The following is a 283,100-nucleotide window of genomic DNA, read 5'->3' as shown; positions in this document are numbered from 1 at the left end:
AACCAGGAACAAAAGTAAGTCTTTTGAAGAGCCCCCATTTAGTAGAGCCAAGATGCCAACGGATGTGACAATAAATACCAGATAAAGAACATAAAAGCGCTATTGGCAACAGTGATTAAACTAGAATACACTGGACTGGAAGTGGTCTTAGAAAGAGACAAAAGAATGTGGTAGCTGACAGCGAATTTGTTCAGAAACAAAAGTGATCCTAGCACTCTACCAGCAACTGAAGTGGTTATGCTTCGATACACCAAAACGTCTAAATCTTCCTTGTGACTGATGGTGACTAGACCTTTTTCATGTCTGGAATCTTTCTTTTTTTTTTTTAATCAAACCGTGCACGTTGACAAAATTAAAGAAAAAAACCATGCGTTTACTTAAAGTACACAGATATTTGGATCTAGTCATTGAAACTGTCATCTCAGTCAAAATCGTGTTTAATCATCGTAAATGATAATGAGTGTTTCGGTGCTTAAATCATACATGTATGAACTGAATATTATATCAAACATAGCATGAATAACACGATTTTGTTTGCTTTTCTCAAGTTGTGGCACACTTTCCCATTACAAATCTTGCTCTATGAATGTGAATATACTCTGTATATATTTCTTTCTTTCGGACCATCATCACATTGTTAAAAGAATATCTGATGAACTTTCTCCTTGTTTAGATATATGATACTAATCGGAGGGACATTCAATATGAACGATAATAAAGGAAAGATGCCTAAGGGCTCGCCTCAAGGTTCGAATTCGAAGTTTGAACTCTTTCAAACCGATCACGACAAGCAGACGGTCTACGATATTTTCACGACGGGGTATAAAAACTAAAATAGAAAATGTTTGCGGTCGTCAGGAAAACACACTGACTCGTCGACTTACACCTGCCTCTGTTGGGCATGGACCCTGATTAGAAGTTTCCGCCGAGAAATGCACTTTTTTCGTCGTCGACTGGCCGCTCAACACACTGACACAGAATGACATAGTACCATCTTACGTTGGATAATACGCTAAGTGAAACCCCACCTATGCGACATGGCCAGTTTCCAGCACAAATGAATTGTGAATTGTATACTGCATGTAAGTGTAACCTATAAAATACTGCATACAAACATACGTCTGACTTCTTAACTTTCGAGTTCTAAATATCATCTCTCTCTAAAAACTAATCACGGCAAGCGGGATGTCCATAATTTTTTCTCAAATAAACAAGAAAGCATCAAAACATTGTACGGGCAGGTTACAGCGTATAGTTATGCGATGCAGAGTAATTGTTTAACAATGCCACAATATATCAGCATTTTTAACAAGCAACGAAATTCTTCTCAAGAGTGTCATTCTATAAAATGATAAATCTTGCGGTAAATTGTTTTCAGCTGATGACCAAACATCTAAACATCTAAAATAAATGGAAATGTGGTACTTTCAATCATTGCGCGTATTTGTGAAGGTTTTTTTTTTTTAAATCACTATCAAAAATATTATTATCAACAAGAAAACCACACGTGTTCAGAATACTTCAGACATTTTCTCACAAGTCCTTCTCAACGCGATTGTGTGAGCAATGCAATAATTCAGTGTGGCGAGAGGTCCCGCCTTATATATTCTATTGAACCATGTCTACAGTGTATTTTTGTTCAATGATGTCGCCGAATGCATTGTAAAATATGTGTTTTTAGTGGACATTTATCCAAATGAATGTTTACAGAAATGTAGGCCTTAATGATGTCAGTTTTGTTTCTCAATTCAAAATGATTGGTGAACTTCAAAACAATCGGGATAATATCTTAACATGCACGCAGAAATTGAAGAGATAAACCGTGTTAAATGCGCGTTGTCACAAAAAGCTTTTATTTGAAATGATAAAGTTTGAAGAGCAATGCCTCATTATGCAGTGTAATGTACGCGTCAGGCTTAGATTCCAACACGTATAGAGTTGACGCATGAGTATTCGATGCTATACAACGCGAATGATCACGGACCGGAAAAACGCATTATCCACTCACACGCTGTGTTTTCAAACTTTGGATTATTCGCTGTCAACAAGAGTCCAATAATAAATGTTGATAATCCGCGTCAAACGTTTGTCGTCATTCTTTCCACGTCATTTGCGTTGCTATGGTGAAGCCTTGCCTCCATTGCTACTCGATAAGACAGGTCCAAATCTCATCAAACATGAATAATAAATTAGGATTGTTTTCTGTTGTGCGAAACAGCTGCTGTCAGCATCGAGTTTAGAAATCAAGCTCGTGAAATAACCAGTTCCTAAAGTAAGTACGTATCATTTCAGGTATATCTCTGATAACAATTTAACTTTTTGCTCATTGATTCTTGTTTGTAAGCAGCAAAGGAAGAGTATTCAATAGCCGGAAAGTGTATGTTCCCAAACATGACAAGTAAAACATTTGTTTAGGGGCAGTGATTTCAAATGCCTTGAAGATGAAGTAAGAGCAACGATGTCCTTGGCACATCATCGTTACCCATAAAAATACTTATTACATAACGATGATAACCGTGATAACCTTGTTACATGTCAAGTGCATAGGCATTTGTAGTGACACATCTTAAACTTCTATATATTTAGTTCCCACAGATGGCCACTGATAATGACACTTGTAAGAAAAGTTCAAGGTTTCCATCAAATGTCTGTGGGACGGATGTCTGGAGGCAGATGGCTGCTGTCTCCGGTATCAGCAGACTGAAAATCAGCAGCTTGACGCCAGGCCGCCATCCTCGGCTTTCGCTCCTCTCATCTTCCGAGAGGGACTGCCAACTTCGCGAATGACCGCAATGAGTCAGAAATCAAAGAGATGACGAATCCTTAAAACATTGATGTTGTCAGTGGTTCGCACATTTTGATCTACCTTGACTTCAGTAGCAAACAGTTATTATTGTTTCGATAAAATACGATGGTCTGACATTCCTTTAACCACTGACTCAGAAAGAAATCCAAACAGCACAAAAGTGGTTTGCCAACGGAGGCCGGTCGCTTCCGGCTAATATGATAATGTTATCCCATTTTTTTTTTTGTATCTATTTCTATAAAAAACTTATATATATATATATATATATATGGAGGGTTTTTTTTTTTCCTTGGGGGGGGGGAGGTTGGGGTGTTAAACCTTGCATTCGAGGAAATTTTTCATATGTGAAGTTTATTCGGTGCCAAAAAAGAATTAAAATATTTGTAACTTTGCCAAGGATTCGCGGAATTACTTGTTAAGAACGTGGCATTGTCAAGTGCTTTTTTAGAGGTACATGCGTATATAACAGTGGCATTGAGTTCATTGTGATGTGCAAACTTCAGACTTCTGCCTCAATAAAAAGACAGTTGCAATCAAAAATATATTATCTAAGCGTGGGCATTTCTCACACATGGTACGACTGCGAAAAGATTAGTCAAGTCACTAAAAGTGTACCACTTTGCACCAAACGTTGGGATTCGAATGTATGGAACGCTCTAAATGCTAAGAAAGGCAAAGCGTTTACCTAATTTTATAGCACCAGCAATCGTGCGGCGTGTGACGCACACAATAGTATACGTCCAAAATTTGTGTCATTATTCAGATTTCAGGTTAATAATTTTGCTGACTTTGACATTCAAATCAAAATACCCAAGCACTTATTTCTAAAGTAACAAGTAACACGTAAGAAAGCAAGATCACATTGTAATATCAAACATATCACACAATTATGAAAGTCATTTCATTAAAGCTCACCTTGTAAACCTTCCATGGTCTTGTCCTGCTCCACATTGTACAAAAATGTCTCACTTTTCTCTCCATGGATAAGCTACAAAACAGCTATTCTCTTCAGAATTGACCTTATATTTCGAATTTTGATATTTCCTCTTCGTGAAATCCCTCAAATATTCTCCCTGAACTCGGTCCACAGTTCCTTTCATGGCACCTTCTACCATTCAATATGATGTACATGCATTTAGGCGGGAAAGAAGCAAGCAAAAGATATTCTCTCTCTCAAGACATCTTGAGAGATGATACACTTACACCCAAAACGGAAGTCTGTTAGACCGTCTAAGCTCACATGTAAAGCTCCCGAGATCTTCGCGGCGTGGGTTGTCTTCAGGCTTATTCGTTACCAGCGTAAAATCAAGCGAAATATAAAAAAAGAGCCTCAGTCAGAAACGGAAAGTTCATCAACCGGTGCTTATCTCCTGTGGAATGATCTTGTCATAGTTCGCTGTGACGATCACGGATTAATTCACTACTCCATGCTTAGTCTGTCATTATTTGTTGAGAAGAGTTGAGCTGAGGATTTCTAAAACAAACTTTTTATCACTTGAGGGCTGTTCTTGTGCTCTAAGATTTGATGAAAGAAATATTCCTCTCATGTATTGTCTTAGTGCATGTGACCATAGCCTGTTTGAATTAACAAGAAATAATAATAATAACTTTTTTTTTGTGCTAAGATAATGACTTTTTACGATTTCATTAACAAGGCTATTGAGGTTTTCACCTTAGCAACTTAAATGAGGTGGCAAAAAATTGGAGCCCTATTGGGTAATCTATGCTCTTGTGAAACCGAGGCACATTCAGTGCGGATTGGATTAGTCAATCCTACTGAATAAATTAAAGATACAGCTTGGCTTTGTTTAACCACGACAAGTGCGATGTCAGGATTAAAACACAAGTAAATACTATACTGCAATGATAGATCATGACTAATATTATGTATGGATGACTATATATCAGTTGCTGTCTTTATAGTTATAAGAAACGTTGAAACATCGTCGATACTCGAACGTGAAGCTCTGTAAGAATAAATGAATCCACCCTCGTAATAATGGAGAAACCTGGCAGGATGCAGTCACCATCCAGAAGTTTTAGATATCTCGATTGATATTTAGATTATCGCTGCAGCCATCAACAATTGTCTTGTGTCTTAGTGTACTGTTTTATCTGGAATACTATAGAATGTGCCCCTCAATATAATCATTCCACTGTCTTTTTCAAAGCAAGTGCTTCCAATGGAAATTTGATCAATGTTGTTAGAAAATATTGCTTTTTTTACCAATGCGATTTCGTTACTAACAGGGAGGCAAGCAAATCAGTAATGGATGTCACGTAAGAGAAAACTTCATCCAGCAATTCGGGAGAAAAGAGTTTCAATGTTATTTGAACATGGAAATATGGAAGTATAGTTAAAGTATATAAGCAATGTTGATTTACTTTGTTTAAAAACAAAATTTACCCCGATTTCCTCGTTAGTATGGACTGATCTTTTATCAAATCATATCGATGACTCAGGAAGACGCTTTTATGCTCGGGTGTTCTAAACCTGTCCTTTGATTTGGCGAGTTGACCGGGTGCCAAGTGTCAAATGCCGTTGGCATGGGTTCAAACTGGCGGACAAATTTAGAAATCGGGACGGATTGGGGAAGCCGCAGTTCTACTGGAAAGCCCTCGCCGAGCTTAAGGAGGAGATGGGGATGACGAAGATACACGCGGGATGCAGAGTAAACGAGATAAACCACGTGGAACGCTGACGAAAGTTCAGCAAAGCGTCGGGGGTGGCGCCTTAAAGGTTGACAGCAGGCTCAAATGCTGCAATCGCCCAGCACTCTGTACCAACTGGCTGGACGCTATGTCATGCAATACAATCCTTGTAAATTAGATATGTCCTTGTACGAATCATGGCATGTTTGTTGCTTCATATTTTAAGGGCTCTTAATCTGTCAGATTCAACAGATGTTCACAACATCCGGGGAATTCCTAGCGATGTCGTGCTGGATGTCTCATATTAATATGTCATACAATTTGGATGAAATTCAAGTTCACGTACATGTATGTAGAATATCAAGTTTGCTCGTAGTGCAATGAAAGTATAGCATAAAGATATTGTTGTTGTTTTGTTTTTTATTATACAAAAATGCAGTAGGCCATCGTTGAATCATGATTGCTGCACAGGATGCTCCTCGGTGTCCTCTATGACTACCTAAACTGGGAATAGATAACAATCGCAAATAAAATTGAACCCAAATTATCACATTAGGAAGACCGCTAATTGAGGACGTACAGCGGATTTAACGACTAGTAACTGTGGAAAAACACATACACAAACACGCACAAACAAATTTGTGAACAGCTGTGGATAGAATAGATTTGAAGTCGAAAACATTCCTCTAAGAAAGAAACGCTGGTAAATGAAACAGGTATGAGTAGGTACAGTATAGTCTTAAGAAAGCAGGCATGATCAAAAGTGCGTATTTGCGGCGCACCCTCTCATAGGCTTTGATCCTCTTATATCATTAAACAGTTTCCGTCTTGATAATTTACGGCAAATCTTAAGGTTTCTGAGGGTGATAGAAACATTTTAAGATCACTTCACGTATGATTTATTCCGTAAGATGTTTCAGTTCGCATGATGAGAACTTGATGATAAATCTCGCTGAATACAAGATAAAGAAGCATGAAATTTGATAAGAATGTGTAAGAATAATGATTGTTTAATAGTAGTTTAAGTAAACTAAACAAAATTTGTAGCTCATGAAATAATATGTTCTCCATAATGCAGTATAACACGCATCCACTACCCCCCCCCCCACACACACACATATACGCAAATATCATTTTATCACGACATTGTTTTGTTCGGGGGAATCTGCTCGAAACGCGTTTGATATTCTCTTAATTTTGTTCTTTTCATCTTGTACTTTCATATTGTATTTGAAATACAATTGTAATTTTCTTTCCTTAAAAAATCATACAGAACTCATTAATACAATTCTCATTTATGAGAAAAAACTTCTATGGAAATTGTCAACGTGTAATAATTTGATAGTAATGAGACTTTAAGAACCAATCGTGAAGACAAGGAGCTTATTCATGGGGGAGGGGTGGCCGAGGATATGACTGTAGGTGTGGTTTGTTCCGCAAGAATTTGGTCCTGCCTTTGGCGTGACTTTCAATCCTCGTTAATCTCAGACAGGAGCTCGGAGGATTAGACCACTCATCTGAGATTGGCACAAAACCCTTAATTAATGTCCAACCAGTTAGTCATGGTCACTTCTAAAATTAACCAAATCGATGCGGTGAGATTTGTTGTCTACTCATAAAGAAAGCATGGTCATGAATACGGATTAATCTAACTCAATAGGCAAGGTATTAAGAACCGGTAGTAGACTCAGACGAATCTCTTCTAAAAGGACTGATGTAGGTTTGGAATCAGAAAAATAAAATCGGTAAGTTGACGGCTGATGAAAGGGTTTAGGTAGTTCGATTTGTTTAAAATACGACAAATACTGTCCCATCGTCTTACACTTGATCCTGGCTTAAATACATAAATAGAAACGACCTATGCCTCATTTTGCAGCTCAAAAACCGTTTTCAACTTATTTCTTTTTTTAATCATACTTGTAGCCTGCGGAACCCTGAAACCCATTATCAACGCAGTCTTAAGCTCGCTACGAGATGATATTTGCCATGACTTAAGGAAACTCGATTGTTTTCTTAAGTGTTGTTAAGTGGTTTTCTTAAGTGTTTTGTTCCTTCAGTTAAAATAGAGAGAACAGTCACAATTCATGATGTCCTGATGCCGTTATCCGAGTCAAATTGTTTGCTTATCTATAATGGTCTTCTCCGCCGTATACTTTTACGTATACCATAAAACATATTACGTATTGTTCTTATTATTCAATATTTGTAATTTCATATTTGTAATAAGCATTCTTGTAGATGTTTTCACTTTAAAAAGTTATTTTGTCATATTGATTTCCACTATACAAGCGGAGAAATAAAACTTACTGAAAATGGAAAAAAAAAGAAGAAGAAAGAAGTAAGCGGGGTCGTATTGGATGCTTAAAATGTCACTCTCTGGTTCTTCAAGTAAACACAAGTAAAGATTGTTGTTTCGATATAATGATAATAGGCCTAGGCTTGACTGTAATATGATTGTTACCCAGACCAAATACCACCTTGAAGCAAATGAAGCATCACCAACAAGAGGCTCAACATGTAGTGTCATTTATATATTTTATCTTGAAGTAACTATATTGTTTCTATCTGTTATACGAAGATCTTGGCGCAATGTAAGTATTCTGTTCGTAATGAGACAAAACGCGTAAAGGTGAAAGTTAGGAACTATCAAGAATAAGAGTTTGTTCATGCTAATGAATAACATTGTCGCTTGTGCTACGTTTGTCTATATTCAACTTCAGTTCTCATGCGATTCAAATGTAAGTGCGTTTCTTTTTCTTTCACAAGTACACTCTCTTTACGATAATTTCTCTGAAGTATTATGAAACTGCTTCAAGGAGATGCATTTACATCTCTTTAGTACGATCAGCAAGTCTTCAAGTCCTTTTGACATTACTAATGTTGGCGTTTCTCGAGGTAACTGTTAAACAGAAGAAAAAAAAAACATGGGAAGCGAGTTTGATCTTTTACAAACTTTGCGGCAATGAGTGTACAAAATTGCCGCTTCAATCTTTTTTTTTTTTGAGCCAATCACGCGCGTCGTCTGCTCATCTAAACAGCCATCGTAAAGTACATCGTACTGTGACCAGGAGGTAATCCATTTGACTATAATGTAGATGACGTAAATAACAACTATTCTTCGCTATATTTAAGTGAATTCTGATCATGCTGATGTTGAGCAGTGGGCAGGACAAGATTAATTTTCGCCCCTCATTGACTGACGGCGATGCCATAAAGCGTTTATGAAATCTCTCTTTCCGTTTTCTGTTTACAAAATTTTCTTGTACGAAAACCTGTCGCTACAGACGTAGGTCCTTCAGCTGATCTGTACTCTAATAAGTTTCATGACACTTTGGTCAAACTCAAGTCATGGTATTTCGTGACAGCGTTGTACTCAAATGTAACAGGTACAGAATCCAATGTTTTGTCAGCAGTCGCAGATTTGTCTACTTTGCTGATTCATCAGATTGGAGCAATGCAAGCATCGATAAAACTCATTGATGATCCTAAACATGAGCTCTAGCAAATAATTTGACAGTTTATGCCACGAGAATAATAAACATTCAATGATAAACCTTTGTCAATAGCTAAGGTGCTGAATGACGATGGAACCGTTAATAACTGAAAAAAAGTGATTCCAATATTTGTAGCAATGATTACAATGACTTGCGATAAAGTCAGCATGTAAGCCTACTCTGCCGAGGTTGATGCAAAACCATGGAAAATTTGCAAACGTTAGAGAAATGTTCAAAGATAAAAATGAACTGGAAACATGTCACGCTACCAAGCAATCATCGTCCACCAAGACTCATCTAAAGCAACAATTTGCTCCATTGAGTATTTTCCAGACATGTATGTCATCGTACCAAAGTTGAAAGAAGTCAACAGAGATCCTTCTGAAGGGAAAAGAAAACTCACCTAGGACAGCCGAACAATTTTCAAGTATGAATCCTAGAATCGTAGAGTCGTGATTTCGGTGGCGATGCCTCCAGGAGCAGCCAGGGAAAGACTCGGGGAAAGAACTTGTCAAGTTCGAGGGTGGAAAGGAATCACAAAGAGAACTAGAGTTTCTGTTGGTGGTAATCACAGAGACCAGAAGGAGACTTCTCTTCTTGACTCGTCCTGGCGATAGAGAACAGCAAGGTGCCCGCAGCCAGCCCGAGCCTGTTACTCTCCACAACTCAGTTCTCAGAGTGAGTCCTCTGGATACAGTTCCGTCGGTTTTGAGTCTTTCCCGACAGCGGAACGTACTTGAACAACGCGAACAAAGACGAACGCGGAGTCCCTGGATCGGTCTTAACCCTCAAAAAGCTACTGTCAGTAGTTGGGATGTGAACGTCGGGTATGGTAAGAGAAAGGGGGAGGGGTGGGTTGTGTCATAACAGACGATTGGTAATTGGAGATCCGATGTTCGAGCATGGGTGTGCATGCGCGTTATGACGAACCCCTTTCTACGACGTTGCCGATTTGCACGTTGGAAAGTGGGGGTATTTTTGAAGGCAGGTTATCCTTGAGGCAGACTCGAGTTGTCTGTGTCACGAGATTTAAAGGTTGTAAGTGAGAAGTTGCTCTCTAATTCAATTAGCCAGGAGCGGTAACTGCGCGTTACTTGGCTTCCTATCTGCATCAAGCAGTAAGGACTCTGGCTACTGGAACGTGCCTTACCTTCCAAGCAATCCACATTCAACATGCCATTTGACATTATATTTTCATGCTTGTCGGCTTTGCGTAAACCCGAAAACCTACAACTCTTTACAAGACCTTCACTATTCGCCCTTCAGGTCTCAACCTAGTGGTACCATTGCGTCACTGCATGACTGCTATTCCACCCTTTAACATAATACAATTTTTTCTCTTACCATAATCTCGAACAAGTTTGAACAACCGGGCGAGTTTATTTTGGAGAGAAGATATTTACGACATCGTGACAAAGTTTGTCATAAATCAATTACTCAAAGTTCAACAATTCAACAGTGTCGTGTCCTGATGCAGGAGAGAAAAACGCGACCAGTAAAGAAACTTGCTGTGGCAATCACATTGTGTTCAGATATCATAGTTCATTAGTACATTATTCCACTCCCTATAAAAAGACGCCCGAGGTTTATGGTCACATGGTCTAATAAAGTGCACAGTATGTTTATTCCCTCAGATCGGTAGAGCTTTTGTTGTTTTAGTCTTCCATCTTCTTGTTCTGTAAACTTTATTGCACAAGTTTCTTGAAACCTCGGAAAAGTAGATAGCATTGTTTCATCCACAACATGATTTGACATTGCCAAGCAATCTCTTTACAGGTTCCTTGATCTTAAATAAATGAAAACAATCCTACAAAGCGATTGGCAATATTGTTTTAATCATGGTAAAAAATCTATTTTGAACTCATCTTCAAAAAATGCTATTATCTGAGAAAAAAAAAATCGTCCGTTAGGTGCATTTACACATCTGAATACAATGGCAGGAAAAATGGCTAAAATGGAAATGATAGACACCGTGCTAATTTCAAATTGCTGTGCCGGATTAAATCAAGAGTAAATGCACGTTACACCCAGCATGGAGGTCTCAACAAAATGAAATCGAGCTTTCAAATAAAGTAGAGAGCGCATTCTAGATCATACAATGTCTACATGACATCATACTTTTCACTGCGACAGTTAATGCCGTATCAATAATTACTGTAATATAAATCATAATGATATGTATCATATGGTACGACAAACTCTGTCCTCTACTCACGTTAATGTATTGACGCGACATCAGGACTTATTATTTCTTTGTTGCGTAAACAAGGAACGTAAAAAATACTTTATCCAAGTGACCTCTTGCTGTAGCGCTGGTGCAATGTCAATGACCGATATTAAACGTAGGCGAGATCAACGATCTAATTGAACTGTCCCCAGCGGTCGCAGGGCAAGAGAACCGACGCGAGAATGAACAAGGTGAATCATTATATACTACACTGTCAAGGCATCTGCACGCATTATACAATTTTCGATGATAACAAAGTTTACATCTGATTTGCTGGGTCTTCCCTGACAGTCCGGCGGGTAAAGTTCGTAATGACAGGATTTTACGAAACTTGTGATTTTCGCTAGTCACGTGGTAGGTTTGTGATCGTTGCGTGCGCTCATCAGAAGTGCGCTTTGCCCAGCTTAGTGGTCCTTTTTGGCCTTGGAGTACGACGCCGCGTCCTTAATACAACAGACGGTTTCACCAAAATGGGCAACATGACTTTCTGTCAAAGAATATGGGTATTCAAAGTTTCTTAGACTATGACATCATACTAGACAGTTTGCTTGAAATGATAGTACACCGGGGAAAATACATGCAGTGTAGACAGGTCGAGTGTGACAGAAATCACGATCATTGGGTCATGTAACTTGATGGCGTCTCACTATATGTTTCGTATATGTGAGAATTGTCAATCTCATTTTCAGGAATCTACTTATACTTAAAGCACGAAAAAGTTCAGCGGGGAAAGTATTTCCTACTTGGAAACAAAAGTAAAACAATGCAGATATAACTGTTCTTATGAAACACGACTTAACATCAACTTTGACTTCTTCGTAGGGGGCTATTTGGATCAAGATTTAGACAAACGGTTTTTACATTACTTTCTTTAAAAACGTAAAGTTGTGACTAATGAACCTTGACGCAGGTTAAAGACAGTCAGTAAGATTATGGATTCCTGGATATTAGTGGGTGAACATGTGCCTCTCTCTCTTCTTGATGGTCTTCCGTGATATGATAGGTAAATAAAGGTTGATTCCTACCTATCAACAGACAAAGATTATCATTCTCTGATCGCGAGTAAATGAACGTATTTCAGTCCATTGGGATTCTTGTTTTTCGGGTGTTGCTTGATCAATAGATCAATACATGCACCCTTCTTTTCATTGCAGGTGTTTCTATTATATACGAGTGCAATATGCTCATAGATTCTCATTCAATTGCTATTTTGACTACATGGCTCTTAATCATTACCAGGGGCATCTTATAGGTGACAGCCTGCACCTCAGATAAAGAGAATGTTGAACTAAGAATTAGCATTGCCTCAAAAAATGGGTAAAAAAGCAATATTGAAAACAGGGGAAAACAATCGGATTTGAGCTCACATTGTTACGTAATTGCCTTGCCCCATGTTTTTTTTTTTCTCATGATGAAACAAACAGATAAGCGGCAGATAAAATGATTACGTTGACACTGAAAGGTTGCCTGGGCACAGGGACAGCTGAAAAGAAAATCTACAAGACAAACTTTGACGAAATGTTATCTAAATAGCTTCATTGTCAAGGGTTAAATAAGCTAGCAATCAACAGGATTTCAGTGATCTTGGTATTTCTCATGTCATGTTTGAAAGTTAGGATATCGACGAAGTGGTGGGAGAGCAGTCTATACCTATTATGTGATATGAATAGATATTCCACAAGTATATAGTTGACATCCATTTCGTTCTTTGTTTAAATCTTACACATACATAACATACATACATACATACATACATACATACATACATACAAACATACATACATACATACATACATACAGGCACACCCAAATCTCTCTCATTGAATCAAAGTAAGGGAGAGAGCCAGAACGGTTAAAAAACAGAAACCAGACTTATCCGGGACAGGTCTTAATAACCTTGATATTTCGACTAATGTAAATAATGCAAGTGAAAACGCCATTGTAAGAAGAGAATGAGGGCGGTTCAATAGATTGTGTAAACACACAGCCGACACCATGTCAAAGTACGGCAAAATGGTTTGCGACAATAACCTACTAATATAACAATATACTATATCCAGTAGTATAAGATAATAACCTACGAACCTATACAGGGAAGAGTTAGCACCTGGATTTGTGTACAGACTTAACAAAAGGCACTCATTTATATCCTTGAAGTATCCAATGGTGGTGATGCTGGTGTGGGAGGGGTAAGGGTCAATTAGATTAGATACTATTGTTACTATGGGGTTGTACATCCAATGGTACAGACATGGTACCATCGTCACACACTCCCTAATAGGAGACAGCTGATTTAATTCTTACGTAAATTAGTGGTCAATGTGTTTAACCCCTACGACCCTCTTTGTCCACATGTGTACATGGATACCCGGTAACGGTAATGGGTATTTATACTATCAAAACCACTGGAAGAATCTCCTTGCACTGAAGAACCTACAAACAGCGTAGATAAGACCATAATGACATACCAGGCCTACAGCGTGCATGATGCCAACATTTGTATATAACACCTTTTATCATCAGTGATAGTGATGATAAGTATTATCATCATTAATGTCATTACAATTTTCAAAATCATCGTCATTACCAGTCAAAATCATGGTAAGATTGCCATTAACAGAAAATACACAGAAGAAATGACATTACTACTTTTCAAAACTAATCTTGATTTGATGCAACCTATGACAAGACGAATCTAATGTACAGAGAAAGGCACAAAGGTTGCCATGGCAATGACAGGGTCAAAACTAGAAACAAAAAAAAAAAAATGGTTTGCAAATCACTGTCCTGGCTTGATAAGTGTAAATACTCTTGCATTTATCATCGCATTCTATCACACTTTACACAGTGACATAAAGATGGAACTGATTCTTAAACATCAACTCTTAGCAGAATGTCTTCAGGTGTGAGTGACGCAGATCGGAGCTCAGACCGTGAATCCATACAAGTAGGGCAGTTTATATTCATCGGGATATGTTGACACCTGTATGGTCATCGATGTCTTTCTGTCTTTTTTTCTCGTATTCTTTTTCATTCACCCATCAAGCGTTCGATTCTTGCCTCTTACAATGTCTCGCAAGTTATGCTGGAATCAATTTCGTTCGTTTCACTTTTCGCATTTCGAATGTGCCCCGTCATTTCCCGATAAGGGTCCGTCTGTCACCCCCGAATTCGTGTCTCCGGAGCGAAAATGTTTGCTTGTCGTACATCAACCCTATCGCCCTATACAGCTTTGACAGTCTACGTAGCCTTCGTGTATCGCGGTTATCTAGGAATACATTCTGTGTAGAAGATGAGGGGACCTCTTCTTCGTTTCCTCAGGAAAAGTGCATTTATTGAACATGAATATGTTGGCCTGATCACGTAGTCACTCTAATCTACTTTTTCATCCCCCTGCTTAGTTCGTTACCCGACCTAGATTTCATGCTCCAACATTTGTGATTGAAAATACAACAACAAACATGCTACGTATATTCAATGCGAGAGTGTAGTCATGCGCCATCTTGTTCTTTGGTCTTCTTTACACTCATTTCCGTTTTTCTCCTTTAAACATTCTCCCGATCATATTTCACTTAAATCGTTTCTTACTTTAATTCTGCTCAAGAATTCATAAAAGCAGCTCCGATTCATTTTTTGAATATGCATGATAATCAATCCTTATAATGATCAAAAGTTTGTACATATTTGTGAGTTAATCGTGGAGTTCTCAAAGTAAGAAAACGCTAAATGACTGACTGAATGCACGAATGTGGGAATTTATGAACAATCGGATGGACGAAGGAAGATAACTATTGGATAAATGTTTACAGAAAACCACAACAACAGGTAACAAATAGATCTAGAACAAGTAACCCTTGTCGTGATCAGAGTCGTAATTCATGCGGCAAAACACTTCATAAATCCAATCTACAGTTAGGTATTTAAACCTGACATATGACAATCAATCTGAGTGCGGCCGGAAGAAGATGTCATAGGAAATCAGCTATGATAGAATACAAAGACAACCCAATCAATATTGTGTTTGAATATGCAGAAAAGGGGGAGTACTTGGCAGTCACGTCATATATTGAAGAGAGGACTCCTTTTTTTTTGTGCTTTTCTTTGTGTCTGCATTGCAGCACATAAATTGCAAAACGACAAGATTTCTTTTTGGTATTCGAGGACGAGTTGTAAGGGCACCATGGAGTTTGTAAATTCTGAAGAAGAAGAATAAAAGATCCCTACGTTCATCTCGTCGATTTACAGCGAATTTACTCAAGTTAAAGGGCTTAGTGGGAAGCTCAGCTCCCTAGAGCGATAGGTGACGAGATCATGGCTGATAATGTCCTGTGTTAAACAAGAAGTCGCGAAATGCAGCTTCTGTGTTTAACTTAGATTGTTGCGTAAACGCACACGTAACACACAAACAGACACGAGATTGAAGTCTCGCATGGTCTGACACGTTTTTCACCAAAGTCTTTTAAAGTCTTGATAATCTACCGTCCTGCAATGCATGAAGTGCAAGAATGATAGGGGTGAAGCAAGGAAATGTTGAATAAAAGTTTTATCGAGGCACGAGACGTTATGTCTTCATGCAGGTTTGACATGACAAACGTAACTTCCGAAAGTTGTAGTCCTTGTGGGTCAATTACAATGTATTTTAGAATGTTACTTAATGGACTTCCGGTAGGTTATACATCGCAGCACTTTTCGAAAGTCTTCATTCGTAGAACTGAGGCCGGTATCTATTCTAATTAACATACTTTTTATTTAGAGAAGACGGGGAAATACTCCAAGGTCGGGTGACATATTTTTAAAAATTAGTATGAACTCTGAAAAACACGTGACGTTGAGGCGCAATTCTGCCGACGCGTTTGAGGATTAATCACTTTTTTATTCTTGCGTTCTTTCTTGATTAGATTAACACACTTCACGTCTAACAGGAGATACCGTATTAGAACGAAAGAGAGGTCACCCGATACAAACATGGCTGTCCGTTAGAGCCAAACTGTAAGAAGAAGTGTGAAGTCGATAAGTATAAACATTACTGCAGGTGAGACGTGAAGCTATATTTTATGGTTACCAAAAGTATTCCTCTCAAATGAGCTAGTGGAGAGACCTCGGTAAACTGGCACTGAGTCCATGGAAAGATGTATACAAGGGACTAAGCATTCAGTTACCATGATTGTCAAGAACTGACTTCAGAGGAATTAATTTTCATTATTCACTTAGCCAATCTCATCATATGAGGGAGTATTGTGCATACATGCATTCATATCGTGGCGGCCATAGTGCTAATGTCCAACAATCATTTGAAAGAGGCTGATAAGTCAATGATAAAAATCAGGCCTGAAAATTCATCTGGCTGAGATATATCTCCTCCAGTTTCAATGTTCGATTGGCTGTTTTGATTATTTATACTAATAATGCGTTATCTACGGTAACTTGATGTTTTGAGCACTAAGTGAATAATCGATAGAAGAACTAAATAAGGAAACTGGCGGCGTTTTAAGTGGAAGAAACTCGCTGAGTATGCTCAAAATTCTCTTTTAAGAACTGACCTTGATCTAAAATTACGATGAACAAGAAATTCGACTTCATATACTTGTTGTTTTGATTCCAGCTGAGAGTAATGTCATCAGTGAGTAATCAAAAAACAGTTAGTAATTTTCGTTGTTGTTGTTTCATACAACTTTGGGTCAAGAAAGATGTGATTCCCTTCCTTCTGACTCATTTTAGTGGCAAACCAAAAAAAAAAAAAAAAAAAAAGAATGAAAGTGGCTCGCAGTCACGTGATGCGACCCATTGATTAATGGATGTCCGGTTTGTTGGAAGCAGACGACAAGACGTCACTAACTTCTTTGACGTCACGAGGTCGGTCTCCATGTTAGGAGAGATCGACAAGACAGAGAGGGAGGTGGAGAGAGAGCGAGGGAGAGAGAGAGAGAGAGAGAGAGATGGAGAAAAAGGGAGAGAAAGAAAGAGAGGGATAGAAGGGATAGAGGTATTTTACGAATGATACAAAAGAATGATGTAGCAAAAGTTTCATGGGCAGAATTAACCCACTATCTACAGAAGTCTGATGTGCCGCGGATTCTAGAATCTAGATATTGTAGTGTCAGGACCTAAAGACTGAACTGGCTTCCCCATTGAAGTCACGTGTTGTTTTTCATTATCGTTCCTTCCAATGTAAATGAAGACAACATCTATTGAATAGCTATACACCATGCAAGTTCCTTGACATTCGTCTTTATCATGTTTCTAGGATGTGATGTACTGCTCGATTGTCGCCAGGAAAACAAACCTCAGCCTAGCTATCACGGTCTCGAAAATTTGACTACCAGTGTCTATACCTTTGTGGCGGGGCGGCAGCGGGTAGTAATGCTTGCTTTTGAGCAGCTAGTCCCATCGTATTTTCCTCACATTTTCTCTAAGATTAAAGCGTTTTATGAATTGATCTTTGTATCATACGTTTGTAATTTTTTAGAAACATGAAAATTGATTGAAATTGAAATTGAATCTCGTAGAAAACGGGATAAAGGCAACGCTTTACGATGAAATCAGCTTGATTACAATACGTCATTGTCACAGTATTAGCTGTGACATGAAAGGAGAAAAGGTGTTTATTCAGCGCTACAATGAGCCTGAACTAAACTAATTTGTCATACATATTGATGTAAGTAAGAATGCATGTATTATTGGGAAAAATGAGCAAAGAAAATGGGATTCCATCGGGATTCGACCTCAAGACCTCCGGATTCTAGCCCGGTGCTCTACCGACTGAGCTAAATATAGAAAGCCCTTGTACAGTATTCGTCCCAGCAGGGAGGTGAGACTCACCTCCCTGGTCCCAGAAACCCTGAACAATGCTCGTGTGGTCAGAAGCAGTGTGTTTGTCGTGTTTGTGTGTGACACATATGCACACACTTAAACCTGACATAATTCAACTTGGGGATAAATGCGAGGGATCACCGAAGTGATGCAGCTTTTTGAGTAAGTATGTATTTATATGGTCCAAGCCATCCTGACCGATCTTGGAGTACTTGTCTCGAATGAACTTACAAAGATTGATGCAAAAAAAAAAGATAATAAATCGGTACTGAGAATATAGACCAAGTTGGTGTCTGAAGCTACATCACTGTCATATGCTGAGACACTCAAGTCTGGGGGAATTCCATCCCTAGAGTATAGACGTGAACGTGCAGATATGATACAAGTCTTCAAGATTTTACATGATATGTAAAATTTTGATCTATCTGTTCTCTTTGTTATCAATGATCACGTTATGCGCGATCATAACTTTTAAGTTGTATAAAGGAATGTGTCGTATTGCATTCTGGGAATAGCCTTTCCACTTATATTGTCGAGGCAACATCAGTTAACGCCTTCAAGACTGCTCTCAATGATTATGTATTTTTAAGCAATATTTTTGAATCTTTTAATATCAGTAGTTTTATGTAAAATTTTGTATCTTGCCTATATGTTGAGTTTTCTTGGCACGGACTCGCAGAATAAGAGCCTCTAGCTGATGTTAGTTTCGTGAATAAGTTCAATGAATTGAATTGGATTAAATTGAACTGTGCGTAGAATTCACGAGCACTGGGTCGATACAAATTTATCTGCATTTGATACCAGATGGATATTCCCATGACTCATTACATAATTATGTGTGTGCCATTCGGAATCACATCTTCACTTCCTAACTTCAATAACTGTCCTTAAAAGAGTCAACAAACTTGACAATGCCATATCATTCTTTCTAGAGAGCAGTGTATATAGGTCTTTGAGAAATGGGACTCTGTGCAGTAATGAATGCATACACTCCATGAGCAAAAACCGACGAACAAAAACACACGCAAGCACATTGTCATTTATACAGTAAACATCGATATCACAAATGGAATTCCTTTTTCCAATGTAGTTAAGAAGGCGATGCGGTATTGATGTGCGTCTTTTCGATCAATGACAGTGTTGAGATGTGCCAAAATGCTCACTGTTGCTCTTCCTCGTGTTTTCAGTCGGCCGAGCAAATCGACCTTGACATTGTACGAGTTAAGGAAAGATGAGCAGAAAGAAATCTTATCCCTCTTTGTCTGCTGTAAAACATTTTTAGAATCAAAACAAACGTAAGAGCGCCATGAGGAGTGAGATCGTGATGGAATGATGTGATGACGTGTCAATCCACCTTCGGATTCCTTTAGTCACGTGTTTGAACAAACTGATTCGAAACACATTAAGATTCTATACATATTTCAGTAGCACATATCAACAGTGTCAACTGAGAAGGCCTTTGTAGGCTTGCCTGACCTAGCAACAAATCATGTTTGCAAGGACCAGTCCAATAGATTAAGAAAAAGACAACTTGCTCTACATGTATTACTTTGTTGACAAGGTTGTTAAAGGGAAACGTGCACGTATGCAAAAATATCATAAACCATGTACTGAGTATTAACAACTAACAAAGCCTTTGAAAGAGAATCACCGATAATACCAGTAGAATACTTAGCTCTCTAATCATTCAGTGTTTAGGTTTTCCATTTCTTCTCGCGGAATATTTGGCACAGATGAGTACGATGAACCAGAGAACGGTCCACAAGGCAAGGCTTGCCAAAAAGTCACAGCCAATAGCCATGATAGCCAAACCTCCACACCTGTTCGCACTGTTCAGAAGTACGGTGAATGACGTGAACTCTTCTTTTCTCTGTTGGTTCCATTTCCTGATTGGTGGTGCTTTGTTTTGTTTTATCTTACTCTAGTTTTAAACGGTTGACGCATATCACACTTGTATGAATTATTACGACAGAGAAAGAGTGTGGAGAGGAAGAAAGTGGGGGGGGGGGGAGAGGGTTTAGGAAAGAAGTTAATAGCCGTGAAATAGTAACCTCTTGGAAATTTTTTTTAGATTGAATAGGCTTGGTAAATGGCAAGAAAAGAACAAAGTATCTTACATTTGCTTGTGCCGTTGATTCGGACTTCTTCAGGTAGTGAGACATTCCCCCTAATGACCACCGCGGGGAGACGAATTAAGGCTGTAGTTCTGAATGGTGCAAAACAATGAATAGAAGGTACAAAACAGGTGAATAAATTACGAGATGCAAAAGATAATTAAACATAGGTTAGCGAATCTCACGGGGTCAGAGATACATCTTATAATGATTAGACACTTACTAGTCAATGCTGAATTACTTTTATAATTGGTTTTATTTTGAGCAGTCATGACAACCCATGTGAACGCGATGCAATAATAACGATACACATGATACAGAAGGGTGCTCATTGGAGACAATGCAACGACAATGCAAAAACAGACAAAACACGCACAAATAGATAGAAAGACAAGCAAATACACACATACAGACACTTCATGCATCAGTCTTTTACGTACGCACATGCTCCCTCTAGTTTGTCATTGAATACATTTCATTTTTTGTCTAGCCTCTCTTCTGGTCGGCATCTTATTCTTTGTCCTGTTCTCCTTTCTCATGCCTTCTCTCTTTCCACTCTTCTCTTCTTATTCGTGCTCTTTTTCTCTCCTTTTCCCTTCTTCTTATTTTTCATTTTCTTTCTTTGTTTATGTCTACCGTAGGTATCTGATAATTCAAATCTTTAGAAAAAAAAACGTACAATGCACTAAAGATGGCGACTATGAATGCTAACTGAGTGGTGCAGGAGGGAAAACCTGAAAGTATCCTAGATGCAGTCCTGAATTCACTGCTTGTCCTGTCGGACTACCTTTTATTCGTAATTTTGTACATGAAAGGAACAAAACAAATGTGACGACGACACAAGACCTCGGTCTTTGATCCTAGAGATAGGGATTTAGCGGTCAAAGGCTTCGACTTAACATAAGCATTGAGAAAGGCCGGGCATTGAAGGGAGAGAGGGGTTAATTAGCAAAAGTGGTGAGAATGAATGTAGAACAAAATCGCCTAGCAGCCGCTACCTCTGACGCAGCATCACAATCACTCGAGCCACGTGTGCATTGGGCACGTTTTAATACCAGCCTTACCGAACACTATAGGCGAATTTCTCGGGGGAGGGGGGGGGGAGGTGGAAGGGGTGGATGGGTGTGTCCGTATAGGTTAGGGGGAGGAGGGAATGGATGGGCGTGTCCATGGAGGTCAAGAGGAGGGGAAGACACTGATCTCTCTACATAGAGATCAGATGGGTGGAAATGGATGGGCGTGTCCGTGGAGGTCACATTCGTGCTTTGGAGCTAAGCCATTCGACGACACAACTTAGAAATCCCATGGTATATCAACGACAACAAAAATGGTCGCCTCCGTCCGTCAGTATGTTTTTTTTTTTTCATATCAGCGTGTGTGTGTGTTTTATATTTGCACAATTTTAACGAATGAATTTCACATTTTTAGCGTTGCATTATACTTACAGACCACCTACAGTATATAGATGCTATCGGGTACCAAAGTAAATGAACGAAAAGATACATTAAACCTGAATTCAGATGTAAAGAATATCCCAAATACAATTGTACTTGTTTCGTCTGTGCGACTATTCTCCACGGGACTTCGTCATGTTTATTTTCTTTAAGAACGAGGACTAATTCTTCTATAATTCCACGCTGTAAGGCATGGATGTTTCGTTCTAGGTATAGTTCTGATTCCTATTCATTGACATAGGCGCCGGAAGTGGGGGGGCAGGGGGGGCGGCCGCCCCCCAATCAAAAGTGGGGGGGGGCAAAACGCATTTTTGCCCCCCCCCAAAAAAAGCCCCCCTCCAAAAAAAAAATGCATAAATAAACAAATAATAAAATAGATAAAATAAGAAAGATATGTATATAAATGAATAAACGCGAAAAAACATAGCTACAAACGGCAGTTTTTGGACTGTAAAATGTCAAAATTTCCAAGCTCGCTCGCTCCGCTCGCTCGCATTCAATCGCTATGCCATTCTCCTGATGTTGCTGCCAGTAATTGCCAGCAGTTGCGCCGGGCCCCCCCCCCCCCCCTTAATTTCCAAAGCGAAAAAACAAATATAGCTACAAACGCCAGTTTTGGGACTGTAGAATGTCAAAATTTTCAAGCCTCGCTCGCTTCGCTCGCTCGCATTGAATGGTTATGCCATTCTCCTAATGTTGCTGCCAGTAATTGCCAGCAGTTGCGCCCGATGCGCCCCCATTAATTTCTAAAGCGAAAGTTATAGCTACAAACGCCAGTTTTGGGACTGTTACAGTAGAATGTCAAAATTTTCAAGCTCGCTCGCTTCGCTCGCTCGCATTGAATGGTTATGCCATTCTCCTAATGTTGCCGCCAGTAATTGCCAGCAGTTGCGCCCGATACCCCCCCCCCCTTAATTTCCAAAGCGAAAGATATAGCTACAAACGGCAGTTTTGGGACTGTAAAAGTCAAAATTTTCAAGCTCTCTCGCTCCGTTCGCTCGCATTTTATTGGTTATGCAATTCTCCTGATGTTGCTGACAGTGATAAGTTGTGTTTCACACCGTCATTCCATAATCCATGTAAGGAAAACTTACAATGTTCCTCAATGACTGCGTTGTTGAATGTATCACATTCTGTAATGTATTGTAGTCCCATTGTTGCGCACGCACACACGCACAAGCATACACACCGTCAAAATTACTTTTCCACAAGGTGCCCAACCCCAATGTTTCGACCCATCGTACGCCACTTTATATGCATACACACACACACACACACACACACATACATATATATATATATATAGATGTGTGTGTATATGTGTATATTGTGTAACATATGTATGGTCTATAGTGAGCCCCCTCCAATATTTGCCCCCCCCCCCCCAATCCAAAACTGCTTCCGGCGCCTGTTCATTGACATCATAAATGCTCAACTATTGTTACTTTACACTTACTTTTCTATGAAAGCAAGATGAAACTAAACAAAATCGGGTGAATAATATATCCTATCTTACTGTGCTTTAAGTACCCGCATGTGTTGATGCGTTTGAAGCATCTGCTAAGATAACAAATCAGCAGAGACCGTTTGACGGACCCAAGCTCATTGGTTACATTCAACATATTGATGTCAGTTTGTCAGTTTTCCGGTTTACCAACCTCTCATACATTTAAATGTTTATTGCTGTGTATAGGATATAGGAGTAAGAGACACATGTAAAAATTCTTAACGTGTTCCCGATATCAAATGAGTCAATCGATAGACATTACCGTAAGAATTAAGGAAAAGGGTTAAAGGGGTTAGGAATTATCTGGTCTATCTGTATGAATAGTATGAGAGTGATCAGTCCTTGCTTGGTCACTTTATTCTAAGCTTGTCCGTGAGTGGATCAAACAATACTGCAGAGTTAATGTAAGAGACGTACTCGATGCTACCAATATAATTGTCCGAGTTTTGTAATGTTACTAAATAATACTGAAGCGACGTGTATTACTCCGTCAAAACAGACGGTAAAATTTCTGAATAGTATAGTTTTCGAGGATTATGCAGTTAAAAACAGTGTTGAACGGTCAATGGTGACAGCGCCGTTCAAAATGATAATAGTATTGGTAATGATGATGTTGGTAATTAAGGTATAAAATCATCACTGAGAACGTGGTGACGTTAATGAATACAATATGTACCGTCAACGGTAAGTTTTAATAATAAAGATAAAAATTAATGTTAATGTGCATGATTATCAGAACCAATCATCGAAGTTGTCGGTCAATGGCGTACCGTGGGTCAAGACATTGGGGGGCACCTCGTGGAAAAGTAATTTTGAGGGTGTGTATGCTTGTGCTTGCGTGCGTGTGTATGTGTGTGTGCGTGCGTGTCAGTCTGCAAACTTAATGGGGACTACAATACATAACGGAATGTAATACATTCCACAGCGCAGTCATTGAACAACATTGTAAGTTTTCCTTACATGGATTATGGATGACGGTGCGAAACGACAAATTACTGGCAGCAATATCAGGAGAATTGCATAACAATTAAATGCGAGCGAGCGGAGCGAGCGAGCTTGACAATTTTGACATTTTACAGTCCCAAAACTGCCGTTTGTAGCTATATTTTCGCTTTGAAATTTAAGGGGGAGGGGGGCGCGCACCGGACGCAACTGCTGCAATTACTGGCAGCAACATCAGGAGAATGGCATAACGATTTCATGCGAGCGAGCTTGAAAATTTTGACATTTTACAGTCCCAAAACTGCCGTTTGTAACTATATTTTTTCGCTTTGGAAATGAAGGGGGCGCACCGGGAGCAACTGCCAGCAACTGCCAGCAATTGCTGACAGTAACATCAGGAGAATGGCATAACGATTTCATGCGAGCGAGCGAAGCGAGCTAGCTTCAAAATTTTGACATTTTACAGTCCAAAAACTGCCGTTTGTAGCTTATCTTTTCGCTTTGGAAATTAAGGGGGGGGGGGGGGAGCACCGGGCGCAACTGCTGGCAATTACTGGCAGCAGCATCAGGAGAATGGCATAACGATTAAATGCGAGCGAGCGAGCTTGAAATTTGACATTTTACAGTCCAAAAACTGCCGTTTGTAGCTATATTTTTTCACCCGGTGCGCCATCCCCCCCCCCCCCGATCCGCCACTGGTAGTCAAGGATGTCGGTTTATGTTCATGATTGGGGGAGGTATGACCAGCGAGGGGCGTCGAAGTGACAAGCGGGGAAAGATGTCCAAAATCTGCACTTTAGAGCATCCCCTAATTGTTTGTGTTTGTGTGTGTGTGTGTGTGTGTGTGTTTTAAATACATTGAAAAGTTAGGAAATAGCCCAGGTCAAGTTTTATTATTGGCAATGCAAGGCTTTTAATATAGACTAGTATGTAAAGCAACACTGCAAAATTAATGATCTAGCTTTGTTATAACGAAGCATAGGGTACAAAGTGTACATTCTACATCACATTGCGCAACATTGCAGCGACTCTTTTTGCCGTTCGTATGTTCTGAGTACACTGCTCACCTCCTGCTTATATTCAGAATGCCAACCAGGAATCACGCTGAATCACAATCTTTTGTCGGCTCCGGGCTTTTTGAACAATGTTTCACACTATAAACCTCTTTAATTATCATATGGTTAAAAGAAATCTTAGAAAAATATCTTGTTTCTTGATCATCCTTTCATGTCGATTTCAAAAGCAGTTTACTTTTTTAACCAGCGGATGGTAGTGCCCCCCCCCCCCCCATAGTTACGCCACTGTTGTCGGTTGTAGGCTACGGTTCAACAAGAACCTTAAACTTCATGCAGTCGAATCGACTATGTGTTGGTCCAACATAGACGCCGCAAGGCATACAAAATGAGATAAAACCGAAGCAAGATTTTCACACCAGACTTCATATACATGTAGTTTTTAGTCTCTAATTGTTATCTCCAATTTGATGCCTTCATATGTTTTTTTTTCTTTCGTCTAAAGGATCCAGATACAGCATCTGGTAAAATCAACTGGAGATTTGTGAATTTCTGTGATTTCTGAATCATGCGAACCAAAATATTTCCTGGTCGATTTGTACTTTGCTAACTTTTATTTATATCATTTCATATTTATACATGTTGATAATTGCGGTTTTCAGTGCAGATTTAACAGAAAGAGTTTTAAGTCGCTCACCTTGGTACAGGATTGTTCCTGATGGCCAGGATGACAGGAGGCCTCGTGATTCAAATTTCAAGGAGACCTTTACCTCACTGGTCCATGACGATGGCTTTTTGTTTTCTCCGAGTTAGGGTGCTTGTTAGATTGACGACGTTCCAATCTTCATGCAACTTCAATAAGAGCTGTGAGGGGAACCAAGCAGACTGGAAAATCTCCCTTATTTGGATAAAGTGATTCTGACACTGTGACAAAACAGTTTCTGGAAAAGTTGAATTTATTGTCGATGAGATGTTGTCGATGAGTGTCGATGTCGATGAGTTTGGAGAAGCCATAGAAAAAAAAAAACTGTGAAGCGAAAATTCTCGGAGTTTTAAATTTCGGAACCGTTACAAGCCCGAAAGGTAAAGTGTTGAAATCATGTATAAGAATGTTTATCCTGGATCCCACAGACGGCCTTGGACTGTAAGTCGTACCTTGTTCAGCCTACGCTGGTCAAGCTACCAACTGAGGGTAACAAATCAAGACCAAAGATCAGTGATGAAAAATCGATTTTCTTTACTCGATAGCGCTTTTCCACTGCTACCTCCATCCGCCTTCTCCTCAATGTCCCGAACTAAACTTGAACCGTATTATGTTCTTGTTCACTGGACCGTCCCCACCCTAAATGCAAACCTAATCCCTACAGTTTGGGGTTACCATGGGGTTGCTTTGTCCGAACAACTTTCTCGGACGTAAGCATCGCCCATTGTCCACGTTGTCCTGAATGAGAATCATTTGAATGTGCTCGCTGGTGCCCAGGTAATCATGGTCGCTTTCATTGTGTGCATGTTAAGGCGACTCAACAGTGGCGTCAGGTTTAATTCGCTTTTGTTTCATTTTCGCAGCTCTCGTCACTCTAGCGTGATCTCTCACCTGCTCCCTGAATAGACCATCGACCAAGATGAGAGTTGTTTGAACACAGAACTCTAACGTGTTGAGAGTTCTGTGTTTGAAAACATAGTGTCAAATATACTCAGTAATCGATGCATGCATTTCTCGATGATATGCTGCAGAAGAAAACGAGGTGTTCATCGATTTTGTTCCAATCTGAACCGACAATCAGTGAGAATATTCGGCTTTCGACAAGAAATGGAGTCTCTTTTAAGTGATGCAACAATACAGCCTTTTAAAAAGCACATTTTCAGTCACTGCACTGATCATAAGACGACATTTTGCGTGAAAGCCAGAACCAAGAAACAAACATCTCTGAGACCCGTCTATATTGTATAGTGATTTGCTGTGGCGCAACTTTCATGGAATTATTTTTCTCCCAGCTTTTGCTCTCTGCTTACATATTCCTTTGATTTAATATTGCATTGTTTTATAGAATCTTGTATGGTAATACTGTGCTGCTTTGAATTGTTTAAGAATGCACGGCCTTAATTCTCTCTACGTGTTTTCTGATGTTGTTGTTGGTTCTTCCTCTTCCCTGTTTTCTTCGATCTCTTCCTATTTCTTGTTATTTGGTTCATAATGCACGTTAACAAGTTGCCAAAAAGAATGTTCCCACTGATCGAGAGGAAGAAGACACAGATGATGATAAAACTACAATGTATATCGCGGTCTGTTTGTTTGTTTGTTTGTTTTTCTTTGCTTGCTGGTTTTTTCTCAAGACGAGCTAAAAGAGAATATTGTGGTTGTTTTGATTCGGATTACACGCCTTGTACCATGACATATCTTGTTGTTGCTACGAAGATCGGATGATAATAATACTTTCTAATCAATTCCGTTTTTCTCTAGTCCATTATCTACGTCTTTGAAAGTATTATGATTGCCTGTAAAATCATAGCAATAACGATAACGTTCATCACTCTCATTACCCTTTGGAACGAACAATGATCCTCCGCGTTTTGCTGTCATGGAGTTACCATCACTACCAGTAACCATGGACACCGCTTTGTGAGTTAAATGAGAGAAAAACAGCATAATCGATGAGTATGAAAACTGCACGCATCCTATATAGACTGAAAAAAGCGAAACCTCAGTAATACAACTTTGTCCCACCATCGGGATGTTCTCTTTCTTTTATCATTGTTTCGTCGTACACCTGCTGTATGAACTTTGGCAACTTCCTCGCTTCAAACTTGGATGAATCATGCTGTTGTCATGACTTTACGTGGGTAAGTTGCTGGATAGATAGATAGATAGATAGATAGATAGATAGATAGATAGATAGAAAGATAGATAGATTAGATAGATAGATAGATAGATCAATAAATGAACACAGAGGGTGTGTAAGTAAAGAAGGGGTGTACCTGTATATGCAATGAAGGACACCAGGGGGCATTTCATGAAGCATTTTGTCCGACAAAGTTGTCGGACAAATTTGCTCTCAGCCAATCAGATGCAAGGATTTCAGTAGCTTGTAACAGTTTGTCAGAAAATATCCGACCAAAACGCTTCATGAAATGCCCCCCAGATTAAGGTGAGAGCAAGATGATACTTGATCAAATTCACAGTCGGTCAGAGCTTATAGCAGACCAAGGGGAAAAAAATGAATTTAAATAAATCCAAACACACCATGGCTATAATAAAATCACGTGGGCAATTTATTACAGTACGTCTTACTCTCTCTGCACGTTTTGTTATATCCGTACATTATGCGATTTCATATTCTGTGTATAAACACGTGTTTAATCCTTTATTAGTAAGATGCACATGATCCTGGCACATACAATTTGCACATTCATATATAAAATATATATTTATTTATATGTATAGGGAGATATCTATCAACTAAATTTCTACCTTTCTTTTGCTGCCAATGTTTACTGCCGTCAGTATTCAGACGTCGCTACCCTCACTTTACTCTTTCTGAACTCCGAATATTATTTGCCGTCGTAAAATCGCGAGATAACGACATTGAACGAGGAACCGCTCATTGTCTAGCGGATCGGAATTATCCTAGTGTGCAGGTGAGCCATTCACCCTTCTCCTTGTCTTCGTTGGGGTAATGCCATATAACACTTCCCTCTTCGATGACCCTGAATGAGCTGATTTTCAATCGAGAAGGATTAAGTATTGTACGGACAGTTTACAATAAATATTATAGGCTGGGTTAGGAAATGTGTGGGATTTACATAGCAACTCATCAGGAACACGTCTCCTTTACAGTAGATATCAATGACGGATGCCGAGAACGAGGAATAGAAGTACCAAGGAGCTTCCAGGTATGGCGTACCAAAGAGATGGAAGAGATCTTTTCACTCCCTTGCATGACCAAGGAGGTCGCCGAGGACATCCTTGGTATATCGCGCTTCTTTTCCCCAGACGAGGACATAATATCTTAACCTGTAGTGACATGCAGCAGCTCCAAGTCATATCAATTTACACATATTGAGATACAGGTGTAGCGATATCATCTAAAACATAATTATACTTCTAGACACACCGGTGTTTGCCCTATCTGCTTAGTGTACTTCGTTATTTTGTCCTAGTACAGCACAGCATGTTATGTGATTAATAGTGATATGATTTAAAACAAGAAACATAGAACAACAAAACTTGTAGAAAACACCATGACGCCGATTGCTATTGGTATCTAAGGTAGATACGTGAACGCAGGATACGAAATCTTTACTTTTGTTTGCTTTATCGTAACTGAAGGCACAATCTGTATAAATCAATTTACCACTATATACGTCTAAAAAGTCACGAAAATTTACTTCCTTTTAACTTATTCACATTCATTTATTTATATAAAAATGATATATAAGTGTGTATGTGTGTGTGTATGTATATGTGTGGTGTGTGTATGTATGTATGTACGTGTGTGAGAGTTTGTTTGTGGGTGGCTCATATGCATACATATGAAAGAATTTACGCATATACCGTGATTTTCACAAGTAAGTCCAGTCGAACAGCTTTAATTTACACGCTTTTGATTTACGTATACAACAAACAGCGAACTATTATTCGAAAGAACCCGGTATAAAGGAGAATTTTGATTTGCTATTTACAGGTCTTCTGTAGATAGAGAAAATGACTGCAAGTACTTGTAATTCGTTGAATGTCGAATTATCTCTTAAATTCAGTAAATCAGAACACACTTCGAGGTATGTAGTGCCCTTTGAGTGTAACAAAGTTGTTAGCAAATAATATCTATATGATTGGAATCCTCTCAGAGTTGAACCTGATAAAAAAATATAATAATAATAATAATAAGATTCTGCCTTACAAAGCACCAAACATAAATTTCAGCTTCTGGCAAGCGACTGAAGTATTTGCTTGCTGATGGGCTAAAATAAACTCACTGTATTACTTATGTTCATTTGTAGCGACAGTCATCATTGGAAACGTATGTTTGCCTTTTGATGGCTATTTTTGACGCGAGTGACGTCACCTATCGGAAGTCATCGAAATGCCAAGTCGGGCTCGTAAAGCTTGATCCCTTGAGAGATTGAAGACCGCTGTCCTTTGAGAGCGATTTGATCTGATGAGCTTGCAGAAAAATATTACGGTTTTCCTGTTGACACTGTAGGAAACTTACACTCGTGGTCACACCTCATTGTGTCCAACCTCTCAGATTCGTGATATTCTCGGCCGTTGAGGATAGGGGTGAGTACTGTTTTCAGACTCTGATATACATCATTCTGAACGACACGACTAAACTAATCTCAGGTAAAGATGATATAGATGATAATATATTCAAAGATGATGCTTACTCTCTTTAATTCAGGCTCACACGATTCATTCATGTTAATCCTCCGTTTCTAACCTTTTTCTCTTTTTTTATCAGTTCATCATTAATCGTCATATTTATGTCATTTACTCTCTATGATATATGTATATATATATATATATATATATATATATATATATATATATTGCTTCTCTGATTTCGGAAGTTCAAAATGTGACTGTGATTATGATGGAAATAATACTTTTGATAATGACGATAACAACAGTGATAAATAGTAATAATGCTAATTTCCGAATGATCATGATACTATATAATTACAAAGGATAACTTCAGTCAGGAATTCCTTCAAACTCTCAGAGTAGAAGCAGTTAAAACGCAAATAATACAATAATAAGTTTTCATCGACAGATGAAATCTATGAAAGTGAAAGGCTGCTTGAAAGTTAGTACATCTCATAACGATCTTTGTCGATGACCGTGATATATTCTCAGGTAGCAATCCTTCTGTTGATTAGATCATCCAAAGTTACTATTTAGAGAGGGGGAGGGGGAGGGATTTTCCTCTGTTACTTTGTTGAAAATATATCATTCCAAGAGGGAATACTGTAATGGTCAAGCGCAGTTTTACCATAGTTAACTTCTAGTCATGTCGACTTGCCACTATGATGCGATGGTTTATTTTCGAATGTCACAGTGTTTTCTTCTTTATCGTCTTCACTGAATTTAAAACATCATTAGCTCTGCTCCTCCTTGAAAGGGATATGGAGGAACACAATGAAATGATTTGGAAATGATTCAGTTGACTTTTAAGTGAATATCATGCAGTTCCACATGAGTGCTAAATCAGTTCACTACCATATACGTAGTCATAAATGTTTTCGCTCTAACGCACTATTTACAACATCTGCTTTTTGAGAGTTTTTTTCCAATAGCTATAGACATTGCCTTTCCTCGTTTTCTGTTGCGCATTCAGACGAGTCCCTGGACATGTCGTGTTGCTGCTTAAGATTATCTTTCTGAAGGCAGTTGTATATTTTTCATTGAGTTCGTAATTACTAAGGTATCTGTTTGTTTTTCAAATTCATGAAATTCTTCCGCAGAGATATTTTCATCGCAACTGATTGACAAATTGTCCTTCATCGACGTAAAAAACACTGAATTGATCAGTGTTTTAGTAGTAGCCATGATAAAAGAAATCATGCGCGTACATACTCGAGCAGGATTCGAACCTGCAACCTCCTAATCTCCGGACAGGCGTCATCTCCACTAGACCACCAAGCTTTCGCCCGACAGCAAGTATCTGTTTGTTTGTTTGTTTGTTTGTGTGTGTGTGTGTGTGTGTGTGTGTGTGTGTGTGTGTGTGTGCGTGTTTGTGAAAATTAAATCAATAAAGATTAAGAAAACATGAAGAAAGAAATTATCGACTGTACTGACTATCAGTGTCAATATACCACTAGGACCCTCAAAGTGTGTGCCTGTTATAGAGATGGTGAATTAATCTTCTCAGTTACAAACAAATTGTGTAGAAAAGCAGTGCAGAAGGCATGATGGTTAAAGTTCAACATGTTTCTTTCTAGAATAGTGATAATGAATCACAGACACATCACATGTCTATAGTCTTGATCACTGGGGTGGTGATTTCTATTTGCCAGCATACAAGTCACATTTTAATTTCCCTCATGACAATGAATTCAAAAAGATTATTTCATATTCTTCGCATCAGTTCTAATAGAGGTGAAACGACTGCACAATGAAAACTTTATAAAAGAGGAAGGTGTATACATTTAATAGATTATTGACATAAGAATAAACAGATAACATTCTATGTACAAAGCAATCGGAAAGTTGTGAGATGATAATTTCCACACGAGCTTAACTTCGACATGAATTAAAAACTTTCTTGTTTTTGTTCAATGGTAGTGAAACGTTGATTGCTCTGTTCTTTTAAATCAATATCAACGAAGAGTTGGTTTTCCACTCCATGATTTATATGTCATGAGCTGAAGGAATTCTCTCTTTTTTTTTTGGGGGGGGGGGAGGGGGCGAAGAAGGGTGGCTTCGATGTTTGATGAGAAAGAAATGACGAATACTTCAGGTTACGAGCGTCATAAACCCCAAGCATACTCATCGGGATGAGAAGAAACCCAGATAACAGTTCAATCACAAGGTTACAATCCTGACGAAGCTGTCGTACAAAACGTGACATGGCAAACAATGAAGGTTGCAAATAGTCATGAACCGGAAGCAGATTGATAGAACGCGGACATGCCCTTAGATGTAGACATAGTTCAGGATAGGGGTCACAACATAGCCTTCGGAGTATGATAACGGATACGATCAAAGCTGAAGGGTAAAGGCTGAGGGGTCATGAACCGGAAGAAGAGTCACAGATGTCTGTAACATTCTTTGATGATCAAAATATTTACGAACCGGAAAGAGATTCAAAAAAATAGAGTCACGCTCCTATGTCTGCACGTTATTCAAGGACTATGTCAAAATGCAGCCTTCTGGTTGTAATTAACGTCTTGACCAAAGGTGAAGGCTGAAGGGTCATGAACCGGAAGGAGAATCACCGATGTCAAGGGTATGACACTGACTTACAAAAGATTTACGCTTACTTTATACTACAAGGCTTACAGTCCATTACTTTAACTCTATTACTACTGATACTATCGATACATTGTTTATATGGAATTTTAGTGGTAATATGAGGTGCCTGAGAGGGTTGATTATATGTAAAAGTTTTGGAGAGATAAACAGACAAACTCAAAACAGAAGGATCAAAATTTAAGGGTTAGATCTACGCAAAAAAAGAAAAAAAATGTTGGGTTTCGTCCATAAATAGGGAGCCAAATATAATGATCCTCGAGTGATGAGTAATTTTCTCAACAACAGCCTCAAGAAACAGAGATGACGGGATCTATAAAAGAAAAGTCTATTTTGAGGGTCAGGGCGACTGATGTCAACTAATTGTGGTAAAAATATGATGGTATTTCAGTATAACCTCACATTACAGTCTCCACCTCCATCTGTTTAGTTAGTCATAGATGATGTAACGGAGATTGAAAAGGAAGCTGGAGTCTCATACTGAGTCAAATCATCTTCATTCACACATTTTAACATTGATCAGTCTTTGTCTGACACCATGTCCCTGTCTGCAGGGAGGTGAGACGTGATACTTCCCTGGTGTTTGTATGTGTCTCTGTGTTGATTTGTACGCATGTGCTAATTTGTGTGATGTCTGTGCGGGTGGATACTATTCGTGTTTAAAATGCCATTTGTCTTGCGTTAGATTTTAATTTACAATTCAATAGTCAATATCCAGATATTCAATGGAATGTGTTCTTCCTCATTGGGCAGTTACACTGAACTTTAGGTTGCACTGCCATTGAATGTGCGCTTATGAGTTTTTCGGAGGCAACCACAGCTATCAGACGATGAAAGAGCAAACATCATGATGTTCAGACTTTTTTATCCAAACTTTAGAGACTCGTCGCAAAGACTAGAGCAAAAGTTTTGCATAAGTGTTCGTTATTCAGCAAAGCTGAAAGCCTCAAATGGCTGACATAATTATAATTGGAATTAATGTCAATGGCTTTTCTGGATATGTAACATGAGAAAGACATAGTGCCGCACGCTGCGGGGAGCTGATCACGTGATTCTGGTCATCTTCATACAATTATGATCCGCAAATGCCCTTTGGTCAGTGAGAGATTTTCGCTGACTAATAAATATAAACAAATCTTCATCTTACATGGGAACTGCACGCGAAACCTTGTACCCTTCAGTTTATTGTGTCATTTTAGTCCCCAATTCATACTGTATTACCAACAACTGCGAATGAATATGGGGACAAAAAGCAAATGAAGACAAAATAAAAAGCAGCCAAAACAAACGGCTATTGGCCTTTAACCGACGTTGAAAAAAACCATTTATGAACACAAGTCACTGTTTGCTTGCTTTCGTAAAACAATCATGTATCCGACAATTCAAGTCAAAGTCTTTCTATAAGAAATTATTTTTTCAATGATATTATGTAACATCCAATATGCAATTTTCAGTCAATTTACAATGAAGCGCTGCCTTTATTATTGTCTCAGTTAGCTTTTCTTGTCGTTTTGCTACTACCAAACAAATATAATATTACGATTGATGATGGTGATGCCAATTATAGTTTTGATGAAATGAATTTAATGATGATAGTAGTAATGATAATGAAATGATAATGATACTACGGCTACTACTACTACTACTACTGCTGCTGCTATACTACTACTACTACTATTACTACTACTGCTGCTGCTACTACCACTACTACTACTACAATGATAATGATAACATCTTTTCATTAAACTTTTCATTATCATTAAGCACATCAGAAGCTTTTGCAGCGCAGAAGAATATATGTCTATATGTTTTTGCGCTTTATAAATTGATCTATAATAATAGTAATAGTAATAATAATAATAATAATAATAATAATAATAATAATAATAATAATAATAATAATAATAATAATAATGATAACTATAATAATACTATTGATGATGATGATGATGATAAGAAAGATAATAATAATGATAATCCTGAGAAAAAAGGAGGAGGAGGAGGAATAGAAGAAGATGATGATGAATGCTACCAAAATACAATAACGATGAAGATAGATGTGTATTTCCAGTCGACTCTTCAATCTCTCTTTCCACTTCTTAAGCTGTGAGGCCAGACGTAATGCCCGTAAGTAACCTTTGCTCAACTCCTGAATAAGCGTACCAAGTGCCCTCAAACCTCTTTCCCCCAGTCGGGATAAGCGCGTCTATAATAGCGAACCTTTGTCCTAAAAGTCTGATCAGAAGTTTTTACAAATGCAGTCGATGTATACGCAAAAGGAATATTATGTCAATACATGAACTGTCGTTCACAAGCTGTAGTCTAGTAACTTGTACAGAAGTCTCCAAATTGATGTTATACTGGTTGTGGTCACATGTGAACAACGTGTAATCTTCAAAAGGATGTATAAAGTTCAAAACAAGGCACGAGTGTATACCTGGAGACATTGTTCTTTTTTATCTCTACGTGCAGGTAGTATCATTCTTTATCTCTTTAATGGGCCCGTTAAGGCCCATTGAGGCCCATTGTGGCCCACTGTGGTCCATTAATCTTTAAACTGGTGATGACAATCCTTCTAAAACTTTTCGGAATGCACTCTGAGTTTTTTTTTTTCTTATGTGCTAAACGTCCCCTCAGCCCGATGAGACCATGTGGATATGATTTGACGACATCGAGTGAATTTGTTCAAGAATCAGTGACTTGCCATTTTACCAATGTCCCCTGAGCCCTTATATTCAAAGTTCTATAATCCTATTCTGGTTTTTAAAAAAAAAGACGTGTGCTGGGAGGATGTAAATTCTAAAACGTCATGTACATAATGATATACCGGGATTCATACGTGAACAACAAGAACAACAAGGATAAAGCACACTCCTCTCTAAATTAGTTTGATTTTTTAGATCTTTTAGATCAAAACTTCGTCGTTCTTACTGTTACACTGATATGTGCTACACCACGCCCTTACTGCTATTATAGAGAGAAATTCTGAAACAAACAAACGACAGAGAAAAGACGTGGATGATATTCCCACGTCAAACATTCCTTTCCAACATTCTGACTTCATTTCCATTTGATATAAGGAAAACGATTCGTCATTGTGCCAACCTTTCCTATGTGATAATCTGCTCTCTCTTTGACGTCGATACAAAGACGTCATATTCTGGTAGTAATTATTGATTGGACTGTGAGTGGGATTTCTGACATTTTTCCTTTTCACTTCACCATCTCTTCTCCTTCTCATCTCTCTGCATTCGCTGCTTTTTGTTTCATATTTCCTGTAAACTTTCCGTCATCTTTTTTCCCCTGAAATGATATAGACTATATTAGTTTCTTCTCAAAGTCACCCTGTGGGGAAATAATATTACAGTTCTAATGTGTATCTGAGCAAGATCGTGACTTTAATTATTTATTTTGTTCTCATCATGAGATAACTTCTATTTCCGGTAACTCATATTTCAGTGAAGCTCTGTGAGATAAGGGTAATTTATATTCAACTAAATTAGATTTCATTTAATTTCGATGTTTAATTTTTCGTGATTTCTCACAACAGAGACTATCGTTTCGAGATTCTTGTGATGTTCAGGGTCTATGTTGTTGAATGCTGCTCGCTTGTTGATTTCGTAATGTTTGTTTCTCCCAGTCATTGTACACGGTATGTGTTTCTTTTCCCAAACATAATCCTTTATTTTGTTTGTTGATAAAATAGAGCGTTGCTAAGATACCAATCGTTACTGAAGGAGTGTTGTGATCATGGTAACAGACAGAACTATGATTTCACCATCGTGATCCCGATGTGACAACAAATTCGATTCGTGTTAAGATCCTTCGGTTGCAAACATAAATACAGATATCATGCCGAGGTTCTCTTCCCAAAAACTGTTCACCTCAGCAAAATAAGGAGCTCTATAGTTCACGATGTAATAATTAGACAAAAGGGCAGTTGTCAAATCTGTCTGGTGACTAGGCCAAGCCGCAGTCTTCCCAGCACGGGAAGAATCCTGGCAGCCCTTCTTGTCACACACCTGATACTATTTCGTCTGTCTCTATAATTAGAACATCATATCTATTTCTGTTCTATCTTTTTTAATTCGGAACTCAATTTGGATTTGCCAGCCAGCTATTCTGCGAAGACAGGTCTGAGTGACTCTTCAGCGGAGGAATTCGGAGGTCATTTCAATCGGATGTGGCAGTTTCTAACTGTAGAATCAATCCAAGCCTTGAGGAACGGTAGCAAGATCCAGGGACTAAGAGTCATGAAACTTCGCATCAATAAAATGATGATCCTCACTTAATTGCTCCCCTCCCTCTGTGATCCCATCTTAGTTCTTTACCCTCCCTACTCCCCCTGTGATCCCATCTTACCCCACCCTCCCCTTATGATCTCATTTTAGCTCCCTCCCCTATATCCCCACCTCCTGTGATCCCATTATAGGTTCCTACCTTACCAACGCCAGTGATTCTATCTTATCTCCCTACCCCCTCATCTCCTGTGATCCTATCTTACCCCACATACTCTTCCTACTCCCCTTGTGATCCCATCTTAGCTACCTACCCTTCCCACCCCCTGTGTCCCATCTCACCTCCCTACCTCCCCACTCCCCTGTCTCCCATCTTACCCCCTACGCCCACCTCCCCACTCCCCCTGTGTCCCATCTTATCCCCTACCTCCCCACTCCCCCTGTCTCCCATCTAACCCCTAGCCCCTACCACCCCACTCCCCCTGTCTCCCATCTTACCCCCACCCCACCTCCCCACTCCCCCTGTGTCCCATCTTACCCCTACCTCCCAACTCCCTCTGTCTCCCATGGGTGCTGTTCGTTATTCCGAAGGTTCGCTATATATTCCGAAGGTTCGTTATTCCGAAGGGTCGTTAATCCGAAACAGGGAGGTGGAAGAAAGAGCAAATTCCCTATACCTAGAGGTTCGTTAATCTGAAAATGAAAAAGGGTTCGTTAATCCGAAAATTTGTGGCGTTATTCCGAAGGTTCGTTACTCCGAAGATTGGTTAATCCGAAAATGAAATTTGGAACAATGAACCTTCGGAATAACGAATCTTAGGAATAAAGAGCCTTCGGAATAACGAACCTTCGGAATAACGAGCTGTAACCGTCTCCCATCTAACCCCCCTACCTCCCCACTCCCCTGTCTCTCATCTTACCCCCTACCTCGCCTCCCCACTCCCCCTGTGTCCCATCTTACCCCCTACCTCCCCACTCCCCCTGTCTCCCATCTAATCCCTAGTCCCTACCACCCCACTCCCCCTGTCTCCCATCTTACCCCACCCCCACCTCCCACTCCCCTGTGTCCCATCTTACTCCCTACCTCCCCACTCCCCCTGTCTCCCATCTTACCCCTACCCCCTCCTCCCCACTCCCCCTGTGCCCTATCTTACCCTCTACCTCCCCACTCCCCCTGTCTCCCATCTTACCCCCACCCCCACCTCCCACTCCCCCTGTCTCCCATCTAACCCCTAGCCCCTACCACCCCACTCCCCCTGTCTCCCATCTTACCCCCACCCCCACCTCCCCACTCCCCCTGTGTCGCATCTTACCCCCTACCTCCCCACTCCCCCTGTCTCCCATCTAACCCCTAGCCCCTACCACCCCACTCCCACTGTCTCCCATCTTACCCCCACCTCCCCACTCCCCCTGTGTCCCATCTTACCCCCTACCTCCCAACTCCCCTGTCTCCCATCTTACCCCCTACCCCTATACCTCCCCACTCCCCCTGTGTCCCATCATGCCCCCCCTATCCCACCTCCCCACTCCCCATGTGTCCCATCTTACCCCCTACCCTCTCCACTTCATCCCTTTCACTTTAGCTCTCATTCAGGAAGATTGAATATCCATTTAGTCACTTGCAAATGACTGTCTCGAACACGGCGCCAATTATGAAGATTAAATGACCATCTATTTTTAGGAGATCACGTGTTTTTCTGATGTCTTAAAATCAACATAAACTAGTTTCATTGCAACTGATTGACAAATTGCCCTACATCGACGTAAATAAGCACTGAATTGATCAGTGTTTTAGTAGTAGCCATGATAAAAAATCATGGGCGTACATACTCGAGCAGGATTCGAACCCACGACCTCCTGATCACCGGACAGGCGTCATCTCCACTAGACCACCGAGCTTTCGCCCGACATCAAGTGTTGGTTCTAATCCTTATAGCATGCAGCGGGTACTGCTTTTGTTATTCAAATTTATGAAGTTCTTCCGTCGTGATGTTTTCATTGCAACTGATTGACAAATTGCCCTACATCGACGTAAATAAGCACTGAATTGATCAGTGTTTTAGTAGTAGCCATGATAAAAAATCATGGGCGTACATACTCGAGCAGGATTCGAACCCACGACCTCCTGATCACCGGACAGGCGTCATCTCCACTAGACCACCGAGCTTTCGCCCGACATCAAGTGTTGGTTCTAATCCTTATAGCATGCAGCGGGTACTGCTTTTGTTATTCAAATTTATGAAGTTCTTCCGTCGTGATGTTTTCATTGCAACTGATTGACAAATTGCCCTACATCGACGTAAATAAGCACTGAATTGATCAGTGTTTTAGTAGTAGCCATGATAAAAAATCATGGGCGTACATACTCGAGCAGGATTCGAACCCACGACCTCCTGATCACCGGACAGGCGTCATCTCCACTAGACCACCGAGCTTTCGCCCGACATCAAGTGTTGGTTCTAATCCTTATAGCATGCAGCATAAATTTGAATAACAAAAGCAGTACCCGCTGCATGCTATAAGGATTAGAACCAACACTTGATGTCGGGCGAAAGCTCGGTGGTCTAGTGGAGATGACGCCTGTCCGGTGATCAGGAGGTCGTGGGTTCGAATCCTGCTCGAGTATGTACGCCCATGATTTTTTATCATGGCTACTACTAAAACACTGATCAATTCAGTGCTTATTTACGTCGATGTAGGGCAATTTGTCAATCAGTTGCAATGAAAACATCACGACGGAAGAACTTCATAAATTTGAATAACAAAAGCAGTACCCGCTGCATGCTATAAGGATTAGAACCAACACTTGATGTCGGGCGAAAGCTCGGTGGTCTAGTGGAGATGACGCCTGTCCGGTGATCAGGAGGTCGTGGGTTCGAATCCTGCTCGAGTATGTACGCCCATGATTTTTTATCATGGCTACTACTAAAACACTGATCAATTCAGTGCTTATTTACGTCGATGTAGGGCAATTTGTCAATCAGTTGCAATGAAAACATCACGACGGAAGAACTTCATAAATTTGAATAACAAAAGCAGTACCCGCTGCATGCTATAAGGATTAGAACCAACACTTGATGTCGGGCGAAAGCTCGGTGGTCTAGTGGAGATGACGCCTGTCCGGTGATCAGGAGGTCGTGGGTTCGAATCCTGCTCGAGTATGTACGCCCATGATTTTTTTATCATGGCTACTACTAAAACACTGATCAATTCAGTGCTTATTTACGTCGATGTAGGGCAATTTGTCAATCAGTTGCAATGAAAACATCACGACGGAAGAACTTCATAAATTTGAATAAACTAGTTTTGATTGCTCAGAATTATCTCAAATACATATTTGTAGAAGAAAATTTAATAGAAGAAAGGCAAAGCCTAAGAAAAGATGATGATGATGATGATGATGATGATGATGAAGAGGAAGACAGAAAAGGATTATAATGACAACAGAAAAAAATAGCGAAACGAAAGAACGAAATGAAAGAAAGAAACAGAATTGGAACAAATCTAAACAGAAATAGAAAACGGCAAAACTTCCTCACTCTAACACTTCAGTCTCCAAAGCTTAGACTTAAATGACATTTCGTTTATTTCATGGACTCTGAATGACATATTACCCGGTAGTTTAATACACAGTCACACACGTACGCACTCAGTCATTGTACAGGTACACATCATTTGCTAGCACAACATGGGGCGAGAAAATGATTCCATACATTGTAGTCAAGCTGCAGGTATGTGGCGACCACATTGCCGTGTGATGCAGGCAAGAATGTGCGTGTGCGTGTGCGTGTGTGTGTGTGTGTGTGTGTGTGTGTTACCCAAAAACTTACCTACAAATGTGACCCATTTCTCTCTAACAGCGTGACCGCTTCTCAGTGAACTGTACGCTTAATTAGTAACCGGTGCTTTTATTGAAAGGTATTTTGCTGTGTAGTTTTGAGACATTGGAGACAATAAGGTGCCGAACTAGACTTATGAACATTTTATTTTCAAAAGAACAAGAACATTTTATTCAAGTCGTCAACGCCAATACCAACCAAGAGTGATAACAATTTTAGCAATACTCGTTGAAAATGCAGCAGAAGTAGCACCAACAATAGCAGTTAGAGTAGCCATAGAAGTTGGTGAAATGTAAGACCCCCCCCCCACACACACACACACACAAAATGCACCAAAAAACAAGAAACAAAAAACCAAACAAACAAAAAACCTGATATAATAGAAGTAGACATTATGTAATTTCAAGCTCTGGTATTACTAATCATAGTGATAACAAATTTAGCAATACTCCTTGAAAATGCAGCAGAAGTAGCACCAACAACAGCAGTTAGAGTAGCCATAGAAGTTGGTGAAATATAAGCCCCCCCCCCCCACACACACACACAAAACACACCAAAAAAAAAAAAAACCAACAACAACCAAAACAACAACAAACAAACAAACACACAACTGATATAATAAAAGTAGACATTGTACAATTTGAAACTCTGGTATTACTATTATTATTATCATTATTATTATTATTATTATTATTATTATTATTATTATTATTATTATTATTATTATCATTATCATTATTGGCAGTAGTAGTAGTAGTAGCAGTAATAGTAGTAATGATGGGCTATCATTGATATACTTGATATGAAAAGAATAAGGTTATACTTACGTGTTATGGTAATCATAATGATAATAATTTTGATAATAGTAATAATAATCATAATGATATTAATAACAATAATGATGATAACAATAGCAATGATAATGATAATAACAAGACTTACGAAAAAAAAAGAAGAGGGGGGAAGGAAGAGGAGGAGAAGAAGAAGAACAGTGATGATAGCAAAAGAGTGAGATATATTCAAAGAGGTAGAAGTGAGTTTCACCGAAAGTAAAAATGAGAGCCGTTTCGCAGTAATATACTCCCTTTTGTTTGTAGTAGCAACTCCTCATCGCCCTAGTGACATCAGCAACGACTTCTCGCTATTCTGCGACTACAGGGTTCATAATAAATACGTGACACTATTGAAAGCTAAAGAGAGGTTACTGTTCTTAAATTTGTAAGCAGTATTTCTAACTGTCCTGGACATATTAGAGGTAGGACCGAAAGACAAAGATAATGACTGTTACTCACTCTACCGTGGAAATGCACAAGTTCCCTCTGACGTCATGAACATAATCTTAAAGGGTGAACACGCTAATTATGACGTCATTAGGAAATGCTTGTGTGTGTTAAAAATATTTCTTAATCCTTGGTATGGGTTTTTCTATTTTACTCAGCGATACAATGAAATGATGTACGTTTGTCCCTGATGCACAGTGCGCAGGCGTATACCAGTAGTTGGATGAGTTTGTCCGAATTAATTAGCGGGCTTTTGATCTCCGGTGGGGCTACTGGGCGTGGTGAACAAACCGTCATGCTTTTGTGGCGTAAGACATCAAGTGATTGAAGGTGACTGGAGAATGAATATCACTCCGCTAATCTTCAGACACGTCACAATAGGAGCTTATCTCTCTATTACCTTTCCCCTCGTGGCAGCCGAGGGATCAGCGAGTTGAGCTGCAACGCCGTGCCTTCTGCCTTTCGTACTGAAAGTATACTTTGTAGGAGTACTTAGCTAGTTCCCTCCACATTCACTTATTCCTCCCTAACTCCCCTTCATTTGACATTTCATACGGCATACTGGTCTTTTTTCCTCTCTTTGTTCTTCTATGAATGTTCTCTTATTCTATCCTTCTCTTCTGGTGTGCATAGTTTACAAAAGTGTCATTGTATACAAAACCGCTATATTGGGGATATTTAGATGGATATGAGATGAGGAATTTGGTCCACGTGTTGATTCCAGTATACAGAGGATTGTGTGTAACCCTATACAGAAGACGTCGTTGGACGTTAATAATACGCAACGACTATGATCTAATTCCTTCATATAAGATTAGGGGATTTTCAACACTTTAATGCATAGTTTATGTTGCAATCATATTGTTACATCTCAGCCACTACTGACCGCTAATTTGTGTGCAGCATGTGGTTATCTGTTCTATGATTGTATTTGAGAAGAATCTTCTGTACCCTGAGTATTAATGGTCTTTTTTCCCTTAGTTTGGTCTTAAGTTGTATCCGTGTTTCTATCTTGTTCTTCTCACTAGGAGCTGTTTAAGCTGGCGTTTAAGTAAGTTTCATCGTTTTTCTCTTTAGCATTAAAGGGATCGTATAGTTTTGGTCGAGACCCATCTTCAGGTTTCTAACATTTCTTTTTTTGGTGACAAACCTCTTATGATATATGAAAGAGCATGTAATTCCAAAAGGAATTCAACGTTTATTTTATGAAAATCGGTTTTGAAATGGCCGAGATATCCAGAACAGAGCATTCCTAATAAAAGGTGGGACCCATGCACCTTTTATTAGAATCGCTTTGTTTTACTTTGTGTTGGATGTCTCAGCCATTCCAAAACTAATTTTCATCACATAAGCTTTGAATTTCTCTAGACTGCTATGCTCTGTACTATTTCATAAGTGGCTTCATCTCCACCAATACTATACCATCTCTGATATTCTAATCAAAACTTTGACACTTCGATCGTCATGTTCTTCTATGTTATTATTTCTTTTATTGTAAATCCAAGCTGGACATTATGTATCATTATTATTGTTTTGTTAATCTCATGCATATTCCATTGAGAAATGTTTAAATAAATTTGAAATTGAAACAATTACATATACATATATATATATATATATATATATATATATATATATATATATATATATATATATATATACATATACATATGCATATTATGGCCATGCTTCCTCAACAATATGTGATTACATGGATTATACAGACTGTATTACATCATGCTTCCTGCTAATTGAAAACAAACCTCTTAAATAAAATACAATACAACCGCATTGACCAATTCCCATTAGGTAGATATGGTGATATAAAAATATATCTTATTTTATGTAGATTTGAGTGTGTGCGGATTGCATCCTCTTCATTATTCCTTTTCGCTTTCCTTTGCTCCATTTTTCCTCATCGTGTTAGTTTCATACATCTACATCTGTTTCTATGTCTGGGTCCCACCCCCTGCGACTCACATGTCATCGTACGTGATGACTACATCCCGCGGTGTTTGTAGGGCGGGTGAGTTCCCGTTCCTAATCACTTGTTATGGTCCTTCCCTTCCTCGTGACAGCGACTCACAGAGAACGTGTGACAGTCTATACTCTGTATATCACTCAATATATCACTCTATACCGTCCTATCGTCCTCTTCTTCATGTCTTTTTTTTAAAGTCACCTAGAGACTTTAACACACACTCAAACGCACACACAGAACACACACTAATACATACAAACTAAAACACACACCGACACACATACACACAAACATACATGTATATCAGATTATTATACAAAATGTATATTGAAGAGGAAGTAGACGTGACCGTTGTAACACGAATGGTATGCAGATTAAAAGTAAAATAAAGAGGAAAAACTGCATGGGTTTATTATGGTTCATTAGCAGGAGTCTGGCCAGATACATCGGTACAGTGAAGTACATTACACCTAACTATTCCATCACCAATCCACTTGTAAGCTTGACCTGCTAAGCCCGATTTAATCATCTGGAAAGTATATATGATGGTGATTCCTGATTCTGTTTTCTCATGTTCTTCATTATATCTGTTGGAGAGGTTTTACTGCAAGTTTTCTACCTCATTAAATCTAGAACTCTCGCCATCTTACAGTCTTTCAAAATAAAATCTATGCACATCACAGGAATACAATGTTAACGCTAATTGTTTAACAGAGAAAGTGCTCTTTTTAACCAACAAGGATAGAACCTGAATGTTAAAGCGGAGATGTACTTAAAAATTATAATTTCATATCTATTCAGAAACTTTCCGACGACCTTACACAAAAATACACTATATTCAACGACTTTAAAGTGGATAAATGATGATAAAGTGTTTTCTCGTAATATTTATTTATGATACCTTCTGTAACAGAGAAAGACTGTTTTCTCTAGGCGATATAAATCAATCACGTATTAAGGTCATTTTGCATAATATCAACCCGTGAAGTTTAACATTATATTTTTAGTTAATTTCATATCTGGTACTATAAATGTCACGTGACTGATATGCAAGAACGTTAGTATTTTGTTTTCTCTTGGGGATTATGGAAAAAGATAGATTTTATGTGACGATATTGCGTGAAAGTAAACAGCTATAAAGACTTAAAATTGACGGGGACTGTCTGGTACGAATTTGTGGACTTAGATCTGTACGCTAAATGGAGATAACGGCTTGGAGCGTATGCTACACCTGGACATCCAGGGTTTTACCAGATTATAGCCCGACCTTATTTGTTTGTTTTTTGATTATTTTTAGAAAGAAAACTGGGTCTTTTATTTGAAAAAGGCGTGTACCTCCATAATGTTTTACTGAACCCAATTTTACCATGTAGGAATTTGTGTATATGATTCAACATCTCAGGCTTTGAAGAGGGAGACAAAAGAATATTCGATCAAGGCCTTGTTGCTTATGGTATAATATAGCTTTATTTCTTTTTTCGGTGTTCTGCTTATGCCTTGCGTTAAAACTTTCTCTGGGCATCTGTCTTAGTGCAATGATATACAATTGTGTGTGTGCACGTGTGTGTATATGAAAGCGTTTGTATGTGTAATTGCATGTGTCTGGGTGTGTGTGTGTGTGTGCGTGCGTGTGTGCGTGTATATGACTATGGTGCAGTTGACATACATAAAACACAAACGATCATACCAAAAGTTAAAAAAAATAATAAACAAACAAAAAATAATAAACAAACAAATGAAAATGAAAATGAAAATGAAAATGAAAAAAAATGAAAATGAAAATGAAAATGAAAATGAAAAAAAAAAATTATAAACAAACAAATGAAAATGAACAGAGAATATACAATTATCGTCAACCTTTCCAAACGCCATGACACGCAGATCACACAAATATCCATCGCTGTCATGTGTTGTTGCTGTTGCTATTTCTTTTCTTTCTTTTGGATGTAGTTCTTTTCGCAAGTCACATACCTAGTTGCGTAGAGAGTGTGGCTTACCGCAGAATTAGCTTTGATATCAAATGCTCTTGCTTTGGTTCTCATTCTGTGACTAACTTGCTATGGATGGCATTCTGTACACGCCATTGCGTGTTCTCTTGCTTTCTGTTGGCCGCTGTTGCTACGGTCAGGATATACCGTCGGTTAGAGAAAACCAACGAAGCTTAATCGTTTTTACGATTGCTTTATGACTTTTTCGAAAGGCACAGTTCGTCTAATAATGTACAGCATTTTTATCGTTCAACAAGAAAGGCTGTGAAATGCTCAAAAGCATTATTGTGGGGGTAAACGTTTGGATAATGACTTTGGCAATTGTAGTGTAATTTGATTCCACTCTTATCAGGTCAAACCAATGGCATTAGTAAGGGTAATGAAGCAGAGTCATTGTTTTTCACTTATCTTCAAGACCTGTGGAACTTTGGGACAATAAAATTAATGTAAAGTACATTTTCTGTCTGAAAGTACTGAGATGCAGCAAAGTAGGAGGGAAATACACAAAACCTAGTTACTTAAATGAATATCAATAATATAGTTTTGATGGCAATTTTTAACTAGTGTATTGGAGTATGTCGTAACTGATTTCAGGCGTCAGGTAACTCTGACATTATACAGCACAATCAAGTTGTTTGAATACAAGAGCATAAAGAACGTCGAAACATTAGATGATGCAACATGTGATGTCACTGCCATGAAAATAACGGCTGATGGTACGATCTGCTGTTCAATTGATTCCAAACAACCCGGATGTGCTCAAAACTAGGCGAGAACGTCAAACAGTAATAGTAAAAGTCACATTCTAACGAAGTGCTTATTAATTTGTTGTGTGACATCATAAAACTCACAGAGTCAACACTGTTACCATGACTACCACCTATAACACGTTAATCGGTGAGAATGGGACGTTGCTGAATGAAAGTATTGCATGTTGATAGCCAAAGCTTGATTTCTAAATGTTGTTACTATACAGTATATAACTGTCGGGACACGCGATGACAACATTTTGCAATTGATTATATTAAAAGGCCAAAAAAAAATATGTGAACTTTCCTCGATAACCTTGCTGTGGTTGTCTTGTATGAAGATTTCTAACATGATTTTAGAATATTGCCACTTCAATTAACGATTTGTGTGTAACTTTAGTGAAATCGAACCAATGAAAAGATCGGCAGTTTGTCGCCATCAAAATATACTAAAAATGTGTCCATATGAATCATATTCTTTTTATTTTCAAATGAGCAATCGTTGTTTTTTTTTTCCCCACAAGTTGTTCTATTTTTGTATTTTCAGATTACCCAAGGCGTGATCGATAGATAAGAAGAGTTTGTTTGTCACGTGGTCGCGGCCGATTCTGTTCAGGTCGAGTTGTAAGGTGGAAGTGAGCCGTTCCTCCCTTAGGGCAAGCGACTTCCCGGGGAACTCGTCATCGGATTGTGATAGTCGGTAGGCTGGGCTACGGGCGGATTGATGCACAACCCCCTCCCACCGGCGCACATTCGCGAGCGCACACACACAGACACACATAGGTCCTACACATAAAAAGAAAGATAAAGTAATAATGTAGTAGACGTTGATATTGATGTGTCCTTGTTCCAGTCGCTTGGAATATAACAGCCCAAATAGTTTCAAACGCCTCCAAGACTATTTCCCCCTTTTATGGATTTTTACTGTATAACCAATTCAGGTATCATTACACATAACTATATGGAGCAAATTACCCAGTTACGAATGTATGATCTATCTATCTATCTATCTATCTATCTATCTATCTATCTATCTATCTATCTATCTATCTATCTATCTTTCTATCTATCTATCTATCTATCTATCTATCTGTCTGTCTATCTATAGATAAATAAATAATGTATACCCTTTGTTTACTATTTTAGCCCACAATAAGTTTTATCTCCATTATACTGCCGAAGTAAAAAACAAAAAATAAAAAACAAAAACCTTTAGGATATCTTTTGTACATGTATGTCTATAGTTTTACTGCCATGAATGTGCCTCCTTCGGTATATTACTACATGATTTCTCATTCTCCATTTCATCTTCTCACCGGACTTCTGTCAGTTTCAGTCTCTGAGGTAGCTCCCTGACGACAGAATTCTCATCCCTTTTTGCTCCTGGAACAAAATCGTACCGAGTTCCTCGGAGAGGCGATGACTATCCGAGTCACTATACGACCTTTTCTCTCTGTCTCAACATTCTCAAATTCAGCGCCGTCATCTCTAGATGCCGAGTTAATCCTGCCGGAGAGCAAAATAATGAACAAATAAGGACAACCGCTTTCCCCTCTCTTTCTTTTTACCCTGTGCATAGTAAGGAGGGGGTGTCTCTGAACTTGGCTTTTTTTTTTTCTAGGCTTTCTCATTTCACTTCCGCTTTCCCGCCAAACAGTGCTACTAGTACAGACAATGAAAGTTCAGCGATTATAGAAAGTGTTCTAAAGAGAATTTGCCGCAGACGACAGGGATGATTTGCAACATGTCCTGAAAGTATTCAGCAGGAATCATTTGAGATATAAGTCGGGGTCAGTGAATATGCGATATTTGTATTTCACTACCATGAGATGCCTTTATGTGATAATTTTAGTGTGTTGAATATGTTGAATATATTCAACAACTGAACAGCTGAAAGGAATCTTAATCAAATGTTATTTGACAGAACTTGATTAAGAAATTACTGAAAGTTCTTCAATCTTCTCATGGAGAACATTCTGTAAGTCCCACTTGGGATGTGATCACAGTACTCAGTATTGTTTTGTAGTAATATCTGATAATGTGACACTCGAGTCTACACTCTAATAACAGGCTCGTAACGGGGGGGGGGGGAGGGGGTGTTCAGGGGGTTCCGCGGGACCCCCCGTTTACTCCTTGGTATTGCTCTGTATGTGTAAAATAATGGAATTGAACATAAACTTGAACTAAAAAGGTCCACTTTGTCTTATTCTGACCCCCGTAGAAATCCTAGTTACGAGCCTGAATAATGGTTGCGTTGACGTCGTTGAAGGCTTGCGTTTAGGAAAGGTGTTTATTATCACGCGCTTCTCACAGCTCTTGTGAAAGCTTTATCTATTACTGTGGTAGCTTCAACATTCATTGACGTAGATTTCCTTTTAAGTGTAAAGCTACAACGTTTATTCACCTTGATCATAAAGCGAACGTCAGACCTTTTTCTTTGTCCTTGTTGTTTGACAGTAGTCTTCTTTCATTGTACCAGTAGTACATTTTCTAAATGAAAAATTGCAATCCTCGTCATTCCCCTTTCAATAATGTGTACTTTACTGTCTTTGACACAGGATACGATCTCATTGAATCGGCAATTTCGCATCTATTGCACTTTTGTTTTATTTTCCAACATTTTGAGTCGTCTTTCGACAAATTCATGAAGAGACAAGTTGGAGATCGTTCCCAGACAGAGGATCAAGCCTGATCGACGATCGGCTTTCTCTCATCGTCACTCTTTCCCGAAAAGAGGAGTGTGAGGGGTGGCGAGTGTGGGTATCTCGGGAGGGGTTAGGGAAAGGATGGAGAGGCCTCTAAATGCGGATGAGAGGGAAACTATTCAAACTTCTCTCCCTTTCATCTATTTTAGGAGATCAAGTGTTTGCCTTCCCCCATGAACATGACTCATGTCACGTGACCTCCGTTCGGCTTGTATCTCCTGGCTAGGTTCAGCCCGTCTTCTGTGTCTCCTGGCTAAGTTCAGCCCGTCTTCTGTGCAGTTGACTGTCACCTCTGACTGACCTCCCGGTCTAGGCGCCGGAAGTCTCCTCGAGTGAAGACTGAGACCTCTTTTTTCAGGACTACTACGCGAGATGCTTCTAAATTACATGTGTGTTAAGAAGCAGTTGCATTTACATTCTGTCCTTCTTCACATTACAAGTATGGATGTAGAAAACTGTGCTGACTTTTTTTTTCTGTACAAACAAAATCACAAGTCTGTCATATCCCGATTGTTCTTTTAAAGTCCATGATATGTTTTCCGCAATTAGCGTCATCCGCCTTGACACACACACAGCGTCCATGATCTAAATGCGTCTCGTATGTGGCTGTTTCCTTTGAGACTGGTATGTCTTCATACTTCTACAAATCCAATTATACTAGATCATGTTCACATTGTGTCAATCAGTTTATTGTCAATCCCGCGGATTTCATGTGATCTCTCTGTATTCCCTTGTCCTGTTGGAATGAACCATTTTCTCTCTTTCTCATCATTGATTTCTAAAGGGGTTTTTTACACTCGCAAATTTTTGCTTAGTCCCGTACCAGCGGTGGGGCGGGGGGGGGGGGGGGGGGCTTAGAGTGCGTAATGATCACATAACATCAAATACCGGTGCAAGAATTTAAAACTTGATGTGAATACAGCAACTATCAAGCGCTTTGATTTACTTGGTCTTACATCTTATTCTCTTCAGCGTGTTACAACTATCTCTTGCGGGTGTTGATTTAAAATGTGTCTTCTGACTCTGTCTCTTATGTCAAACTGCAACTTACAATGACGACAACGTGGAAAGGTGAAACAACTCTCAATATTCTGTTAATGCGAATGTATGTAGTCACAGCAAATATTTTCCTACGCCTCTCACCATTATGAACCTAGACATCTAAGGTATGTCAGGTTGAAAGAAAACTTTCTGGTTGTTTTTGTTGTAATGTTCGCTATCAAAATTACATCAACATTATTCTTCATTCGTGTCTTGTGTGGTTTCGTACTGTCTTGCCTGTTCATCTTGATACTGTGGTTATGGAGTTGACCCATTGTTACCGTACCACGGGATGTGCATATTCCTACAATCTTAGCCCAACCTACTCGCTGTGACGTAAGACTCCCCTTTTAGCCTCTGCTCACATCCACCCACGCCATATATCTTGAAATGTCTTCCTCTTCACTGTAACTTTGACATCTGCTACTCAACCTGATTGGCCCTTCCTGCTTACCTTTGATATTTTATTCCTTATCTACATCCCATCCGCAAAGTCTTTTAATACGCAGCAAATAAAAATTGTAGGCGTCACTTTGACCCTCTCCTCACCACCCTTCCCAACTGTCTGACACAGCTTTCAGCTGACAGTGTACTTGATGTCATTGAAGGCAGAAATACATGAATATAACTGTCCTTGATTTGCTCCATTGAAAATACTCATAATATTGTGCGTTATCATTCACACACGCATTCTGTATAGGAGGAGGGTATTAATGGCAGTCTTTTGCAACCAATACGAAGAAACATTGGCTATAACTTTGCATACGATAAAAATTAATACATAAGACGAACTTGTCTGAAAGAAATATTTGCAGGATGGCGGGAGAGAATAAAAGGGGAGAAGGAGAAGAAGAGAAAGAAGAAGAGATGGAGGAGAAGCAGTATAAAATGAAGAGACAAGAAGAAGAAAGGAGAAGAAGATGACGAAGAAAAAGAAGGAAAAAAAGAAGCAAAGAAAAAGGAGGAAAAGGAGGAGGAAGAAGAGAGTTGAACGATGAATTTGGAGGAAACCTCCCAGCCGAGTTGGTGACAACTGCTAAGAAAAAAACAACATAGTTCTTATTAACTTCAGAAGTACTGCATGTAAATTTGCAATTACACTTGTACCATAGTAACAGGTGGTTGGTAGTATATATGCCATTGGGCAGTCTCTGCTAGAACAACTGTTATCATCGTGTGCTGGCCGGATAAACGGTAAATTGGTTTACTTCATGATATAAATGATTTGTGTGTGTGTGTGTGTGTGTGTGTGTGTGTGTGTGTGTGTGTGTGTGTGTGTGTGTGTGTGTGTGTGTGTGTGTGTGTGTGTGAGTGTGTTCATGTCGACATATTGAAATCTAAATGTTAGTCAATGATAACGCTATGAATGTATGAACATACTGTACGTAGTGCATAACTTCATGCTACGGAAACGTGTATAACATACAAACACGTCTCCGAAGTCGTACATGGTAGACTGCATAGACTCTCTGTTCAAAATGCCTCGTCTTCTCGTGACAACATCTGTTACTTACAACAGCCCGACCAGTTTGCTGTGTAACGTTGACCCCAATTCTCAGCAAGCCAGAAAAATGTTTTCACATCTTAACTCATTGACTTAAATGATGTAAACGAACGGGTTCGAGTTTTTCAGACATCACACACTGTACTCAGCACGTTTCCCTCTCTTCCTCCATAGCCTCACACGTACATCAGCTGTTCTAGCGACACGGAGGTGGAAGCGTGGCCATCTCTCGTGGGCTGAATCACCTCGTGCTATACACCCCGAGCCTCCAACTCGGTCACCGCAAAGTTCAGGTCTGAATATAGAACATTTGTCTTTCAGGTGGAAACATTCACAAAACTAGGATTCAGTCATCTGTAGTCATTGTAATGTGACCTTGAGAGAAATTAAGATGGAAGAAAGACATCGAGAGAAAAAAAAAGAAAGAAAGAGAGAAACAGAAACAATACAAAACTACTACTTTTTGGATTTATCTTGTTGCCTAGAGTTCAGACATTAGCTGATATTTGCTTGTTATGTGCTGTCCGTTAAAATAGAATTTAGTTACGGTGACACTACCACCAAGAGATTATGTTGAATGTCAATTTATTCATGAACACTGTCGGATTACATATTCATAAGCAGAAAAATGTATTCTAGTAAACACTGCAAAATTATTCCGTTTTACGACGTATTATATTTTGATATCATAAAATGATGCCTTACTTTTTGGTTTGCTTCTCTCTCTGAAGCTCAAATATCCACCACAAGATGCAGTGCTGGAGAGAGAGAGAGAGAGAGAGAGAGAGAGAGAGAGGGGGATAGAGAGTCTTATGGACATGAAAAGAATGGAATATGAAAAGACGATAATAAAATAATTTTAACATTATGGCGTCAGGTAGCTACCCCTAAATGATCTAGCCAGTTCAACAAGCAATTACATAATTCTTGAGTCAAGCTATAGTCCTCTTGAAGAAACGCCTATACTAGAGTCGTGTGAAATGATAAAAATAAATGATGTAAGCGATCAGGGCAAATGTCTTACAGTAAGGCTAGACGGGAAAGAGGTTCGACTTGGACTCCCGGTCGGACATTATTTTGACCATTGATTTCTATAGGATTTGACCACTGATTTCTATAGGATATTCCCTACAGAGATCAGTGTGGCTTTGGGCCACCTTGATAAAGGACATCTCATCAAGTGTGGCTGGTCGGAGGAGTTTGGACTGAATCCATAGCGTATGATGGCAGGTACTCGTTCATGTTCCTTCCTTTTAAGGTGACTCATTCTAACACTCATCATCATCGGGACACCTAGCCCGTAATTAGTGAACTATATTTATCCACCACATGCTTCTTTCCGCTACCCTCAATTTTCTAAATTCGGTAATACGCGGAGGAGGAAAAAACATGGCGAGCCCACAAAAACGGGGGAAAAGGACAAAAAAAAAATGGTGCTTTGGGATAAAGGTCGATGGTGAACTTTATAAGATGGCAAATGAGGAGTAGATGGAAGATAGATAGATAGATAGATAGATGATAGATAGAGAGATAGATAGATATATAAATAGATAGATAGATAGATAGATAGATAGATAGATAGATAGATAGATAGATAGATGATAGATAGAGAGATAGATAGATAGATATATAAATAGATAGATAGATGATAGATAGAGAGATAGATAGATAGATATATAAATAGATAGATAGATGATAGATAGAGAGATAGATAGAGAGATAGATAGACAAATAGATGGATAGATAGATAGATAGATAGATAGATAGATAGATAGATAGAGAGATAGGTAAAGTGATGGATTTGATACACCATACATACAAACACACATCTCTCTCCCCCTTTGTGAGTAGGGCGTGTTCATAATTTACCTACATTATACTCGTGTTCATAGGTGCAATGGCATATCCTTGATCAGCTGTGTAAACCCAGTCTCTCCTTGAAAATCCTTGACATCACCGAGGCAAACAATGAACAAGAAAAGTATTTAGCTTTCATAACAAAGAGATACAGAAATTAAAACAATATCGCACAAAATTGTGGGTATTTCTCTCGAATGTCACCTTGCTTACACTCTGTGAATGTAAAAACTAAAATCCAGAGTAATCCACACGGCTGACGCCATGTTTTTAAAAATGAGGGGAGGGGCAGTTTATATTTCTGGTGCCACTGCCGGGTTTCATCTGCTAACAATCAAAGAAAGAAAAAAAAAGGGGGGGGGGCAAAGTAGTTACTCCCCTATGTATTCCTATATATTGTGCCAAAATGGGCCCCATCATGCCGGTCCCGCCGGCCATTATCCATACGTGTTATCAATCAAATAAAAAATTGCATTTAAATTTGAAAATGACGTAATAAGGACACGTGAATAACAATTAGAACTTATCCGGGACGCGGACACGGCGGTAAACAAAGTGAGAGCCGTACGCGGTGCCAGGCTCTTCCTTATCTTACGTAATGTGCTGTACATCGACTCTTCTTGGTCCAAGAGAAGCGTTGTGGTTTCAAGTTAAGGTAGTAGCGACGACAGACTTAGTTCGAAATGTCTTGCGGAACTTTCATTATCGCACGTCTGACACGTAGCATTATAATTATAGCCATGGCTCAGAACAAGCTGGAATGATATACATATATAATATCGTATTTATACAAGGCTATATCAAAATGCTTGATTTCCCAGCTAAAGATGTAGCACTTTTCAGCGGGGATAGTCACTATCTGGTTATCGTGAAAATTGATTATGCCAAAATGTCATTCCGCCAACTCGCCACTGGCCACCTACATAGTCGCCCGGTGAAACTATTTTGAGTCACCAGAACAGACTTGTTCTGCTCGTGTGATTCAAAAACTTAACGTTCGTATGAAAAAACAAAAACAAAACAAAACGTAAAATACAGTTCATCCTAAAGTTTATATAGAATTTTGTGACTCAGCCACGTCTCACGTCGATTTTGTCTACCAGCTATAAACACTGATATTGGTTTGTTTAACTATGAATGTGTGTGATGCCATTTTTCAGTATGTTCAAGTTAAGTCTAGATATTGTTTGCGTCTGTACTTCTTATATGAGCAAACCCATTTTCGCCTCTCTTCCCGAATTTTGTCCATATCATAATTAATTCATTATCATCACTTTGATGTTTTATATTAAGTAATGAGATTGTCTTTCCTTTCAGTGAAATCGAAATGCAGCGAAGGGAATAAAGTGGTAATTATGACCGATACAATTATCGAGTTAACAGAGAGAAAGTGCAGCTCTAAATATAAACCAACAAGTTATTTCCATCCGTTGTAGGGGAAGCTGACTGGTTTCCTTTAATGACCATTTAGGGAAGACGAGGCGACCTTTAAGTTAGCACATGCTGTGTCGACGCGTGGTGTCATTTACAGATTAGATTTGATGTAATTTGGGAATTAGCGAGGAATACTTCAATGAGTAAGAAGTCCGGTCCCGTTATAAGGTACCTTGGTCGTATAGTAGCAGACGCGACCTAACTTCCCCTATTCGATCATGTTTCATTGAATCTTGACATTCAGACTTTGCCAACTGGAGCAATTCATCTCAGAAAGAGAAATATCTCCTTGATTTATATCCAAACAGAGACTAGACTTTTGTTCGGTGGCCTTCGTTCCTTGAACGATACGGTTCGAAAATATCATCTTCTCTATGTGCGTTTAGCAGTACAACTGCTGCAGAACCATTGAGGTACTAAATACTGGCAGAAATCTATTACAATATATCGTACATGAAATTTGTATGTGAAATGTATTTACCAAACAAACAAACAAACAAACATCGTCAACAAAGTCACAACAATCAATAGCTGAAATATAGTTTGGCAAAAAAGAACTGGCAATAGCGTGCAGGCTAGTCGAGGCCAGTCCTTTCAATTATATAGATTATAATATAACGTATTTACAATATTCACAGAAGAATTACTATATTTACATATTTACATGTTTTTATATGGGATCATTTATAACATAATATTAAGCATGCGTACTTTTAATATGAAGTGCTCAGTAGATCCTACTTTCTTAATTCAGTCATGTTTATAATGCTGTCGATCTGTTAGAAGAGAATCTAAATTACTCATTGAGGTGGATACCCGTGGGTGGTGAAAACTGTTTTTATTTGTCTCGATTATCACTTCAAAGTTACAAAGATGGCATTCTATGCCACCTGAAGGCTTTATGATACCAGGACGACATCAAGGCAAGTTAGAACCAACATTGTGGACGGTAAAAATTGTATCTAAAATTTCTCTCTCCTCATTGGATGGTTCTGCATAAGTTGGTCACGCTTCGTGTGAATGGACTATTCGCCCTTTTATGCTCTCATGCCATTCACTTTGATGCTGGTCAAAGTTTCATTTTGAACTGTGAACTGAACTCTACAAATTTATTGATATGACCAATAAGCAGAACGTATTAACCCAGTTTAACCGTAATTCAAATGATTTACAACATTTACTAAGATCGCCCAGACGTTGAATACTGTTATTGTTCTATGGTAATAAAAGTCTCGACCAAAGGTCCTTGTAAGTTTGTCTGCGACTCTTTGAATTAAAAACACAATATCACCACGCTTTTAACAAGTGTTACTTCTGAGCGGTCTGGTTGGCTGATTTCTTTAGTCGACTTGTCATTACTTACAGGGAAACTCGAATCTTTGTTCAAATTGACTGTAACAAGGTCAAAACAAAATATTGAATGATTTATCAACTCAGAAAAAAAAGAAAAAAAGTTACAGAATCTTTTTTCATGAGACAGTGACGTAGGACACAATATTTTATCATGCATGGGTCATACGCCACGCATCTCTTCTAAGTACCCGCAAAATACTTCCTTTATACCCGTCTAAATGTCATTCTTGCTAAATCATTTAAATTCTGGAACATTCTCCTTGAAGTCATGTCTAAGAGACTAAACTTTCCCTGTCATAAACGGTTATGCCAGTGTATTACATCGTTGATACCATTGATGTGACCTGGTGATTGGTGTTGCTCTCATCTGGGAACCTATAGGAGAAAATCTCCCTATCTATCTTTGTGTGTGTTTGTGCGTGTGTGGGTGTGCTCATTTTTGTTCTTTTTTTCCGGGGGGGGGGGTGTTCCGATATTAATGAAATTCTTTGTAGTTTGGTCATTTTTATCAGAGTTTACCTGAATATGGAGTAGAATACAATAACCTTTGAACCTTGCTTTTGACAAATTAAAGGGATGGTATAGTTTTTGGTTAAGACATGGCTTCAGGTTTCTAACTTTTTTGGTGAGCTAATGAGAAACCTCTTATGAAACATGAAAAAGCATGTAATTCCAACAGGAATTCAATGTTTATTTGATGATATCCAAAACAAGCGATACTTATAAAAGGTGGGACACACCTTATACTAGCATCTCTTTATTTTACTTTGTATTTGAATATCTCAGCCATTTCAAAACCGATTTTCATCAAATAAACTTTAAATTCTCTTAGAATGGTAATCTCTTTAACATTTCATAAGTGGTTTCTGCGTATCTTGCAAAAGTTAAAAGCTTAATCTTCCTCCCCACCAGTGCTATACTATCTCTTTAAATTAAATATGAATTTGCTTTGAGGTAGCGAATTCTATGAAATCTCTACTGTCTTCTTCCATCTGTCAACTTAAACATGGAATGGAATACAGTTCGATTATACTTGAGTGATCCTTTACATCGTTTTTGTTTTTGTTTTTGACATGCCATGTTAGTCGCCAATTATTGGTGTGTAGCAGAATATCACAATCCCAGCCATGCTTAATTGCAATTAAAAAGGGGTTTTGAACAGTAATGTATATCCATTAAAAAGCTTTCTTCTGTAATGTAACGAAATACCTACTACTACTACTACTACTACTACTATACTGCTACTACTACTACTACTACTACTACTACTACTACTACTACTACTACTACTACTATACTGCTACTACTACTACTACTACTTCTAATACTACAGCTACTATACTACTTAACTATACTACTACTACTACTACTACTACTAGTATACTGCTACTACATACTACTTAACTATACTTGCTACTACTACTACTACTACTAGTATACTGCTACTACATACTACTACTACTACACTGCTATTACAACTACTACTTGTACTACTATACTGCTACTACTACTACTTCTACTACTATACTACTACTACTACAGCTACTACTACTACTACTACTAACTACTACTACTATACTGCTACTACTACTATACTACTACTACACTGCTATTACAACTACTACTTGTACTACTTTACTACTACTACAGCTACTACTACTACTACTACTACTACTACAGCTACTACTACTACTACTACTACAACTACTAACTAGTATACTGCTACTGCTACTACTACTACTACTAGTATACTGGTACTGACCGTGGAGCCGGCAGCGGTTGTTGTTGTTGTTTTTTTTTTTTGGGGGGGGGGGGGAGGCTGCAGGCTGGGGTAAAAGGTCAATGGTACCCATCGTTATTTTCACTGTTTTATTGTTTTCTTTATTGTGATGTCAATACAAGTGCCTGAGCTCTTGGCTTTTTTCAGTGTAAGCAAGTTGTGTACTCCTAACTTTACGATCTTTACGTGTCTGTAAGTTGTGTTCGTGTTACCAGGGTTACGGCCCCCTGCGAGCAACAGGTTTTTAATAGCATAAACTTCTATTAACGTTATGTACAATACATGCTGTAATTTATGGCCCATCCACGTTTTATCTATTTTGCTTAGTACCAAACAGGTTCGATATCAAGTCCAGCGAAGCACTAATATTCGAATATTTTTTTTTTATAAAGTGAAAGCTGTTCAAGAAGACGTTTGCCATGTTTGAAGGCGTGCTTAAAGATTGGATCTTGAAGGAATACAAGTCGTGCCCAGGGTACATTAGGCATGCAACTGACTTCTGTTGTGATGTCCATTGAATAATTTGTGTCACAAGACAGCCAGGACTTGTTGTTTGTCACTGGCTGTTGAGTAAAGCAACTTAACCCGGTACCCAGACATTGCATTGAGGAAAAATAAGATTAACTCGGGTAACCGTAATCGCCATTTTCACGTCAGCAATGTTGATGATTGTAATGAATTTGGGTGATGTTCGTTACTCCGAAGGTTCGTTATTCCGAAACACACAAATACCCAATACCTGGAAATTTCTTAATCCGAAAAAGAAAAAGAGTTCGTTAGTTTGAACATTTCATTTTTTAGTGGTGTTATTCCGAAGGTTCGTTGACCCGGATTCAAATTAAAGATGGTTAATTACCGAAAAATGAAAAGATAACCTTCGGAATTAAGAACACGGACAAACATGACAAAGAAATGATCTCTGGTCAAATTATCTTCCCATTTTTTTTTTTTATTTTTTAGAAATGCATGAAGACAAATGCATGCAGCTACATGGTACAATCATGGAAAGTTTCGTATTTGATATCTACAAATTCAAGTAAAGCTTAGATATAATGGCGATTAATGATAAGGGATAAAGCGTATTTTTTGTAAGTGTTTCTAAGCTCGTCCATATAAAGGTGCACACAGTTCTAAGATATGAACTTCTATTATCATTCAATCCACCTGTCATATGACGTCATAATTATACTGCCATGTATTTGATGCTGTATTAAACCTTGGAAAAAGCATGCAGAGATGGTATTGATTACATCATATTCTGAAAAAACCCAAACATTCGAAATCGAAATAACGATGATTGAAACAATCAAAATGGCGATGCTAGTTTTCGATAATGTCAAGACAAATTCCAAAACAATTTCAAGAGGGCTTTTAGAAGAATGGGCGTATAGAATTGGGTCTTCGACTAGTGTGATATTTTAGGTGAACATTGAAAACAATGACAAGAAATGAAAGACAAATAACCTAAATTAAGTTTTAGGTGAAATCATTTAAATCCGTTCTCACTGATTTCACAGCAAAAGAAACAAAAAGCAGGGCGAGAATTAGACGCTCTAATGCATCAACACACATCATGGAGGTGCACAAGAACATTATAGAAACAATTTAAGTAAGACTCGATGAGTTCTTTGAGAAGGTCTTGGTCCTGTCTCGTGAGGGGTGAAACCAAGGACCAAGCAAACCGAACCTAAAAAGAGACCCTTTCTACCAAGAACCGCGGGGTGTCACAGTTCCCTTGGTTAACGACAGCACTGCCCAAAGTTTGACCCACATGAGGCGGCTTTGAGCTAATATTGACTGTCTCGTGTTCTGCGTGCTTAGAATCTTTGTAGAGGGGTGATTAACATGTGTTCACTTTATTTGCTTACGTTTCCAAAATTATCAGTGTCTGTTAATACACGAGATAAAATCGCTTATGTGACTCACTTCAATTTTTCTATGACTTTGATCACACAATGATCTCTTGATGTAACAATAGAGGATATGGAGAACGTACTGTGATCATGGTCAAAAGGTGTACTTTATGTTTTTTTATATAATGACACGGCGGCGAACTGTGGTTTATTTGTTGCATGTGTTGCCATGTTTTGAGAATTGATGACATGTAGGAACATGACATTTCATCGTGTTACAACTTTTATTCCGTGTTTAATACAAGAAACGAAACTTGTCTTATCAGTATTATAGAACTTTAGGCAGTATGGCAATGGTTATTGGCATAGCTTATGTGCCTTATAGGTCTATGTACGTGATTCTCCCTTCAAAAGGATACCTCATTCGAAACACTAATCAACGTTGGTAATGTTTCCAGAAATACACGGGGCGGGGCACAGAGACTGTGGCATAGTGGCTATGACTCATTACTTTCAATAAATGAAGAAATAAAAATTCAAAGTGACGTCATAAAATTTCAAATTCATTTGAGCATTTGGCAATGTTTGGGCATATCTCAATCATCCTAAATCAATATTCATCCAGATTTCAGTATAATGTATCTCATTGAATTTCATTTCGAATTGACTTTTTTTTTTAAATTGTTTTTATGGCGTTATCACCAGAAAGGAGTCGATTGAAATTAACCTTGTAAAATATGACCATTTTACTTTTTATCTCTATAGCATTTTTTTTTTCCCAACATGCCAATTGACCGACTACATGTGTGGTCATGGAGCAATCATTCAATTATCATTGCTCTCAGTGCTCAGTTTATAAATGCTAGGAACACTTGGCGCTTTCTTAAGTGTTCCCATTATTTGTACAAATTGTACCTCTCTAAAATGGTCTTGAAATGTTGTAAAATACTTTGACATCACCGCATGTTAATCATTGAAAAAAGAAATGGGGTTTAACTTCGAATATTAATGAAAAAAAAACCACACATACACCGATGAATAGATTGATGGCCATTTATATCTTATTTTTCCTCAAGTTTAGCTCTGTTTTTAGAAACATTTATATTACCTTTCCGAGATTTAATTTCATTAGAGTCTGCAATGCTACAAACTTAATAGTAACTTACTTCCCGATGCATTCATTGCTTATTTTAGCCGACATATTTCCAATCATGACTGCAAGACATGAAATGCCCAGAATATCCATCTCCCACTAAATCGCACATCTTGCACGCAGTCGGCAATAAATGCACAGTTTTGTGAAATATGTTGAAACAAATCTTATGACTGGTAAGACTGTAAGACAATTAAGAAGATTATGAACAACACCTTTGTGAAGTTACAACTTGATGAAAAGCTCAATGTAAACTCTTCTTTTTTTTCTCCACTTTGTCCTTTGACAAGAATCAGCCGTTTTTTGTGTATTCTTTTGTATATTAATGTTTCATGTTTTCTTTCAACCTAATTACAAATGATTGTAATCTATAACCCTTGTTTGCAGGCATCATTTTCAATAAGCCTATTTTGGCGCTCCTTTCTAATGATTCCCCACAATCATTATCATGACATATTTTTACGCAAGCGTTGTCAACTCAATGTTTTAAAGACGAAATAAATGAGTTGAAATGAAATTTCAGCATCAAAGGGTAATCTTAGCATTTTAAGATGACCTTTGAACCTTGAACCCATGACCTAAAATGTCCAAAGAATTAATGTCAAACAATACATACATGTATATGTACTTAGTGTCATGAGGATAACTTGTCTACTTGTTGGTAATTTTCTCGGATAGGACATAAAATGGAGGTACTGTGTGTGACAGAGTCACAACTCATGCACATAAAAAGATCCTGCTTCACTTATTCATCGCAAAGAGCAGGGTGTTTAACCCGGTGAAGTGGTCCCGTCTTACATCCAACTGGAGCCCATGGAAGACCAGCTATTGCAACTGAATATGGGCTATCAAGCCATCCTCTCAGATGGAAATGACACAAACAAACAAACAAACAAACAAACAAACAAACAAACAAACAAACAAACAAACAAACAAACAAACAAAGTGAGCCACTTTCGAGATACGGAGAGAAAAAGTTGAATTTCAGCATTTTCTCTTGACTGTTGATCCCATGGTAAAAAAAAAAAAAAAAAAACATTCCCTACTCTCTAAATTATTCATTAGATTGGAAATCACTCTACAAGATTGTGGTTAGAGACAAATCCAAAATTAGACTGAGAAAATAGATTGACTTCTAAATCAATTATTGAGATTTACAATCTCATTTTGGATTTGTCCCTCATCTCAATCCAAGGAATTTAGACAGAATAGAATCTTAATGTGGTAATGCATGTAACACAAAGTTCATGAAAATACCTTAAGGTATTGTACAGATACATGTATTATACGATGGAAAAAGGGACATTTAAACTTTGACCTTCAGCTATGACCTTTGACCTTCAGAGCCCACAAGTTCAGAGGTGCAGCTCCGTTCACTCATGTCTACATGTACGTATGCCAAATTTCATTTTGATACCTCAGATAAGTCTTAAGTTATGTCGTCAACAAAATCGTTCACGAATGGATGGACTATCCGAAAACCCGGCTACACACCGTGGGGAGGCATAACAAACACAGGGCCTTTATAATTCATGTAATATAACCGTTATAGTATGGTTCCACAATTTTCAGTAGTGTCTCAAATGCTGAATGCAGGAGTGTTTCCTTTTTAGATCATACTGGGTCCAAATGCTTTGCTCTCAAACTGACTTGAAAACAAACAAACAAACAAACAAAAAACCCAACAACAAACAAACAACATAAACGTGTATTTCTGATTTTGGTCAGAGTTAATGAGTTTAGCTATAATGTACTTCAATCTAGCCATTCTCCGATACACGGGGGGGGGGGGGGGGGCAGAGTAAAACTAAAAGTTAGTTGAATGAGTACCAGCTAATTTCTGCTGCGAAATTACCTCAGAACATGATGAGAGAATGAACGACATAAGTAACACGCAGGACAAACAACGGACATGAGGCGATGAATGACCGATAAAAACCCATCGCAACAGCTCTCTTGAGCCAACGGGTCAGATGACCTAAAACCTCAAAAACCTTGACCATCATAATATTGGAAGCCCGAAGAACACATCACTCATAAGGATAACGGAGACATTTTGGATTTTGCGTAATCTTTTTTTATTTTTTTTTATTATTCATTAAGCGTCAAGCATATGCTCACCACCAAAGAAAAGGCTGACTCATAAACTCATATTGATGAGGGTGGAGGGAATATGAAGATGCTTTGACACACACTTCTTTACGACCGACAAGGGTCTGTGCCTGCAAAAAGCTTACTTTTTTTTTTTTTTTGGGGGGGGGGGGGGGGGGTTCCGAAGGTTCGTTCATCCGAAAATGAAGTAAGCTTCGTTGTTCCGAAGCTAACTTAGTCCGAAAATGTCATAGAGCTCGTAAATACAATTGGAAAATGAAAAGGTGCTTCCGAACATACCTTCGGAATTACAAACCTTCATTCAATTCCGAATTAACTAACCTTCGGAACGATGAACTGTTTTTTTTTTTTTTCTTTTTCCTTTTCGGATTAACGAACCTTCGGCATAACAAACCGCAACCGTCACCAATGTACTTACTCATTGCATTAACTTAAGCTCCATCACTTATTTTATTTTATTTTTTTTAAATATTTTTTTATGATTCCTGAAGTTTGAGGGGCTTGCCCGTTTGAACAAATTGAGATCCTAATTCCCAAGGGATGCTACCTACCTAGTTCGGTAAAAATCCGTCATGGAGTTTTTATGAAGATGAAAATGAAAATTTCACGCAAGACGGACTACGAACACGGGACGATGAATGATTGTAATAGGTCCTTTGAGCTAAAAACACCCACCCTTTCCCAATGCACACATAAGTATGTCCAATTCTCGTAGCTTGTATGAAACACACTCAATGACACATCAACCACCCTCCTAAACACAGACACACACATACACAAAACACACAAATAATGAACCAAAGGACACAAAAAACGACACATCTCACATGCTTTAGTTCGGTCATTTACCACATCGTCCAAGGTATTTTAATTTTTGTCATTTCAAAACAAAACCATTGAGCACATAAGTACACACTATAGTGACAGGTCAGTCAAATATATTCCATTTCTTCAGCATTGGTATTCATAAAAATAATCATAAGTTACCCCTTCTTCATCCTGACGTCATCATCTGTAAGACTGCACACAGCTGAAAACAAAACCATCCTGATTCAACTTTCATTCAACAAAAACAAAAATAATGTAAAGAAATGAATGGAACTCTCCTAAATCTCCTTTCTCCCCATTTCCAGTAGGCATTGACTATCAGCACTTCCGCTTACATTAAACCTTCTATGAAACTCTTTTTAAGACATGCATGTGAACACTCCTTTTTCACTCTCACTCTCTCTCTTTCTCCCTTATTCTAACTTTTCCCATAACAAAACCTATGTGAAATTATCTTTGGTCCCATCTAACATGCAGACACCACAGGTTTGTGTATGGATACCATAATACAACTAAACCTTTTGTAGCTTGCATATCATACACTTAAAAAGCAAATCAAAATAAGTCTCTACACATGTTATGCAAGCTAAAAAAATCTGACAGTGCAAGCAATGTAAGCAAAAGTAAATACAAGAATGTTTTCACAAGAATATAGAAAGTGTTAAAGAAGGAAAATGATATGTGGAAAAAGAAGGTTGCTTTTTATCAATAGTGAAATCACCATCAAACATTCTTGTAACAACATTAAACACAATACAATATATTCACAAAGTAATTTAACATTCCAGTTTTTGAAATAATACTTTACAGGAAAAAAAAGTACCACTGCCACCATTTTTAAAGAAGCAAAATCCATCTGCACTATCATGAGGCAAACAAGAAATGGGCTCATATTCCAAGAAATATCTGTTAAACCTCTGTGCTCTATGCTACTACTACAAATAATACATACAGATAAGGAAATGGTGCAACACTTCAGGAAATAAAAATACTGTCATAATAATCCAAACTCATTATCAGTCAAATACTGCATTACAAAAATGTAATATAGGGAATACTCTTTTGATGAAACATCATGTCCACATTTTAAACTACATCATTCCTGTACATGATACGACTAAAAAACAATGTATCAAGAGACCTTGAAGAAAATTTAAATTGATAGCAATTTCATATTTCCTCCTTTTCTACAAACAAATCATCATGCTGAATACTATCTTTGTAACTTGAGACCATTTTTATGAAGTCTGATACTATAGAATATCAGGTGCTCTATTATGTAACTAATCTCTACTTTGTCTGTTGTTGTTGTATTTTAAACCCATAAACCCAGATTTGGCTTGAATGCTTTGTTTTACAAACATAAAACTTGTCTATTGGCTACCTGTTGAAACTGCTTTATTTGTTTCTTATTTCCTTGAGGAGCTATCAATGGTTGATATTACAGGTATTGTAGAACAGGGCAGAGAACTAGTGAATTATTTTAAATTATTGTTAATTTGGAGAAGACAACAAACATACATTCAACCTACTGATATTTAATGAACTTGACTTCAATTGCAAGACTTATGTTCAGTAATGGCAGTTGCAAAGAAGAGATCAAAATCATTATGTAAATGAAAATGAAAATTCTTCATCCTTTCCTATGTTTGCCCCCTTGTTGTATAGGATTAGAACTACTCTACATTTTACTTGAATTGTGTGCAAGGAAAACATCCTATGAATATGAAGGTTCTGATGTGACCATGAGGGAAGTCCCTTGTACAATAAAACATCCACAGAAAAAACAAATTACCATGAACAGTGTATACAATATTACACATGTATGAAAGGAAAAGGCAAATTTGCACTAAAAGTTCAAGGCAAAACTAGTAAGGACAATGAATATAAAGCAAAAACAGCCAGGATGATGAAAAGAAAGCAGAAAGTGGAAGAAAGGTGAGAAAGAGAAGAGATAAGATTGAAGAGTGATTTCCTGACATGCAAATGGAACAGCCAAAAAGCAGCAAATCTGATTACTGTAAAAGTGAAAATTTTCCCATTATTGAAATTTTTGCGCATTTCCAGCAACCAGATACGAGCGCGAAAATATAAGCAGGCGAATATTTTTGCTTGCCATATGTTTCTATGCATGATGTCTTGATTCCGCTGAATTAAAAAACGCGAAACTCTTCTTGCCCGGCAAAGTGTGAAAAATTAGTCACACAAAAATATCCACTTTTACAGTATGTTACTATTCTGCATGACATTTCTTTACAGAACTTATGTCTTCAGGTAAAACAAACATTGCATTCAGATAACAAACATTTCATGATATTGCTGTTATTTCATAAACTTAATTAATCTGATATCTACAGCTAGTGCACCATCTGTATGTAATGAAATCTGTGAAAATACTGATACTCACTGCTCACTACTCCCATGATTATGAAGTAGTGAGATTTAGACAAATTGCAGTCAGGCAAGCTTTGAAAATTCTTTGAACGTCCTCAACTGTGCTTACATGTGACTTCTAAACATTACTACGCAATATCCAAACCATGCTACACTGTTTCCATCATTCTTATTCAGAATCTCCACCTCTGTTCCAATGGATTTAAACTGACTCTCAACATAAAATGAAAAAGTAAAATATATCAGCATCATAAATGAAGCATACATTGTAAAAGATGAGGTATCATATCAAAGCCCTATAGCAGGACAACTTCATCTGTCTTGAGCCAAATCTCTCTTTTTCAAGTTTATTTTATTTTTATTTTTTTGGTGGTTAGATAAAACCTAAAAATGGATTTTTCCATTTCTCTGTACAGTGCACTCCCGTTGTAACAAACATGGTTATAATGAAATTCTGGTTACAACGGAGTAAAAATTCAGGCTGAAACATTATCCACTCTATGTTCTTTTATGGTTAATTTGTTTGCTTAAAATGATATAACGAAAGAAAAGTGCGGGTCCCGAGGACTTTTTTATAACGGGAGTCCACTGTACCACAACCCTTGGTACAAAACTCAAGATGAATAAAAACCGAAAGCACACTGTTTACTCAAGCCATGAGCTATCTGACATTGGATCCCTTACATGAATGCTCTCATATGCCCTGTGAATAATTCACTTCACATCAGTAAAACACAAAATCAAATTGATAAATTTCAAAATACATGTACAAGTAAGAGTAAATCCAAAGAGCTATCCATTTGAAGGAAACAACCGTCTTGTTGATAATGCAAATAAAATTGAAGAAAACATTTTAATCTAACAAAATATTGCCTCAGGACCCAAAAGGAGGCAGGGACATGACAGATGAAAAGGTACATTGTAACACTGATCCACTGCTTTTAATAATTCCTACTCACACAGTACTTGTCTATCTCTGTGTCCCATTAGCACTGTTTCTGATGCTTAAAATGAGGTGAGATGCGGCACCATAGAGTGGTTAAATTTAAAAAGAAAAATCCACTGTGGTTATAGCTTTCTCTTGGACACCCCCACAACATGCATGACAACCAACATTTCCTTCCTACTGTCCAGTGTACATGTATGCCTTTTAATCATTTGCAGCATATCACAAATCAAAACCATGTCTGGAAAGAATGAGTATAGAGGGAGATTTTCAGCCTCTGATGTAATGTTTCCATCAGTGTTCTTAATCTTCTCTCAAATAACGTTAAAGTACCTTTGCACTCATTAGTCTCTTTAGATTGTAGAGGATGAATTCACAGCAAATAGTTAAACATTTTGTGATCTCTTTATTACTCATTCATGATCATTTGATCAGCATGTGATCCAATGTCTCCTAGGTAATAAAGCCAGCAATTCTCTCCCACTCTAAAAAGAAAAAAGAAAACTGAAACGATTCAAACTTTTGACTCCAAATCAATATGAAGCCATTACATGACAACAGTATCTTATCCACATTTGCGAAATCATCAAAATTGACTTGGTTGTCTGGGAGACCATGACTTATGAACATGTTGCAAGAAGTTGGCACCAAAAACTTGGAAATTCTCACATAGGGTAGTGAGAGACTGTGTGTAAAGCAATCTACATTAATTTCATCCCTTGATGAAATATCTTGTGACAAACATGAGAGAGAAATATTACACTAGAGGCTGCAGAATTCCCCTAATACCACACAATAACTCAACTTGCACCAACTTCAAGCAGCATGCAATGTAGAATTAAAATATCTGCTCGAAGAATTCTCTGTGATTGAAGAGAAATAATAAAAAAGAACCAACAAACTCCCACCACATCACAGAATTCAAAATCTTCTCACTATTCCATTCCACTGCCAATGCACACTGAACAAGTTATACCAACTTTCAGTTGCAATCCTATGAGAAAATAATTGCTCATTTATGTCAATGTCACCCTTCATAATTACAGTCACCCTATTTTCTCGTACTGCGTTTGATAAAAGAAACAAGAAAATGACACAGAAAACAAGATTCAATCTTGCAATCCCTCAGACATAGAATTATTTGGGAAACATTGACACACTTAATGATGAGTATGGTTTCTTTAAAAGAGCACACGAGCCTACTGAAGCTTGACACAAAGAATTGTAAATGTACCTTACACATTAGTTATACCAGGTATATGCACTTTTAAAAGCAGTTAAATGCATTTATAAATTGTATTCTTTATAGGATTTCTTTGCATGGGTGACACTTACACTGAAGCACTGCATTCCTTCATGACGATGCCACGATTCTGTTTTTTTTTTTTTTTAAGGTTTCATATTTACATTGTATTTCCCTTGAGCAATTTCACATAAAATTCATCTTTTTGTTTAATGCAAACCAAGCACAACTTTAATTGTGTATTATGACTTTTCTACTACCCTTTCTGTCTAAATCTCGCCTATTTTGCTTTAAACAAGCAAGCACTACAATGTGTGGACACTACTCATACCGGTTGTGTAAGGGACAACATGCTACTTGTAACACTCAAAGTTGACAACTTGAGGTAGGGATATTTACAATACAAGAATTGTCTCTACTTTGCAGTGGGAAATAATGAGCAACTATTAGTCTACTCTTGATTGGAGTATTAGAAACAGACAGTGAGATGGGACTACAGGTAACACTGTCCTCCCTCCTCATGCCCATTTGGCTGTTAGTTACCACTATAACTATAACTGCAAAAATGACAATTTTTGTGCATTTCATGCCATCTAAACCTAGCTCCCCCCCCCCCAACAAAAATAAAAAAAAATCCAAACCAAAACAAAACAAACGCACATCTTTTTGCTTGTTATAAATGCAATACCATTTCAAATCTTGATCTCAAGGTATATACATGTATGTAGGTATATTGTAGGGTAACAACTACTGTTATCTGCACTTTTCTTCACATTCGCTAATCCTGTAAGGTGAGTTAATTTGCTGTCGTAATACAGACTATTTACCTTTTCCTGTATTTACTGCTGCTGCCAAAGCCTTTAACTGTCATGGTAGCAGTGAGCTGTTTGAAGTGTTCACTCAATTGTTATGGTTTTTAATTAAAACCATGCGAAATCCATCTTACCTGGCTAACAAAAAAAACCAAAAAAATCACTGAAGCAAAAATGTCCACTTTTACAGTGTTACCTAATATATGATCTATTAGTAGACAGTGATATATTGACTGACATCTACAAACATACATGTGTGTGTGTGTGGGGGGGGGGGGTGTATGGGTGGACTTACAGTTACATGTGAATGTGTGAATGATACATGCCACTGACAGTGATTTAAGTCTACAGTGTAGATCTAAAGGGGAATTAAGTTAAAGTTTATGACAACTAACAAAGTAGTTATAGGACCCATGTAATGCTAGTTGTATTATGTGAGTACAGTGTGGGAGAGCTAAAGAATAGTATTTCATTTTTTCCATAACTCACACAGAAGGAAGCTCCCAAAAACTAATTACCAATGAGCCCAAATAATTCATTCAAAAATACATTTTGTACCATCTACTGTATTGATAATCAAAGCAGACAGAATGGAGTAAATGAAATTTATGTAGACAGACTTACACCTGAAGAAAATTCTTGATAAATTGAATATTTCCATCTTTTTCATATTATGTATGCTTTTTGCCTGTACATGTACACTACCTGTGTGCAAAATTATACAAAGCTGACACACAAACGATATAAAGTCTTCCCTCAACTAAGATTTATATCAAGTACAATGTACTATCATAACATCATCATATTTACTTGAATGATATGTATATACACAAAAGACAGTTACTTTTGTTAAACTTTTGTTTTATGCAGAATCTATTCAATTAATCTTATAATTGATAAATGCATCACCAATGAATCTGAGACAATATAAAATAGATATCTCCATATTCAATATAACAGAAAAATCGCACTGTGAACATCCTAACTGGGGTTAGCTGTTGCTGTGTACAGCTCTGATTTTCACATCCTGCCAGCTCTGTGTGTATGTATAATGATGTACACTTACTTCCCTCCAATCTATCCTGCCAATTTATCTTATTTTTTTTTTAAATTTTTCCCTAAGCACGTCACAAAATTTTCCACCAGAAATTCAATTGGGTGGCAGTAGAACTAAAGCATCACTAGTAATCAAAGACAATGATTAAAATATACTTGTTGATTTTTCTGTGTGCAACCTACTCATGTTTTTACTGTTATTAACAGATTACAATGCCTACCAAAAAAAAAAAAAAAGAAAGAAAAGAAGAAGAAGAAGATATCATACTGAACATGTACCATTAAAAAAATGTAAATCTACTTCAGTATGTGGCTCTTAGCACCTCCAATTCACACACAGTCTTCATAGCTATCAAATTTGTGCAGTGCTCAAAAGTCATGCAACCACTCGAAGACTGCTTAGCTAGGGTAAGAGTGTCTCTATCAAATTTTGTGCATTAAAGTCACATGTTGTGTTCTATCCCTCTATGTGTCTGTTCTTGATAACGTGCTGAGAGTTCACATAGAAAGAGGTGGATTTATTAATAGTACAGCACACAATAAACACACTTCAGATAGAAAGTTGCATAATATGGTGAACAAAATATATATCTTTACAAGTATTAGGTTTTCTTATATGGAAGTGCTTTTAACATCAATTCACATCAACAAAATTTGGCTTCACTTCTTTATTTTTCTATTCCAAAACTTCCCCTCTCTTTTTACACTATGCTAATAGACACAGTTTCTTTCAAACTAACCTACTGGCTGTGTCTCAGCCTACCATTAGGATCCCCTAGCTGGGCCAAATGTGGCAATATCACACTTACAATAAATCCAAGCATTATTACCATAAATCCACACATGTTGATTGTCATGTATTGCATATTTGGAGTATCATACAAGGTACACAGTAAGGTACATATCACACTGTTCTAAGATGAAAACAATTAATCTGAGTGTAATCACTGCCAAAAAATAAAGACATCATCAATCTGCTGATTTAATCTTACTCAAATCTAGATTTTTATTGACAAAGTTCCTACTTCAATCCACTATTTTATTCTATGTTTGGTAGATCAAACCCCTGCTTGAGTAATAAAGTGTGATCTATTTCTCAACTATAATCACTTCAAACTCTGTATACATCTCTATGTCACTGTTAAATCTTGTGTATACTATGTACAGAGAATGGAATGGAGGGAGTTGATTCAGCGCGTCACATCAAATTATCTTACAAATCAGACGTAGTCCCCATCATAAATATTCATATGATCCTTACAGAAATACATGTAGTAAGCAATAACAACAAAAAAGATAAAGACTTGCAATGAGGCCACTACACAAGAAGAACAGAAGATTTTCTGGAAAACAAAAGAAAACAAAAAACACCCCTTCAGACTGGTATTTTTATAAGTAAAAATGTGATAACCTCCACAAACTCACCTAATTCAACAATGCTCTCATTCACATTAAATGATTAAAGTAGCCATCTCAACGCAATGAATGCCATACTTTGCTCTATAAAGCTACAAAGTACACCACCTCGGCCCACAGGGCCCAAACTAACTGCCTCTCCTCTATCCTATGCCATCCAGGGTTCTATTCCTTGCATTATTTCAATTTACATCCAGTCGCTAACACAGAGCAATAATTTGCTTTCAATCAACATAAGGGGAAGCAGAAACATGTCTGTGAGATTCAATGTGGAGCATAAAAATAAACTTATGTTATCGTCATAAAGAATATAGTTGTAATTTCAAATACTAGTAATGAAATGTGCATTGAAATAAATGAAAATTTAACACAAGAAGACAAAAGTATGAATGAGTCTGTTTTGCCACATAATTTCTTTGTCTACCTTATATAACAAGGGTTGGAAAAGCTCTGCTTAATTATACCCTGTATGACTGAAACTATTTTGTAATGGCCTGCTGGATGATAGAAAGTGAGGCAGGAGAAACAGACTGAGTAAATTATTGTAATATATATTGTCTCATAATCTCAAGAATAAATAATACATATTCATTAAACACTCATTATGCTTCATTGATGATACTCATACAAAAATTAAAACAGCATTCTACATCTGAGTGATATCTAAATATCTAGAATTATTGTAATTACCTAATCTTGTTTTTTCCCCAGAAAATCCTGTCACCAAGATTGCTGTGACATAAAATCATCATTCCGTCTAAACGTTAGAGATGCATCTCTTTCTAGTCATCACTGTGTACCAGCGGTCCCACATTCAGGGAGCAAATAACATCTTAAGTAAAATTTGTCTCTCATGACTTCCATCCATCCTCTGTGGAAGAAGATAAAATGTGAAAATCCATCAAAAACTTCACTATTACCTCTGGTGACAAAAAAAAACAACTCTGATAATATGCCGTGTACAGGAGACAATAACTCCCATAAAATAGACTCTGATTCCTCATTCCATCTTTCCATTGAAAACAGATAGATAGACGGATAGATGGATGGATAGATGGATAGAGAGAGAAGCAACACAGGACACTTCCATCTTGTCTCCATGCATCCCAAATAGACGGTTCAGGAGTGATGCATTCCCAGAGTTGCCAAGGGACCAGGAGGATGAGATGGAGTACCATTTAGACAGAGGTCTCGTTGTCCGGGTATGGGGGTGGAGGTGATGATGAGCTACCACCAGAGTAACGGAACTGCTGGGGGACCTCAATGCGAACCTCCTGGATGCTGCCTCGATGCTGGTCTACGTAGGTAGACTCCCTGGGACTGCCTGGAATGGTGGGTAGGTCCAGGGTGGGACCAGATTTCCTGCAGCGGGATACCACAAACATAGATTAGTTTCTAGAGAAAGTAGACAGAGATCAAACCTATTCCCATATCATATTGGAGAGAGGAAGAAGAAACCTATTAACATTTTGTGTGAACAGCTGCAACCAGACTGATCAATTCTACAAAAAGAATTACCATTTATATAAAAATGAATGATTTTGACAAATAACAGTTTGAGTTTACAGCCTCAAGTTAGTGAGAATTACTTTTTACTCTGAAATGATTTATTTTAACAACTAGCTTAATTTTACAACATTAAATTTGGTCAGGATTAGTGAAATTAATGAAACTTAAGAATTTTTTAATGCCTCTAACTTGTATGAAATATCCACCTCCCTGACAATTAGTTTTCAGTCCACTCGTCTTAGTCACCATGATTAGAAAGTGGCACTTCCCTTCAACACCATAAAACTAATTCCCACACAGCAATTGTTGCTTTGCTATTTCTCCTTTTTACAGTTGTGCAGCCCCCGCTATTATTGGCCGACTTTAATTATCTAACTCATTTTGGTCAGTGAAATGAAATGATGCATTAAGTGATTGATACTACCACATAGTAAATGCTCTGATGCTGTTTGCAGTACATGCATGAAGCATCTATTTCACTCAGGACACACTAGAAGGCAAGTTACAACATTGGGAGGGTACGCTTTGTTTCTATCATTTCTGGCACAATCCATCTGCTCATAAAAGACAGGCAATTGTTTCGTATAGTGTTGTAATAAACTGAAAGAATAAGTAATTTACAGGGCATTATTATTGCACAGGATAATAAACTGAAGTCCAACTAAAAGGGTTCTTCAATAACTATTTGCCTAAAACAGAGAAAAAGAAAAAAGAAACAAAGACAAACGCTAATATGTACTTTTGAAATCAAACACTTATGGCTTATACATTTATCATTTCACAAAACATTTCATGATGGTGATAAAGCGGCAATTTTTCCATCCTCCACTCTGGAGTGTACAACCTGGGTCTATTCAATGTGCTCATATTTTGTACATGTATGTACCAAATGCTTGTACCTTGATCAACCAATACCCAATGAATCTACTTGAGCATAACGCTAACATGATAAATGTTGACTCAGTACAGAATTGCCTTTTTATTTCAATATTGAATACGTGCCTTTACAAGATCAATCATATATATTGTAGTTATACATACATATAAAATGAATCCCTTCCATGTTCTGAAGCTATATTCTTTAATTCATCTGAAATTCATCACTTTGCCAATTTTTGATGGTAAGTGTCTTTCAGTCTGTACAGCATTTACATGTACATCACATTCATATCAGAGGTTGATGGAAATAGCTTTAAATGTTCTCTTAAACATTTAATGATAAACCAATCATATCACATTTTGATCAATCAATATTTATATTAAGCTGGTAGCATCCAGTGCCACTTTGGGACGCTTCTTTTTCTTTATTTTTGTCATGGCATAAATCTATTCAACAGTCTAACAAAAGATTTTTACAGGAAAGTTAAACTGACACAAGCGATCAATTCTCAAAAAATATATGGTGAAATAAAGACCCCAGTTCTACTATCTCACATACGTTTTGTTGTGGTTTTGTACTGTGACAGTTGCAGTAAGAAGTCTATTAGATGTTTGATTTTTTTTTCTCTACCTGAGAAAAAGTCAATAAAGGCAATTTGAAACTTGAACACATAACCAACTCTCTGTGAGGAATCTACCCATACCCATGAAAATAACACCTCTCTCCACACTCATTTAAATTTGACTTTGACTGATCCTGACAATCATCATTTTCACTTCTCATCACTGCAGAGCAAACAATTTGAGGGGATTTTCTCCTTTGTGATTAATGACATCATCCCAAGAGAGGGTTGAAGTCAAGGGCACTCACGTTTTCTTCCATGTGAGAGAAAGAGAGGTAGGATCAGGTGGAATTAGTTTTGGAACCGGTCCAAATGGGGCACCCTTGCTTGACTCTTGGACTGTATCCAATTGTTCTACATCTGAGGGCCAGGTAATGTGGTACCCCTCCACACCCTACCTATACCCTTCTCATTCCTCATCAAGTCTTTAGAACAGAGGCTGAGCATGGAATCTATATTGTAGACAACTACCATTTCATTTCAACTTAGATCAGCAGACTGAAATGCCTAGAGTATTGCAGATAATTTGTGGACAGGGGGAAGTATTTCCTCACCAATCCTTCTCAAGTCACATTTTGGAATATCCTCAGTCAGTAGCATTTCTTTTTAAAGGTTCCACAGAAAGTATAATTCACGATACAAGGATAGATCATGTGTAACAAAATGAATCTTGAACTCGTTGCTCGCTAATGTTAGAGACATTGCTGTACTTTTCTAGCAGACTTGAAATGGTGGCAGTTCCTGGGACATTCAATTTTGGCTTATGATTTTCTTGTGTGTCCATGCCACAAACCTTCTTGATAGCACTTTTCTCTTACACCAATGGTAACAAGACCCTAGACTTCATTGTTTCATTACTTTGGATCAAATATCAGTGATAATTACAGTATTTACAATATCATTCCTCACTGCCATTGCACTTGCAAAACTGCAAGTAATCACTGAATTAAAAGCAAAAGTAACCTTGAAGCTCAAACCAATGCAATCTTCTTTACATTTGTTTCATGATTAATGGTATTAAACATCCTACAGCTCTGTGGAAATTATCATATTTCATGTTGTTATTGAATTCTTTCTCTAGACATTATCCACATATCTTATCATTATTATCATCATAATTCTTTGGAAACAGAGAACTGTAGACTCACTCTTTTCCACTGGCCTTCCTGTGTACCACATGTCCACCCTCTGCATTCTTGGCCAGAGCCTTCCAGACGCCAGTTTTTGCCATGTCCTCTGGGATATTAATAGTGGCCACTTCAGGGTGGAACTCCACCTTGTCTACTGGGATGCTCAACATGTTGCCGTCGGAGAGTGGTAGCTGGACACGCCCTGGGATGTTCTTGATCTGTGAGGAGGAGGAGAGACGGGAGGGGGGATAGTGGATCAAGTCAATTGCTCAATGAAGAGATGACGTATAATTCAGGTGACAATCTGGACTGAGATGTTCCACAATACATTGCACCTACTCTTAAGGACTACATACATTGTACACATGGTTTCACACAAACTTCCCTTCCCCAATTCATACTGTTCATAACATGCTTGTGCGAGGCATATTACAATCAAATCAACGTGACTTTGTAGGCAGTTATTACTTTGATAATTCAAGTGGAAAGGATTGAATATCTTTCGGCAACAAGCAGATGTCTTGAGCAGTATGAGAAACTACCATGAACTTTTAAAAATAACGCTTAAACTTCCCAAAGTCAAGCCAAATGCAATTTAAATTGCTTCTCAGACAGGTGTCTGCTCTTTTTAAAGTAGAATTCTATGAGCTTACACAAGACAACTACAGTGTTACAGAACATATTTCTGAGCCTGTTCTGGTAATGACAAAACAAATTGAACACATTATTAGAGTTCATTCACTGAAAAGAATAAATCATGAAATCAAGCATTGAATCCACATTAGGTTCACTTCCTACTCATCATCACAGGTTTGTGCAAGTCATCTTATTACTGAATGCACAAAACCTTCATAGTAAGATTTGACTGTGATGAATTTGGTAGAAAGGAAACAATTAGTAGATAAAGAAAGTTACATACTCTAGTAGACTGACTGAACATTACACGTGAAAGATTATCAAATTCATGAATATCAAACATAACGTATCTCAATTTTAACAGTGAAGAAAAGTAATAAAAGAAGTGTTATGTTAGATACATGTAGTAACACACTCTCACAGTTCAGAAAAAAACCTGTCATCTCACAGACAAAATGTTCTCATAATTGACACAAAATGCATTCAATATTCAAGCATCTTGCAGGTATAATATTTCTTCTGCGCACATGATGGCATATCTAATGTCTGTTCCTATTCCTTTTTTTTTGCTTCATACACTGTAGGTGGTATAATACCTGCTCCTAATAGTGGCTACTGTATGTATTTGCAAGTACTCATTTACAAGTAACACGATATAGTTGTAATTTGAGAGTAGTATAACCCCTCACCTCCCCCCCCCAAAAAAAAAACAAACAAAAAAACAAAAAAACAAAAACAAAAAAACAAAAACAACCAAACCATCAACCCAACAACAGCATACATGTACTTAAGAATATCTTTGCCCATGTATTCACCTACAATGTGTATCCATGGTGCTACAAACCTTGCTTGTCCAGGGCAAGTGAAACTCAATGTCAAGCAAGTGAAATGCATTTGAACTTTGTCTGTTTTAAGTATGAAACCCTTGCCAAAACCCCTTCAGGCAATTAGGAGACATATTTGTATTTCTGTTGTCATGCCATGCCACAGGACTTTACATCATGCTTTTTTGTGTCCTATGTGGAATATAAAAATGGGTAAAATTTAAGGTATCATAGGAAAACACTGTTATCAAATATGAGGATACCTGTCTAGGAACGTGCGTTTGACACTGTGCAAAGCTGGAAACTACTCCAACATTAAAGTGTATCCAGCTTTCTTTAATAGGTACAGTGCAACACAGCTTGACATTGAGGTGTGCTGAATTGGTAAAAAAAAAAATTATGCAGTCATCTCTTATAAGCAGCTGTTCCCTCTACCCTAGTGTCATATACTGTACATGTGTATATGCTGTGATTTTTGCATACAGATACTTTCACAAATGAGAGATCACAGAAATTTTTGTGAGATGCCACTTTTGCAAATTGACACCAAGACTATCTTAAAGGGAACGTAAACCCAAACAACAATATGGATTGAGTGAAAGCAGCAACATTAGTAGAACATATCAGTGAAAGTTTGAGGAAAATCGGACAATCAATGCAAAAGTTATGAATTTTTAAAGTTTTGATGTTGGAACCGCTGGGTGAGGAGACTACTAGAGGTTATGACGTATGAGTGGACAACAATCTAAAGAAAATATAAAGAAAATTCAACAAAAATCCACTTTTCTAGAATTATGAAAGAACACTTGACTAACCGCTTTCGGAAAGCAGGGGGAATAATTGCTACCCTAAACATATGTCAGTATCAAGTTGATGGAATTTGTAATTTTCATGAAAAATGAATTTTTGTTGAATTTTCTTTATATTTTCTTTATATTGTTGTCCACTCATACGTCATAACCTCTAGTAGTCTCCTCACCCAGCGGTTCCAACAACAAAACTTTAAAAATTCATAACTTTTGCATTGGTTGTCCGATTTTCCTCAAACTTTCTCTGATATGTTCTACTAATGTTGCTGCTTTCGCTCAATCCACATTGTTCTTTGGGTTTACGTTCCCTTTAAGGGCATTATTGCCCTAGTGCACAGTGACATTTTTGTGTCTTGTTAAATTTGTGGTCCAACAGAAGTCACGATTTCTGCAAGAAATAAAACCCTTGCAAATTTACAGCTTCTGCTGTAGGAGGAAGTCATAACAGATGGGTTTGTTAAGCTGACAGAATTAATTTTAAATAAATTTATATCTAAGAGATTATGGTCTGTATACAAGGTACCTAAAATTTTGATATGAATGTAACCTACTCTTTCTGTTTTGGAATTTTTGTGTTATGTTACGTGTTGCTAGATACCAAGAAAGGAAGCTGCAACTGATCAGATTAGCTCTGAAATTGTTGCAAATAAAAAGAAGTAGAAAGATTACACAGCTACATTGTACATGCACAACTTAATAGCACTTGGTACTTTTCATACTGACAGTTGGTTTCACATTGTCAGAAGGAAGGTATGAAAATGGCTCAGATTTGCTGGAGAATGATGCCTTAACTCAGTACAGTCATTAAGACTCATTTCTTGATTTGTGTGCAGATGATGAAAAAAACAAGCAAACAAATGCAATGTGACACTAAACAAGAGAGACAAGTGTAAAAATAACAACTTTTACCAATCATTACTCTGACAAGTATAATTGAAATGACTAGTCAAACATCAATAACCTTACTCACACACACTTACTCTCTCTCTCTCTATGCTTCTCTTTATACATTATACAGCTGTACCTCAGTTTTGAGCTGGCTCATAGACCAGTCTTTATGCTATAGTGTAGCCAAGTGTGTGGTAGCTTAGGTCTACCTGCCACTATCAGCAAGTGTATTTTTACTACAACAGCACTTCCCTCTATCATGGGATATTACCATTAATGAGGAACATTCCATGCCTTCAAACAAATCTGCATTGCATATGATGCAACACTCACCAAAATACGTATATGAATATGCAGCCTTTTCTTTCTATGTTTTGTCCATATGGACTTAGACCCTGTTTACAGCGCGAGGCTCGGCCGTGGCCGAGCCCGCTTCATTTCGGTGTAAACGCGCAAAAGGCCAAATGCGGGGCCAAAATTGGCCGCGCACTTGGCCTCGCTCTGGAGGTGGCCCGCTTTTTCTCAGTGTAAACGCAAGCTGGGCCAAATGCGCGGTCAATTTTAGTCTGCCTTCCAAACCCTCTGCCCGTTCTATTTCACTATTCAGGATACTAACCCCCTCAACGTTGAAAACTAGTATAGTTTAAGGTGGTTTTGTCCTGCAAGGATTTTTCCTTCGGCAAAGGCCTTTGCCCGAACGGCGACTTTGTCGCCACAGAATTCAGTTGGCAAAGGGTCTGAAAACCAGACTATACCAAATTGCGTTTGTTTATAAGCAGAGCGCCACTACGACAAAATATTGAAAGGTTTGAATTAAAAGCGCGGCCGAGCTCGGCAGTGTAAACGGACAGAATTGCCGGGCTCGGCCTCGCAATTGAGGCTGGGCTCGGCCGCGGCTTGGCCGCGGCTCGGCCCAGCCCGCACTGTAAACGGGGTCTTATACTGCAATGCAGTAATGGTACTTTGTCAACAGACAGCAAACTTTTAACACGTATGAAATTTGCCTAGCTTGACCTTGCCAGATATATGTACACTGTATCTATTAATTTTACCTTGTCAAAAGAACAGAATTTGTGGCTGCTTGCACATCCCTGGGTGCAATTCAAAGGCAAATCATGCAAAATTGTGTTTTATCTGCAGAGTAAGCATCTTGTTTTTTTTTTTTCCTCACCATATTTCATTGCAATATACATTGTGTAAGCGTCATGCTTTAGTCATGCAATGTAATATTGCATAGTGTTTTGATAATTTTTAAGTGCACTGTAAAATTTTGCTATAAAACACAACAGCTCAAGATTATTTCATGTGGTCAGTCTTTTTTTTTTTTTGATATAAAAGAGATTTTGTTCACACACAGAAATCTGATGTACAGGAAATTTTCTCTCTCACTTTTCTTCCTCTTGTCTTTAGACAAAGTCTATTTCATACTACAAATTAGTTAACAAGACTAGCTTGCACATTACTCACATGCACTGCACTGGTTTAGTTTGTAGTCAATATTTAGAACAAGGCATTCTGCAGAACACAGAAGACCAAAGTAGTTCTATGCATTCAACCCTGGTCTGATTTGGCTGTCTAGCAGACTTCAGAGTTTTCTCTACTTTATTATGTTTGTTTTCAAGAGAAGGGAGTGTTCTCTTTAACATACTTTATACCCAATTTGTTCATCCTCATAACTCCTTTACTGTGCAACCATTAATTCATGCTACATGCGATGTTTTTCCAAGAAGTTTGGTGCTACAGGCAGAGAAGTGGTTTGCTAACACGTTGGTGTGCCAGACTGGAGGTAAAGAAAAAATCTTTCTCCTTTGTCTAGCTAGTAAAGGAAGGAGTTGGCATGACAGTAAATGCTGGACATAGGCCTCTTGCACACAAGAAGTTTGCCATCATTGTCACCTGTAGTAGTTATCATAGCAAGAATGAGGTAGCAGCTGAACTGTTATTTCCCTGCTGCTACCATAGCAATCATTGCACTTTACAAGAACTGCAAACCTCCTAATCAAAAGGGGCCTAATTTCTTGACATCACATCTTACAGCATGCTCCTGATTGGCTCCCATCTAGCGATCCAACATCTCCACCCCCCCCCCAAAAAAAGAAGAAGGAATGAAACAAAGTGTTCGTGCTGTAGCATCCAGCATGCATCTAAACAAGGTCTGTACCGATCCGTTTCTCTCAGTGCTTGCAGAATTGTTGCCGTTTTCTCCAGACCAAGTTGGGGAGGTAGGGGAGGACTGCCTTACCCCCTCTGCTTCTCCCTCTGCCACTCCTAGTCTTTCTCTGCCTGTATCTCCATTCGCAGTCGCCTGTTTAAATAGTGTGTGTGTGTGTGTGTGTAGGTGTGCATTATTAGGTATGTGCACCAATGCACAAGAAAGAGACAATACCAGAGTTTACAATGTAACACAGCACTTCTTCTTTCTCAAGCCATTCTTTTTCTTTTTATCAAGCAATCAAAGAAATGCACAGGCCATGCAACTTACAAACTTGATGAAGTGAAGCATTTTGTTAGTGTACAGCAGATGCAGGTTTATCCTCCTACCACAGGTACCCACACATTTTACAACAATCATTCCAACAAGCACTATACCACACCCTCAAATTGTAAGTGAGGCTAAGTCAAGTCCCATCCTTGCATAGTTTAGCTGTTCATTTGTCTTCCTTGTTTTTGTCCCATCACAACACATGTCAGAAGACATTGACATTGTTACATTACTGAAATACCAGCCCTCAAGCGAAAACTGCTTGTACAAAATGATTTGCATACGACTTGACATGTACACATAAAGTGGAAAATGAGTTATTGCCATACACAGTATACAAGCCTGTGAATTCCTAGACTGAAGATCCCCAGTACTTCTGTAGCATACAGCAGTAAGATTGGTGTGTTCTTTCCAGTGCATCACCAAGTTGAGAAGTATGACTGTTTTGACAGCATTCATTTCTAATTCAAAAAACAGTGAGTTGATAATGGTAAGAGCTTTGTCATACAGTGTGTTGTAGATGAACTGTTTTATTGTCATAATTAAGATTTCTTGTATTATCATTGCTATACCTTTCAGTCCTTTCTTTCTTTGTGCCCACTTTGGGGATGTTGGCTGTGACACTTTTGATACCTGTGGTAGTCAGTTTTTAGATCTGTAGAGAAAAATCATGTTTTAAGACCCTGCACATATATCGTAGTGGCCATCTGTTACTGGCCACCTTATTTGCCTCCAAAAGGCAGGTTTTCAAAATGTACAGCTGCAACTTGTACTCCATCCATCTAATAAATTCTAATTTTTTTTTCAGCATCTCATGTAACATCTTGTGTGTCTTGATACTTCCAATTCAATTGCAAACCTACAAAACTAAAAATAAAATTCTGCTTTTTTGCCCTCCTTTATCTCTTAAACAAATCTACTTATATTACATTTAGGTTATGATCTCTTGTATCCGTACATGTACATCTGCAAAAGACATGCATGTGCCATTTATTGCAGATATTGTGATCTAATCAATTTGGCCATCACCCTCTCCACACACACTAACTTTCTCATTTCCCCTGACAGGTTGCTACATGAAGGTTTAATGCACTTTATGATAGATACCTGTATCACTTCTGTGACTCAATTCCTGAACTTCACTTTCCATTCCCAATGTTAATAGTCAAGATGCAGATTGTTCAGGCAGTGGAGAATAGATTGATTAGAAGAATAGACTGGTTGAAGGATTAAAACACAGAGTGGGATGGGAGAGCAAGCAGGGAGACTGTGCAACAGAGAAAACTGATTGTGCATGCCTGCCATGCTTTGGATGAACACGTCAGAGATTAAATCATTATTATTATTATTTTTTTTTCCGATTCCAGACCAAGAGGGTTTGAGGAAAGTAGAAACAGGAAGTTGAAAATTAAAACTTGTGTTGATTCAGGCTCCTGGGGGAATGTACCTCTTGGGATTCTTAACTGTGCATAGAAGCAGGGCACAGAAGGCAACAGCTAAGTTGTACTTTTAACAAAGTCTGACCAACATCTCAAATGTCCTAACATCTCTACAATCTGTAAGTCACTTTGTCACAAGAGCTACCATGTTTGGACTGTACCTACATTGTTTGTCTTCTGTTCTGGAAAAAAAAAAAAGAAATATGTTACCAACCCCCACCCCCCTCAAAAAACAAAAAACAAAAAACAAAACAAAACAAAACAAAACAAAACCAACAAACAAACAAATGTTCTTAGAAGAAGAAAGATTACTGCAGTAAAGATGTATGTAGTGGTCTCACACTTATTGCAAGACAGCCTGAGGCTATCAATGCCTTGCCGCATGTTTAAGAATTTTGTGTACACAAGAGGTACAGAGTAAGGGACACTCAGCTATGTGACTAAAATGGCTATTTGAATTGTTGGTTTGCTGTACAGTACGATATACTGGCATTCAAATGCAAATGCCATAAAGGGTCCCTACATATACAGAACCAATAAAAAGAAAGCAACACAAATTTAATATTTTTGAACTTCCTTCCACAGAAAACAATTCCTCATATTCATTTGACCTTGGTTCACAAACCAAACTTGCATCAGTACTGCCACTTTCTGTAGTTTTGTTTGCTAATGACCTGAAACTTAATCCTACATAATACTCAGATTTGTGTTAACCACATCAAAATTGATTGAAACAAACCGAAGACAAATGTCAACACACATCTTTTCTTTCTTTTTTTTTTTTTAACTACCCATGGAATAAAAGTTGGTAATCACAGGCAACATCTCAAATGTTAATTTGCAAGCTTCAATCTTGACATTACAATACAAACACTTCCATGCACACTGTTTTTTTCTCTTGTTTTCACACTGAATTTCGAAAATGCTAAAATGAGAAAAAAAAAAAAGAAAAGAAAAAGAAGAGAATATGGAGAAAGAGCAAGAAGAGGCAAAGAAACTGACAAGAAAGAATTCCGTAGTCATAAACCAAAACACCCCATCCTACTAGAAGTCAGGATGAGCTCATTAATGAACATTATAATCTTGAAATCTTAGAAGATCTCTTGTGTTCACATTAAAGGTAGGGAATCCCATTTGCATGCCTCAAATGAAGAGTTGTATAAATACAGTGGTATGTTGAAGAGAGTATCATTTTAGAAACTCCCACAAAGTATTGAAAGTGGAAGGTAACATTTAGTACATTTTTATTGACCGTTAGATTTTGAATTGATTTTTTTTTCGGGGCTCACCGTAAATTCCTGTACATTACTAGGCTACCTTTGCAGACCCATGCACTGCATGTGTGTCCATCATGTATATTTTGTGAAGAAAGTTCATCAAAACTTACAAACATTTCTATATACATTCTTGCCACACACTCTATATGTTATTACATCAGCTCTTATACTTTTAGATTTGTGTTTATAGATAAAAAATACAGAAGACTGCAACAAAAAGGCTTAAGTGTGGCTGACACACAGAACTACTGAGTAGTTGGGTTTTGTGCATTAATCAAATTGTAGATAACTGTTGACTTCCAAATTTCTCAGCAGTGGCCTAAACAAGTCCCCTGAGGTTCATATTCAATGTTTTGCTGCATTTTGGGAGGTCTGTAAAAGGTATCCCCTACCTTTAACATGATATATTCTTGAGACAGCCTGTGTGAGTACAGGAGAAAAAGGCATGAGTGCTAAATTGGGCAGGGGTCTTTTGGTGAAGGCATCCTACATATGTATAGCCAACATGCAAAGCTGAATGCATCATCATGCCATGTATTATACAATACTAATCATGCCGTGATCTCCCCACATCACAAAGAGCAGGTTAGTGGTTCTTGTGGATTTGAGTCAGTTTGTGGGAACACTGCCAAAATAGTTGGATAATACAGTAAAATTTAGTACATTTCCATTGCCAAATGTGCTTCAATGTGAAACCTTGGCCTTGCCATCAAAATCCATCTTTTAGAAAATTTCCATTCATACATGCTGAAATCAATGCTTTGCTAGTTTGGTTATTTGTTTGTTTGGTTTCTTTTGGCATTTACTAGATAAAAGAGAAGTGATACATCAAGTTATTTGCCTCAGTCTCTTTCTCTCGTGTCATAATCAATTACAGACTAGGGTTGTTTCATGTATCACTTGGGAATTTTGCTTGGGTCTGTTTAGCTAATATTTTTCAACAAAAACAAAATAACAAATGGAGTAAAATCCGATATACTGTAATTGGTCAAATGGCATGGTACACTGTCATATTCCTAGAACTCTTAGGACCAAGGGGGGGGGGGGGGGGGGGGAAGGGGAACATGCACAAAAACCAGTCTCATCTGCTCTCTGCTCAGTTCTACGTCTAGTACCACTTTGCATTGATCTTGTGTCGCCATGGCAGAGGCCCGTTGTAAAAGCTGAAATGTGTCCGAACGCTTTCTCCCCTGTTTGAACAACAAAATGGTTCCATATTGCTTCAGTCTGTTTTGGCAAGGGCAGTAACAGTCAATTACAGAGCAAGCAATTAAAAAACATAATCAGCTCATTGCACCAATCGGAGGAATGAGCTTTGATTCTTAACCATCTTGGTGTGCAAATTTGTACTTTTTAGTATAATTCACGTTATCATCACTACAAAAATTTAATATGAGAGGTACAAAATGTTTATGCATTTTCAAAATTAAATTTTCACACACACAAAAAAATGTACACTTCCTTATGATCAAATGGTGCCAAAACATTGTTGACCTTTTTGGGGGTTTGAGTTGAAAGTTGTATTTCAAACATTAATCTTTCTAATTTGCACTCTGGCTGACCCTTGCTAGTATCATTTTTCTTTTGTTTTGTTATGTTTTGTTTTGTTTTTTCTCTCCAGTTTTGGGATATATCAATTTTCCTTTTTGTAATTTTCAACTGAATTAGTACTTGGTTAATGAATGATTTGGGGGATGGACTGAAGGAGATTTATGAAAGCATTAGGCACATAACTTTCAGTTTTGTTTTGCTTTGTCTTTAGTCCCATTTGTTTCTTTTTCTTTTGTGTCTTTGCGGCATGTGCAACACTGCTCACAAAATCTGGATGCAAACCAAGACGGTTAGAAGAGCTTGCTTTTATCTTTCCATGCAGTGCATGCAAGTACACGTACCAGCAGCTCATGCACGTGGCCAGGAAATAAATCATTCATTTCCTTTACAGTTCCAAAGTTCTTGATAAATGTCCTTAAATTCACATGCTAAAAAGACATGATGAAAAAGATATCTAAACTAGTAACACTTCATAGAAGTTTTTTCAGGCACCCTGCATTGTTATATGGATGGCTGTAACATCAAACTGAGCTTCCTTATGCTAGTATGAACAAGGTTATTTTCTACTCCCCTGTTAAACACTAAGAAGGTACCTCTCTTGTCACAAACTACATCTTATTGGACTGAATCTGTAAATTTTCCTTTTTTATACTTTATTGAATATTCTTTGTTTCTTCATTGACCATTTCTTTGTCTTCCATAAAAATTCTAGGAGCAAGCACTGAAGTGGAGTAGCAGGCAGACTTTTATCATGCGCATAGCTTTTCACCTTTTTATACTTCCACTTTATACCGCAGCCCAAGCTTTTTAATTTGGCTAAGAATGGGAACTGTTCAAAAAAAGAAACAAGACAAAAAGACACAAACTATGAGAAATAATGACAGAATGCAGACATATTACAGCCACGTAAGGGCTGTACATGCTGAATAAGAAAGTGTTCTAAAATATTCTGCAAAAGTAAAATTATGAACTGTCATGCACTAATCTCTACACATGAAAAACAATCTACACAACCACATTTATAATACACACAGAATTTGCGAAAGGATATCAGTATAAAATGTAGCAAAATGTGAGCATCGACTGCCCTGAAACTGCCACTAGGGGGCAGCATGTCTTCTTTGCTTGTCAGCTGGCTTGAGTGCAATATTCTTGTGTACTAGTTCTACGTGCTTCTACAATGCATAATGCAGTGTCTTCAGAGTGCATGACAGTACTTAGTATTACAATGTATAATGCATCCACCACAAGATGGCAGCAAACAATAACTGAGAGACGAATGAATGCTGTTACATGTGACTGTGCATCATAAATCCAACAAAAAGTCACTGATTTTGTGTGAGGACTGAAAATAGATGAAATGGGTCAACCCAGCCAACCTTGAGGTTTTTTGTTGTTGTTGTTGTTTTTTTTTTTTCATATTTTCTAAAAGAGCAAGTCTTCTTCTATATTATGCTAAAGTTTGGTATCATAAAGCGGACGGGAAATTGCATCTTTAGCAGCTTTTCTGGAACACTTTTTTTTGAAGAATAGTGTGATTAGGTGTGTCTTATGGAGTCACCTTTTCATTTCTTAAAAACCCTGTACACACTCTTCACTTTCAACTCTAAATACTTTAGAAAGGATGATGCTTCTGCTTTGAAAGCTGGCATTAATCATGTACCGAATGTGTTAATAAAGGATGCTCAATTTCAGCTTAATCTGATAATCCCTTCATTGTTGTTGCTCCAGTGGTTTACATCCTGTATTTTTTCCCCATTCATCGCACAGCTATCACGGCTTGGTAAAGATTAGGCACTTGAATCGACCCTGTACTTCAGAGCCTTTTCTCAGTTCACACTTTTCAGGAGTGTGTGCTTTCTTTCCAATACTTACAGTTGTGATATGTTAGGAGAGTCTGTTTGAATTGAGTTAAACATCATTTTAAACCTTAAAGTTTGTTCTTTCAGAATCTGCTCTTATCTAAAATCCCATGTCTAGGGACTTTTTGTTGGTTTTGTGATGCAGCGTCACAAATTATGTTGATTTTGTATTTCCAAAACACCCACGTTCTGGTTATTTGCATTCTGCATTCAAGTGGACTATGCTCCACACAATAGGGCCCCTCTGTCCATACCACACTCTGTCGGGACAGAACTGTTACCTAAATGAACATACAGTCTGGGCTGAAATTGAAAGTCCAGCATGTGTATGTTCCCATGTATTAAACTTTGTTTTAAACTGTATAAATTCACTGACATGAGGGGCCCGTCCTTGGTTCATGTACCTGACAAATTTGACTTCTTCAATATTTGCCGATTATTAACTTCATGGCTTGCACACGTTGAGATCAAGTCATTTCATAACTCGTGCATGGAAGTGAATACTACACTTCATATACTGTAGTATATAAATTTGAGTAAAATGTGATACATGTTTTTACCCTCATCAGGGGCCTACACAGTAAACAACACAACAACAGAGATGAGGTCAACTTGCAAACTTTGTAACACAACTTTCTGGACATTTGAACTGTCTCCATTATAACTTGACAAAGTTGTTGCCATAATTCTGAGAAAACTGCACGCATGAGTTGATACTAAGTGAAAATTAGAAACTTGACCTCCACTCAAAATCAGTATTGATATCTATCATACCTACATGTACAATTGTACATTTTGCCTCCAGACTAGGTTGCAATTCTAATGATGCTTTGAATTAGAAACTTTTTTGTTTTATGAAGCATGTTTCTCTGATGTTTTTAGTGACGTTATTACATTGTACAACCATTTCTTCTGCACACCACACTGCACATTTCTTACCATATTTGTGGTAATCTCATAAAATTTAAATAGTTGGATGGATATCACTTGAAAGCATAGAGTGTGAAGAATTTAAAACCTCACATATGAGCAAATAATTTTTCAGCAAATATATTAGGTGTACATGGTAATAAGTCACATGCTATTTTTAGTCAGCATGTGTGACAGCACAATTTATGAATGAGACAAAATCAAATTGTACATGTACACGTACCAATACCCCAAGTATTATGTTTGTTATATTTGTAGAATATACTTGAGACATGCCCTCTGCAAAATATACTCCGATTTTTATTTATTGGGGTGTAACTGTAAATTTTAAAGAGTACACAAAAAACCTGACTTGAAATAGACTAGTTGATCACCAGATTCTTTTAATCAAATGATTGCCCTATCGATATTTCTTTCCAAAGACGTCTTAAACAATAGTGATATGTAATGCATGTACGTGTATGCGATCAGCTGACCGATTGACATGGAATCTCAATATCATTCTTAAAAACGTATGCGAAAACAGTAGCTGGAACACACACACACATCAGTACTGGTGCTTATGGACCAGAACATAAACATGTGGAGCACAAGTGCCAAATTAGTATAGAGATATGATTTGTATACTTTCTGGGGCTATCACAAATAAATGATGACTGAGTTTTTTAGCATATTCTAGCTGTACACAAGTATGATTTCCAGGGTTTTGTACACTTTAAAGGGACTGTACAGTACTGGTTGAGGTGGGGATTCATGTTTTGAACATTCCTAAGTGAGATAGTGAAAAGCGTCTTATGAAATATGAAAGAGCATGTAATTTTAAGAAGGATTCAATGTTTATTTGATGAAAATTGGTTTTCAAATGGCTGAGATATCCAAAAAAGTGCCAATAATAAAAGGCGACATGCCACAACTTTATTAGGGTCTCTTTGTTTCACCTTGTTTTTGGATATCTCAGCCATTTCAAAACCGATTTTCATCGAATAAACTTTTGATACCCCTTAAAACTGCATGCTCTTTGACATCTCATAGAGTGGTTTCTGAATATCTCACATAACGTTAAAAGCTAAATCCTCACCTCGACCAGAACTGTACACACCCTTTAACTAATAAGACCTCCCAATGACCAAACTATAAATCTACGAATGATTCCTCACAACTCTTCAACACAAACTTAGGACAGCCAATTTCTTTATTCTGAGATATATCAGACTTAAACTACATTGAAGAAAATATGAATTAATGTTTTGACATGATAAAGAAGGGAAGAACAGTATCAATATAACTTCATCATGTCAAGACATAACTGAAAGTGAAAAAAAATAACAGGTGAATCTTGGTGAAATATAAATTATGGTTACCATTATAATGTGAACAATCACACAAAAACAAGACAAATTGAAACATTCTTTGCAAGAACTTCAATTAAAAATAAAGAATTCATGAGAACAGTAAAATCTATGATTTGAAAATGAAACCTGTAGTGGAAGAAACATTAAGGTTTAAAAAAAAAAGAATGAATTGTTCACAAAGGAGATGTACAAATTTGCTGACAAGAACTGTGTAACAAAAACACAAATACTAATGAAAAATGGATGTTATAAAAGAGAACCGAACAATAAGAAATTGATTGAACTTCTTTGCTGAAACCTCCTTACCAACGTTGTTTGAGATCCGTTCTCATCAACTTTCCACATTGCTACTTGTAATGGGAGAGGCTTCTATGCAGTTGAACAAGTGTATTGGTAGACAGAAATTGAATGCACATTCAACAGATCTACGGTTTTCTTCCAAAGCAGTCACATAGTCCTATTCACAGCAGCCACTACAATCATTTCTCTCACATCCTGCTTACACAACTATCAATTAAGAAGTTGTACACTTTATCACATCATACACACTCACCTGTATTTACCACATGTGAAAAGGCAGAAATGCAATAAAGTGTTCACACCATTGACAACAGTCCAATATTATTCTATAAGACTGGATTGTCTTCTGATCTCTTGGGGTAATATTGTAATATTGAGTTTCCAACTCTTAAGGTATGTAAGATCCAATCATTAAAAAAAAAAAAGAAAAAAAAAGAAAAAAGGGAAAAACATCTCTGACTGAAATGAGACACATAAAACATGAAAAGTGAAATGATTCTTCTAACAAAGTGTCAATGTACCTTTTTACATTAAGCGGCTGCAAATTCACACAGCCCATCTCTGCCATGTCTTGAATGGCTTTGGCAAGACTCTCTGAAGGAAAGAGGCTAGTGTACATTCTGGTGTTATTCACAATTCACAGTCACGGGCACAAAACAAGAAGCCACATGACATTGATTAGGGAAAAAAAAAAAAACTAGATAACTCCACTAACCTGTTAACCCCACTAACCAGATAGCCCCACTAACCAGATAACCCCACTAACCAGATAGCCCCACTAACCAGATAATCCCACTACCAGATAACCCCACTAACCAGATAACCCCACTAACCAGATAACCCCACTAACCAGATAACCCCACTAACCAGATAACCCCACTAACCAGATAATCCCACTAACCAGATAACCCCACTAACCAGATAACCCCACTAACCAGATAACCCCACTAACCAGATAACCCCACTAACCTGTTCACAGGCAGCGTTCTCCTGCTCCTCCTTCTTCTTGCGGTCATGTTTGGCTCTCTTGGTCATCTCAGGCATTACATCATCCATCATCTCTAGTTCCTGCTGAGTAAAGATCATGTCCATTGCTTTCCTCACTCCTACCATTCCAAGCACCTGGACAAAGGAGATGTAACAGAGAAGGTTGTAGGCATCACTATTTTTAGCATCATCTATCATTTATCATCCACCTTCCAAATATTCAATACTTGTCATATGTAGGATGGTTTTCAGGCATAGAGAAGTGCAGAACCAGTTGTAAGGACCAGTAAACAACCACCACAACCATCTTTCGGATCATTTTATAAGTAATTATACTAAAACTGATCATCACTTTTACTGTAGTCGACTTCTTAACATGTTTTCAATCTCATCACAATCATTTCTCATTTGTGTCATTTATGGACAGATGTGTGTTCATTTCTCTGAGCCCACAAATCTAATCAATGTCAGAGTTTGTGATGCACTGCATTAGCGTTTGTAAAAACAAAGAACACAGAAACACAGCCCTGCTCTCTCTCTCCATCGACGAACATCTTGGTTCCTATCTCCATCCCACAGACTTACCATAATGGGAAAGATGAGAGCTGCCATGGTAGACTTGATGACCCATAGGACCACCAGACACATGAGCTGGATAGCTGTGAAGAGGTAGACCCTTCGAATGCTGACATGTCTCAGGTAAATGTAATCTGGCTGGTACTTAAGAGGCATGAAGAAGAGGGCTAGGCGATCCACAAACTGGAGGAAAAAAAAGAAAAAAATCACATCACTAACGACTTTAATAATCACAGACACCAACCTTCTTCTCACTTTCCATGAAGTAAACTACATCTATACAAAATGTCTGGTATCAGCATACAGTGACCCAGAATTCAGCAAAAACTCTTGAACACCTCGGTATTGAGGAATCTGTGTATTTCTTCAACTTCCTATCATTTTCTTTGAATACTTTTCCCATTGCTCTGAAAGAGAGCAGCCTTCAAAATTTGAATCTTGCACTGCTTTATTGCACTGCATCAAATATTTTGCACAGACAAGCTTTGCTAGAGAGGCCAAAGTACAGGTCAATGAACTTTTTCAAGAGTCCTCTGATGGCAATAGACGTGACAAGCAAGATTAGATGTAGCGCTTTCACTAAGTATTTAATTTGATTTTGAATCTATTTTTTTCAAGTAATCACTAAGGAATCCGAATGAATGCCTGTAAGCAAATGACTTTCAGAGGGGCACAACTGCTGCAACCATGGGACTTGAACCAGAGACCTTATGATTGATAATCCATAGTCTTATCCACTGAACCACAGAGGTATTATGTACGAATGCTACATACTCCCTGCTTAATCAAAACTGTCATCACAACTCACTCCGTTAATAGTGAACATGAAGGCATGTGTGCAATTACAAAAAAAGAAAAGAAAAAAGAAATCACTTTTGATATATGTCAGTCATGACCAAATTGAGACATACCTGGACTCCTTTCAGTGAGGCGATACCCATAAAGAGGAAAACTCCATACAGTACTGGCATTGGAACATACTAGGGCAGGAAAAGAGAGATGGAAGATTGAGGAAATCAATTTTTGTCTTCTTTTAGTGCTGAGCCAATTTTAGTGACCTTCACTTGAAGCTGGTAGACACAACTTATTCTCCAAAAATTCTAATACAAATGTAGTCCTAGTCATCATTTTGTTGTTGTTGTTGTTGCACTGATTAAGAGGCATGCAAATTGCATGAAAATGTCTACATCATGGACTAGTCCATTTCTATTCATTGTAGTAAATAATGCTTTATTAACGGACATCAAGCTCAATTCATCAAAAACCATGTGTGTTTCTGACACCGTACTTCAATTTAGCTGGTCGTGTATTCCGTCTCTTTTGCAGTGAACATCTCAACTTCAGTTGCCCCTAAAGAAATGAATATCCACATTGCAGGCTTTGGATTGGCAAGAAGATTACATACACTTGATTTTATCAGTAATGACTTCTTGCATAAAACTAAAAGGAATAAAAAAGCAAAAACACCTCAGCAAACAATTGCTCAACATGCAATAAATCCATAATCAACATAAATTCCTATTGCCAGTATCTTTTGAGATATCATTCTCTAGATGATTAGATGACTAGATGATTACGGGTTCAAACATAATGCCTCATCAGATGATATGCTAGCTTTCACAGAGTTACACAATCTGATTTTATCTCCTTCTTTGTGAATTAACACTGTATAACATTCATTTTTTCACTTTCAAAATTCAAACTTGCTATTCTAGCACCGCATTCACATTGCCTAAAAAAATTTGCCGGTGTTGCACCGGGACATTCCACCGTAACATCCTGTAACAAAGGCATTCACATTGCTCGTGCTCTCTCAGAACAACTCCGTTGCATTCCTGTTATCGCACATTCACATCGCCAACATTCATCCCACAGTAGAGCACATGTTTTAATCATTGCCTCTTGTATGGTGGGGGCGTTGCCTAAAAATAAAAAAAGAATTAAAAATCGAAAAATACAACTTCAAAAAAATCCTGCAAAAATTAATGTTGAGGAACTATGCGCGCATAAAAATGTAGAATACACACAATTTTGATTTGTGAATTGTGTTCAGCAGTTCTCAGCACAGCACATCATTGATCTCTCCTCTGAGATGCATGAATGCAGCACACACGTTGGTATAAATAAAATTTGGCTGACGTGGATCACAGGCTCATGATCTCTTTTATTGCCATAGTTAATCCAATGTATTGCCTACTTTACTTAATATGAATAGTCAAACTTTTCTTGAAAAACATGAACAGTCTTTTTCAATTAACTTAAAAACTAATTACATTGTTAGCTACGTTCCAATATATCAAAAATGTCTTTTCTAAAAAACGGACCAGCCCCCTTCAAGACTGTAAACAAGTAGCGTGTTTGACCTTTCCAACTTTTTGCAACAGAGTTGTATTGGGATGCATTCACATTGCCATCTGTCGCAGTGGAATACTGGTGTTGCAACGGGACGCACACTAATAACAGAATGTTACGGGACTGTACTGCGATGCATCACATGTTGTAGTCTGTGACGGAGTGTGAGCTTTCACATTGCCATCCGTCCTAATAAAATAATGGTGCAACATGGATAAAACACCTTAGCATTTGGGCAATGTTAATGCGGTATAGGAAACTTTCAGGGAAGAGTCGACAGTAGACTTACAGCCAGGATTCTTGTCATGAGTGTAGCTAGACCGATCATGGCAAAGACCATCACGCCGGTCAGTCTTTGTTCCCTGTTGGCAAAGAATGATAGCCGGATGTGAGACAATGGTCATCTCTATATTACAGGTGAGGAAAAATTCATCATTAAAAAAAAAAAAAAAATGCTGCTTCATTTTGAAAACATGAATTGTAGTAGTAATGGTGTGACTGATCAAACAGTGTGTGTGTGTGTGTGTGTTATGTTTGTGAGTGCGCGCATGCGTTTGTTTGCCTTCACCTGTATGTATCCAGTGATGTACATGTGTCATAAATGGCGCGACGCGAAGTGTTATCCTTCGGAGTTCGAGTGAGTGTGTGTGTGGGTGTGCAAAGGTTACGTAAAATATGCACTCCCTCGGAAAGGACGGGCTTCACGTTTTCTAAACTCTTGTTTTGTTGTTGATCGGTAAATATAATGAATTGTGATGAATTATAAATTTGTAATGATGTAGGCGTTTACTGTATTGTGAGTATAAATTATGCTTGCATGATTGTGTATATATTGAAAGTTGCATTTATTTATATGTGTACATGTACATGAATGTATGTATGTATGTATGCAGATATTCCTATGTGTACGCCCATATGCCAACAAGAAGAATGCCCTAAATGGACAATAAATGAATCATGCACTTTTCAGAAATACATGTACAAACATTCACTTTAGGGTGTGAAAATCATTCCACAAACATATTTCTTTTTACTGCTTCAAGGAATTGAATATGTTTACAGGAGATACCCTTGAAATCATTGAAACTGACTGCACATTTCAAATAGAATCTATTTGCAACTTCCATAGAAAATGAGTTGAACAGTTTTAAAAAAGGAAATTCCCAGGTTGCAAGGGTCAAGGTCAATTCAGTGTCTACCTTACCTGCATCCAACAATCTTAGGACGCTCGCCTGGAGCCTTGCACTCTGACTCCACCCGCAGACTGTTGACATGGTTGATGGAAAGCACTGTAGCAGCCACAAACCAGGGCAGACCCATGATGGAGCAGATACCCAACATGATGGCAACTACCAGTAAGTCAAGATGGTAGCCAACTCCTTTCTAAAGAGGTGAAGGTCAGAAGATTTCAAGTGACAGCTAATTTTCTATCCCCAGGTCCTACTTCCCAATTTTTCTGTTACTTCTCTTTGTTCCAAAGAAAACACTGTATATAAAGTATGCTTTGCAAATTTCACGGGTCGATTGATATTCATGAAATTTCAATGTTCTTCTTTGGTAATGGGAGGATAATTCTGTAGTTCTGGATCAGGAGTCCAACACTGAAATTGTCTTCCAGGTCCCAAGTCATGATATACACTGGCACAATGTGTGGTGTGGACAATATGTCAATCCTGAAGATCCTGCATTGTAGGCTAAGTCAGGATGTTTTCAGGTCACAGGTACACAATAGCATCTTTATGTTTTGTTTGAGCTTATATCAATCAAGATGCAAACAAAAAACACATGCTCCTTAAAGCTCTGTTTCTGTGACAAAGTGTAATGTGTCAAATTTGTCACAATACAACAAGACGATGCTATATGCATTCACCTGCACAAGAATTTTTAAAAACTACTCTTGTGTAATTTGTATTGGTCACATGACTACATCACATGCAATGTTCATTTACATGCAATGTACCATGTTTGAAACTTGATGCACAATGGCACTGTTCAATATGTCTGGTCGATTCAAGATGTTTATCCTATGTATAAATTGCAAGCCTACATCTGCAAGCTTGTTGTTTAATTGTATTTGAACTTCTACAAACAACATGAGGGAACCTCTACAATGTATGAAACTGTACAAAACAGATAGAAAGGGAAGAAAACATTGAAACATTGTATATGTGCTTACAAATGTAATGTATAATCATTATTACTATTTAAAAGACGGCTTGAAGTTTCTGACCTTGAACTTGTTTTCCTTTCTGTTGACAATGACTGCTGTGATTTGCTGATCCATGAAGATGAGGATGGTTGCTAGGAGAGCTGGGAGGATGCTGAGAAGAGCTGTCCACCATGGGTTCCCATTGAAGGGTGGAATGATCCACCCTTTACGCTCATCAGATGTTGGCTATAGATGACAAACCAACATTGGAAAAAAACAATTTACGAAAAATACAAAACAAATACTAATTCCATGCTAAGAATCCTTTGCCTATGTCCTGTTTCAGATGAGACTTACCAGTAGTAAATTTATGTAATACTAAGAACCATTATCACAGCAAGACGTAGACAGCTTTACAGTATACTGCTAGCTTGGAATTTTTTTGACCAGGGGGTATGAAAGTGACAGCATAATGCGGTACAAGTGTAGCTAATGGAGAATAGAGCACACTGGGTCAGTGAAAGAGTTCCAAGCTGGATTTTTTCTCAGACTGCTGATGAAACTTTAGCGTCTGTACAACACTTCATATCTAGTAGGTTAGTCACTTGGTTTATGTAATTGTTCCTAAGGTCACTGGTGTATGTGCTGTTCTACTACATGCAATATGATGATGGACAATCATGCCAGAATGCCACAAAAATCCAGAAAACTGGCATTGCTGTACAGTTCAGTGACTCAAATACAATTTTGAGATGACAGTGAACTCCCACTAGGAGACACATTTGATGTGGTTCATTCCATACTGTGCACTTATTTACCAAACCAAGGTCAAATCATTTCTCATTCTAATCCCTTTGTGGCTCTGAGAGGTTCATATTAAATGCAAACACTTCAGCCTTGAAACAAGACTAACCTTGAATTCTGCAGGAACTACCAACTTGGGTGTGTCCACTCCAAAGAGTCTGTCCACACCCATCATGATGACCACTGCAAACAGCACAGCAAAGTCACTCACAGTGGTTCTCACCTGGGAACAAATTTTGACAGATAAATGTATGAATACAGACACATACAAACAAACTAATCATGAATAATATCATCTTGAATAGGGGAGAAAAAAAAAGAGAAAAACCCAAGAGACCCAGTGGGTCTAACACAGACATGAGCATTGTAAGATTACATGTATATTCACCTCCTTCTTGCAGGCTATCACTCAAGGAGAACATAGCAAACTTAGGGGCTTCAGAGGGCCTCTAGGGGGTATGGAGTCCATTTGTACAATGCACATAATTTGTATATTTTATCACACTGGTAAAAATACCAACTAGGTTTGTAGAAAATTTCACTTCACAAGTTTTAACAAGATTAAAAAGCGAAAACTGGCCCCACCTTTGGTTCTGGCTCCACAGAGACCACACTTGACTCTGCCATTAAAACCTGATACTCACAAATTGATTTATTTACTCACGGCATTGACTTGATTAAATGTGACCCTACATCGCCAGACATGGAATTTTCGTTAAGGGCAGATTTTGAAAGATCAGATTTGAAGCTGTCAAATGATGTATAGCTCGATGAAAATGGTCTCTCCTAACCTCATCTCAATATTGGAAAGAAGACACGCACTCTGAAAAAGTGTGTACTGAGAAAAGAGGCTCTGAAGTAGAGAGTCTATTCAAGCCCTTAATCTCATCAAGCCATGCTAGCTGTGCAATGAATGTGACAAAAAACAAGATGTAAAACACCAAAACAACAATGAAAAGATTATCAGATTAAGCTGAAATTGGGCATGCTCTAGTAACACACTCTATCCATTAATAATACTGACTTTCCATGCAGTAGCATCGTTTCAAAGACTACTAGACTACTAGAGTTGAAAGTGAAGAGAGTGTACAAATGTAGATTTTTTTTTAAAGGGATTTCTCAGACATACTAAACACATAATCACAATATTCTGAAAAAAGTGCTTTAGAAAAACTCCTAATAATGCAATTTCCTATTCGCTTTACGTTTCCAAATGCACTGTGAAGAAGAATTACTCTTTCAAAAAATATGAAAAACTCAGGATTGACTACACTTAGATTGACCTGTATCACCTATTTTGAGTCCTCACATAAAATCAGGGCATGCGACTGCTGATTTTGTGATGTATGGTCACATACACTGCATCTGGTTCTAGACAAGGAGACTTTTTGAGAGATTATCTATTTGTGACCCTGCATCACAAACCAACGAAAAGTCGCCAGACATGGATTTTTAGTTAATGGCAGATTCTGAAAGAGCAGACTTTTAGCTTTAAAATGATGTATAACTCAATTCGAATGGACTGTCCTAACCTATCTAGCTATTGGAAAAAATGCACACAATCTGGATAAGTGTGAACTGAGAAAAGAGGCTCTGAATCACAGAGTCTATTCAAGTGCTTAATCTTTACCAAGCCATGCTAGCTGTGTGATAAATGGGACAACAAACAGGATGTAAACCACTGGAGCAACAACAATGAAGAGACTAATTGATTAAGCTGAAATTAAACATGCTCTATTAACACAGTCTGTCCATGATTGATGCCAACTTTCAAAGCAGCAGCATTATCCTTTCAAAAGTTATCAGAGTTGAAAGTGAAGAGTGTGCAAAGGATTTTCAAGAAACAAAAAGGGGCCTCTAACACATACCTGATCACACTTCTCTACAAAAAATAAGGCTGTAGAAAAACTGGGGGACTTGGTAGGTCTGTAGATTTAATAGGAATGGTGTGAGAGTGATCTCATTTATATACAAACCAGTCTACATGTACATCCACACAAAGTCATGCTGTTTGTAAACTGTATATGACATCATATACAACCCAGTCTACAACATCCACACACTCATGCGGTTTGGAAGTATATGGCATCATATACAACCCAGTCTAAATCCACACAAACTCACAATGTTTGGGAAGTATCTGGTGGTCTTGAACTCCTTGAGGCTGTAGGCGATAGTGAAGGTTCCAATCATTAGGATGAATGACATGAGGAAGACATCAGACACTGGGACATGTTTACCACAGTAGTTCCCTACCAAAGTCCCATTCATACTCGCACAGTCTTCCTCAGTTTCCTCCTCACCAAAGTCTTCTAGGGGATATGAGTACAGGCCTATCGACGAGTTGCAATAGCATTCGTAGGTGTCATTCTCATGTGGATACCTGAAAAAAAAAAAAGGGGGACACATGTAAATACATCCTTCATTAGTAATCTTTGTTTTCTATGCAAGCAGAAACTCATCAATACTACTACCAATTGTTGGCATACACATGTCATTATCAACAAACTCATCATCATTAATAAGCAGAATTATTGCTGAAATTATTAACATCATGAAAATAGCACCACCATAAATTACAATTATCATTACCAATCATATCACGTCTGGAGACTTGTACAGTTCCTCAGAGCCTATGGCAACACACTTGACAATGAGTTATAATAATATACTGTGTCATGACTTATCATAGTTTAGACTGCATTGCACATGTACGTCTGCGCTACTCTGCTTTTACCTCCTCTCCATCATCATCAACTCAATCTTCAGTTCCACCCTCTTTCCTCATCCACATCAAGTGATATCTGTGAAACCTACACTGATATAGAGGCTTTGAACATTTTTAATATTAAGACTTGGGTCACCAGCTCTTAATTCCACTACCCACAGTGCACTGCTCTACATTCTTTCTTAATGAGACTAGTTCTGAAAGGGACCTTTTTACATTCAGCAGTGGTCTCCTCTTCACAAAATTTCCTGATATTGCAGACAGTTCTGCACTAGAGGACTGATATCTCTGGCTCTATTGAGTAATTTTGTTGAGACCAAAACCTTTTGAGAAGATTCATCTTCATCACTTTCTGAATGATGAATTAAAGAGGTAAACAAAGAGTTTCAATGCAAAACAAGTTAACTCCATCATTGTCAAGTTGATATATGTGCCATTAAATCCGAACCCCCCCCCCCCAAACAAACAAACAAAGAGAATAACAAAATATCAGTTTTTTAAAACCATAATGTCAAAGCTATTCTTTTTTATGCAGCAAGTATCATGGAGTCAAAAGGGGCCTGAGCTTTTGATCCTAGCAGAATCTTTGTCAGAGGCAAAATGACAAACAGGCAGGGAAAGCAATCACATATAAGGACTTCACACAACAAGAACAGTCAGGGACGGGCTGGGGACACAGAACAAAGAAAACAAAAGGAAAGGGTAGGAGGTCATGGGCAAGGAGCCCAACAGGTAAAGGAAAGAGGATTAGAGCAGGAGGGTGGACAGACAAAAGGCAGAGGAGGGTCAGTAATGATCCTGAGGACCATGGGGGCAACCATTGAAGGAAAGAGATGAATAGGGAGGCAACATCAAACAAGATGAGGAACAACAGCGGGATAAAGAAAGGAAAAGAGTGAAATAGCAACAGCAAGGGGAAGGGGAGGGGGGCCGAGCAAACAGCGAGCCCTAAATAGGTGTACCAAGAGGAGGTAAAATATAAGTGAGAGTCAACCAACAAATGCATATGCAATCAAACATATCAAAGTATATATACACAATAATGAGAATAATAATAGCAATAATAATAATCATGATATTGATAGAGGAAATTAGAATAATGATAATTAAAGCACATATGAAAAAGGGGAGGGGGGAAGACACAAAATCCAAGGGAGAGAAAAAATGTATATGTTAACTCGTTGAGGACGAGTCCCGAGTATACTCGGGCAGGTGTCTATGGGAAGTGCGTGTTGTAGCAAAATCAAACCGTCCTCAACGGGTTAATAAGCAAGCATAAATGGGCATAGTAAGCACGAATATGTATAAACACAAACAAATACAAATGTGTGCATGTGTGGATGGAAAAAGGATGTATAAAAGAGACTCTGACAGGAGGAAGGAATCAATCATGAATAGAAGGGTCTGCAATTGGAAATGGTGCAAAGAAGGAACAAAATAAAATTAATTACAATTCCCCTTACAGGTCAATCTTGTTCACTTCTTTGAATTTTCCCTCTATTCTGACAGGTTATGTATTTCTATTTCCCTTCTTTGGCAATCATTGTTCTTCTCTGTCCATCTGTTTGATTAACATTCTCTCCAAACAGTGTGCCACCTTACTCAATTCCTTTTCAGCTGACATCGACAGGCTGGAGTGTTAACTTTGCTCTTGCTGCACTCACACCCAGTGGCTCAGATACAATGACGACATTGAATCTTGTCTCTCAAAACATGTGTCTGATCTCACTGCACGCAGGAACAAGAAAATAGGCAACTTCATGAAGAAACGACAACAGTATAACAGATTGAGACGACACACCACATTCGCTGACGTATCCTCCACTTCAGTCATTTACCTTTCTTCTTCTCCCCTTTCTCAAGGTCTCAAGTTTTGCCCCACCCCACCCAAGGTCGATCAGATAGCACTCAGCCAAGACCTCTCTACTTTCTACCGCAGGTTAAGCCTCAAAGAGTTCTTTCTCTATGAACCCCCTTCTGCTCCTGAGAACTTCCACCAAAAAAGCTCAGGGATTCCCCTCAAGAATGGAGTTCCATCCCTGGAAACGTACATCAAAGCTGTCTCATCTCAAGTCCACTCCGCAGATGCCCTCGACAGTGCATCACATGACAATCTCCTTAAGGAAGAATGCCAGACTCTCTCATCTCTCAAAACAGGTCTGACATCATCATCAAGCCTGCAGACAAAGGATCAGCTGTTGTAGTAATGGACCGCCAGCAGTACATTGATGAAACCATGGGCCTGTTGCATAAAACTCCAACCGGATTTTTTTCCGGTTGAAATCACAAAATTCTGGTTGGAAGCTCCCAACCAGAGTTTTTATGCAACGGATTTTACATTCTTATGTTAGCAACCTTTAAAAATTCAGGTTGGGCAAATCCCAACCTGAATTTTTTAAGGTTGCTAAAAAAGTTTTATGCAACGGGACCCATGAAACATCTCCACAATCCTTCCCACTACACACTCCTTGACTCTGATCCCATTGATGATTTCTTCCAACAGATCCAGTCGACACTCGATGACATGAAGGAACACGAACACCTCACCATGAAGGCTCACAAATTTCTCTCCCACGTTAACCCTATATCTGTCACATACGCCGTAGTCAGACTGCTCAGACATTTTGCAGTGCACAGACACAAGATTGCTGATTGCCATTTCTGATTATTATTATTGATATTAATGTGTCATGTTATACATCATTTGAAAGCTTATGGTCTAAACTTTCATTTTCCATAATAATCTGAGTGAGGGCGCACTTCAGTTTTAAGTAGGACGCCCTCTTATGTCACATAATTATCAATGCAGACTTATTTCCACATGTTACCACCTCATTTTTCCACACAACATGAGCTTGCATCACAAAAAGGTCTCATAGATGTTGTAGAGAATTTATTCAGTTTTCAGATGGTATGATTTTTTCATCAATAGCATCAGTACTTTTCATTTTATGAACAAAAGTCTGTGGCAATTACAACCTAGATTTCACACATTTTGTGTACCGTGGTAATTTCTGATTTTGTAAGTGATGTTGGCCTGAAAGTAGACAAAGCGTTTTTGTATCTTGTCAAGCTGAAAATATAAATTGAATTGTGCTTTTTTCTTTCAAATTTATATTAATCTTGTCCTATGATAATGCCATAATGATAAGATAATCTAATGATAAAAAATGTTATTGAAAATAACGTTGGAGTGTCCATGCATTCCAGTTGATCATCATATGCTAGTCTACGACTTTCTGCACTTTCCTTATTGAAACAGAATTAACTATCACAGCAGTCATTTTCTTTATGATAAACCTGCATTGAACTGAAGTTTCGCATAGTGACGGTTTCATCATGTAATAATAATAAACAGTCAAACATACCCCAATATCAAGACTGTACAGCTTCAGGCCGCCAGCAGGAAGCTACTGTAACCCTATTGCTCCTTACACCTGCCCCGCTCTGCCCCCCCAAGGAAAAACGCAGTATCTAACATTTTTGGCGATTTTCACTTTTTTGCATAAATATAGTCAGTGGGCAATCCTTTTTCATACGACATATTCAGATTTTTGAAAAAAATGTTTGGAAAGCTACTTTTCCGTAACTGCCAAACGCAGTATCTACACTTAACTTGCACTTTCCCCAAGGAAAAACGCAGTATCTACATGATGAATATTTCCCCAAGGAAAAACGCAGTATCTACAAATCTAGTCTTAATTACCAGACACTGTTATTTATATATGTGAATACTTTGCCGGTTGTTCTGTAATTTGAACGTAAATTACTTTCTTTAGATATACTTGCTCAATAATAAGACATAATGTTCAAAATATCTAACCGAAACAATACTGATTAGTAAATATTTTGATGAGATCGTGATCCTAATATAAAACACAGTGTGTGATTAAGACTAACCGAGTGCACATTAAACAACAGCACAACACTGACAGCTTGCATAATTAACTGCACTGAGCATGCAGTCAGCACAGGGCCCGGCCGGCTAGTCAGCATTTACAGTGTGAGTGTGTACTTGTCTTGGATTAAAACAAAATGTTGTCGCGGGGAAAATTACTCGTGAGCCTAGCCCTCAAGAAAAATTTATCTGCAGATAATGAGTAAGTAATTCAAAACTATTTCAATATTGAAAGAATAAAGCTGATCGTTTGTTACACGAAGCGAGGTAGGCCCTAAACACTAATGCATGTTTGTCACACGAAGCGAGGTAAGGTTAGAGTTCTAAACACAAATGCATGTTTACCTCGCTTCGTGTGATTATTAAACGATCAGCTTTTCTTTCACATTCTACCTCGATGATGAACATCTTTCGTACTATTTCAATATTAACTTGTTGTGAAGTAACTTTGATAGGCCTAGACCCTTGTCAAAATTCCTCAGGCTCCAAATCTTAAAGTTTCGTCGAAAGGCAATAGACCTAGGTACCTAACGTTAGATCTGTTTGTGTTGTATCGGATAAACGTTGCGTTTATACTAACATGTTAGACCCTATATTAAGATCTAAGTCCAAGTCTAAGTAAGCCTTGTCTAGACAGTAACGTTTGAGTCTTGCGTCTCTTTTCTATTAATCAGAACTTTCAGGGTCCGTATTCCGAAAGTCTAAAGAAAGATGTAGTGTAGGACTAAAATAGGCCTACTCTAGGGCAGGCCTGTTTATAAAACTATAAGAAAGAAGTCTAGGAAAACCTAAGACTAAAACTTAACCACTCAGACTCCTTCTTCTTCTTCTTCTTCTGATTAAGTCTGCCTCCTTCAATAGACTGAAGATTCTTGCAGACTGGTGCTATTTACATTATAATTTATTTACAGATATTTACAAGCACATAGAAAATTTGACGAAAAAAAAACTAGCCTATCCTATTCCTAATTCTAACACCGCTAGTGAAGTGTCAATGTTCAATTATCTACTCCATACCATATTGTCTTAAAATTACATAGACAGCGATCTAGTTGAAAATAGATTATGTGAAAAATAGGTAGGGGCCTAGACCGGTAATCTAAGGGCTTACTTAAGCTTTCTGCAGTTCTAACGTTAGGCTATTTTTTTCTGTGAGTATCGTGCATAGCCTGAGGCTGTAGACTCGTGTAGCCTGCTACGTAGCCAGCCTAGAATAAACGATATAAAAACTAGACCTAGTCTAGATCGATCTAGGTCCAGACATCCGATTTAGATTTATTTTGGTCTAGACAGACTCTAGCCTAGACTATACAGATCTAGATCTAGTATTCTAAATGCTAGTTAGCGGCTAGGTCATATCACATTACAGCCCTGGCAAGCTTCATATTTATAAACGCGTAACGTTTACAGCAAGATCGATCTGGGAATGTAAGCAAAACCCATTACGATCCAAGAACGATCTGTTATATGTTAATGCTATTGTTATGAAGCCTCCTCTGTAATCAGGGCATAAATGGGGGATGGAGGATGCATCCCCTAGGGCCACAGGTTGAGGATGGTGCATCATGAATACTTGTACAATGATGTATACATGCATACATAATTATGGCAGAAGATTAGTCCTAGTCATTCCGCTGTAGATACTGCGTTTTTCCTTGGGGAAATTCGTTCCATTGTAGATACTGCGTTTTTCCTTGGGGAAATCAGTCAATTGCATGGGGTTTCCCCAAAGTATCTACAGTTTCATTAATAACTTAAAAACAAAACAAAAACAAAGAATGATATTTTGCAGGAAAATTGGTAGCTAGATAGACTAAAATTCCACAATGAAGGAATTTTTCAAAAGAGTATATTTTCCAGGGGCTTTGACAAAAACATAAAATGGTGAATATCTCGGTTGTTGAGAAATGGAGCTGGATGTAGATACTGCGTTTTTCCTGGGGGGGGGGGGGGGGGGGGGGGCGCTGGCCCCGGCTAACTAGAGACCCATTGCACTGCTGTTAGTGCTGAGTAAACAGTTGCAACTGCTGCACCGAATGTGCAGTGTTCAACTATTCTTCAGATCATTTATGAGTCCCTAAACACAGATGAAACCTGTATGGCCATGCCTAATGGGATCAGGACTCAAATCATTGATTTTCGAATACATCGGATCACCTAATTTGTCAACTTGATGACAAATTCTAAGTCTAGTTTCAATTTTATTTTGTTCCTTCTTTGCACCATTTCCAATTGCAGACCCTTCTATTCTTGATCGATTCCTTCCTCTTGTCAGAGTCTCTTTTTATCCAGCCATTTTCCACCCACACATACACACACTTGTATTTGTTTGTGTTTATACATATTTGTTCTTACTATGCCCATTTATGCTTGCTTATTAACATATGCATTTTTTTTTTCTCTCTCTCCCTTGGATTTCGTGCCCCCCCCCCATTTTTCATATGTGCTTTAATTATCATTATTCTAATTTCTTCTATAAATATCATTATCATTATTGCTATTATTATTCTCATTACTGTGTATATATACTTTGATATGTTTGAGTACATACACTGTATGCATTTGTTGGTTGACTCTCACTTTCATTTTACCTCCTCTTGGTACATCTTTTTAGGGCTCGCTGTTTGCTCGGCCCCCTCCCCTTCCCCTTGCTATTTCACTCTTTTCCTTTCTTTATCCCTCTGTTGTTCCTCATCTTGTTTGATATTGCCTCCCTATTCATCCTTTTCCTTCAATGGTTGCCCCCATGGTCCTCAGGATCATTACTGACCCTCCTCTGCCTTTTGTCTGTCCACCCTCCTGCTCTAATCCCCCTCCCTTTACCTGTTGGGCTCCTTGCCCATGACCTCCTACCCTCTCCTTTTGTTTTCTTTGTTCTGTGTCCCTAGCCTGTCCCTGACTGTTCTTGTTGTGAAAAGTCCTTATATGTGATTGCTTTCCCTGCCCGTTTGTCATTTTGCCTCTGACGAAAATTCTGCTGGGATCGAAAGCTCAGGCCCCTTTTGACTCCATTTTACTCCATTGGTTCTCCACTTTTGGACAAGCAGTTTTCAGTAGCCTTTTTTTGCTACACTTATTAAGAAGTATCAGTGGAAAGGTCTTATTTTGCTCTATCTAATGATGGACTTCTAAAACATAGAGTCAAAAGGGGCCTGACCTTTCGATCCTACAAGAATCTTTGTCAGAGGCAAAATGGCGAACAAGAAGGGAAAGCAATCACATTTTATAAGGACTACACACAAGAACAGTCAGGGGAGGGCTAGGGACACAGAACAAAGAAAACAAAAGGAATGGGTTGGAAATCATGGGCAAGGAGCCCAACAAGTAAGGGAGGGGGATTAATTAAAGCAGGAGAGTGGACAGACAAAAGGCAGAGGAGGGTCACTGATGACCTCAAGGATCACAGGGGGCAGCCTATGAAGGATAGGGATGAATAGGGAGGCAACATCAAACAAGATAAGGAACAAGAGAGGGATAAAGAATAGGAAAAGGGCAAAATGGCAACAGCATGATTGGGTAAAGGGGGTGGGGGAGGGCTGGGCAAGCATTGAGTCCTAACCTGGACAGGTGTACTTGTGTTCGAGCCTGAATCCTAGCCTGGTTTTGAGAAACATTTGAAAATGGCACTTAACCCTAACTAGGCCGGGGGGGGGGGGGGGCCTCTGAGGCCCCCCTTCGACGTTCCGCGCAATGTATCGCTAACGCGAAAAGTTATCGCCGTGACGTTTCATGACTTTTTTCTTTTGAGTCTCCCGCATCTTTTGACACTAAATTTGCGATGCCCGGCGCGCGGTTCCGAATTTGCGCATAAATATGTACATGCATGTCAGACCAAAAATTGCTCAAAAACGTGAATTTGTGTACAATTTCAATGCAAACTGTGCTTACAGGCAAATTTCATAAAAGCATGATTATTTTGGGGTTTTATTGATTACAATCAATTAATAACATATTTTCTTGTTCGGAACAATGTCATGGACAAGTTTCATCGAAAAAACAATGAAAAACATAAAGTCAAAAAAACAGGGAAATACATAAGAAATTCAAAAAACAATAAAATAATTAATTTTTTTTCTGATGGCACAATATTTTTCTCTTATATTTGCTCAGGACACTAAAAAGAATATTTACACAAAAAAATCTGCCCATTTTGAGCTTTATTTAGTGATTTATACCAAATTGTCTGATTTCATGCATCATTATGCATAAATTTGCATAATTTAGCATAAGTGATAATTTTTTTAAAATTTAACTTCGTGGTACTTTAGATTACATCATAGGCAATGTGTGTGCCAATTTTCATCGCGATCGCGCGGTCGACGGCCGAGATCTGGAGGGGGGACCTGGGAAGGCGCCCCTCCGGCTCGATGATCTACCTAAATAGCCCAGCCTAGTTAGGGTTAACTTATTTTGCAATCCAACTCTTCATATACTGTCATACATGGATGAGACTATGGAGATTATGATGGGGGCTGACCACCTACCTGTTCACTGGATAGTGTTTGTAGATCTTGAAGAGCTTATGGATGGACTCGTAGATGAAGATGAAAGAGATCAGACTAGAAAAGCTCTCCTCAATGAAGCGAGTGAAATACTTCACCATGGCGCTGGCGTCCGTAGCAACCAGGATGATGCACAATATCATAGTCCAGAGCCCAATCCAGAAGCGAAAGGATAGATAGTCTAGAGCAAACGCTCTGAGATGAGAAATGTAGAAGGCACAGGATCTCAGAATATGGCTACTCAGTTCAGTGCATTGGTTTGAATGTGGAATAACTGAAATGACCATATATATTTTTTTTGAAGTGTTCATTACCTTTCTTAACTTTTGCAATAAGGTGCAAGAACCACTCCATTTTTTTTTTTAAGACCATTGACTTTACGGTGTCAGTTTATTTTCATAGTGATGGATACAAACATTAAATCTTATATAGATTCCTCACATGATTTTAAAGTTGCTGAAACCACTGACAATCAACCTTTGACCACTCCCTACTTTCATTAAAAGTTGATCAAAATTATGACAAAGCAGACCATTCAGCTAAGGAGACATTGTTCCAAAGAGTTAGGCTTTCGTATAAAAGAGTAAGAGAGAGAATCTTACTCGCAGACACTGACAAGAATCTTTTCATAAACCAGGATAGGACCAGTGGACCCCAATATCGTGAGTGGCTGGCCAGCAAAGAGGGAGAAAGCCACACCACATATCGAAGCACCCAGCAGACTCTCCAGAGCACTCTGAAATGGTAAAGAAAAAAAAAAAAATGTCATAAGAGCTGAGGACAGTGACTTTGTGAAGTGTTTGAGTTCACCACAGAATTTGAAAGGCTCTGATTTCTTTGTTCGTTGTTTTTAGCTGCATGACATCATTGTAAATAATATAAATTCCACATGTATACAAATATTATCATAAACATTGGGAAAAAAGATAATACAGTTGTACAAGTTTGATCTCTGATGGCAACTAAGACAACAATAACAGTCCAAAATCATGTCTGCACTCTTGTGGAAGACTGTCACAAATGATGTTATTTGTTCACACACACACACACACACACACACACACAAATAAACACAAAATTAATATATTAGACACACAATCTACTTTAAGTGACAAGGTATCGGTTTTTTGAAAACATCCTAAATTCCATCAATAACAACATTTTCTAGAAACTTCAGTAGCTTGCACCATGACTTTGGTTCGATGTAAATTTGGTCAATGAAAATGTTACACCTCTCGACAAATCTGACTATTCAAGGTCTGCTGTCCAGAAATCTGGATAATTAGACAAATTCTGGGCATCAACATGCTGCTATATCAAGGAAAAAGTAAAGAGTGTTGCTGTTGATTGTTCTTTATGCAGAAGACTATCTGAAATTGTCCACATTGGATGTAAACTGTCCTCATCAAATATCTCTGAGTTTAATATGAGGAATTTGAGACAACATTTGTCGGGACTGTTTGAATTCCTAATGACATCAGTATTAAGACCCATATGAGAATTGTTTCCACACCAAAATCTCTTCTTGTTATTGTGTGATTCTCAAAAGCCATTCCAACTTTCCTAAGAGGTCTACATGATAGGGGCTTTCCCTCTCCTTTATGTGTCTTACCATTTGGTTGTGTGTTGCTTCACCAAGCAGACCCCCAAAGGTGATGACAGGTGTGATGCAGGCAAAGTACATGAAGATGAAGGAGGCCACACACTGTATGTGCATTGCATCCCGGAAGTCACTGAGGAACCAGGGGAACCGACGTTTGCAGTCCTGAATCAGACCACCAAATAACCTGGTACAGATGAAAATGACATCAAGAGAAGAATTTTAATATCAACACCATTATCTACAGGATATCATTTTTACCATATTATCTTTTGCCACCAGAGCTCTTCTACCACATCTACCATTCTCTTCAATAATCTCATCTTTTATCTCTATCTTGTCACATTCCCCTTCAACACCTTGCTCTCAAACTGTTCTTTTATTTCTTGGTCTTTATTAACCACCCTCTTTCTTCATGCCTTCAAAATCTTCCCTCTCTCTCTCTCCAAGTTCCTTCCTCCTTCACTCTGTGTAAAACTTCAATGTTCTTTCATCCTCCTCCTCCTTTCATCTCGTGTCTCTCCATCCTCCTTACCTGCCCGTCCTCTCCAAGCCCTCGTGATTTTCATGTCCCCCATCTGTGTCATCAATCCCTTCCACATGTCCATTAGGGGAGGCCGAGGGGTAGGCTGACAATCTCTTGGCCTGGGAGGGGGCTGTCTTTGGGGGCTCAATTCGGATATTGGGATCCCAAGCACCTGAATGGATGTTGAGACACACAATGATGAATACTTTGTACACAGGAAGTGAAACACATGAATCATAGGATGGTAGACAGGTTGTATGCAAAGCTTACGGTCACCTGCACAGACTAGAGTTCATTTTCCTTGTAATGGTATTTAAATATTCATTGCAAGCAGAAATTCTTCACTTACTGTACACAAAGTCTGACGGGAATCAGAAAAGGCAAAATATAACTGCGTAATAAAGAATTCCACCCCAGACAAGCATCCAGTAGACCAACAGTTTGTAATCTGAATGTTATGTAAATATCTTTAACAGCCAAATCTGCCTTTAGTAGCAGCCACCAGCTTAGACCAGGTACAGGTCGAATGGGGTCTCTACCCCCCCCCCCCCCCCCGAAATACCATGGAAAAGATCTTACATACAGTGAGAACCCAAAACGCAGCCAGCTGCCACCAATTTTGTATCTTGTGGTATATTTTTAGCTGTATGGTGGCCACATGGAGCCACAGGCGAGCTAGGAATTACAGCATCAGTGTGTTTTTCAACTTTACAGCCGTGCCAGTCATATACATGTACAACATGGTGGACAGCTAAGTGATTGCCACTGCTGCATTCACCCATCATTTATGCACAGTAATGGACTTGTGAAAAGTTTGCTTGCTGTATGCCTGCTAGTACGCAATAATGTGACCAATGACAGCATTGTTCAATGTACAAAATGTTGTTATTAGCTCATTCATATGCTGCAAGTACACATGAACAGACTTATACCACTGAGCTACACAACTTGATACAGTAGCTCCACGCCTACACCCATACAGTGCAAGCTTTTTTCGTCTCACTTGGGTGGCTGCTAGAGAAAGGTTTGACTGCACGTGACTGATTCTGAACAATGCGATTTGACATGATTTTATTTCTGTATATTCTTGAAACAAACAAACATAAAAACAGACTACATGCAGCTTTGGTAAATAATGGAGAAAGGACTGATAAAAAGTATAATCCCACCTAATCATGAAAGCAGAGCTCAATAAAGTATCCAAAGACACACTACGAATGTACATTTGTATTTCCAAATCCCATAAAAAGCAATACAGGTAGTTAAATACAGTTGTACATTGATATGCATGTATAAAAGAATACAAGTACCTTGTATTTGAAAGTCAAACATACATAAATCGTACATATATACCAACATATACTTGCAAAGGTTTGAAAACAATAAATTATGAACATTTCATTCTGAAGAGTAAGGTAATAAATCAAAGTAATGTAATAATCAAAGTCATGTAATAAATCATCAGAGCTGCCAGACAGGGAAGAGGTGGCTATTTTCCAATGAGAGTTCCTGTATGTTGCAATCATGTACAGTATGTAAACTTATCTGCCTCACAAGAAGCATTAAAAACAAGTTCAAAATGTCTCACACTTAAATCATTACTGTATCAAGAAGTACTTGAATTCAAACTTGCAATCAACTGGCCAATCAACATGCATACTTGTCAGAGCTCATTTCTGATTGGCTGCTTCTAGTCAAGTTGTGGATTGACACAATGATCCATTAGGGGTCATCATAGCCTTTTGTCAAGGCCCTCTCGCTGTATGGTGAAGAGAGCCCAGCTGAGTGGGGTTGCGCGAGGGCCTTTTGAGATCTGCTTCGCATCCTTTTGTTAGCCCTTTGAATTACCGACTTTTGCTCCCCGATTTCGGGAGCAAAAGTCGACCAATCGGCGTGTCTGTCTGCTCGAACTAGATTTGAACAGAGCGAATGCACGCTGCTGCCGCAGACCTCACAGAACCCTACACACAGAGTGTGTAGAGTTCCGTGGCAGACCTCCTCCGGTGGTAAGTGATGCATGCGAACAGGCATGATAACACCAAGGCTGAGGATACGGGGAGCGCGCCATTCCATTGGTTGACCGGAACCCATTAAAATGAGTATTCAGAAAGGTTCATGTGTCATGAATGATAATGTGTAAAGCAGATCTCAAAAGGCCCTCGCGCTGGCGTGCTCGGCTGGGCTCGCTTCGCTTGCCCAATACAGCGAGAGGGCCTTGACAAAAGGCTAGGGTCATCATGGATCAGGGCGATTGTCTCACCTGGTGGAAGCACTGTGACCGAGTCGATAAACTCATCAATACCGGCCAAGAGATCTTTGACATTCTTTGCCTTGTATGCCACATCATGGAACACCTATGCCATAACCACATCAAATAACAACAATATTGGGAATACGAATATTAGGTAAAACAACAAACAAACACAAGTGTCTCTTACCCTTTCTCCTTCTATTCAATACTTGGGTTTCATTATACAATCAGAAGCAACACAATCTAATATTGCATATTATGCTCTCTTTGAGTATTGTATGCTATTACACTACCTACTCATATAAATCTAAAAATCAAGACATCACAAATGAAGTGATAATTTTGCATTCACAACACAGGACAGAAAAAAAATATTGTATACACATGAGTACATGTATATATGACCATGCATCACAAATCCAACAAAAAAGTTGCCCACCCTGATTTTACATGAGGACTCAATACGTGAAATGGGTCAGTCTAGTCAATCTTGAGTTTTTCATCATTTCTGGAAGATCAATTCTTTTTCTACATACAGATTTTAAAGTTTGGAATCAAGAAAGAAACAAGGGGAAAATCATGTTTTCTGCAGTTTTCTGGAGTGTGTGTGTGTGTGTGTGTGTTTATTGTAGAGTGTAATTAGGTATTGGTAACAGGCTCCTTTTCATTTCTAAAAAAAAATAAAACTTTACATAGTTCACTATTATTATCTTCTTCTTGTTTAAACTCTGATAACTACTGAAAGGATGGTGCTACTGCATGTACTATAAAGTTTGCATCAGGTATGGAGAGAATTTGCTTCATGAGTGTGAAAAATGTCAGTGTAATCTGATAATCCCTTCACTATGTTTTTTTATGGAGTTTCACATCCTGTTCTTTCGTACCATCCATTGCACAGAGCACAGCCCAGAGACATTTAACACTTGAATAAACCCTTATAAACTTCAAAGCCTGTTTTTTTTTTTTCAGTAAACATTTTTCCTGCATGTACTTCCATTTCTTTATTTAGACATGTTAGGAAGGTTCATTTGCATTGAGTTATACATCATTTGAATGTTTGAAGTCTGCTCTTACATGTAAATCTGCCATTAACTTAAAATCCATAATTACTGTTGCTTTTCTGGTGGTTTTGTGATGCAGGTTCACATACAATGTATATTCCCACATGGTAAAGGTTAACTACACACAGCAAAGTCGCTGGCGCACGGAGACTCTGCACTGCGTCTAGTCGGGCTAGGTAATGGTATTGCTACTTTCACATGACTGAGATCCACTTTATTATTTTATAATCATTAAGGAGCAAAACAGAAAGTCATCACAAAGTTTGAATACCTACACTGTATTCACTGTTTGCCAGTAAAACATACTGTGCATAATTTTGGAAGTGATGGAAAAAAGGATTTTTGCAAAGAAAATACAAATCACTTTTCCCAACTTGCTCTTCTTTAATTTTTACTTTACATCCATTGAGAAGAAATACAGTAATTACTCTGTCATCTGAAGAGACGTTAAGTTTTATGTGGGTGTGTCTGGGGTCTGTGTGTGTGTGTGTGTGTGTGTGTTGGGGGTGGGGGGGGGGGGTGTCCAGCAATTCACCTGGCATATGTTCTCAGACTTGATGAAAACATCTTTCCTGTTTTCACTTTTTAAAAATGACCAAATGATTGACTCAGCAATGGACAAGATACACATCTCATTTTATAAATCAACATTTCCTGGCAGACAAATTTGTGTTTTCACCAAACTTAGTTCTGGGTGTCTGGTATGACAGCCCTCTGACTCACAAAGGTCACACCTGGAAAAATTGGCTCAAATCAGATAATCTTTTGATTAAGAACAGCTCATCTCTTCTAATACAAGCATGCCATCTACCAGGGAAGCATTGCGGCACATGAGGTGTAAATTTTCTCAATCCTCTTGATATCACTCATCTAGTTGAGATTTTGAGGCCATTTTTTCCCTTTTTATCCCTCAATGTGAAAATCCAGAGCAACTGAATTAGACTGATTACATCGGGAAAGCTGGGATGACGTCTGACCTGAATTTGCAGCTGACACAATTTGAACGCCCTGCTGGATGTAGTAGAGATGTTTTGTTTGAATAAAAAAGGGTACCCCACCCCCCCCCCCAATAATGGTCTTGTTTCAGCCAGCACATAAATAGTTCTACGACTCAAATGATACTACCTTCTGCTTATAAAGAGAGAGAAAGAGAGAGAGAAAGAGAGAGAGAGAGAGAGAGAAGGGAAAAAAAGAGGGAGAGGAAGAGAAAGGGGTACACATGTATGTATATGTGCATTCACAAATACGTGTGCAGATATGAAAAAACAAATGTGTACTGAAATTATTTATAATGAATACATGTATATCCTATTCAATGAGAGTGAAGAACAAGTTATAATGTACACGCATGTAAGTGCAAGTGACTGTGTATACATGCAATTTTTCAGTATTTATAAAGACAATAAAGATAGTATTTAATGACACGTTTGAGTATCCAGTAAGAGTCTGTACAGTCAGGATTTTACAATAAAGATTTAGAGCATTGAGCATTCATATAATATTCACCACGCTGTTTCAAGAAAGATGCCACAAATTAAACAATTGCAGCTATGAATTAGGGATACTGTATAGTTGGATTGGCACAAATTGTACAATTTTGCTCGATAAACATCTGGCAAATTGAGGGAAGGGCCATTCATTTATAAAATGTAAGGTCAACTGACCCTAGCTCTTCATTGAAAAGGATCCAAGCCATCATTTGTTATTAAGGGGAAAATGGGCACACAAACTCTGCCCCATAGATTATACCTCAACATTAGACATACTTCATTTGTATTTGTATCTACTGTAAACTCTGCATGAAAATCTGTTCGCTTCCTTCCATAGAGAAAGAACTCAGAAACATGCATCTGGCTCCTGAACTAGACTGCTATTCATTAGCTCATACAATACGTATTCATCCCAGTGCAGAAAACCTTGTGTGTTACCTGGTAAAGAGTTTAGGAGTAAACAAGTATGGGGCACACAGAGTGGATTACGTTATTCAAGGAGTGGCTGTCCAACTTTATCATGGTTACCCATTCATATGAGTACAAACCTGAATGCTGCAAAATACAGAAACAGGCCAAACAATTACATATCTTTTACCTGCCATCCCCTTTCTCCCTCTCTTTGTGGGCAATCATTTCTCACATGAGAGACAGATTCCATGATTCCAAAAGAAGCCAGCAATATTCCTTACACATCCCTCTAGAAGCTGTTTATCATTTCATGGCCTTTACATTCCATGTGAAGTCAACAATGTAAGATGTTGAAAAAGTTACAAAATGTTGGTTTTTTTTTTTTTTTTTTTTTTTTCCTCACAGGTGATAGACCTATTGCAGTGATAGCAGGCTAGTTAAACTTCTGAGGAGATTGAATAATTTACACATAGTTTATAATGGTGTGACTGCACACGATGAGGTTAAAATTGAGGTGCTCTATTCACCACCTTAAGGTACGTGTATGCCACATTGAATAGAGCTTCTCATCTTTGCACAAATAAACAATCATCCACTATTTGTCTGCCATATCAATGGGTGTGGTCTAAACCAAGTCCTGAATATAATGACCACCATTCATTTTCTCAGAGGAAGGCCATTGAAAGACAGACTTTGGTTTAATGATGAGCCTGTGAGAGTAATAGTGATGTCATCGTGTGCTAGAAATAAAGTGCTGGATGGCATTTTGCATGCTAGGTTTTGAAAGCATGCAATTGTACTTTTTTTCTTCTCCCAAATGTCATGTGACGAGCATGTGTTGTATGAAAGAGACTTGTTGACACATATGCACCTGACTAACATTCTATAAGCATCCAGTAAAACCTACAACCTGCCTAAGCACCTGACATGCAATATGCCACATTTCACAGGTGGGGAGACTCATCTCAAGGCCATACAGCATTTAATTTAATGGGAGACTCATCCTCAGTCTGTCTGAGAGAATAAAGTTTTAGTTGGGATTGTGAATGGGGACAAAAAACTATCCTTATTGGTCACGGCTTAATAAGTATACCACAGAGAAGTATTGAGAGATGGATATCACAGTCAATATTGTACTCCTGATCCAAGGGGGGAAAAAGAAAGTGTGTGATTGTTCACCAAACAAATACACATTATGCATTATTTAAAAAAAATTCACTATTTTGAAGATGCCCTTTGAAAGACATTCTACACTAGTATCAAGTATCAAGTTCAGACATGAAATCACATTTTTATTTTTATAGCTTCAACAAAGACAATGGCGTGATATCAAAGAGAAAGTTAATATTGGGAGAGATTTCACAAACCTTTACAGGACCTTGAAGGACTGCATATATAGGCTTCTATCCTCACATCAATGTCATGCAATTTCCTATGAAGGAAATGTTTTTGTTGCTGACTACAAACTGAATCACAATTTAAAGGCAGTCATTCCATGCTTAGGTGCCCCTATCTCCTACCTCCACCTCAATTGGACGAGTTATTAATGATAATCAAGACTTGCAGTCAACCCTTGCCTGGCGTATGTTCTTTTGACTACAAGAAGCTATTGAGGAAACTTTTCGATTCCTAGAACAAGAATGAAAAGGGGCCAGTCTCTAATGAAGGGACTTCTGAAATATCCATCAGTCTGACAATGTCTTTACATGCTGGACAAATGTTGCCCTTTTCATTACTTGGCACGACAGTCTCATGTCAGTAAATAATGCCCTGGTAGTAAATTTTCACTCCACAGGGAATGTCTGATTCATTGCTGGTTAGTCACTTATTTCACTTGTTTCCTCTTCTTTCTTCAGGAAGATAATGAAGCAGAGAAAGACGACAAACAGACTGGAAAGGTTTCCAGTTCTCAACCAGAATAAACATGACAAAGAAGGGGAAAAAATCTAATTTCCTGCCATTCTGTGAGCCACAATGTCCAAATGTTTCTTACTGTTTCTGTTGCAGCAATCAGATATTATTTGATAACTACAGTTAAACCTACAATGTATCTCTAATGAAATCTTAGGTGCTGTAAGTGAGCTAATGAAAGAGAAAAAGGCCGGACATTTAGGAAAGCCTTTAAAAGCCTAAAACAGTCCTGATAAAGAATGGATAAGCAATAGAGATTTCCTGGAGAGGTGTACTTACATGTATTGCTCTCTACACTAGTGTATAACAATGTCTACAATGGCACAGTCCTCTTTTTGTTGTTGTTGCTTGCTAGTTTCCTCTCTTTCAGAACGTTATGAGGCATCACACATAAATTCTTACCAGCCTGTAGTAAAGCTCACATTCTTTGAACCTAGTTAACCTCAGTTGGGATGTACTCAGTGGTTGAATCATATAAGCACTGTGGCTTCAATTAAATATATTCAGTGGGTAAAATTATCATAAAATTCACATCATTTGATTGATTACTAGATGCGGTGCTTCAAAGAAAAGAAACTTTATCATTGGAGGATATCTTAAAGGTGCCTTACATGTTAACTGGAAGACAAATCATCTTAAAACCTCACAAGGCAAAGTCAAGTCTGAATCATCTTCTGAACCATGACTACAATTGTACATCCCTACTCTATGCTGCTTTTTAACACAAAGGTGGAGGCATTCGTACACATTATGTATTACATACCTGATCAGACATAAGGGTAGCCACGCATCGGCCGATCTCATGGTACCGCTTTGTCTCTGATGACTGTGGGCCCAGCAGGATGAAGAGGAAACGAGTGGGAATGGGTACCTCAGTCAAGTCTCCCAGGGAGACAGCAGTGCGCAGACGAACAAAGGCAATGATAGGACGTGACAGGAAGTCTACTTCACCGACAAGAACATTGGATGCTTCAGCTCCTGGTGGAATCTTGCGCATGAAACTGTGCCTTGCCTGAATGGAGTAAATATTCATTCAGACAAGAAAAAAATAGTTCAAAATAAGGTTTACACAAATATTTCTGGATTATTGTCTTGTCAGTTCACTTGCTTTTTTTTTTTCTTTTCAAACAAGGTACATGGTCTTGAGGTACTTACAATTTATTGACCCATCACCTGAACATATGCACAACATGCAATTAATGCTGTTTTTTGTTCTTTGTTGGAAATGGCTTGATGGTCAAAGTAAAGTTGCTTTGTTTGTATGGACCATGCAATGGAGTGAGATGTCTGACCTTGAATGCTGTGCATGTACAGCATGCTTTGCAATAGAAGCAATGATTTCTGAGTTTTGCAATCCAAGATTTAAAACCAAACTCTCATGGCTTTTGATAATTCACAAATGTACACACACTATAACTAGAGATGTACAACTGTACACACACACACACACAAACAAACACACACACACACACACACACAAACACAACCCTTTCATTAATACATTTTGGTCATCATATGCACATCAAATACCCGTATTCTTGACTTGTCACTGACAAGCATGTTTTATGTCTAAATTGAAAAAAAAAATCATTTTAAAGTAAACTGATGTCTCCAGTGAATGACTTTAAAAACAGGTTCTCTTCTTCATTAATATTTCCTCTTGAAGATAATGTCATAAGTTGGAGACTCCTCCTTTAAAAAGAAGGAAGAGGGAGAAGAGTGACAGAATTAATTCCTGCTACAGTGAACAGACAGACCAATGAGGAGAACTGTAATATTCAGTGAATCTAAACACCATCATCATAAGACTGTCACACTTGATAAGTGGTTAGACACATCAAGTAGCCGTAAAAAATGGTTAATTGGTGAAGCTTCAATTAAACTGAGACAGCTGCTCACACAGAGAGAAATAGCATGCACTCGTCACACTGTTAGGTGTAAGAAAACACAACAATGTGTTAGTAAACCTCAGAGGAATGTCAAAGACTTGAACACAAAATTCCTTGGGCATTCAGTATGTTGCTCTCTTTTTTCCATTTTCTGTGAAGGCACACTCTGTATGCACCAAAGAAAGCACTCAGTGCCGGTTTACAGACCTCTTCTTGTGCTTCTGTCACTCTTTTGAATCTTGATTTTTTTTTTTTCTATGCCATTCTAACTTGCTTGATTCATATCACAGTGTGCCAAGTGCACACTGACTGAACACAATGGTGTGTACATTGACCATACATTGAAGGAGAGAATGTCATGGAAATGATATGAGAGGCTTCTCAAAGAAATATTACTAGAAATATCTGTAATTTCTCTAAATTACCTACATTGCACTAATTTAAATGCTTAAATGTATATAGCAATTCATGCAACAACTTGTGTAGATAGGTAGACGATCTCAACTGTCATTATAAGTGCAAATATTGCAGCTCCATAAACATGCTACACATATGTGTGATTTGGTGTAAAGCCTTTTTTTATGATTTCTGTTGGTTCAACCTCCTCTCTTTCCCTCTAAACCAGCCCCCCCCCCCCAACCAACCCCTTCAACCAGCCCCCCTCAACCTACCCCCTTCAACCAGTCCCCCTCAACCTACCGCCTTCAACCAGCCCCCCTCAACCTACCCCTTCAACCAGCCCTCCTCAATCAGTCCCCCTCAACCTACCGCCTTCAACCAGCCCCCCTCAACTAGTCCCCCTCAACCTACCCCCTTCATCTGGACCCCCTCAACCAGCCCCCTTAACCAGTTTCCACCACACAAGTCATGTAGTACTACATACACGTAAACAAATATGGACAGTTACCATACCACTTCATAATCACTTCAGAAACAAATGGGCACTAATGCAATGTATGCTTGTGAGCATGTATAGAGGAACCTTTTGGCTCTCAATTTAATGATATGCTAAAATTGTGCAGCCTTTAAGCCCCAGACCAAATTATACTGGATTTTTTGACCTCGTTTTATTAGTCCCAACTCTCAGTTTAGAATGAGAAATACAGCATAGTAAAAACAGACTGATTTAAATAGATTGGTACTCTTTCCTCTCTCTACTGTGAACAAATCTGGGACAGTGAGTCAGCCTATAAGTATATAGGATATTATTAGCTGATGCTTCAGTGATATTTTTCTCAGTCTTTCCCTTTATATAATGCTAGAAAGTTAAACAAAATAACTGCTCACCTTAAGTACATAAAGACCTTCTAATAAATGGAGAAACTCTGTACTTTTGAATTCAGCAACTTTTGCCTATCTCTAAATAGAATTTACTGATAACAGAATAGATGTTCTCTTTTACTGTATTTTCATTTTCTTTTATCTTCATCTATTTATTTATTTATTTTCTTTCTTTGTTTGTTTTTTTTTTGGGGGGGGGGGAGGGGATGAAAACTTAATAATTCAAATGTTTTGAATATAGTCTGAATATAAATCTAAATGTTTGGTACATATTTGCAGCCCCTCACAAAAAAAGAAAAAATAAAAATAAAAAGAAAGAAGAAGAAAGTGGCATCACCATTGATTGCATGGTTGTGAGCTACTTGCAAGTACCAGTGGTGCAGTGTTTTCTTTATCTCTTCAGGCCAGATTCATCACAAGTACATGTATTTCTAGGAATAGCTACTATACAGATATTTTCCCCTAAAAGGACCTCAGTGCTCCCAAATTCATAGTGAAGAACAGCAGACTCAGAACAGGGAGAAAGAGATGTACTTGATTCATTAGATAATTAAAAGAAAATGTGTTAAGAGTGAAAGTAACATTGACAAGTGCAAATCCTTTTCTGATAGAAATTAACAAATCCCAGAAGAAGGCAGTAGAGAGAATTTTAAAAAGACAGGATTATTTTACAAGATCCACGCTGGTGCAGACAAGATCACTGTCGGCACAGAAACACATACCTTGGAAAACTTCTTGCTCTTAAATGAGTTTGATCTACTATGATTGGCAAATTCATTCTATAAAACAAAACAATAACAAAATAACATGGCATCAACAACCATGACAATCTTCACACAATCAAAACAGCTTAGGCCATCTCAGCACAAGTGTAAAATGAACATTTACAAGAAATATCTAAGCAAAAAAGCTGGGAAGCATAGCTAAGAACAGATTGAACGTCTCAATGAAACATTGACACACTCATAAATCACAAATGCAATCAACAAAGCATATACAGAAGTGTGAAGTAGAGACAATCCAAAAATATTAAATGCAAATCAAAGCTGAAGCAATAGAAACATTTCACATGACATGCAGTAAACTCAAACAAATTGGAAAGTTTTTTGTTTTCTTTTTATTGTTAGCAGTAATAAAAAGTGCAGCTGCATATTATTTTATTTCTCCTGCTTTGATGATACTGATATGCATAGAAGAATCATGGTTGACAATTGTTGTGTACTGCATAAATCTTTGGATGATAGCAATAACAAAAAAAAAAAGATGACATCTGTTGCCATGGAGATTTGACAGGCAAGGAAAATAGAACTTTCCAGCATGAGAATGCATCATCCATGACATTCCATACCTTTACCATATGAGTGTTATTCCAAGATAACCACAGGCCCCTGACACTGTCTGATACATGTAAATCAATATCACAAGCTGCTGCATGATTTGTATTTTTATTTTCTCTGTTATCAAACACTGCGGCAAGATGACATGTTCAACAGCATATGAACATGAACATGTCAATCTATTTTTTGTTATCATAAATCAAGGAATATGTGATAAATGTGAATCATATTAGCCCCATTCACATGTGGCCAGAAACCAGGATTCAAATCCAGATTAAAAAACCAGTATTTGTTTGTAAGCATCTGTTTCTCTCCCCCCTCAATGAAATAAAAAAAAAAATAAAAAAAAAATGAAATAAAAAAAATAGTCAGCAAAACCATGTGCAGGTACAAAGATATACCTACAGTTTTTTTTTTGTGTGTGTTTTGTGGGGTTTTTTTTCCTTGAAAATGTCCAATACAGCTTTCATATTACACCCATTTGGACAAAGATAGAGATGCTTTTAAATTATATTCACATAAATAGTGAGATTTAAATCAGAATAAAATGTGCATATATACAGAGCCCCTCCACTATCAGAAAGAGAGAGTGTAGGGGGTGCTCAATTACTGTTGGTTGAATTCCTGGTTGTCTGGTTTGGTGTTCATAGGCTTGATCACGATAACTACAATACCAGCATGCTACCCAAGATAATCAGACTTCAGAGGACAGGAATGCAATTTACAACCAAGATACATGTATGAAGGAGAAGACGATAAAAGAATAATGGACAGACTAGCAGCTAGCATGGAAACAAGTCATGATGTCAATGGCATTGATGACAAGGATGAGGATGATGATGATGATAATGATGATGATGATGATGACATGATGAAGATGGCAATCATCATGGTCAAAATATGTCATGAAAAGAATGATTTGTTCAAAACTGATGAATTATTGCCTATATTATGACTGAGAAGAATGAAAAAATAGACAATGCATATCAAAACATACACCAAACACATTTTATGCTATGTCGCCATAATATTTCAAACATCTTCTTGTATGATGCTTGCACAAGTATTTCCATGCAATGTTATAAGTCAGTACACATGAAAGCACAAGTTGTTACAACAACATGACACACAAAAGGGACAATGATGAATTCTGGAGTACATGACAAACATGATAATGAAAGGCATATTATGTAACAGGCAGTGGAATATCTTATATTACACATGGTAATATCACTATGGAAACACTGCCATGGCAACGAGTTAGTTTACAAGACGACACAACCCTGTACATCTTGAGAGAAGCCATACATGAGTTACTATTGTTAGATGTGAAGGTACAAATTGTAAGAGTCTGCTTTTTGCAAAATTGATGACAGCTGTAAAATATAATTGCAGCTAGCATGGAATATGCTGACAGCTGACTGGTTGTTACCATGGGAGATGCAATTGTTGATTTTTTTTTTTTTTTTTGTAGTAAAAAGACCTTTCAATAGCATGTTGGTTCTTATGAAACAGATATAAGGTAATGTTCTGGAGAAATCAAGTGTTGTGCATGCTGTATACCAGAATACACCTGCAACCCTGCATGAAGCAATGATGAAATGATGAATGCGTGGACAGTTTTAGCAGCCATGTCAATTAACAGCCATGAATGTTACATACATGAGCTCTGTTACCCATGGTGTCCTCTTTCATTTCCTAGTAATTTGACAGATACTTTCTGGCCATTCATAAATGCACAGTTAAAATCATCATGCATTCATGAGTATCCCAAAACATTCATTCAGCTGAATATCCCTTTGACAAATGCTGATGATATGAGAGAGGAAATATTAAGTGAATTTGAAATGTTAATGGTGACAAAGTAAAGGAAGACAAAGTCAGACAGATATGATATAATCAATCAAATTCCAACCGAGAGCGTGAGGCCTTGTAGATTCTGGGGAAGTGACATTCTTGCTTCGCTGAGCCTCTTCTGTGGACATGGAAAGAGTGCAACATGACAGGATGCCCAGGTGAGGGACAAGTGATAATAATCACATCAGACTTGAATTCAGGCTAGTACACAATCAGCACTGAAATCATGTCATGCAGGACTTCAAAAGTGCATAAAGAAATAACAAGAAAAACAAGGGGGGCACAGTTAATGTAACTGCAATATCTCTGAATATTCTAACAGCAGTATAGCTGATGCGTTGTGATGCTTGAAGCTTTAATCAACTGTAAACACTCCAACAGCAACATGAATTAGATAATGTGTCGGCATGGGAAACCTCATTTTTATAGTGTGCTTGAAGCTCTTTTTCAACCACAATGTAGCAGCAACACAGCAATGTTGTTGCTATACATGCCTTTCCTTCTGTGATAGTACAAATTAATTTCTACCTATGCTCAATTTCTTATAAATATACCTATAAAGCATATCTGATTGTACAGCATTAGTGAACTGTATATTGCAATGTTTTGATGAAATACAGAGTAATCTATAACCATCAACAACAAATGAGTGCGCAGGGCTTTATGTCTCAAACTTGAAGAAAGCAATGAATTTCATCAAAGAAAATGTAATCTGCAGATTAGTCCTCACACATGGAATGAGTTTATGATTTAACTGTGACATCCACAAACCACATAATAAGGAAAAAAACCTACCCCCAACAACAACAACAACAACAAAAAGAAAGGAAGAAGAAGGAGAAAAAAATGATTTCCCCTCATGATGGTTTAATACACTGCAAAACAAAAACTTTGCAGTTTATTATACAGGAATGTGCTTTCTCTGTTATGATTTCAACGAGGAAAAAGTGAAGGCATGTGATAGCACAACCATACATTTTCCATTTATTATTTTGTGTTTCCAGTACTGTAATACACGATAAATATTTGAATCTGCTGTAAAAAAAAAAGAAAGAACTAGAAATGTCACTTTGGCGACTGGTATGCCTCCGCCATAATGCATGATTTTCCCAATAGGTCTAGATAGTACATGTGGACACTGTGTGATTACATTTTCACAAAATTGGCAAAATATTGGAATGACAAGTTTGTCACAAATGTGTTGAATGTTCACCTTCCTTGACGTAGGTTTAATTGGATGAATAGGAGAGCATGTATCTAGGGATTTAAGGACTTTAACTTGACTTTGACCCATTCATACATTTTGGCATTGAGTAATTTTCAAGGTACAGGTGTGGAGAAAAAGTGCAATTTCTGAATTGAATAGTAGATTGTTACCATTTTCATCTGGCCCTTGACCCTAAAATTCATAAGATAATTACTTTCAGGTAGAACATGCATAATATGTACTAAGTTTCAAGGTAACTTGAGCCACTTCCGAGATACATGTATGGAGGAAAAAGTTAGTTCAGCACTTTCACTTGATCTTTGACCTTTTGACCTTTGAGGCAAAAAGAGGAAAAAAAAACTTTCCAGAGAATTTCTATTAGGTTACACAGCATACACCAAGTGTAAAAAAATAACCCTGCTGGCATTGCATAAATATGAGGGTAATAGTAAAATTTTGAAGTCTTGCACTTGACCTTTGACCCCTGACCTTTGACCCCATGAACCCTACATTCTCTAGATAATCACTTCCAGTCAGTACATGTATATACTATGTTCCATGAAGATACCTTGAACAATTTTCCAAGGTACGGAGAAAAAAAAAAAGAAGTTTTAATATTTTTACTTGACCTTTTGACCTTTGACCTTTGACCTCGTGACCCAAACTTTCACCAGAGAATTTTAATTGGGTAATACATGTATACACTAAGTTCCAAGAAAATCTTTTCAGGCATTCAACAGATATGGTGGAAATAGTGAAATTTTATGTATTTGACCCTGACCTTTTGACCTTTGACCTCATGACCCAAACTTTCACCAGAGAATCTTAATTGGGTAATACATGTATACACTAAGTTTCAAGAAAATATCTTCAGGCATTCAATAGATATGGTGGAAATAGTGAAATTTTATGTATTTGACCTTGAACTTTTGACCTTTGACCTTGAGCATGTGCACCCAAGAGTTGATAGGCACAACTTCACCCCCTAATACACATACATGCCAAGTTTTATTAGGATACCTCAACAGGTTTCGATAGTTACCTTGTCCACAAAATTCATTACGGACGGACGGAAGGACGGACGGACAACCCGAAAACATAATGCCTCCGGCACCACTTCGTGGCGGAGGCATAAAAATCAAATAGCTCATGCCCTTCTCATTACAGGAAAAAGAGAAAGAAAGAAATTATCCTTGAAAAATCTCCCACCCCATCAAAAGACACAATTTTGATCCCCTTATGAAGCTCCTGCAAAAACAAATGCAATTTCTACAAGAAGACCTCTTACAATTGGTTTTTCCTCGAGAGACAACTCCCTTTCCCTTCCCTTTAATCAAGGTACATATGTAAGATTTACTAACTTGTATAGCACAATGTAACCTAACTTAATTTATTTGTGCAATCAAACTTTCGGTATAAGTCAGTGAGCCTTTTGCTGGGGGGGGGGGGGGGGGAGGGCAGGAATAAGGGCAGGGAATACAAGGTATCCACATTGGGAGAGGAAAGTGACTCTAACATCACATCCAGATGCAACACAAAGTACTGTATAGAATTGAAAAAAAAAAACAACACAAAAACAAAACAAAGTTGGGTGGGTGGGAAAGCAAAGCAGCAACAACAACAACAACAACAAAACAATCAGCAGGTCAGCTGGTAATAAACAAAAAAAGTAACCAGCGAGGGGTTCTGAAACAAGAGAGGCCTTGTGCTCACCTTAGTATCGCAAGTTCACCTTTCACACACTCTTGCAGGGTATTACCAAAGAAAAACATAGTACAGGTGTAGCTAACTTAAATAGGGAGCTTTGGGGACCTCCAGGAGGTTACAGTGACAATATGTCTTCTATCATATTGGTAATAATACCTACCAAACTTGTGAAGAAATCAACCTTTTTGCTTCTTTTTTAAGGAGATCAAAATGTGTAAAGTGGGCCCCAATCTCATTCAGGCTCCAAGGGAGCCTCAGAACCCTGGATCTGCCATAAAGAAACTTGAAAGTACGTTATTAATAACTAATGTACATTGTATGTATTCAGAACATTTTTTGGTTTTGTAGAAGAAAATATGTAAAGATTCTCTAATTTGGGGTTCTGGGTATCCATGTGGGGCACAGTGCCAATTAGTGTAAACATACATTCTATCACTTAAAGCATGTTTGGTGAAAATTTGAACATGTATAATTTTTAAGAATATGAAAATGAGAAAATTGAACCTAAACTTGGTTCCAGCCCCCCTCCCCTCCTCCCCTCTCCCCTGATCCACCATAAACAAACTTGAAACTGTAGTCACCAATTTAATTACTCTACAATAGTGCTGACAAATCTCTATCACTTATGGTTCTAGAGAAGAAAATTTGTAAAGATTCCCTAAAATTGGGGAAGGAACATGTTGCCCATTTGAACTAGATCTTGTCACCATTGGAATGCTACTTGCCAAATTTGGTGAAAGTCTGTCACTGGGTTTTCAAGGAGAAAAAGTGAAAATGTAAAAAGTTTGCACATGACGGAGAGCAGACAATGAATGATTGTAATAGCCAAATGGAGCCCTTGGCTTGGGTGAGCTAAAAAAAGAGACAGTATGATGCAAGTAAAACTGTGATCCAAGAGTCATGTTAGTTTTATAAGAAGACTTTAAGCTTGCAAGACCTAATGAAACCATGGTTTGGATGGTATAGCATCGACGATAAACTCTTTGCCTCTAAATTGTTGCAAACTCATTCCAAACTCAATATCATGATACCAAGGAGGATGACATCAATACAAACAAACACACACAGACACACACAGACACACACACACACACACACACACACACACACAACAGAACCTCAAAAACAAATGATTTCTTTTATGTGGCTACATTTGTTTCAGTTAATTGGCTATGCTGCATTATTGGCTATGTGCTGTATTTATTTCACCAGAAAATACATACAGGTGTATAATTTGTGATCAGCTGGGATGGAAATTTGCATTCTACAGATTTGAGAAGACAATGTAGCAAATGTTCTGATGGTGATCCTTAACCTCAAGGATAGCTATCTTCGAGGATAGGCTTGTAGTTAAGCACAGTGTAGACATACTGTAAAACATGATGTATTCGCGGCACGAAATTTTCGCGAATTGGAGCCGACGGCCTGTTTCGCGGCAAGAAATTTTCGCGTATTGCCTCTTGCGTTCAATGCATATAATGTAGATAAGAAATTTCGCGTGCATTTTAATTTCGCGAATCTTGGCGCTCGCGAAATTCGCGAAATTAAAATGCACGCGAACATTTCTCGTTTTACAGTACTCATTCATACAATGGTGTAGCTAACTTGAAGATAGCCATCCACAAGATATCTTAGGGTTAGGGCTCTATAAACGAGCTGTGGGGCTCCCCAGTCGTAGTTGGGCATTGTGCAGATAGAACTTGTTGATAGGAACCTGTAGATAAGCATAGTTACAGGGGTCAGTGAGCCTATCCTTGAGGATAGCTACCTTTGAGGAAAAGCTTCGTTGTGTAAACGAGCATCATATAGTTTGGGAGGCCAGAGTTTATCGTCAAAATAGATGATACTCGAGGTTAAAGTATGGTGAACGAGAAAAAAAGGATGATATTCATAAACAAGGTGATTTATACATTTCTGGAAAGCTTAAATCTCTAGGAATATGAATAATTAACTTTCAGAAGGTAAACATGTCTCTAGAACGATGGAGAGATGGTGTTTTGAGACCCTTCTTAGACCACCTGAACCCGATCTGATGGCGAAATTTTGGTGGCCAAAATTATGACGTCACAAAATGAATGAATCAGCCCTGCGCTGATGCGCTGTGCTACGCACTCCATCCACACAGTGGGCTCCGTCTATGGAAGGCCGTTGCGGACATAATTCGTTTGGGGCATACGTATGGAAACGGGCATACGTATCCACCTGCCTTCAGCAAACATTTGCTAATTGACCAATCAGCAAGTGTTGTTTGGCAAACGATTGCACAGTGCGATAGCATACGTTTGCAAGTTTTTTTGTTAGCAAACGTACGCTGTTTTTATATGTATGCACAGAATGCCAGTAAATTGATTTTCAAGGCAACCAATGAAGTTAGCTGTTAGAACCAGCTGATCAGCTCAGTACAGCTCAGTACTGCTCAGATCAGCTCACTATGGCCAATAAAACTCAAGTGGAAAAGAATTGCGGTAAGTGCAAAAGTTTCAAAAAAAAAATCTTCAGCTCATTGAAGAAGGCAGATGTAACCATATTCCACCTGAGGAACTACAACAAGGTACGGTGTGAGATTTCCACATACTCATATACGTACACTTAGTACCTCCTTGCTCAGATCGGGCGTGAATACCTACCGTGCACACTAGTGTATATACACACACGCTAAATACACACATATACAAATGCATATCAAACGAAGTATTTGATTGGTCGATCAATTGTAAATTAACATACGTATGGAATGGGGCATACGTATAATAGATAACATGCAAACGTTTGCTTAATACCTTACAAACGTTTGCCAAACAACACTTGCTGATTGGTCAATTAGGAAACGTTTGCTAAAGGCAGTTGCATACGTATGCACGTTTCCATACGTATGCCCCACACGAATGATGTCCGCAACGGCCTTCCATATTCCATATCCGTCGCCTCTCCCTTGCTTCTTCTACCACCCCGACTTTGCCACTGTCACTATTGGTGTCATTGTCACAGTCATCACTCAATTCACTCTCGATGTCAAACTCAAAGTCTTTCCGTACAATATAAGGTAAAAATTGGATGTTTTAATGTCTCAGCCGAGAAAGCAGATGCGACTAAAGACAGGCCAGATATTGCATCCGCTCACCAAGAAATATGTGCTTTATGAATGAATGGCGACCTCACTGTCCCGCTGCACTCGTAAAGGGTTTTGTTTATTTCATGACTTCATAGTTTAGGGCTCAAAAAGGACAGCTGTTCCGGAGCGAAAATCAGTGAAGTAAATCAGTCAGTTTTAACTCGCGATTTCTCAGTGGCGTGAATATCTTTTAATAAGTCACATTAAAAATCTGTTCTAGGAGACATTTCCCTCTGCTTTGACACCTTCTTTTATATGATTTTCTTGATTTTAATGTCTCGTTCACCATACTTTCAGGATCACTGTCTAAAGGTATAAAATGTCACTATCATAACTCTACACCTGAGTAACAAGTATTCCTGGATTGAGGGAAACACTCAACACAAACACCAGTAGAAATAATGACAAACAAAAGCATCTAGGTTTTGGGTGGGGAGGGACCAGCAAAAGCATTAATGAATTAATATTCAATAAATATATGATTGAATAAATGAATATGAATGTGCAATCCATAGCTTAAAAAGAAAATGAGATCAATGATAAAAAAAAAAAATCAGAATCTATTTAATGCCTTGCTTCTTTCCCCTGCAGTGAAGTGAGCCTAGAAGTTTTCAAGATTCCTCCTCAAAACAAAGAGGAAAAAAAAAAAAGGAGGAAGAACAAAACAGCAATAAAAAAAAAGAGAACAAAGAAAGTAGTATCCAACCGATAGACTTAATCCTTGGAGGTTGTGAGGAATGGAGAGCCGGGCATCACTGAACCTTTTCTGTGAGAAGAAAGAGTAAGAAACAGAGGACACATCTAGAATACACAGATATACATACACAAACATTCAGGGGATACAAGTACGAGTATGGGTGTACCTTCACAAGGGACGCACATACCACTTGACAGTGAAGATACAAAAAACGAAACACAAACAAACACTGCTGCTCTGCTGTACTAATGGATACACCACATATTTCGGAAGGTTTTTATTTTCGCGAATTTAAAGACACACAAATTTAAAGACATGCGAAAATATTGACTCTGATCCCGATATGAATGTGACATGCACATAATATTTTATACATTTTTCTGTTCAGCACTGTACTCCACGATTGCGAATTTAACCACACCCGAAATAGATGAGCAAAATACTTTAAGATCTTGGATCTAAAATATCAAAATATGTAGGGGGGGGGCACTGTACCATTCTATTGAAATTGCTGGTTTGAAATTTAATGTATTATAGCAACTATGAAAAGGAAAAGCAAAAAATGCACTCAATGGATGCAATATGTACTGTAAATTAAAATGTGTTTTGTGTGATAAACAAGCAATTATATTTCTAAATTCTTGTCAAAAGCAATTTAACCTTTCAGCAGAGCAACAACATTTTTTCCCCTTCCATTTCTAGCAGTTTACAACAGACAACACACAAAGAGGAGAATTAATGCTCAGTGTAAGTGAGTGCTACATTCCAATGGATGTGTTCTGAAATCAATTAACATGTTACCGAGTATATGCACACATTTGCAAGAACATACTGGGTTCATACATTTGTACAAAATTCAATTTGATACAATGAAATAGAACTAATGTGAAAGAGGAATAAATATGCTTTACAATACAAAGCAAAATATTATATTATACTACAAAAGCATGTTGAATACTCAGACTGGAGATCTGGTGAAGCTAGATGAGCCAATGTATTTTGATTATGTACATGGGTACACCTACATTTTGTACATGCATGTACATTGTACAAATGGATCATACACCTGTATATACATGTACATGTATACATAAAAATTCATAAAGCTATAATGCCCTTTACGTGATACATTTGCTATCTAGAAATGCAATAAAAACAAACACATGGCTAGGCCAACCAGCATAAATAGTGCACATCTCCATGAAACACAGAGAATAAACCCACCAGCTCTGCAGAATTCACGTCAACAATTAAAATGCCAGGTATATTTACGCACGGATAATTTCCAGGAATTTGCATGCATCTACAGACTTGTACAATACAATGGCTGAAATGTAATCATAGAGTGAGTTGAACTGTAAAGGAGAGTCTAAAGGTATCTAAACATATACCTTCTTCATTCACACACACAAAGAGAATGACCCTGAAAACTTGTTGTTGCAAGACTATCGTAACCCTCATAGCTTTATCATATTGGACACCTGCAAGGCCTGTTGCATAAAACTTTTCATGTGAGAAACACTCTTCTATAAGAAGTAAATAATCAGGTTAATATGATTCTCCCATTGACCATAACATAGGGAAATATCTTGTTTACAAGAAATTCAAGTTTGTTTTGCTTTTGCCTTTTTTTTTTCTGCAAATACTTGTCAAGCAATTGGACCAAGATTACAGTAGGTAATGGATTAACTTCATCTAATTTCAATTAAAGTGTTATTTTTCAGCATCTTTCACAGTATAAACATCCATTTCCAAAGTATGTGTGCAAAAGAGACTACTTTTATTCCAACATGAACCTTCTTTAATAGAAATGAATATCTATTCATATGATCTAAAGATAACAGACCAACCCCATCCTCGATCCTTATTACATCGTACATTATGTACCTGACGCAGCGCAAACATAAACTACTGTATATCAGATGGGTTACCTCTAGACTCAACTCCAGGCTTAACATATATATCATTTTTTTTTTTTCCAGGATGTTCAACTTTGGCAAGAAGTCAAGCTGACATGATGCCAGAATCCTAAAGTAGGGCATCAAATTTAGGAACATGATTCACTGCCTCATTTCCACCTCTCTCCCTCCTGCATCTCAAATTTGGCCACATTTCTAAGCCCTGAGTAACATTACAGCATTGCTAAAACTTATTCTTGTATGTGGGTAAGAAATTATTGGATTTCAACAACTGCTGATGGAGATTATAGCAACACCCAATCTCTAGATCTACAAATCATGTCAAAGTTTGCTCTCACTAGACCAGGGATGAAAACTTAACAGAACGATGATCTGTTACCGGATAATATATGTACAAAAATCATAACTTTTTAAACAGATTGTCCAATTTTCCCTAAACTTTGCTGCTGGGTTCTACTAATGATGCTGCACTCACTTAATCCACATGTAAACTTTGGTTTTATTCCCCTTCAATCACGTTAACCCTGCAGCTTTCAGTATTACTATTACAACATATATTATGGTTCAAATATTTAAAGATACATTGTGTCATGAATATGCCAGTACCAATTCTAATGCATTTATACCATTACATGAAAAGTGCAACATTTCATGATTTGCCAAGAAATTACTAAACACAACCTATAGGCTGAGTGGTGCATATTATAATCTGTGCAGGAATATGGGATGTTCTAATTTAGTTTAATAGTTTTTGTTGTAAGTTGTTATTCATAATGCACAGAATAAGTTTTCCCATTGCTGGTAAGGTGTAATGTGAGGTATACATGTACATGTAAAAAATCTAAGTGATCTAATGATATGGTTCTACCAGTTTCATTTAAAACAAAGTCTCTCCAAGGTAAAGGTGACTTTCATGTTTGTCTCCATGCATTTTGAAGATGGATCAAAGTAATCCAGTGTGTTTAACATGCAACAGTGGAGACAAAATTTCCCTTAAGAGTAATAACTAGTTGTTAGAAACACTTGGACATAACAGAAGTAGACAAAAAGATTAAGAAAGGATGTGATTAAATCAATGAAGGAGACAATACACACAAAGACATACTATGACTCAGCAGGGACATTCCACACTTTACTTCTTGTCTCACAGTCTGTTAACAATCCATTCTGCTTACTTAGCCTTGCATTCAGACTGATGCTCTGATTTACCTAATCCACTAACACAACAAGAAGAAAAGAGAACTCAATATTGCAAACCACAAATACCTGCATACAGCGTATCAGGTTATGTTTTCTTCTGAACTCTAGATAGCCAACACATCTAAATTCAGAAGAAGGCAAACATACACTTTTGTATGCACATGCCTTGTTAGAGATAAATTCTGAGAAAACATTCTTGCCATTTCAAGGTAAACCTAAGGGTGAGGGAATGATGCTGAGGTCCAGCATGGGTTGCTATGGTAACCTACCTTTAGACTGTGCTGGCTGGACACCTTGGGTAGGCTGCCTGAAGTGTCATTTTTAGTCATTGGCTCTGCCTGGTTCTGGACTGTCAGTGAGCTGCCGGCGCTGCCCGAAGTATTCTGCATGTTTGGAGATGAGCCGTGGGAAGCAAGATTGGCAGCTGAAGACAGGCAGATACAAAGAGAGAGAGAGAGAAAAAGAATTAGATAGACAATTCAATGATTTGACAAAAAAATAGAATGATAATGATCATGTCAGCAGAAACATGATTCAAGTCAATTCAATTCAATTACATGTATATTTCACATGCACTAAAAAGAAGACAAAGAAGGATAAGTAAGCAATGACGAAACATGAAAAGTACCAGGGACTGTTACCCCATAAACTAGAGAATAGCAGAACAGTAAAGACACTTTAAATGCAGTGAATTCTCGCTATCGCCAATGACGTAAAAAAGTACCCGGATGTTGCTTTTTCGTCAAGATTTAGTGCACTTCGTAGCAAGGGCACTTCCGGCGCGGGGCATAATTTGCACAGCGCTAGCGTGCGCGTACGTGTACCTTACCTATAGCACCGCGCCGACCACGGATACTAGTACAGTGTAATAACAGGCAGCTGTACCATCCGAGCCAGCGAGTGGCCAGGCCTGTCATACTCGTACACTGTAGTCCCCGCATGCATTAGCATGCACCATACACCACTGCACGCATAAGCTAACACATACCGGTACAGCGTACTGCTTGATCATGCGATCGATGTGCACATCACATATCAGTCATCTCTGCATACGCTGAAAATATGCTGGAAAATATTCACCCACCTGGATATTGTCATGGAATGCCCATCTTTTTTTTTTATCTGTTCTCTGTCGAAATGTCGCGAACACAATCGGGAACGAACTGTGATCTCGAACTTATCCTGTCTCCGAAGCAACTTCTTCCAAGTAAGTACGTAGGCACTAGGCCTACTACCGTAAGTCGCGCGTGCACATACTGCGCTGTGGAGTCACCCGCAAACTTCACCCACGCGCCCACGTCACGTCTCGCATGCCAGTAAGGGTCCTATTTCTGCAGATTTTTTTCATTTATTGTCGTGCGAACAACACATGGCAGCTTCGCAGCAACAACCAATAGTCGTATTAACAGCAATTTCTTAAAGTAGACATTCAAAGAGATCATTAAATTCCGCAATTTAGGCATCAGTAGAAAGCTCAGAAGACATAGAAGGCAATGGAATTTTGTTACCTCGCTTTCGCGTTGCTAGAAAGAAGTAAACGCTCACGAAAAACTGCGGTTTTCTGGAGCCTGATAAGGGCCAATTCGTCAGGAAAGATGCCCGCTTCGCCTGACGTCACGCACTGGATTTGCGGACTCTGCCCGGTGAATGTGTGTACAATGTTAACGGAGGTACAACCTGATTCTTTTGCATTTTATTTCCTTATGTAAAAGTCGAATTGAACGAAATATAACTTTTTATGGTTTAATAGTAATGAAGAAACATTTCTCTCTCGATTTTTTGTAATTCTTACAGATATTTTCGTCAATATTCAGGAATTCAAGCTACTTAGGTAATCTTATTTTTCTTACGTTTGTAATGTTAGCACGTTCAAGTTTCGCTGGTCATATGAAGCGTTTAATTGGAAATCATGAGGATGTCCGTGACAGGATTGATAATCTAAGACATGTTGATGTTGACAATAACAAGCAGACTTACGAAAAATGGCGAAATATCAAAATAGGAGAGATTTTAAAACGAGGATCGAGATACCAACTTGTGCAGCCCAGTCTCGTAGCTCGCGATTGCTCGCATGCAGTATGTGCTTGTATTAATCCGCGGTGAAGTGGCTCTACTGCTCCGATCCGCATTGGTAGCCGCTCGCCGCACCACCATCCTCACTGCCTGCGTGCCTGGCCTGTTACGTGATTAGCCAAGTCATGGAAGTACTTTCATTGGCGTAGGAACATAGACGTGAACTACTCGTAATTGCCATGCTTTGCGTAACCACGTGTGTTTGTTTACGTTCGCGCCCGATACTGTAATACTGTACGACTATACGAGATTCTGACCAGGGAGGTGGGAAGAGAAGGAGTGGAATCTTCGACATCGACAAGGTTCGGTGTTTTCGCGAGTAATTACATCACTGCTTCACCAGTGTGCACACGCTCGTAAAACTTCCGTAAATGACATCTGCTATGATAGCTATCACGCCATTGCGCCTGACTATATAGTTGCTGACCTCAAACCGGTCAGACCAAGGAGGTACAATACTAGGCGAGCAAGGTCTAATAGCAGGGCGGACATAAGCACTTCCCGATTGTTCGGGCAAGTGAAAATCAAAGTCGTACAAGTGTTCTGAACAAGGATAAAAATGCTTGCCCGAATCGGGCAGGCAAATAATTTTGAAGCCACCTTCTTTCTCCACATTTTCCCTTCAACAAACCCATGAAATCATGCACACGCAAGCCAAAAACTAATTACTGTTTAGCGATGTCACGATTTCAACAACTGTCGAACACTGACTTACTTGAAGAAGCCCGGGTATTGCATTACGATGCCACATCAACGCTCATCGATATCGAACAAAGTTTTTATTCCAATACGATGTATTAGCCTATTTTGGCAGTAGAAAATAGCGACAGCAGAAAAAAAAAACTGCCATTTTCTGCTCGCCGTTAGCTGCCTACATGAGTCGGGTAGTCACTGGTTGTGCGTGCTCCATGTGGATACCGAGCACAGTGCGCGATTCAAGATAAAAATAACACAAATCAATAACGCGCGGTCAAAAGTGAACACCAAGTTTACCAAGAAACAATACAAATTCCACGACGGCAAGGTGCCCGACTTGGGGATGGGGGGGGGGGGGGGGGTAGAGGAGAGAGACCATTCGACAAAAACAGAAACCGCGCGTACTGGCACATTCTTGGCGGTCACGAACAGTCTGGGGCCTGGAGGAATGAACAGGGAAAATGTTTGACAAGTCGAAGACCCAGCCAGGATTACAAACGTAATGATTCTTTATTTCTCTCATTTAATTTGCCTAAAATAGAGCTATCTCTCTCTCTCTTTCTCTTTCTCTCTATTTCCTTTTCTATTTCTTGTAAGAATTGTTTGTACTTACCGATAAAGAAAAATGAAATAAATAAACAGTGTTAAACTTGAAATGCCTTATTTTCCTGCTTTAAAATACTTCTCAATTTTGTACATTATTTATATTCTGAGTTATGAAAAAAAGAGAAAACATGTTGCTGATTGTTACTCTAAAAGTTGTTTATTCCGAAGGTTCGCTAATCTAAAACTTAAGAAATAAGAAATTTAATCTGGGAACAAATTCAATTCGTTTTCAGATTAACAAGCCTTTTCCCGATTTTCACATTACCCAAACTTCAGAATAATGCTACAAATGTTTGGATTATCAAACCCTCTTATATTATATAATTTCGGATAAACGAACTTTCACAGTAACGTGCAAATATTATTTTTTTTTGAGTCGGGCATAAGGGAATGTTCAGAAAACGTGTATAGACGGGTGGTAAAAAAAGGAGAAAACATAGGTTTGAATTTTAGTTTAGCATCGCGTCTCTTTGCGTGGTGCTCGTTATTCCGAAAAAGAATAAGATTCACTATCCCGATGGTAGTTATTTCGAAACACGCATATTGCATGTGCGGATGTTTGTTAATCCGACAAATTTAATTATGGTTTGTTATCTATTATCCGAATGAAACAAGCTAGCTCGAGAGTCGATATTCTGAAGGTTTGCTAATTCGACAATGAAAAAAGAAAAAAAAAATGTTAATCTGAACGTAAGATTAGCTTTGATTTTCTGGTGGTTCGTTAATAATAATAATGATAATAATAAAGAGGTTTTGTAACTCCTTTTTTAGATTCATGTCCGGATAAACGCAGCTATGGAATCACAAACATTCTTGCATTTTTTTTTTTTTTTTGGGGGGGGGGGGGGACGAATCATATTTCATTGTTACACTTGCGATCATCTACATTCATTAGACAGGGCTCGACACTAACTGTGGCCCGGTGGCCCGGGGCCACCAAAAAACGCACGTCGGGCCGACAATATTTCAGAAATGAAGATTTTGGTGGCCCGATCGGGCCAACAAAAAAGTTGGACGTTTGCTTTTACTGTTGGAAATGAACAGCGGTAACAATCAGCTCCGTAAGATGCTAAAATAATTGGAGTGAATATCGGTAAGAATCAGCTCCTTACGATGCAAAAATTAATGTCAGATATTTGATTTTGCGTTCGGAAATGAATAAGGATAGCATTCGGCTCAGGAAGATGCTAAAAGTAAATGTCGAATGATCCCTTGTAACGTTCGGAAATGAATAACAATGATATTCAACTCCGTACGATGATTAGATAAATGTCGGATGTTTGTTTTTACTTTCGAAAGTAGATAGCAATAACATTCGGCTCCGGAAGATGCCAAAATAAATGTCAGATGATTGCTTTTACGTTTGGAAGTGAATAGCAGCAACATTCTGCTCCATATGATGCCGAAATAAATGTCGGATATTTGCTATAACATTTCGAAATGAATAACAGTAACATTCAGCTGCGTTTGATGGTAAAGCAAAAAGTCTGATGTCTGCCTTGGCGTAAAAAAAAATGAAAAACAGTATAACATACGGCTCAGTACGATTTAGAGTCTCGACGATCAGTATGTACGATGAATGACGGCGGCGGTTTAGACAAAAAAAAAAAGAAAAAATGTGGAAAAAGAAGTACTTCCTCACGACTCATTCTTCCACCTCTGTAAGTAGCAATTCGCTTCGTAGAACAGTACACGAAATACACAGATTACGTGTGGCGAACATTACTCGTCCACCTCCCTGCTCGTACAGTATTGAGTTTATGTACGTTCATCCATTATTATTACAAACAAAAACATGCATAGAGAGCGAGTGATCAGCTGCAGGGAGTCTTGCGTCGAACGTCGAGGGGGCATGGAGCTGGCGCACATGTTCGAAGTATGTACAATAGTACATGTTCCCATACACACACGTGTTTACGCACAGCTCTCACTAGACCGAGGAAGAAATCAGAGCACGAACACTAATATATTCACACACACGCAAACACACACAGCGCAGTGCGAACCACACACCAGCACAGTGCATGAACAGCCGATGCAGACCAGCTGAGAGCGAGACGTACCATCCAGCTTGCTGTGACCGGATCTACTTTTTGAAGGCACGGAACCGAAATGCGGACAAAAACGTCTGAAAGAAATCTCTTTTATGCGCCGCTAGCATTCACAAATTTCATACTTTATGAGGATGAAATGTAAGGAAAAACTGTGAACTACAAGGAGACATGCAAGAAAACTGCTAATAAACTAAATAATTGGACTTGCTAGGCTCCTAAACACAACACTGAAAACAATTCACGGTAGTAGTCTATGGAGCGAACGTGTACTTTCAGAGTACCAATCCAGTGCGTGACGTCATCTGGAAGGGGTATCGGCAGACCGTTCATCGGGGCATTTCGGGTTCACTTTTTCGTCCGATTTCAATAATTAATAAAAAATAGTTGGGATTGTTCTTTTCTCTCGATATTTTGTGTACACGTAGGACAGATGTTCAAATTCAATATTTTCTTATCAAATTTGTGTTTCGTGCTCTTTGAATTTCTACTTTAAGAATGGAGAAATTTCAAATCATAATATTAAAGCTGTAATTCAAGTCGAGAAACAGGAAGTACATGTAGAATACAGTCGGTTGTGTGTGTAAATAGCATTAGTCACGTATCACGCGCGTACGAACGGAAGTGACTTTGCTCTGGCTCCGAGATCTGGGGGGGGGGGGGGCCTCCCAGCCCCCCCCCCAGATCTCGGCCGCCGACTGCACGATCGCGACGAAAATTGGCACACACATTGCCTACGACATAATCTAAAGTACCATGAAGTTAATTTTTTTTTTAATTATCATTTACGCTAAATTATGCTAATTTATGCATAACGATGCTTACAATCAGACAATTTGGTATAAATCACTAAATACAGCTCAAAACAGGCACATTTTTTTGTAAATACTCTTTTTAGTGTCCTTGGCAAATGTAAGAGAAAAAAATTGTGCAATCAGAAAACATTTCTAAAGTATTTTATTGTTTTTTGAATTTCTAATGAGACTCAGAGCGAGACTCAAAAGAAAAAAGTCATGAAACGTCGCGGCGATAGCTTTTCACGATAGTGATACGTCACGCGAAACGTCGAGGGGTGGGCCTCGGAGGCCCCCCCCCCCCCCCCACCCCCCCCGGCCTAGTTAGGGTTAAATCAACATCAGGGTACTTTTTACGTCACTGGCGATAGCGAGAATTCAAGGGAATGACAAAGGCCCTTGGCCTATCAGAGGTTAAACCCTTAAGGACTGCATCTAACATATTCATATCATATCAACACCTTTGTGTACAGAGGGGCATAAAAGTCTTTAGGTTGGTAAAATTTTACAAGGTGTCACATCCTCCACACTTTTGTTTATTGTGAATTTAAATGTGCATTTTTTTTTCTGTCCATCTAATTTCAGGCAAATCCAAAAATATTTTCTGCTTTGACTTTGGCCTCTGAATTCCAACACTCACTCCAAGGTACACATTCCTCTGCAAGTACTTTTATTTTGTGTGTGTCAGTTTCAGTAGTCAGCATGATGTTGTATCCTTGAATGTTTGTTTACTCTTTACAGGAAATACGAAATATGGACTTCTGTATCCAGAGAAGAATAATGCTGAGATATGATTTACATTGGAAACAAAAAGGAATGTGAGAAGGTGTGGGTGAAGGGGGTCATTACCTTGCTCCATGCTCTGATTGTGGGAGCCTCCCGTGGAGAGGCTGCGTCCAATGTCAGTCAAGGAGCGAATCATTGGTAGAAGACTACTGCCACGCTTGTCTCGGTGTTTCTTGTGGCTCTGGTGATGGTGCTTGCGGAGAAGGGCTTCCCGCACCTGTTCCCGCTTATCTTCCTCCAACTGGTTGGACATGACAAGCTTGTCCAGGACCAGGTCTAGTTGGATACAGGACCAGGAATAATGACATGAGTGACCACAACATGACTGGCAATGCTTACTCTATAAACTGGTGCTGTGGGTGTTTTGGGGCGATTGGACTATTTCTACATTAAAACCAAATGGACTCAATGTACTGGAGGATGACATCTGATCTGGTCAACATATAACATGTTTGATCCATGCCTACAAAGCAACACTGGCACTGCTACTGGATGATTGCCGCTGACACTAAATACTACAGAATAGTTAAAAATAGCTTATACATGTATGACAAGGTGTGACAGTGACAAAGAGACTAAAAGATACAGTATATCAAACTGATTGCAAGAATACATGTATAATGGCTAAAAATGCAAGCTTCTGAAAATACAAAGATTATTTCTTGGTGACATGGCAATCTTCTACATGTCCTGGGAAAAAGAAAAAAAGAAATTGTACATGTTTCATGCACCATATGGTTAGCCAGCAGTTTATAAACAGTCTTGCCCCTTTTCTAAACTCAATGATTTACACATATCTGCCATTCAGAGGTAATTGACATGGTGCTATCATAATGCTGTGTTTGCAGAGCATGTTATCATGCTGACTCAAACATCTTGCGACCCCCTTTAAGGTTCTAAAAATAAAACAAGAAGGTATGTTGTGAAATGTAAATACAGTGCATAACTTGCTCATTGAATTAGACCCCATTTACAGTGCTCGGCCGCGGCTCGGCCCAGCCCAGCACTGTTAACGGGGTCTTACACAAAACTACACAGCATCAGATGTCAATGGTATTTTCAAGCATTGGTCTGGAGAGAGTGAAGCCACCTACTTATAATACGGTAACCTGAGCTTGTCCTTTGATAGAGCACTTCATTGTCACTCACATTCTATCATCTGTTTATTTATACTGCCTATCGTCAGAAGGCAGATAATACTTATCAAAATCATAATGTGACTTTATAAAATGGTCTCACTTTACAGTGAACTTGCATGTCACATTATAAATGTACAAGCTTCTATTCACTTTTTGGTATGAATCCTCCCTCTCATCAACAAAGAAAGGGATATAAAGGCATGCCCAGATAGTCCACTGTCTACAGCTCATCTTTTAGCATTAATGAAGCCTGCCTCCTGTTACTGCTGTCATTGCCATGGCAACATGTGCATCATATCCTCACTCCAACATCTTCTCTCTTTGGGTGCTAAATTGGTCCCATTCATATCACACCACTGTCGATCATAAATATCTATCAGTCATTAAAGGACTTATAACGCAGCCATTCATTTTGCAATACCCACCCATGTTGTTTAAAGACCCTGTAGCATGGAGATACCATAGAGTGGGAAAGCTGGCCCTGCTTAGCTTGATAATCCCCATTACAGATTTTGTACAACTTTATTTGATCTCAATGTCAAAGTACACACACGGCCGAAGGATCTCAACAAGAGTCGTCTGTTACCGATGAGCATACGTTTCAATGCACATAGTTGCTGATGGGCGCTATTCATAGTTTTTCATTATATCCCTCACAATTTGCTTCTCGTCCACTGATTGGTCGAGAGCACTGAAAACAACAAAACATAATTCTACCATAGAAATCCGCATCTCGCTATTCTCCCTAGGGAAATAGTAAAAAACCTGTATCACGCTGGTGAATTTCGCGCCTTTTTTGCTTCACGTCGCGACGCGGAAGATTTCACGTGCAAATGAATGGCTATCGCAGCACCTTCGCTTCGCGAGAGATTTCATGTATAAATGAATGGGTATCGCGGCGCCTTCGCTTCGCGAGAACCACAGTCAATTTTCACATACAAATGAATGAGTATGGCACACCGTAGACAATACGTGTAACGTTAGAGAAAATAACAGACTCAAGCCATCATTCTACCTAAAAAGATGCCCATGGCGTTGTGAAATAGACTATTATGTTACAACAGATAAGCAAACATGGGCTCTAGATTCTATTTCTAGAGATCTTTACGACGTACCGTTGTCCGTACGGCGTAGATCTTGGCCTCATTCAGGTATTAAAGATGAGTAATTATGAGTGTCGTAGACCCCAATAATGCATATGATATAGAATCTAGACACCTGACGTTAGATCAAGATATATTGGAAGGTCGTTCCAAAGTTTTGGGCCGTGTATGAGATAGTATGACCCCCTAACTACGGTATGCTAGATTCGAGGTAGTGTAGGACTGTCTGTAATTTTGACCCGGGAGTTCATGCTCCGCCGTTTGAAATTTGGTCTCACAGTTCATAAACTCGAGTGACATAAAGATGTTGACAAGTAAGTAGGCCCTAGATAGAACTAACGTTAGGCCTGATTATAATTATTTCTAGCATAAGTTAGATCTAGCTAAGCCTATTTCTACCTGTCTAACCGTAGTTTCCGTAATCTGATCCTTATAGAAACCCTAAGGCCTAAACTATAAAGTTAATCACAACTATTGTCAGTAGTTGTACAAGAGTGTCTAGGGTCTATAAACGTTATATAGATGAATCTAGGGTGGTATTCTGAAAATCTTCCTAAGTTTCTTCCTAAGTTTGTTCCTCAGTCAGAAACTTAGGAAGTGCCTAGGAAAGATAAAATTGGTATTCTGAAATTTCTTCCTAGGCACTTCTTAATGCAAATTAGGCCATCCTTAACCCCGCCCACGTCCTTTCCTAAGCCAATACGAAATGTCGTATCATAAGGAACTAACCAATGACAATCGCATATTACTATGACGTAGGGTCAAATACACGAGTGCGCGGCATGTCCCCTATCTCACGCTCATTTCGCGCATCAAAGTACATGTGCGCGCAATGACTGACAAGCGCGCCTATCACGATGCTTGCAGTTTGGGTGGGGCTTTCCCAAATATTTTCCTAAAATTCTTTCCTAAGTGCATTCTAGAATACCAACTTCTTCCTAAGTCAGAAATTTGCATATTCCTGCCCCCTTCCTAAGTTTCTTCCTAAGTATACTTAGGAAGAAACTTAGGAAGATTTTCAGAATACCACTTAGGAAAAAATCCTGACTTAGGAAGAAATTTCTTCCTAGGAAGTATTTCAGAATACCACCCCTAGTCCCAGAACAGAAGTGGAACATGAATCACACGAATTAACGATGGCACTCGATGCTATTGCTAGTGCCTAATCCAACCTTAGACTTGCCGTTACTGAATTTTCTACCCAAATTTACAATGTATACTTGCATTTTTAACAGCAAAGGATTGTCCGTATCCATGTATAGACAGCTAGAAAATGCTAGAAGGACGATAAAAAACAAACAAAAACATAACAGCTGCAGCTCACATCGTTGATCAGCTAAACGTACCGGGACGGACCGGCGTAGAGTAAAATACTAGCTTGATTGACAGCAGGATAAGCGCGTACTGAGTTTGCAGCTTGCGCATGTTTACCAGTAAGGCCAAAAAAAAAAAATTGTTGCATTGGCGTAACCCGCCCGACCCTAAAAATTCCGCCGACCCCATGTTTTTTTATTATTTTTTTTTTTGCTATCGATATCAAATATCTTGTTGATTGCGATCGCGATCGCACAAACCCGGAAGTGGAAACGGCTCTGGGGATATCGGATGTACGAGGGAGAGATCTAGCGCCTCGCATAAGCCTTCCTTGATCAGTACGTCATCTGTTTCCAACATGGACACGTACTCTAACAAGATTTATTCAGTGTATACGTAGCATTCAGACTGCGATGTATTGTGCACAGTTTTGCCATAGGTTTCTTGTGTGGAGAACTTACACGAATCTGTATATGTGGGACTGTAATAGAGATCGCCGTGTGCGATGAAAAGATCGTACATATGGGTCAATTTGCATCTATCTTATCTAAGTCAAAATAGTAAAATATGAAGTGAAAACATTCAGGATAGGGATTTCAACATCTTTAAATTCTGTGAAGGGGTATAATTCCAGTAATATCGGCCTCATAAATGATTTGTAGAATAGATGAACACAGCACATTCGGTGCAGCAGTTGTAACTGTTTACTGAGCTGAGCACGAGTTTTACACGTAAAATGCAGGTAGCAAAAAAAAAAAAAAAAAAAAAAAAATCCGCCCGACTGACCCTATTTGAAAATCTCATGTTACGCCAATGCAACAAATTTTTTTTTTTTGGCCTAATTTGTACAGCAGGTTAGCGGCTGAGCGCGCAGTTGTCTCTTCATAATACGCGTACGCGCTGCCCTCCTCTGCGGCTTTCCCCAAGCATGCATGATTGACCTGTCAATCTTCTCGAAAAGAGTGAAGCAAGATGTCCTAAAAAAGGGTAAATTACAGAATACAAGCAGTAAATTACTCTTAAATTCACTTGGGAGGGATATAAAACAAATATACCAGGCCATTTTTCGAGGCACCGGTTGAAACTATGTGCATGAGGTGACTTCAGTAGCACTATTTTCTGAGGGGCACAGCCCCGAAGAAAATAGTGCTCATGAAGTCACTCTCAGGCCTGGTATATTTGTATATTGTACCCTGATGGGCAGTGAATAATGATCAATTCAATCTGACCATCCATGTTTTCCCACACTACTGGGCCTTCAAAACTAGGTAAAACAATTCAAAAAGTCAAATCTGCAGAAAATTTGAAGCGACTTGTGTTTTCAAATTGCATTTACATCAGCTGAAGAAATATGCACAATGTACATTGTAGATATCTTGTTAGATATTGCCTCTGCTACTATATTTATATGCCCCAACATCCTTACAAATACTGCTCTTCATTTCTACATTACTGCACAAACTTTCAGTCCTTTTATCAACTCAGGTGTAAATTATTTTCAAAATCACTGTTTCAAATTTCACATCAGCCTTGCCATCTCCTCTTGCACTTTCAGCACTGTGTTTACCAAAGCAGTCACTTCAATATATCATCTTACAAAGCCCACTTCACACTGTAAACATCAGTCTGACACATCTTCACTATAATTCATGTTGTATTATTTTTCTTTCTGCAGGCCCACTTACTCTACATTCTGCTGACATGATGCTGTTACAATCAATGAATGTTTCTATGCTCTGCACAAATTCTAGACCTTGAATACTTTTGCACAGACCATTTCATATCAACAAAACATTGTGTCAATTAAACTTCATTCCCCTCTAATGCTTGAAATTCTCCATCACTCATACCTATGTACATGATATTAGGACAGCTCCATACCTCTACAAGTTAAAAAGCAAAATTAGGATGGCAACACTACTAGTATAAACAATTCTACAATACTCTTTTCACAGCAAATATTAGTCCACTGCACATTTCATCCCCTCCCTTTCTTATTATTATACAAATTAGATATATCACTCTCTCTACCATCCCCTCTCCCTATTACTGACAAACCCACCTGCTATCTGAACGATGTCATCCGCCTCCATGTCCAGACACACAGTGCCATTGAGGAGGCAGTTCCTCAGTTCAAACAGACTGTGCAGTGGGAGTGTTGCCACATGAGGTTTACTCCACCTGTCTGCATCAACATCCACATCCTCCTCGTACTTTATCCACCTGAAGGATGTAAAATGCATACAGAGGATGATGACAGCTCATGAACTACAGTTGTATCAATAAATCATGGCTAAATGCAATATTCCAAACCACTTTTGACATTTGGGGTTGTGGGAGTGAACCATTAGTAATGATCCTTGAAAGGATTTATGCCAAAAGCCCCGAAAGACAACAGCATACCCTCATTTCAGTCAACAGGCACGAAGCATTAGAAAAACAAACAAAAGTCATTCAAACTGTTTATACATGACATTTCACATTGAGTGAGGCTTTGGTTAAAGGACAAGTTCACCTTCATAGACATGTGGGTTGAGTGAATAGAGCAATATTAGTAGAACACATCAGTGAAAGTTTGAGGAAAATCGGACAATGTGTTCAAAAGTTATGAATTTTTGAAGTCTCTGCTCACTCAAGGCTGGAAGAGAAGACTACTATAGCTTATGATGTCACATGTGTACAACGATACAAAGAAAGAATAAAGAAAATTTAACATATTTTCACTTTTCTCGCATAACAAAAGAACACTTGACTTCTCTCTTTCAGAAGGCAGGGGGAATAATATTACCCTTAACATACGACATTGCCAAGTCGAAGAGATGTGCACTTTATTCAAAAAGCCAAGTTTTGTGAAATTCTCTTTTTATTTTCTTTATATCGTTGTACGCATGACATCATACACTCTGGTAGTCTTCTCATCCAGCAGTGACTGCGCAGATACTTTGAAAATTCATAACTTTTTAACGGATTGTCCGATTTTCCCAAAGCTTTTACTGATGTGTTTTACTACTGTTGTTGTATTCACTCAATCCACATGTATCTGAAGGTGGACTTGTCCTTTAAACTTACATGAAAAAGTATGACTAAACAGTGAATTTTATCCCCACACCAGCCTTCATGAAGAATAGTATTTGTGGATAATGCCAGACTTTGAATCCTCAAACTGCACGATTGAGTATCCAATTCAAATTCATGAAATTCTTCAGTCGAGATGTTTTCATTGCAACTGATTGACAAATTGCCCTACATCGACGTAAATAAGCACTGAATTGATCAGTGTTTTAGTAGTAGCCATGATAAAAAAATCATGGGCGTACATACTCGAGCAGGATTCGAACCTACGACCTCCTGATCACCGGACAGGCGTCATCTCCACTAGACCACCGAGCTTTCGCCCGACAGCAAGTGTTGGTTCTAATCCTTATAGCACGCAGCGGGTACTGCTTTGTTATTCAAATTCATGAAATTCTTCCGTCGAGATGTTTTCATTGCAACTGATTGACAAATTGCCCTACATCGACGTAAATAAGCACTGAATTGATCAGTGTTTTAGTAGTAGCCATGATAAAAAAATCATGGGCGTACATACTCGAGCAGGATTCGAACCTACGACCTCCTGATCACCGGACAGGCGTCATCTCCACTAGACCACCGAGCTTTCGCCCGACAGCAAGTGTTGGTTCTAATCCTTATAGCACGCAGCGGGTACTGCTTTGTTATTCAAATTCATGAAATTCTTCCGTCGAGATGTTTTCATTGCAACTGATTGACAAATTGCCCTACATCGACCTAAATAATTATTTACGTCGATGTAGGGCAATTTGTCAATCAGTTGCAATGAGTATCCAATGTTATCAACCACTGGACCAACCCACCTTGCCATTTCCTTCCACTCCAACTCCTCACCATCTGACCCATAGCAGAGCTCCTCCATCTCGGTGAAGATCTCATGGGACTCATGTCCCTCCTCCGCTTCATCCCCCAGGATGAACTTTACTCTCTGGGATGCTTGGTCTGTATTAGAGAATAACACTGACTACTGACTACAATTTATCAGATGACTAAACCATCACCAGCACCTGGACATACATGCATGTTTTTTCATTGTTATTGTCACATGAATATCTATGTATGCTGGTTTATATACCAAGGCATTTATATAACAGATTTATTGACTCTTCTGTTGTAATTTCTTTTTACACTGTACCCTCTGTATTTGAAGCATACCTACATAGTAGGACACATTTGACACATTTCAATGACTATGTCATGAATTGCTTGCAATTAACCAACAGATGGTCAATCGATTATTTAAGTAATTAATTTCCCATAGGAAAATTGCCATCATTCTGTCCTATTCTAAGTCACAATGTACACTGATCAGAAAGCAAGCCTAGTTAAAACCACTTATCATCTTCAAATCATATAACAGCAGTAGCAATCATTACCTACAGTCTGAATATCACAGAAATGGATCACTGCCACTTGAAAGGACAGACCTTGTGGCAGTGATCACATCATACAAAACATTACACTAATGAAGTCTAAGAGCATTTCTTCCAGGGTCCCTGTACAATGAAATGCATTAGGAGGCTGATGGATATATTCTTTTTTTTTTGAAGCTGATATCTAATATCAGCTCAGGTGGAAATTCAAGGGAGGGGAAAAAATACCTTGTTTATCAAGAAGAAGTGCATCAGCGCTGGCATTGGGGTCAGAGTTGGGGGAGTAGGCATCACCTGTGGCATTGGTATTGTTTGCTGTGCCACCATTAGCCCCATTTTTATTCTTGGAGCGACTTTTGTTGCGGTGCTTGTGGTGACCATGACCATGGCCATGTCCATGACCATGGCTGTGGTGGTGGTGGTGGTGTTTCTTTTGTGATGAGGGCATCTGTTCCTCATTGAGGGGAACATGGACGCCGACATAGATGGCACGATGTCCTGTGGATATAGAGATTAGAAATATTATAAAGTGCATTACAAATGTAATGTATTATTATCATTATCATCATCAAAAGTAGAGAGAGAGAAAGGTGAGCCACATATTGTGTTAACCTACAGCATCATTCAGCTACATCCTTCTAACGGATGATGAAAGCCCTACACAAGTTTTTTCTTGGTAGCATTACATTCCACATCCTGTATTTTATGTTATTAGAGTTGCCTGCATAGGAAAACCCCCGGAGAACATGTCAGATGAAAACTAGCATTTTTATTTCTTAATACGAACCCGGGGGGGAGGGGGGGGGGGGTGGGGTTAGGGTGGGGGGGGGGTGTGAGAGAGAGAGACCCTTGTTTAAATTTCCATGGTAGTCTAGCACGAGGTCAACATACGTTTCTCCTTGAGAGAGCACATTATATACTAAATGTGCACTCTGCCACAAACAGTGCAGGTTACTGGAAATGCATGCTTTGTTCCTGCCGAGGGGTAAACAAGGCACAACCTCTCGAGGTTGTACCAGACTTATGCTAGGCTGTCTAGAACGAAATCTATACCAGACTCACTCCAGACTGGCATTTTGTGATGTGACCATTTAGAGTCTTTATCGTCTGACGAAAACACGGCACAACCTCTGGAGGTTGTGCCCTGTTTTGGGGGACTCTAAATGGGGAATAACATACACCCTGCATTCACATTAGTCCCTGCAGGGAAATTCCCGCACTGCAAAATTTTCCCCTCTAAAACCATAGTGTGGATGCTCACTGGGACTCGTCTCCCCCCCCCCCCCCCCCCCCATAAAGCAAGTAAGGTCCTGGGACAACCAGATGTATTCATCAAATTTGCGCATGTGTGAAGTCTGTTTTCAAGTGGCAGGGCTTGCCCCAAGTCCCCACTGCCCACGCAGTTCGGGGACAGTCAAGATACATGTAGCAGCACTGTGGATGGTCAGTCGTTAAAAAAATAAGATCTCTGGTGACTGTCCCGCCACACGGTGTCTAATGTGAATGCAGGGACAGGATTCTGTAATTGATTTAGGAACTGTCTGAACTGGGACTTAAAGGTCAGCGCCCAAATATTTCATACAGCGGAATAGTCTCATGCACCAATTTGCAGATTACTTCATAAGCACCTACTCATCCTACTACAGACAACAGAGATTAAAAAAGAAACATGTAAGTTCAGTGATGGTCAAAAAGAATTGAGGACTACTGCAACCCTTTGGTGAAGACAGACAAACAAAATATGGGAAAGTCTGCTTGACTCTGACTGTCTATCCAAATCCATATATTCACTAAAAGCTTCATCCTGTAGTTTGTACAGCATTTCATGACTTGCCACCTCTGGATCACAATGTCCTGTGACAGTGATGCCAGGGTAACGATGAATAAACACAAATTCCCGTGATGTTTTCCCCCTGCCTAAAAAGGAAAGAGTATCACATTTCTGTTTTTGACAGTATGATGAGGAGTAACTCTACAGGAGCCAGACAGCATCAATAGCAGAGAAAGGTTCAAGGGGTTGATAAAATTATATCCTCAGGAGGAGATTTTTTCATCAATACCACTGGACTGATCATGCCTTTTTTTCTCCCCTTCTTCCCCATATGGTTCAATGTTGTTACAGCTTGGTGCTTGTGGCCAAATAAGCTGACAGGAAGAATAATGAAATAAAGGTTATTCCTTCTCAAACTCTATTTTCTTCAAGAACACTTTTCCCCCTAACTATTTAAATCCTTCTGTTTTCTGACTCTCCTTCTCTTTCTTTCTCTACATCATCCTCTCCCTCCTCTGCCTCTCTGTCTATTCTGTCTATGTATGCGTGATGTTATTTCTATCTATTTTGCTATTTTGCATGTTATTAAACTTCTATCGCATCTTATTTTCATTCTATATAGCAGTTTCTTTCAATCTTTAAGGTCCATTCACTCTCTACAACATCTAATGCCTGCTTTGGGCTTTTTAGTCTAAATTCTATCACAAAAGATCACTTCTCTTTGATCATGATTCACAGAAAGAGTGCAAAGAGTGCAGGTGTACAAGTAATGAAGCAATGCAAAAGAACATTGTTAGAAGCTGAAATTTAGCACCATGGTGTTTTGATAATAAGTTATAGAATGGGTAGTGAAAATTCTGCAATCTCATTGTTCGAAAGCTGTGTGTTGATTTTTACTGGCTGCACGCTGCCTCACAGTGGTAAACGTGTTATAGGGCACTTGTAGCAAGAGCATGCACACTTGTAGCAAAGGTTCACGCACTATTAACCCGTTGAGGACAGTTTGATTTAGCTACAACACGCATTTTCCATAGACACTTGCCTGAGTATACTCAGGATCGTCCTCAACGGGTTAAGCAAGTGTTCGTGCGCTCAGTAAGAGACACCTACATTGTACATGTACATTGGCTAAAAAACATGCATCCAGTACATTTGCCATGCATCCAATTTACTGGATGCATGGTTTTGGGGCTTTCATCTATGGCAAGCCAAGAGGAAATGCATCCAGTAAATTTGCCATCAGGTGACACCATAAAAAATGGATTTCTGGCAAAAAAATTGCCCCCATTCCATAACAGAGATGAGGTACATGTCTTTTCATGCATCAGTCGGAAAAGTTTGCATGTGGTAACCACATGTACAATGTACATGGAATTTAGACTAAAGGTACACTATGTACTTTTTTGCTACATTTTACCAAAAACTACTGTGGTAGACATAGTAATGTCAAATAATTTCAAGATGTTATCAGAATGCTTAGATTGCTAAGAGCTATCATCTATACCCCAAAAATGCTTGATCAAACTACTTCTGAGCAGACAAGAAAGATGAAGCTTGATATATATTTATATATATCCTACATTCTCTTCACCCAAACTTAATCCTGAGAGAGCTTAAGACCAACGGTACATCTCTTGATGATAATCCATGACTGCTGAGATTGTGAAAGGCAATGGATATACAGTACAGCTGTACATCATCACATAAAATCCTTAAGGGCATTGAATGCTCCATTTAAGCATTTTAGAGTTACAATGTAACAGCACACTTGAAATTTGTGACATGATTTTTAGACATGGACAGTAATATAATAGCATTAGAGGGTTTTATACTGTATGCAAAAGAGAACTGGGATTTTGAAGCTCCAGACTGGAAAATGCAATTTATGTATCATGTGTTAAAAGTGATGCAGTAAAACCCTTGCCCTTTTCAGCAGTCCCCCAACTTGTAATAAATCTGACTCGGCCTCAAATCTTTGGCAGACTTCATTTGATGTGTCCAGACAACTCACAGACCAATCTATCACAAAATGCACACACACACACACACACACACACACACACACGCACACAAACTCTTATGATCTTCGTTGCCATTGTAATAAATAAATGCGCTATTAAAACAGACATCCTGCATGATGGAAGAGTATCTCACAAAAGCCATTAAGAATTATTCCACAGCTCTTGATCAATATGGTAACCCCAAATCAAACCCATAACAACTTCTATGAAATTCCCAAATGCTACTACACTAACAAATAAAATCATACAGGATTTCATTTCTCAAATGTTTCCACTGAAAAAAGAAAGAACACAAAATATATTTTTCCAGTAAAAGTGAGACTCATGTATTAAGTTTCCTGGCATCAGCCCATTCACGAAATGTTTTGCTATCACAGATATCGAAACCATCAAAAGTGCAAAGGTGATTTGCCTGAACACAAAAAGCTTGGTATTTGTTGAAGTCAAACATTTGACTATGATGTTAACTACAAATGAAGAGTTTGTTTGCAAAAACCGATAAGTCCATTTTTGAAGATTTTGAAGTACGGTCTCTGTCATAAAGTACAAAATTATACCTTTTAAATGATATATTGGTCGCAGTTAAAAGGTACATTTTTGAAGTTATGGTCAAAAGAAGCAAAAATTTTCTTATTATTCTCTTTATTTTTCTTGACCTTTAAAGATAATATAAAGTTTTGGTTCCTCAAAAGTTTCCCTGAATTTCCTTGTCTTAGTTTGTGTTTCAGGTTAAAGTACCTTTCATATAACTAACACTGTGAGACTTACTCGCCCCAAAGTGCTCTCAAAGTGCTCTCATGCAATAATGGTTTCGTACCAGAGCCGAGGTAATACATGTATTGTACGAAACCATTATTGTATGATAACTGCGACCAGCAGCGTGCAGCCCCATACGCATAGCTAACTGTGACCAGCAGCCCCATACGCATAGCTAAATGGGGCTTCACATTGTAGCATTCAGGATCATGACAGATTTAGTATTGTGGGTAAATATCAACTTAAAATCCAAAAATTTCTTCAATTTGAAGACTTACCAGTTAAGTTGAAGTATTGAAAACAGGCTTCGGGCAACGTTTGGTTTTGCCAATAGTCCCTTTCTGTTCGAATTGATGACTGAATGTGACTCGGTCGAGAGGACCTTGGGAGAGGACCTTGGGAGAGCTACACTGAATTGACGGCCAGCGCATGCGCACACAAACATCTTATCCGTTCATGGATTTGAAATTTGTGCGCATGTGATGAGGCCGTAGTATTCAGTGTATGTAGCTCTCCCAAGGTCCTCTCGACCGAGTCACATTCAGTCATCAATTTGAACAGAAAGGGACTATTGGCAGAACCAAACGTTGCCCGAAGCCTGTTTTCAATACTTCAACTTAATTGGTAAGTCTTCAAATTGAAGAAATTTGTGGATTTTAAGTTGATATTTACCCGCGATACTAAATCTGTCATGATCCTGAATGCTACAATGCGAAGCCCCATTACGCTGTGCGTATGGGGCTGTTGGTCGCTATGCGTATGGGGCTGCTGGTCGCAGTTAATTGCATGATTACTAAGACATGAGAGCACTTTGGGGCGAGTAAGTCTCACAGTGTTAGTTATATGAAAGGTACTTTAACCTGAAACACAAACTAAGACAAGGAAATTCAGGGAAACTTTTGAGGTACCAGAACTTTATATTATCTTTAACCGCAAATATCTCCATTTGACAATTTTGGACTTATCGGTTTTTGCGATCAAACTCTTCAAATGTACCTCTTGTCCATATTCCAAAGTTTGAAATGGTTTTGAAATCATAGATTGTTTGTCTTTTTGAAGCATGTTGCCATGCTCAATTTCCCATCACTTCTATGGTAAGCACATTACTGAAAATAAAATGAAGAAATTATCCATCTATCTAGATAACTTAGATTTAGCAAAATCATGAACATTCAAAAATCAGAAACTCACTGTTTAGAAATTCTATCTGGCTTTTATATAGGATTATATTATCAAACTATGAGTATAATATCTTTAAAGAAATACACCTTCTTTCAAATCCTTATAAATTTGGCATTAAGTGCCAATAAAGAGTTAGATCATGTACAGCCAACATCAAACTACCCAAAATCATAAAATTGAATAATTCTGAAACCAGTCACCTTGTTTTACCTGTAGATGATATATAAATCATTTTTTAAATTCCAGTTACAAATGTACTTTACACCACAAATTCTTACATCATTTCTTGAAATCACTGCGCTACTGCACAGGGCCAATCATTTTGTCATATTAAAACCCTTTACTGTAACAAACAGACCCTAGCACTTTCAACATGAAAATATGACCCAAAAAACTCATAACACACACACACACACACACACACACATACACACACACACACACACATCCAGCAACCTAACATCTAAGTCCATTAAGAGGCATGCAATTGGTGTTGGTGGGTGCACAGTGATTAATGATGTTGTTGAAAGGACGATGTGATCTTGCTAAGATATGGACTAAGTGGTCGGGTTACATAAAGACTTCCCCACAGCAAATGCCTGTATGATGAATAAGGCTTGCAGACTGCTGTGTTGGGAGAGTAATTAGACTCCCTAGCCATAGGGTACTAGCACTTCGCTCTCTTCTGTCAGATAATACTATAGCTCTAATAGCCGTCATACCCAGAACATGAGTTGCAAAGTTGCAAGTTTTCAAACAAGAGTTGCACACTGAGAATTCATTGTAAAAATGCACAGAATCCCATATATCATTGCCCATGAGGATGGATTTATAATCTCATTCAATTTTCTCTCTGACTCTTACACATTCATATCTCGTTTGGAGAGCGGCTCCTTAGAATACTAGGATCATTATCATGCTAATGCATGACTCCAGTCCCATTGTCTCTGTGTTCCCAGTAGGTAAAGAGACAGATGCCAGGGATCTACAGAATAAATGCACAGGGCACATAGTTGTACATCATGTGGATTCCTAACCCAGGAGCCCCTATCATCAATGTCTGTTTCTACAATGTGATACACCTTGTGTTGTAGCTCACATAGTGGTTATTGCATTGGTTTTAACGTGGTCAAAGTTTAAATGATATGCTTTTGTGACATCCTAGAAGAGTTAACCTTGTCTCATCCAGTAACATCTTTTGAACAGTATATAACTGTATCATTCATTTCTTAGGTAATTTTCGTAATCTATCTAAAGTAACACAAGAATGCATGCAATGCAAGACTTTGAACCATATATGAAATTGAAGACAGGAAATTGTTAAGGTACACAAATTTCATGATAGTAATTAAACTACAATGTAGAGAACATTATATCCTGCATATATCATATGAATTTAGATGAAAAAAGAATGAATATGTGCATCGCAGTTATACAGTGTGTGTGTCTTCACATTCCCTGATCATTCATTAAAAACATATCATACAGTATAGAATATATGTACAGCCATGAACCATCAGCTGTTCAAGTTGATATAATGAACAGTAAATCTTGGCTTGTGGCTGTAGTGCTTTCAAATCAGGAGTTAAAGAGAGAGAGAGAGAGAGAGAGAGAGAGAGAGAGAGGAGATACGGTATCAAAGGGTTGTATATTGTACAGCTACAATGTACATCAATACATATAATAAATCTCCCCTCAATCTACTACAAGCCTCTTGTTTCTCACATTCTTGCAACAAGATTTCATATAAAGGCCTAAATAGGCTGATAAATTGAAGTAGTATTTCACCATTACTGTGAACCGGTAACTTAATATAGAAAATAAGGTTAAATTGCATTTGTGATGATCAATACCAGCAGGGTATATCACATCATGAAAACACAAAGCAGTCAACAAGTACTGCCACTCCCATAGTGGCTTCTTCAAAAGAGAGAGAGAGAGGAAAAAAGAAAAAGAAAAAAGGAAAACCTACAGTCAGACCTACATCAGATTTATGCATTACCATTACCCATCATTCATGTAGGCACAAGTGTAGCCATACCCCATGCAGTGAACATGTGGCAGTCTGCCCACATGTTCAGAGGGAGTTGCATTACATCCTGAGTAGTTTTTAGCTACCATCCCCATTTCTCGTTCTCCCCACCCCCCCCCCCCCGACCCCACCCCAAATTGCAGTTTTGACGTCAAAGTCGTCCACACTCCACGTGCTGGCTCCTATTGCTCACATTGACACTTGACTCAGGCATTGCCAATTTGGATAATTATGGAGGCAGAGGGACTAGAGGGGTGTAGGGTGGATCTACCACAGGGTGGAGCTTAACCCTCAGAATATCAGAAGCCTTCCCGCTTCTTGATGTTACGAGCAGGTAAATAAGATTAAGTAGCAAGTTGATCCAATGCCAAGTATTCCACATTCATACAACATTCAGAAAGGGAGAGAAAGAGTAAGAGGGAGGGAGTGAGGGAGAGAGAGGGAGAGATGGAGGGAGAAAGAAAAGAGGCAGGGCAGTCACCTTGACTTGGCTGTAAATGAAAAACACTTATCACATTAAACACAATTAATGACATGCTTACATCAACGATCAATATTTGATACACATGATTAATTATTCAATTAGCAATGCATTATACCTTTATAAAGCATACATGACTGAATGATTGAACATGAATGTAAAGTTCAGCAGAACTCTGACTGTTTTGCTGCCATCATCGCTGCATGAAAAGACCACTAGAGTTTGTGGTGATGTGCATGGAGATGTACAAAAAGCACACAGATAATTCACCATATTTTCACTTTTCTAGCATAATGAAAGAACACTTGATTTACATAATTATACCTCTTTCGTAAAGCAGGGAGAATTATATTACCCTTCAAACTTTGAACATATGTCAGTATATACTTAAAAAACAAGAAATTTGTGGGAATAACTTTATATTTTATCATTTTCCATACATGATGTCACAATTGTAGTGGTCTTCTCATCAACCATAGTGGTACCAAAACTTTAAATATCCATAACTTTCCAGCAGATTATCCAATTTTTTTTAAACTTTGCTGATGTATTCTTCATATATTGTTGCATTCACTCAATCCACCAACTTGTTGTATATACACTCAGCAAAAAAAAAGAAAGTAAACATGTTTTCCAGCTAAAACTTTTCATAGAAGATTTTTATGAAAATCATTGTGTCATATACCATATTAAAGATTATTTAATTGGCTATCAACCTGGTAGGGTTATAAAGGGGGCAACTTTACGCATGAGTAAACACCTTTCGTTTTGTCCTCCAAGGCAGAAAAGTAAAAATTGCAAAAATTGACATATTGAAATTCATTCGCAAATGCCCTCCAAGATAGTAATAATAATAAAAGACCAATTTAACGCAAGGAGAGACATGAATGAAATAGCAGAAATAAGTTTCCGTTCCCTAGTTTCTCTTTATATTCTAAAACAAATACCTAGTGGGGAAACTGAAGGTGGAACATAAGAATTTTCTATCAATCAACATAAGCCGTAAGCCGTAAAGGTGATAAAATCGACAGGACCGTAAGCCGTAAAGGTGATAAAATCGACAGGATTTCTTCATTTCACCTTTTGATTAAGGAATTTAGGAATGCATGAGACAAATTCAAGAACCAAATATTATTTCAAATTTTCTTAAATATGAATAACGTTTCAAATTTAACCTCCTTTGTTTCAATTCTTTTTCCCTGATGTCTTTTGACTATGGCTTTGACTGAAGATTCTTCAATTTCCTCCATTATTTTTGGCCTTTCTTTGTCTTTAGAGGGTTTCAGAGACATCATAGAGATCATAGGTTGTTTTTTTTTTGTGAATCAATTTGCAATTTTATTGTGTTGAATTTGTCTTTTGTTCTCATTGTTATATGGAAGAGCATACACGCTTGAATAACAACCTGTCCATTTTTGCAATTTTTACTTTTGTGTTCACTCATGCGTAAAGTTTCCCTTTTAATTGACCCGCTCGGTTGATAGCCAATTAAATTACCTTTAACATGGTATATAAAACACCATTAATAGCCAAATAGTCTATGAGAAAGATGAACTTGAAAAAGCGTTTACTTTCTTTTTTTTTGCTGAGTGTATTTGGATTTCAGTCCTGTATCATTTCAAACTTCTCAATTGTACTACAAGAAATACAGCCTTATTTCAATCCACCCCATCTTTTCAAACCCACACCACTCAAAAATGAATATGCTTACAGTATGCATTTTGATTACTGTAAGGTTATCAAAGCAACTACCTCCTCCAAAGTCTGGATTCCAGATGATAACACAGTCTGTTCTCCGCATCAAAAAGTGTAGTAGATGAGGTTACTGTCTATCTGGTTCTACTCTGGTATATTTCATATCAAAAAGGAGCTTACCGACAGACAATGAATCAGTTTCATACTGAAATTCTATCATCATAAACTAAGATTGCTGTAAACAAACCTTTTATAGTTATTGTTTTTCTCTAAAAAAATGCCATTATAAATGCTGATATTATACATGACATATGGAAAAAGTAACTAATTCAGAATTCAGCCACACTTGTAAATAAATCCAACATGGTAGGGAAAAATAAAGTACAGCCAAGTTGAACTGATGTGTGATCCTAAAATAGCTATCTCCTTCCTGTGGTGCATTACACTAGTCATTTGTCATTAAGTCTTGGGTCGCACTGGATTTCCCCGTAGCCTGCCAACATTTAACTCAATATATGGGACTAAATATAGAAGGGCACTGGGCACCTTGCAACTTTCTGGCACATGGACAAAACATGAATCCATAAAAAGAAACATTCCAGATTTTACAAATCCATTCAGCATGTAAAATCTGTCAACTACAGAGGAGTCTCTAGGACACAAGCAATGGCTCATGTCAGTCCTATTCAAATGACCTTCACAAACACCACTACATTGTATTAACAATTAAGACATGTTGAGCAATCTGCAATGAAGTTGATGGTATATTAAAGTGCGTCCATCTGTCCTACATGCATACAATATGTATGATTTTCAATTTTCCAAGTTTCTGGCCACACATAGAACATACAACTTTCATAGCTATACTGTATACCCACCAAGAGTGCTACAAGAAAATGTGGATTGATATGACTGCTTGCTACATTGTACATGTAAAGGGAAAGAGAGAGAGAGAGATAATAATATGTGAGAGAAGGAGTGAGCCTTGAGAACAAAGAGTGTGTCTGAGCATTAACAAATGTAAATCAGCAACACTTACAGGTTAGACTTGGCAATCAAATCAAAATCACACACGGTTTTACAAAATTTGCACAAGTTCTGTCCTTCCATACGAAATGATACAAAATACCTACATTCATTCACTTCTAAAATACACACATACTCATCTGCATGCACAAACATATTCATACATACACACAACACAAAATATATCCTATTCATGTCATATGATTTCTCTTCTGTAGAGGACTATGACATCACTATGTCAATGAGTCAGTGGGTACACTATAGCAGAACTACTCAGCACACTGTTAAAATGAGATCATACACTATGAATATGTGGGCATACTTTGTGTATAATGAAAGTTATTTTGTCTCCTTGGTAACAAGAGCATTTCCATCTATCATCAGCAGTAGGCAGATTCCCAGTAGAGATTATTCAAATTGAATGTCACCTGGATATCACTGGAGACCTACATGCCATCTCAATGTCTGCTCCTATTATTACACAAACTCCATCTCCCGTATCATATACACTGTACACAGGAAACCAACTGTTCCAAGTCTTAACTGTTCTGAAATCCATCTTTAATGATCATGGCCATGGCATATCAACCCAGTTTAGCCTTTCACTGCGGACTACACACTTGTACACACACCACATACAGTCATAAAATGTCTACACAGCCTTCTGTGGAACAGTAGCACCATTTGATGGTCCTTGTAAGGCAATGAAGGCATACTTAACCTTTTCTTTAGAGGAATGCATTTAAAATCTACAGTAAATTGCTTCATCTTTGGAGGTACTGGGTTGGCAGACAGCATGATACTGACTAGATCTCAAGAAAAGATACCTCAAATACATTAATTATCAAACAATGTTGTATATCAATCTTACATATATTTATATCAAAACATGAATCTAAATTGTGTACGTCATATTTGTCTCAAATTAGATGTAGGTCTATTGTACATAAAAAAAACCACAACTAACATTCACATATCAACCTTCTTTGAGCTTTCATCTCACTCAGCATCACTTAGTTAAGAAACTAAAGAATAAGTAGTTTCCACTGCACTATCACTATTCTTACAACTACATAATGTATTACCATCACCATCATAACTTATGAATCATCAATATTCTCTGCTATCACTACTGGTTTCAGTGTTAACAAAATTCTAATGAACAAATTTTGATATTTTGACAGAGATGACAAGTTTCTATGGAACTGGTGCACCTTCACAGTCACTGTCAAAACTGCAGTTAGTTCTACACAGCCCTCACCACACCAAAATTCTCATTTTGTCCCAGAGTGTATACACACCTAATAGGATAAAAGTCATCAACAACACCATGATTTTTATTTTCACACCCTTTGTACATGTTTGAATTCTGCCATTGCCACCCTACACCGCCAGCAGTCTATCCTACAGGAATCCAACATCCTACTTCAAAACCCTTATACTGAACCCCTTGGTAAACAATCAAAATTCCGTACACTTTGTGATCAATACTCCCCCAATGCTGCACAAACCAACCATCCCCATGCTACATGCGTAGTTTGGCATGTTGTGCCTTCATAGACTTGGGATGAACATGGATGGCAGGCAAATGCTCATATTGTTCTCATCAGTCTCTTTTCTTCCTCTTCCCATTATGCCATCCTATTACCATCTCATTCCCTCTTTCTTTTATCCTGCCTGCTTCTCTTCATCCAAGTTTCCTCTCATCGTATTTTTACTTTCTCTGCCAGGTTACCAATATATTAATCCTGAATCATCATACTAGTATTCTACAGCATCACCTTGGATATATTCTCCCTTGTTCCCAATCTGGTGTGTCTTGTACACTTTTACACAAATAAACATATACTACTACACACGTACACACACACACACACACACACACACACACACACACACACATACATGCATGTACAGACCTCTCAAAAAGGATATGATCACTGTGTTATTCTGTAATACTACAGAATAGATCAAAAATATCTTTACAGACATTTTACAGAAGACTGCAGAGCTGAAGCATTAATATCAAACTTTGCAACCAAATGGACCATTCTATACTTTGCATGATCTTGAGCTCGTTTCATGAACATTTTTCTTTCTTTCTTTTTGGTTTTGCTTCTATCTTTAAATTACCTTACTTATGTTATTACAACCTGGTGTTAATTGTTTTATGGACACTTTGTTTTATTCGTTTGTAGCAGGTCATTTAAATTGTACTTGTTATAAATAAAGAAATGAATTGTATGTACAGACCCATTAAAAAAACAGCTTCAAATTGCTGAATGGGTCTTCCCGTATTGAAATTAATAAATGAATTGTGAATGAAATGAATAAACCAATAAGTCATCCATCATGCTTGATGGTACAATTGCATAATGCATACTACTACAATGGTCTAGAGGTATCACAAGGCATACAGATGCACATGTACATGCACAAGTTTGTTTACAGGTCTCTTACAGACCATGGCTGTTAAAATGCACATTTTCTACAATATTTTTATTGATTATCCACTTTTACTTGTAAATTCCCTATCAACAAAGATGAAATGGATGCTACTCCCTCCTATCTACAATATCAAAAGCAATAGTCTAGCATATTGTGCAGCACTGAAGATTGATGAGTTTACAAATATTAGTCCGAGTTAAGTGACATTTCTTCCCATCCCATAGCTGTCTCTCTTCCCCTCTACATTGCACTCTATTTCCAAACAGCCTTTAAAGCTATCTCCACAGGACACTATAGCAGCTTTTAATCTCCCCGGAGAGCTACACTTTAATCCTTATCCTCCTCAACTCCTCCTCATCAATTTGGAGGTAGGAAGCTGTAATAGCTCTGATCCATTTTTTTTTATTTTTTAGAATCAATCTTTTATGTCAAGATGAGTGAGGGGATATTAACCCTTCACTGCTTGAGTCGCCCACAGCTGTCCATTAAAAAATCACATAGTCACCCACAGCCACTCTTGTCTGTCTGTGTGTGTGTGTGTGCATGTGTGTGTGTGTGTGACTTAAAAGGAAAATTTCACACATGATTATATCAGGTTAATCATCCCTAGGACAGTCTATTTTGTGTAAAGTTAATCACCAGAATTCACACTCAAGTTGTCTTGACTCATGCAAACTACTGTGAAATCTAATGCCTTCCTTGATAAGTAGAGGCTGATTATGTACAAAACCTCAAGGTGTCCAAGGGTAATAAACAACTAACTTCCCAAATTTCACTCAATATTTCTACAGGAAGATAACATTTGAAAAATTTTAAATCTGCAGGTAAAGTGTGTGCCTAAAAGCTAGAACAAATGCTAAATACTGACTCTTTATCTTCAATATAGGCATGAAGAGTCGCATCAAAGAAGTGATCATTCTAACTAACCAGCCAGCACCCAAAGCTATTTTTGAAGATGAAGACTAGCTCATGTTGGTGCAATCATCCTCCTCATCCAGTCTCACCAGAGCCTCATCTCCTCTCATTCCTACATCTTTTCTCTGTCTCCTCATCTCCCAGACTCCTACCCATCCCTCTGTCCCCTCCCCATCAATAACACTTTCTCATCACCACAATCTCCATCTCCAGGTCATGTACATTGTACACGTTTGCTACTGTAAGTGCAGATAAATTATAATTACTATATAATGGGAGTCAACCCGTCTCACTAGAACAGACAGAAGAATTTGGTTGGAGCTACAGTTACTGTCTTTTCTGTTTGAAACTTGATTGATTACCCACACACTGGTTTTGGGTTATACACATAATTTGGTGGCCTTCTAAACTTCCTATGCAGGTGTTCTTGAGCAGTTGAATAAAAAATGCATTTAATGCCAGCAACAAGAGAGAAAAAAAAAAAACCAAACAAACCTGTTAGTCTCAACTGTGTTTAGTAAGCAATGCATATCATGTGCTGTGATACATACATTCCCTGGACAAACATAAAAATTTATCCAAAGACCATAATAACAGTGCTCAACAAATACAGAGCTGCTATCTTCCTTCTGAAGTGCATTCAAACACTTTGCTTGAATTCAAATACAACATATAATTTCTTTGCTCTTCTAGAATTGATATGGCAAAGTAGTTGACTGAGGCTTGCCTGACCTGGCAACATATACCATGGGTAAAAAAAAACTCCAGCTGCAGTATAGAGAAAGTGAAAGAAATTGAATAATTGATTTTTGTTTGTTTGTTATAACGGCATCAGGACCAGAAATTTAATGAAATTAAATAACAGTCTAGATATACAATCATCATTTCTCTCAAATAAGACTGGTGCGTTACGATATGCCTATAGATTGTAATTCACAGATGACAATCTATGAATTGAAATACAACAAGAACTCTCTACATGTGCAGTGCAGTCTCTCTCTTTTCCTTATTCTTCATTTTATTTCCATCTTTTTCCCCTCCATCTTTTTGCAGCTGTGCTAGCAATAACAGCCCACACATCACATCCTTCCAGTCTATAAACATGGCACACACTGGCAAACAAATTTCAATGAGGATTTGATGAACTTGAGGAGAGACAGGTGTAGGTAGACCTTTTGAGAAGCCATTTTACATAGAGAAATTTTATACATCAAAAACCTACTGTGCATGAACTGTATGATGGTCTCTTATTCCAATGTCAAATCTATTGGAGATACCTAGTACATGTACAACAATCAACGTTTTGTGGCACAAAGCTTTTTAAAACAAAATTGACTTCGGGAGGCTCACAAGACTAAGATCGGTTACACACGAGAGAAAATTTGTAACTTGAATCATCATTGTAATGATGATTGCAATTTGTCTTTAGAATTATCGGACCTTACACACGCTCGCTTGAAAACTGTGATTAGAATTCGAATTCTCGAGCGAAGGTGTTACGTAATCCTTGGTGACTTGTCAATCAAAACAATGAGGTTCTATAGCGATCGAGTGCATGCATGCGGCGCGCGTATTATCTACGGAAGTGCTTGAAAAGTCACGTAAGCTCCGCCCCTCAAAAGATGTTTTGGAGTTCAAGCATTACACATGCAAATTTCGCACCGTAATTTTAGTGAAACTTCACTGGAATTCACCTCCGGACTAGAATTTGAATTCGTGATTGTGATTAGCATTCGTGATTCTAATTTGCTTCCACACGTGCTGAAAATTCGTCATTAGAATTATTTTTCACTGGAATCATCATTCAAATGACGAATTTTTGACCGTGTGTAACCGCTCTAAATCATCCATGATATTCTAATTCAAAACACAAGGGAAGGATAACAGCAAACAGCCTGTTTCCACTTCTGTAAAGAACATTTACAAACTACACTGGCCTTACACAACTGAGAGTTATGACATTCATCACAAGAAATCACTCAAGTATTATAACAAGTTGAGAAAAACATTTTGAAAAGAATCAGCAATTACATGTATGCAATTGTATTTTGGGATATGTCAATAGATTACAGAAAGATAGAAGAGTATTAATTGCCCTAGAGATATAACCTGATATTCTGTCAACTCTCCAAGGCATACTACTGTTCCTCCTTAACCAAAGAATTTTTCTTTGATTGAAACAAATAAATAAATATCGCAAATATCTATGGGGAGAAAACCCCAACACAATCACCATGCTTAGTTTTCTCGGGACTGTTGTTGTTTTATTTCCCCAGTTATGCAAACATTCTAAGGTTATAATGCAGTATTCCTCAAGTTATCATCCATGTACCTAGTGAATGCCAAGAAATGATTCTCATTGCCTGTAGTACAACACTGTGTAGGAATCCAAAATCTATCTATCAAGCTTTTTTAAGGTACACGTACAATCAATTAAATGGCACTAAGTAATCACTTCCACATTAAGAGGAATTCCAAGCTAATATACTTATAAGTTGATCTGTGAAGAATGAGTAAAATGTGTAAAATCACAAGAGTGAAAATTCGATCAAAATCTGATTATAAAGGAAGCTATGAAATGTATTTTTTTTTTTGCACACTGTAAAACACGATATTTTCGCGAATTGGAGCCGACATCTTTTTGCGGCATGAAATGTTCGCGAGGTGCCTCTAACATTCAATGCGTAGGCCTTTAGTGTAGACAAGAACTTTCGCATGCATTTTGATTTCGCGAATCTTGGCTCTCGCGAAATTCGGAAAATTTAAATGCAAGCGAACATTCCTCGTTTTACAGTAACGGTTCTAGAACAGTTAATATTAATATATGCAAATGAGAAAGCCTATTAAATGCTTACGCTCAAATTTTTCACTTGATCAGGTACAAAAATTGAAAAAAAAAATGTCACGATGGGCTTATCATCTTTCTCTATTTTTTTGTTTTGTTTTGATGGGTGCATTGCAGACATCTGTAACTTTGCAGTATTTTGACAAAAAGTAAATGGTAATAGATGTTGATATACAATGCATCTATGCATCCCATCTCACAAAGTAAACCCCAAACAATATTTTTGACCTGATTGATTACATCTATCTCCACTGACCACTATGTGTTAGTGTGCAAAATGTGCAAAGACAGAGTGACTTGAATTGTAGAAAAATCATCTACAGGTCATCATTACATAACATATGGAATGTTATATTAAACTTGTATGTAGATTGTTATAGTTTTCATTAGTTTGTCAAGAAATCTCAAAGCAAATATAATCGTATATATAGTTACATGTAAGGTATGCTGTAAACAGAAATACAAGCAATAAAGTAGGACCAAATTCCTTTTCTTCCTCATCTGAATGAAGAGAATTTGCTTTCGTTGGAGTTTATTCAGTAAGAAAATGTGTGTGTGTGAGAGTGAGAAAAAAAAACTTGAATACATAGGTCCTATGTGTTTCTTTTGTGAACTACTGAAAAGCAAAAATCTTGACCTGGTTAATTATGTCAGTGTGTATGCTTCAAGGGCAAACAAGAGCTATCAATCAAATCTGCTGTTTACATTTCTCCATTCTACCTGCCAAGATACAGATGCTGTTACCTTGTTTAAGTTGACAATATGAACTAGCGACACCACAACACTTCTTAGATCGTGTTTGGTCAAGGTTATGAGGCGTTCACAGCATGACAGTGACAGTCTGTGATATTACCTTTTCTGGCTTTGAGTCTACATGTATTTCTGTGTCTGTAGTCTTACATTTAGGCATTTGAGAATGAACTCTTGCCCATATTCTATAGAACTACAAAACAGATAGAGTGTACCATGGCACAAGTGTCATTACAATCAAACTTATATAAAATTCATTCTTTCTCAATTCTTTTTACAATAACAAAAGCAAAAATCATGTTTTCAACCAATATAGGGCCTATACAGTAAATGATTATAACTTATTTCAATACCTGAAGACAAAACATGTAGTGTAAAACTTTAGAATTTTGTTTGCATCTTCTTTATGGCCTAGTACACTACTGAACCTCGCACCATAATGTGTTTTTCCTGTGGTAAAGTCATTTTGAACAAGTAGGAGCACTTAACTCTCACATCTAGATAATGGTCCCTTTTGATTTTGACATAACTTGTGGTTATTTTTTAAGTATTTCAAGGTCCTGTCACAAGTCACCTTAAATTCAAAATATGTTTCACTTATTAAAAAATAAAATAAATGTAACATTTGAACTGGTCATTTCTCACTGGGAAGTAAGAGGATTTTGTTGAAGCAATCTATTCTCATCGCAAGAAAATACACATTGACAATTTGTGTTTGCTAGCATAATCAATGTGCACCAGATATTCAAGAACAGAAAATATTTTTTCTGCAGTGAGCATTCTTGCTGTAAGAAGTCACAACAAACTACAAGCTAAGTTCCTAAAATCACACTCATGTGTGCAGCTATATGAAGACATTTTGAGAGGCTTTTGGCATATTAGCAATGTCTACCAAATGTGGTGATTTTCACTGGCAATATGATTGATCTGGATGAGGGAAATTACCTCCTTAAAACCTTGAATACCAGCTGTCAGTCTTATGAGGCATCACTTGGAAGGTATCACCTGTGACAATTGTCTTGGGGAAGAAATCCCTCATTTCCTACTCAGCTGTCTAGTCACATTACAGATCTATCTGTCAGTACAAAGTCTTACCCTAACAGGCACCTGGTACTGATTAATGGTTATCAATAGGGCAACAGTTTTAACAGTGTCTATCCCATCAAATTTGGTTCTTTTGTTTGACATCAAAATGAGACCATGAACAGCCCAAATAAGTCATTATTGCATGAAGATTATTTCAATATTGAATATAGCATGTTAACACTCTGTAAATTGGTTATTGTATTCAAAGCGAAAAAAAAAAAATAGAAAGGATATCACGTCAACTACTTTTTTTTTCTCTCTCTAGACTAATGGGGAAAAAAACTCTATAAAATCTTGGTACTTCACTATTTTTCTCACTTAACTCCTTCCTGGTTTTGGTTTGGGGTTGTTATTATTTCCTTTTTAAAACATGTGTGTACCTGTACAAGTCTAAAGAACTGAAATTGGGGGTTGAATGCCCTTATAATGCCTATTCATATTGGAAGCTCAGATACCACAAGCTAGTGACAAACAAACCATTTTTGCTGAACTTTTTTGTTTATAATTACTGTAATACCAGGCTGAATGTTCATGAAATAACAATCTTTGGGCAATAATCTATTTCTGCTTTAAATACTTACATTACCAACTCTTCTCATGAAAATGTTTACCATAAAATTGGTATTTTGAAAATCACAAATTTCACACAAGTATTAGTCTACAACAACTTAAAAGGTAATAATGACCCAGATTTTTTACAAGTCAATTCCTACAATCAACCATCACACAGCTAGTTCTTTAGAGGAAAATATATATTTTTTTCTTCTATCTGTATCCATGTCTGATAGATACAAATCAGTATTTTGGGGGTGTACTGTGCTCCAGCATGTGTATTATGTTGGCTCTGGAGATTGCGCCAGTGCTCTCAGTGAACCTCCATGCGAGAATGTCAGCTATTTGCCTAGGAGCACCAAATCAAACGAGGGAACCCTATTCCAAGCAATCTTACTCATTATGTAGGCTGGACTGAAAGCAGAAAAGTTAACTGCTGACTTGGCACTGATGGGTAGGAGGCACATTACGACGAGATGCCAAGAATGAAGGACCTATGTTGGCCACTTTGGTCATATCACAATGCTATATGGGATTTGATTTGGAAATAGCAACACTGCACTGGCACCAATATAACTTGAACACTGCAATGGGCAACATGGTACAAGAGGTGAGGCTACAATACAATCAATGCCACAAAATGCTGTTTCCTCCGCATTCTTTCTATTCCAACCAGTCTCAACAACTTTCCATGTGAATGATTTGGACAATTTATCCTGAAGCCAGAGAGGGAGCATCAACTCTTTTTCAAGGAAGCATAGATGTTTAGGGAATGGCAGTGTGTTAACCAGTCACCTTCCAGACATGGCCACTGCTGGATGAGATGACTATAACACTTTGTGACGTCATGTATGGAAAGCAATATACATTGTGACGGAAAAATACATTACTTCAAGTTTGACGTATTTTCACTTTTCTAGCATAATAAAAGAGCACTTGACTTACAATTTCAGAAAGCAGGTCTGGGGGTGTAATATTATCCTTTACATACACTGTATGTTAGTAACAAGTCAAGTAAATGTGTACTTTTCATGGTAAATAAAATTTTGAAGCATTCTCTTTATATTTCTTTAAATAGTTTTCCATACATGAAATCCCGAGGTTGATGTCACCTATTTCCATTGACCCCTCTGTTAAACCCATGGATCAACTCATTGCTGTTTTTTTTCTTTTTTCTATTGCATGGCTCTGATGTCACAATACACAAACCTTTGCCACTTGCATTCAACAGTTACAAGTGTGCACTCTGTCACACCTTTTACTGTAAACAACATCAACCATTCAGTATCACATAAAAATACTTAAATGAGCTACTCATTCACCTTTCACAAAAAAAAAAATGGTTGCCATTTCTGTACTAAATTCAAGAATTTGTGTGGACCATATCTGTTGACATCAAGGTATTGTATAAAACAACTAGTGTATGGTCTTTACTTGAGCAATGGAACAAGATTTCACACTTGGTGAAAGATGAGGTGCACTTTTCAATTCAGCTTCGCCTCGTTAAATAGAGCGCCTCTATCTTTCACACCGCGCCAAATTTTGTACTATCGCACTCGTTACTATTCACTATTTGTATGTCTGTAATGCCACAACCGTAGCTCTAGAGGGTATATGGTTCATCTACTTCACTAATTCTAATGTTATTCTAATTCAATTTTCCTTATACCCTTCAATTTATGTGTAAATTGGTCTAACTATGTGCTCAAACTCAGACATATGTCAAAAATATAATGTCCATAACAGCAAACATTACATCTATATGCAGTAACTGCCGCACAATAAGTTAAAATGGATTTAAATTTTTACTGTTTATAATTAAGGGTTATGTTTGTGGTTCCATTGTAGGAGTTCAGAATGAAAATGTTTTGGTATGTTAATGATTTTTGAAGCTGCAAAAAAGTGTCTGAAATGTGATGTCTGGAACACTGGAACTGCCCACTACAAGAGAGAGAGAGAGAAAAAAAAAAAAACAACAACAAAAAACCTGTCTAATACAATACCTGATATCTCATCCTCATCGGCTTCTCTCAGGCTATGGTAGTTCCCCTGGTCAACGACGACATCCGACTCGTCCATCTTCTGCAAAGGTCAAAGCAAAGGATAAAGAGACTTGCCTATAATATACATTGTGCCTGGAAAATGAAATACTGTCTTTCACTCTTATCTAAATAATGATCTCAGTCTTCAAAAGAACAAAGTTCTCTGGAGAAAACGGAACCTGCTCTCTATAAAACAAATGGTATGGCGGATGTGGTATGTTAACAATGAAATTGTACAATATTGAGCATATAAATACACCGTACACATTGTACATTTGAACATCTGATTACTGAATGAGAGTATGTTTCACTGCTGTATCAAAACAATGCAACAGCTCCTTCCATAAGAAAAGCTGATCTTAGATCAGGTAATGAGAAAAGAATGAACATTTTTTTAAACATATGTTAGACACAAACTACTCTAATCATATAAAGAATTAGGATGATGAATTCATTACCAGCATTAGCTGTTTAATAATACGTGAATGCGAATTGAGAAAAATTGTGCTGTAATAAGTAAAGTAAGCTTTTCTTGCTTACAAATAGCATTAATAGCAACAGTTCCAGCATGAAACCGAATACGACTACCCTTGAACTGGTACATCCACACTGATGCAAGCCTAAAATAAAAAAGTGTTTCTTCCTCTGCTTTCTGTGTTTGCACAGCATGAAAGATTGACCTAAAATTTTCCTTCCTTCAGCTAGCAGAGAATGCTTTGCACCTAAAGTTAGCACAGTCACTGCAGAACTACTGTTCTGCCACCATTGATAATCACTGAATCCCCAGAAATGCAGAAAGAGCAGAGCAGACAGGCACAATCAATACTGCTCTAGCAATGCCACCGTTACAGCACTAATTCCCACATCCTCCCATCGATCCCACTATTAAAGCAGTGGTGGATGCTGCCTGTGCAGGCAGCACACAGAACCTCCCTCCCACCTTCACATCCACCACCACTGAAATTTAACCCTCTTCATCTCAAATTCCTACAGGAAGAATATCTACTGGTGCTGGGACTACCAACTTTCTTGCACCAGTGGGTGCGTTTATTAATTAATAAAGAAACTTTCTTGTGTTTGACACACGTTTCAATACCCACTATCAAAACATACAAATGCCTTGCAGATCTATAGATAGCATTTCTACAGTTATTGCATTAAATTTAAACTCTGTCATGAGTCACCTCTAAAAGGAGGCCTTGTCAATGCACAACATTTTGAACCATAGAGCAAAGATCTATGTGTAGTTGGCAGTGGTTGACAAGGACAGGTCTAAACTATATTAATTTTGTAAAATACATTTCAAAACGACTTGGCATTTACCAACACTACAGAAATGCACTTCTGTCTCAAACATGCTTTCCAATTGCACTATTTTTGACATTTCAGAAACAAATTCATAACCCCATATAATTAAAACAGCTTTGCATTTATCAACTGCCAAAAACTCCCTGAAAGGTGATTGGAAATCTTAATTCTGTGCCAGAAGTGAGTTGACAAATGCACCTAAACTGAGAAAGGTTTCAACAACCTGTAAGAGAGATACTTGTCTAGCACATTCATCTAAACAGGCAAAATTAATTCTCATATCAAAGAGGCTTTAATATTCTTATGAGGACATGAAGAGATCAGGAGTTCACATTTCTGGGACCCTCCTGCAGAATGAGGGAGACTTGGAAGCTCTGTTATAAACCTCTAGCAATCAGGGGTGCATGTCACACCTGTAGTATGACAACAAAAACATTTACACATTTCAGCAAACTCCCCAATCTTGTGTAAAAGAAACCACCAATTAACAGGTATGGCATGCACACACAAAGAGATATGTTACCCTGCCATCTCCATTGCTTTGGCAGGATTCATCTTCTCCTCCCTCCTCCCCCCCCCCCCCCCTTTAGATCCCTCTGTGGAAAAAGAACAAAAATATCTATCATTATTACGTTTTATTTTGTAAAGATTGGTCATTCAAATCAGACCCCTAGAGAAGAGACTGAAAGCAAGATGAAACTGTAAGACTGGCTTCACAGAGTTCTACTTCTGAAACTTGAGTGAGACTTCTAAATGTGACCCGCTACAACAAAAGGATCCTAAAGTCGCTGACAACTGAGCCGAGAAAATCGAGTTTGAAGTCGCATCATCAAAATTGGTCAAAACAATCGGTTTTCTGTTTTTGGCATTATTTTGTAGTCTAATGTTTTGTCTATCAATCTGCCAAAATTTCGAAGCTAAATAATGAAAGGAAAGGCAAGAAATCAGCGTTTTTCTGGGCCATGATTTTCCGACTTTCAACGTGACAGAAACGTGCTGAAGATTTGGATTTAGCGCCGCAGCTAGACTCCGCCCCTAGCAACGAGGGAGTGATCTTATTGGTCAGGGTGTGGCATCTTGATTACTGATTGGTCATGCGTAGACCGCTGGCACTAAGCTTGAATGAACATCGCGGGGATCGCGAGGAGCATGCCTTCTATTGTCAAGCGGTAAAAACTGTCTCGCCTCCCCTTGATCATGAAAGCGTCGGAAGGAAAAATTTGAAGGGGTTTTTCTCGAAACTCTGATTTCCTCAACTACTTGACATGCACTAATAAAATCATTGATATCTCCGCAGCCGAGTACTTTTATGAGTTGTGCTATATATGACATTAAAGAAGAAGAGTAAGGGAATAATATCATGCCATTTTCAGAAAATTGTCCTTCCCCATCTTTCGGATCTTTTTGTTGTAGCGGGTCACAAATATCTTGCAGGTGTTAAAGAAAGTACACAAGTATACAGAGTGTACGTCTGCACAGAGCCCCTCATGTACATACAGTGTGTAGCATCTTTCCAAGTGCGATACACATACATGTTCACTGTTGTCTCTTCACATGTTCTCTATACACATGACCTGGAACAAATACAGTCATGACATTCTGACACTGTGCTTGTGTATACAGGAGTATGGAGTGATACTACGCACACTCTAGGCCCCTCCTAAACACACACACTCACACATCAATCTGCTGTTGGAGGATCAGTTTCCACTGTAGAATTTTATTGCATACATTACAAACAGTTGATGTACCGGTCTCATTAAATTATCATGGACCTACAGACATAGCATAGAAACATACCTCCTCTAAAACCCTTTCCAAATATATATTGTATAGGCCTACAGGGCAAATGGAAGGAGAGCACCAGGTATGCAAAACGGCCAAAAGAAAACAAAATATCATAAATTTGTTGATAATATCTGGTTTTCATCTTATTCCTTAACTTACAAGCCAACAATTGACAGCTTGAGCACACCCTTTTATATTACTGTATACACCATATATTTTGCGAGTTTAAATTTTTGCGAATCGGAAATTCCCAAAGATTTCGCGAGTGGTTAAATTCGCGATCGTGGAGTCCTGTACTGAATGGAGAAGTGTAAATCACATTCACATCGGGATCAGAGTCAATAATATTTTCGCGTGTCTTTAATTTCGCGAATAACACCCGAGTCGCGAAATTCGCAAAAATAAAAACCTTACAAAATGTTCGACGTATACAGTAGTTGATGTTCTTCCATTTATACTTTAAAGAGGATGGCTAGTAACTGATCAGTAGGAATCAGTGGGAATGCTGGGGGATGATTGTTCCAATCCTTGTGGGATTCATTTATAAGAGTACATTATATCTATTGTTGTGTGAAAATTATTTGCTTCAGAATGGTCTCATAGTCAAGTAATGTGCAGTTTAATGTTTCCTGTACAGCATGCCTGTACAGCATGCCTGTACAGTGACGGGGTGATTGTTAATGGGCCGTTAACGATCGCCCCGTCACTGTACAGGCATGCTAACCTGGAAACATTAAACTGCACATTACTTGAATAACTTGAACATTCTACTAACTACATTCACATTTTTTTTTTTCGTATTGTCACTTACATACAAACTCAATTTGTACCGTAATGTTCAAAAAAACAAAAATATGTACATGCTGACTCTGACAATGATTATCTACATATGATGTGAAACAAGTCTCAATTCAAGATTCCGTATTTCCCATCATGTGAAGAGCCAATACACAACTACACTTCCTACAAAATTGGTCAATCAATAATGTGTTAAGAACTAGGCAGGAAGATAGACATCACTAGAATCTTCTATTTGGCAGACATTCAAATCATTAAGTGAGCATCTTTCTTTTACAGACATTTACAGTCCATCTCCAAGAAGAACATACATGTATCTCCCAGAAATGATCACAGAGCACTGTACCAGCATACACAAAATTCTGATTCTAAAAGTATGGCTTTTGGTTGGGCAAAGAAGAAATAGAGACATACTACAATGTGCTGTACAAGGTATTCTTTCTTTTCTATGAGAGCTGGTGGAATCTTCCCTTTCTGGGGAATATAGAGTTGTCTTTTCCAGATTAAAAAACCTAATGAGAATTTCAGTAATCCTGAGGAAATCACATACTGTGGTTTTCCTCAATGGGGTATGGTTGCATTTAGTGGCTATACAAATAAACACATCGTTTCAAGCATACATTGACGCAGATCAAGAACTCTTATACTACATGTGTAGTGGCCTTTATAACCTTTACACCAGATGGTTAAACCAGCAAATAATGGCGAGTTCTACAACATAACAAACCTTTGAAAGCTTCAGGCTTTTCACAGTAATCATATACTAGTAGTGCTGAAGTGGTACTCTGAGAAGACAGTGCACATGGGGTATGATTCCTTCCTACTACTTACTCCCAACATAATCACAAGAGACTGAAGCAGAATGAACTGGAAAAATTCATGACATGTAAATATTTGCAGGCCTCCGCAAAAAGCACAAAACAAGCTCCAGGCACTGAAAAAAAAAAGAAAAAAAAAAAAGAAATCTGACCTAAAGACAATAGGAGTGGACAGAGTGGAAGCTTGAAACACTTTACCATGCATGATTTTAATACACATCTTTGTTTGTCCAGCAGATCATGTAGATATGACTCATCTGTCAAGATACAGGATTCATAAAAGCTTGACAGATTCGGCTATAGTTTATATGCCGAATAACAATTACATACAATGTATTATTTCTCCTACAATTTGTAACTGTGCTTTTCCCCTATGCCAGAGTGCTTATTGCCTTGCAAAGTACAGCAGGGTTTGGTTTTAATCTTTTTAGAACTGTTTTTGTTTAAATTGTTTTGTTTTTCTTTCATCTTGTAACAAAAAATATGTAATTTTTCTTTTGCCTCAAGATAAAATGTGACCGTGCATCACAAAACGAACAATAAGTCGCACGCACTGATTTTGTGAGGACTGAAAATAGGTGAAAAGGGTCAAGTTGGTCAGTCTTGACTTTTTTATATTTTCTGAAAGAGCAAGTCTTCTACATTATGCTAAAATTTGGTATCATAAAATGAAAAGGAAAGTGTGTTTTTTAGCAGTTTATCTCGGACACTTTTATTAGAAAATTGTGATTAGGTGTGTCATTAGGGTTCCCCTTTCATTAATTAAAAAACCCTGTACATACTCTTCACTTTCAACTCTAATAACTTTAAAAAGGATGATGCTACTGCTTTGAAAGTTGACATTCATCATGGACAGAATGTGTTAATAGAACATGCTCAATTTCAGCTTAATCTGATAATCCCTTCATTGTGGTTAAACTGATGGTTTTCATCCTGTTTTTTTTTTTTTTTGTCCCATTCATTGCACAGGTAGCACGGCTTGGTGAAGATTAAACGCTTGAATGGACCCTGTACTTCAGAGCCTCTTTTCTCAATTCACACTTTTCCGCAGTGTGTGCTTTCTTTCCAATATTTAGATAGGTTAGAAGAGTCCATTTGATTTGAGTTATACATCATTTTAAAGCTTGTAGTCTGCTCTTTCAGAATATGCTCTTAATTAAAAATCCATGTCTGGCGCCTTTTTTTGTGTTTTGTTTTGTGGTGCAGGGTCACAAATAAAAAGCATACTTAAAGAGAAATGGACATCCTTTCATTACACACACACACACACACACACACACACACACACACACACACATAATCACATGACTTGTATGATGCTTGCCAGTATTAAGTGAGCATAGCTTTCCCTCAAATGGGCCATTATTCAGGCCGTTTTTCATTCTGTCAGTCAGTTACAGTCAATTGTAATTGGTCACTGCATTCAGTCACTCTACTATTGTAATACAGTACATATTTGATGAATGGATACATCTCACTGTACATTGGACCTAATCCCATACAGAAGCTAACACAGTGTGACAAGTACATTGTTCCTCCTTCACCCTAATAAAGAGTTTTCACACTTACAAAGACCCCATTTGTATTCAAATCTTGTTTTTCAATGTGTTAAATATGACCAGGAATCCACATACATACAGGGGTGAGTTTAATCCACATTCCATGTACAGCAAATATTGTCAAACACCTCGCTTGTTACAAGCTTGTGCATATGAAACAGTGTGTTTCAAGTACGATAACAGAAGTTGATAAAAGGTCAGACTACAAGTATAATACAAGAACCAGGCAAAACTCAATTGGAAAATGCGTCCTGACTACAGCTAAACATAAATAAAGATATGAGAGATACCTCACACAGATAATTGTACTAAAACTATCTACTTGGCAAGAAATGCAGATTAGAAACACACAGATAAGTTCATCATTAATGTGAAGACCTCCTACTCTAAGATTATATACCTCATCAGTTTTTCTCCCTTCACTTTATCTCCTCTCCTCAGCTCTTCCAATCATCCTGTCTGCTTTGCACATTACTTGTTAATGATATCTGCCATAAGTTCACCTTTGTAGATTTCATGTGGATTGAGTGAATGCAGCAATAATTAGTAGAACACATTCAGTGAAAGTTTGGGGGAAATTGGACGATCCATTCAAAAGTTTTGAATTTTTTAAATATCTGCGCAGTCACTGTTGGATGAGAAGTTTACTACAGTGTATGATGTCACATGCGTAGAATGATATAAGTAAAATATAAAGGGAATTTAACAAAATTTCATTTTTTGAAAAAAGTACATATTCTATGTGGACTTGTCACTGACGTATGTTGTTAAGGGTAATTATTCCCCGTGCCTTCTCAAAGTGGCAAGTGAAGCTTTCTTTTGTTATGCGAGAAAAGTGAAAATATGTGCAATTTTCTTTATATTTTCCTTATCGTTGTAAGCATTTGACATTACAAGCTGTAGTAGTCTTCTCATCCAGCAGTGACTGAGCAGAAACTTCAAAAATTCATAACTTTTGAACGGAATGTCCGATTTCTCCCAAACCCTCACTGATATGTTCTACTAATATTGCTGCATTCACCCAATTCACATGTCTATGAAGGTGAACTTGTCCTTTAAGTCTCTTTCACGCTATCATTTCTTTCTACAGAATATTTCCTTTTGTGCTCCATTAGGCCTGGACACTTTGAACACATATTCACATGTACCTTCTATCACCCTACATGTATCTTGCTCTGAGCCCTGTTCTTCTTTATAAAAGTTCTCATTTTTTGACCCATTAGAAGTAGACAATATTTCAACCTTACATATCATTGCAGTGTGGTACTTGATGGTGTATGTGGAGTGTCTAGGGCTAGTCCATACACAACATTCAAATTATGATTACTAGTACATATTAGAATCTAGATGAATGAGTGATATGCACAGACCTCACAGCATGCATCATATTACCAATCACATTGTGTTTGACATGCCAACTTCAAAGTGTTTGAAATGGCCAAGAAATGCCAGGATAGCTATCTGATGTACATGTAAGGCTCTTTCCCATTTTATCCTTCCACTGAGCAAGGACCTTCCAGTCAACAGCACACTTTACTTTGATGTCGGTGTGTAATCAATTTATGACATCAAGATGTCCTCATGCAAGAAACATCCACTGTATCAACAGTGCCCTAACATTATTAGGATGAGCTAATGAAATAGGAATGACTAAAAAAACCAAACACGAAAACAAATACAAACCATCCCCCCCCCCAAAAAAAAAAAAACAACAACACACCAACAAAACATCAGCTCACAGGCCATAATACATGACATATTCTGATTTTAAAACAAACAAAAAACACAGTTCTCAGAGGAAAAATCACAGGTCAAGCGCATGCAATGTATGAGACTACTGTACCAAGATTGAATATATAGTGTGATGAAACCTTCAACCAAAAAAGTTAGATTCTATACTTCATAATCATATGATTCCTTTAGAATGATGCAAAAGGATTATTTTTTTTCATGGATAACCCCACCTACCCATGCTTATGCCAAACTGTATCTCTTTAAAGGACAAGTTCACCTTCATAGACATGTGGGCTGAGTGAATGCAGCAATATTAGTAGAACACATCAGTGAGAGTTTGAGGAAAATCGGACAATCCGTTCAAAAGTTATGAATTTTTGAAGTTTCTGCTCACTCAAGGCTGGATGAGAAGACTACTATAGCTTGTGATGTCACATGTGTACAACGATATAAAGAAAGAATAAAGAAAATTCAACATTTTTTACTTTTCTCGCATAACAAAAGAACACTTGACTTCTCTCTTTCAGAAGGCAGGGGGAATAATATTACCCTTAGCATATGTCAGTAACAAGTCAAAGAAATGTGCACTTTATTCAAAAAGTGAAGTTTTATGAAATTCTCTTTTTATTTTCTTAATTGTATGCATATGACATCACACACTGTAGAAGTCTTCTCATCCAGCAGTGACTGCAGATATTTTAAAAATTCATAACTTTTGAATGGATTGTCCAATTTCCCCCAAACTTTCACTGATGTGTTCTACTAATATTGTTGCATTCACCCAATCCACATGTATATGAAGGTGAACTTGTCCTTTAAATATTAAATGACACAGAGTGCTGCTTACAAACAACCAAAAGCACTATCATACACCAGAGCCCCGCTTTATCAAGATATAACCGATTACAAATTTCCTTACCATGTAGGCTGCCATAGACTTACGACAGAAATCAACTATATAAAATCAAATTATAACTCTTCATAAAACAGGGCCCAGAAACAACATACTTCCTCTTGCAGAAATTCTTGCACATTTTGCTTCATACTGATTTATCAAGGACACAAATGTGAGCACAATAAAGAAGAATAAAAAAAAAAGAGACATACCACTGTAAACCCTGTCATACCTTTAAAGGCATACAATGTAATTTACCATTTGCAGATGAAACAAAAACCCAGGATTAGTGCTTCAAAATAGTCCTAAAATGTGAGTTAGAGATAGAAACAACCAATGTAAAAATTTGAACCAGCATAATTGATGCTAAGTATTGTTAAATACACAAAATGTGAACAATAGTTATAATAAAATTGTTTCCAGATTAAACCGTACACAGTTATGTTTTATCAAGAAAAAGAGTGATATCTCCTTAAATTTTAGGCTTTATTGTGAAAATTTTATGTGGTAGGATGTTTTGCGATACAACTGACCTACACATCTAGGCATCAAATGTGATATCTTGAACATTTTTTAAATCGCTGCTCCCAAGGGTAAACAGGACCTTTAAGAGTTCTAGCCACACACATTTGTTAATTGGCCACAATTAATGCAAGCTCACTACTCACATATCCTTTTTTCTCAGACCTACGCAAACATGACAGGTATCTATATACACACATCATTTGCTTCTTTCCTCCCTTATACTCCTCTCTCACCTTTTACAAACATAAATTTTTGTGAGCAAATGCAAACAAAATTAAACAAGTTTTCAACTATTAAACCATGAAAATGCATAAATCTTCACACACACAATATTACATCCACATCCAAAGAACATGTCACTTGTAGGATATGCCAAGGGATATTCTGAACTGTAAGCACATAACAGTTATATCACAATGGTGATCTCCCTGCAAACCCTGCCAGCCAATAAAAAAAAAAATGATGATTTGCCAAGTATTCATTCTCATAATTTCCTTGCTGGCACACACTTCTTTGAAAAGCTGCATTACTCATGTGATGTATCAACTTGGAAAAGGAACTCATTCAGGCAATTTGTGGTCGGTTAGTCACATGGGAAAACTACTGGTTAGTTTTCTTCTTTCCTGCTTCTATGCCTCTTCATACATGTATATAAAAAAACCATCACTATCAGTAAATTGAGGAAGGGTGAAATTGTTGTTAAATATCATGTATACTAGCAGAATTGCTTATATATGTTGAATTGGTATAGCCTTAAAATTTTCAGCTTCTTCAACAACAGGAATGGCAATGATACAATTTGGTATACATTCTTGCTCACAACCAGTCTTTGGAATGATAAGAGAAATGTAGCGATGGTCACACTGATAAAACTTCTTAAAGTTTTGCCAAGAATATCACAAAGTTAGATAATAGAAAAAAAAAATTAATAAAATGCAAATTTCTAACAATCTATCCTGTTAAACCAAATGGCTGTGTATAGGCCCATATTCATGACAGTCATTTATTCATAGTCACATGACATACAACATTGTAAATTGTATATCGTACATAATATGCATTATATATACAAAAGGTAACAGTATGTAAATAATGACTTTTACTTGATATTTCAAGGGCTGTAACTCTGTGAGGATTTGCATTTCAGAGTCCCCAACATATTCTCTGATGAGTATTTCAGTTCATTAACAGACATCAAAAATTGATTGTGATATTTCAGTCAAGACTTCTAATCTTCAAAATATAACTAAATAAGTATTAATGTGTTTATTAAAGAAAATGTTTTAATAGAAAAGAGGTAATCTATCAATCAATCTTAATGACCTATTTGTCTCAATGCATCCTTTTATATACCTCTATTCTTGCCATTCAATTTCTTGACATTAACAGGGCAAACAACCAATACATATTGTACGCTCAGCAAACTCATGACATGCTGAATAATAATTTTTCTTTCATTTCAACTCAGATCAGCATGCATGGCATTCCCACTTCAGTGTGGCAAAGGCATTTCTGCCCATCAAAATGAGAACCCTTGGCCCCACATTTGCCCAATACAAATTAAATTTGCACTGCTGAAAGGGCAATGAGATGGTATTACATGAAAGAAGTTTGGTCTGCTTACACGTTGGGTGTAGCAGAACACCCTTATTGAGTTTATCTTACTCAAGACAGGTGATGCAGCCATTCAAACTGAAACTGAAGCAGATAGTGCACCAAAGAGCGCATTCCTCACTTATGGAAAATGCATTAGCAACATCTACTCAGACAAGATACAGGAGTAATGGGGCGCATGCTGTACGTGACATAATACATGTGTGTTTTCAAGTTCCCAGGCACTCTCTGAAGCTGGAGAACAGGTCTCAGAAAACATAATGAGAAGGAATACTGCAAAACAATTTTGCCTTAGAGCTGCTTTTGCTTTGAAGACTATATAATGAAATAAGTCTATCATTTGATAAATGTATTGTATGATGCAAGTTTAGATTCAGACCAGAAGACAACCCTCAGTTTAAAACTAAAATTCCTTTGCAACAAAATCCCTATCAGATAATTTTTAGAATCATAATTATCACATTAAAGTATTCCTTCAGCACATAAACACATTTCATTATATGCTTCAATATATTGTGAAGGACATTCAGAAATTTGTGAATGCAACAGCAGAAGAAAAACAAAATAGGACGTTTTGCTCAATATTGGTATTTCCAGAAAACTCTCAAACATATGGGTGTAAATACCAGACTACTACACACAAGCTTACTTTTTGAAATGGCACAAACCATCAAAACTAAATTATGAGTGATTAATACCATTGAAATGCCAATACTTTGTGGGTCATGGCTACCATATACATGTAGAACACAGGAGGTATGTACATATCTATGTACATTCATACTTCCTGTTCGACTCATTTTATTACCTTATCCTGCATTGCACCTTCTGTAGTCTTTACACACAAATGATGGCAATAATAGCCCACATGACTTACAAGACAAACATCCTGTTAGCCTATCAATGAATAGTCTGTATTCACAGGACATCAACACTTTGCCAAAAATCAAATGACTGACAAGATTTAAACAGCTTGTTTACACATCACGTAATTAGCAATAGAACATTTTTCTAAAAGTCAGCTATACCTTTATGCAAAAAAAAATCCTTGATTTTTCAAGTTATATTCATAACCTCAGTTATCAGAAGTAACATCCACATATCATGCATCAAGGTTTACAAATTGTGATTCTTGATTTTTGCTATTGACAGCAATTTCTTTCTTAAAGGTGAGTAAATATCAAAGTCCACTCATGTCAGTCACAAAGTTGACACTGCTGTTGGCAGACAAACACTGTAACTCCCTGACCATGAAAACAGTGTCACATGGAGTAGCAAAGCCACATACCAAATGCTATTAAAAAAAAGAAAAGAAAAGAAATAAGAATATATAAGAACATCATATGGCATCCATCTAATGCCTGCAAAGCCATCAATTCAACTTCTTTTTCATGAGACTGTTTTTCTTTGATGAAAAATGCACATTGCATGTAAATATGTAAAGGAGGGTACATCACACTAAGGAACAAGTCATACGTAATACATGAATATTTATCTAGAGCCAAAATATTTCTGTTATAATTTCTCCAGAATGGCTTATCTCTTTGCTTTCCTTATATAATGTGAACTGATGATTTCTATCAAAGCACCAAAAAAAAAAAAAAGATAAATAAATCTAAAGTTGAATTGAAACATGAATAAAGAGGAGCATGCATATTAGTGTTTCTATGCTATAACTAACAAGTTAGGCCTACATTCACTAAATTTTGATGTGTAATAGTACTAGCAAAACAAGAAAAGACCAGAAGATGAGACCATCATTTATCCAAAATATGCAAATTCCCCCCCCCCCCCACTTCATGACATACCTATTCAGCAAACTCAAATTGTCTTGACATGATGAAATTACACTGATCAATATTTCCACTTTAAGAATAGTTTGAAGTTTGAAAGAACTTTAAAATCAAGGCAGCACCTGAACATACTGTACAGTATGTAAAATTCTAAATTTTGAATGAAAACAGAACAACAAAAGTCAGTCACATTACACCAAGTTTTTCTACTTCATGCTTCTGGAGCATCAGTAGTACAGTTCGACCTCGATTATCCAGCCATGTTGGGACCGGCGCTCATCCGGATAAGCGAATTGGCTGGATATGGGAGACACATAATGTATATAGCTGCCGTCCAAGCTGCCGTCCCAGTGCACTGGTAGCTAGGCAGGTAGCGTACCCCGCAACGGTGGTGTAATCTTTGCTAGCCTGCGCAAAATTGTAGTCCCTTCTTCACAAAAATAAAGTATATCTTTATGTGAAAATCATACATGTTTTACCTCATTAGATATTGAGAAACCTATCATGCACATCTTATGAAATTAGTGAAATAGATCCATGAAAAGATGTTAAAGTCACTGTTTCTTCTCAATTTTTGGATGAAAAAAAAAAAGTCCTTCACTGCGTGAACGCGTCCGGATAATAGAGATTTCCGGATAAAAGGAGGCCAGATAATGGAGGTCGAACTGTATTGAGAGAATCCACATCACCACAGACAGAGCAATACAAGATTCATTTGCATACATTTATACAGCGATAGGCGTAATACCAATTCTCTATACAGGCAACTTTTTTTCCTTTGAACTTGCTCACAAGTAATTCTTATCTGTCCTGGGCAAGCAGGCACGAGGACCCTATATAAACTTATGCCACTCTTCCTACTTAAAGGCCCGAATTCACGAAGGTGGTACAAATGAAACCATGGTTTAAACCATGGACAAAATCTATGGAGCGCCAAGTGTCGCATGGAATATTTCGTTACGAAATCAGTCATTTCGTCAATGAAATTATTATTTTGTAACGAAATGACAACGTTTGGTAAGTAAATGAACACTTCGTCCCCGAAATGATAATTTCGTTAACGAAACGGTCATTTTGTCGACGAAATGACCAATTTCGTAACGAAATATTCCGTGCGACACTTGGCACTCCACAGTTTTTGTCCATGGTTTAAACCATGGTTTCATTTGTACCACCTTCGTGAATTCGGGCCATGGTGTCTATATGAGATGAGGAAACCGTACATTCTAGTTTGACTACATGCATTCTTTTATTTGCTTGTTTTTTTATTCAAATGGAGCATCACTACCTTTGTGTTAACACTGAAAGTGACAGGTAATAGCACTGATACGTTGGAATTTGACAAGGATGTGTGCTGGCTCAAATAGAATGAATAAAGCTATGACAACTTTATGCAATTCTCACTGCACAACTTGCATAATCAAAGTCTTTTTGGACTACATCAGGTGACAGTGGATCATCATCATGTCATTATTGTTTAGAAGCCACCAAATTCCATTTGTTAATGAAAAAAGCATCAAATTCCCAATGCAAATACTGTTAGTTGTGTATACTTTGTGGGCAAACAGTACTCTACAGCTACGCTACTGAATTGCCTTCTGCCCTCTATGAGGTGCTGCTACAAGCGAGCATGGATAACTCAAGCCTGCCATGAGAGGACAAGTGTAGAGACGATGATACCGCAGCGCTGCCAGTGCAGCATCCAGTGACAGATCAACATCACTGTCATATGAAAAAAAGAAAAGAAACACAATTGCACATCTTCACATTTTCTAAACCCTCTCTATATCTCATCAAAGACAAAACTGTGTGGATAATCACACATGAAGGAAACCTCACTCACATATCTGTTGGGTAAGCAGCAGTGGCAATCCAGCAATTAATATATATCCAATATTCAGTCCTCTACACACACATATATCATCAACAATGCATGGTGCTTTTTAACCGGCGAAATGCAGCACAGCTCTCCAAGCTACGCCGTCAGCTGAGCATAGTGGCTTGCACCACAATGCATTACGGCAGCTCTCTTGCATGCACACAAGCTGCCCGAGTAAGGTTAGTCTGCCCTTATCAGACCCCTTTGAAAATCACTAAAGACATGGACACAAATTGGAGTATAACTAGGCCTAAATAATCCTACATTTAAGTTATGCAAGATACTGGATTCTCCTGTCAGAATTCTGAGATGATACTGTGTCTATAGTCCCACTAGTGAGATACAATGTATAATTGTGTCTGTCTTTTACACGTGAGCCTGGTCATGGGTTACACACTTGAACTACTGAAATTAAAATAAAGTTGTACCCCTTAAACAACTATGCAGGTTTATGCATACTACATGTACATAGATTATATGGGAGTGGTAGCGTGTGTGTACAAGCTTCATGAGAGGAGAGTATTAGGGTGTGTTTATGCTATATTTGCGAAGGCAGAATCAGCGTTTTGAAACGCTGATTCAAAACGCTGATTCAAAACGCCATTCACGGGAGCACTGTTTATGCTCACTTTCTTCGAGCCTTGGAAAAAGCGTTTGCGATTGCTTCGCTGACCTCAGCAGAGGCAGGTCAAATTGGGGCGCGCGCTGCGATCGGTAGCCTGGCCTGGGAGAGCAGCTGGGAAAGACATGCGTATGCACAGTACATGGGAAAACTGCACAGGCCCAGGTAGCTGGCTGGGCGGGCGGCGCGCGCTTTTTCACGTGAACCAGAAAGGCGTTTAGATGTCGTCACTCTAAACGCGTTTAGAAACCCTGTTGCGTTAATGCTTCCCTGTCAAACGTGATTAGTCAGAAACGCCGATCGTAAACGCGTGCGTTTTGGATCGGCGTTTTGAATCAGCGTTTCTATCGAAGTGAGCATGAACGCAACGGCGTTTCGCACTAATCACGTTTCAAAACGCTGATTCTGGCCCGAAAAAGGGAAGCATAAACACGGTCCTAGCTCATCCAGTTGCCATTGAAAATTAGCTCGACATCAATGCACATCCCAAAAAGTAAAAAGCAATCAGGGTATTTACTTCCTTTTACTACAGGATGAAGGCATGTTATGCAAAGATACTCACAAGCACACACACACACTCACACACAGAACAGATCTAAATGCCTGGTATTTAGGGCAGACACAATATCAATATCACTCATGCTGAACTTCCATGGCTTTTAGTGAATCAGGGGCAGAAACACATATTTGTGTTCAGGCCTCTGCCAATCTGCCCCCATCCCCATTTCTTGGAGGGTTCTTAGCCCACACAAAGTCCATCACCCTACTCGTAGAAATCCTACTCTTTAATTCTATATGAAACCTCACAACATGTTCTGTGATCTTTAAGCTACTAAAGAGAGATAAAGAGAAAGAGACTACCATTGGCTTGATACACAAAGCACTGAAATTTGCCATTTTTTTTGTTCAAGTGCAAATCTTCATCAACAGATAAAGTACTGCAAAACATGATATATTCACGACATGAAGTTTTCGCAAATTGGACCCAAAAGCCTCTTTCGCAGCATGAAATTTCTGCGAAATGCCATTGGCATTCAGTGCACATAGTGTAGACAAGAACTTTTACATGCATTTTAATACTGCGAATCTTGTCTCTTACGGAATTCACAAAATTAAAATGCATATATGCACATTCCTTGTTTTACAGTAATCATTATTATCACATGTTATTAAGCCAGATGAAAGTTGTAAGTTGAAGACATCAGCTCAGTCAACTGCTCATTCAAAGCAAGTGTTTTGTGGGTTTTTTGCAAAATTTTATGAAACTTCACAATTTTGTAACTTTCTTCAATTTTTTTTTGATTTTGTTCAAATGTTCATTCTTGTGCTTGTAAAATTGAATTCTTTCTTTTTAGACAAACTTTTAACTGGTTCAGAATTCTGTTATAACTACAGCACCAAATTTTAACACTTGGTAATCTGCAATGTTGGTGAGCTGTTTAGTGCTCATTCAACAGACACCTCACAAGAGTCACTGTTGCCTTGCGATTGTGACTTTTACTTTATTATACCAAAATACCTGATAGAACTTTTTTCTGTTCTCCGCTTGAAAAGTTTATAATCTAATAATACTTTAAAAAAACAGAGTTATGGCATTTCTTACAGGCTCTGCTTCGGATTTCATGGAATCATGTCATTTTATAACACATTTCCATAGCTGACTGAGGATGATCTCTTCACTCATGAGTGTGGAATGCCATTCATTTGACATTTTCTCTTCAAAGAGCAAACTCTTTTTTCAACTCCTGACATATCTTGGCCGTTTCACGAACCGACGTATGTGGTAAATTTCAAGCAAATTTTCACTTTTGAGGTTTTCATATATTCTTAATGTACATACTAAGATCTACATACGAATTAAATTTGGTAGCATAAAAACACCAGGAAATATGAAAAATCGCTCACGTCTCTTTGAAAAAGAGGCCCTTTAGTCGAGGTGAATGTTTCACGAACTGACGCAAAGCAATGCGTCTATGGGAAATAAGCGTGCGGCGTAACTTCGTGCACAGCGAAATGACGTGGATAATGTTTAGCACAGGACCCTCAAACCCTGACACGTCAAGGCGGCAAAATAATATGACTCTACGGCTGACAGTGTGTACAGTTTCTATACAATCAATGAATAAAAATTCCGTCCGCCAATGCATGATACATGTCCGCATTATATTGCACACAATGTGTTTGCGCTGTACAACTCGAGTTCCACTTAAAGGGATCGTACAGTTTTGGTTGAGACCTAATTTCAGGTTTCTAACATTTTTTGGTGAGATAATGAGAAACCTCTTACGGAGTATGAAAGAGCATGTGATTCCATGTGGAATTCAACATTTATTTGACGAAAATTGGTTTTGAAATGGCTGAGATATCCAAAACAAAGCGATTCTGATAAGTGTGGGACCCACACTTTTTTACGATCGCTTTGTTTTACCTTGTTTTTGCATGTTTCAGTCATGCCAAACCTGATTTTCATCAAATAAACTTTGAATTCCTCTTAAAATGGTATGCTCTGTACTATTTTATACGTGTTTTCTTGGTATCTAGAAAAAAGTTAAAAGCTCAATTCTCATCTCCACTAATACTGTACTATCCCTTTAATATTCAAAATATATAATCAAAATTGCTTCATGCATTTGAAGAAAAGTGGAAATGAAGAACTCTTTTTCGTAACATCGGTAAACAGGAATAGGTCTACGTTGAGATAAATCCACTGTAAAATCATGTTTCTGTTTATTAGATCTAATTGGGTTAACATTGCTAAAGCTTGTTCTTGTGAATCTAGTTTTAAACACACCGCACAGGAAGAAGGTAATCACTTTTTTGTTTTCACTTTCAGGTTTATATTTTAATGTAATCAGTACCAAACAATATAGCTTAATCATATCAAATTTTAGCAAACGTTGTACTCTTTTTGTAGGCCGAGGCATTAAGATAAAATTCGCTTTTTTTATGCATTATTGAGCAAAGAGTGGGAAAATGGACAATCTGTCATTGCTGTTTATACCATATGTAACAATGGAACCAAAGGATCAAGGTGGAACAATGGCTCGATCTTTGAGTGAGATGCAGACTTGACTGAACTTTTTAAGTTTTGGCGCAGCAAGAAGACTATCTCTATTGTTGTGTCACCAAAGAATAGTGACAAAAAAAGAAAATACAAAGAGAAAGAGATTAACAATTTTTTTGGCATAAAGACAGCGCACTTAAATTACTTCTTCAAGAGAGTAAGGCGAGTACGATTACTATGAATCAATGTCGGTCGAGTATATGATTATGAACATTTCATACTATTTCAAATCTTTAGAAATGCTACGTAAAAAAAAAAATTACATAATTCACGACTTTTGAACGGATTGACCGACTTCACAAACTTCAACGAAGTTTTCTTCCAATCTTGTTGCATTCACTCAGTTAACATGTACTGAGTAGTTCCCAAGAAAACCAATAGGCAGGACCTCCCAAGGGAATAATCATCTGCTTTCAAAGATCTGCTTCTCTAATTCTTCTCTAGAATTGCTTACTTAAAGATTTATTATTATTTATTATTATTATTATTATTTTTTTTTTTTGTGATGCGAGCCGAGTCCAGATTAAGAATTATATTTTGGTATAACAGGTTCTGTCGTGACTCCATGTAGTGCTTGTCAGGGGCAACATTTTATTTATCTTATATCAGTAAAAGCGTCTCAATGATTTTATTTATTCCTTTCTTATTGGCTGCTTACATGAGCAAAAAAATGAAGTTCAATCATATTCACTAAAATACACTGATTGATTTAAATCAAAATTGTCCTCAGACGGGAATTACAGGGTTCTAAAAATAATGAAGTATGTTTACTTGGCTAGACCCACAGGATAGTCAACCAAATTGCAAAGACTATATAACATGGGCATAAAGATACATTCCTTTTGTTTTTATTTATGACAATGATGAGAAATATTCTTAAAGAGGAAATCCACCCCCTCACAAAAAATGAACTTCAAAAGAGAGAAACATTCCATGCAGAATGAAAAAAAAAAATGACAAAAGAAATTCGGATAAGAAATGAGGAAGATAATTATGACAGTTTGAAATCTCATTTTTTTTTTCAAAAAACATTAGCGGATTATTTTCCTGACCAGTCCTTATGAATATTCAAATAAATGAGTTGATGATGTCATAGCCTAACAATTTCTCAAGTATGTTATGCATGAAATTAGGAACAATTATTATTTATAGCTAATACAAGTAAAAACATGTTCCCATACCAAGATATTTCAGTGTTAGCACCTGTTCTTTTTTTTTTCTGTTCTTTTTTTTTTGTGTTTCAAGGCAAGTTTCGTATTTGTACTGCTGAAAAATTAGATTTTTTTTTTTCATTTCTGTATGTGAAATAAATAAGAAATTGTGAGGGCATGACCTCGTCAATTTTCTGTTTTGAATTCATAATGACTGGTCAAGAAGTGTTTTCCGGGGGAAAAAAAGGTGAAATTTCAAAATGTCATATCTTCCTTATTTCTTATCCGATTTCTGCCATTTTGTATTGTTTTGTAGGGAATATATTTTTCCTTTTATTTCTATAAAACTGGGTCTGAGGGCAGATGTCTCAAAATAGGATGCTGAACAATTTCGCATGAATATGTCTATATACCTAATTCTATTTCATGATGACGATTGATGGCTTACCTTTTTCACTTTATTCAAAATATACTCTTAGAGATATAAATTGTGATTAATGAAAAGTGACATTAGTGATAAAACAAAATGAATTTGATACGTTGTAAATATATCTATCTAGTTCGTGTAACTATATTTAGAAGCATAACCTCATTGTAATCAAGAAAACAAGATGCTAGATTTAGTTCAGCGACATGGTTTTAACGCCACTGGTGCCAGTGTCTAGCAATTCTCGCTATCGCCAATGACGTAAAAAGTACCCGGATGTTGATTTAAGCGTCATTTAGGGTGCATTAAGGGATAGTCCGGTAGCAAAGTCACTTCCGTTCGTACGCGCGTGATACGTGACTAATGCTATTTACACACACACCGACCGTATTCTACGTGTACTTCCTGTTTTCTCGACTTGAATTACAGCTTTAATATGATTTGAAATTTCTCCATTCTTAAGAAATTGCTGTTAATATGACTATCGGTTGTTGCTGCGAAGCTGCCATGTGTTGTTCGCACGACAATAAATGAAAAAAATCTCCAGAAATAGGACCCTTACTGGCATGCGAGATGTGACGTGGCCGCGTGGCTGAAGTTTGCAGGTGACTCCACAGCGCAGTACGTGCACGCGCGACTTACTAGTAGTGGTAGTAGCACTAGGTAGTAGGCCTAGTGCCTACGTACATTGTACGTACTGTACTGTACTTACTTGGAAGAAGTTGCTTCGGAGACAGGATAAGTTCGAGATCACTGTTCGTTCCCGATTGTGTTCGCGACATTTCGACAGAGAACAAATTAAAAAAAAGATGGGCATTCTATGACGATATCCAGGTGGGTGAATATTTTCCAGCATATTTTCAGTGTATGCAGAGATGACTGATCTGTGATGTGCACATCAATCGCATGATCAAGCAGTACGCTGTACCGGTATGTGTTAGCTTATGCGCTGCGTGCAGTGGTGCATGCTAATGCAAGGCCGGCCACCTGCGGGGACTCGACTACAGTGTACGAGTATGACAGGCCTGGCCACTCGCTGGCTCGGGTGGTACAGCCGCCTACTGTACTAGTATCCGTGGTCGGCGCAGTGCTATAGGTAAGGTACACGTACACGCACGCTAGCGTTGTGCAAATTATGCTCCGCGCCGGAAGTGCCCTTGCTACCAAGTGCACTAAATCTTGACGAAAAAGCCACATCCGGGTACTTTTTACGTCATTGGCGATAGCGAGAATTATTAGAACTTCACAGAATGAAACAAAATTAGCAATGACAACAAAGCCATGATACAGCACTTTTTTTTTCCGAGTTCAAACACATTCAAGAACTACAATCTCTTCATCACAAGTAATTGCATGATTTATTGCCCATAAGTGGAGACTCGCCATAAATGGGCCTACAAAATCTCAGAATGCGCACTACCAATATAGTCGTACGCGCTGTTACGATGATTCTGTACAAAATGCTTAAACACACATGCAGCGTCCCATCTGCGTCAGTTCGTGAAACGTATTGGCAGCAGTTGTAACGAAAAACACGGGAGGCGTAGAGGGATGCGTCAGTTCGTGAAACGCGCAAGCGTGTAAAACGCAACATTTTCATTTTCACGAACTGACTTACATGTTTGCTTGAAGATATTTAATAAATTAATGACCAGATGAACTTCAATCTAATGCTACATGTAATATAAGAACTCTCTCTTCCTATCAGCAAAATTAATTAATTTCATTCTGTAATGACCAAGAAAAAGCAAGCCAAACTTTTGAAAGCGTTTATCTCAGAATCAACTTTTGATCGTCAGGTGTCACTACGACTGACGATATAAGGGGTCTTGTTTTTTCAAACATAATCAAAAGCAGGAAAACCATATCAATGTCTCTGTACATTCAGTACTTGGTTTTTCTGAGAACTGAGCAGAAGAGAGCACTATGCAAGAGATTGGAATATTACATTTTTACAACATTACAAAAAGTCTACACGCGAACGGTGACAAACAGATAATGAGCTATGACGTAGATCCGTCATTTGCATACCACCTATCACAGTGCGTTGAGCATTAAAGAATAATACATATTCATGATGCAATCACGCGCCGCAAATGCTACGTTGAGCTAATGTATTAATGAAATCTAAATAGTAATAAAGACGCGTGCACCTATTGTCATGTCACGAATTTGCATACGCGCTAAGTCACAATCACGCGTTGACCCGATGCGACCTCGTAAGGCCAATGACATTTAACCAATCAGCATAGCGTATTCAAGTGAGAAGCACGCAATTGCTTATTAGTGTATGAACATTTTGGTGGGTTATTCACTCGGGGCTAAACTGACATGGTTTATAAATATTGAAAAGGTACCGATGGCGAAGTTTCACAAAATTCCTCCAAACTCAGTATGAATACACGCGAGTATTTGGTGCAACTTACTAGGCAGGTGCCTTGTACAAATACAACAGGTATGGCAGTAAAATAACCTCCCAAAATGGCCTTCAGGCTCACAGTTGGCACACCGCGCCGCCAATGTAAAATTGCGTGTTGTCGTAGAGCTGATTACGTTTGAGTGAGAAATGACACCTAATTTTCAACTCGAAAAGTACAGATGTAAAATTTTCACAAAACTCTACAAATGAGGTATGTAGAGCAAGCTTGAAATCTAGATTTTTATAAAAACCAGAGTGCATTTAAACAAAAAGACATATTCTGGGAGGTATGAGTTCGTAAAGTCGAGAGTCCGTGTAAATGTCCTATACCTGATTGTGCGCTCTGCGCGGTGCATTTAAAAAATGCTCGTTTCCTATGGAGGATGTCACCGCACTTTTTGTAATGAAAATTACCGAGGAAGAACTAAAAGTCTTGAGGAGAGTCTAAAACACTGATCACGGACAATGCAAAATTGAAGAAGAGTGTTGGAATGAGTACGGATCGGTCACCAGGGAGATAAGCCAATTAATAAGATGCTGATACCTGTCACAGGATCCATACATTGTTGTCATGTCTGTAAGTTCACGTGGGACTGTTATAGTAAAAACAATACTGTATATTCAAAACACTTTGAGAGGTTTTTATTTTCGCAAATTACTCAAGTCAGGTGCTATTTGTGAATTTAAAGACTTTATATGCTTCCCATACCTTTTGGAATATCACATGAGAAATAGCTTTGAATGAAAATATTATATGTTAATGCAACAGGTTTGGCATAATTCTAATGAAAAAATATTTGTTCTTACATATGTATGTAGTATTATCTCACTAGACAAGAGTTATATCGTGCATGTACAGATCAATAGCAGTTACACTAATATTGGTCATACAGTGTACTATGAAAAGTTATGAAAGTTAAAACTTTTTTTTGGTCATGAAACACTGACATCAGAAATAACTATTAAACCAAATTAGAGTAATTGTAGCCGTCATCACCTATCATCTCTCCTGGGGTCATGAACAATTTTGAGTACTGGCTTCAAGTCGCATACCCTTTGCATACTGTACTTGTCCATGCAAAGTTATCAAAAATCAAAATGACACAAAAAGATGCTGAGGAAAAGACTATGCACGGGTTGGCATGGCAGTCAACTGTCTGTATGTAAATTTCACACAGCTGAGGTTCATAAATCATACAGGCAATTTGATTTTGTGTTGTCTATTTAAATTGGAACTGCTGGTATACAAATAGCAATTAAGAAGTGTTAATCTTCATGACCATTTAACAGCTAGTAGCTGCAGTTTCAGCTACCACTTCTTAACAATCTCTGAATTCCTACTTATCAACCATATTATAAACAATAGAAGCATTGCATTTTAATACTCCACGTGAGTGATGATATTGTTCATAATTTTACTTATTTTGCTGGAATGTGTGGATACCATCTTTACAACTCCTGCTATGTAATTTATCCTGGTTTCATATGTGAAAGGAATTAAATTTGAGATGGACATTGGCTCTCAAATGTTCCCTTTAATCATTAATCTTTCAGCCTATCATAGGCCTCATCAGGATCTATCAAGAGAATGTACAATGATATAGTCTAAATAGCATGATGTGCCATTTTATACATGTAAGTGCAATATCACATTTAATTCTGTCAAATATTGAGATGAAAATATGAGTAATAATTCTTATGAAATAGTAGCTTTGCACAAATCAATATAATACTTCAACACAGACACATATTCTAACATTATCTCACAAAAAGAAATGTTGTGTCATTATACAAGAATAATTCAAATTCCTGTATCATACTTCAAAGCTACTGTGAATATATATGCTTTATGATATTACATCTAGGATATAAGATTAGGCATACATGTACATACGAGCTGACATGATGCTTTACTTAATGGGTTCAAGAATGTAGCTAATCAGTAGTGCTGAAATGAGTCATGTGTACACTCTTTATTTTCTAAACTGCATGCTCACTGATGTCACAACGCATGTGAGGTAATAGCAGTGCGAACTCATTCAGTTGTTACAAGCGTGTTGCACACACTCAATAACTTAAATTTCTCTAAACAACTTCTTTAGTGTCTGTGCCTTGTGCATGTCTAGTACAGTGTTTGCCGAGTGTTTGGAATAAACATCTTTGGATATTGGTTTTGAGCAAGTTCAACGTTTTGGTGACTGGTAGTTGATCATAAAGGTACATGAAAAATGCTGTTAATTTTCAACCCATTCTATAAAACAATTAATGCACAACTTTAAGTTTGTGACATTTGTGGAGATGCAGTCCACTCTCAGGTAATGTACGAGCTGAAATTTTCGCGTATAGATATTTTCGCGAATTGCTACTAGGAGAACATTTTCACGTGTTGTTAATTTCGTGGTTGCGAGGTCTAATTGTGCTTATCTGTTCGCACTTTTTTTTCGCATGTTGTTATTTTTGAGGTTCAAAGGCGATTCGCGAAATTCGCGAAAATAAAACCACCGCGAAAATTTCAGCTCGTACAGTATTCACAATGTCATGCAACATACACTTGACTGCTTCTTGTGCATGTTACACCGTTGCAAATATCCTTGGGTGTGCTGCATCTAAACTAATGCACTCTTACCTTTGCTTTATTTGTATAATACAGGTCAACAATATTGATGTATATGTAGAGAACTCAATTGCTGATAAATAAAACAGTAGGCCTATAAACACATATCGTCGCTGGGGTGACAAAACCTCGTATCTCAAAATTGTCAAATGTTCAGGAGAGCGAAAAAACATGGCGGCCAAAGCACTATAGTGAATGGGAAAGCCTTCTCTTTGACATGTCATTGTGGCTTCATTTTTGGAGTAAGAGAGTTAGGATTTGGCCAAGACATCACTTGACCCATTATTTGACCATTAAGCTAAAAAAAAATTTTTTTGACATTTTTGAGATACGAGGTCTTGTCACCCCAGCGACGATATGGTAAACTTCTAAATTGTGCTACTTTTAGATCAGGTAAATTTGTAGTTAGGGATAAGTTATAAAGTTACAGTGTACACGGAACACACATTTGTTGGGTTCTGGGTCACTGTGTACCAACCTTGAGAAGTTGTGCTAGACTTACACTGGGCTGAACAAATCTGATTAAATTTGAGGTCCTATACCCCTAGGGATGCTACCTGCTATGAAAGTTTGGCGAAAATCTGTCACAGGGTTTTAAAGAAGATGAAAATGTAAACAGTTTACATGTGAAGACTATAGACAACGGATGATGTGTTATCACAATAGCTCACTTGAGCCTTTGGCTAGGGTGAATTAAAAATGTTTATTATGAAAGCCTTTCTTTTTTTTTTTCATGTCAGCAGATTTCACACATTAGGCCTATATGTAGGCCTATATATAATATGAAAATATATATATATATATATATATATATATATATATATATATATATATACATATATATATATATATATATATATATGTATATATATATATATATATATATATATATACATATATATATATGTATATATATAATCTTATATACATACATATATATATATATATATATATATACAGACTGCGAGAAGGGGTCTCGACCATTTCCAGCACCAGTGTAGCTCCTTCATTATTTATATTCAGTGCGAAAAGAAGAGCACTGTATATATATATATATTCATTCTACTATTGTACAAACATGCTTCAATCATTCTAATGGGATCATATACACTAGCAGGGGCAGATCCAGGAATTTTGCAAAGGGGAGGCACCTTTACAAAATTAAAGGGAGGGCACGCCCCCCATTTTTTTTTTATTTCTTTTGTTTTAACAAAAAATAAAAATGGGGGGGGGGGGTGTGCTCGGTGCACCCCCCTCTGGATCCGCTACTGACTAGACTACTTGACGAAAGTGTAATGTGGTTGGTACATTTAAATTATGTGTATAGTTAATAATTCCAACATCTATTCTCTATGATATTAATGTGACATGTATGCCTACAATGTATTTTCTCAGTGACAAATATATTTCATCTTGGAGTATGGACAGGCCCCAATTGAGCATTAACATTCTTTGCTACAAAAAGCATTAAATAAGAGGCACATGGAGAATGATGCAACAGACTGCAAAATACTTGATAACATCTTTCTTGCTCTGAACAGACATGGCATTTCAGTGCTCAGTGGAAACGGGGAGACCTATATGTAGCAGCATGGGGATTCATGGTGGCCTACTGTACATTCCATAAATTTAGTGAGTCTATCTTTTTTTCTTTCTTTTTTTTGCGAATCTGGACTTCCTGACAATAACGTGAATGCTTAAATTTCCAATATTGTGGATTACAAGACTGAAAGGAGAAATGTATGCATGCACGTCACATTCATTTCTGGATCAGAGTTATTATTTTGCATGTTTTTAAATTTGCGGATAGCACCCAACTCATGAAATTTGTGAAAGTACAAACCTCACGAAATATTCAGCATAAATTACAGTAATTCATTCCATTTTGTGATTTTGATAATACCCTTCTTGATCAAAACGGACATGGCATTTCAGTGCACACTGGAAACAGTAGCATGGGGATTCATGGGTGGCCTAATGCATTTGCTGCCCACTGGGGTACATGTACATTTGAAAACCACTGATAACGCCAGGCAGTGATTCATGTACACTTTAAAATATATGCCCATATTGGTAATGGTTGATTCCAGTCAAGATTCATCAGCTGTGTTTGTACTCACACAGACATTAATGCTAAAGCTATATAACACAATTTGTTCAGGAGATTCTTGAACATATCTAAGCTGGGCCAGCCTTCTCACTCCATAGTATCCTCATGCTATACCGGGTAAATTACATGTAACTCTTCAAGCACTGACTTTGAAAAAGGCCTCTACATGTACGTATGTCTTAGCTGGAATCATGCCCGTCTTTCATCAGACTCTGGGTCTGTGAAAACACTTTGACTCACTTGCTTGAACTTCATTGAAAGTAATGTTTCTCATTAGCTATGACATTTGGCTCCCCGGTCCAGGTGAAACGATTTAAACTCCTCAAGTACATCTTGTACATTGCTTCGCTGTCCAACTATGTGCAACATCCTGGAGGCCTACATGCCACGAAGGGCCCACAACGGGTTGATGCAATCCTTTTGGGTTTAAAGACTCAACAAACAACTGATCCACGCAGGAACCATCAAAATGAAGAAAAGAAGGAACAGACTAGTGAATAGTGTCCAAATAATGTTTATGAATAAAAAATGTAAAAATGTACTAAATGTTACCTTCCACTTTCAATACTTTATGGGAGTTTCTAAAATGATACTCTCTTCAACATACCACTGTATTTATACAACTCTTCATTTAAGGCATGCAAATGGGATTCCCTACCTTTAAAAGATGCTCTAATTTGGAAGTTCTGGAGTCCCTTGGGTGTGGGGTACCTTTTTGTACAAATATATATTCTATCATCCTTGAGATAATGCCTGCCAAGTTTGGTGACAAATTTGACCATATTTCCACAGCAAAATGGTTAACTTCAGGGATGGGGAGGTATTTTGTTTCTAATGGGCATTAGCACCCCCATACAATATGATCTTTTAATAGTGAGATACTGTAAAACACAATATATTCGTGGCATGAAAATTTCACAAATTGCAGCCGATGGCCGTTCTCGCAGCATGAAATTTTCGCGAATTGCAACTGGCACCCAAAACATATTGTGTAGGCAAGAATTTTCGCATGCATTTCAATTTCGCGAATGTCCGCGCTTGCGAAATTGGGAAAATTAAAATGCATGCGAACATTCCTCGTTTTACAGTAGTGTTAACTTTGCACCAAAATTGATCCAAGCAAGCAGTCTTATAAAATTTATGTCAAAATTAAGTTCTGAGGCAAACATATGTAATGCTGGACTGACATTAACACTGAAAATGTTTTTTTTCAACTGAATATGATAGCCTGATAAGGACCTAGAAAAAATAACAGCCCCTAAATTCTGTTGAACATTGTGTTTTATACCAAATGTTTCCAGATGTACATTGCAGTAGTGAATGTACTGTATGTTACATGGACTGAACGAAATGCTACAAAATGTGGAATTGCCATGAACAAACCTGAAACGAGAGTCACCAATCTTTCTACTAATGGTACTGACTTGAATAGCTTATCACTTCTGGTTCAAGAGAAGATGGTGCACATTTGTGCAAATTATTAGAACCTATCACTCTACCTGCCAAATTTTGTGACAGTCAGTAATGGGGTTTTCAAGAAGAACCTGAAAAGTGTAAAGTCTACGGACAATCACTGATGAATGATTGAATGATGGCAAGAGCTCACTTGAGCTTTTGCCCAGGTAAGCTTGAAACAAAAGGGAAGAAAGAATGCAAACATGGTTTTATCCACTCCTTCACGACAGCTTGATCTGGGAGGGAAAAGAAGGAGAATCTACAATTTCGTTTGAACATAGAATGCTTTCCAATAATAAGGCACATCTATGTTTGCAATACAGATTATCTATCCTAAAAAAAAGGATGTAGCAGAAGAAAAGGTTTGTGATAATTGTGCAATTTAATAGCAACTAGCACCAATTTCAAGCTGACCCTAATGAATAAAATATGAGTATTTCAGAGACAAGAGAGGTACATTGTATATGTACAAGACAGGAAGGACATCTGACAACAAAGACCCCGTTTACAGTGCGAGGCTCGGCCGCGGCCGAGCCCAGCCCCGCTTCAGTGTAAACGCGCAAAAGGCCAAATGCGAGGCCAAAATTGGCCTCGCATTTGGCCTCACTCTGGAGGTGGTCTCGGCCGCGGCTGAGCCGCGGCCGAGCCCTGCCTCTCCTTGGTGTAAACGCAAACTGGGCCAAATGCGCGGCCAATTGCGCGGCCAATTTTAGTCTGGCTTCCAAACTTTCTGCCTGTATCTTTCGCTATTCAGGATATTAACCCCCTCAACGTCGAAAACTAGTATAGTTTAAGGTGGTTTTGTCCTGCAAAGGATTTTTTTCTTTCGGCAAAGGCCTTTGCCCGAACGGCGACTTCGTCGCCACGGAATTCATTTGGCAAAGGGTCTGAAAACCAGACAATACCAAATTGCGTTTGTTTACAAGCAGAGCGCCACTACGACAAAATATTGAAAGGTTTGAATCAAAAGCGCGGCCGAGCCCAGCAGTGTAAACGGACAAAATTGCGAGGCTCGGCCGCGCAATTGAGGCCGGACTTGGCCGCGGCCGAGCCGCGGCCGAGCCCGGCCCCGCACTGTAAACGGGGTCTATGTGCCTCAAAGATTGCAGTGTTTGGATGGCAGCAATGATAAAATCCATTCAGTATTGTTCAAGAAATTTTATCCTCTAATCCTTTTGTACAAACTACTCAGTCCAATAAATATCATAGAGATTTTGGCACATGCAGCCATGAATAATAAATCACCATAATAAAAAGTGGCAAACAGTAGCACCTCAGGTGATGCGCGTAAATTACTCTGCCAGCATTTCACAGCTAAGTTGAACTTCAAATCAGTCATTGTCAGCATTTCTGGACAGTTTAACCTTTTCACTGCCACATTTTGTAAAGCAATTATCCATGTATAAGAAAGGAGGCAATTAGTATTCAGAACATACTTGATACACACACGTACATAGCATTTGTACATGTGTTGGAGCAGGTGAAACAGTTTTCAGATTTTTGTTCCCATAGCATGATTTGTTGAACATAAAAAAAAAAAAATAATAATAATAATGACAATGAAATTAGCAGAATGGAAATGAGAAAGTCTCAGATTACAATAAATAGAAAAAAAACCCCAATAACTGTAGGCTGAGTGAATGAAAAATCAGTGACGTTTGGTTTGTCTTCTTTTTGTTGATCTGAAAGAAAATTCATGAGATGGAAACATTTCTTGTTACTGTATATTTATATGGTTTCCTTCTAACATTCTTCAAGTAAAATTATTGGACCTATTTTGAGATTGCTTGTTGAATTGTTGGAATAGCATAGTTTTGCTAATGTTATAATATAAGAAAAATCAATAAGGAGCACACAAAAGAGTGAAATAAAGATCAATAGTGCAGTTACAAATGTAGAATAGATTCCATCTTGCCTTATTATCCTGAAATCATATGCCTTGACATGAATGTCAAGAACTGCAATGTCAACACATCGTAAGAGTGACTTGTGAGATGCTTGGAGGTTTAATTATATTTGACAGCCTAGGCTCACATGGTTAATTGATATTTCTGGCACATCACCTTTGCATGGTTATTAACCACCCCTGGGAAAGATGCATACCAGGCATACATGCCCCTCATGAAGTACATAACAACTATATCGTAGAGAGTGATAAAACAAATAAAGCAAAAGTGCCTCAATTTTCTCTCTACTTCTACAAAAGGTCAACATTACATCACCTCTGAAGAAGAAGTTATCTAATAATAATGTTGTCTCAATGTTTAGCATAGAGTTAGTATCCCACTGGCTTGGTGACTAGATGGCAACTTGGTGGCAACCTGGTTGCAACCTGGTTGTGACTTAAGCCTTGCTGGTCACAGAGACATCTCCTGGTCCTGGAGACTAGCCTGGTCTCCTGGTAGTCACAAGAGAATCGAATATGTTGTTAAATTTTTTGGAGAGACTTTTCCCAGTCTCTAACTCATCTCGGAGACGTCTCTGCAGCATCTCCTTTAGCTGTGGGTGAGTTGCGGAGACTAATTTTGTCAGTGACATATCCAAGACGTCTCCGCAATCTTGCAGAGACTCAGGGAGACCTACTGGCAATGATGTGGAGACTTAGAGAGACATCTCCACGACTGAGAAGACATCTTGGAGACGAGATTCGGCGGCAATGTCCCTGTGATTTGTGTGAATAGGTTGTCACCTTGTCTGGAGATGTCTAGGACATGTCCACGGAGTACCATTCTTGGTGAGAATGTGAGCCATTTCTTAATCTTTGGAGTTGTGACTGATTAGTCGTGGCAGTTACAGTGATGTCTGCGTCAGTGAGATATAGGCCCTGTAATGGCAGTTGTTCACTTCATTCATTATTGGCACATTCATATCCTTCAAAGTAATTTATGTACATAGTAACTGCATCACTCTATCACCTGAAACCTGTTTCATACAGAGTTGTGTGCAAGTGCACGCAGTCATTTGTAACTTGCAGAAGTCGCACTTAGTTTATGTGCAACTGATTTTAAGCAAATTGTATGCAAATGAGATACATATTACTCTGTAAGTCAGGCATCCAGGTGTTACTGTGAATCTGAGGTCAAGGACATGTGCCAGAGCAGAAACAAATGCACCAGCTGGAGTGTATTTTTTTTTTTCCAGCACTGGAGTTGTGTGCTGCCAGCTAGAGTATGATACAATCCATGCAGATTCAAGTTTTCCATGATCAAAATATCTGCATACTGCAAAGCTGTTGGTTTTTCTAAGCACACATTTACAAGGACGATTAAACCTTTCTTCATCAGTTTTCTACTGCTCCAGAGCCACGAAAAAAGTAAACATGCTCAAAAGAAATTGGATCGCGATGGTTCAGACTGGTTGAGTGCTAGTAGTTGCTAGTAGTTTCCTGCTGCCTCATATGATTGTCAAGTGTGCACACACTCACCCAAAATATTTTCCAGCCTAAAATACTTTATATGCACCTGAGTTTTCAAAGTCCAGTAGAAGCTGAATATAAATTTGTGATTTGACACTTATACACATTTCACTAATTGCTTGAATTGTAGCTCTGCTCCGCACACAAGCTGTTGGTACGGTATGGTACGAACATGGCAGCGCAGTCCCACCTAGCCTCTTAAAAAGGTCATGCGAAAATACACCGTCTAGCACCGCAGTGATGTACAGCTGTAGGTGGCACTGAGCTGCTGTGTATGTAGCATACCGACTGCTTGCGTGTAGCACACGGGGCTTCAGTTCAAGGAATCAAGTTACTAATTCCAAATCAAAGTGTCAAAATGGCAAATATCTCTTAACAGACCTCTGGGGCTCAATAAAAGTAGTTTACAATGTAGGTTGTGCAATACCTCGCAAAAGTTTGTACATATGTTTGAAAGTCATTCGAGGTTTCATAAAATGGGTTCAAGAATGAAGCCAATTAAAAGCACTGAAATGAGTTACAGTGTACATGTGTGCTCTTGACTTTCTTACTAACATGCACAGCCGCCTAAAACATGTCCAACAAAAAAGCAAACAGAATGGCATGTTATCCTAGATGTGACATTACAGAGAAAGCAGACCTGCTTGGTCACTAATGTAACAATGCCTACACTAGCAGTGCACACTCAATCAGTTGTTACAAGCGCATCGCGTGCTACATGTGCTCTCAATCTCGTATTCATAAACAACTTTTAGTTTGGGCCACTACGGCCTACCAGCCTACCATGCCACCAGTAAGCTGACGGGTGGATTCCAGTTACTTCACGTATACAGTACACCTCTGCTGAAATGCTCACAGCAAAAGCATGTAGAATCCATACTGCTTGAGTTGTATGCAGTTTATAAAGCCTTAGAAAACATCAAACTTTAACCAGTCCCATACAAACGCTAAATGTCTACACAGTGTATCAGTGCTGCTGAAGTGCAAAGATTCTAGCCTACGTGAAATGATAAATTGAACTGACTTGAAGAAAGGCTATAAAGCAGTTCCTGGGCAATCATGAAATATGAGCTGCTTTTTTTGATGGTGAAAGAAAAAAAAATCAAACAACAAAGAACTGGATGTGGGTTTGTGAAATCCTGTCTCCAATCACATTTGACTTCCTTGCTTAAATTCACTGAGACAGCTGTAAACAGGTCTTAACCACTCATAAGAAAATGCTTCATCATTGTTTTTTAAAACACAATCATGGAGCCTAGAAGACAGACGTAACCATATGTTCATGCTGAGTGATGGGGCATTGTGCTACAAACAGTAAGATCCTACAAGAGAGTCTCATAATGATGTTGATTGATATGGCTCTGCCTTGTATTACCTCTTACTTCCACTAATTCATTGTGACTAGCCTTACATATCTGCGATTGTGTTTCAAATAAACAAACAACTATCAAAGAAAGCTGTAAAGCCATTCGATGTTACAAAAGCCAACAGATCAGCGAAAATGTTAGCAAAGCTACCTGGTAGTACAGTATTCACCGCATAATCGGGCATCTGATAATCGGGAACCTCGCTTAAATGACATACGCTTCCCAGAAACATTTCCAATGCACGTTATTTTCACTGGATAATCGGGCGGGGACCTCTGATAAACGGGACAATTTTTCTTCAAGCGACCTTTGATTTTGTTGATATTTTACACAAAAAAATCTACCAAAATACCACAACAATATTTCAAAGATTCCCTGTCAGTTGTCGTTTACATCAAACTTACAAAGCAAGCTTCGGACTGGTGTGTTTTGACCTCCATCCATCCAGTACACGTACATTTCAGCTCGCTGCCCGCCTTCGCTTTTCTGTTACATGTGTATCCATATGGCGAGCTAGATCGCTATACAACAACACATATGTACAGTGCAGTGATCGCGGCAAGTAAACAATCAAGCCGTGATGATTGAATGATTGTAGGACTTTTCATTGACGTTCCCACATCAGTTCTGGGTAATCATTTCCCATGGTTGTGGATATGTATTTATACAGAACGCCCTACGTGTCCAAGAATTCTACGAATGTTTAAGAAAGTGCCAACTTTTAATCCACATATTTTGTGTTCGAAGAGAGGTGACAGAAGAAGAACCCGGTTGCGATGACTGCATCATTGCGAGAATGCAGGGACAGCTAGAGGGTCGCGCCGAGGGGTAGCGTGGTTGTGTATTCATGTACATGTACAGTACGTCAGTATGCATGTGTGTGTGTGTGTGTGTGTGTGTGTGTGTGTGTGTGTGTGCACTGTACATAATGTACATGTCGTATGCCGTTAGTGTATGGTGAGTGCTCATCGCGAAATCGGGCACCCCGCTTAAAGGGGCCATATTTGCTACTCCCAACCTGTCCCGATTATGCGATGAATACTGTATCTTGTTAACAGAGATACAACCAATAGATACTGGTATTTCAAAGATGGAAACCTCACAACAGCCATCTTTATCAGTGTTCTATTTGTTTGTTTGTTTGTGTGTGTGTGTGTGTGTGCACGACGTAAGAACTCCATGTCTGCTATGACTGAGGTTCACTAAAATTTCACATTTTTTCACACCCACCCCCCCCCCCCCACACACACACACACACACACAACCCATCATCCTGTGTTCTCTATCAAAACTGAAATAGGGTTGTTACATTTCATGGCAGAGTAATTGCTCTTGCATACAAATCAAAATAAATTGTTCCCTCACCCTTTGATGTTAAACCTGTAACAATTCCATTGCTACATATTTCATGGCTTGATCTTTGTGAGCCTACAATATACTAGTATCTGCCTTTGCTAATTGTAGCCACACTATTGCTACATTTGATGTGTAGGGTTATATTCACGATAGAAATTAATGACTGCAGCAAGCTATGGGTTGATCTAGCCATCCCGGACACACTGTCCACTTTGATTTCCTTGGCTGACGACATCATCCAAACACATTACTTCTACGCATATAGAATGTGCATAAAGCTACATTCTGCCCATGAGATGCAAACACTTCGAACGCTTTGTACATATGGTGTGTGGGCAAGACAGTTTGCTCTCAGACCAACGTATGCTTGGCTCCACTGATCTCACAGCAATATCTTTATGGAGTATGAATACTTTATAAACAATTTTTGTATCACTAAATCTGCCTATTAGAGCTCAAACACTCAACACAAGATCAAGAACAATTTGATGCTATCTTTAATTTCCAGCTATTCCACAATTAAAAAATAGGACTTCTGAGGAATGTTGTACAGTCCACACTGTACTTTGTGTAAAAGACCACAATCAATACGTCACACAACATGCTACAATGTTGTAAGTTGGAAGTGCACAGTATTTTTTTTCTCTTTGCTATCTGAAATTGTCAATGCATAAAGAGTTGTCTTGAACAGTAGAGGAAAGTACTAATCCTTTTGGTTGGTTTGGTTTTGGAGTATTATTGCTGTTGTAAAATATAGCAATTGCCTTCTTTTGTGCAAAGACAAACAAGTATGCAAATATCTTATCTTTCCAGTGAGAACTGCAAAACTAAGCTGCAGTATGATCCGTTATTCACAATTCACTACAGTATGATTAATCATCTGAAGACAAAATGTCGCAGTTAATATGAGAATATGAGGCATGTACTACTGCAGCAAGAAAAACTAAAGAGAACATCCAAATAGTCACCTGCTGTAAGTGCAAAAGACAACAAATTTAAGTAAAGTCAATTTTTATTCCTAAATGGCTGGAAAAAATTCAAAATTTTCTTCTTTTTTTTTTTCTGAAAATGCCTGATGCGATCATCTTTGAATACCAAACACACAGCAAATACATTTCCTTCATGCATTCTTTTTTGCCATCACACAGCTACAATGTACATATTTTTATTTTGTTTACAGGCACATAATAATATCATTAACACGAGTTTATGACCCTTTTCAAACTTGCCATACATAAGGCAATCATTGTTGATACTAGTTAGAAGCCTGAGATATACCCGGCTATTCACGTTAGACATACATTGTACTCATCTGTGCTGCAATAAATACCAGTAACAGATATCAGCAACGACTGGTATAATTTTGTACTTGCTGTTTGTCTCCATCTCCTAAATCAAGTAAATTGAGACTCCTTGTGATATCTGCATCCATTCCCATTAAGCATACATGAATGACCTCTCTGCAAACTGGCTTTCACTATCAGAATGTGACTGCAAATAAAAATTGATCTTTGTGAGAGGCTACTCTAGAGGTTTGGGTTTTTATGCAAATCAACCAAATTGCCCAATATCAAATAAAAGGACAAGTGTGTGAGAAGCACTGATTAGAGAAAAGGAAGTAATACTTAGACAAGATCCATAAGGGATGGACTATTAAAAACATTGCTGGAAAATAAAAAATGCTGGCATAACCTTTGCCAGGCACAGTGAAAAGGTCCTTAAATAGCACTGTTTGTTGGCTAAAATGGGTTTCAACTTTTAACAGAAGTGATTGACAATGTTTTGATACCATACAGATACTTATTGAAATTAATTCTGAAACTCCAGAAAATTGAATGGGTTTGACAATTTGTCATGAGCTGAATAAATTTACTGTTAATAGATACCATTGAAAATATATATATATTTCAGGGCTTTGTGTCAGTTTTGAGCTGATTCTGACCAAAGCCGTGCAGGTGCATATGAAAACTGGAACTTCAATCTCTATGCATAGTCTGTTCAGTTTTATTTGATGAGCCCACTGGTACATATAAAATGTATATAAACTACAACAAAATTTATGCTAGACTGTTGGTGAACTTTGAAAAAAAAAATCACATTGCACAGCCTGAATACACCCTTTGATCACCAGATTTGGTGTCTGTACTCTGCACAAGATACTGGTAGATATTTGGGATGTGATGCCCTGAAGCTCTCATGGCTGCCTTCTATCCTACACCTCATCTGATAATAAGACATCATATATCTCAGCCAACCACAGTTCCCTTCTATTTCTGGGTATAGGCCAAGCCATAGGGAGGCAAGCTAGACGTCATCTCGCTTGTCTGGGGGCCTGAAGACGACTGGAGCATTTCGTCTGGGGGATTGGGGTCATGCTTACGCTCTAAACCAACGCTGCTGCATGACAACCTCTGATGGGGACACCATTCCTTTGCTTTCAAAGACAGAAAATGGTAACAAACTTGACATACACAGCACACCAAAAACACACAGGTACAATTTGTAATTATCATCTTAGCATGAGAAATCTCAGCATCTCAACAGTCCAAATATGATTTGGGAAAACTGCCACAAGCAAAAATGCAGAACTTGCCTCAAGGTGGTTTTAAAATAAGAAAAAAAAAACCAACAACAAAGGAGTTCATCATCAAATGCATTCGACATGTTACTTGAGTATTAACTGGAAAACTGCTATAGAATCCCAATTCAGACCACTGATATCCCTTTATTTTATATAACACCAACAAAACACACAAAATATTACCTTCTTACTATGTTTAGGGAGCCATGATTTGAAGTATTGCCACAGTAGTTTTCTATTGCCACTGTAACACCATGAATCCCAACAATCCTGGATCTTTGAAATGGCAACATTTTGAACAGCAATACATAACATACAAAGTCTGATCTTGTCTAAATCTTACTCTCACACATACACACATGCACGCATATACCTACATGTGTATGTACACACAATATTTAATATTTTTCCATAGATCAAAACTGAGCAAAGCTCTGTTAAAGATAATAAAAAGTTTTGGTACCTCAAAATTTTCCCTGAATTTCTGTGTTTCAGGTTAAAGTACCTTTCAAATAACTGACACTGTGAGACTTACTCGCCCCAAAGTGCTCTCATTTCTTAGTAATCATGCAATTAACTGCGACCAGCAGCCCCATACGCATAGCGACCAGCAGCCCCATACGCATAGCGTAATGGGGCTTCGCATTGTAGCATTCAGGATCATGACAGATTTAGTATCGCGGGTAATATCAACTTAAAATCCAAAAAAAAATTCAATTTGAAGACTTACCAATTAAGTTGAAGTCTTGAAAACAGGCTTCGGGCAACGTTTGGTTCTGCCAATAGTCCCTTTCTGTTCGAATTGATGACTGAATGTGACTCGGTCGAGAGGACCTTGGGAGAGCTACATACACTGATTACTACGGCCAGCGCATACGCACACATCACATGCGAACAAATTTCAAATCCACGAATGGATAAGATGTTTGTGTGCGCATGCGCTGACCGTCAATTCAGTGTAGTTCTCCCAAGGTCCTCTCGACCGAGTCACATTCAGTCATCAATTCGAACAGAAAGGGACTATTGGCAGAAACAAACGTTGCTCGAAGCCTGTTTCCAAGACTTCAACTTAATTGGTAAGTCTTCAAATTGAAGAATTTTATGGATTTTAAGTTTATATTTACCTGCGATACTAAATCTGTCATGATCCTGAAAGCTACAATGCGAAGCCCCATTTAGCTATGTGTATGGGGCTGCTGGTCGCAGTTAGCTACTCAGTATGCGTATGGGGCTGCACGCTGCTGGTCGCAGTTATCATGCAATAATGGTTTCGTACAATACGTGTATACCTCGCCGCCGTACGGCGGCGGCTCTGGTACGAAACCATTATTGCATGATTACTAAGACATGAGAGCACTTTGGGGCGAGTAAGTCTCACAGTGTTAGTTATATGAAAGGTACTTTAACCTGAAACACAAACTAAGGCAAGGAAATTCAGGGAAACTTTTGAGGTAATACCAAAACTTTATATTATCTTTAATCTCAGTAGTTTTGAGAAACTATAGGCCTGCATGAATGATTTATTTACAGATAAACTCTGCATAAAAATGGGAGAGGGGGAATAATATTTTATAGGCCTTACATGCCTATCTCACCTGCTCCACTCCAACTCTTTCCCAAAACTGCCTCAGCCCCCCCCCCAAAAAAAAAGCAAACAAACACACCACAATCAACTCAAAGATCAACAGCATTTAACATGATGAATGATAGAAAATGCTCATAATTGCTGTAAGCTATTACCATAATAGAGGGTATATCCATATATGTTAACAAATTTGTGCTAGGTCATTGGAGAAAGACAAAATAAAAGCGATGAAGAAGGGGGAATTCAATTGAGTGAGGAACTCTGCATCACTTAGATTCCACAGTTCTTCCATCAAAGGATGCGATGCATGCTAAAACAGTAGAAAAGAAAGCAGAATACCGTCAAACAATGTTTGCAGCACTGCTTGAATCATTCATTTCCCCTCCAACAAGTGCACAGTCTACAGAGTTAGCCTGCATGCAGCAGCACATTCAATCAGCTACATGAAACACACTGACCATGAAATACCGTGGTGCACATTTACGGAATTCACTGAAACTTCAATGAAACCCTCTGAATGAATGCAAATGTTTCCAATTGTATGGTCATTTGACTACATGTATGTCTATTGGGATAACGATAGCATGTGTACAAGTTATGTTGCTAGCATGTGTACAAGTTATGTTGCTAGCATGTAATGAGTATTGCCCTTGTGTCCTGTCATTAGTAAAACTACCTGTAATTCCATTAGCTAGCAACAGGATACAGCATCAAGTCATCGGTTCACTGATACTGTCAGGGCTGCAAAACGGAAGAAAAGGAAGGCTGAAAAGTGTTGGTTGAAAACTAGGAAAGACAGAGATTGGAATAGTTACAAGTCAGAACGTAATTCCATGCTGTATTTGTTAAATAAAGCCCGCCGAAAGTATCACAATGATTTAGTCATGGAAAACAAAGACGACCAAAATCGTTTGTTTCACATGGTGAAGTCTTTGTTGAATGTAGCTAATAAGCAACCTGTAATACCACAGCACACTGACAAACACGCCTTTGTGAATGACTTAGGCAAGTTTTTTCATGACAAAGTAATGAAAATTCATGTCGACATTGAGTCAAGACTGAATGTGCTGAGCAAATCATTCACAGATTCTGTTCAAGAGACCTCACACAGTGCACCAATGTTTACAAGCTTTAAGCCACTCTCAGAGCATGATGTTGAGAAACTCATATCTAAGCTCAGTAAAAAGTCGTGTGCATTAGACCCAATGCCCACAAAGATTCTCTTACAATGTGATGCCGCACTGATTCCTGTGGTAACGTCCTTAATTAATCTCTCCTTAGCAACTGGTCAATTCCCCTCACAGTGGAAACATGCTTTAGTTAAACCCATTTTGAAGAAGGCTGGTCTACAACGTAGATATGGAGTTTTGTAATCTGCGGCCTGTGAGTAATTTGAAGTATGTATCAAAGTTGGTTGAAGGTGCTGCCCATCAGCAAATTGTTGATCACCTTAATGTTAATTCACTTCTGCCTTTTAACCAGTCGGCTTACAGACAATACCACAGTACTGAAACAACATTGTTAAGAATTAAGAGTGACATATTGATGGCTATGGACAATCAGAAAGTAACCATATTGCTTTTACTAGATCTGAGCAGTGCTTTCGACACCATAGATCATTCTCGCTTAGTGGAATCACTGAATACTTGCTTTGGCATTGATGGTGTTGCTCTGAAATGGATTAAGTCATACTTAGTAGATAGATATCAACAGATCGATATTGATGGTACTGTTTCTGATTTCTTCCCAGTGCCCTCTGGAGTCCCACAGGGGTCTCGGCTGGGCCCTCTGTTCTTTACTTTGTACACAAGCAATCTGATCAAAAATGTGTATGATAAGTTTCCTGGTGTATCCTGTCACTGCTACGCAGATGACACACAGATGTATTTGTCGTTCACACCTGACGCACTTGCTCAGCAGCAAAGCGTCACTAAAATGGAAATATGTGTTAATTATGTACGTGAATGGATGCTGCTAAACAAACTCATGCTAAATGACAGTAAGACTGAACTGTTATTGATTGGCACATCCAAGCAAATATCTAAACTTTCTTTTGATGGGATATCGGTTGGAAGTTCTGTCATAAAGTCATCTTCCACTGTTAGGAATCTTGGAGTGTGTTTTGACACGCATCTGAACATGGAAGCACACATCACAAATGTGTGTAAATCATCATACCATATGATATATAACCTTAGACGTATCAGGAAATATTTTGATGAAAACAGTATGAAAATGATTGTCCAAGCATGTATTGTTAGTAAATTGGATTATTGTAATGGGTTATTATATGGACTCCCTGATTCTCAAGTTGGGCGCCTGCAGCGAGTCCAAAACTCCTGTGCAAGGCTTATTTGTAACAAACCTAGGTTTTCAAGGATTACTCCTCTTCTGAAAGATTTACACTGGCTTCCGATTCGTAAACGAATATTGTTTAAGATTTTGTTGATTGTGTATAAGTCACTTATCGGTCAAGCCCCCAGTTACATATCCGAATTATTAGTGTTTAAATCTCATCGACATACTCATAATTTGCGCAGTTCTAAGGACACTCTTCTTTTACAGATTCCAACATGTAAAACAAAAGTAACATTGGGAGACAGAGCATTTGCCTGTGCAGCTCCCAAACTCTAGAATGATCTACCACTAGAAGTCTGGAAATCCCCAACAGTAGCAGTCTTTAAATCACGACTCAAAACACATCTCTTCTTTTAACTGTTCGTTATTATCAAGCACATCAGAAGCTTTTGCAGCGCAGAAGAATATATGTCTATAGGTTTTGCGCTTTATAAATTGATATTATTATTATTATCTGTCATCACATGTTGATGTGGAAGACTTTGATTCTGCTCCTCCCCCTCCCCTTCTCTTACTTTTTTTTTTTTAGCTTTCCCTCTTTCTCTCTGGGTGTTTAAACAGGTCTGACACAACCACTGATAGCATATAAACACAATTCAGAAATCACTGTTTTTGTTACTTTGCAATCTGTGGCTGAATATTTGAAGAGTTTGTTCGCAAAAACCGATAAGTCCATATTTGCCAAATGGAGATATTTGCGTTTAAAGGTCAAGAAAAATAAAGAGAATAATAAGAACATTTTTGCTTCTTTTGACCATAACTTCAAAAATGCACCTTTATACGTAGTGACCAATCTGTATGTCATTTAAGAGGTATTATTTTGTACTTTATGACAGAGACCGTACTTTAAAATCTTCAAAAATGGACTTATCGGTTTTTGCGAACAAACTCTTCATTTGCTATCTTCTTTACTTGTCAAAATTCACAGAATTCACATACACTATACTCTTTCATTCTGGCTCCCTTACTCCACATGGCATCTCTGCAATTCTCTGTTTCTACAATTATTTTTTATATATCTTGTGTAGAGACATTTAAAGCTTTGGTATAGTTTTGGTTGAGATGGGATTCAGGTTTCCAGCTTTTTTCATATGATGAGAAACCTCTAATGAAATATAAAATAGCATGCAATTCTATGAGGGATTTTTTGAGTGTAGCGCCCAACCTTGCGCAGCTCCTCACATCGTGCTCTTGTACTGTGACATGGTTTGTGTGGTTTTAGTGGAACCTATTGGGTCAAAATATCACCATCGTTGTAGTAATAGCCCAGGATCTTCCTAGACCCTCAGGAAACTATGGACAGCATCGCGTCTAGACATCCTGACGTTGGATTTGTGATCCTTGGTGATTTGAACGATCTGGATGTTGCACAGATTCTTGCTGACAAGCAATTTAGACAGGTGGTGGACAAACCGACGAGAGGAACCTCAATCCTGGACAAAATCATAACAAATTTCAGCAATCATTATTCTTGTCCTAGGGTTGTACCGCCACTGGGCGCAAGTGACCACTGCGTTGTACTGTGGACACCAAGCAACATGTCCTCTAAGGAACCCCTCATCCGTCAAAAGCGAACCACCAGGCCAATGAGAGATAGTGATATCAGACAGTTTGGCAGGAGGTTGCTCAATTATGACTGGACAGATCTGTTTCAGGCTGAGGATGTGAATGAAAAATGTAACATTCTATATTCAGTGCTCAATCCTCTAATCGACAAGCATTTCCCAGCTCGAACTGTCACATTGTTCAACAAAGACAAAGTGTGGATGACATCAGCTATCAAAGATTTGATAAACCAAAGACAAATAGCATACGCAGAAGGAAACCATGCTGAATGGCGACGGCTTCGCAACCGTGTACAGAGAAGCATTGCCACAGCTAAACACGACCACTATATAAACAAAGTTAAAAAGATGCAGATGACCAATCCTTCCTCTTGGCACCAGCATATCCAGGCTATGAGCGGGAGACAGAAAACAACCCCACTCATCAGAATAGATGGAATTTCTGCAACGGACCTGACATCTACGGCTTCGGCAATAAATGAAGCATTCGTCGATGTCACAGCTGACATCCCAAGACTTGACACCACAACCTTACCAGCTTATCTCCCAGCTAGGAAGCCTTGTCCTGTTGTACATCCCTGGCAAGTCCATCGGGAGCTAAAGCTTCTAAAAAGTAATAAAGCTCCCGGGCCCGATGGTATTTCGGCGAGACTGATCAAGGAGTTTGCCTACGAATTGAGTGTCCCCCTCACAGATATCTTCAATGCATCTTACCAGCAGGCATTTATCCCTGATGTATGGAAAAAAGCGGTGGTTTTTCCAGTCCCCAAATCGTCCCCAGCGTCAGTGAAAGATCTGAGACCCGTGTCCTTAACTGATCACTTTGTCAAAATAGCAGAAAAATTCATTACAAAATGGGCTATGGATGATATGCTCCCATTTATTGATCCCTCTCAGTATGGAAACCAAAAGCATGTGTCAACTGCTCACTACCTGGTTAGTTTACTACATGAGATACAAAAGAATGTCGATAACCCAAGATCCCTGGCAACCATTGTAGCAACTGATTTCAGTAAAGCGTTCGACAGAATAAGTCATAATATCGCTATAACTAAATTACTTCGCATGAATGTACGCGAAAGCGTTGTTGCCTGGATCTGTAATTTCCTCACATGTCGTGTTCAGTGTGTCCGTTATCGTAATGCGAGGTCTCCATGGTTGGACGTGCAATCAGGCGCTCCTCAGGGTACCCGACTAGGCCCGATATTATTTCTTGCTGTTATTAATGATGCCTGCCAACAATCAGATATCCCATATTGGAAATACGTGGACGATTTGACTCTCGCTGAATGTAGGGCCATCGAGTCAAATAGTTGTATTCAGCTTGTTATAAATGATCTTGTGAAATGGGCCCAGACAAATGGAATGAAACTGAACCCTCGGAAATGTATCACTATGAATGTCTCTTTTGTCCGTAATCCACCTGCTATTTCACCTATTCAGATAAATGGCGAAAATTTTGTCAATCATGAATCAGTTAAACTTCTTGGTGTTATGATCCAACATGACCTTAAATGGTCAGCTCAAGTTGAAAAAATGTAAAACAGGCAAACATGAGACTCCACATGCTCAGGATATTGAAGGGCTTTAACCTGCCTACAGCGGACTTAGTCAAGGTTTACACAGCATACATCAGGCCAGTCCTAGAATACTGCACCATTGTTTGGAACTCAGGATTGACAAAGAAACAAAGTGAAGAAATTGAGAAAATACAAAAACGTGCATGTCGTCTCATGCTTGGCCCCTCATTTGTAAATTACACAAATGCTTTGACTGTTTGTGATTTACCACGGTTATGTCAACGCCGTCTAAAATTGTGTCAGAAATTTGCAGTTCAGTTGAATTGCCCACGATCACGATTTGCTGATTGGCTCCCACACACTAGATTGGAGGCACATGGACGCAATCTACGTAGTAAAAACTTGTTCAGTGAATTTAAGTGCAGAACAAGCAGGTACCGCAACAGTTCTCTTCCATATATTACAAGACTTTTAAATAGTAATCTGTGAAATAATTTTTGTATTGTTGGAGTAGAGCAAGGGAGGTGTACATTATGCACGAAAATAATTGTAGGTGTTTTTTGTAGTCGTCATCTTGGATGAAGTTGGCGATGATGGCAATGATAGTGTTTAATCACCTATCAATGTTTGTTTTGTGTGTGAGTTTTTTGTTAGAGTTTTTCATACTTGAAAGGTATGTGAGCGCTGTGATATTTGGATAGTTATATTTCATCTGTCAGGCATTGCCTGTGTGTTGTTAAGATTGTAATATTTTTTATAAGGAGGGAACAGATATGGATTGTATAATGTTTTTTTGGTTATAAGTTTGTGGCTAGGAATTTGGGGATAGATCTGGGTCTCTAAGAGTTTGAGAATTTGATTTGAATTTTGATATTTATATGCTTATCATATGATATTGTGGTCGTTTTTTTCTATTGAGAAAACGAGATCTGATTTGGCTGATTACCCCCGACAATTTTGAGCAGTTTATCTAAAGGTTAGTGTAGGAGATTTGTATAGTTTATAGTTTCTCTCTTTTTTCTTTTCTTTCTTTTTTTTTTTTTCTTTGGTAAAAAAAGTTGCCAACTGTAAGTTGATAGTAATGTAAAAGGTAGATAAGTATATTGTTAATTTATGTAGTATTTGAATATTTGATTTAAAATTTGGTAAGAGTTATTTTTATTGTTGATGGGGCACATTATGTTATGTTATTATATATACACATGTGTACATACAACCGCAGGTTTTTTTTTTGTGTGTCTTTTCATACTCTAAATCAATTGTTTCTTTTTCTCTGCTGTAATTATTTATGTGTAATCAGTTGTTGATGGAATATTGTATTTTGAAAGAGAATTGTATTTGTAGTAACGAATATGAAATAAGGCTTATTTGTTTTGGATAGATTGTTTAATGTGAATGACTATCGTATTGTATTGTTTTGTTTCGTTTGTATATTTACATCAAGAACACGCAATTCAGCCTCTGGGCTGCTATGTATCTTCCTTTTGATGAAATAAACCAATATCTATCTATCTATCTATCTATATTTGAAGAGTTTGTTCGCAAAAACCGATAAGTCCATATTTGCCAAATGGAGATATTTGCGTTTAAAGGTCAAGAAAAATAAAGAGAATAATAAGAAAATTTTTTGCTTCTTTTAACCATAACTTCAAAAATGTACCTTTATATGTAGTGACCAATATATCATTTAAAAGGTGTTATTTTGTACTTTATGACAGTGACCGTACTTTAAAATCTTCAAAAATGGACTTATCGGTTTTTGCAAACAAACTCTTCATTTGATGAAAATTGTTTTTGAAATGGCTGAGATATCCAAAACAAAGTGATTCTAATAAAAGGTGGGGCCTACCTTTTATTAGAAATGCTTTTTTTTTCTTAACTTTGTTTTTGGATATCTCAGCCAATATAAACCCAATTTTCATTGAATAAACTTTGAAATCATCTAAGAATTGTATGCTCTGTGATGTTTCATATCAAAGTGGTTTATTGATATCTTGCAAAAAAAAAATTAAAAGCTCAATTCTCACCTCAATCAATAGTATGTGGATGAACTCAGCTAGAAAAAGTAAGATTTGCATGCATTCTAAATCCAAACTTACCTCCTCTGGATCAGAGTCTACCATCAGACTGTTCTCAATAATATTTTGTTTAGCTCCTCCTTTCCCAGACATGACTGAGGGCAAAATGTGAATCCTTTCTGAATGAAGAAATGTATTTCACTGGTGAGAAATGGGAGGATTTTCGCTGTTTTGTACACTGAATATCCTCTACATTCAAAACAAGTGCAAGAAGTACAAACATCCCCTTAAGGTAATGCGGCAAAATGTCAGCATGAAAATGCATGTACAATGAAACACAACATGGACCAGACAACCAAGTTTGTGATGTTTGTATGGAAGTGGTCACAACTGTCCAACTACTGCAAATGACAAGGCCACAGGTGGGTCTTAAAAACTCAAACTGTTGGTCCAGTTTAATGCTGCATGTAACTCTCCCACATCAAGCTCTTCTCATGACTTTTCTCCCTCTTTGGTGCATCAATCCCAGCACTGAGAAACGACTGCTATGAATGGCAGTGGATGGTGTTACATTGAAGCAAATGACAACTCTGCACACTGAACACTGAATGAACTGGGGGCTGCAAAGTTCCTGTCAATGGAGTAACAACATTGCTGTAGTCAGAATTTCTCCTCAACAAGACTGTCTCGATGATGGCATATCCATCTCTGAAAAGGAGGTGGTGGTGTAAGTTGGTCACTAGAATATAAAAAAGAACATCTTCAACCTAAAGCAAAATCATCCAAATGCAAGACAGAGAACATAAAAAATGATCTATCTCACAGTTTATAGCTTTGTGTATTAATGCCGTTGTTTGCATGACATTGGTCGCTATCAACAAGTCAAGTAGGTGAATAGCAAGTGGAGGAGAGTGAGAAAGGGTTGTGCTGATACGGTACACAGTGTGCCAAATCGGAGAGATGCAGGCGCAGACTATCAACAGACTCGAGATGAGTGTGTAGAAGGGAGAGGAGAGAGATGGAGAATGATGAAACCTGAATCTGCATCCACGTCCAACGATGGCCCTCTACCCAGGCTATGGATTCATTACGACACGACGTGCATCTATGTGCATGAGCAGCAGTACTACAAATTGTACCTTTACCCTGCCAGCAATGTTGGAGGTATAGTCTGCCTATCCAGCCCCCTGCATTCTCTCACAAATGTCAAGTTTCACACACACACACACACACACACACACACACACACACACACACAATCACACACAATATAATTTATACCAGTGAATCCTTTACTCTATGCAATGTATCAGATAGGAATCTAAGATATTGGAAAAGCATTCACTACAATTATATCATTGCCACTGTTTGTGTATCGTATCAATATTATGACAACAAAACTTTGTTAATTCCATCAAGTTCTGAAAGCCTTAATGTTACACCCCTGCAACTATAGTATACTATCAAAGTGAAAATATCTGATATCTTTGTCTTTCAGACCTAAAGATGTACAATCAGCATTTACAATGTACATTATGTTCTGAATAAAAGCATTGATTTCATGTGAAACTCGGTACATAATGCACAATCTGTATTATAAACCAATAAGACAAGATGAACACTGCCTTCAGAGTTTCACTGTAACTTCAAGACCAGCACCATTCCATGCTCATGTGTTGACACAAATTCTAATGCCATGCCCTTCCATTAGAAAGGATGTCATACCTATGTTTTTGGCCTACGTGTGCCAGATTGATTTCTACTCCAAGGGGTTAGCCTTTCATCAAGACAAGACGGCTCTGAGTTTTATCCCCCAAAACAATCACTGACATAGAATTAGCCAGGACTCTCGTCTATTCACATGCTAGCTTAGACTGGAATGTGCAGTCTACTGGGCTCTGTCATGACTGACGATGTAACTCAAATGGTGACCTGGATCACTCCCAACCAAGGGTTGATTCGAGCCTTGACCTTTATCACACAAATTACATGCAGATTCATTTACAATAATCATAATAATACACTCACAGATCTTCATCATAAATAAATGAACCCTTAAGCCCTTTTTACACTTGTGTTTCTTAACCCCAGACTTTCTCTGACCCAGGACTATCGTTAGTCCCGTACCAATTTTTTCAGCTTTTTACACTGGCCAATTAGTCCCGTACTATCTATTGTCCGGGGCTAAGGAGAAAACTGACCTTTTTACACTCGTATTTCTTAGCCCCGGACTTTCCAAACCACATGAATATTCATGATTACGCTGTGCACTGTACACGTACACGCACGCACCGGCAGCACTTGATTACCTCGTTTCTGATTGGTCAGTGGGGGTCGGACTTCGTCTCCGTCGCTTAGCCTCGGATTATTTTTTCGTTCTGTTTACACTCACTTGCTTGGCACCGCAATTGCGGTGCTAACCCTGCTATTTTGCACGGCCAGATAGTACGGGATTATCGGTGGGGCTAGCCCACTTTGGCAAAAACGAGTGTAAACAGAAAGTGGGCTAAGGATAGTCCTGTACCAACGGTGGGGCTAAGGCCCCCCCCCCCCTTAGCCCCACAGTTGGTATGGGACTAAGCAAAAATTTACAAGTGTAAAAAGCCCTTTAGATGGTCTATTTTCGAGGGTTCTAGCAGGAGTTTCCCCTCTTTTTATTCCTATTTAGAGAATAATAATAGGATTCATTAACTTCAATAAAAACTTAAATCTTAATCATGATGTCTCATTCAGTAAACTTAATCATATCAGGTCTATGAACAAGCAAAAATATAACTCAATTTGGGCATGAAAACAGAAATAAAATCCTATTCTATAATTACAGTTGTACAGCTAATTGGACAAATTTATGGTTTTCAAGGCATAACAGAAGGAAGAGCATTTACACATTTCCCTGTCAAAGACGATCTTGTCAGATACTTCAAAAAGGCCATGTAAGCATTTTCTCAAGCAGGATAGTTATTTTTTAAAATACGAGAAAGCTAAAATAAATCTTGTAACTCCTATAAACCATGGAGTCTACAAACCGTCCTTTCAATAAGGTACAACCCTCCCTCATTCTATTCTACCATATCATCCAATGATATAACTGTATTTACAGAGCACATTTTTAAACCATATTCGGTCAGCATCATTTTGGTAGCTTGCTTGAATTCCTTTGATGACTTTCTGTAATGTAGGTGTAATTTTTCAGCACCTGGATCATGTCCCATCTGCACAATTACTGTACAATGTTTTGATAACCAAACGTAGTTATCATTTTCAACTTTGGGCTCTGATTTAAAAAAAAAAAAAAAAAAAAAAAAAAAACTTCTTGAGGAGTTTGCCAGTAAAATCAAAACAGTGTCACTAAATGTACAGCTACAGACATGGAAAAATATAATTTGAGAAAATATATGATACAGTGGAAGCCAACTTTTCATTACTTGTGATGATACTGTTGTGTCACACTAATACTCAGGAACATCTGTATAGTCCTGCTTTTGAATACTCAAATCTGATGAAACATCAAACATGGAATAATTTATTTCCATATGATATGCTGTTTGATGAATAACTGCAATTTTAATTAAAACTTAACGAGAGTTTACACAGAGCCACTGATTCCTGTGATTCCTCTCTACCTCAGCCACGATACAACCTAAAGGAAATTTTCCACATCCTCATTATTCAAAGGGGGATGTTAGTTCCTTTTTACAGAGGCATGTACATCAAATAAGAGGACACGTGTTATAATCAAACTGGTCCTTCTACATTATGACCAAACCACATCTCTGTTGAATGATGTACACAACCAAACACAAACAGCACCTGGTAAATTCCTCGCTTCTTTGGACGCATGTTGCAAGTCAGAGTGATGAGTTATGCTTGAAATGCCAACTTCAATGAAATCATCAGTTGCACGAATCCTGGAGGTGGAGAACCCGTAAAATCTCTCTGTGAAAGTCTACAGGAGTGGGAACAGTGCTTCAGTAACAGTTGGTGATTGAATAGTGTATCACATCCTAGAAAATACAGCAAGACTGCAAGCATTGAAGTTGAAAAATAGAGACAATGTTCTTGTCCTGCCTCATTCAAGAAGTCTTCAAGGAGAATGCACAAATGAATATCACAGTTTCCTGATCATGCAGCTTGAGATCTGCTCAGTAAGGCAGACGAATGGAACACTATATTGTACATCAGATCCACTGTCTACACTTGCGACTCACCAAGCAAGATTTTATTTGGTCTTGACACCCTGCTTATAACTGGAAGTTTATCAAAGTGCTAAAATCATCTGACATCAAACTCCTATCAGAGGAAGGGAATATCTTGTGTGGACTCTCCCTGAGGGCTCTTGGGACAGGGTGGCCCAGTTGATTTGGACTTCAAACTGATAAAGAAATTTACACAGGTGATGAATGATAGCTCTGCTAAACTTGATACTACAACCTACAGACAAATTCCTACATGAGTTATATCATTTCATGTCACAACACAAAAATCACATCTATCTGACAGGTTAATGAGAAAACTAAAGGGCTTAAACACATTTCACTATCAATGAGTAAATGAGCATGATTTTAAGACAAAATGAGTTTTTGATATACAATTAATATATATGTCCGTTTTATTTCTAATCTGGCAAAATTAGACTTTTATTTCAAATGCCTCACTGTAGTGTACCCATCACTACCATTTGTATTCCTTATAAAATTCTTTTTTTTTAATTAGTGAACCTGTAATACTTTTTATTATCATCTTCATTAATTTCTTTGCATCACTTCTTTCTTTCATATCATATAATTTTGTACAAAAGGCAGCACAGAAATCTTTCTGAGGGTTAAAAGTCAAAATGACCCATGGGATGGATTGTAACAAATGTACCAGGTTATGCCAGCATTTGCTATCTATCTTCCTGGGGGAAAAAAATGTTGAAATACATCACTGTCTTTGGAACAATGACAAAATATCTATGAAAAGGTAAAAAAAAAAAAAAAAATACTTCAAGAAAAAACATTGTGTCAGTTTTTGCACCCAACACAGACTGGCACTGCCATATCAGCAAAGATATAAACGTAAATAGGTGAAGAGCATCGTTTAAGTACAATATCTGAAGTACTTCAGTACACACTTCAGATGGCTCATCAAATGCAACTTACACACCATGATATATTCTGGGCCTAAGTTTGGAACACAGAATTAGAATGACTGTGCTTTTTATGTTTTGATGCTTTAAAGGACAATTTCACCTTCATAGACATTGTGGGTTGAGTGAATGCAGCAATATTAGTACAACACATCAGTGAGAGTTTGAGCAAAATCGGACAATCCGTTTAAAAGTTATGAATTTTTGAAGTTTCTGCTCAGTCACGGCTGGATGAAAAGACTATTATAGCTTGTGATGTCACATGAGTATAACGATATAAAGAAAGAATAAAGAAAATTCAAGATATTTCCATTTTTCTCGCATTACAAAAGAACACTCGACTTCTCTCTTTCAGAAGGCAAGGGGAATAATATTACCCTTAACATATGTCAGTAGCAAGTCAAAGAAATGTGCACTTTATTCAAAAAGTAAAGTTTTGTGAAATTCTCTTTTTATTTTCCTTATATAGTTGTACACATGTGACATCATACACTGTTGTAGTCTTCTCTTCCAGCAGTGACTGCGCAGATACTTAAAATATTTGTGACTTTTGAATGGATTGTCCAATTTTCCTCAAACTGTCACTGATGTGTTCTACTAATATTGCTGCATTCTCTCAATCCTTATGTATATGAAGGTGGACTTGTCCTTTAATAAACTCAAAATTTTATGACTTAGCTGGGGCCAGGGCCAGAGGAGTTACTGAAAGGGGTACTAATAATCACTTCTGGTACAGAAAAAAAGATTTAAGATTTCTTGACTCTGGGTCTTTGTTCCCCCCCCCCCCCCCCCGTGTCCTTGGGCGCCTCCACATGGGGAATGGTAAATTGCTCACTTGAGCTAAATCAAAACATTTTCTTGAGTTAAATCACAATAATCAATCAATATGACTGTGACTCGTCAGAGCTTTTCTTGCATGTTATGTTACAATAAAGTAACTTCTTGCCACGTTACCACTACTGTCAAGCAATGTACCCTAGTACAGCCCCGGCGATACGGTGCAATTAACTCACTGACGAAGAGGCCAAAGCTTTTGAATTCATAATGGTCATCAAAGCACTGTGTGGAGGGAAGGACAAGAAAATCTCCAAAGTTCACCTCCTCGTATCTCCCTTATTTTACTACCAAATCCCTAAAAATTTCACACATATATCTAATATGGATTTATCATCCTTTATATGATTTTTGGGCAAAAATGCTGATGTATCTTTTTCAAGATATGTGTGTTTTTCAGTTTGAGTCGACCGTGGGAAAGGGTTACGCTTATTTTCAGGGCATAAGACTGCGCCTGCATGAATATGCATTTGATTAACATATTGCTAGTCTGTATACACCAGACTCACTACCTGCGAAGTTTCGTGTTTGCGCAAATTAGTAGTTAGGTGAAAATAGTTACGTTCAGACGGGAGCCCTTAACTTCGAAGTTAGGAAACTTCGAGGTTAGAGCTTGTAGTTAGGGACCGTGAAGACGCACTCGTAGTTAGCAAACCTCGAGGTTTGCTCGATGTTTCGAGCCACGAGAAATCTTATGGTTAGCGCTCTAACTACAAGCCGCGGGGGGTCCCCACTCGTAGTTAAGCACCGTGTGGACACAAAAAACAACGAGCTCGAAGTTAAGAGTGACCTCGCCGTAAACTCCAGCCCCCACAATTTCCCTCTGCTTCCGGGTCAACCTCCCAAACGTACACCACAAATACACTACACGTGAAAAACCTATGACGCACGACACAACAACATCATCTTTTCTTCCCATGCGCTTGATCTCTGAAACTGAACACGTCGAACTCGCTACCGTATTCTATATTCCTCTCCGACGCTAAAAAAATGTTTCCGATGAATATCTTCATCAAGGCATAAAGTCATCAGTGCAGTGCTATCTCTGCATACCATGACAGAGAAAAAGAGTACCTGTAAGGGAGTCCGACAGGGTTGGACTATGGAATAAATAAGACGCCTTGTTAGCAGTGTGGGCTGAAACTTCCGGTTTTGTGGTTTTAACATCGAGTGGGACCCACTCGTAGTTACGGGGGGGGGGGGGGGGCAGAAGCTTAACCTCGAGGTTAGGGCCTGCCGTCTGAACGTAACTAATAAGAGCAAAAAGACAACCTAATCCTCCTGCGCATGCATTCTCTACTGGTCAGTGCACGCTTAGCCAATCAGCGGTGTCAGGTTCGGCGCAATGGGACAGGGTTTGGTTTTCGGTCCACAGGGTGGTGAGTGGGCAAGAGAGGAACCCTGCAATGCACTTCAACTGTTTCATGCAGCACGTAAACTGATACATCGGACTGCGTATGCTTATGCTATGGATTTTATGTGGGTCACAAGTGACAGTGATCTCATTTTTTTCTGGACATAACCGTGCCCCAAATGATACAGAAAAGATATTTGGAACACAGTATGGATATACTACCCTAAGTCATATAACGAAGTTTCATTTTTGGGCAATGAAGGAAAATGTCAAAAATAAACACTTGTTTTGATACCAAATTTTCTGTTTTGGAAGCTAAGTTTCCACATTATTTTCACAGGTTTATCCTCAATAAAACCCAAAATAACTAACACTGCGAGTTAGAGAATAGTTTCTTCTTCAATTTGCTGTATAGATTTACAGCTGTAATCATTTGATGGCTTCTGAGGTGAGATATTGCGATTGTCCTGCAACACTTCCCCAGCGGTTTTGCGTACACAAGCTGTCTACTTTATGCAAATGAGGCTTCAAGGTCATATGCTTTTGGCGAATTAATTGCACTGTATCGCCGTGCCTGAGTACAGTTTGCACAGATCATCAGACATCACCCTCATATACTAAAATTGTGAGAGAATTGCTCAGTATTTTAGTAGTAGTAGCCATGATAACAAATCATGGGCGTACATACTCGAGCAGTATGTATGCCCATGATTTGTTATCATGGCTACTACTAAAATACTGATCAATTCTGTGCTTATTTATGTCGATGTAGGGCAATTTGTCAGTCAGTTGCAATGAAAACATCTCGACGAAAGAATTTCATGAATTTGAATAATGATCGGCAATGTTCTGCTTTAAAAAAGAAATATGTGTACTGTGTACCATTCCTGTTAAATATAGCGGCAATATCATTAATGAATTAATACCAAACTGGCACCATAGGAAACTGGTATAGCATATCATGTCCCGTCATAAGTCCTTGCTTAGGTGACACGAGACCCAGTTTGTTTATATCTCATGATGTTTGGATGGAGGGGGCACTCCCTGTAAATGTTCACATATCTAGGAACTATCAAGCAAGCAGGTGTAAGTGTCCCCTCATTCCAAGTCCCCGCTGGGGAACTCATATTCTGCCTGCATTTTGGATGTTCTTGACCAAGATACCATCTCTTCAACATGGATATGCTGCACTCTTGATGTGTTTCCTTCATGAATTAGCCTACATTCCAAGATAACCTCTTTTTTTAAAACCCTTTCACTCTTTCACAGGTGAATCAAGTTTGGAATAGTAGCAGGAATCCTTGGTATGATAGTCCAAACGGTGACAAGACCGTACGTATCTCAAATCATGAATTTTCAGGGGCTAAAACCTGTTTCATTTTTGCTACATGACATTTATGTTATTGAAATTAATGAAATTCTTGAGTCGAGTTGTTTTTATTTCAACTAATTGACAAACTGCTCTATATCAACATAAATAAGCACCATATTAATCAGCATTTAGTAGCAGCCATAATAAAAAATCATGGGCATACACACTTGGGCAGGATATGAACCTACAACCTCCTGATCACTGGACAGATGTCTTACTATTGTATCCACAAGACCACTGAGCGTCCGCTGACAGCCAGTGCTGGTTCTATTCCTTATAGCATGCAGCAGGTACTGCATATTTGTTCAAATAATTAATTTCTTTTATTGAGAACTTTGTTTTTATGGCAACTGATTGACAAATTGCCCTACATCGACATAAATAAGCAGCTAATTGCAATTTAACAATATCGTCGCCGGTCACACGAACCGACGAATCCCTCAGGTTTGCGTAAGAATGACGATTCGAGAAAATCGCGTTTGAAGTTAACCCATTTTTGACTTATGGTTGCTACACTTTCATGTCTATAATTTCCAATTATTTTTGTAGCACATCAGACTTCAATTCTTGCTCTAACTTGTGAAGTTTTTATCATATTGTATTGTTAACAAATAAGCGGGAAATCGTCAAAGAGCTGCATGCATGTATTTTCGGTCTGCAAAGAACGTTGTCATTTTCCATGTGTGTCCATATGTACATGTACATTGAGCGTTGTTATTGTCAACGCATGTATTACATAGTACGCGCACTGTGCACGCGGTCAATGAACTGTTGAATCTCAAAAACTACACGCAAGTCAATGCGCACTGATTCGTCGGTTCGGTGACCGCGCGTACTAGTTTTCTAGTACGCGCGGTCACCGAACTGTCGAATCGCCTGATTGTTTAACACACGCGTCTATGGGGAAAACAAATAATTTTCATAAATGGAATTACATGCTTCTACAAAAGTGATAACTAGGTAAAAATTACACCGAATTACACACTGAGAATTTCAGAATATGTACATGTAGTATGGAATGTCTACTATCGAAATGATTGAAAATCTCAAAATCGAAAATTTGACCCAAAATCGAGTGATTCGTCGGTTCGTGTGACCGGCGACGATATTTCAAAATATAACTTACTTTGTATCCTTACTCTATCTAAAACCAATACTCAGTAGCCCACAAATATTCTTTTTTTCAAGATACACACTTGCTGTGAAATAGGTGTACATGTATACACACTGAAGCCTGCAAGGCAGTGACATCATCAACTCATTTCACCATTTTCAAGAAATACACCTATTTCGTGTTTAATTTTCACATTATATTGACCTAATATTCTTGAAATTGAACGGTAGTTTAGTTCGAAAGAGCTGCTTCAAGGTTCAAGGTATGTTTGGTTGACAAACTTGAACATGCCATGACGTTCACTTTTAACACATTTCAAAAGGAATTATGTCACCATATCTAAGGAAGGGGGGAAAATAGTAAAAATGAACTCTCAGCTAACATCTCTGTATGGTAGTAAAGTGCCAACAGGGTAATAGTGTTCAACCTGTCTCTACAGTGAGTCCTCAAGTCATCCTGTAATCTAGTCCCTGATTACTTAAATTTGTGCTTATCCCATGTGTTGAAAGAGTTCTGATCAAAGCCACTGTTCTGGTAAAATAAAACACCAGCCAACGACTCAAAACACCTGAGAGATACAGTAAGCATTTTTACAGGCATGAGAATAGGATATCAGCGCTCTATGGGTGCGTTCGAGCACTCTTCTCAAGTCAAGTGAACTGTACCGTACCGTATCCGCGCCAGAGGAGCGCTCAACACTCCTAAAGTGTACCGTACCATACTGTACCATGCCAAAGGTGGACCACTTCCCGATGTGCTCCAAAAGCGTACCAAAAGCGTACCAAGAGTTCCCTGTAAAGCATGCGCGTATGCGCATGAATACGCATACGTCACAATGCGAAAACATCATTCTCTTTGTTCGGGACAGCTGTTGGTAGTTCAAGCGCCAGATGGATGACATTCTTCCTAAAAAATGCGTGACCTTTTCTAAAAATAACTTAATAAATATAACACAGTTCGGTACGGTACGCTTTGGTTCAGTTCGCTTTGGTTTGCTTTAGAGCGCTCGAACACACCCTTAAGTTACACTGTGCCACTTCTTTCTGCATTCTGCTAACTTTACATAATTCCCTCTCTGAATCTTTTATCCATCTTTTAACAACTCAAAATACATTGTACAAATATTGTACTATGAAAAACATTCCATTCACAATTACATGGCTCTATAAAACAATCACACACACACAACTGACTTGCTCGTCAAGCTTTCATCTCTACCCTGTCAGCTGTCCAACAGATTCTATCACTCCAGCATCCTAGATAATAGAAAGTGCTTGGATAACATCCAATCTCAAGCTGTACCAAGGACTCTTTGAGCCTTTTCTGAATGCAAGATATCTCTCCTAATTTTGTGTTGAATGCCATTATATCAGGCAATACAGGCTTCTGCATGATGCAAAATGCCCAAAATGATATATTTATACTTTGTGTCTTAGAAAACACGGAAAAACAAAAACCCATTAACTCTTTATGTGCTACGGTGGAAACCCTGTGTGCCACATTATTCTGCAACACCAATGTTGTCATGCTTTGAGAAAACATTGTTTTTTCAAATCTATGTTACTTCAATAGATTTCTGTTAAGCTGGACGTATAATAAGTAAAGCAGAAAAAGCGCCAAGCTTTGCTTTGATGTAAATTGTACAGTTTGTATGACAAAAGTTTTTCTTCAAATGACTAATAGCTAAAACTGTAAAGGCATGACTTCTGCACACAAAACCATGACAGAAACTTAGAATTAACATGCAAATCCAGTATGTAACACCACTTTATAGTCAATCACCGCATAAAATGCAAGCTATATGTGAGAGGATTGGAAGCGCGAGAAATGCTTTCATTGTACTGCAGCATATGGCAATCTATTGATCGGTTTGAGCAGGTTTGTGCGTTTGAGCAGAATATGCGAAGTCAGCACGCCATCGACTCCAGTCGATCGGACGTGCAAACATGGAACATAAATGGTTAAGGATAATAAAAAAAAAGAAGGTATGATGATATTGTGTCTTACATGTTACTTTCCTCTTTAAGTAATATTCAGGGGAGAAAGCATTTTTTATTTTTTTTTTTTAAGTAGATCTTAATGGCATAGCAAAACTCCAAGTCCTCAAAGAAACTGTAACAAAAACACAGAGTAGTTTAAGACTGTGGTATCTAATTTCTTTGACATTTGAACGTAATGGTAGGGACAAGGTGAATAAATAAAAGTTGCTGAATTTCATGCTTTAACTTAATACTTAAAGGGATGGTACAGTATTGGTTGAGATGAGAATTGGGTTTTTAACCTTTTGCGAGATACCAAGAAAACACTTATGATATAATACAGAGCATCCCATTTTAAGAGGAATTCAAAGATTATTTGATGAAAATCAGGTTTGGAATGACTGAAACATCCAAAAACAAAGTAAAACAAAGCGATTGTAATAAAGTGTGGGTCCTACACTTTATTAGAATCGCTCTTTTTTGGATATCTCAGACATTTCAAAACCAATTTTCATCAAATAAACGTTGAATTCCTCATAGAATTACATGCTCTTTCATATTTCATAAAAGGTTTCTCATTATCTCACTAAAAAAAAATGTTAGAAACCTGAAATTAGGTCTCAACCAAAACTATGCCATCCCTTTAACATATAGGGCAAATTACTGTAAAACTAGATATTTTTGTAGCATGAAATATTCGCAAATTGGAGCTGACGGCCTTTTTTGCGGCATGAAATTTTCACGAACTGCCTCCAACATTCGGTGCAAATAGTATAGATAAGAACTTTTGCATGCATTTTATTTTCGCGAATCTTGGCTCTCATGAAATTCATGAAATTAAAATGCATGCGAACATTCCTTATTTTACAGTTTGTACTCTTTTCATGTCAGCGATTAAATGTCGGCAAATTACATTTGATAGACTTTCGTATTAGTCTTATTAACATAGTCAAACAAGGATTTTGCCATGTTGTTAAAGGGGAAATCCAGTCCAAATATGTTAGTCCGATAAGAAAGAGTAAAATATTACGAGTTCAACGGTAAAATTTTGATCGAAATCGGGTGAAAGGAAGCAATGACATTTTGAAGCTTTGCTAATTTTTCGGGAAACAGTTCTTGAACGGTCAATATGAGTATAATGCAAATGGCAGAGTGAGCATGTCATACCCTCACAACTTGCCAGTTTGTGTATAAAATTTTGGAATTTCCGATTTTGCATTCAAACACAATTTTGCCTGAGGCTCAAATCCTGATACATGCAACTGATTACTATTCTAAAGTTATTCAACCAGGAATAACATATGTCTTAGACTTGAATGACAGAAACATTGAATTTTTGTCATTTTTTGTGCACGATTAATGGAAAAATTGTGGTTATGACATGGCAACTCACTCATTTGCATATCCACTGTACATAAACTGTTTTGCAGAAATGAGCAAAACTTAAAAATTTCATAGCTTCCTTATTTTCCATGCGATTTCAGTCAAATTTTTACTGTTGAATTTGTAAGATTTTACTCTTTTTTATCAAACTTATTTTTGGACTGCATTTCCCCTTTAAGCATGTGTAGCAGTAATCTACAATAAAATGTTTCCGACCTCTCCTAAAGAAATTTTTAAATATTAGAAAAAAAAAAGAAACACATTTAATTTCCCTGACTGCTCTTCCCTCCACTCACTCTGTCATTTAACAATTACCTGATGTGACTGAAGCAACTGAATATTTTAATATTTCATGATTTTCATTATCCAAGTGAAAGTTCAATTGGATGAAAGCTTGTAGGGGTAACCTGTTTAGAAGCAACAATAGACCACTCCCATCACATAAAATCATAAGTACAATTTACAGCTTAGTTAACAAAAAAAAAATCAAACATTTTTCTAATCTAAAACAGTATGCCCTTTTTACATGCAAAAAAAAAGAAAAGAAAAAAGGAATGCCTCAGGATAATTCAGGAATGATAGAAGATGCAGGACATTTACTAAAATTGTCAGCATGAGTTGCTGAAATATTAACTAGGGGTGCACTACTTTATTTCAATCCCAATTTCTAATAGCTTAGTTTCCTTCTATTCTGTTTGTTTCTGAGATACAGAAATAACACCGTAGCAGCAAAATCGCAGATGAAAGAAGCCATGGGGAAAAGGCGCTTACCACGATGCCATTGTTTCTGGGCCGATAATAGTGGGGCAGCCTGCTGCCTGGGCGCTGCGGGAATGATGCATACGGCGGGGTAGGAAGTCGCGACTCGTACACCCTCATGTCGGAAACCGAAGTGAAAAGAACTACACACAACAACTTAAATCCAAACCGGAGCAAAAGAACTCCAGGTTCACAATGTGTCCCAACTCTAGAAAAGTCCTGAAACTCTTTACTTTTTTTTCTCTCCCTCACAGAAACTGCTGTTGCTAATCAAGCCAACAAACCATGGCACTGATTCGCCAGCAATTCTACAATGCAGCTGTCGCAAAGGGGGTCCCAGCCACTGGTCAAAATGAAATGATGTCATGAGTTGCCAGAGAAAAGTTTGACTCACGCTTGGCATGAACCAATAGCAGAGAAGCAATTCCAAACTCTCCAAACTTTGTTGTTGCTCTTTTTTTTTTTCTTCTGCAAGTTTCTCTCTCTCTGACTGACTTCAATCACTTCAGAGAGGAGGGGATGCTAGTAATGCTCTTCGTAATTCGTTTTGCACAAAGTTTCCATACATTGCACATGAGGTCAAACGCTGATGTAATTTGAAGTTTCCACAATTGGCACTGACTCATGTTCAGCATTCAAGTCCCCAAGATACTATTGTTAAAATCTCACAGGTAATTTTAGCTTTGCTACACTACCTTTCTAAAATAACAATAAACTCCTCTAATAATAAAAAAAAACAGACAAAAATAATAAATAAGCCACAGCATCAGCACATATGCAGGACTCCTGGGTACTACTCTCACATGAAGAGAGAGACTGATGAATGAATGGATTAGCAAATTCATGGACTGATTCCCCAAAACTTAGCTGACAAACTATTTTTTTTTTTAAAGAAATTGTCATGCCATGTGGCATTTTGAGTTGCCGATCAGTATATCACTTAATTAGCAGATCAACACCAAGATTTTGTGATGACTGTTGCAGGGCAGCATTGGATGACGTCATGAAACGGAACTGAGCGAGGCAAAAGGGATCACAACCCCAACTAGAGGGAGAGATACTTGAGTAAGGGGGTGCAGCACTCTCTGCAAGAATCTTTGCCATAATGTAAAAAAAAAAAAAAAAAAAAACAGTCACAAATGGGGAAGTCATGTCATAAGTTTTACACAAAGATACAAAAAAGAGTGAGGGGGTAGTCTGAGACAGAGTGCCTGTGATCATTCGTGCCTCACATGCTACTGACTCTCGGTGCCAAGTGATAGAATAACAAGAGCTGACAACAACTGCAACAAAAACATCACTACCCACCCTGCATTCACTGATTTAAATAGAGGGGAAAAAAAAAAACGCTCTACCAATGAAATGAGCTGTATCATTTTGACTTAAATGAGACTCTTACTATTAAAGCAAAGAGATACTATTTCTGAGAGTCTCTGTACTGGGAGGACCTCCAATGCAAGACAAAAATTATTGTTGCTGTTGTTTTTTAACAAACTCTGCAGGGGTGAGAAGGACCCTATTTTGAGTTCCTCCTTGGGAGAGGTGGGGGCAGTCTCTCCCTCACATACAAATACACGTGTGTACTCTGCTACGGACAGTGCGGGTCACTGGAAGTGTGCTCCAAATTCATGCAAGGACCATTTAGAGTCCCCGATTTGCAGTAAACATGGCACAAACTCTGAAGGTTGTGCTAGATTCATGCTAGGGCTGTCTATCATGACATTCACTCCAGACTTACGTTTGTAGGCCAGGTCTATAGACTTGTGTTTTGTGCTGTGACTGTTCAGAGTCCACATCATCTAAGGTACAATATGTCAACATGGCACAACTTCTGGAGGTTGTGCCATGTTTTGGGGAATCTATACAGGGTAACGAGTACATTTTGTATAAAAAGATTTGGTTAGTTGCTGTTTCATTTGATTTAAAATGACAGCCAGTTGTAAAGGCCTTTATGTGTATTGATTTTGCATTTTAATAAGGAGTGTGTTACATGCCACTGAAAAAAAAAGGTCACAACACTTGGTAATATGAATAATCATATGATTATGCATACTGATATTGATTGAGAATCATATACAAATCACAGCCTCAATTGTAACTCTTATGATTATGCTACTGAAATATTATTATCAGTGATTAGACTTGAAATGAAAATACAGCACACTAGACAAATGTTGACAGTGCAAACTGTATGAATTAAGACAAGTATACATGTACAAAACCATTTCTATCTATCAATATAAACATGATTGCGGGTTATGCCAAAATCTGAAAAAAAAAAGGTGTCAAAATATTTACCATTTCCTTTCACATCACAAAGGGATTTATTTTCAAATGACAAGTAATGACAGAAAACAATGGGTTGCATCATCTACGTCAGGGATTGCAATTATTTATCAGGGGTACCACACATGTAGTCGCCAAGAGTATCAGTACAGTTACCTGTCTGGACCCCTGTCATTTTATCTCTCAAGGGCACATAGTGGCTTAGCTTGCACGTCACTGGATCTTGGGGGAATAGGCTATATGAGGGAGCATGATGCTCCTAGACAAGTACAATGTTACACAACACAGCAAACATTGCTTCATCCATTAGACAAAAGAAAAAAAACAGCCAAACAAGAACAGAAAAATTGTTGGTGGCATGAAACTTTTGCAAAATGGGGCCAACAGTTTTTTTATAACATTACATTTTTGTGAATTGTCACTGGTATTCAATATGGTATACATCGTTGTAGACAAAATCTTTCGAAAGCATAATAATATGGGGAATCTTTGCTCTAATGAAATTATAAGGCACACAAAAATTTCTGGTTTTGCAGTAGGTTACATACTTTGGTCTTCATGACTACCTATTTGTATTTCCTTTTATGTTTTAATATAGATATCATAAAAGATACATGAAGCAAACTGAACTGAACTGAACATAAAGCCAACAAAATTTAAATAATGCTAACTGCTAATCACAACAAAATGTTTACACCCCCCCCCAAAAAAAAAGTGTATAAAATAATGTTTGCTTAAATTCTGTCGTAAACTGTATTTCTCAAGAAATAGAAAAATACTGAAACTAATAATTCTGTTGCAACATTACTGAAATTATCCTTGAACAACCCCTCCCCCCAAAAAAAAAGAAAAAAAGAAAAAAAAATCATACTAATTCTTTTGGGTAGAGGTCTGGATAAGAAAACGTTTTGTTGAAGAGGCCAAAATTACTAAGCATAATTACATGTACATACACTGAACATTTTTATACCCTTTTTGGTGTATGTACGTGTTGGTGTGTGTGTATGCGTACATTGTGTTCTATTCCCTTGACACCTATTCAACAAACACTCGGAAATCAGTAACAGCCTGTTCATATGAACTTTAATCTCCATCAATTACCACAGAATACCACAAATATATGTAGACAGGAAGTCTTTCATTACAAACTGATCCGGGACAAGATTTCAAACCCCTCCTCACCTTGTAGCATTCAGTATTTTGTAAACGTAAAAGTACAGTGTACACCTGGAGCAGCTGGAAATTTCATTTAAATACTTGAGAAAATGAACTATTCAGTAATGCTCTGGTCGTCAATAATGTCATTCCCATGTACTAGATTGAAGTCTGATATCATGCTTTGTAATTTCTTACATAAGGAGGATATTGGACCAGTTGAAAAGTAGTCTGAAAAGAGAATAACTTTTGAGAAGCACAACAGTGAAAAATTGATCAAAACTGGGTATATTTTTGGAAGGTTAAAAATGTGTGGAGTTTCACTTATTTAAGCAAAACAGTCTACTAGTTCAGTTGATAAGAGTGTGCATGTGGTTGATGATGTCATCACTTCAGAATTGTTATTGGTCGTGTACAAAATACTTAATACAAAGATTTTAATTTGGGGGCTGCACAAATAACCTAGGTCCAGTAAGTATGTAAATCATACACGTACATGAAATGCTGCCATTCCTGACTGAATAACTTCAAACTAATGATCTATTAGATGTTATCAATCAGGACTTTAGACTGGGACATACATGTACATGTCAAAAAAAAAAAAAAAAAAAAAACCTGGAAATTACAAGACAAAATAAATCAAACAAAATACATGTCCTTTCATGTTTATCAATTTTTCATTAGGAAGTAAATCACACCCAACTTCTATATGATGATATTTTCCCAATCGTGGCATGTTATCGGTACTTATTATTTTCATCTTGATCTCTGCCAACATTTTGGCTGGTAGTACAAAAAAAAAACTAGACAAACAAACAAACAAACACACCCAAAACCATAGGTATATTATAGCACTGGAAAATGAAGTGTAATGAGTGTAATTGAGGACGTATCCTTTTTTTTTTTCTTTCACTGGTCACTCCTTCAGAAAAACTTTTTAAATAAAAACATACAATCAGCAGTAATGGATAGAGACTGTCCTAGATGTATCAGATCTATACTTTTTGGAAGTAGTTTGGTCACCTTTAATATTAAACAATCATTTTTCACTGAAGTTTCAACCCCCACCCCAAAAAGGTGTTATTTACATGTACAGAAACAGAGAAAGCACCTACCAAAGGATTGCTTTAAATATCTTTTTTAACTAATGGCCACTACTCTGTATACACCCTTTCATACTCCTAGCTGTGTGAGCTTGTCTGAAAGCCCGGTCACACAGCGCTTTACGGCTTAATCACGGCCAAAACCCGTCAAAAAGTGGTCTCCCATGAAGCAGACGATGTTGTTCGCGTTGATGTCAAGTTTAAGACGAGCTACGGTCGATTTATAGACGTGGGAGTACGCGGGAAAATATCAGCACGGTGTCGGATGCGGCAAAAAGTTTTGAACTGCTAAAAATTTTAGCCTGCGGACAACCACGGGCGGTACACGCGGTAAAGACGTCCAACACACGTGAAGCACACATGATAATCCGTGTTCCGGCAGTGATTAAAACTTGAGGAGATGTGGTAAGACGTGAAAGTTTAACGGTCTGTCATGGGCAGAGCACGGTCATCGGATGTGTGTTACGCATTGGTACATGTGTATCACAGGAAAAAGCGTGTGTTTCGTGGCTTATCACTGACAAATGGATTTTTTTTAGCCTTACATGTGGCTGGATGTGGTTAGCCTGGTTAGGCAGTGCTTCAGCAGTGGAACAGCCGCTGACGGCCATACCCCGTACAAAGCACGGCCAAACCAAAATTGACCAAAAATTACCACTTACGACCACGTCCACCTGATTTTCATAACTTTTTGTACGAGATTTAGACGTGAAGTGCTGTGTGACCGGGGCTTTAACAATATTTCTAACAGATTGTGACACATGACTTTGAAATGCAATGATTTTCCATTATGTCTCAGAAAGATTTTTACACACACACACATTTGAGGTAAAATAGATGGCCCCTCAAATAACACTTCACCTTTTTATGTGGCAGCTGCCTCTCCGAAAACAATGGAGCTCAATTACTGACGACACTACCCTGTCCCTGCTCACAAGGAAACACTCTTAAAATATAAAGGCTCCTGGAAAACAATGCAGTTTAAGATCATTGAGGTTTGTGAATACAGAATTAGCTCACAAAGGGATAAGCCAAGATGTGGGTGGAAATCTTCACATCATGTGATGGGCCTAATGACAGCTGTTGGCAGGGGAAGTGTGTGCTGAACAGAATGTAGTCTCAAGACCCATGGATAGTTTCATTCATGTTAGCCCTTATCAACCATTTTTGTCCAGGGTACATTATGTACTCCAGGAAAAAAAAAACAACAACAAACAAAAAAACAGAATGACAGAAACATATATTTTTTTAATTGCTCCTTTGGAAACAGAATGGAAATATTTCTGCTGTCAATGATCTAAGAACAGATGCTGCTCTAAAAAAAGTGCTACACTTGTATATCACTCTCTGTATATCTTCAAAATCAATTTGATGGACATAATTATGCATTTTTCTTTTTCATTTTAGAAAGAAACTTCATAGAAGTTCAATTGCAAACTTGGTAGGTATGTAATGACAGCATCACTGTGATGTCTGTATATTTTGCATGTAAGCAGCTTATAAGAAATCGATTATATATTTTTATTCTTGAAAACAAGCACAACTTTCAAATTCAATAATTTCTGTCCAATATCAATGACATTGTCTGCCAGCTCAATTATGCTACATTCAGCTGTTGTATAGATAGTGTGCCGTTCTTCAATAAAAATTCTTAGAACAAAAAAAATATGTAGAATAATATAATCTTTACAATAAATATTTTGGGTAATCACACACTTATATACATGTATGACCCTTTCTCACAACCATACATGTACTGCCTGCAAACACAGTCAAAACTGTTTAAGCGGTCATCTGCTTATAACTGCCACTGAAAAATTCCTTGCACGAAATTGCTGTATTAGACCCTAATTTGTACAACAGTCACCTGCCTAACGCAGCCAGCGGCCACTCATTTTGTATCTCGTGGGGAATATCTTATTGTATATAATGACCCCCCCCCCCCCAAAGGAAAAAAAAAAAAAATAGCTGAACTGTAAATATCAGCCATGAATACATTGGCTTTTAGGTTGTCACAAATGTGCACATTACGTTAGTTATGTACATGTTTGATGTACTGTATGCATGGTTGTTTTAATGTGTATGTACACAGGTGGACCAGATTAATGGAGAACATTCTATATGATGTAGATATAGTACATACAGGCTGACCAGATCAGTGGAGAATTTTCTAGGTGGTATACAAGGTATCTACAGTACATGCATGTGACAGGAAATACATTGTAGCTCACTCAAACTAGAATGAGTTCTCACCTAGTCTAGAATGTTCTAGGAAGTGCTAACATATTTGGCTGAGTGAGGCACTGTCCCTGTAGCCCAATGTGATTGGTAGTTATTTTTGGCAGGATGTTATGCACATAGTTAGGCAGTGAGTCAGCTCGGATTCCTGGAACAGTCTTGGACTTGCTAGTATGTTCAGGTGTTGTGTGGCCCCAGGTTGGAGAAAATTACAGAATGTACTAGAAAGGGGTGAATGGATATAAAAGCCGGAGAAATTCTGCAGTAGGCAGAGTACCTAAACACCTCTGCTCTGAGAGTCACGTCACTTCCGGCGCTGAAGCGACTTGTCATAGTCAGTCCTGTGTTACCTGCTGACCTGTTATGTTTGTGGAGATAAGGCCTGGGAGACATTTTGCCTGCAGAGAATTAATTTGCCTACATTGGAGATAGACTCCATTTTTCTGTCAATGGACATTGCTATGGAAAAGCTGTGACGGGCTGGATTCCTAGCTGAACATTATAAAGTGAATCATCATTCAACGCATCGACAGGACGTGGTCGTCATAATGTTGGATTCTGCACATTTCGTCATGGACGTATATCCTGGATCTTTACCCCGGATTTATACCGAGGATTATTGCAACCTGCACCTCTGGATTTACGTCGGAGGTATCATTCATCTGTGCATCGAACATCGTATCTGGATACTACCAGGGAACTGTAGGGACTTTGTGATTTAAGATTTGGCTGTAATGCATGTAAGTGATTCCATTACCAATTTGTAATTGTTTCTATTGATCAATATCACTGTTAATAAACCGCCTGAACATTAATTGATGGTTTCTTTTGTGCAATCATTCTCAGTGTGATTTTGGTCGTAACAAGGTTCATTGTGTGAATTCATCTAATCCCAGCTCAGCCACATTCACACAGACAGGATTGACAAACACAACTCTTTGCCGTGAAAACCATCTTACTTTAGTTACATTTAGTGCAAATCCAGGTGGGCAATTCCGCGGTTAGTAACGTTACATTTGAACAAATTTAGATATTTGTTTTTACCACTAAATTACCATTTATTCATTTCAAGTCAAAATTATGTCAAAAACATGTTCATCCTTCCCAGGTTTACGATACAGAAAAGAATGAACACAATCCAAGAAATATTAGAATTGCTATAGCAACTTAAAGGGCTGGTTAGTAACGTTACGAAAAAAGGACATGACAAAAAAATCAATGTCTTGTAACAAAAAGTGTGCAAAAATTCAAGTTACTTCAAACAAAGTGTTGCATTAATTTCAATTATTGCATCATGACAAATGTTCATGCAAATTTTTTTAGCAGTTCGACCGATAATTTTTTAGCTAGACCCCCAAAAGCATGGTTAGTAACGTTACGGTTAGTAACGTTACATTTGTCCGGAGTAATTCCGCAGGTCATTTCACCCTTTTGTAATTGACAAAATGTCACATGACTTCTGGAGTATTTAAATGTATTCATCTTTTACCCTTTAGCAAAACTTTGAAGAAAAAATTTCAAAGGAACCCACTGTAATTTGCATTTAAGTGAATTTTAGCGTCCCCAGTCCCACATGTACATTTTAAATGATGGTTTTAGATCTCGCAAAATCAATAAATACGAAAAATAAAATCTACTGAATTTGAAAGACCCTAATGATTGGTGAACATCCATGGCATTAGTTGATACCTAGATTAAAGGGTAAGATAAAGAGGCACATTTCTTTTATCCATGTCATGTCCACCTAACTGCGGAATTGCCCAGCTACACATTGCACACAGAGACTACAATTCTGGATGAATGCCTACAATGTCATCGGCACATACAATAAAAGTGGATATTTTCGCACTAGAAATTTTTCGTGCTCGGCTGGGTAAGATGGATTTTACATGTTTTTAATTCCATGGAATCAGGACATTAACTACTGGAATATATGGCAAAAATATACATGTGCTTCAATTTTCGCACTATGATTGTAGCTCTTGGTTACGCGAAATGCATGAAAATTTCCACACTGAAAATATATCCACTTTTACAGTACAAGATGAATAATGTGCATCAATGTATCAGATAAATGAAAGACCAAGAAAATACACAAGGAATTAAGTTGCAGGTGGATTTTGTTGTTGTTGTTGTTTTTGTTTTACAAGTAATGTCTTGAACATGGAGTGACAAACTTCATGAAGACCATTCACTCTGCATCTTGGGGGATAGTGTATTTCATATGCATTCGTGTGAACATTTAAAGTGCAACACTACACAATGTCCTAGGTGGTCTGCATAAAAGTTTGAGCACAACCAAATAGAATAGCAGTGGTTTCATCAAAATCAGAAACAAGATTAAAGTAACAAAATTTCATGTTTTACATGTTTTCTGGAAACATTAGCAAGCAGCAAGCACTATATTCAAATCTATTCAAATCTCAGAGATCTCACACAGAGGTGTAGTTAATTTTTTACAAAGAAGGTAATTTCATTGTGATAGGAGGTAAGACCATTGCGAGGGAGCAAAGCGACCGAGGAGGGGGGGGGGGGGTTTCCTCCCTCCCATGGTAGGGAGCTTTTGGGATTTTTCACTTGAAATTGTGCAATCTGGTGCATACCTAAGAAGAAAATTTGAAGAACTTTTTTCTTCCCTTGTATTACGCATATTATGTAATAAATAAAAAATACACACGTGTATAGCCTATAGGTTTCCTTGGTCGTTCTTCTGTTTTAATATCAAATTGACAATACATAGTTTAGTTACAGTGAGCTAGCTTCAGTTTTGTTGTATGATCTGTGTGCACTGTGCAACAGTACTTCTCGCGCGCATGCATTGGAATTAATCGTAAGGGATGGGATCGGAAGGGGTACGGGTTGGGCTTGGCCACTCGCTGGGCCTGGGGATAGTTGCGATGTGATCGCGTAGAAAGACAAGTCTGGACGACGATCGCAAGGGATTTCGTCAACATTGGCCGATTATGCGCGGTCCAAAATCGAGGAAATATCCGATTAGTATCCAGAACTAGATCTAAGCTAGGAACTATAGGAATTACAGCCGGTAAATTTTACCGGTAACCGGCTGTTAACAACATCCCTGCTCACAAGTAAAATTAATCTTGTGACTTGGCCACGACTAGTAAAGGAGAAGTCGGTTGGCGACATCTCTGTGACCACCAGAAGACTGGAAAGAGTTTGGAAAAATAAAACGTCTTCCATTTTCTTGTGACTAAGTAGAGACTTGGCTACATTCCAGGAGACCTTGCAGAGATGTCTCTAGTTACGTTCAGACGACAAGCCCTAACCTCGACTCTTGCCCACTAACTTTGACAACCAAGCTTAACCTCGAGGTTAAACTCCTGCCCCTTTGAGTGCGTTGATTTTTGTGTCCACACGGGACCCCCCGCGGCTCGTGGTTAGAGCGCTAACCCTAAGATATCCCGTGGCTCTTAACATCGAGCTTATCTCGAGGTTAGCTAACTACGAGTGCGTCTACACAGTCCCTAACTATACCTCGAGGTTAAGGCTTGTCATCTGAACGTAACTTCTGTGACCACTCCGCAACTAGGAAAACTTGAGTTATCACGAGGTTGCCAACTAGTCTCCAGCCCAATGAGATACCCACTTTACTTAAACTCTAATTTGATGCATGTTACCAAATTTTGTTTGTTAATTTTTCTGTTTTACTGAAGTCAACTTGAACATGGAGCTGCATCACACTTCAAAGGGTACCTGTACACATATAACATGAAATATTTGGCAGAGTGGCTATGGACCGAGGGGTGGGGGTGATATTGTTGATCTGAAGCCAGAGGACTATTATAGTTACAACTTTTCTTCTCTTTTATAAATACAAGATAAGTGACCTTCTGGTTGTCAACTCAAAATCTATTTGAGGTGGAAACCCCTTATACTTCAGTGTGCCTTGTACATTACAATGCATTTGTTCAACTCTGAATTAAAATAACACATTTGGTGTGTGTCAAACACCTTGGATAAGATCTATGATTCATCACAAAATTTGGAAAGCATTGTCTCATTGTTCTTTTGGCTTTGTGTCATCAAGAATATTCTGTCAAGACTTGCGGGGGGGGGGGGGGGGATAGGACTGTAAATGTTATACAACAGTAAGTCTCAGCCCTGCACTCAGCCCTGGGCAGATAGAGTTAAAAAAAAAAAAAAAAAAAAAGAAGAAGAAATTCATAAATGCATTTTTCATATTGAGATCTGTATTTACACACCAGTCATGATATTTATCATATCTCACAGCAGTTTAGCAATGTAAGAATTACCAGAGTGCAATTTCAAATAATTCCTCCAGACATTATTAGTTGATCACTTTCCTTGAGTGTATGGAAGAAAGAGAAATACAGATATTTCTTGCATACGATTGCTGTCATCTCTTTAAAGGACAAGTTCACCTTCATAAACATAAGGATTGAGAGAATGCAGCAATATCACATGTAGTAGAACACATCAGTGAGAGTTTGAGGAAAATTGAACAATCGATGCAAAAGTTATGAATTTTTAAAATTTTTGTGTTAGAACCGCTGGATGAGGAGACTACTAAGGCTCGTGATGTCATATGAGTACAACAGTATAAAGAAAATATAAAGAAAATTCAACTTTTACAATTTTGAAGTTTTTGTGCCGTAACCGCTGGATGAGAAGACTTTGTGCAAACTTAGATGTCACATGCGTACAACAATATATTGAAGGGAAGATAAACCCCAAGAGCAATGTGGATTGAGTGAAAGCAGCAACATTAGTAGAACACATCAGTGAAAGTTTGAAGAAAATCAGACGATCGATGCAAAAGTTATGAAATTTTAAAGTTTTGGTGTTGGAACCGCTGGACGAGGAGACTACTAGAGGTTATGACGTATGAGTGGACAACAATACCAAGAAAATATAAAGAAAATTCTACAAAAATCCATTTTTCATGAAAATTACAAATTCCATCAACTTGATATTGACATATGTTAGGGGTAGCAATTATTCCCCCTGCTTTCTGAAAGAGGTTGGTCCATTGCTCTTTCATAATTCTAGAAAAGTGAATTTTTGTTGAATTTCCTTTATATTTTCTTTGTATTGTTGTCCACTCATACGTCATATCCTCTAGTAGTCTCCTCATCCAGCGGTTTCAACACCAAAACTTTAAAAATTCATAACTTTTGCATCGATTGTCCGATTTTCCTCAAACTTTCACTGATGTGTTCTACTGATGTTGCTGCTTTCACTCAATCCACATTGCTTTTTGGGTTTACCTTCCCTTTAAGGAAAATATAAAGAGAATTTCACAAAATTTAATCTTTTGAAAAAAGTACACATTCCCCTGACTCCTTACCGACAAAAGTTATGGGTAATATTATTCCTCCTGCCTTTAGAAAGAGGCAGGTCAAGTGCTCTTTTATTATGCAAAAAAAGTGAAAATATGTTGAATTTTCTTTACATTTTCTTTATACAGTTGTACGCATATGACTCACAAGCTGTAGTAGTCTCCTCATCCAGCGGTTCCAACACAAAAATGTTAAAAATTCATAACTTTTGCATCGATTGTCCAATTTTCCTCAAACTTTCACTGATGTGTTCTACTAATATTGTTGCATTCTTTCAATCCTTATGTTTATGAAGGTGAACTTGTCCTTTAATGAAATGGGGCCCTGGTGTAATCCCAGATGTGTCTGCGCCTTTCAGCTACGATTAGCATATTCCGGGTATTTCACGCTCTTCCTGAGTGAATCCTGGGACATTCCTAGGAATGTCGTAAGTCCGCAGAGATTCCTAGGAATGTCCAAGGACAAGCCAATTCGTACAATTTTTCTGCCGACAGGTTGCCGAAATCAATAATATCAATTTATAAAGCGCAAAACCTATAGACATATATTCTTTTGCGCTGCAAAAGCTTCTGATGTGCTTGATAATAACGAACAGTTAAAAGAAGAGATGTGTTTTGAGTCGTGATTTAAAGACTGCTACTGTTGGGGATTTCCGGACTTCTAGTGGTAGATCATTCCAGAGTTTGGGAGCTGCACAGGCAAATGCTCTGTCTCCCAATGTTACTTTTGTTTTACATGTTGGAATCTGTAAAAGAAGAGTGTCCTTAGAACTGCGCAAATTATGAGTATGTCGATGAGATTTAAACACTAATAATTCGGATATGTAACTGGGGGCTTGACCGATAAGTGACTTATACACAATCAACAAAATCTTAAACAATATTCGTTTACGAATCGGAAGCCAGTGTACAAATCTTCCAGAAGAGGAGTAATCCTTGAAAACCTAGGTTTGTTACAAATAAGCCTTGCACAGGAGTTTTGGACTCGCTGCACGCGCCCAACTTGAGAATCAGGGAGTCCATATAATAACCCATTACAATAATCCAATTTACTAACAATACATGCTTGGACAATCATTTTCATACTGTTCTCATCAAAATATTTCCTGATACGTCTAAGGTTATATATCATATGGTATGATGATTTACACACATTTGTGATGTGTGCTTCCATGTTCAGATGCGTGTCAAAACACACTCCAAGATTCCTAACAGTGGAAGATGACTTTATGACAGAACTTCCAACCGATATCCCATCAAAAGAAAGTTTAGATATTTGCTTGGATGTGCCAATCAATAACAGTTCAGTCTTACTGTCATTTAGTAAGACTGAATTTGCTTCCACAACCCTTTCTAGGCTTGTCCGGGCCCTAGTGGACGTCAGCCCTTAACGAATAACACCCCGGACGTCCATCTAGAGTGCGCTCAGGTGATGTCCGGAGGAGTTTGGTATGAAAGCAAGGGGTATAACTCACACACAGGACCTTTATGTTATGTCCCATGCGAGGGACAGAGTGAGATGCACAACCAACTGAGCTGAATACTCAGCCATGCATATAACACATAACAATCATTTGGAAAAAAATAAAAAACATTAAAGGCAAGTAACACACGTTTCTAAAAATGTATAACCATCTGAATATTCTTCCCATTTTGTTTCAAACTATGTAAGAATATTGCCTAATAAATATAATGCACATACCGTGTTGTTCTGAAGGGTTTTGCAATTTGTTTTGTAATTCCTGTGGTAGAAACAAGCTCTCCTTGTAACTATTTTGAAGAGTTGCCAGGGATTTTACAGGAAATTTTACAGCAGAAGAATCACATTCTTTCATTCCAATGAGAGTTTTTGTGCCAACAACTCTAAGGTCATACACTGTACAACACTCAGAGACACAAACATGTAGGACAGTGATGGCTTCATTCTGTTGTTTGTAGGATACTGTCTGGCTCATACAATATCTTATTTCAACCAACTACACTACAGTCTCATGCATTTCATGCAATTGCTCTCTGTACATGTGGTGCATGCTCTTGTTTTTAAAAAAAAAAGAAAAAAAAAAGAAAAAAAAACTTTTTGATTTTTTAAATGTGAATTCATGAAATTAGAAAATAAGCCGAGGATTACACAATACAATGGCATGCAGTGAGTGACAACAGAAACACAAAAGGCAGAAATAAAGATGCACAGCAATCCACAGAGTAACCAAAGTGTTGATAACATTTTGTTTTCTTTGACCTATAATCATCTTACGATAAGTGAACCTTCAAAATGACTAACCTTTCTCATTTTCTTTTTCATTAACATACCTTTGGAATAACGAACCTTATTTCATTTTCGGATTAAAAACCTTCGGAACAACGAACCTTCAAAATAGTGATCCTTTCTCATTTCTTGATTTACAAACCTTCGGAATGAAGCACCTCATTTCATTTTCCGATCAATGAACCTTTGGAAAACTAATGATATATTTATATCTATTATAAACTTTCGGAATTCATACCGAATCTTCGAAAGGGCGAAGCTTCAAATGAACACAACTTCGGAATCCCGGGAATGGCGAAACTTCGGAATAAGGAGCCTTCGGAGTAACAAACTTAAGTAAGAAACGAATCTCTGGAAAAGCAAACTGTAACCGAATCCTAAACTGTCATTTTCTATACATGCGTGACAATACAAAGAACTAATGCTGTCTTTTAATTGATATTCAAACAAAATTAAAAAGGTACAATGTACCATCCCATTTCACATAGCTTTCCAGTGTATGATGGGTACTCAACAAACAGATTATGTGTGGTTTCCTTGTTTTCGTTATATATAATTATTGTATTTGTTCAGTTATAACGAAATTTCGTTATAACGAAAGAAAACTGCCGGTCCCGAGCATTTTGTTATAATGGGAGTGCACTGTATCTTTTGATCTACATGTATCTGTCCAACTATCTGTCTGTCTATCTACAGTGTATCTACATGTATCTATCTGTCTATCTCTCTCTCTATCTATCTATCTATCTATCTATCTATCTATCTATCTATAAAGGGAATCTAATGAAAATTCATCCAGCTACCAAAATGTATCAGCTGAAGTTTGTAACTCTTTCTTTGTATATTATTTTATTAGTGGAAAAATGGACAAAGAAAATGGGATTCCATCGGGATTCAAACCCGAGACCTCAGGATTACTAGCCTGGTGCTCTACCGACTGAGCTATAGAAAGCCCCTTTAATTGTATGTTGATATACATTGTGTATCATATGCATATTTTCCTCCATCGCTTTGTTATGTACGTGACAACAAACAATACAACACTGGGTGTATACAATGCTCTTTTATGAACTACTCCAAAAACTCAGAAGGAAATAACAAGCCTGATATTTCATAGCTACTAGGAAAGCACTCAGAGAGTGCAGACCTCTACCAAGGTACTATGTACTCATGCTGAAAATCACCCCATTTCCCAAGAAGCTTTTTACGTCATCGACTTTGAGTTGGGTGGCGCCTTGTCTGAGCAGAGCACATGCATTAGAGTGTGTATGCAAACCTCAAATGCGTACGGCCTCCCATGTTCATATAAACCCTATCTGCCAAAGATAAAAAAATCCTTCAAAAATTCAGAAAAATTCCTGCATCACTACCAAACTTTTATAATCTGTTTCTAATGTCATTATCAACTTTCCTACAAGTTTCATTCAAATCTGTTTGCAACTTTGTATAGTTATTTTGCAAAACAAATCAACATGACAAAATCATAATCTTCTTGGCCGAGGTGATGATACACTTTGTATATTGAGGCCATTTTATTGCTTTATATGATGAAAATTGCAAGAAGACAGTGGTGTCCCATCCACCCAATTAATCATGTTACAATTTAGAGGAAACCTGGTTTTCATGCTATAAATATTAGGTACGTGTATTGTCTTGAAATACTCTAAAACAAACATTCATACATGCACATGCACAGTGTATGAACTATGAAAACTTTCCATCCAAAGTAGACATATAATGTAAAACAAGATATTTTCATGGCATGAAATGTTCGCAAATTGGAGCCAACATTTTTTTTTGTGTGGCATGAAATATTTCTGAATTGCCTCTGACTTTCAATGCATAATGATATACATTGTAACCTAGACTTTCATATGTGCATTTCAATGTAATGTATATTTGCTTGCGCAAAATTCATGAAATTAAATGCATGCAAACCTTCCTCGTTTTACAGTACATGTATCCCGTTAGTCATTACGTGCATTTTACTACCAATTAGTCTGACCGCATTCCATACAGTTATGTGAACAATGTACACAACTTTGCTTCTACAGTTTCAGTGGTTAGTATCTACATCTACAGTGTATATTCATTTTCCATATACTTCACAGTTAGGCTATTAATATACTTGCATATACGCAGAGGGAAGAACCCTGAAAATAAGGTTGAAAGAAGGGATAGAGAACACAAGGTCATTGTGCTAACCATCCTTAGTAAGGATTATGTGTACTCACCGATAAACTTCTCCTACAATTAATCATTTTGCCAGATTTTTGGGGGGATGCTGGACAGGAGTTGGGGCAGGACCTGACTAAAATTTTTGCTATCTACGATAAATCGGCTGCATACTTGTGGGAAGGTTCTGTGAAGTAAAAGATTGACAAATACTGATATCAACACAACAGAAAAATATTCACAGAAAGACATGGTACAAGTTAAATATGAATTCTTTGAAATACAGCTCTACAGATGATTAGGATCAGACATAAATTCACAACACATAAAAGTTATTTGTAGAATGCAACAACACATACAAAATGTATACATTGTGTGTAGAAGTACTGTATGTCAATGAAATGAAAAAAAAAAAACAACAACAACAACAAGCATGACAATCATTGACACACACACTTTATGCAATGCAATGACAAGGTTAATTAGTGTAAGGTGAACTTTTCCCAATTACAAAACCAGTTGATATCATTAATACGTATGCACTGATGTAAGTTGTATTGCACTTGACTGATGTCCAACAATCAATGCACACATAAAGGTAATATAAATGTACTAACAAAGATTCATGATGGTGAATGAAATGTGACTGAAGAAATATAATATAAATTATGTGTGCACATGACAAGTGTACAGCTTAATAATCCTCCGGTGAACTTCAAATTGTAAAATTTGTATCAATGTACAAGTGAAGACAAATCAAGTTTCATAATAATTACTTGATGGTAGAGGAACCCTGTCAATGTAATCCAATCTATCCTTGAATCCTGCCTGTCCAAAGACTTGTTCAACAGACATTACACAAAATGTACCATTCAAAAACAAAATGCAGTCAAAGACCATAACACTATTAAAAGTAAATCATTCCCAATTCTCAGCTCCACTGACATATTGTAAATGTACTTTGTACATTATCTCTGTACATTGTACATGTGTAGAACTACAGCATGCTCGTGTAATACTACCAAGAGAAATGTCATACAAGTATCAAATTATAAAACCAATGCATCAAAGCATTAATATACACAGAGGAATAGGACACTGAACAAATTATACTCTCATAATTGTACGAGCAGAATGAAAGTTACTGCTTTGCATGATTTGTTCTATGAATACAAATATTTTGCTTTGTTCATTTTCATTTATTTTTCTTTTTGTACAGTTGTACTGTAGTTGCAAAGAATGTTTCTAGTGTATATAACAGTGCAAATTTCTCATTCTTATCCAGCATGTGCCAATCTTTGTCTTGTAATTATCAAAAGTACACATACAATGTACATTACTACAAGGCTGCCAATACTGGAAACTAGTTGAGAGTGAGACTCCCATAGGCCAATGCTATATAATTTAGGAGTCAAAATGAGTGAGATCAATAGAAATGCATGCAAATGAAATAAAGTTTTAGAGTGAGAGAGGACCAAAATGTGTGAGTATCACGCTCAATGCGTGAGAGTTGGCAGCCCTGATTACTATTAGTGTAAGATATACAATGTACGTGTACAAGAGATATGTAACTAATTTTGCTTTTAATGAAAAAAAAAAAAAATTTGTAGCTGCATCTTAGTTATCCATTGCTTGTATGGTTCCTCTTTCTTTCCCTTTGAGAGTTTTATAGATCTTTACTCTCCAAGCATGTCTTCTTGTTTTGGTTGCAGAATTATGAAATGAACATTACATTAATACAATGTATAGCTTTTTAATACAATGTACAGCTTTCTCAGCTTGGCAAATAGTTCTAATAACTTTCCAACCCTTTCAACTTCTGGGTAATTCCATGGGGTTAGGACTGAAATTGTGACATACAAGTTGAAAATTCAAGTTGGGTAAATTGTAATTTCCTTTTTCCCCCTGATTTGTTACTCCCATTCTTCAACTTATTCCACTAGAAATCTGTTTATAACTTCGCACACTTTCAGTCAGCATGGGTAAACAGGTATGGCAAAATACCTATGTTACACGGACTTCATTTGTTGACATCCTTTATAATTTTGTGTTCTGAAATGATAACAATGAACACATCCACGTTTTTTTTTCGTCCATAGCACATCAACATGTTATTTAACAGGCACATGAGATCATTATTAGTAAGATTGTATGTTCTGATGTCAACTGCAAGCCACTTTTATTAACATTTTTTTTTCTACAAACCATTAACAATTTCAATCAAAGGTTTAACTTTTTCATCAAGAGTGACACAATGACAATATTCTTAAAAACACCACAACTGAAGCAAGTGATTTGTATGGGTATTCAAGTGAAAACATGATTTTATTGTTATAATCAGGGGTTTTCAGACAACAACCTCGCCCACAGTGTACTACCTATGTTACATGGACAGTATGTCTTTGTAACATACATGTAGGTACACTACGACATATCAACTGATTTCCTTTATTGTGGTGTGAGATGTTAAAACCTACACATATAGACTTTATGTATGTTCCCACAAATAACACTATTGCAACAGCTCTTTGGAATTATATCTACTGCACACCTGTGGAACAATACCTATGTTACACAGACTTCAATTCTTTGTAACTCTGGTATGAAAGAAGGCAGACTTAATAATAAGAAGAAAGTGAAGCTTTACACAATTTGACCTTATATACACTAACAACATCATCAACTAGTTGTCAACTAACTAAGAAAACTAATAAAGAGAAATCAGACAAGTCTTCTTGTCTTCTCCATGTTCTTTGTTTGAAATTAATTTATGCTCTTTTGTCCAATGTCCATTTAGCCCTAGATTTTTGTTTTTCTTCTGTCCATTTTCCCTCTGTGCAGTTTTCTTTTTGTCTAGTTTGTTACATTTGCTCTTCTTGGGTGTTGCTTTGTCAGCTTCCTCTCTGTTTGTGGAGTGCTGTGGATGTGTCCTTTTCACTCTTTTATGTAGTTTAATACGTAGCGGTGGCAGAGGAAGAGCTATGGCAGATTCATCAACAAACTGAACAAAAGGTGTAAAGAGAAATAGAATAAAAAAATTAAAAGAACATTTTTGTTGGGGTTGACTATATATTCCTGTTGATGTATCTGTGTGCTTATGAATGGAATTAAATAATTTTAACAATTTTGCTTACATTTCTACCTCTTGGCATACCCATTAGCTAGAGTTCCATGTGTACCTTCCACCAAAATTGAAAAAAAAAAAATGGGTTATGCTTAAAATTATGTAAATATTAATAATAATAATATAGCATGTAAAATGTAGGAAAATATCATTTTCATACTCTATGCTAAAAACTTGTTTTCAGATGTAAGCTAGGAAGGGTAGGTCGCTGCCCCCAGTGTCCTAGCTAAGGTTAGGGCTAGGGTTACAGTTACGGTTATGGTCCTTATTAGACTCCCAAAATAATACTAGGCCCTATTTTATATTCATCCCCCATCAAAACTGTCGCCCTCTTTTTGAATGATAGTGTAGAGCAATAATAGTCCAATTTTGATTGGGGTTCATAATTTTATTGAAGCCTTTCCTACCCACTACCCACCCAAACTGAATAGGACACTGGCATTTTAGCTTTGAGACTTCACAGTGGATGGAATGGAAATGATGAATCCTTGTGAAATGTTAACAACTTCATCAGAGCATCTAACAGGTCAGTGAAATCTTGGAAGGAAAACATTGACATTTTCGAAGTAAATCTGTTAAAGAGAAAGAATTTCACAGCTCCTAGTTCCCTCAATATCACCAGCAAAATAAGGCAAACTCTATTTCTCTAGTTCAGATGCAGTCTGGACATCTACGTTTTCCAACTAATATATAGTGATTAATGCTATCTCTAGCACGTCTACAGTTGTACCTTGGTAGATACCTAATGACAAAAGGGTCCAAAAATTCACAATAATCGGGAGGTAAAACAATTTTATATTGCAGTGAAGACACACTGATATACTTTTGTATGGTTTTCTAGGAGAGGAATATATGCTCCTTTTGCAGAGACCGGCATGGACGGAAAATTTGGCGATCAAAATTATCAACATGAACCTGTAACAAATATCTCAGTATGTGGGACTACAGTATCATCGTCCACAGTATTTTTGGCCAGTTCAGAGGTTTAGATGTCGTTTTTTTTCCTCTAATAGATTTACACAATATGACAAATGTTATTATTTTCGTAAAATAGCGTAAAAGCTTACCAATTGACATCAGAAACATTAAAACTCCTGTACCTACGTTACATGGACAACGGCAGAAAAACAGATCTTGCGCTGTCCAGGTAGGTGTATATTGGCTGTGAGTAGTTTTTCTGCCATTGGGGGAGGACTGCCAGTGACATGAATACAATTGCTGAAGTTAGTAGCTCTTCTTTTTATCGTGAGACGCGTCTTTCCTTACCTACGTTACACGAAGAGGCCGGACATCGCACTGAAGTACAGTGATATGTTCCGTATTTTCTCGTTTATTTGGAGGATTTTGATGCTAATTTTTGGATAAGAATACTCCTGAAATATAAATCTCATTATAGAAATAAAGTTTCTGATCATATTATGATTGGAAGTGTATGTAAAACCATGCTATACCTATGTTACAACAAAAATTGCCATGGACATCGTTTGTAACGTAGGTATGAGGTTGCTTGAAGATGCTCTGGTGTTCTTATTTTGTTACAAATGTTTATGTGCCTTATAGTCTTTGTAGAAGTCACCTTGCCTCTCTTAATTATGATAGGCATAATGCTGAAAGGTTGTATATTCCTGTTTTACATTGCCATGAAAATGGCATATGTCACAACATAAACCACAAAAAACCATGGGACATTATTAGTGAAACAGTCATAGACAAAATACATTTGTACACAGGCTTGTTTTTTTTTCATCAAATAATTCGTCACACATTTCTCTCCAAGAATAACTGCAAACCACAGACAATTATTTGATAAATTTTTCAGAATATGACTTTTATTCCCTACACAACATGAAAATCTAGAGAAGACCCAACCCCATGGAATGACCCTTCTCTTTCTCTCTCCCTTTCTGTGTCTTTCTCACATACATTGTATTTCCTCATGCATATTCAAACATTGTCCATACAATGATAACCATCTCACTATACACGCGTATACTGCGCATTGCCAATTTCACACTGCACAAAAATAAAAAAGGTAAAAAAAAAAAAAAAAAATGGAAGAAAAATAAAGGCATTGTCATTCTCACCAAGAGAGGGCAGCATAACACCAATCACAAGATGCAGAGTTAAGTGCTGTCTGGCTCTCCAAAGAGAATGTCCAACAATTCACTTTGCTAAAGTTCGTCTTTGAACCAGTTTACCTTGCACAAGGTATTGTACTGATGTACAAAAAGGATTATCATAGGGAACTAACATTCTTCCATAATGTTTGAGTATCCATGGAGAAAGAACCATGAGATACCAGGCACACATCAGCCACAGAGTTAACATGCAGTGAATACACCTGTACTGGCACACAATTACAATTTTTCAATTTGAAGAGTTCATACTCAATTCACATGCAAAATGCATTTCTGGGCCAGGAATAATTATGGCAATTTTTGTCACACAACACTTTCTTTCCATATAACCGTACCAGATTTAAAAAAGAAAAAGAAAAAGAAAAGAAGGAATGAGAAAGACCAACAAACTTTAAAGGGACCGTACAGTACTGGTTGATGTGGGGATTCAGGTTTATAACATTTCATAGTGAGATAATGAAAAGCATTTTATGAAATATGAAAGAGGACGTGAAGAAGGATTCAACGTTTGAAAATTGGTTTTCAAATGGCTGAGATATCAAACAAAGTGAGAATAATACAAGCAACAGGCCAGTCTTTTAATGGAATCTCTTTGTTTCACCTTATTTTTGGATATCTCAGCCATTTGAAAACCGATTTTCATCAAAACAACTTTTGATACCTCTTAGAATTGCATGCTCTTAGACATCTCATAGAGTAGTTTCTAAATATCTTGGAAAACGTTAAAAGCTAAATCCTCACCTCAACCAGAACTGTACAGTCCCTTTAAACTGAAGGTTTCTTCAGTTCAAAGACCACCACCACCACCACCACCACCACCAAAAAAAAAAAAAAAAAAAAAAAAAAAACTGTTTTACAATAACACAAGGAACTCTGTCACAGAGCATTTACAGAGCAATTTCAAATATGAAATGCATGAAGAAAAACTCCAAAAGGAGACAATTCTGGGTGAGGTAGGGATTCAGGTTTATAACATTTCTTAGTGAGCTATTGAGAAACCTCTTATGAAATATGAAAGAGCATGTAATTTTATGAAGGATTCAACATTTGAAAATTGGTTTTCAAATGGCTGAGATATCAAAAAAAAAAGTGATAATAATACAAGGGGACAGGCCATGTCTTTTATTAAAATCTCTTTGTTTCACCTTGTTTTTTGGATATCATCTCAGCCATTTCAAAGCCGATTTTCATCAAATAAAATTTTGATACTGTACCCCTTTTATAGAATTGCATGCTCTTTGATATCTCAGAGTGGTTTCTGAATATCTTGCAAAACGTTAAACAAGCTACTGTAAATCCTCACCTCAACCAGAACTGTACAGTCCATTCAAACTTAAGGTTTCTTCAGTTCAAAGACCACAAAAAAAAGTACTGTACAGACCTGTGTACAATTGTACATTATTTTCTTCTAAGTTAAAGGAGAAGTTCACCTTCAGTTCAAACATAAGGATTGAGAGAATGTAGCAATATTAGTAGAACACATCATTGAAAGTTTGAGGAAAGTCGGACAATCCATTCAAAAGTTATGAATTTTTGAAGTTTTTGTGCAGTCACCGCTGGATGAGAAGACTACTGCAGTGTATGATGTCACATGCGTACAACAATATAAGGAAAATATAAAGAGAATTTCACAAAATTTCATCTGTTGAAAAAAGTACACATTCCCTCGACTCGTTACTGACATATGGGTAATATTACAATGTATTCCCATTGCCTTTAGAAAGAGGCAAATCAAGTGCTCTTTCATTATGCGAAAAAAGTGAAAATATGTTGAATTTTCCTTACATTTTCTTTATACTGTTGTACTAATATGACATCAAGAGCCTTGGTACATTGTAGTCTCCTCATCCAGCGGTTCCAACACAAAAATTTTAAAAATTCATAACTTTTGCATCAATTGTCCAATTTTCCTCAAACTTTCACTGATGTGTTCTATTAATATTGCTGCATTCTCTCAATCCTTAATGTTTATGAAGGTGAATTTGTCCTTTAATTGTTTAACAAAGGGCAGGATTAAAAAGACAATGTGCATCCTTGAGCTTTCAACTTGCCATACATACTTGTATTTGACGATTTGAAGAAAAAAGTTTTCTACACTACATCGAAACACCCGCCTTTAATTTTCTCCTTGAAACAAATTCTATGTTGTTGTTGTTGTTTTTTTCAAAGTGACAGATATTCCATTCATCTGATATCAATACTTTCATTAAAATGAACGATATCTAGATTTAAACAAAATGTATTCATAAAAAATGGTTTTTGAAGGTACATTTGTACACGTACAACAGCAAAGAAAAAAAGGCCAGCACGGTTTGTAATGGGCAGTGATACCAGCTTGTCCTTCTCTGTACCAATAGTGTTTGGAGCCTCTTGAAGATCACTGCATTTAAAGACATACAAATAATTTGTATACCCTGTGGGCTCCAAATGTGACCAGCGACAACGGTTTCAGGCAAAAGTCGGGAATTTTGAAAATTCATTTTTTCATTGAATCACTTTGCCCATTTCCTAAGCTTTACATTGATATAAAATACTCGTATTCTCCGGTACCGGTACTGTAAGTGGTCATATACTACAGAGTATTATTTGAATACTGGTCATTTATGACCACTCCTTTTCTGTCTCCTGCTGTCTTTTTTGAGTCAACCTGCTGTCATATTTACTACAAGCACAATTAAAAAGTCAGTTTCCGATCGTATGTTGCACAATTTGTGTGGCGATTTGTCACTCTGATATGCTTAAACCATGTTCCCTATCGTACAGTATCTGTTTTTCATGTTAATTTTAATAGTGCTGCCTAGTGTTGCTGTTCACTTTTTGTTTCACTTACGTTGTCGAACATTGCAGTAGAAAAGCTCAGATAGAAAGCCAAACGAAGAGCTTAAAGACTGAGCGTACTGATATCTATTGTAGCAACAACAATGGAGCATGCATGCGTGGACAAAACATTTCTGACACGCTGCGAGGCGTATCGCCGAAAGCCGAACTATGTAAATGTGTGCGACGCACTATCCAATCGCACGCGAGATGCCTCGCCGTAGGAACACTGGGCATAGTGGCGCGACGTTCGAAAGGAGATCGAAACTGACAAGTGTGATCCAGATAGGGTGTTTAAAATTCCATTTTCGGTAGGAAAAACTTAGTGTTATGCTGTGAAATTTAGTGTAGATGTACAAAACATATCAAAGATTCAATCTGAAAAAAACCCAAAATCGACAAAAATAACATTTTGGCCAAAATCTTTGTACCCCGCCTAGGAGGGAATTTGCTCTTGCAACTTTTGCCTGAAACCGTTGTTGCGGGTAACAAATGATCTACAAAGAAACCATTGGACTAATCCTACACAATATATTTATAGAATATAAATTTTCTCATAAAGGCAGCTATAATAGTCGCCAGTTACACGGTCAATACTTCAATGCCCTTGACCATTGCCCTGTGATAGCAGAACAGGGTGTTACTGTGCAGTACCACAAACCAGAACCAGAATGTTCAATTTATACTCTGCTACATGTACATAATATACCATATATATGGCCTTTTTTACGATCAGTGGTGTAACTTTTGTACTCGGAGGGTCAAAATTTCAAACCAAATATTTTTTCATTATTAGGTGATCCGAGTATCCTCTCGGATCACCTTCTGTATCTGTACTGATTCTTTGTTCTTCTTCTTCTTCTTCTTCTTCTTCTTCTTCTTCTTTATTTCTGGACAAAATTTGTGCATCTATTAACTCAGAAAGTTCTCAGAGTATCAATTTCAAACTTATAGCATATATGTATCATGTCCCAAAGACGACAAATCTAATGTATCATTGTGATTGGTCAACCGTGACGTCACTATGACGTCATTATATGAAAACACATTTTCATTCATATCTCATTAATGGAAAGGAATTTTTCAATGAAATTTACGTCTCATATATTTCATGTCAAGCGCATTCTACTCATATTATCAAAATTCATATTTATCATTAAAAAGCGCGCGTACGCGCGCGTTGAAATATTTGTATGCTCCAATCGAGCTCAAATTTTTTTTGCACATGTTCTAGACCATTTGCAGCATTTTTTGAAAAATTGAAAAAATTGGACGGACGCGTATGCGCGCGCGCATACATGTACACACGCACAGCTATATATGCAATAAAAATTTTCCGTTTTTTCACTTCGATCGGATGCCTGAAAAGTCAAGGAATATTTCTACCAAGTTTCAAGTCAATCCGACTCAATATGACGTCATACGGGCCCGTCAAAGTTGAAATTCCGTGCGCACGTCAATGGCGATATACAGTGCAACTATGCCAAAAAACTGCCAATTTTAAATCCGATTTTACTTGTCAGGATGGACGGTGACTAACCATTTTCTTTACATATTCTGAAAGCTGATGAGTTGTTCATGTCATTTCATTGGTTGGCGATGCTGAAAAAATGATTAAAAGATATCAAATTTCTTAATAAAGTAAAAAAAAGTAAATTTTCAAAATGACGTCATCAAAATTCAAGTTTACTCGAGCGTATTTCACTTATCCTTTGCCGATTTTCACACAAATTTCAGTATGTTGTAGCTTATTAAATGCTCTTTCACATATAATAACAGCATTTTGATTGGATGACGGCATCACCTCGTAAAAATGGATTGAAAGTAATCTTCTCAAATTTGACCAGTTTACGTGTTATCTCTATGGGAGTGCAGTTTTTCTGGAAATGAAAATTGACATGACTATCTTTCTCGAGCACTAGCTCACTTATGCTGCGGTGAATTTCTTCCAAATTTTAATATGTTGTAGCTGAGACTTTGGGCTATCGCAACTGTGCCCTTCGTTTTTTCATACGTCGTCGGCATCATGTCAAAAAATTTGGTTGAAATTAAAGCTTATCTTCGATGTATTCAGATATTTCTTTCTTTCTGCAACTTTCTTTGCAATAACTCAAGAAAGACAGCCCCTAATCACCCCCATATTTTGCACATGTTTAGTTCATGTTACGTACATTATTTCATAAAATAACAATTACTTGATCGCACACCATCTTGGGTATGTAAATTAGGGTCAAAGGTCATACATATTTCATCCTGTATCTTAGTAAATACATGTCCTATCTTTCCCATATTTTGCACACGTAAAGACCATGTTACAAGAATCATTTCACAAAATAACCACTTTCTGCTCAGATGCCATCTTGTCTGTGCAAAGTGAGGTCAAAGGTCATATGTACTTTTTTCTGTACCTTCGTTATGACGTGTTATCTCTATGGGAGGGAATTTTTCTAGATGTGAAAGTTGACACGATTGTCTTTATCGAGCACTAGCTCACTTACCCTTCGGTGAATTTCTCCCAGATTTTAATATGTTGTAGCTGAGACTTTGCGCTATCGGCACTGTGCCTTTTCTTTTTTCATACGATGTCGGGATCATGCTAAAAAACTTGGTTGAAATTAAAGCTTATCTTCAATGTATTGAGATATTTCTTTCTTTTTGCAACTTTCTTTGCAATAACTCAAGAAAAACAGCCTCTATCACCCCCATATTTTGCACATGTTTAGTTCATGTCACGTACATTATTTCATAATATAACAACTACTTGATCGCACACCATCTTGGGTATGTAAATTAGGGTCAAAGGTCATAAATGTTTCATCCTGTATCTTGGTGAATACTTGTCCTATCTTTCCCATATTTTGCACACGCAAAGACCATGTTACAAGAATCATTTCACAAAATAACCACTTTTTGCTCAGATTCCATCTTTGGTGTGCAAAATGGTGTCAAGGGTCAAATACTGTATACTTCATTTTGTATCTTCGTTAGTGCCTAGCATGCACATTGTACTGTAAAACACTTGTAATATATTCGCGGTATGATATTTTCGGGAATTGGAGCCGACGGTCTTTCTCGTGTAATGTAGACAAGAATTTTTGCGTGCATTTTAATTTCACAAATCTTTGCGCTCTCGAAATCAAAATGCACGCGAACATTCGTTTTACAGTATTTGCACCAAACAATTGATACAAATCTACACAATTTCTCCATAATGAATTAAGAACATCACTTTATGACAGGATATCTACATGTGTACCACAAAAGTAACATTTCACAATACTTGTGTACCATTATTATGTACAAATTATATGTACATACTGTAGTGTACAATGTACTTTGTATTCTGTCATGGATCTACAAAGTGTACCACTGTACCGTATTCATGAAAAGTCAACCTGTACCACAAAGATGTGAATGGCATTACACCAGTACATGTATGTTGTATCTTTAAAGGACAAGTCCAGCTTCACATGTGGATTGAGTGAATGCATCATTAGAACACATTAGCAAGGGTCTGAAGAAAATTGGACAATCAGTTTAAAATAATAAAAATTTTGAATTTTTGAACTTTCTTATTCACTACTACAGCCTGTGATGTCACATGTGTACACTGATATAAAGAAAGTATAAGGAAAATTCAAGATATTTTCACTTTTCTCGCATAATAAAAGAACACTTGAATTCCCTCTTTCAGAAGGCAGAGGGGAATAAATTACCCTTAACATATGTCAGTGACGAGTCAAGGAAATGGGCACTTTTTTCAACAAGTAAAATTTTGGGAAATTCTTTTTATATTTTCCTTATACACTGTATCGTTGTACACATGTGACATCATACACTCTGTAGTAGTCTTCTCATCCAGCAGTGACTATGCAGATATTTTAAAAATTCATAACTTTTGAACAGATTGTCTGATTTTCCCCAAACTTTCACTGATGTGTTCTACAAATATTGCTGCATTCACTCAATCCACATGTACATATATGAAGATGGAATTGTCCTTTAATATCTGCATAATCCTACCAAATTCCAAAGCACTTTTCCTGGCTATTCTCAATTCACAAATGTGCATTTAGATGATTTACTTTGATAGTAGCATGTTTATCCCATATTTCCCAAAAATACCCCAGGAAATCCTGTAGTTTAAACTAACACTGCAATCACCTACATGTATCTGCGGGATAATCAGGAACAGAAGTAACTTGGATGATGACGCTATTTATAGAGCTTTTTATACGCTGTGAACTTTCTCTCAACATCCCACTGTCCCTTGCCTTGCTTCCTGTTGCAATAGTTTGGATTGGCATTCACTTGTAAGTTTACACTACAGCTATTAACAGAATAATAATAAATCTATGTACAACTATAGGTACAATATTTGTATGCTTACATACTCTGCGGTATTCCATCCATAGGTTTACAGTATGCGGTAGACCAAACTAGTCCACAGCTTTTCCCATTTCAGTTTCCATTTATTGATATATTTGTAAGCATTCATACCGTATTCTCCGGCAATAAGGCTGCAACTCTGCACAGGCCGCACCCTGACTTTAGCGACAAAAAGAAAAAAAAAAATGAGGAAGGATTAATTCTTTTCAAAACTTTCACCCTTTTTTTCCTGAATTTTGATAACAAACTTTGAATGAATTTCTGCCTGGTTTTTATGTTTCCTTATTCATTTTCTCTTTGTGTGAGTACGTTGTATGTGCATGTTTTATTTCAAATTTTGACGGTATAGTAACAATGATTGAATGATGCAAACTTTGTGTCTCGTTATGTGAAGGAAATCTGAGTTTGTACGTGCGATGTTCATGTATGGAACTACGGAATTTAAAACTCACATGAAGAAGAGTGTGCACGCTTTCATTCACAAAATTTGCTGTACAACAGCGAAGCATTCTTACATCTGCTGCACGAGACAGAGCTGTGATTATAATCATTGTGTGATGTTATGATGCGTGAGGTTAGTGTATTTTAAATGCAGTGGGCAGGATCGACGGCTCTGCCAAGCAACTTGTTTGCGCTGCGCTTTATCTTTCAAAAATTGGCATGGAAAACACCAGTGGTTAGAAGGTGATGACAACAAATCAAGTTGTCATTTGATTGCGGAACATGGCCCTGTCTAAAAGATTGATTGATTCATTGTATGATATCAAGTTGCTCATTGGCATTACTGCATAGTCCCTTGCATGATTAATGGATTTGCAAGTGAATTCTATATTTCTGCCACTAACTGTTTTGTGTGCAAAATTCATGCCTATACTGTACAAAAATGGTTATTTGAAAGGAAAACAATCATAGATTTGTCATGTCATACAATTTGCATCAAAGCAAAGCTTGACATCTTCTCTACAACTTTGCTCATTACATGTCCAAGGTAACAAATATCTATAATTAAGTTACATCTCGCTGGAGAATACGGTACCCAGTGACTTTCTGTCTAAACCACTGGCATGCTTACATTCTGGAGGAAAAAAATGATTGTCTTACCATATACAATGTACAACAACATAGAGTATTTTTCATACAGCTTGTAAGTGGTTTCTTTTGACTTCAGTATTAAAGGTACTGTCTACCATTGGGAGCAGCAATTTAAAAAATAAATTTTGAGATATTACATTTGATGCATACCTGTAAGTGTACAATTGCACGTCAGTCGTATCACAAAAATCCTACCATTTTGCAATAAAGCCTAAAAGACAAAAAGATATCACTATTTTTCTCAACAAACCATTACCTAAAAACAGTTAAGTCTAGAAAAAAAAAAAAAGAATCATAACTATATTGTTCCCATTTTGTATATTTCACAAAAAAGGACAAGTTCATCTTCATAGACATGTGGATTGAGTGAATGCAGTAATATTGGTACATGTACATTTGTACATGTACACTATGTACGATTACAATGTACATGTAGAACACATCAGTGAGAGTTTGGGGTAAATCTGACAATCCGTTCAAAAGTTATGAATTTTTTAAGTTTCTACTCATTCACTGCTGGATGAGAAGACTACTGTACTGTAGCTTGTGATGTGACATTTGAACAATGCTATAAAGAAAACATAAAGAAAACTCAACATATTTTCATTTTTCTTGCATAATATAAGAACACTTGACTTGCCTCTTTCAGAAGGCAGATGGAATATTACTCTTAACATACTTTACGTCAGTGACAAGTTGAGTTAATGTGGACTTTTTTCGAAAAAATAAAATTTTGTGAAATTCTTGTTCTATGCACATACATGCTGTAACATCATGCACTGTACATAGTAGTCTTCTTCAACAAATACCTGTATTAAACCAAACAGCATCAAACAATGCAGCATGGCACACTACATAGTTTCTGCACTGCACAGTATGAAAATACTCTTCCCAGAGGTCAGTACTTCACCCAGAAGAAGAAGAAGAGTGTCACGCAGCATCAGTTTGAAATAGGGTCTAGAAAAAGTACAGTTGGGTGAATTACATGAAATAATCCCGGTACCATTATTACAGCACCAACCCATTCATTCTACATGACTGGCAGTATGACCTGGCTAACTCACACAATTTTTAACATTGTTATACAATGATCGAGTGTGTGGACCTCTTGCGTTACATGTAGCTCTACAGTGAACATTAGGTCAACAACACAAGATCATAATATCACCCATTGCACTGGTACCTAAATTTTAAAAGATATTGTACATTGTACATGCTGAATATTTCGTGAGGTTTTTATTTTCCTGAATTTTGTGAGTCAGATGCTACATGTATTTGCGAAATTAAACACACACGAAAATATCGACTCTGATCATGCTATGAATGTGACGCATGCGTATATACAATGTACATTTCATTAATTAATTCATTCATTCATTCTTAATTGGTCTATGTCAGACAGAAATTTGGCTTCCATTGACATTACATTGTACCACAATTATAATGATAATACAAACACATTTTGTATCGCAATTACAGTCATAATTACGTCTATATTAAAAAATAAGCACATGCCACAAACAACACCTTACAAATCTATTACACAATTTATTTCTCCGTTCGGTACACGAATCCACGATCACGCATTCAACCACTCACGAAATCGTTGGGAAGTTCCGATTTGCAAAAATTTAGACTCACAAAATAGTTGGCATATACTGTACATTACACCTTTTAAAATTTAGGATTACATACAATATTTGTAAATTGTAGACTGGTCCTTGGCCAATCATCAATGGCTACATCCATGCTGATTCTGATAATCAAATCGCCACTGCACAAATTAAAAAAAAAAAGTTACATTACAAAAAAGACTGACATGTGATTTAACTTACTGTAAGGCTACTTTTAGATCATATTCTAGCACTTTAAGGGCCATTCATACAATAAGCATGATAAGCAAGCCACATCATGCACATGATCACATTGCTCAATCGGCTGGCCGCCTCAAAATGACGCCAAGTTGGCATAGACAAATGCACAATATGCCCTCAAGTTGACCTCGCCATTCACTCTCCGACAAATGAATATGCCTATGGAGTAGATTTGGCAGATTTATACTACAATGTTCTACTACCGCGTACCGGTACCACTTGCAATACGCTACTGTTGGCCAACATAGACTCGGAGACTCTACAATATTCCAGTCTGGCTTCTCTACCAGCTGATTATTGTATCAGGCAGCATGCAGCATTGGCCCATTGTCTGTATCCATCGCTGCCCGCTGGTTGTACACTGCGGCAGCACTACCACTCGCCAATTATTGTTCGCACTTACCTGTCACGGCGCCAAGTGTCGTTCCCTGCCAACATTTATCCCACTTCTCATCAACACGACATAAGAAAAGCCACGATCAAACCCATTACTGTAGATACTTACAACTTGTTCAGCCAAAAGACGCAGCGATCGGGAAAAGTGAAATTTTGCCTTCGTAACAGGTGAAAATACAGGTGAATAACAAGGCAGAAGCGGCGATGATATTTCTTCGTCGTGGAGGCTGTTACACACAATTGTGTCATCCCATTCATGTGTGTGTGTGTGTGTGTGCGCATGTGACTTAGTGCGTGTGTTACTGATGCTAGGGAGAATGCAGTGATAGATGATTGCCTTCGATACACACATACAGAATCTCTCACGCTGCTTCATCATGCAATCGTACGTGTGCAACGTGTGGTGCAGTACACTGGTAACTCTGCGCACGCAAGAGTGCGCAGTGCGAGCTCGATACCCAGAGAAGGATACAGTACACAGTGAAGTATCGACGTGCATTCCTCCGTCTTCTTCTTCCTCCTCTTCTATCTTCTTCTTTTACTAGTACTTAGTACTTTACTTTACATACTTTTACTATTCATCGATGATTTCATCCTCAGCTGCTCTTGATTCTTCCATTTAAAGGTACTGTTCAGCATTGGGAGCAGTGGTTAAAAAAAACCCCAAATCGTTCGATTCACATTTCAATTCAATTCAGTTCAATTCATTTATTTTCATTCTTCTTTTTCCATCAAAACATAACACAGAATAAATCAGGAATTACATCATGCGTACTATAGTCTTTGCAAAACATAAATACATTATTGTAATACAGCTAAACATAAGAATGCATACTGGCAAAAAAAAAATACAAAATTATGCTTTAGTTGAGAAAAAAAAATAATTAAGAGGTCCACCAAAAAGTATATTGTATATTGTGAACCGCTAAAAAAATAATAAATAAATAAATAAAAAAATCTTATGAATTACGTAAGTAAACACTTGTCACAAATATAATTTACGAAAGGACGGAACAAAACAGGAAAAACACAACATGACACGACTAGACAGAATACTTAAGTGGATGGAAAGAATGGAAGGAATGAAAGAAAAAAAAAAAGAGAATGTCTACACGCTGAAAGAGGGAAATGGAACAGGGTATAATCAAGGAGGTACTAGGCCTAGTACCCAACGGCGTAAATCCATACTGAGGAGTGGGGGGGGGGGGGGGATGGTCACCATCACCACGATTACTCCGAAGCCCATAACCGGACCGGCGCAGCCTTTTTTTTTTTGGGGGGGGGGGGGGGAGAAGCTTTGTGCCCCCCTCCCCCCCCCACCCCCCCACACACACACTTTACAGGGATCGGATGCCCCACCCTTTTGCATGAAATATAAAGTGGGAGAAAAGTGGCAGCAACAATATAAAGACTTTTTGTTCTTGTTGCTTTTTTTTTTTTTTTTTTTTTTGCTTGTCAGACGACTTTCGGCGGAAAATCAGACCTTAAAAGTATGAAAACATTTTTGGAAATATCTGTGAGAGGGAGCGGAACGACCGAACGGGGGAAGGGTGTGTATGGGGGGGGGGGGGGGGTATCCCTCTCCCACACGAGGAAGATTTTGCATTTTCAGACCTGAAATTCAGCGATCTGGTGCTCACTTGTGGTGAAAATTTTGTTTTCTTTTCTTTAAAAAAACAATAAGAAAATGAAATATTCACAATATGTTATTGAATGACAAAATCGTGGTATTTCAGCTCTTGCTGTGCGACATCACTGTGAAGGCCTACTAAATAATAGGGCCTATCATCGGCGTAGACAGGATTTGATCTTAGGAGGAGCGGTTATGTGAGGGAACGAATCAAGCGAGGGGGGAGGGTATGGTAGGGGGGTTTCCCCCTCCTACGGTGAAATCTCTTTGCGTTGAAAATTTTAACACCAGGCGCAACTGCTGTCAATCACTGGCAGCAACATCAGGAGAATGGCATAGGAATTAAATGCGAGCGAGCGGAGCGAGCGAGCGTGAAAATTTTAACATTTTACAGTCTAAAAACTGCCGTTTGTAGCTATACTTTTTCTCTTTGGAAATTAAGGGGGGCCGCATCAGGCGCAACTGCTGGCAATTACTGGCAGCAACATCAGGAGAATGGCATAGCAGTTAAATGCGAGCGAGCGGGGTGAGCGAGCTTGAAAATTTTGACATTTTACAGTCCAAAGACTGCCGTTTGTGGCTGTATTCTTTCGCTTTGGAAATTATGGGGGCACACCGGGCGCAACTGCCGGCAATCGGGCAGCAACATCAGAATGGCATAACGATTAAATGCGAGCGAGCGAAGCGAGTGATCTTGAAAATTTTGATATTTTACAGTCCCACATGTCCTTTGTGGCTGTACTAGTATTTTTTCGCTTTGGAAATTAAGGGGGGGGGGCGCACCGGGCGAAAACTGCTGGCAATTACTGCCAGCAACATTAGGAGAATGGCATAATGATTAAATGCGAGCGAGCGAAGCGAACGAGCTTTAAAAATTTGACATTTGACAGTCCCAAAACTGCCGTTTGTAGCTATATTTTTCGCTTTGGAAATTAAGGGGGGCGCACCTGCTCACAGTCACTGGCAGCAACATCAGGAGAATGGCATAGCGATTAAATGCGAGCGAGCGAAGCGAATGAGCTTGAAAATTTTGACATTTTCCAGTCCCAAAACCTGTCGTTTGTAGCTATACTTTTTCGCTTTGGAAATTTAGGGGGCACACCGGGCAAAAACTGTTGGCAATTACTGGCAGCAACATCAGGAGAATGGCATAATGATTAAATGCGAGCGAGCGAAGCGAACGAGCTTCAAAAATTTGACATTTGACAGTCCCAAAACTGCCGTTTGTAGCTATATTTTTCGCTTTGGAAATTAAGGGGGCGCACCTGCTCACAGTCACTGGCAGCAACATCAGGAGAATGGCATAGCGATTAAATGCGAGCGAGCGGAGCGAGCGAGCTTGAAAATTTTGACATTTTACAGTCTAAAAACTGCCGTTTGTAGCTATACTTTTTCGCTTTGGAAATTTAGGGGGCACACCGAGTGCAACTGCCGGCAATTACTGGCAGCAACATCAGGAGAATGGCATAGCGGTTAAATGCGAGCGAGCGGAGCGAGCGAGCTTGAAAATTTTGACATTTACAGTCCAAAGACTGCCGTTTGTGGCTGTATTTTTTCGCTTTGGAAATTAAGGGGGCACACCGGGTGCAACTGCCGGCAATTACTGGTAGCAACATCAGGAGAATGGCATACTGATTAAATGCTAGAGAGCGAAGCGAGTGAGCTTGAAAATTTTGACATTTTCCAGTCCTGAAAACTGTCGTTTGTAGCTATATTTTCGCTTTGGAAATGAAGGGGGGCGCACCGGGTGCACCTGCTGTCAATCACTGGCAGCAACATCAGGAGAATGGCATAGCGGTTAAATGCGAGCGAGCGGAGCGAGCGAGCTTTAAAATTTTACACTCCAAAAACTGCCGTTTGTAGCTATATTTTTCGCTTTTGTTTGTCCCACTTTTATTTGAGAACCACCCCCCCCCCATCGATGCCTCTATACATATTAGGTTGCTTTTGTTAAGTGAAAGATCTGCTGCACACTCTTTGATAAATTAGGGAATATACGTCTATGTCAAAAGTGTACAAAGTTTATCCCTTATCCTCTATAGCGGACCTTTTGCATGTTCATGATTGCAATACAACGATCTGGTGCATAGTTCTGGCGATATTTGGACAATTTTCCATTATGAAAGGTCGAGATTTGTCCTCATCTCGGGAATTGCTTGGGGGATAAATGATTTGTCTGTCTAAACACTTCCTTTGGGTCGGGGCAAATGCCCCTTTGCCCCCCATAGATTCGACGTCCCTGATCTTCCCTTGGTATGCCCATAGATGTATCCTGACTGAGTCATCAGTCACTGTCGTTTCTCAGGAATGATTCAGGAAATGGAGGGTATTCAATTATGGCGATAAAGTTGTTGTTATTGTTTGTTTGTATGTTTTCGTACCTATTTTGCAGATGGTCCCCAGTTACTCGCGTCATATCATGTTTACATGTAGACTAAGACCCCGTTTACAGTGCGAAGCTCGGCCGCGGCTCGGCCGCGGCCGTGCCCAGCCCCGCTTCAGTGTAAACGCACAAAAGGCCAAATGCGAGGCCAAAATTGGCCTCGCATTTGGCCTCGCTCTGGAGGTGGTCTCGCCGCGGCCGAGCCGCGGCCGAGCCCGGCCTTTTCTTGGTGTAACGCAAACTGGGCCAAATGCGCGGCCAATGCGCGGCCAATTTTAGTCTGGCTTCCAAACCCTCTGCCTGTATCTTTCGCTATTCAGGATATTAACCCCCTCAACGTCGAAAACTAGTATAGTTTAAGGTGGTTTTGTCCTGCAAAGGATTCTTTCCTTCGGCAAAGGCCTTTGCCCGAACGGCGACTTCGTCGCCACGGAATTCATTTGGCAAAGGGTCTGAAACCAGACAATACCAAATTGCATTTGTTTACAAGCAGAGCGCCACTACGACAAATATTGAAAGGTTTGAATCAAAAGCACGGCCGAGCCCAGCAGTGTAAACGGACAAAATTGCGAGGCTCGGCCGCGCAATTGAGGCCGGGCTCGGCCGCGGCCGAGCCGCGGCCGAGCCCGGCCCCGCACCGTAAACGGGGCATGGGCGTAAATCCCGGGGGGGATGGGGGGGGGATATATCCCCCCTGAAATGGAGGAGGGGGGGATGGCCTGTACAATCATCCCCCCTGAATTTTGAGGGGAAAAATGGAGGAAGCAGAAATGTGATTGTCTAGTATCAATTTTGGCATATTGCATGACGTTTGTACGCCGGCCTTCAGACAGGTAACAGAGCTGAACAGTATATCTGTAGGAAAATGTATAATTTTCTCAAGCGCTCGCTCGCTTCGCTCGCTCGCTCGCGAAGAAAGTAACATCGACATACACTGTAAGGTATGGCTCAGCGTTGACAACGTCAAATAGTATAGGTCTACATGTAAACATGCTATGACGCGAGTAACTGGAGACCATCTGCAAAATATGTACGAAAACATACAAACAAACAATAACAACAACTTTATCGCCATAATTGAATCCCCTCCTTTTCCTGAATCATTCCTGAGAAACGACAGTGACTGATGACTCAGTCAGGATACATCAGTTATGGACATACCAAGGGAAGATCAGGGTCGTCGAATCTATGGGGGGCAAAGGGGCATTTGCCCCGCCCCAAAGGAAGTGTTTAGACAGACAAATCATTTATCCCCCAAGCAATTCCCGAGATGAGGACAAATCTCGAACTTTCTTAATGGAAAATTGTCCAAATATCGCCAGAACTATGCACCAGATCGTTGTATTGCAATCATGAACATGCAAAAGATCCGCTATACAGGATAAGGGATAAACTTTGTACACTTTTGACATAGACGTATATTCCCTAATTTATCAAAGAGTGTGCAGCAGATATTTCACTTAACAAAAGCAACCTAATATGTATAGAGGCGTTGATGGGGGGGGGTGGTTCTCAAATAAAAGTGGGACAAACAAAAGCGAAAAATATAGCTACAAACGGCAGTTTTTGGAGTGTAAAATTTTAAAATTTTAAAGCTCGCTCGCTCCGCTCGCTCGCATTTAACCGCTATGCCATTCTCCTGATGTTGCTGCCAGTGATTGACAGCAGGTGCACCCGGTGCCCCCCCCCCTTAATTTCCAAAGCGAAAATATAGCTACAAACAAAAGTTTTTAGGACTGGAAAATGTCAAAATTTTCAAGTTCACTCGCTTCGCTCGCTAGCATTTAATCAGTATGCCATTCTCCTGATGTTGCTGCCAGTAATTGCCGGCAGTTGCGCCCGGTGTGCCCCTTAATTTCCAAAGCGAAAAAATACAGCCACAAACGACAGTCTTTGGACTGTAAAATGTCAACATTTTCAAGCTCGCTCGCTCCGCTCGCTCGCATTTAACCGCTATGCCATTCTCCTGATGTTGCTGCCAGTAATTGCCGGCAGTTGCACTCGGTGTGCCCCCTAAATTTCCAAAGCGAAAAAGTATAGCTACAAACGGCAGTTTTTAGACTGTAAAATGTCAAAATTTTCAAGCTCGCTCGCTCCGCTCGTTCGCATTTAATCGTTATGCCATTCTCCTGATGTTGCTGCCAGTAAAAATGTGAGCAGGTGCGCCCCCCTTAATTTCCAAAGCGAAAAATATGGCTACAAACGGCAGTTTGGAGACTGTAAAATGTCAAATTTTTGAAGCTCGCTCGCTTCGCTCGCTCGCATTTAATTATTATTCCATTCTCCTGATGTTGGCTGCTAGTAATTGCCAGCAGTTTTCGCCCGGTGCGCTCCCTTAATTTCCAAAGCGAAAAATATAGCTACAAACGGCAGTTTTGGACTGTCAAATGTCAAAATTTGGAGCTCGCTCGCTTCGCTCGCTCGCATTTAATCATTATGCCATTCTCCTGATGTTGCTGCCAGTAATTGCCAACAGTTTTTGCCCGGTGCACCCCCTTAATTTCCAAAGCGAAAAAATACAGCCACAAACGACAGTTTTTGGGACTGGAAAATGTCAAATTTTCAAGCTCATTCGCTTCGCTCGCTCGCATTTAATCATTATGCCATTCTCCTGGGAGGTATTTCATGAAGTAACTTGTCGGATAAAATATCCGACAAGTTTTGAGAAATTCTTTAGTCTGATTGGCTGATTCCTCTGAACTTGTCGGATATAATTGACTTGTCGGACATTTTATCCGACAAGTTCCTTCATGAAATGCTCCCTGATGTTGCTGCCAGTAATTGCCAGCAGTTTTCGCCCGGTGCGCCCCCCCCCCCCCCTTAATTTCCAAAGAGAAAAATACTAGTACAGCCACAAAGGACATGTTGGACTATAAAATATCAAAATTTTCAAGCTCACTCGCTTCGCTCGCTCGCATTTAATCGTTATGCCATTCTGATGTTGCTGCCCGATTGCCGGCAGTTGCGCCCGGTGTGCCCCCACAATTTCCAAGGCGAAAAAATACAGCCACAAACGGCAGTCTTTGGACTGTAAAATGTCAAAATTTTCAAGCTCGCTTGCCCCGCTCGCTCGCATTTAACTGCTATGTCATTCTCCTGATGTTGCTGCCAGTAATTGCCAGCAGTTGCGCCTGATGCGGCCCCCCTTAATTTCCAAAGCGAAAAAGTATAGCTACAAACGGCAGTTTTTAGACTGTAAAATGTTAAAATTTTCATGCTCGCTCGCTCCGCTCGCTCGCATTTAATCGCTATGCCATTCTCCTGATGTTGCTGCCAGTGATTGACAGCAGTTGCGCCTGGTGTGCCCCCTTAATTGCCAAAGCGAAGAATATAGCTACAAACGGCAGTTTTTGGACTGAAAAATGTCAAAATTTTCAAAGAGATTTCACCGTAGGAGGGGGAAACCCCCCTACCATACCCTCCCCCCTCGCTTGATTCGTTCCCTCACATAACCGCTCCTCCTAAGATCAATCCTGTCTACGCCGATGATAGGCCCATTATTAGTAGGCCTTCACAGTGATGTCGCACAGCAAGAGCTGAAATACCACGATTTTGTCATTCAATAATATATTGTGAATATTTCATTTCTTATTGTTTTTTTAAAGAAAAGAAAACAAAATCTTCACCACAAGTGAGCACCAGATCGCTGAATTTCAGGTCTGAAAATGCAAAATCTTCCTCGTGTGGGAGAGGGATACCCCCCCCCCCCCCACCCATACACACCCTTCCCCCGTTCGGTCGTTCCGCTCCCTCTCACAGATATTAAAAAAAAAAAAAAAATGTTTTCATACTTTGAAGGTCTGAGTTTCCGCCGAAAGTCGTCTGACAAGCAAAAAAAAAAAAAGCAACAAGAACAAAAAGTCTTTATGTTGTTGCTGCCACTTTTCTCCCACTTTATATTTCATGCAAAAGAGTGGGGCATCCGATCCTTGTAAAGTGTGTGTGTGTGGGGGGGGGAGGGATGGGGCACAAAGCTTCTCCCCCCTCCCCCCTCCCCACGCCCCCCCCCCCCCCCCAAAAAAAAAAAGGCTGCGCCGGTCCGGTTATGGGCTTGTAATCGTGGTGATGGTGACCATCCCCCCCACTCCTCAGTATGGATTTACGCCGTTGAAACGGGGTTACGCCATTCCTGACCCACTTTATCTGACACACTCTTTCTGACACACTTTTTTTGCCATTGTACACGGGGCAGTTTCATGAGACGGCGTCTGTTATTGGCTACTGTGCTAATGAATATTCAAGACTATGGTATGGCTTGTCGAACGTCGCGCTCAAGGCCGGCCAATAAGAGGCGGCCAGGAGCTGGTGAGCTGGAGGCGCGCGGCAATTTCTAACCTCATCCACGTGTAGGCCTTGCTACTACGTGGGCTTCCAGTACCTTTGTTTTTTTCAGCTGCTTAACCCATCCACGTACGGGCCTCTGTGTACTATTAATCTTCGTGCCTGCCTAGTAAGTCGGCAGTGAACTTGGGCGCGATCTTCCCTACGGCGCGATCTACACGCGAAGGGTATTCATGCTCCCAACCCCCCCCCCCCCCCCCGAGATAGCTCTGGAACATTCCATTCAATGACGGGGGTTTTATTTTGCAATGTTATCAAATAACTCTCATGTAAGCAAATTCTTGCCATAGCTAATCTATTTTAGAATAAAATCGTAATCCATCTATGATTAGATAACCTAATTCAAATTGGCAGAGACATAGAAAAATATTTGTTTTACAATCGTGATACGTTCAACTACTCATCTGTGCTGAAATCCGCATGTCTGCTCCACATAAGCACACATGTTATCGCTATCGCTCAAACTTCGATCGCGGTGCCGGTGGCTTGTGTGTGTTTACAACATGTGTGCATATGGAGGAAGCATGGGGCTGAAAAAACAGTACCACGTGGTGAGGTAAAAAACAAATCGGACGTAAGAAGTCGTACATTCGAGAGCTAAACAGACAAATAGCGAATACAAAGTCCACTGAAAAGGTCTTGACACTGTAATGTATGTTCCAAATTCATGTCTGGCTTAGTTTCGAGAGAATTTTCTACACTTGTAAAGGTTTTCTTTGCAAGAGATCAGGAGTGAGATCGGTGAAGTAGCTAAACATGTACTCTATGTGACTGTTGGTGACAGTTGCATGCATGCTTGCACGTGGCTGGGAGAGTGCGGCAAGAACGCTAGGAATGCACCACCAGCACGTACGGTGGGCTGCAAATTCTTGGGGCAAAATTAGACTTCATTGTTCAGCCCGTCTAGTATTTATATATTCATAATAATTCTAATTCTTCATGAAATCACGATAAAAATTCTTCATATTTATATTCATAATACATTTAAGAAGCGTAATATGAAATATTTTGACCTTTTTTTTTTGAAATCCAAAGAAAAAAAAAATGTTTTGAATAAAAAATTGATAATAAATAATAGTTCTTGACTCAAGTCTAAACTTCGTGCGTCTTCTTCCAGTTACCCCGCAGTTGCCCATGGATACGACGCATAAATAATCAGCTGTTTGCTGAGTCATTCCTACCCTACTGCCTCTGTTCAAATTGAGAGCGATTGTGATTTTATCGGTGGCATTTATAGTTTCATGACCTAATCCAATAAAACTAGACAAATTTAAACATCAAATGTTGTGACAGTTTTTGTCAGAATTTCCTATCAATATCACTTGTTGCCACGATAGTTTTGAGATTTCACTAGCTTCATTATCGAAGCTGTTCTGAGGCTGTTGGACATTTGAAAGAACTGCTTTGTAAGAAATCACCTTTTATTTATTATCTATTTTCACACACAAGAATTTTGATGATTTACATAATCTTTTAAAACTATTCTAATGTCATAATATTTCATGATGGTATGTGTTCTGTCTTTACATGGCAAGATGGGATTTTTTTTTTCTTCCATCCAGGGTCAAAGAAGGAAGTGACAGGAAGGAAACCAAAACGATAGGAAGGAAATGAAAAGGATAGAATGAAACACCTGCTCAGCGGGCTCTTTTTTATTGATTTTTACAATGGTGAATGCAGTACATCAGAATTTAAGTAAATTTACAGTTCTAAATAATTTATCATTTGAAAAATGAGCAAAGAAAATGGGATATAATCGAGTTCTTAAAATGAAAACTAAATTAGCATCGCCATTTAGATCTAATATTTACTAAAGAATAGCCCTGAGGCAACCTTATTGTCAAGCTTTTGGTTGAGTTTCTTTAGAGAAACGAATTTTTGGAGCACTAACCCAAGTGAACAACCAAAAGGTAAAAAAAAAAACTGATTAAATGCAGGTCTCTAGCCCTAGGTCTAGACCACTCCTGTGCATGAGCGAGCAACAGCCCCCGTGGACAGTGTCACTCTCGTCCTTGGCCTAGGCTAGGCTACTCGTGTCGTTCTCGCCATCATCAATGATCAACGTCATGGTCACACGAAATAAATTGCATCATCAAAAGGGTTCGTATATCATCACCAGAATCATTATGATCATCATCACTATCATCTCAACCACAGCAAAACCCTGAATATCATTCCCACCATAGTCACTCCCAGCTCACAAAAACACATTAGCATACAGACATCGCAGACTTTGTAGCTAACTACGTTAGACTTTAGATCAATGTTAGTTGTACACAAAATGAAACGGAGGTGGAAAACTAGTAATGAATACACGGAGATCATCAACGATGGCATTTTACCGTAGAAAAAATACACTGAACATCTTGCACCGCAAAAAAAAAAAAAAAAAAAAAAATTGAGGTAAAAAACTACGTTGAGGAAAACTAGGGTGAAAACTCGCTGCTTGGAAGACGAACGATGAAGACACTGTACGGTAAAAATGCACACGGAAACAAACGAGTGGGTACCATGAATGTTCTCGCACACACGTAGATAATCTACATCGTGTTCAATCAAAAAACTCAACAAACACTCGAACAAAAACTCACCTCTAAATTGTTGCAAACGAGATAATCACTTCAAAAAATGGGGGAAAACACTTGTGGTAGTACGATTGTACTCTAAGAATAACAGATATAAGATGATACGAAAGCAAAAGAGAGAAAAAGAGAGAGAAATGGACAGGAAACCTGCAGAAGTTATGCCACACTCACTGGCACTAAAACGCAATTCAACACACACACGCACACTGGTAATCAGATATCGTCATGGACCCCCTTGAGGAGATCGATATCACGCGTAAGTCAATGGCTAAAAGCCAATCACAGACACAGAATCAGACCGAGTGACTCATTATGAAAAAATTATCGCAAGGCTGATGAATATTCATTAGCACAGTTGCCAATAACAGAGGCCGTCTCATGAAAACTGCCCCGTGTACAAAATGAATGGCAAAAAAAGTGTGTCAGAAAGAGTGTGTCAGATGAATTCAAGTGGGTCAGGAAATGGCGTAACCCGTTGAAACGGGGTCATATACTATTTGACGTTGTCAACGCCTGAGCCATACCTTACAGTGTATGACGATGTTACTTTCTTCGCGCGCGAGCGAAGCAAGCGAGCGCTTGAGAAAATTATACATTTTCCTACAAGATAGAATACTGTTCAGCTCTGTTCCCTGTCTGAAGGCCGGCGTACAAACGTTATGCAATATGCCAAAATTGATACAATCACATTTCTGCTTCCTCCATTTTTTCCCGTCAAAATTCAGGGGGGATGATTGTACAGGCCATCCCCCCTCCTCCATTTCAGGGGGGGATATATCCCCCCATCCCCCCGGGATTTACGCCCATGCTAGTACCTCCTTGGTATAATTGAGGATGTGCTTCAGACCCCGCGTTCACATTGGTCCCCGCGACGCGGGGAAAGTCCCGAGCTGTGGGACTTTCTCCTCAAAAACCAGAATGTGAACGCTCGCCCAGCGAGCGTTCACATTATGGTTTTTGAGGAGCTGGTGCTGCACGCAGTGCCCCGCGTTCACATTGGTCCAGCGGCGTAAATCCATACTGACTGAGGAGTGGGGGGGATGATCGGCGATAGTCACCATCACCACGATTACAAGCCCATAGCCGAACCGGCGCAGCCTTGAGGGGGACGGGGGGGGGGGGGGGTGAGAGAAGCTTGGTAACCCCCCCCCCCCCCACACACACACACACACACACACTTTACAGGGATCGGATGTCTCACTCTTTTGCATGAAATATAAAGTGGGAGGAGAGTGATATATTTCTGACAAACTGTTACAAGCGAGCTTGAAAATGTTGACATTTAGTCCCAAAACTGCAGTTTGTGACTGTATTTTGTCCGCTTTGGAAATTAAGGGGGGGGGGCACCGGGTGAAACTGCCGGCAATTACTGACAGCAACATCAAGAGAATGGCATAACAAATTAAATGCGAGCGAGCGAAGCGAGCGAGCTTGACAATTTTGACATTTTACAGTAAAAAAAAAACTCCCGTTTTGGGCTGTATTTTTTCGCTTTGGAAATTAAGGGGGGCGCACAGGGCGCAACTGCTGGCAGTTCGTACTGGCAGCAACATCAGGAGAATGGCATAACGATTAAATGCGAGCGAGCGAAGCGAGTGAGCTTGAAAATTTTGACATTTTACAGTCCCAAAACTGCCGTTTGTAGCTTTATTTTTAGCTTTGGAAATTAAGGGGGAGCACCGGGCGAAACCTGGTGGCAATTACTGGCAGCAACATCATGAGAATGGCATAATGATTAAATGCGAGTGTGCGAAGCGAGCGAGCTTGAAAATTTTGACATGTACAGTCCTCAAAACTGCCATTTGTAGCTATATTTTTCGCTTTGGAAATTAAAGGGGACGCACCGGGCACAACTGCTGTCAATCACTGGCAGCAACATCAGGAGAATGCCATCGCGATTAAATGCGAGCGAGCGGAGCAAGCGAGCCTTAAAATTTTGACATTTTGCAATCCCAGAAAATGTCGTTTGTAGCTGTATTTTTTCGCTTTGGAAATTAAGGGGAGGCACACCGGGCGAAAACTGCTGGCAATTACTGACAGCAACATCAGGAGAATGGCATAATGATTAAATGCGAGCGAGCGGAGCGAGCGAGCGGAGCAATCCCAGAAAATGTCGTTTGTAGCTGCATTTTTTCGCTTTGGAAATTAAGGGGAGGCACACCGGGCGAAAACTGCTGGCAATTACTGGCAGCAAAATCAGGAGAATGACATGATTGAGCGAGTGAGCGGAGCGAGCGAGCTTCAAAATTTTGACTTATTACAGTCCCAAAACTGCCGTTTGTAGCTTTATTTTTAGCTTTGGAAATTAAGGGGGGGGGGCACCGGGTGAAACTGCTGGCAATTACTGACAGCAACATCAAGAGAATGGCATAACAATAAAATGCGAGCGAGCGAAGCGAGCGAGCTTGAAAATTTTGGCATTTTACAGTAAAAAAAACTGCCGTTTTGGGCTGTATTTTTTCGCTTTGGAAATTAAGGGGGCGCACAGGGCGCAACTGCTGGCAGTTCGTACTGGCAGCAACATCAGGAGAATGGCATAACGATTAAATGCGAGCGAGCGAAGCGAGTGAGCTTGAAACTTTTGACATTTTACAGTCCCCCAGACTGTCGTTTGTGGCTGTATTTTTTCGCTTTGGAAATTAAGGGGGAGCACCGGGCGAAAACTGCTGGCAATCACTGGCAGCAACATCATGAGAATGGCATAATGATTAAATGCGAGCGAGCGAAGCGAGCGAGCTTCAAAATTTTGACTTATTACAGTCCCAAAACTGCCGTTTGTAGCTATATTTTTCGCTTTGGAAATTAAGGGGGGGGGGGAGCACCGGGCGAAAACTGCTGGCAATAACTGGCAGCAACATCAGGAGAATGGCATAATGATTAAATGCGAGCGAGCGAGCTTCAAAATTTTGACTTATTACAGTCCCAAAACTGCCGTTTGTAGCTATTTTTTTCGCTTTGGAAATTAAGGGGGGGGGGGAGCACCGGGCGAAAACTGCTGGCAATAACTGGCAGCAACATCAGGAGAATGGCATAATGATTAAATGCGAGTGAGTGAAGCGAGCTTCAAAATTTTGACATCTTACAGTCCCAAAACTGCCGTTTGTAGCTATGTTTTTCGCTGTGGAGATTAAGGGGGAGCACCGGGCGAAAACTGCTGGCAATTTACTGGCAGCAACATCATGAGAATGGCATAATGATTAAATGCGAGTGTGCGAAGCGAGCGAGCTTGAAATTTTTGACATCTTACAGTCCCCAAAACTGCCATTTGTAGCTATATTTTTTCGCTTTGGAAATTAAAGGGGACGCACCGGGCACAACTGCTGTCAATCACTGGCAGCAACATCAGGAGAATGCCATAGCGATTAAATGCGAGCGAGCGGAGCAAGCGAGCCTTAAAATTTTGACATTTTGCAATCCCAGAAAATGTCGTTTGTAGCTGTATTTTTTCGCTTTGGAAATTAAGGGGAGGCACACCGGGCGAAAACTGCTGGCAATTACTGACAGCAACATCAGGAGAATGGCATAATGATTAAATGCGAGCGAGCGGAGCGAGCGAGCTTCAAAATTTCGACTTATTACAGTCCCAAAACTGCCGTTTGTAGCTTTATTTTTAGCTTTGGAAATTAAGGGGGAGCACCGGGCGAAAACTGCTGGCAATTTATGGCAGCAACATCATGAGAATGGCATAATGATTAAATGCGAGTGTGCGAAGCGAGCGAGCTTGAAAATTTTTGACATCTTACAGTCCCCAAAACTGCCATTTGTAGCTATATTTTTTGCTTTGGAGATTAGGGGGGGGGGCGCACCGGGCGCAACTGCTGTCAGTCACTGGTAGCAACATCAGGGGAATGGCTTAGCGCTTTATAATGCGAGCGAGCTTTAAAATTTTGACATTTTACACCCCAAAAACTGACGTTTTTAGCTATTAGCTATATTTTTGCGATTTGGTTTGTCCCACTTTTGTGGGGGAACCATCCCCCCCCCCCATCGACGCCTCTGCATATGAGGGAGCTTTTGTTAAGTGAAAGATATGCTGCACACTCTTTGACAAATTAGGGAAATATACGTCAATCTCAACAGTGTACTTATCGAAAGGGATCCAGTATAGCGGAGCTTTTGAATGTTTATGATTGCAATTCAACGATTTGTCCTCATCTCGGAAATTGCTTGGGGGATAAATGATTTGCCTGCCTAAACACTTTCGTAGGGGCGGGGCAAATGCCCTTTGCCCCCCCCCCCCCCACCCGAGATATTTTCGACGCCCCTGATCTTCAATGGGTATACCCATAGATGTATCTTGACTGAATTATCAGTCACTGTCGTTCCTCGTGAATGATTCAGGAAATGGAGGGGGTTCAAATATGGCAATATAGTTTTGTTATTGTTTGTTTGTTTGTTTTCGTACATATTTTGCAGATGGTCCCAAGTTACTCTCGTCTTAGCATGTTTACATGTAGGCCTACACTATTTGACGTTGTCAACGTCTGAGCCATACCTTACAGTGTATGTCCATGTCTGCGAGCGAGCGAAGCGAGCGAGCGCTTGAGAAAATTATGCATTCGATTTCCTACAAGATAGAATACTGTTCAGCTCTGTTACCTGTCTGAAGGCCGGCGTACAAACGTCATGCAATATGCCAAAATTGATACAATCACATTTCTGCTTCCTCCATTTTTTTTTCTTCAAAATTCAGGGGGGGATGATTGTACAGGCCATCCCCCCCTCCTCCATTTCAGGGGGGGATATATCCCCCCCCCCATCCCCCCCGGGATTTACGCCCATGCATTGGTCCAAGGATTATGATGGCTACCGTCCTTCATTACGTAATAATGAATTCAGTGATAGATTGATTGATGGATGGCTGAAAGGATGATGAACCAGGCGGTTGATGAGACCTAGCTGATAACAATAATAATAATAAAAAAAAAAGGATATCAGCAGGGCCGGCGGACCGGGTTTCATGACCTAACAAGCAAAACAGAAAAAACAAAAAACAAACAAACCAAGGTCCTTAGCTCATCTCTCCCCTTCCATTTGCGGGTTTCATGAACTAACAAGCAAAAAAAAAAAAAAAAAAAAAAAGGGGTCTTCAGTGGAAAAACATAACCTTACCGCGCTCACACTTCAAGATCTCTATATTTCAATGTAATGCCACTTACATACTTCCGGGTTAAAAAAAAAAAAAAAAAAAAAAAGTGTGCACAAAAAGTGTGGGGGCCCAAGCCCCCACGGCCCCCAAGCACGGTTCCACCGGCCATGATCATAGAGGATTTGACAGAAAGAATTTCAACTTGCGCTGAAAAGAATACAAAGATGTTTTTTTTTTTTTGTTTGTTTTTGTTTGTTTGTTTGTTTGTTTTTTTAATTTCACAGCGTAATGAATTCAAAAATCTACGACCGGTGTATATAAATGTGTTCTGAGCCAATAAAGTTCTCAGGAGGGGTAATTGAAACTCACTATGCCTATAGTGGGATAATTAAGAAAAAATGGTTCTGTGGGAACATTGAATTAAAAATACGGTGAAGTGCATTTACGATGATATCAAACATAAACTGACCAAGTTGAAAAAAAAAATACCAATCTTTGATTTTCAAAATCTTATACTTAGTAAACAATGGCTCTATGGGACGCCGATATACAGTATTTTGATGCAAATGTGTAAGTCAGCTGTGTCACAACACAATCTACCATAGAAAAATTATGCAATAAAGCCTAAAACGTCAAGAGATATCACTATTTTCCACAATAAACCATAACTGCATATTTTTATAGATGGTTAAATTTATGAACATTTTTATTATAACTATTCTTCATATTTTGCACATTTATAGTTTTGACTTAATATTGATTATACTGATACAAATTTTTACATTGGCTGTTTCTACCCCTAACTCACATTATTTAGAACTATTTTGAAGCAAAATGTTGGGATTTGTTTCACCTGCAAAAGGTAGATAATGCCTTGAATATATAGCCTGGGCTAATCTCATTCAAACATATGTGTTTTAAAATTCTACTAGGTGTTAAAAAAAAAACAACATTTCCCAATTTTGATGCTTAATAGCTCGAAAACTGTATATCAAATAAAACTGTCATTGATATGAGTAATACCTGAATAGTGTATATTTGGAGGTGGTTTGAATATGAAAACCTATAGATCAGTTTCATGAAATCTGTGATTAAGTTCAAAGTTAGGTTCCAGATTTTGGTCAAATTTTAACCCTCTGAAACAACGGCGTAAATCCGTATTGAGGAGTAGGGGATGATCGGCGATAATCACCATCACCACGATTGCAAGCCCATAACCGGACCGGTGCAGCCTTTTTATTTATTTATTTATCTATTTATTTATTTATTTATTTATTTATTTTTTTTTTGGGGGGGGGGGAGATTAAGCTTGGCGCCCCCCACACACACAACACACACACTTTACAGGGATCTAATGTCCCACTTTTTTGCATGAAATATAAAGTGGGAGGAACGTAGCAGCAAAAATATGAAGATTTTTGTTCTTGTTGTTGCTTTTTTTTTGGCTTGTCGGATGACTTTCGGCGGAAAATCAGACCTTAAAGCTCTTTTTTGTTTTTGAAATATCTGTGCGAGGGAGGGGTATCTCCCCTCCCACACGAGGAAGATTTTGCATTTTCAGACCTGAAATTCAGCGATCTGGTGCACACTTTTAGTGAAACTGGATTGTTTTCCTTAAAAAAGTAAGAAAATGAAATATTCATACATAATATAATCAACAAATTAATAAATATAATATAATTTGCGTGTTTTATCGACTTAAAACAGTCCCACATGATTAAGGTAGCAGTTGTGTGTATGTGCGCGCGCACATGATAATTGAGTATCCGTTCGTGCGTGTGTGTGCGTGTCAGTGTGTGTGTATGTGTGTGTTATTGTATATTATGGAAGAATGTGTTTATTATGTGATTTTGCTGTGCGTGGCGAGGGGTAAGCTGTTGCTGGCATTAAAGTTATATTGATTGCAATAATATCAGCCAACGGCGTAGCCAGGATTTCATCTTGGGGGGGGGGGGCGGTTAGTCTGCGAGGGAGCGAAGCGACCGAGCCCGAGCGAGCGGAGCGAGCGAGGGGGGGGGGGGGGGAGGGTGTGGGAGGGGGGTGTCCCCCCTCCCACGGTGAGAACTGTTTGCATTTTGATGTTGTAAATGGTGCAATTTGATGCATGTTTTTGCGCGTTTTATCGACGTGAAACAGTCCCACTTGTTTAAGGTAGCAGTTTATTTTGATGTAGATTATTATTGAACAATTTGCCTATAAAATGGTATAATTTAAATACACTTCTTGTATTGATTCTTTTCACTGAATATATCATGAACGCGACTGAACCCGAGCGGAGGGAGCGAGCGAGGGGGGAGGGGAGGGTGTGGGAGGGGGGTGTCCCCCCTTCCACGTGAGAACTTTTTGCATTATGATGTTGCAAATGGTGCAATTTGATGCATGTTTTTGCGTGTTTTAACGAGTTGAAACAGTCCCACTTGTTTAAGGTAGCAGTATATTTTGATGTAGATTATCATTGAACAATTTGCCTATAATATGGTATCATTTAAATACACTTCTTGTATGAATTCTTTTCACTGAATATCATGAACGCGACTGAACCCGAGCGAGCGGAGCGAGCGAAGGGGGAGGGGAGGGTGTGGGAGGGGGGTGTCCCCCCTCCCACGGTAAGAACTTTTTGCATTTTGATGTTGCAAATGGTGCAATTTGATGCATGTTTTTGCGCGTTTTATCGACGTGAAACAGTCCCACTTGTTTAAGGTAGCAGTTTATTTTGATGTAGATTATTATTGAACAATTTGCCTATAAAATGGTATAATTTAAATACACTTCTTGTATTGATTCTTTTCACTGAATATCATGAACGCGACTGAACCCGAGCGGAGGGAGCGAGCGAGGGGGGAGGGGAGGGTGTGGGAGGGGGGTGTCCCCCCTTCCACGTGAGAACTTTTTGCATTATGATGTTGCAAATGGTGCAATTTGATGCATGTTTTTGCGTGTTTTAACGAGTTGAAACAGTCCCACTTGTTTAAGGTAGCAGTATATTTTGATGTAGATTATCATTGAACAATTTGGCTATAATATGGTATGATTTAAATACACTTCTTGTATTAATTCTTTTCACTGAATATCATGAACGCGACTGAACCCGAGCGAGCGGAGCGAGCGAAGGGGGAGGGGAGTGTCTCCCCTCCCACGGTAAGAACTTTTTGCATTTTGATGTTGCAAATGGTGCAATTTGATGCATGTTTTTGCGCGTTTTATCGACGTGAAACAGTAACACTTGTTTAAGGTAGCAGTATATTTTGATGTAGATTATCATTTAACAATTTGCCTATAAAATGGTGTCATTTAGATAATCATCTTGTATTAATTCTTTTCACTGAATATCATGAA

At 38.2% G+C, this 283,100-nt stretch overlaps 2 protein-coding genes across 3 annotated transcripts; both read right to left on the bottom strand.

Annotated features, from left to right (window-relative positions):
- Positions 1-72,241: 72,241 nt before the first annotated feature.
- LOC140245027 (electroneutral sodium bicarbonate exchanger 1-like) lies at positions 72,242-149,058 on the bottom strand. Of its 2 annotated transcripts, XM_072324615.1 has the most exons (23): positions 148,931-149,058; positions 147,118-147,278; positions 141,563-141,775; positions 134,763-134,917; positions 131,384-131,443; positions 124,710-124,769; positions 119,051-119,299; positions 113,424-113,517; positions 111,173-111,335; positions 110,650-110,824; positions 109,640-109,773; positions 109,020-109,232; positions 100,034-100,292; positions 98,019-98,132; positions 97,187-97,351; positions 96,161-96,339; positions 95,246-95,318; positions 93,516-93,584; positions 92,614-92,787; positions 92,011-92,163; positions 91,048-91,110; positions 76,710-76,909; positions 72,242-73,912 (listed from the first exon to the last, which is right to left on the bottom strand). In XM_072324615.1, the coding sequence occupies exons 1-23, from the start codon at positions 148,987-148,989 to the stop codon at positions 73,729-73,731; spliced, it is 3,369 nt and encodes a 1,122-aa protein (XP_072180716.1). In that variant the 5' UTR covers positions 148,990-149,058; the 3' UTR covers positions 72,242-73,728. The 2 variants fall into 2 exon arrangements, with proteins under 2 accessions (XP_072180716.1, XP_072180717.1); XM_072324616.1 differs by lacking the exon at positions 91,048-91,110.
- Positions 149,059-149,108: 50 nt separating this feature from the next.
- LOC140245524 (uncharacterized) lies at positions 149,109-263,960 on the bottom strand. The gene is made up of 4 exons (XM_072325088.1): positions 263,846-263,960; positions 171,064-171,142; positions 149,729-149,998; positions 149,109-149,134 (listed from the first exon to the last, which is right to left on the bottom strand). The coding sequence occupies exons 2-4, from the start codon at positions 171,137-171,139 to the stop codon at positions 149,109-149,111; spliced, it is 372 nt and encodes a 123-aa protein (XP_072181189.1). The 5' UTR covers positions 171,140-171,142; positions 263,846-263,960.
- Positions 263,961-283,100: the final 19,140 nt, after the last annotated feature.

Source organism: Diadema setosum, chromosome 22 (genome assembly GCF_964275005.1).
Source record: "Diadema setosum chromosome 22, eeDiaSeto1, whole genome shotgun sequence".
NCBI lineage: Eukaryota > Metazoa > Echinodermata > Echinoidea > Diadematoida > Diadematidae > Diadema > Diadema setosum.
This window is presented reverse-complemented; position numbering and strand designations above follow the sequence as displayed.

What these genes read in the sequence shown, in the direction of transcription:
- LOC140245524 (XM_072325088.1), bottom strand. Translation starts at nt 171,139, where the DNA reads ATGGACGAGTCGGATGTCGTCGTTGACCAGGGGAACTACCATAGCCTG. An exon ending in CGATGAGGATGAGATATCAG is followed by an intron (nt 149,999 to 171,063) that starts GTATTGTATTAG and finishes CTATATCCACAG; the next exon opens with GACATCGTGCCATCTATGTC. An exon ending in ACTTCTTCTTGATAAACAAG is followed by an intron (nt 149,135 to 149,728) that starts GTATTTTTTCCC and finishes ATGTATGTCCAG; the next exon opens with GTGCTGGTGATGGTTTAGTC.
- LOC140245027 (XM_072324615.1), bottom strand. Translation starts at nt 148,989, where the DNA reads ATGGAGGAGCTCTGCTATGGGTCAGATGGTGAGGAGTTGGAGTGGAAG. An exon ending in GGCTTGGAGAGGACGGGCAG is followed by an intron (nt 110,825 to 111,172) that starts GTAAGGAGGATG and finishes CATCTGTACCAG; the next exon opens with GTTATTTGGTGGTCTGATTC. An exon ending in CCTCACTGAAAGGAGTCCAG is followed by an intron (nt 92,788 to 93,515) that starts GTATGTCTCAAT and finishes TTTTTCCTCCAG; the next exon opens with TTTGTGGATCGCCTAGCCCT.